Source organism: Bos indicus, chromosome 17 (genome assembly GCF_029378745.1).
Source record: "Bos indicus isolate NIAB-ARS_2022 breed Sahiwal x Tharparkar chromosome 17, NIAB-ARS_B.indTharparkar_mat_pri_1.0, whole genome shotgun sequence".
NCBI classification, from domain to species: domain Eukaryota; kingdom Metazoa; phylum Chordata; class Mammalia; order Artiodactyla; family Bovidae; genus Bos; species Bos indicus.
This window is the reverse complement of record NC_091776.1, coordinates 25,630,036-25,918,393: the sequence shown is the minus strand read 5'-3', so window position 1 is coordinate 25,918,393 and position 288,358 is coordinate 25,630,036.

The window sequence follows — 288,358 nt, the reverse complement described above, 5'->3', positions numbered from 1 at the left end:
TGCAGTATCCTCTGGAAGTTTAGACTCCATATATTAATGCTATTCTTATCAAAAGGATACTTGGCTCCTCTATGATAATTCTTAACATAAAAGCACCAGAACTTCAGTATCTACTCTGGATGAAATATCAAAGGAGCTTTCTCTAACTCTACTGTGAAGACCTTTGTACTAACCAGAGAATGGGAATATCCAAGGAGCCCCGCAAATAGCAGATTAATTTGTTGTTAGAAAAGTGGTATGGAGGATTGGGGTCAGACGTATTCTGATTTTTTCCAGATCAATTAATATGGCTGTGTGTCTCATTTTTTGGAGTAATATTAATTACTGATATATGTATACAGAGCAATTTTAAAATAAGAAAGCTATATTTTATATATTTTATCTTGTTCAATAAAAAATTAATATTTGATAAAGGGAGGATATATCTTCCAATCATCTGTTTACAGTTAAATACACTGATACTTGGTGATGTGAAACAATATCGTTGTCTTCCACCCTTCTCTGATTTTATGGTGTGAAAAAGTGATATAACCTCACTGATCCTTTGTACTGGATGAAAGAATAAGGGAGATTTTTTTCTTTTTTGTGCATATGGTTTAACTATTTTTAGTAATGATATCTGTGTCTTGCATCTCTTATGTACTGTTATATTTCTAAACAAAAAACACTGAACACTTTTATATGATCTAAGCTAAGCTTTATAGGCACAAAGATGCATAATTCATTATCTTATTCTCACTGTATATACTTTCATAATTGAACTTTGTATTCCATTACATTTCAGCTAGATTTGTAATTATAAGTAAGTTTGCTCTCCTCAGAGTAGAAAATACATTTATTAACAAAAACATGTGGTAAGTTCATCACTAATTGATGCAATCATATAAAGGTGGTAATAAGGATTAGAAGAACACTAGTTTCAACTCAAAAGAAGTAATATGAATAAATAAAAAGTATTGCTGCTAGGCAGAAGAACTTAGTACTTAGCATCAAAACTTCATTGTCGTTTAGAAAAAAAAGTTTTTAAAGGAATATAAAGCAAAGGAAGATAATATTGGGAAAGGCGTTTTTAATGAATGAGGGAAGTTTGATCTAAGAGGTTGATAAACCAAAAAATTAAATTAAATAAATAAAAGCTCAGAATATTAAAGGAAAATATTATAGATAAAAGACAAGACATATATTTATATTGCTAACATCATTTTTATTTTATATTTGAGAAGGAAACTGCTATGATAATCTGTTGAAAGTTGAGAGGTGCCACAGTAGCTGTTAAGGGCTTTTAGGAAGAGAACAAGAGCAAATTAAAATAAAAGTAAGACATGTAATCTATATATCAGAAGTGAAAGTGAAGTGAAGTCGCTCAGTTGTGTCTGACTCTTTGCGACCCCATGGACTGCAGCCTACCAGGCTGCTCCCTCCATGGGATTCTCCAGGCAAGAGTACTGGAGTGGGTTGCCATTTCCTTCTCCAGAAACCAGTTTTAATTAATTAGGTATGAGAAGGCATAGCATTTGTGTTAATGCCAGCAAGAAATTAATCTCCTTACATATTTTAAATACTAAAACTAATATTGGAGATTCACTATAATAATGACAATAATAATTATAACAATTTTTAAAGCTTTTATTTACTAAGCTTTTTGTATACTCCAGAGACTTACCTTCCTATTTTTTATTTCAGAAAACAAAAGTTAAACACTGAAGATTGAAAATTGTCGTAATAGTAGTGAAAAGTTGGATATTTCAGGATGTGGCATAGGAAGGTGGGAACTGACTTTTCAATGCAGTGTGTTGTTGAAGATAAGCCTGCCTAAACTAAAAGCAGATTGGGGAATATATATTCTTGTCCTCCATATTTTGGAATCAAGTGTTGATGCCAAAATAGCGTGTATTACACAACAGCCTGTTGAGTTTACACTTCCACACTTTCAAGTCTGACTTGATCAAAGCTGCAGCTGGGTTTCTAATCTCTCTGTATGTGGACAATTTATTATGCAAAATTCTCACTCATTCCTCTTTCTTAAACTGCTTTGAGTTTAACCAGGTTTATTTTGCACACAAGATCCAAATCTTCTAATATTTAATTAATTAAAACTATTTTCTGGTACATAGATTACACATCTTATTTTGCTTTTATTTAATCTGTTACTTCTCTTCATAACAAGAAAACATTTACTAACCATCACCTTTGTCCTAAGATTATTTTTCAGTACATGCTGACCTTCTTAGCTGTTTAAGACATTCATTATCAATTCTGGCTACATTTGAGAGAACAGGGGCAGACAGAACTCAAGATTCTGATCTGCTAGCTCTATGAGGATGCTTGAGAATCTGCATTTCTTTTTTTTAAATCTTTGTTGTGATTCCAGTGAACAGTTAAGTTAAAGAAGCACTGGTGGATAGTTATTAATATTCCACAAGTAGCAACTTGGCAGTTATGTTCATTTGCAATTCAGTGCAATTTAAAGGGTTCATCACTTTGTCACTTTCACAAGAGACAAAGAATGCTATACCAAATTGGAGTTAGCTGGGAGGGATTGGGGGCAGGAGGAGAAGGGGACGACAGAGGATGAGATGGCTGGATGGCATCACCGACTTGATGGACGTGAGTTTGAGTAAACTCCGGGAGTTTGTGATGGACAGGGAGGCCTGGCGTGCTGTGATTCATGGGATCGCAAAGAGTCGGACACGACTGAGTGACTGAACTGAACTGAACTTATAAGAGGTTATAAAATGCTATACTAGGTTTTATCATTGTCAGTCTAGTCCAGGCTTCTGAAAGTTAATGTGCAATACAAATCATCACTAGAGAATTTTTGTTTAATGTAAGCAGTTAATGGTTCTTTCCTTTTCCCTCTCTTGTCCAGTAGTTTGTGTTTTTTCACAAAGACTGGATAAGACGAAGGACCTGCAGAGGTCCATGACTATTCTGGTGCTTTTCTTGGGTAGGGGTGGGGTCTCTTCCTGGGGAAGGCCCCACAAGGTTCTCCTTGGCTTCATTTCTAAATATAGGACTGCTGTTTCGTCGCTAAGTCCTGTCTGACTTTTGCAACCCCATGGACCATAACCTGCAAGACTTCTATGTCCATGGGATTTCTCAGGCAAGAATACTGGAGTGGGTTGCCATTTGCTTCTCCAAGGGATCCTCCCTACCCCGTGTCTCCTGCATTAGCAGGCAGATTCTTTACCACTGAGCCACCAGGGAAGCAAGACATAGGATAAAGGTTACCTAATGTATGTCTTCTCTGAGAAAAATATAGTCAGATCAAAATATACCAAAAAGCAGTTTCAAGGTATGTGTTACAGAGAATTCAGAGCATGGACAAACTATGTGAGCATGTGTACATTTTTAAGTCAAGTTCAAATGTCTAACAAGTATACAAAATTTGCTTCTGTATATAACTTCATTTTTTAATTATATTTTTATTGGCAATTATTTCAGTTCAATTTAAAAAATGACAATGCTATGTTGGTTTCTGCCACATAATAATGCAAATCAGCCATAATTGTACATACATCCCCTCTCCCCCAAGCCTCCTTCCCCCTAATTTTACTCTTTTGAAAATCATATTTAAAACTGTGTTTGTCCTTCTAAGAAAAAAATATGAGTTCAATAAGATTGTTTATATAATAATGTTAGTTTGATTTTTAAAGCATCATCTTTTGTCTCTGTTCAATATGTTGATTGTAAAGAGAGTCTTGTTTTAGTCTAATGGAATGTGGGTCAACATCATCTTCCTATAGCACTCATTTTTCTGATGAATGATAAATCTTTATTTTTTCTTATTACCCAAATAAGACTTTCTTTTCTCTTTCTCCTTTCCTTTCTGTAACTAAATGCTGAGCCAAAAGACAAATTCATTTCACTGCTGAGTTTTCCTGCATCCTTATAAAGTATATAGTATGGATGAGACACCCTCTCCACCAGCAAGCTCACCCATCTGTAAACACACATTAAATTCTTACTGTTATTTTCAGTAAGTTAAATTCACAGTTTGGGGAACCATACAAATAAAATTTATGCAAGCTAAATCAACCTCACTGAAAATTATGTCTCATAATGTTTGGTCTTTTTAATTTTGGAAGAATATTCTTTGAAAAATCAGGGTAGCTTTCCACAAGCTGTGTATGTTTTCTCTCTGGAGTGAGGAACCATAGAATTCTGGTCAGCTAATCTGAAAGTTCTTACTGTGAGTATGTTTTTGTTATAATCAAATTTGAAATGTTGAAACATTTTATGATTTAATTAAACTAACCTGCTTGAGATCATGTTGAAAACTACAACATAGTAGTGTAGCTTTTAGACACCTTACTACACTAAGAAACAATTTAGAGCAGTGTTTTAAAGCTTTTTAATAGATCTAGTCTCCATGAAATGCTTAATTCAATTAGATTATGTTTTCCTTTGGAGCAATGATCTTCTCTATAGAGCTCCTTGATCAGTAGAGCTACTTTATTCTTTAACATCAAGAATAATTCATTTATTCATTGATTTATCCAGTGGATACTTATTGAGTCCTTACAGAAATTCTTATCCAATTCTTGTCTTGGGGACTCAAGTGAGATGTTGTCTTTACCCTGAAAGCCACACTGAGATTAAAAAAAAAGAAAGAAAAATTCATTGGAATCAGGATGGTAGATCTAATAAAAGAACTATGAACAAGTCATAGAAGGGCTGCTGCTGGGATTGCCTCCTCTGCATCACTATATTACAACTCTGCTGGGAAGAACAAATCTCCAAATCAACCTTGAGAGGTACAGGAAAATTGGAAAATTGATGCAAAGAAAATATGGGTCTGTTTACCAACGTAGGGATACCATGTGTATGCAAGAGGGGAGCCCCTTTTTGCCTCCTTTTTCCCCTTTGTCTCTTGGGTCAAGTCTCCAAATTTCCAGTGTCCCTGAAAAGTATCAAAAAACTAGTAAGAGGAAGGTGAACCATCTACATCTTCACTGTTTATATTGCAGCTTTAGGAGACCAAGTAATGGTTTAGTATATTAGAGAATAGAAATTCTGTGTCTTTTCAGTGCAATCCCTGACCCCTAACTCCATCTTTAAACCTTTCAACCATGACAGGAAGAAGAGGAAGGTACAGACAACTTCCTGTTAATGGGTAAAATCCAACCAAGGAGCATCCTGGCTGTAGTCTTGTTCACTCTACTGATAACTATACTCAACCCCTCATAGGTAGGGACTGGATGAGAGATCTTTACAGAAATTGTATTTAAAATATTATAAGCAAAATTATTTTAATATAGGGCCTTTACATGATGGTAATTAAGAGTAAATAAGAATTGATACAAAAATGATTGGCTAATGCACACAAAATATTTAAACTATAATATTCACTTGTCTTTATATTTTTAAATCTTCATGTGATGTTAATCATTTTAGTAATATTCATTTTTATCAAGTGCTTTGAAAATATAGCATTATTTTGCTAAGGTTGAAAGCAAGTTTAGAATGAAAGAGTTTAAATAATTAAATAGTAGTTACTAATTATAATCTTAAAGGAATTAGTAGGTTATTTTGTCACTGTTGATTGATCTCACAAAGGAGAAATATATTTTCTGTCCATTCATAATTTTTATTTAAATAAAAAATTTTGTTTTCTATTCTGCCACTTTCTTTTCTTCTCCTTATATCCATGGTATTTAGTGGTTTCCCAAAGTAGTATATATTTTACAGTCACTTAATAAAATAACAGTTCATCCTCCTAATACCCTTTTCAATAAGGTTAATTGTTAACCTGCTGCTCCTGCTGCTGCTGCTAAGTCTCGTCAGTGGTATCCGACTCTGTGCAACCCTATAGACAGCAGCCCACCAGGCTCCTCTGTCTCTGGGATTCTCCAGGCAAGAACACTGGAGTGGGTTTCCATTTCCTTCTTTAATGCATGAAAGTGAAAAGTGAAAGTGAAGTTGCTCAGTCGTGTCCTACTCTTAGCGACCCCATGGACTATAGCCTACCAGACTCCTCTGTCTGTGGGATTTTCCAGGCAAGAGTACTGGAGTGGGGTGCCATTGCCTTCTTCGTGTTAACCTGCTACCTCTTAACAACTTCCTTCTTCAGAAAATATGATCAGTTCAATTCATGTGAACATGTGATGAAAACTCATCAAGTTAGACTGATGAAAATAGACTGACGAAATGGTAGAGACTGGCTAATTCTTAATTTGAAAATAATATTAAGGAATATATTTTTCAAAAAATTACCTGTGAAATGTATTCAAAGTTTCAACTTGTTTGTATAGTCTTCCTTTCCATGGTCAATGTGAATTCATGTACTAATGTAAGATTGGTGAAAAAGATTAAGGATGAGTTTACCACTTAAAGTATGAACCAGACATTAAATGTCTAATTTTTTTGTTTGTTTTTATGATTTTATATAAAATCTTTTACTTGAATTTCTTCTGATGTAATTGTAGAATTACATACAGTTGAAAGAAATAATATAGAGAGAACCTATTGAAACCCTTACTCAGTTTCTCCCAGTGACAAACTATTGCAAAATGTGGTACATCACAACCAGGATGTTCACATGTCTAATATATTGACTACATTAGACATGTATTAAATACACAGAATATTTTCATCACTAAAATGACCTCATATTATCCTTTGAGTGATGTGTAAATTGCATCATCAATTTTCTTTTTGGCACCCTTCAGTGAATTCTTTTACTCCTCATTATCACCTCTGGAAACCACCAATCTGTTCTCTGTAGCTATGAATTTCTGGTTCTTGTTTTTTGTTTGTTTTGATTTTTTTTTTAGATTACACTTATAAGAAAGATTCTCTGTCTGATGTATTTATCTTAGCATAATGCCCTTGAGGTCCATTGTCACAAATATCAAGATTTTATTTTTTATGTCTAGTAATATTTCATTTTGTGTGTGTGTGTGTGTATATATATATATATATATATATATATATAGGTTTTTCCATATCTTGACTATAGTAAATAATGCTGAAATTAATATAGGGATGCATGTATCTTTTCCAGTTAGAGTCTTTGTTTTCTTTGGATAAATACCAAGGAGTAAACCTGTTGGATCATATGATAGTTCTATTTTTATTTTTTTGTGTGGAAATTCTATACTGTTTTTCATAGTTACTTCACTAAATTGCATTCCCAGCAACAGTAAACAAGTATTCCCTTTTCTCCAAACCCTCACTAGCACTTGTTATTTCTTGTCTACTTTTAAATAGCCATTTTCACAGGCTATTTGTCAATTTGCTATCAATCAGCATTTCCCTGATTATTAAAGCTGGTGGATTCCTTTTGGCCATATGCATGACTTCTTTCAAAACATATTTATTCATATTTTTGATCCATCTCCAAGAATAATAGAAATAAAAGCAAAAATAAATGAAAGGGACCTACTTAAAAGCTTTTGTACAACAAAGGAAATTATAAACAAAATGAGGAGACAACACACAGATTGGGAGAAAATATTTGCAAATGATATGGCCAACAAGGAATTAGTCTCTAAAATTTTACAAACAGTTCATGATGCTTACCAGCATAAAAACAAACAACTCAATCCACAAATGGGCAGAAGACCTAAATAGATATTCCTCCAAAGAAAACATACAGATGGAAAAGAGGTGTATCAAAAGATGTGCCACATTGCTAATTGTTAGAGAAATGCAAATTAAAACAATGAGATACCACCTCACACAAGGCAGAACGCCTATTACCAACAAACCCACAAACAATAAATGCTGGAAAGGGAGTGGAGAGAAGGCAACTCTCCTATCCTATTGATGGAAATGTCAACTGATGCAACCACTTGGGAGAACAGTATGGCAGTTCCTAAAAAAACTAAAAACAGAGCTACCAAGTTGTTGTTCAGTTGCTAATCATATCCAACTCTTTTCATCCCCATGGACTGCAGCATGACACACTTCCCTATCCTACACTATCTCCCAGAGTTTGGTCAAATTCATGTCCATTGAGTTGGTGATGCTATCTAACCATCTCATCCTCTGCCACAATTTTCTCCTTTGGCCTTCAATCTTTTCCAGCATCAGAGTATTTTCTAATGAGTCAGCTCTTTGCATTAGGTGGCCAAAGGATTGGAACTTCAGCTTCAGTATCAGTCCTTCCAATGAGTATTCAGGGTTGATTTCCTTTAGGATTGACTAGTTTGATTTTCTTGCAGTCCAAGGAACTTAAGAGTCTTCTCCAGCACCATAATTCAAAAGCATCAGTTCTTCAAGTCTCAACCTCTTTATTGTCCAACTCTCACATCCTTGCATGACTCCTGGAAAAGCCATAGCTTTGACTAGATGGATATTTGTCAGCAAAGTGATGTGTCTGCTTTCCAATACACTGTCTAGGTTTGTCACAGATTTCCTTCCAAGCAGCAAGTGTCATTCCATTTTGTGGCAGCAGTCACAGTCCACATTGATGGTGGAGCCCAGGAAAATGAAATTTGACACTTTTTCCCTTTCTGTTTGCCATGAAGTGATAGAACTGGATGTCATGATCTTAGTTTTTTGAATGTTGATTTTTAAGCCAGGTTTTTCACTCTTCTCTTTCACCCTCACCAAGAGGTTCTTTAGTTACTCTTCACTCTCACCATTTGAGTGGTATCATCTGCATACTGAGCTTGTTGATCTTGGTTCCAGATTGTGATTCATCCAGCCCAACATTTCATGTGATGTATTCAACATATAAATTAAATAAACAGGCTGACAATAAACAGCCTTGTCACACTGCTTTCCCAATTTTGAACCAGTCCATTGTTCTATGGCTGGTTCTAACTGTGCTTCTTGACCTTCATACAGGTTTCTCAAGAGACAAGTTATGTAGTCTGGTATTCCCAGCTCTTTAAAATTTTTCTACAGTTTCTTGTGAGCCACAATAAATCAAAGGTTTTAGCATAGGCAATGAAGCAGAAGTAGATGTTTTTCTGGAACTCCCTTGCTTTTTTAATGATCCAACCAATGTTGGCAATTTGAACTCTGGTTCCTCTGCCTTTTCTAAACCCAGCTTGCACATCTGGAAGTTCTTGGTTCATGTACTGCTGAAGCCTAGCTTGAAAGATATTGAGTATAACCTTACTAGTATGTGAAATGAGCACATTTGTATGCTAGCTTGAGCATTCTTTTGGCATTGCCTTTCTTTGGAATTGAAATGAAAACTGACCTTTTCCAGTCCTGTGACCACTGCTGACTCTTCCAATTTTGCTGGCATATTGAGTGTAGCACTTTCACAACATCATCTTTTAGGATTTGAAATAGCTCTGCTGGAATTCCATCACCTTTACTAGCTTTGTTTGTAGCAGTGCTTCCTGAGGCCCACTTGACTTCCCACTCCAGGATGTGTGGGTCTAGGTTAATGGCAACATTTTTGTATAGTTCTGTGTATCTCTTCTTAATCTCTTCTGCTTCTGTTAGGTTCTTCCTATTTTTGTCCTTTATGATGCCCATACTTGCATGCAATTCTCCCTCGGTATCTCCAATTTTATTGAAGAGATTTCTAGTCTTTCTCTTTCTATAGTTTTCCTTTATTTTTTTCCCACTGTTTATTTAAGAAGGCCTTCTTATCTCTCCTTACTACTCTCTGAAACTCTTCAGTTTCAGTTAGGTATATCTTTCTCCTTTTCCCTTGCCTTTCACTTGTCTTCTTTCCTCAGATATTTGTAAAGCCTCCTCAGACAACTGCTTTGCCTTCTTGTATTTCTTTTTCTTTGGAATGATTTTGGTCACTGCCTCCTATATAATGTTATGAATCTCCATCCATAGTTCTTTAGGCACTCTCTCTACCAGATCTCATCCTTTGAATCTATTTGTCACCTCCACTGTATAATCATAAGGGATTTGATTTAGGTCATACTTGAAGTGGTTTTCCCTACTTTCTGCAATTTAAGTCTGAATTTGGCAATAAGGAGTTCATGATCTGAGCCACAGTCAGCTCCCGGTCTTGTTTTTGCTGACTTTATAGAGCTTCTCAATCTTTGACTGCAAAGAATGTAATCAGGCTGATTTTGGTATTGACCAACTGGTGGTGTCCATGTGTAGAGTCTTCTCTTGTGTTGTTGGATGAGGGTGTTTGCTATGACCAGTGTGTTCTCTTGGCAAAACTGTTAACCTTTGCCCTGCTTCATTTTGTACTCCAAGGCCAAACTTGCCTTTTACTCCAGGTATCTCTGAACTCCCTACTTTGCATTCCATCCCCCTATGATGAAAAGGACATCTGTTTTTGGTCTTCATTCTAGGTGGTCTTGTATATCTTCATAGAACCATTCAGCTTCAGCTTCTTCAGTGGTTGGGGCATAGACTTGGATTACTCTGATGTTGAATGGTTTGCCTTGGAAGTGAACCTATATCATTTTGTCAATTTTGAGACCTCAGCCAAGTACTGCATTTTGGACTTTTGTTGATTATGAGGGCTACTCTATTTCTTCCAAGGGATTGTTGCCCACAGTAGAAGATATAATGGTCATCCGAATTAAATTAAATGGAATATAATCTATGAAAATATTGAATTACTGTGTTCTTCTCCTGAAACTAATCTAATAATGTAAATCAACTGTATGTGAATACAAATAAATAAACAAAATCATAATTACCTTGTTGGAAAGTCTTTGTTAAATAATGTCGTTTAATCATTAATACTCATAAACTAAAATATTTTTCTTTATTCACTTAAGATTTATATAATGTATTTTAAATGGTAGTCTATACATATATGATATTGTATTTTTGGAAATGTGATTCATGTATAAATTAAATAATATTTAAAGTATGTCAAAATTAGTGGCATTTGATCTTCCTTATTGGTAACATCATATATTAATTCTAATTATACTAGGGTCCTGTCAAACTTTCCTATATGTGCATATACTACTTAGGGTTTATGATATATACACTGTATATGAGATACTTGGGGTTTATTTTTATTTGAATCAAAAGGGAACTTTTGGAGAGGAATTATTAAGTGTAAGAATTAACTATATTAGAATGAGATTAAATGATACATGGATGTAAACACTAAAGAGGGTAAAAAATGCAGATTTAACTCCTGTTTTCTGTGGATTGTACAAAATAACTTGAGTACTGTTTGAAATTATTCTAAATCCATACACTACACTTAGTCTGTTTTGAGCACATTGCTGTCATTTTTCATTGTGTACAATTTGCAAATATACTTCAATAAAAATGATTTAATACTTGTTAAATGCACATTATACAATGTTCATTTAAAGACTTAAGCTTTTATTGTACTTGTCTCGATTTTCAAACAAAAATTTACTTCACAGTACATTAATTTCTATTATGTATTTTTTACTTTGTCATTAACATACTTTCATTATTTTAATAAACAAAACTAAATACAGTATTAGCTGTTTGGCTCTATGCTTCAGTAATTTCACCAAATAGCTGGGAGACAAATGAATGCAGATGACTATTGTTTTAATTATATTTATTGATTCTAGTGTGTTTAAATTCTTATTTATTTTTGAAAAGTAGTGTATTTTTATCTATAAATGGATTATATAAATGAAATGTATAATAGATTGTAATCTTAACCATGAGATAATAGAATCTATAGCTATCTAAGTAATGTGTTCTTTACAAATTACTTAAAGATATCAGGCACAGTACATTCTCCATTTAACAGGACAACTGTTTTGCCAAGGAGTCCTTTTATCAATAGCTGTTCCCAATACTGGTATAGATGTTGGAAATGTAACTATTTCAAATTAGCTGCATCACAAAATATGATTTCCAAATACACAGAACATCTACAAAACAATTCCAAGCTTGAAGTAATACATATGCTCTGATATTGTTTCAGTAACAATAGTTGAAAAACTTACATTGATATTTAACTGTTTGCATAATGTTCACTTATTTTGGAAAGATAGAAATATCTTGCACTGAATAGAAATTTAAAATATTATGTAACTCTCAGATTTTAATGTATGAAGTTTGCAAGTTATAAAATCATTTGATAATGGATATTAAAATCATTATAGCAGTAAAACTGATCTGTTCTTTTTTACTGTCATTTCATGCTACATAAAATTTAAGTATTACTTCAGAAGTTATCTTTTATCTTTATTATCTCATTTTTGTTAAAAATGTAAACAGATATATTTAAGTGCTAATTTGTTTTGTTTTCATAATCCAGCAACTTATTTCTCTCTCAGTAATTTTGGGAATGGTTGGAAAGATAGATAGCTTTCATGAATATATACATGACTATATATATAGTCTATATGTATATATAGTCATTTTCTTGTGGTGGGAGAAAGTAATGCAGCCATTAATTGATTTATTAGGATGAAAAATCTATAATTTTATCGTAATTTGTGACTGCTTTATCATAGATAGTATAATGTATTATTGACATGTGAACTTTCTCATGTAGGAATTGATGTTAGTTGACTGTATATGCTGATATAAAGTGAGTCAGTTTTTTACCCTGAAAAATAAATTTTGAAAAGAAAAAGAGTCTGATGCTACTCAAAATGTTGAAAGCTGTTATTCAAAAGGCAGTAAATAAGTCATCAATAAGTAGTAATTATCAGTAAAGAAAAAAAAAACCTATAAAAGTTACATTTTACTATTATTTTCATTTCAGAGACAATACTTGTTTTGATCACATTAGAATTAAGTGTTACATGATTAGAAGGGAATCTTTTAGAAGTATATATTACTTAAGTAATCTTGATATCAGCCATGTTAGATAGACTCAATACATGATTCTAAGAATAAACTTTAAATGATAATTTTACTCAGAAAAAAGCACACATCATGTCACTTATTTATTCACGCATTTTTATTGTGACATAATGGATGTATGGCATTGTATTAGTTTAAGGTGTGTAACATAATGATTTGATATATGTATATATTATAAAATGTTTACCACAATAAGTTTAAACATCTATCACCTCACATAGTTACAATTTTTTTTCTTGTGATGAGAACTTTCTAGATCTACTATCTTAACAGCTTTCAAACATAAGTATAGTATAGTTAGTTAGGACTTCCCTGGTGGCTCAGAGGTTAAAGCGTCTGCCTGCAATGCGGGAGAACTGGGTTCAATCCCTGGGTTGGGAAGATTCCCGGGAGGAGGAAATGGCAACCCACTCCAGTACTCTTGCCTAGAAAATCCAATGGATGGAGGAGACTGGTGTCCATGGGGTCACTAAGAGTCGGACACAACTGAGCAACTTCACTTTCTTTCTTTCACTTTCTATAGTTAGTTATAGTAACCATGCTGTCTATACCTCATATTCCCAGCACTTATTTATCTTATAACTGAAATTTTTTACTTTTTGATCAGCTTCACTCATTTTGCTCAGTCCTGATCCCTTGCCTCTGACAATCACCAATCTGTTCTCTATATTTACGATTTTTTAGATTATATATGTGAGATCATACAAAATGTGATTTTTATCCTTTTGTACTGATTTCTCTTAGCATATTGCTCTCAAAGGATTCTCCTTGTGGCTCAACTGGTAAAGAATCTGCCTGCAATGTGGGAGACCTGGGTTAGATCTCTGAGTTGGGATGATTCCCCTGGAAAAGGGAATGGCTACCCATTCCAGTATTCAGGCCTGGAGAATTCCATGGACTGTATAGTCCATGGTTTCTCAAAGAGATGGACATGACTGAGTGACTTTCACTTCACTTCACTTCATTGCCCTCAAAATCCATCTCTGTTATAATGAACTATCATCATTTATACATGTTGATATTTGAAAAAGCTAAATTACAGCTAATTTTTGTTTCATTTGTTAGAAATATAGCCAAGTAACCATACATTCAGAGAAGGCAATGGCACCCCACTCCAGTACTCTTGCCTGGAAAATCCCATGGATGGAGGAGCCTGGTAGGCTGAAGTCCATGGGGTCGTGAAGAGTCCGACACAACTGGGCAACTTCACTTTCACTTTTCACTTTCATGCATTGGAGAAGGCAATGGCAACCCACTCCAGTGTTCTTGCCTGGAGAATCCCAGGGATGGGGGAGCCTGGTGGGCTGCCGTCTATGGGGTCGCACAGAGTCGGACACGACTGAAGTGACTTAGCAGCAGCAGCAACTATACATTGATACATAAATAATATTTGATACCATGATTTATATATAGATACCTTTAAAGATTTTTCTGTTATCTGAAAGTTTTAGAAATACTCTGTGCTCTTCTAGTATTATCAGACTCTTCATCAATGGGTTTCTTTTTTCCCCAGCTTTATTGAGATATACCTGACACAAAATCTGTGTAAGTGTACTGTGTACAAAGTGTTTGACTTGATATATTTGCATTTTGTACAATAGTTATTACCATGGTGTTAGCTAAACCTACATTCTGTCACATAATTCTTTTGTGGCGTGTGTACATTTAAGATTTAATCTCCTAGCAGCTTTTAACTATATAATGCTGTATTATTAGTTATAATCCCCATGCTGTACTTTAGTTTCCCATAACTTATCCATATTATGACTGGCAGTTTGTACCCTTTGACTAAATCTTCCGTTTCCCTTGCCCTCAAGCTCTTGGAATTCACCATTCTAGTCTCAGTTTCTATGAATTTGGATTCCACATATTCCTGATATCATACAGCATTGGTCTTTGTCAGGTCTATTTCACTGAGCATAATGCCTTCAGGGTCCATATATGTTGTCAAAAATGGCAGAATGTCCTTCTTTTCATGGTCAATGGTACTTAGTTGTTTGTGTGTGTTTTATCCGTATATGGCACCTGTGTACCACTTATTTATCCATTCATCCTTTAAAGGACAGAACCTAGGTGTTTCATAGAGTTACAGGGAACGTGGGAAGGCAAATATCTCTTCAAGATCCTGTTTCCATTTCCTTTGAATTCATATCCAGAACTAGGATTGCTAGACCATCAGTTCAGTTCAGTCACTCAGTGGTGTCTGACTCTTTGTGACCCCATGAACCGCAGCACGCAAGGCCTCCCAGTCCATCACCAACTCCCAGAGTCCACCCAAACCCATGCCCATTGAGTCGGTGATGCCATCCAACTATCTCATCCTCTGTTGTCCCCTTCTCCTCCTGCCCTCAATCTTTCCCAGCATCAGAGTCTTTTCAAATGAGTCAGCTCTTTGCATCAGGTGGCCAAAGTATTGGAGTTTAAGCTTTAGCATCAGTCCTTCCAATGAACACCTAGGACTTATCTCCTTTAGGATGGACTGGTTGTATCTCCTGGCAGGTCAAGGGATTCTCAAGAGTCTTCTCCAACACCACAGTTCAAAAGCATCAATTCTTTGGTGCTCAGCTTTCTTTATAGTCCAACTCTCACATCCATACATGACCACTGGAAAAACCATAGCCTTGACTAGATGGACCTTTGTTGGCAAAGTAATGTCTCTGCTTTTTAATATGCTGTCTAGGTTGGTGATAACTTTCCTTCCAAGGAGTAAGTGTCTTTTATTTTCATGGCTGCAGTCACCATCTGCAGTGATTTTGGAGCCCAAAAGTCAGCCAGTGTTTCCAGTGTTTCCCCATCTATTTCCCATGAAGTGATGGGACCAGATGCCATGATCTTAGTTTTCTGAATGTTGAGCTTTAAGCCAACTTTTTCACTCTCCTCTTTCACTTTCATCAAGAGGCTCTTTAGTTCTTCACTTTCTGCCATAAGGGTGTGTCATCTGCATATCTGAGGTTACTGATATTTCTCCTGGCAATCTTGATTCCAGCTTGTGCTTCATTCAGCCCAGTGTTTCTCATGATGCACTCTGCATATAAGTTAAATAAGCAGGGTGACAATATATAGCCTTGATGTATGCCTTTTCATATTTGGAACTAGTCTGTTGTTCCATGTCCAATTCTAAGTGTTGCTTCCTGACCTGCATACAGGTTTTCAAAAGGCAGTCTGGTGTTCCTATCTCTTTCAGAATTGTCCACAGTTTATTGTGATCCACACAGTCAAAGGCTTTGGCATAGCCAATAAAGCAGAAATAGATGTTTTTCTGGAACTCTCTTGCTTTTTCGATGATCCAGCAGATATTAGCAATTTGATCTCTGGTTCCTCTGCCTTTTCTAAATCAGCTTGAACATCTGGAAGTTCATGGTTCATGTATTGCTGAAGCCTGGCTTGGAGAATTTTGAGCATATGGCAGTTCTATTTGTATTTTTTTGAGGTACTTGCATACTGTTTTCCGTAATATATTGCACCAATTTACATTCCCACTAACAGCACTCATTCTTACTAACCCTTGTTCTTTCTTATCATTTTGATTGTACAAATTCTAAATGTTGTGAAGTGACATCTCATTTTGGGTTTTGACTTACATTTCCCTGATGATTAGTGCTATTGTGCATCTTTTCACATACTTGTTGATCATCTGTGTATCTTCACTGAAAGAATGTCAATTCTGTCTCTCTACCCAATTTTAATCATATTGTTTGTTTTTGTTTTTGAAATGTATGATTTGGGTATCATACCATCTTTGGATATTAAGCTGTTATTAGATAAATGACTTGCATATATTTTCTACCATGTTTCAGGTTGCCTTATCATTCTCTTAATGGTTTCATTTGTTTTACAGCCTCCATGAGTTTTTGATTCTAATTCTTACCTTTGTTCTATTCTCACACCAGTTTGTACTTTTTTTTTTCTTTGAATAGAATGCTATACGACTTTATTCTGAGTAATTTCTTCAATGTTTTTAATATTCCTCCAGTTTCAAACAACAAATTCACTACAATAATTGAATACTCACCAAGAAAAAGTTGGATCAGAGGGAGAAAAAAAGATTTAATTTAGATTTTAATTTAGATAAGATATTGATAATTTTCCCAGACTCTGGGTTACATGACTATCATTTTGAGAGGAAAGAAATCCTTCATTAATTTCCAATGTGATAAACAAACATCACAGTTATTCAAACTGCTTAAAAAAAAAAAAAAAAAAAACACTTGTATGCTCTTCTTTTCTAAAAGTACCCAAGTTGAAGAATGCATTGATTTTATGAGTAGAGAAATACAAGAAGACCAGAACAAATGAAAAGTTTTGCAAATTTGCACATACCAGATTAAGTAATATAGAATACAATAAAGATCAAATATTAGATAATTTAATTGAATGGAAGATAGTTGTAAATAGCAATGAATAGAAAAAGAAGGCGATTGAATTTAATTTAAAATCTTCAGTCAGGAAATCAAATAGAGTATACTTCCTCCTTTGCTTCCTTTCTTTCTTTTCTTTCTCTTTTTTCTCTCCATATCTCTCCCTCTTTTTCCACAGCTTGATAAAGTTTTGACCTTTTTGTCCCACCCAAATTTAGGTTCCGGATGCAAAGTTGTTTAGAAAAAAATCTGTAGACCGTTAAAAAGTTTAGCATCCACTGAATTTCCAATCTTTCCAGAGCCCTCCCTTCCTTAAAATTATTTAAGGTACCCTGTATATTTTTCTTTCATTTTACTTCCTCTTTGAATCTCCCAAATTATAAATAACCAAAATATAAGTTGATAAATATCTTATAAAAATATATTAAATGGAGGAAGCCTGACAATATATTACACAATTTGATGACTGTCTTGAGGAAAAATATTTTATATGAAAAAGTAATCCCTATATATTAGTATTTCATAGACTAATATTTAAATATGTATTTGTGTATAATTGTATTTTAATGCCATTACATACAGATGTTAGATTTAAGAATGGTAAAATAACAAGATGTCCTAGATTTAATTGATTTAATACATTAAATACACTTGCAGTTCTAGGGAAGATATAAAAGTTGTTTTCCAGTGTTGAGTTAGAGGACAACTAGAAAACTGTGTCAACTGTTATAAATATCTATGGCTATTAAAATTTCCACATTAGTAAAACTTAGCATGGAGTTTAGGGATACCACAAAATAGTAATTAATTTTTTCTTGTCAAGAAATATTTCTAAATGAGCATTAAGTCTGTGGGACACAGGAGATATACTGGAAATCTATGACAATAGACCTATAACAAAAATAGATATAACAATGGATATACAGCTGCATAAACTAACACTATTGTACTTACTAAAAATAGAAATTTGCGAGAATAATATGCTTATATAAAAAACACAAATGTTCACAACACAATATTTTAAATATTTGATTGGAGCCATTGTAACGTGTCTCATTAAGATTAACTGATGTCTCTAATTTGGCCATTATTTTAGTTTCCCTTGTATAGTATCCACGAATATTTTTTCTCTAAAAAACTAAAGAGCCCTCAATGAAGGTGAAAGAGGAGAGTGAAAAAGCTGACTTAAAATTCAACATTCAAAAGCCTAAGATGATGGCATCTGGTAGCATCACTTCATGGGAAATGGGGAAATGTGGTAACAGTGACAGATTTTATCTTCTTGGGCTCCAACATCACTTCAGATGGTGACTGGAGCCACAGTATGGAAAGACATTTGCTCCTTGGAAGAAAACAACATGACAAACCTTAACAGTGTATTAAAAAGCAGAAACATTACTTTGCCAACAAAGGTCCATATAGTCAAAGCTATGGTTTTTCCAGTAGTCATGTACGGATGTGAGGGTTAGACCATAAAGAACACTGAGCACCAAAGAATGATGCTTTTGAGTTGTGGTGCTGGAGAAGACTCTTGAGAGCCCCTTGGACTGCAAGAAGATCAAACCAGTCAATCCTAAAGGACATCAGTCCTGAATATTCATTGGAAGGACTGATGCTGAAGGGGAAGCTCCAATACTTCAGTCACCTGATGTGAAGAACTGACTCATTGGAAAAGTTCTGATGCTCAGAGGATTGAGAGCAAAAGGAAAAGGGGACAGCAGAGGAGGAGATGGTTAGATAACATCACTGATTCAAAGAAGGCAAGTTTGAGCAAACTCTGGCAGATAGTGAAGGACAGGGAAGCCTGGCATGCTGCCGTCCACAGATTCAAAAAGAGTCAAAAATGACTTAACAACTGAGCAACAACAAAGATACCTAAAGCTGGAAAACAGAAGCCTAACGAAAAGGGATTTAAATTATGAAAAAGAGCATGAACTCATATAAGAAGACGTTCAAATGTATAAGGAGCATCAAATGAGGTTGTTCCTCCTGCCCCTTTTGCTTTCAGTCTAGAAAACAAAGACTTTTCTCCTGAAGAGCAACAGATGAGCATGGAGGGTCTGAGGCATTGAGAGGATACAGTTTGATTGATAAGTGGCATGACCCAGATCCTACTGACAAATTCGGGACAAGGGGCCTCTGGCAGTCAGTGCACCCAGGCCATTCTCATCACAGACTCCCCTGCCCTGAGTAGAATTCCCAAGATCCAGAGAGTCTGTATCACTAATTACATCTGTAATCTTTTTTAGCCATTTAAAATAACATTTTCATAGGCTCTGAGGTTTTTGTGGACATGGACATGTTTGTGGAGAGGCTTTAGTCTGACTACTATGCATGGCATTAAGAATGTGCCACAATAGCTTTTAGTCTAATTTCTGGACTTTTTTTTCCTCCTTTGTACAATGTACTTCACTGTCTAAAGTTCTCAACAGTCTGGGAATTCTTTCACCACTTCTAATCTCCCCTAGTCTCTGAACTGACTAAAAAGTTCTGATAAAGTGTGTCCCGTTTAAATCAAGGCCAAGTAGGTATCAGCTCTAAAACAATGTTAAATTATTTGTATGCTCTACTTTAACTTATGGCTTTTGTTCTAACCATCTACAAATTCCTGAAATTCTAGACAAGATAATTTAGAAAACAAACAGTAATGATATGCAAAGTTTAAAAGTGTAAAAAGATTTCAGTATGAACTTTCAATACAATATCAGGAGGATAAAAGAAGTAAAACATGCCTTTGACTTCAAATAAAAGTAAGAAAAGTAATCAGAATACTGGCAGAATTCTGTTTATATTTTTTAGTTTTTTTTAGTTTAATCTGAAAAAGTAATCTAGGGTTCTTTCTATTTCACTTGCTTTTTAAAATCAGATTCTTAGTATTATGAACAGGTATATTATCAAAGATATCTCTTACCCAAAAAATGAAACAAAATTTTAAATGCAGAGATGCTTCTACATTTGAAATTAAAATTCAGAGAAGTATTGCCTCCTCATTTTTCTTTCTACATACACAACAAAAGGAAGAAAAAGAGTTAATGATATTCAAAGAAAAGTAAAACTAAATTCAATTGAATATAAGTAATAATAGTAAATTTCTCTTATATTTACAATCCCTTGAGTTCTGCCCAAAGTTTCAGACTGTTTATTCATAGATGAAAATGTTTTATAACATGTTTAAAGATTGCTCTGATTTGACTAAAAACAAGAGTTGTAAACCTATCTCTTTCTTCTATGAATTGATTTATCTCTAGAAAGTAATGTGATGCTCTTATTAGCTACTTTTTTAAACTTTTTGTCACTTCTCTAGTTTGAAAGTAGGATTAATCTTGTCTTGCTTTTGTATAATAGACTTTGACATCTGCTTTTCCATTACATAAAATATAGATTTCTGAGTACCAAGATACATTCTTACTTATACTCTTCCTATGGTATGTTAAAGACTATGTTCCCACAATTGGGTTTAGGCTTAAAAATTCTGATATTAAAATACCAACAGGAGAGATTCATTAAATCTAATCCCTTTACTCCATCACAAGCTCCAAAACATATCTCCAGATTCATCTCCCTTTCACATTTCTAAACTCAAACCAGCAAAAGAGACACTGATGTATAGAACAGTCTTATGGACTCTGTTGGAGAGGGAGAGGGTGGGAAGATTTGGGAGAATGGCATTGAAACATGTATAATATCATGTATGAAACGAGTTGCCAGTCCAGGTTCCATGCACAATACTGGATGCTTGGGGCTGGTGCACTGGGACAACCCAGAGGGAGGGTATGGGGAGGGAGGAGGGAGGAGGGTTCAGGATGGGGAACACATGTATACCTGTGGCAGATTCATTTCGATATTTGGCAAAACTAATACAATATTGTAAAGTTTAAAAATAAAATAAAATTTTAAAAAAATAAAAAAACATAAACTCAAACCATGAATAACTTTTCACCTCTCTCTGATCATGTGGAAAATTTCAAAATTGTATACCTTTCTCCATAATATTTATTTACCCTAAGTAACTTTTCTTCTAGTTTCCACATAAAAAAAAGTTTTTAAATAATAATATTCTCCTAACATCCTTCTTGACTCTGATTTCACATCATTCAAGGAAGCATGGAATAGTAAAAAATAATGGGTTGGCTTTGAATTCAACAGAATTGTTTGAAGAACAAATCTTGCCACACTGTAGGCAAAGGCAATGGGAAAGTTATGTAACAGATCCTAGGAATCATATCATTTCATTATTATTATTATTATAAACATCAATAATAGTTTATAAATAAAGTTCCTTTAAGTTTTTTTTTTTCAAGTAAGATACACCACACTTGCCTCAGTGTTTGACTTGATAACAAAAAATATCTTCGTTTTGTACTTTGTAGGAGTGGTTTTGGGGAATAAAAAGAAATAATACTTTGGACATCCTAGCTTAGATGATACTCATAAATGTTAGCTTTTCTGCCTTAACATTACAGAAATAGAAATCAGAGTTGTTTTTTTCACAGTTCACTACAAATTTGTTTAGAGCACTATATTCAACAACCAACATTCTCATTCTTATTCTTGTTTTTGTTTGTTTGTTTTGTTTTTATTTATTTATTTTTTAATGTTATTTGATTTTTAAACTTTACAATATTGTATTGGTTTTGCCAAATATCGAAATGAATCCGCCCCAGGTATACATGTGTTCCCCATCCTGAACAACAAGAGCAACATTTACCCTGGTAAACATACTAGAGCATTTGCTAGTAGAAAGATAAGCAGGAGTCCTTGTCTACTAGATGTATTTGGCGGAATGTGCCTAATCTGCCTAGGAAGTTTGTAAATAAACCTGAAATTTATGGACGTGGACAATATACTGGCTGGAGAATATCAGATAGTTTTCTACATTATGGGATTTAATTGAAATTGTGCCACAACAGAAATTTTCTTTATCTTTAAACTATATCCCACACACATTTCTTTAATATTATATGTAAATCCAATCTAAAATTTATGTCCCAAGCAAAAGAGAAGACACATGTAACTGAATTGATGTTTTTGGACCTCTCTAAAAGACGACTGTTTGTGGTTTACTCTTGCCTATGTTCTTTGAGTTATTAAATACTTCTTTGAATTATTATTAAGAAATAATAAATATTATTAAATTATTATTTATGAGCCTGGCAGGGTGCAATACAGTAGGTTGTAAACAGTTGGATACAACTGAAGCAACTTAGCATGCACACATATTTATATATATATATATATATATATATATATATATATATAATTTGATGAACTATGAACTGAGGTACATTACATTTTACAGGACACAGGGATCAAGACCATCCCCATGGAAAAGAAATGTACAATTGCACTCATCTCACACACTAGTAAAGTAATGCTCAAAATTCTCCAAGCCAGGCTTCAGCAATATGTGAACTGTGAACTTCCAGATGTTCAAGCTGGTTTTAGAAAAGGCAGAGGAACCAGAGATCAAATTGCCAACATCCGCTGGATCATGGAAAAAGCAAGAGAGTTCCAGAAAAACATCTATTTCTGCTTTATTGACTATGCCAAAGCCTTTGACTGTGTGGATCATAATAAACTGTGGAAAATTCTGAAAGAGATGGGAATAACAGACCACCTGATCTGCCTCTTGAGAAACCTCTATGCAGGTCAGGAAGCAACAGTTCGAACTGGACATAGAACAACAGACTGGTTCCAAATAGGAAAAGGAGTACATCAAGGCTGTATATTGTCACCTTGCTTATTTAACTTCTATGCAGAGTACATCATGAGAAACACTGGGCTGGAAGAAACACAAGCTGGAATCAAGATTGCTGGGAGAAATATCAATAACCTCAGATATGCAGATGACACCACCTTTATGGCAGAAAGTGAAGAGGAGCTAAAGAGCCTCTTGATGAAAGTGAAAGAGGAGAGTGAAAAAGTTGGCTTAGAGCTCAACATTCAGAAAATGAAGATCATGGCATCCGGTCCCATTACTTCATGGGAAATAGATGCGGAAACAGTGTCAGACTTTATTTTTGGGGGCTCCAAAATCACTGCAGATGGTGACTGCAGCCATGAAATTAAAAGACGCTTACTCCTTGGAAGGAAAGTTATGACCAACCTAGACAGCATATGCAAAAGCAGAAACATTACTTTGCTAACAAAGGTCCGTCTGGTCAAGGCTATTGCTTTTCCAGTGGTCATGTATGGATGTGAGAATTGGACTGTGAAGAAAGATGAGCGCCAAAGAATTGATTGATGCTTTTGAACTGTAAGAAGACTCTTGAGAGTCAATTGGACTGCAAGGAGATCCAACCAGTCCATCCTAAAGGAGATCAGTCATGGGTGTTCATTGGAAGGACAGATTCTGAAGCTGAAACTCCAATATTTTGGCCACCTCATGTGAAAGGTTGACTCATTGGAAAAGACCCTGATGCTGGGAGGGATTGGGGGCAGGAGGAGAAGGGGAAGACAGAGGATGAGATGGCTGGATGGCATCACTGACTTGATGGACATGAGTCTGAGTGAACTCCGGGAGTTGGTGATGGACAGTTAGGCCTGGCGTGCTGTGGTTCATGGGGTCGCAAAGAGTCGGACACGACTGAGTGACTGAACTGAACTGAACTGATATAAAATTGAAAAAAAAAATACGTCCAGTTCTTTCCCTCTCTAGAATCATGAAAGTATGAAGAATTATCTTTATATAAACCAGAGTTCTAACAAGTAGTGGACTTGTTAGTGGACTACTGATCCAGAGATTTCAGTGTTAAGTACTTTAAGAGTCGAGTTAGGGCCATGTAATGCTTTAAAATGTCTATGTGTGAGTGTATCTGGGAGTGTAATGAAATCAGTGGTGAAGATTTTTAACATGTCCTAGATACAAAAATAAGGGAAAATGTGTATTTAATAGATACCAATAGCTAGAGTATCTGAGTTATGATCTAGTTCCAATTTGCTCTTTTTAGAGATGATAAAACATAGTCTCAAAAACTGATCTTGCCTCAGGTCACACTCCTAGTTAGTTGTTGATGTTAGGCCAATATACTGCTATGTCAACTCTCATGCCAGTGCTCATCTTCTTGTATGGATTTTTTTAATGTAATTTTTTTTTTTTTTATGAGAGAAGTCATAATAAGTAGACATCAAATGGAATGACAGCTAGAAAGTGAAACAATCAGTATAGCTTGAAATTCAGATGTACTTTAGATAACAAAGCAAATAAAGGTTTGTGGCTCCAGTGTATATGTTGCCTTGCTTACTGTGTTGTCATATCCTGGAATTAAGCTATCTTATATTTTGTAATTTTTTTTCATGCATAAAAAATATTATCAGAAAAAATATGTGGAAAAGATGATCCAGTGAGAACAGAATGACCCTTCTTGCTTTTCCTCAAAATAGACCAAAATCCCCTGAATGTAATTAAATATTTAAATATAATAACTGATGTAATGGAGACAAAATTACATATTTGTAGACAACATAAAGTACACATATTTTTTGACTGACACCTCAAGAGTTTCTATGGGAGATTAAAATGGCATTGGAATCTCTATAAATATGCAGTCCTTAAATGTGTGGAATTTATTGTTGTTTCATACAGTTTAAAAATAGTTTATCAAAATGTATAATGCATGAATATATTTCCCCCCTTAGTACCATGTAAAAAATTTCGGAGTTATCTGGTTCAGTTTAACTTTTACACACTTTTTTCCAAGATTAATTTCACATCATTTAACGTCCTAATTTATTTATTTTTCAATCTGCATCTGCATCTCAGTGGCATTTCTTAAACATGGTATGGAATGACTGTGTTACTGAATCCACTGTGGTATGGAGATTGGGGGTTCAATTTTCAATAATGTAAAAATGCATTTCACACATACACCCTTACTAATTTAATTAGAACAATTTATGTCAGTGTTCATTTTCCCCATTCATGACAAGTAATTAATAGTTGCCTCGATTTATTATTACAATTCAAAATTACACTTTCAAAATCCACATGGAAAGACTAATGCATGCTTCAGCACAGCTACAGCTGAGAGTAGATATTAAACTAAAATCCACTTCAGGTATATTTGCACCATAAACATTTCATGAAAGCACTTGAAGGAAGATAGGAATGATTCTTCTGTGTCCTGGGCAAGATTGCTCTTCTCAGATAACACCACTATATACAGTATTTATTGGCTTTTATACAGATCAGGAGGGTTGCCAACAAGATGTTGTTATTCTGACTGAATAACTCCAGCCGCAATTGACTATATAATGACTGCTTGAGCAAATGTGACAACGTTTTTTGGAGAACACAATGTTGAAAGCATTTGAGAGATTTAATTTTTAAGGGAAAAATGTGTACCTCATTTTGCTTGGGTTTTCAGGCAGTATACAAAAATTGAAAGTTAATATATGGCTTACATGGAAAAGTGAACCTACCAGAATCTAAAGGAGTCTATTTATATAGATTTATATTGAGGTATTATATTTTTATGTAGAACTTTAATTATTTTCATGATTAATTTTATTTCATATTTATACTATATTAAACTATATTTACACTAGATGCCATAATAGAATTTATATTTTTAGAGCAGTTTTAAGTTCAGAGCAAAACTTAGTGAAAACAGAGACTTCTCCACATAGCCCCTGCCATCATACATGTACTCTCTCCCACAATTAACTCGCCCACCAGGTACATTTGTGACAATTAATAACTCTACATTGATAAATCAAAGTACGAAGTTTAAGGTTACAGTTCACCCTTAGTGTTATATACTCCATGGGTTTGGGCAAATATTTACACAGTCTTAATCATAAGAATTGGAGGCTTCCCTGGTGGCTCAGAGGTTAAAGCGTCTGCCTGCAATGCGGGAGACCCAGGTTTGATCCCTGGATCGGGAAGATCACCTGGAGAAGGAAATGGCAACCCACTCCAGCACTCTTGTATGGAGAATCCCATGGAGGGAGGAGCCTACCAGGCTACAGTCCACGGGGTCGCAAAGAGTCGGACACGACTGAGCGACTTCACTTTCACTTCAATCATAAGAGTCAACACTGTGACTACATACATACGTCTAAGTGAATGCCCTACACATAGCAGCAATGCATGATGATTACAATCTGGAATTTTACACAGATAAACTTCACAGTATTTTATACTGGCAAAGATTTCCTCATATCTGCAAAGAGGAATATTTTAATTCTGTATTTTTATTAAACAATGTGGAAATAGAGATAAATCCAATAACCATATAAAATTTCCTATATTTCTGATATAAAGAGTAACTTTCCAATAATTGAGTTTATCAAACCATCTCCTTTTGTCATAATTAACTGATTTTATTCATTAACATACTTTTCAAAGCCTTTTCTTGTTTTGTTCAAGAAAATAGACTACATTCTGGAAAAAGCACATTAAGTCTTAAACATGAAGAAAAGTTTAATGAAGATTTTGAAGGCAAAATAATCATATCATTTTAGAGTATATTGAAAGTATGAATTGTAAAATGTTTTTTATTATCTCAATGATGATATTTTCCCCAGTCTTTCGTATGTATTCAAGATATCTCAAATTGAAGATAATATCCCTATATTTATATTGTTGTAATATAAAAGGCATAAATTTTAAAATTATAGGTTAAATAACACACTTTGAAAGGTTGTGATAGAAATACTCATGAAATGTACAATAATAAAATTGTTTGGGCTTAATATATTATTCAAAGAAAATTTTTTATAAAAACTTCATTGTAGTTTGAGCTATCATGATGAAATTTAGAAAAGAACTTTGGAAAGCAAAATAACCTAGAAAGAATTAGAAATCCCCAATGCATAAAAAAAGAAAACATATTTTAGTGCTTTTTAAATTAAGAAACCAAAGAGATTTACATTAAGCATAATATTAGCAAAAAAAAAATATTCAGCTTGATGAAGGAAAATGTAAAGAAAATGGCAGTCAAAAGGACATTGCCCTGCTAGATTAAAGTTAGTGAGAATAAAAGTTTAAATAAAGTCTTTAGCAATTAAATAACTTTTCACAAATTATTGAATGTCAAATGTCTCTAGGGTCTCAAATTGGTTAGTTCATACCAGGCTGAGTCAAATACACAATCATATGTATGCTTCCTTGATTGATTAGTTATTAGAATTTATTCTTATAAGTAGAACCAAAGTGCTGGTTTAGTTAAATACATGAGGCAAACAACTATGTTCTATCATGTATCTGTGGCTATGACTGAGTAGTGAACACAAAATGTGGGAGGATAAGAAGAAATATGAGTACATTTTTGGTAGGAATCTTATGTTTCTAAACTACCCTTTATTAGAATGAGGCTATAAAATTCTCACACGAGTTAATTTTCAGATGTGTTTTAGCTTTCCATTTTAAACTCAGAAAATTTTTGAAAATATGGAACTATATTAGTGAATAGTCCGCATTGTCCTGTGGTGTGTTTTCCTTTTCCATTTTTGATATCATGTAAAAATTAAGATGTATTTTTATTTTTTATCTTTGATTTGTTTCTTTTTAATTTTTATTATTTTTTAATTGGGAGGATAATTACTTTACAATGTTGTGATCTCTGCCATACATTGTGAATCAGTCATAAATATAGATATATATATATGTATATATATACCACACACACCCCCTCGCTCTAAGAGGTATTCAAATACCTCACAGCTGCATTTCCCCAGTTCTCCATCTGGCCCCTTCCCCTTTTCTATAGCACCTGGCCTCTTTCAGTCTTCCCTCTCAGTCCTTTACCCTCCAGCTAAAGTCTTGGGTGACATGTCTAAGGCAGGTCCTTAGTCAATAAAGCAAAAGTAGATGTTTTTCTAGAACTCTGTAGCTTTTTCAATGATCCAGCAAATGTTGGCAATTTTCTGGAAAAGCTGATTGTTAAAAGGCCTGTAGAAACAATTCTAATTAACAAATGTATGTATTTATTTTGAGAAAGTAAGTGCCAAATATTAGCCATTTTAAAGGGAGTTATGTAAGCCAATAATTTTTATACTTGTATAATTTTTGATGAATTACCAGAAAGTGGCATTGTGGTAACACTATTGTAAACATGTCTTTTAAAGTAATGATTTGTGAGAACTGTGCTCAAAAGTATTGTATATATAAATTTCTTTTATTATTTTTAAGGTTGCTCAAATTTAAAGACTAAAAATAGTTCTGTAATTTCACTCATTCTTTAAAATTTAAAACATTAAAATTTAGAGAACAAAATATTTGGGCAATCATTGTAGAAAGTGTGAATCTGATAGTTTATTAGAACCTCAAGTAATTTAGAGAAGTAAATAATTTATATAAGCTATGTTAAATTTTATTTCATATACTGTCACATATTTAACAAAGATAATTATATACATGCACAATTACTTAAATGTGTGTATATAGAAATATATTCACATTTTATGATTGCTAAATCCTTATTAATAACCAAAGAAAAATGGATATTTCTTTAAATATTTCATGAGTTAATGAAATAACGGATTTTCCTGGTGGTTCATATGGTAAACAATCTGTCTGCAATGCAGCAGACCCAGATTCAGTCCCTGGGTTGGGAAGATCCCCTGAAGAATGGAATGGCTACCCATCCAGTATTCTTGCCTAGAGAATTCCATGGACAGAGGAGCCTAGTGGGCTATGGTATATGGAATTGTAAAGAGTAGGACACAACTGATTGACTAACACTCAATGAAATGATAAATACCAAATCTAATCAAAGTTTTTTATTCAACTCACAATCTGCTGCATTCTACAATCCTTTGTGAAGAAAGATAAAGATAATGAGTTTCAGAGTGAAATGGGTTTTAAATAGGGAGATTAGTCTGGCACTATTAGAAAAAGGGATTTATATTTTGCAAATACGTTGATTTTTACAACTGGTATCTCATGATAGGCATGTTCAGTTGACTGAGTCACTAAAATGTAAATTAAACAAGCATTTAAACTTTTGAGTTTAAAATAACTGGTAAATACATTAAAAAACATATTTTCTTTAGTAATAAAATTAGACAACAAACTAGTTTGGGTAAAAAAACAAACAAAGTTAATGAGTAATATAGCATAAGCAATGATTTTATTGAAGACATTCTATGCAAAGATAAGTGTCATGTTATAGTTATCTAGTTGATTAAAAGCAGGCTTAACATTTAATATTGAATATTGATATGTCTCAAAATTAAGGTTGGTAACATTTCCTGAAAATCTAATTATTGTTGTAGCAGTTCTTAAAATTATATAAAACTCCTGTCACATAAAGTTTAGTATTGCGGTTGATGCTATTTTCCAATGAATTTTATTCAACCACTGTTTACACAGTGACACTCTTTTTCAATTCATGTTTGAGTTTTCTAAGTTTTGGTCATTTGTCCCTCAGTTGACAGTGTTACTTCAGTGGGTTTAGAGGTTTCTCTTCATTGTACTCTTTCTCTGAAATGTTTTGGCTCTCAAAAGGTTTTCCCAGTGGTGTTTGTTGAATCAGACGTCATTTTAAAGTTCACAAATAGTCCTTAAGGTGTACTGTGATTAAACAGTGCATAATTGACAGCATAGTTAAAGTAACAAATCTCATATATCTATTTATTGATCTCTTTTTCATACTTCATTTTTAAATTTCTTAACCCTAACATGTATATTCCAAATTTTTCTATCCTCAAAGTGTTTTATGTCCTCAAAGTGTTTTCTTCATCAGGATATATGAATCAGATTTTTTTTTTCCTAATAGGTTCTGATAAACATATTTAGAACAAAACTGAACATTTGCTAACTTCTGGTGATTTCTTTGATCCAGATGATGTACCAATTATGCCTTTACCTTTAGGCACAAAATCTTAAGAGTTAGTTCATAATAAAAAGTTAAGCCAGTGTGCCAGGTGGCACCAATGGTAACGAATCCACCTGTTGATGTAGGAGATGCAAGAGATTTGGGTTCAACCCCTGGTACAGGCTAGATCCTCTGGAGTAGGAAACGGCAACCCACTCCACTGTTTTTGCTGGGAAATTCCATAATAAAAGTTAATTCATAAATTTTATTTGCCAAAGATTTAAATAGCAACTGTCTATATACCAAACTTAGGCTAAGTATTGTATTGGGTTGGCCAAAAAGTTTGTTTGGGCCAATGAACTTTTTGGTCAAACCAATATATATAAATATACACAGCCTAAATATTGACTCTCTTCAAAAAGCAGTCTATTGAGAGAAATAAGTGTAAAGAGATGAGTAGAAAATATTAAACTTTCAGAACACTTATAAATAGTATATTATGTGAGTACCTAAAACCCAAACTTTTGGAATATGTAAAGGAGAATAGTTTTAAAGAGATCAGGATAATAGCTTTAGGAATCACATCTTCACAATTGTTAGGTAGAAACTTGAAGATGATTGAAATTACCATTCACAGAGATAAAGCGTAGCAAATATTAAAAAGCCTGGACTCTGGTAGGAAGCAACATTGATTTAAATCTTATTGTAAGTCCATTCTGTGAGTAGTAAGTCCATTCTGAAATTTTTCTCAACCTTATGGCCCTTTCATGTACTCACAATAGATTATCAGAAGTGACCTACCAGGCAATCCATAGGGTAGCAAATGACTTATCTGTGCTGTATTGAAAAATCCTTGCCAAACAAAGATAAGGAAAAACTTTAATGAGCAGAAAGACCTCTGTTTCTTCCCAACTGTCAACATGAAATTCAAAAGAAAGTGAGTTGCTCTTAATGTTTTAGTTGCTGTTATGTTTTGATAAGGTGTGGGACTTGGAAAGGACTTCCCAGGTGGCACAGTTGTAAAGAATCGGCCTGCCAGTGCAGGAAATGCAAGAGAAATGGGTTTGATCCCTAGTTCGGGAAGATGCCTTGGCATAGGAAAGGGCACCCGCTTCAGTATTCTTGCCTGGAAAATTCCATGGACAAAGGAGCCTGACAGGCTATATGGGGTCGCAAAGAGTCGGACATGGACTGAGCATGCACACACAGGGCATGGAAATGCAGACAGAAAGTTTCATATAGATGAGGTCTCTAGTAGAAATCCAAGAATTATCTGTTGTGATTGTTATAATTTATTATGTTTATTATTCTTAATACTATTATATTTAATAGGGAAATGGGCTTCCCTGGTGGCTCACAGCTAAAGAATCTGCCTGCCAATGCAGGAGACACAGATTCGATCCCTGTGTCAGGAAGATCCCCTGGAAGGAAACCGCAATCCACACCACTATTCTTGCCTGAGAGGAATCTGGTGGGCTATAGTCCATGGGATCACAAAACAGTTGGACATTACTTAGCAACTAAACAAGAACAAATGCAGTTAAAATAATAATCGATTCTACAGAGCTGTTTTGAATCATGAATAAATTTCCAGTTCCAATCTCCATATGACCCAGTATTTACTATATTAGTGTCTCCTCTCAGACATGATGGTGCACACAGGCCACTTCCCAGTAGGTGTGATTTCCGGCTACTTTTAATAGTTGGCAAAGTTTCGTCTTGTCAAAGAACTTCTTGTTTTCCATTTTAAAAATGTGTATCAGTAAAATAAGCATCCCTTCATCCTTTATTAGCTGAGCAACCAGAAATGCCTAGTGAACACAGGAAAGGGCTTGGTGAAAAGAATGAGGGTTCAAAATGATTATTGAGAGAATATTGAAGACATACACAAATTGAGAAGATATAAATAAATTATTAGATAATGCTATTTTAGTCTATGAATTTCTAGTTCTAGAAAATGTGTTCTTAATTATTGAATGAAATTATGATTTTACTTATTTAATAGTAATTTATATATATTTTCAATATGTAGCAAAACTAATTTCAAGAGAAGTGAATCATGGCTTGACCACCTTCCTGTGTGATAGTCAACATGAGATTTTTACAGTGTTTCAGTAATTTATTGCTGTTCCTGTTTACATCTCTGGAAAATTATTTTATATGTAAACTGATATAGTCACTGCTTGTTTACAGAATACAGAACCAAACTGAAAAGTGATTCTCACTGTGGATATTAACAAAGCAAATTTTCTCTGGATTTTTAAAAGTTAATGGGTAGGAACAAGAAAGTTTTTATTAAGCGTACATCATACATGTACTATCAAAGTGAGGCTATGTAATACTGATTTAACAAATATTTATGAAAATGTATAATACTTCAGAAACTATTGTTGGCTATTGGAATTGTAGTAATACTATTGTATTATCCACTGGTTTGCCAATCTTAAAATAACAAAAAATAATATGTAGGCAATAAGTGGAGGTTCTCCAACTGCAGATACTGATATGCCGATGCTCTGATATCAATCAGAATATTTATACAGTCTAGATTCATAACTTTAACATGTTTCATGTTTAAACACTACCCTTAAATAATGGTTTTACTTTTTTTTTTCCTTTGTTATGTTTTTTCTCCTTAAAAAAAAAAAGAAAAGAAATTTGATTCTCTAAGCTTGTTCATTGATTAGCTTTAGGAAAAATGAGTTTTCTGGTTTTAGGGCAGAGCAGAAGACTCATTTGTTAAATTAGGCATTTACCTAATGGATATAGGAGGATCAGCAAGATTAAGGTCATGGATCTTTTCTTGTTGTCAGATAATGTGTTAAATAAAATCAAAGGGATGATAAACAAGGGTAATTGCAGAGAAAAGCATTCCCTTAGGGTTCAATCAAGAAAACTTCTAAAATGTAAATTTTCAGAGTAAACACAAAATATTCTCTAAGGTAGACAATAAGGGCAAAGGAGAATTATTTTCAAGGAATTAAAATATCTTCAGTATTTTTAAGAAAATGGTAAATGTTATTTATGATAGAATTTTGATCTATGAATACATTTACAGATGATTAGTAAAGCTATTTTGGAAAAAACCAAGCTACTTTTATGACAAACAAAGTAATATCTGTTTTATTAAGACAAATCAAAATGGCATATTAGTATAGAGATATAGAAAAAGTGCAAATTAACAGAACTTAATAAATTTAGAAAGGTGGAAGAAGAAGAAACATAATTCAATCAGATGAAAAACAGATTTGAATTATTTTGTCTTTAAAAACACATAGGTAAGCATACAAAAGAATCCTTAAAATTCTTGCCTAAGTGAAAAACAGAAAGGGTGATGAAGTGTAAGAACTAGAAAATACAAAAAAAAATGTTGCTTTATAGATAATTAGATCAGTATAACAACACTAAGTCAGAACATACAATGTTTTCTGGAGAAAAATTATTTTACTAAGAAATTATAGGTTCAAAATCTAAAATTAAAATCACAAGCAATAAACAAAGATAGACTAAGATTAAAAAGACAAATAAATATTGGCATTTTCATGCAGTGAATTAGTATAATTTGATGTAACAAAAATTGGGGGGTGAGGTTTTAGACCAGAAACTTATTATTATAGTTAAATAAATCCTATTGTAAAAACAGTAAATAAGCTTGTTAATTGTGCTACTTTATTTCTAGATTATAAAGTTGAAATCAAAGGAGGGCAGATAAAAATATTTTTAGAGTAGTTTATAGAATTGAAAAACTAATCATTAAGTTTAAATTTAAGGCTGGGTATGTTATTTTTACTTGCCTTTTATTTTTTGCTCCATTACTCTACAGTTACTTTTTATATATACTGTAGTTTTTTCTTTCCCAAACTGACATTAAAAACTAAGATGTAGTCCCTTATGTCAACAAGGCACAAAAATTTACATTGATTAATATATACTTGATAAACTGGTATTATTTTAATGAGGTTTAATATTATTATTGATCTCTGGTTCCCTGATTCCAATTAAAACCATTAACATAATCAGGAATGAGAGATCAAATTGCCAACATCTATTGGATCATCAAAAAAGCAAGAGACTTCCAGTAAAACATCTAATTCTGATTTATTGACTACACCAAAGCCTTTAATTGTGTGGATCACAACAAACTGTGGAAAACTCTTAAAGAGATGGGGATACCGGACCACCTGACCTGCCTCCTGAGAAATATTCATGCAAGTCAAGAAGTAACAATTAGAACTGAACATGGAACGACAGACTGGTTCCAAATGAGGAAAGGAGTACATCAAGGCTGTATATTGTCACCCTGCATATTTAACTTATATGCAGAATATATCATGTGAAATGCCAGGATTGAAGAAAGACAGGCTGGAATCAAGATAGCCAGGAAAATATCAATAACCTCAGATATGCAGATGACATCACCCTTATGGCAGAAAGCGAAGAGAAACTAAAGAGCTTCTTGATGAAAGTGAAAGAGAGTGAAAAAGTTGGCTTAAAGCTCAACATTCAGAAAATCAAGATCATGGCATCTAGTCCCATCACTTCATGGCAAATAGATGGGGAAACAGTGGAAACAGTGCGAGATTTTATTTTTCTGGGCTCTAAAATCACTGCAGATGGTGATTGCAGCCATGAAATTAACAGATGCTTACTCTTTGGAAGGAAAGTTATGACCAACCTAGACAGCATATTAAAAAGCAGAGACACTACTTTGCCAACAAAGGTCTGTCTAGTCAAGGCTATGGTTTTTCCAGTGGTCATGAATAGATGTGAGAGTTGGACTCAAGAAAGCTGAGCGCCAAAGAATTGATGCTTTAAACTGTGGTATTGGAGAAGACTCTTGAGAGTCCCTTGGACTGCAGGGACATCCAACCAGTCTATTCTAAAGGAGATCAGTCTTGGGTGTTCATTGGAAGGACTGATGTTGAAGCTGAAACTCCAATACTTTGGCCACCTGATGTGAAGAGCTGATTCATTTGAAAAGACCCTGATGCTGGGAAAGATTAAAGAAAGGAGGAGAAGGGGATGACAGAGGATGACATGGTTGGATGGCATCACAGACTCAATGGACATGGGTTTGGGTGGACTCCCAGAGTTTATGATGGACAGGGAGGCCTGGCGTGCTGCGGATCAAGGGGTCACAAAGAGTCAGACATGACTGAGCGACTGAACTGAACTGAAAGATATTAAATGTCTGGGCATACTTGAATATGATTTTCATCATAATACTTTGTAGTAAGATATTTTGTAAATACTTCTATAGTATATCAGTTCAGTTCAGTTCAGTCGCTGAGTCATGTCTGACTCTTTGTGACTGCATGACCGCAGCACACCAGGCTTCCCTGTCCATCATCAACTCCCGGAGTCCACCCAAACCCATGTCCATCGACTCAGAGATGCCATCCAACCATCTCATCTTCCATCATCCCCTTCTCCTCCTGCCCTCAATCTTTCCCAGCATCAGGGTCTTTTCAAATGAGTCAGCTCTTCACATCAGGTGGCCAAAGTATTGGCGTTTCAGCTTCAACATCAGTCCTTCCAATGAACACCCAGGATTGATCACCATTAGGATGGACTGGCTGGATGTCCTTGCAGTCCAAGGGACTCTCAAGAGTCTTCTCCAACACCACAGTTTAAAGCATCAATTCTTTGCTGCTCAGCTTTCTTTATAGTCCAACTCTCACATACATACATGACCACTGGAAAAACCATAGCCTTGACAGGATGGACCTTTGTTGGCAAAGTAATGTCTCTGCTTTTTAATATGCTATATAGGTTGGTCATAACTTTCCTTCAAGGAGCAAGCGTCTTTTAGTTTCATGGCTGCAATCACATCTGCAGTGTTTTTGGAGCCCAGATAAATAAAGTCAGCCACTGTTTCCACTGTTTTCTCATCTATTTGCCATGAAATGATGGGACCGGATGCCATGATCTTAGTTTTCTGAATGTTGAGCTTTAAGCCAACTTTTTCACTCTCCTCTTTCACTTTCATCAAGAGGCTCTTTAGTTCTTCTTCACTTTCTGCCATAAGGGTGGTGTCATCTGCATATATGAGGTTATTGAGATTTCTCCCGGCAATCTTGATTCCAGCTTGTGCTTCCTCCAGCCCAGCTTTTCTCATGATGTACTCTGTATATAACTTAAATAAGCAGGGTGACAATATACAGCCTTGACGTACTCCTTTTCCTATTTGGAACCAGTCTGTTCTATGTCCAGTTCTAACTGTTGCTTCCTGACCTGCATACAGGTTTCTCAAGAGGCAAGTCAGGTGGCCTGGTATGCCCATGTCTTTCAGAATTTTCCAATTTATTGTGATCCACACAGTCAAAGGCTTTGACATAGTCAATAAAACAGAAATAGGGTTTTTTTCTGGAGCTCTCTTGCTTTTTTGATGATCCATTGGATGTTGGCAATTTGATCTCTGGTTCCTCTGCCTATTCTAAAACCAGCTTGAACATCTGGTTCTCGGTTCACAGTTCACGTATTGCTGAAGCCTGGCTTGGAGAATTTTGAGCATTACTTTACTAGCATGTGAGATGGGTGCAATTGTGTGGTAGCTTGAGCATTCTTTGGCATTGCCTTTCTTTGGGATTGGAATGAAAACTGACCTTTTCCAGTCCTGTGGCCACTGCTGAGTTTTCCAAATTTGCTGGTATATTGAGTGCAGCACTTTCACAGCATCATCTTTTAGGATTTGAATTAGATCAACTGGAATTCCATCACCTCCACTGGCTTTGTTTGTAGTGATGCTTTCTAAGGCCCACTTGACTTCACATTCCAGGATGTCTGGCTCTAGGTCAGTGATCACACCTTAGTGATTATCTGGGTCATGAAGATCTTTTTTGTACAGTTCTTCTGTGTATTCTTGCCACCTCTTCTTAATATCGTCTGCTTCTGTTATTCCCTCCCGTTTCTGTCCTTTATTGAGCCCATCTTTGCATGAAACATTCCCTTGGTATCTCTAGTATTCTTGAAGAGATCTCTAGTCTTTCCCATTCTATTGTTTTCCTCTATTTCTTTGCATTGGATGCTGAGGAAGGCTTTCTTATATCTCATTTCTATTCTTTGGAACTCTGCATTCAAATGGGTATATCTTTCCTTTTCTCCTTTGCTTTTTGCTTCCCTTCTTTTCGCAGCTATTTGTAAGGCCTCTTCAGACAGCTATTTTGCTTTTTTCCATTTCTTTTTTTTGTATATCCTCCACCCTATATTTGTTGTGACTTTTATTTTTTTTTTCAAGATGGTTTTCCTATTTATTTTTTTTTAAAAGTCCAGAATGGATCAAAAAGAACACTCATCAAGGACACAGGTGCCAGACATAAGGCCAAAGGGTAGCTAGGAAAGTTTGCCTTCAGAAAATTTGGGCGACTTGTGTTTTAAAAGCTGGATCTAACAAATAGTTAGCTCAGTTTTCTTTTGATCTAGCTTTCCCTGCTCCTCCTCCCAACATGGCACAGCTGGCTTGCTTTGCAAGGCCTCAGTCGAGGAATTCCACATACACACAGGCTGGTACAGCAGTACTCAGGTCACTAGAAGGATCTCATCACCTTGTGGTTTCATTCCAGACCCAACTGTCTTCACTGTGTGAGATTTCACCCCTTGAAAATACGGCTGCTGCTGCTGCTAAGTCGCTTCAGTCATGTCTGACTCTGTGCGACCCCATAGACTACTTCAACACAAAACAATGTTACCTCTTTAGAATGATCAATAAATCATCTTTCCAACTTTACATGCAGCTGAAATGAAAAAGAATGACAGGCTAGGGACAGAATACTGTGAATTTTGTACTGCTGGACTTGTTACTCATGAAATGATCATTAGCTAATGGTCACTAAACTTACATATTCAGGAAATTATATATAGAATACTGCAAAAACACAGTAGAAGACTGAAGTTTGCCCGTTTCAGCTCAGGAAATCCCTTCACTCCCAAGCACGTTGTCCTTTCAACTCCAAAGTTTTCTGCTGTTACTGTTTCTCCTCCTTTTGATTGTCCTTTTGCTCCCCAGTGCCAGAGCTTCCAGAGCCTTCTCGCTCTGATGCCATCTTTTTGTATGCCATTTCGAAAAGCTTCAATGATGCTTGCTGAAGGGAAGATGCCGCCTGCCTTATGTTTTAACCTGTTTCACTGTCTTTCTGAACAAGGAGCTCCCTCATTTTGGAGATCTCTTCTTTTAGCTTGTTGCATTCATCAGCAGGCAGTTGGTCCTTGAATTCTTCCATCTTGGTCTCTGTATCATGGATGATTCCTTCAGCCATATTAACTGCTTCAACTCGTTCCTTCTTTTGCCGGTCTTCCTCAGCATACTTCTCTGCATTTTAAACCATATTTTCAATATCATCTTTGCTTAATCCACCAGAAGACTGAATCACAATCTGCTGCTCACGTCCTGTACCTTTATCTTTAGCAGAAACATGTACAATCCCATTGGCATCAATGTCAAATGTAACTTCAATCTGAGGGACTCCACGAGGGGTTGGGACTTTTAAAATGCTTATTTTTAAGGTAAAATTTTGTTTAACATGAAGGTTATTTATTGTGTAGCATATTATTTTTTCTTAATGCTTATACATCATAAAATGAATTAGGGAAAAGTATAAGGAAGAAAATACTTCTGCAGGTTTTTTCCAAATTACCATTATAGTGTGGTTCTTTTCCTAATCTATTTCTTTAATTACATCTGAGTGCCCTCGGGTTCCTGAAGATCTTTAGCAATCACAGTTCATTATGGTGACAGTTTTTATCTTGTGTTGATTATCAGATAATTTTGGCTGTGATGGTATAGTGCCCTTCAGTAATGTTTGCACAACATTTTTATAAATATTAAAAAAACAGAAAATTCTTATATTTTGTACTTGGTTGGAGAGGTTGAAAATATTTCTTCATATTCTTGTTCTCTTCAAAATCTAGGACTATTACATTGAATTTGTTCATATCCAAATTTCACAAATGCTAAACTAATCATCGGTTTCAGACCTCTGTTTAGTAATATAGTGATCAGAAATCCCGTTCATTTGTCAATTTTATTTATGACTACAATAAGAATCTCCAAAATTGCATTTATCTACCCTTTCAGTCTCCAAGTTAGAGGAGTTCCTCTACCAACTAATTTTTTATTCATTTGCTTACTCTGGGAGCTAAAGTGGTCTTATATTTGAAAAGGTGTGCATTATAGGAAAAGAAGCTAAATATTAATAATTTTCTAGCATATTAAAAGAACAATGTCAAAAATCTATGTAGATCCAATTTCTAAATAATAAGTAAGTGAAATGAATGCTTACAGAATTTTTGGTTTCTGTTATCACTTAATTTCCATCAATTAAAAAAATGGTTTCTGTTGACTTTTATTTATCATGAAGTGATAAGTAATAAGTAAAATAAATAAAAGTCTGTCTTTCTGTAGCTATAAGAGACCATGGGGAGTTAATTTTTTAATGTAAATTTTAAAAATGAGAGGGTCTTAAAAGTTATTTATTACTGGATGTAGGTGTTGGTCAACAACAAAGAATAGGTAGTGGTGTTTTAGTGGCTAAATCATGTCTAACTCTTTTGTGACCCCATGGACTGTAGCCTGCCAGGCTCTTTTGTCCAAGAAATTTCCCAGGCAAGAGTATTGGAGTGGTTTGCTATTTCCTTCTCCAGAAGATCTTCCTGAACCAAGGATCTAACCCAAGTCTCCTGCATTGGCAGGAGATCTCCTGCATCTCAAGTGGATTCTTTACTGCTAAGCCACCAGGGAAGCCTATCTTCTATTGGATATAGACTTTCTATGTATGTTATTTAGTAAATTGGTTGAGTGGTACATAAATTAGTACAGAATTAGTATAATCATTGAACTAATATGTACATTTTTAGTTAATGTACCCAATAACAGTAATGGTCTCTATTATAAATTCAGCTTTAAAAACTCCTTTTTATTAAAAGAGTTTAAAGAACACAACTCATGAAGGGCACATCTGAGATTCCAACAAATGTTTACCTGATTTTAAAAATCATAAAATCACAATGTTATCCCACTATATCATACTGCCTTTTGGCAATGAATTTTCCACTTGAATACTGATAGGCAACAAATTTGGACAGTCTCATTGGTTCATTTTCTTTCTCTGACAGCTGAACAGAGAATTGATTCAGAAGGTCCTCGTTAGCTAAACAGGGTGACACCAGCCACCAGGCTTCAGAGGCTCCCCTTCTCTAACAAAGCACTCCATAGCCAGGAGTTTTCATCATTACATGATCACAGAGCTCTTTGTTCCCTTTCTTGCAGATAGATGTATAAAGCCTTACTGGGGATGGGAATGAGGATTAGCCAAAAATAATAAGCCTGGCTCCTTTTATGAGCCAGATCAAGTTATGCCTAGCTGGAAATAATGGGACAATGACTTGTCTCTACTACTTCTCTGCTTGTATATTTTTCCCCAGTTGGACACTTTGTCATGTGGCATTAGAAATGTATGTTTTGGACTCATTTGACTATCAAAAATTTAGGCACATGTCTCAAATGCAGTGCATGATAACTTTCTCAAGTGTATTCCAGATACAATGTATGGTAATGTTCAATAAGAATGATAAAATCTATGAGAATAGATATGCTTACATAGATATCATATTTGTAATTTATTATTTCATTTATTTCCCACATTTTTATCACTGAATTCCCTTGGCCATATAAAGGTAAAATGCATCATTTCTATCTTCACAAGGTTTGCAATCTAGTAAATACACAATATGTACAAACAAAGTAATTTAGTCACAATAATGGAGATAGAAGACGATGGAAATTGGTAGCATCATTGAACATTCATCTTAAGCAGACTATTTTCCTCCTAGATTTCTGGTTTTCAATTGTCTGAATAATAGAGTCCCTGAGACTATGGATCATGAGAGAGAGGGAGTGTGACTGGAATAGAGTAGAGGTGGGAGGGGGTGACCAGTTAACCTTTTATATAACTTTAAGTGACTCTGGACCACTTGAAAATGACTGGCATGACTGAATTGTACGGTTGTACAGGTTATGCAGTTGTTTGGAGATATTAGGGTATAAGTAGTCTAGTTGAAGCTATGTGTATATAGGAAATTGTCCTGGTAGAGAAAAAGCACATGAATATTTCAGAGATAAACTAAGGAAAGTCGTAAAAAAACTAACACGTACAGCCTGACTGTCAAAGATATCAAAAGAGGAAAGTTTCAGTAAAGCAAGAATGGTTAGATATGTTAAGTTCCCCAGGGAGGTCCGTCAAAAAACAAACTGAAATATGTGCATAGTTTTAATAATGTGCATCATGTATTTCACTTTTTTTTTTTCATGGTTTTCTGGGGGTTTTTGCTTGTTTTTGTTTTCCACTAGGATTTATAGGAATATCAGGCCAGTCTGGTGGTATTCTATAGACTGAGGAAGAGTGGAATATCTGTTGTCTCTTTTCATAGTTCATGGAGAGAATGAGCATATGTCAGAAACCATGAGCTGAAAGTAAACCAATATTAAGTGCAGAGGGAACAGTCAAATATGAGGTTGCCATGACAAGACTCTGATCTCTGTAAATATAGGATTCAGTGATACTTATGGAACCCTAGTAAGATTCTTTTTAAAAAAATCTCATAAATCAGCAAATAATAAGCATAAAAAGAAGCAAAGCCTCTTTCAAAATTCATGGGATGACAGATAGGAATCATAGCAGTTTTTAATGAAATATTGACATCAGTTTGTGTCTATATCTTGGGTAAATGGCTAAGAAGTATGATTCACTGAGAAAGAAAGAGAGAGAAAGAGGGAGGGAAGAAGGGTTGGACAGAGAGAAAGAGCTGGATTAACCATTTGGCTCATGAAGTATGGGGGGCTGCTAAGTTTATAGGGCAGGCCAGCAGGCAAGATACTCAGGCAAGATTTCTGTTAACAGTTTTGAGGCAGAATTTCTTCTTCTTTGTGAAAACTCAATTTTTGTCTTTAAGGCCTTCAACTGACTGAATTAAATCCACTGACTTTATTGAAGGTAACTTCCTTTTAATTAAGTCAGCTGATTCCAAATAATCACATCTGTGAAATACCTTCAGAGCAACATCTAGTGTTTAATTAGTGACCACAGTCCAGCCAAGTTGACATGTGAGACTGTCATACTGAGATTTGGTTTTGCTGTTTCATAAATGAAGATCTTGAGCAAGATATCAGCAAGTCTAGGTGTTAATTATATCATCAGTAAAGTAAATATGGAGTAGAACTTTCCTCATGGGGCTACCTTAATTGTGTATATACATAAGGACTTAAATGCTTAGATCAGAATAAGTAATCAATGTTGTCTATCATTCACCTTTACAACTGAAACCATGTTTCCTAAACTAGAACACTGCCCCAAGTAGAGTCGTTGTACATGTCTCTTTGAAACTGGCTATGACTGGACGTGAGTCTGAGTGAACTTCGGGAGTTGGTGATGGACAGGGAGGCCTGGCGTGCTGTGATTCATGGGGTCGCAAAGAGTCGGACACGACTGAGTGACTGATCTGATCTGATGACCAAAGGGATAATTAGACACACGACAGTGTTTAAATATTTTCAACATTAACCCCCAAAAATGAGAATAACCATTTAGTACATGAAATGCCAAAAATTATAGCAATGCAAAAGAAATCAGAAAAACAAATAAATAAGAACAAAAGCAGAAATAAATGAATTTGAAAAGAATAAATAAGAACTGATAAATATAGTAGCTGCCTTTCCAAAAAAAAAGAATAAAATTGTAATGTGTTCATTGTTATTAATTATAGGAAATAGGAATACACAGAAACAAAAATGATGAAAAAGCTGAATACACAGAAGAGAGTGATAAACATTAAAGCGATACATAACTCTATGGTGATAAAATATTCAAATATAATGAAATGGATATTTTTCAAACAGTGCCTAATTTATCAAAATTGTCAAAAAAAAGAGGAGAAAAACTGGAGCTGTCCAATAACCATAAGAGAAACTAAAGCACATTCAACATAAAATAAATTAGTATCAAAAATATGCTGAACTTATAGTGCTATCTCTTTAAAAGACTATTTATAACTCCATTAAAATGTGATTCTCTATTTCCTTAATGATGAAGGAGAGATGTGCCTCACATGTAATCAATAAATTAGCTGGCTCTGAGAACCAATGTGATTATGAATTTGTCAACAGAGAAAGGTTAAAGGTCTTGATGAGCAGAAAGGTTGTTTGATTTGCTTCCTTTACTTTCTATAGATTTGTGTCCCTTAGATGCCATGTAGTTGAAAGGCATACTCATTTTTTAAATGTTTACTAATATTGCTCCATTTTGGTAATTGACAAATGCTTTCAATAATTTTGTGGTTCATTCAGTCATGAACTCCAGTACAATGCTTTTTAGACCAAATTGCTCTAACAGAGATTTTAATAGCTCAACCATTACTTTTAATGGCCATTAAGGTTTGGAATTTTGTCAACAAACTTATCAAGTATACTCAACAATAATATATAATCAATAAGTTCAAGTAGATATTTAGTAAGCCTTTTCTTTACTAAAGTATAATTTTTTAAATTTTCATATGAAGTGTCTCTAAATTTATCTAGTTAAAAGATATTTAAATGTTTGAATTTTGATTATTTAAAATATAATAAAATAAATTAAAAGATTTCTGTAAAATGTGGTCTTTAAAACTTTTACAAAAAGACTTATAAGGCAGTTAAAAGCTACTTCCTGTAAGAGATGGTATTTATCCACATATAGGAAATTATAGAAATAAATCTTTATGAAATAAATCTTCTTGAATTTCCTAAAACAAAGATACTCAATGTCAAACTCAGTCCACATTATTATAATAAAAATATGTTTTATTAAGTGGGTTTTAAATCAACAACTCTGATAAAAATCAACAAAAATGTTAGTGTTATATCCTGGTAATTTATTTAATGATATGTTAACAATCTTCATTCTAATCAACACATATGTAAATAGCATGTATTTTTACACGATAGGCTTTTGTTATACAGTGCCCAAATTGAAATCACTTTTGTAATTTAAATTGCCTTATTCATTGTGTGCAGTTAAATAGAACATTCTCTTTGATCACTCAGAGCCCTTAGAAGGAAGCAGCCAAGCTGATACTGATTTTAGATGTCTAGTATCCAAAACAGCACAATAATAAATTTATCTTGTTTTTTTAAGCCACCAGTTAGTAATACATTGATATGACAATCCTAAGAAACTAAAAACAGTTACTATCATTCAGCTATATATATTATGGAAACATGTGATATGCACCATCTTCTAGGAATATCTCCTTTATGAACTCTAGTTAACTTATTTTTTTAAGGAAAAATTTCCCTCTGTACTTTTGGTCTCATAGCCTTGAAAACTCAAGAGCTGCCCTGAACTATGTTTTAGTTGCTCAAATTATTTGTGTTAGATAAATCATTGTTTATGAGTATATCTAAACATATAATGTATATAAAAGTTAAAAGTTACCTGAGATATATCTTGGTTTCCTAAGAACTTCTGGGAACCCTGATTAAATATAAATATATGATGAACAGCTATGTATTTACACACATAATTAGTTTAAATCTTCTAAATTATTAAGAAATCATGTCAATCTAATTACAAAATTATTGGAGAATTCTAGAATTTAACCATCCTAAATTCTCTAGTTAAACTGAGATAATGTGATTATGTTATTTGGACCTATGTAACACAGTCAAGCTTCAAAATAGAGTCGATTTAATCTGTTTATTTCATATTTTTCTATTTTATCTTTTATTGCATATTTTATATTTCCTTATATTTATCAATGAATGGAGAAGTTTCTCTTCATCAGATATTTATGCATAAATTATTCATGATTTTATTACTTCTTTTCATTATTAATTTGTGCTGAACAAATAAATACTCATATTTTTAGCTGAAACACTATATTATGCAAATATTACCATTCCTGTGATTCAGCATATCAATTGATATGAGAAATGATTCACTGGAACTTTCTGCTTCACTGCTCTTCTATGTTTGTTGAATTTACTATTCTAAGGACAGTATTTGTAATTCAGTTTTTTGTTTGAGTAGATACAAGATATGATTATGTCTAGTCTCAATACTGGGATGTTTCTCTCTGTGACTTTGTAGAGATGTGTAACAGCATGTCATGATCCTGCCATTTCATGTAATACTACTACCACATCAGCCAACTGCTCTGGTAGTTCAAGATAAGTCCAGAGTATAAGGAGCAATTAAGATCAAGGTGCCTTTCTGGTATCAACAGGTGTTTTCTGTCCAATGTGTCTATATGTGGGCATATCCCTTTTGAAATCTATGGCTCTATCACATTAGCAGCACTTCCAAATGAGGTAGTCCTGCCCAGTGTTCTAGCTTCTTCTATAACCCTTGACCCTCCAAATTAGAGAATTGCAGTTTTTATTGCATTTCCATATTAGTTCTTAATATATTACAGCTTCCTTGTTAATGAGTATATTTTTAGTATGTCTAACAGGAATTTATGTTGTATGGTACCATATTCAGGCTTCTTCTGATTGATATCTTCAATATTGTTTTATATATCCCTTTGATCATTTTTATTTGTGTGTGTGTGGAGGAGGGGTACACTTGTGTTTTCCAGGTGAGTGGTGTCAAACACCTGTAAACAGATCACTCTCTTTTCAAATTATAGAAGTGGAATTTTCATCTTCACGCCTGAAAAAATTCTATGAAACTATGAAAAATATGCCCATGTCTAAGCATAGAGAAATGTCCCTGATATAAATTAAAATGTAAAAGTCTATAAATTGTATTATACCATATTTACAATTAAGCACAATATACATAGGGAAAAATAGAAGCATATGTTAACAGTGCTGTTCGAATGACAAAAATATTTTTCCTTTCTTTCCACACTTTCTATATATTATTTACTGATTTTTCAACAAAACTGGAGTGTGAACAAGTAAAATATATTATCACTGTGCCTAGTAATATTGAGTACTTATTATTTACTAAGTGATATATCAGGCATTTTATCTAAATTTTGAAAGGTAAGCATACTAAAAATTCATCAAAGTAGATATGACCTGCTTTTCTTCAGTGAGGTCACTGAGACTTCAAGCTGTTATGTGATACCTGAAATTTATGTAGCTGTTAATTGACAAAACTTGTATTCAAATTCAGAATTTTAGGGTTTTGTGGTTCTTTATCATTCTGTAAAGCAATAGTGTCACTCAAAAGTTCAGGTTTCTACTTTTCATCAAGATACATGTACAGACATAAGTGAAAAGAACTGGTTTTAAAGCTGAAATATATTACTGGTTTTACAATAAAGTAATGTGTTTTAACTTGGTTTCTTAATGATATTGCTTCTTGGTGACATGTGAAATTAGAAATACTTGTTTTTTTTTTTTTTTTTTTCAGTGACAGAGTGCACAGGAGCCAAAATACAAAGAGAAAGTGGTTTTAACATTGATATTTATTTAATAATATTGTTTTATTCTTGTTCTTTTATCAAGTTGATATTACTGAACTTGATATAATGAAAGTACATAGCTGCTAATAGTTACTAGCATTTCAAGCACTTCAATAACAAAATATTCTTTACTAGAAATATTTAGGATATTTAGAATAGATTAGATATTTAGAATAGAGAAGAGAAACCAGAGCATACTTCCAAATTAAGTGAAAGTTACTAAAAATATGCCAAATACATTTATTAAATGTAAGAATAATTAAAAGAACTATATAATTTGAAACAGAGTTAAGAAAGCCAATCTGAACACATACTTGGGGAACATGTTTTTCATCTACTGAGCATTAAAGTAAAATCTAGTTACCTCTATAACAAGACCATGTGTATTTGCTTTTGAATTACTATCTGATCAACTTGGTATTTTTTGATGCTAATTAGATGCACCAACATTTACCCTATTCGGCCTTAAACAAAACAGAAGACTCATGAGGATGAAATACAAATTTTGCAAATGTTAAAGGAATAAAGCATCTGCAAGATATTTTACATAAGCATCATAGACTATATCCCAAAAGGCATTGCTTGAAACTACGAAAAGGTTTGTTATTCATATCAAAATGAATAGCATACAGTACATTTGGGAGATCAAAACATATTACCTTCTAATTCTTCTTATATGTCCTAGATTTTCATATGAAATGGAAATACAGTTTTCATAGGTCAGCTCCTATTTTGGATCAAGCATAATATTTCTATTTATAACATGATATATTTACTTCACAGATCAAAGAGGTTAATTATCTTATGAAAGTTAGCATAAGATTGTAAATGAGATGGAAGTTCAGGTCTTACAAATATCAGAACAAAGTCCCTTTTATTAAATTATACCTTCTCCTATCTAAATAGAGGCTTTTTCAGGTATGCTGCTGCTAAGTCGCTTCAGTCGTGTCTGACTCTGTGCGACCCCATAGACAGCAGCCCACCAGGCTCCCCCATCCCTGGGATTCTCCAGACAAGAGCACTGGAGTGGGTTGCCATTTCCTTCTTCAATGCATGAAAGTGAAAAGTGAAAGTGAAGTCACTCAGTCATGCCCGACTGTGTGCAACCCCATGGACTTCAGCCTACCAGGCTCCTTCATCCATGAGATTTTCCAGGCAAGAGTACTAGAGTGGGGTGCCATTGCCTTCTCCGTTTCAGGTATAAAGGTAATTTTATAGGTACCTATAGGTACAAAGGTAACTATCCAAAACTGTTGTGAACTCGTGTAACTATAAACACACCATTTCCACAAAGGATGTATAAATTCCAAGTAAAAATTATTTTATTTTATTTCACTTTATTATTTTATTAAAATGTAGCTCAGAGTCTATTAATTTCTAACTAAAAGCAGTCATTTTTTTATTAGTCAGAAAAAAAAAGCATTTTACACAAAAATCACTTCATTTTAGAGGAATGGTATGGGGAGGGAGGAGGGAGGAGGGTTCAGGTTGGGGAACACATGTATACCTGTGGAGGATTCATTTTGATATATGGCAAAACCAATACAATATTGTAAAGTTAAAAAATAAAATAAAATAAAATTTTAAAAAAAGATAGGATTATTTCCATTACTTACATTTTTAGTATTTTAACATAATGGTACAATATTAACATGGAATTTTAACATTTATTTCTAGTTAGAAAATACAGCTCATAAGAGCTGTCATTTAATGGATACAGTCTACAAACCTAGACAGCATGTTAAAAAGCAGAGACATGACTTTGCTGACAAAGGTCTGTCTAGTCAAAGCTATGGATTTTCTAGTAGTGATGTATGAATGTGAGAGTTGGACCATAAAGAAAACTGAGCACCGAAGAATTGATGCTTTTGAATTGTGGGTTTGGAGAAGACTCTTGAGAGTCCCTTGGACTGCAAGGAGATCCACCCAGTCCATCCTCAAGGAAATCAATCTTGAATATTCATTGGAAGGACTGATGTTAAAGCTGAAGCGCCAATACTTTGGCTACCTGATGGGAAGAGCAGTTGTTGTTCACTCAGTCGTGACCAACTCTTTGTGACCCAATGGACTGCAGCATGCCAGGCCTCCCTGTCCTTTGCCATCTTCCAGAGCTTGCTCAAACTCATGTCCATTGAGTCAGTAATGCCATCCAATGATTTCATCCTCTTTCATCCCCTTCTCCTGCCTTCACTCTTTCCCAGCATCAGAGTCTATTCCAGTGAGTCAAAAGATTGAGGGCAGGAAGAGAAGGGGACGACAAAGGATTAAATGGTTGGAAGGCATCATCGATTCAATGAACATGAGTTTGAGCAAATTACAGGAGATAGTGAAGGACAGGAAGCATGGCATGCTGCAGTCCATGGGGTCACAAAGAGTCTGATGTAACTTAACAACTGAACAACAATAATCATTTTAATAGCTATTATTAACTATTTTAATCAAAATGCAGCTTAGGATATTTGTAAACAAAAGAAATCTAAATGAGTTGAGATTCAACTTAATGTGTTTTATTCTAATACCTTCAGTCATTATTGTCTGATTCCCAGGAACCTAGTTGGGAACTATCAGTCAAATACAACACTGGAGTCCTCCCCCATACAACTGATCCATACTCTCTTTGAAGTTGAGTGTTACTCCAGGGAGCTCAACCTCATGCTCTATGACAACCTAGAGAGATGGGATGGGGTGGGAGGTGGGAGGAGGCTTAAGAAGGAGGGGACATTGTGTGTAACTGATTCATGTTGATATATGGCAGAAACCATACAACATTGTAAAGTAATTATCCTCCATTTAAAAATAACTTTTAAAAGATCACTGTTATTTTTCAAGGGGTTCTGCTGCCACCCGCTCAAAACTGAACCTTGAAAATAGCTTTGGTTTTCAAACTTCTTAATTTGCTTTGATTTTACAGGTCATTATAACAAGCCAGTCCTCAGATCATTGACTCATTCACTCAGGGACCCAATTATGAATCCAGAAAGGGAATTCTATTTTTATTTCTGTTCCTGACCCTATGCAGAGAAAGAAACAAATGAGGTCATCTTTAATGAGCATACCTGCTTAGGTTCTTCTTGAGACCTCTAGAACTCTGAATGTACCAGGGTATCTTAGAAGGTTCAGAGGTGGGACAAATTCACTCAGAAGGGAGAAAATTCTCACATCAGAACTATATTTATGTACTCTGAAGTTTCACTAATTTTTTTTAACAGACAAAACATTGTACTAAAGAAGATATTTCAAGGCATGAAAAATACGGAGTGGGTAAAAGAGCGGGAGCCATATTTGTTCAAATTTATTAATCATCAAGTAATGTCTGAGGATTTCAGTGACCATTATATAGGCTAGTTAGGTAGAAACTGCACTTCACTGGTATGATTTCAAATAGCAAATTGTATCTGAGCTAAACATTAGACATCTCAAAGGCAATGAAAGAAAATGGGGATAAGAAAAATAACAGAACTATAATAGTAAAAAATATCCCAAAGCTGAATGGCATAGGAATTAAAATAGGATTACAGTGTCTAAACAGAATCAATGAAAGAAATGTACACCTTTAAAGAAATATTTAAAATATGTTGAAATATATATTGGTATACAGTTCATATTTATTAGTACACCATTGCAGCAGGTACAGTGAGAATTTCATGGGAAGGAGACGGCCCATCCCCTCCCGGACCTGCTGGGCCCATCCCCACGCATCCCTTAATGTCTCTGCTCCACTTTACTTTGTTAAGAAGGCCTGTTCTGACTGCCCTGTATAAGGAACTGTTCCCACATAGCTCAGATGGTAAAGAATCCACCACAATGCCAGAAACCCCAGTTCAATTCCTGGGTTGGGTAGATCCCCTGGAGAAGGGCTAGGCTACCCACTCCAGTATTCTTGGGCTTCACTTGTGGCTCAGCTGGTAAAGAATCTGCTGACAATGCGGGAGACCTGGGTTCCATCCCTGGGTTTTGGAAGATCCTCTAGAGAAGGGAAAGGCTACCAACTCCAGTATTCTGGCCTGGAGAATTCCATAAATTGGATAGTCCATGGGGTCGCAAAGAGTTGGACACGACTGAGTGACTTACACTACACACAGACACCATTTTATATATATATACATTTTTTATATATTGGTATACCATTTGGAGAAGGGCATGGCAGCTCACTTGAGAATTCCATGGACAGAGGAGCCTGGCAGACTACAATCCATGGGTCGCATAGAGTCAGACATGACTGAGTGACTAACACACATGTACCATTTTAAAGATGCAAATAAAAGTTAAAAGTAAAGCAAATAAAAATACATAATAAATCTAATAGAACAAGAATCAAACTGTAGAAAACTTTCTACAGCTTTTGAAAGACAATGGGGAAATTGCTTCAAAATTTAAGGGAAAATTATTTTGAACTGATAATTCTATTTCCATGTATCTCCTTTTGATTTTAACTTTTGGTTCTATAACCCATCCACCTCTCATTGCCACCAGTGGGGCTAAGGAATAAAACAAGAACAAAGACCGAAGCAAAAAGTGAGTCCAACCCAGGACAATAGTAAATACAAGTCCTTTCAAATTATATATGCTGCAAATCTACGGAAGTATGCATTATAATGAAGTAAATGGATGGAATTCACTAGTAAGGCTATCTCTAAGGAAGAAAATGTCCCTATTTCTAAGAATGTTCCTCAAGTGATGCCTGAGCACAAGAGAAATCCTATGCTAACAGTGCTTTCCTCAAAGAATGTACTTTATTAATACATAACCATAGGATTCTTAAATTTAATATTTACTTTCAAAAAGTATAAAAACATAATTGGTAAGTTTGGGAGCTGCAATTTGAGAGGAAAGATAAATGAAAAGTACGGAAGACTAATAACTTTAATATGTAAAATAGGAGTAGAAATACAGTTGTGGGTGATGGAATATGAAATAGAAATACAAATGAACATTTTGAAATGTATAGTTAAACCTTGGAGTGGTGGGAAAGTGTAAAAATTATGTCAAATATGTGCTTATCTATCAAAGGAGGAAGTAAAGAAAATATATATTTAGTTGATTTTTTTAAAAATCTCTTTAAGCCTAATATTTACAGAAGCATTTGTGTATTAGTAAAAACACATGCCAAAATACTATAAAACTTTATAGTGGTTCAGATAAAATAAAGATTTTTTTTCCCTCACTTATCAGTCAAAAGGTAAAAAGGTGTTCCAACCTAGATAAGATGGTTTACTCTAACAACTCTTCCAAAGACCTAGGTTCCTGATATTTTTTCCTCAGTCTTCATGGGACGATATCCAGTCTATTTGATTCAAGCTGACTGGACAGTACCATCCTTCCACATACATGTGGAGAGAGAGAATGAAGAAGCCAAGCAAAATGTTCCTTTTTAAATAGCATGACCTGAGAATTTAACTCACACTCATGTGACAAAATTAATCTCATGGTCATATCTGGGTATCTGAGAATCTGGACAATGTTTTTTCTACCCAGGTGGTTATGTATCTGCTAAAACATGAGTGTTTTTATTAATTTAACAGCGAAGGAAAATGGATATTGAGAACTGTTAGCATCGTCCACAATCCACCCTCCTGCTACTATGTGTCTAAATGTTCTCTCTTTTTTCCTTCAGATCTAACTGGGGAATTATTAAAAATTTATTTATTCTTAACTGGAGAATAATTGCTTTATAATATTGTGCTGGTTTCTGCTATACATCAACATGAATCAGCCACAGGTATATATATCCCCTCCTTCCCTTCTCCCACTCCATCTCAACCCTCTAAGTTGTCACAGAGAACTGGGTTTGAGCTCCCTGAGTCATACAGAAAATTCCCACTGGCTATCTGTTTTACATATTTGTTGTTCAGTGGCTATAATCATCAATCACTGGTTGTCAGAGTAAAACAATGTTGAGTTAGTTTTGTTTTATTATGTATTAGTCTTTTAATGATCCTACATCTCTACCTAGATAAAATACCTTAAAAGTTAAAAAAAAAGAAAAAGAAAAGAAAAAAAGGAAAGGCCAATTTCTGCCCTAAAAAGGACATAGGTTAATTCAGACTCATTCATGTCCTTGAGAAGTATAGTCCTCTCTCCCAGAGCAGCCTATTGTAATTGGGCAGTCAGGTAACATAACTGGCTATACTCTATGATGGTACCCTTTATTCTTATTGCTCTATTTTCCTGCCTGATAGAAGCTGGTTCACTAACACCACATTTGTTTTTTTTCCTGGGAATGAAGAAAGAAAGCCAATAGAAGACTATTATTTTAATTTTTTAAAATTTGTAGCCAGAAGTTACTCTTACACCATTGGCTTTAATTCAGTCACAGGCCACATCTAGCAGTAAAACAGGCTGGGGAGGAAGGTTTCTAGCTTTGTATAGGGTCCTATCGCTAATGGAATAAGGGAAGAATAAGTAATGAGGGAAAATTAGAAGTCTGTCATAGGGGGAAAAAACAGTAAAGACATAGAAATAATTAAAGTTGTCTCTGGATATGGATGCAGAGAGAGGATGATTATGGTAGGAAGTCTTCATTTTCATAATTAAACTGAGCTGTAATTATTTTATATTTTTAAAAATCATGTTGCATGTAGTTCTTTGATTATATTTTAAAAATTAAACTACAAAAAATATATAATGTTGTGAAATCATGAGGGAAAAATCAACGGAGAGTGCAAAGACATAGCATGAAGACAAAAATAGGTATACCTGGAAACAGTGCTGTAAGAGTTTCTGAAACAAAAGTTAACATTGAGAGCTTTGGATAGTGTTTGTAGGAAGAAATATAGAGATTCCTAAGTTTCCTGAGGTTAGTAAAACAAAAGTTCTCCTCTCTTTTTTTCTAACACCTACAGCATGGCCCCTTAACATTTTTATACCTTGAAGAACTATGAGAGAGAGAACAAGAAAAATGGAAGCAAAATAGATCAAAGGAAAATATATTTTAGCTTTTACTTCAGAATTCTTGCCTTAATCACAAAGCAAAACTGATAGTGAAAGATAGGCTTAGAAGTATGTATTATTCAAAGGCACATGTTTATATTCATGTGGGGTATATGTGTGTGATGTGTGTGTGTGTCTATGAGGTTGGAGAAAGAGGGGACATGGGAGCTTTTTCAAATAATATAATTTCATGTTTTATTTGTGTGAAATGTTACTATTATTAACTAATTTCCTCTTATTTGTGTTAGACACATTGTCTATTTCTAGTCTTTAAATAGTAAAATGAAATTTCAAAATAGAATGACAAAGTAGAAATATATATATATATATATATATATGATTTTAGTCTCTTATTTCTCAATTCTAATACAATATGACATTCATTGACATAAATTATTACAGAAGGACAGACTTAAGAATATAAAAGACTATATATTTCATATATTCCTACACCATTGATCTAAGGCTGAGAAAACTGAAACTCAAATTACATGTCTCATTCAAGATCATTGACTAATTTTTCATTGGATCTGTAAGTAATAGAAGTCTAACTGCTAATGAGAATTATGAGAAGGTGATAGGATTTTGATCATATATGGATAAACCATCAGTCACACATATGCAGACACTATGAAAAGATCTTAAAAAACTTATAAGTGAAAAAAGGTTAGTTTAAAAACGATGACTATATAGTTCAAAATAGAAAGGCATTAAAGGAATATCATATCCTTACTGAAACACACATGTTTAGATTACATAATTACTTTAAATGTAGAATCCAAATTTATTACCTATTTTTATTGCTGAAATAAATCTTTTCAAAAATATATTTTCATGGCATTTACATTGAAATAAAGAAGTTTCTTGAAGCCATGATTTTAATAATTATCAATATTTTAATAGGTAATGTGAGAATGTTATTGCATTTAAATTACTTTTTTAAAGTTAAGACAATATTAGCAGGTAAGAACTATTTTTAACCACAAAAGTACATTAGGTACAGTGAAAATAAATTCACAAAAACATTTAAAATAATATATACATTTGATTAGATTCTATTCCTACTATTAATATGATTTATTGTTTATCTTCTGTACAACACTCTCCATTTTGAAGACATTTCTAAAAAAGTATTTCTCATTTATCTTCTGTAATACCAAAATATTGCTTAATTTGCTCATTAGGAAGACTTGAATTTCAAATATATTTCTAGAAATATTCATGATCATTTCGGTTTCATCATTAACCATGAAGATAGTAACCATTAGTTCTTCAATCTCCTAAAATCATCATGAAAGTCATCATTATGCAGCTTCTCTGTTGTCTCCTGATTATAAAACTGGCCACGCACCAAAGACAACCGTGCCCTGGAATTAGTGATAAAGACCAAGTGCACCCAGCAATGCTTCTACTTATGCAGCTGTTGCTGCTCTGCCACCCAGCAGAAACCTTATGAAATTCTATGTTAGCTGCTTCACCGCTTTTGATATCTGAGAAACCATTCTTCCTTTAAAGCTATTATAAATAAGTGGGTGAAAGAAAAAAATATATATACAAAATACCAGTGGAGTGAAAGAAAAAGTTTATTCCCCACTATGGGTGTATAATCACTGCATATGGCCTTCTGAATATGAAGGGAGTTATTGTTAAATGTAAGGTAATTGTTGCAAATTATAATGACTTCTCGTTAGCAAAGCTTAATATTTTGACTAACTTTTATTTTACTTTTTAGGAATGAGAAGTGTGTTAGATAAATTTTTATTAATACAAAAGATGCATATAACATAGAAGAAAATGTGAAATGAAACTTGATTCCATGGATTTTGAAATATTAATTTAAAAATATCAGTTTATTTTTATTATCTGCTTCAAAAAATAAATCTAATTCTTCACCCCTGGCAGCATGATAAATCATAGTTTTTGAAAACACTAAGCTAAAGTATTTTGACATTTTAGGACATGGTAAATATTTTATGAACCAAGAGGAACCAGTTCAGTTTATTGCATTGGCTAATGCTAAGCACATCATTCCCCCCGCCCCACCCCTGTGGAAATAAGCTAGTCTGAAAAGAAAACTGAGAAAATATTTTAAAACATGATTAAAGTATGTATACAGTGACCATGACATTTAGAACATTGACTTGACCTTACCAGATGTATTATTTGTTAAAGTAGATGTGAAATTCTTACTATTGACTCAACTAAATGTAATTGATGGAAAAGGAGGAGTTTTAATGTTCCCTGGTGAGGAAATTACTTGATAGTAATAGTAAGTCACTTATGAACTGCATCATGCTTTTTAAACTCAATGAATATCAGACTTCATGCTAACAGAATCTACAAAAGACATGCCTGCATTCCATGAAAAAGTTACATTATAAAAACATCAGTTTAAAGGTATAACTTCCTATTCCTCTCAAAGACTGCTTCTCAGAGAATCACTGACAATAGCCTGACCCTGTATCATACGTTCATTATAGAAATTACATATGATTTATTGTAATGTCACCTCCATACCCATGAGATCAAATTATAAGTACTTCATGTTCATGTTAATGAGAAACCAGTTTTAAAAAATTGATTATATTTTGAACTATTGCAATAATTTTATCAACTGTGTTATTATGAAGTATTTATTATAGAAATTGATGAAATGATTGGAAAGTGAATTCAATTACAAGCTGACGCATTTGAAGAAAAAGAAACCATTTGATTTTGATTCAGGAAAATCAACCCTGAATATCCATTGGAAGGACTGGTGCTGAAGCTGCAGCTCCAATACTTTGGCCACCTGATGGGAAGAGCCAACTCATTGGAAAAGACCCTGATGCTGGGAAAGATTGAGAGCAAGAGGAGAAAGCGGAGACAGAGAATGAGATGGTTGGATGGCATCACTGACTCAAGGGACCTGAGTTTGAATAAACTCAGGGAGATAGTGAAGGACAGGGAAGCCTGGCATGCTACAGTTCATGAAGTAAAAATAAAAATCATATGTGACTTAGCAACTGAACAACAACAGCAACAACAAACCATTTGATGAGTACTCCCATCATGGACTGAACTTTGTTCAGTCAAAGAATTGAACTATGACAATTCTCCTCTCATATTAGATTTTAGGCCACACAAGTTAGAAAATAAAATGAACCCCTCCATATTAACTTATTTACATAAACTGTCTTTCCTAAAGCCATGACTTGGACAATCAATCACCTACACAGGTGTTTACTAGGAAGTGAGGCATGCAAATCTGGGGTTGCCCATACTGATATCTCTGTAGAGTTCATGGGGAAAATGTGGGAACTTGTGCTGTTTTCTCACCTTTGTCTATTTTCTACATAAAGGTGCATACATGTTCAGCCCTTCATTAAATTTATCTGAACATGTTTTTATTCCTTCAATACTATTATGTGTTCAATTGCTTCAATCAAGTCCTATTCAAGGACACCTAATTAACAAATATTAGGGTCATGATTAGATTCTAGTCCAGTATATCTCCACTGACTACATCATTAATGACAAAACTATAAGGTTTTTATGCTTTTTGTAAAAAAGAAAGAACTAGAAAAAAGAAAGAATAGAAAAAAATCAGAATAATGCATATTAATATGTGTAGAATTTATACACAGAGCAGTTCACAAAGAAGAGTCATACTAAAAATCAATTGTTAGGGTATTAATCAATGCAATGCATCTTTATCACACACCAAAGTGAAAGTGAAAGTCACTCAGTCGTGTCCAACTTTTTGAGATCCCATGGACTATATAGTCCATGGCATTCTCCAGGCCAGAGTGGGTAGCCTTTCTCTTCTCCGGGGGATTTTCCCAACCCAGGGATCAAACCCAGATCTCCTGCATTGCAGGTGGATTCTTTACCAACTGAGCCAGCAGGGAAGCCCAAAAATACTGGAGTGGGTAGCTTATCCCTTCTCCAGCAGATGTTCCCGGTCCAGGAAGAAAACCGGGGTCTCCTGTATTGCAGGCAAATTCTTTACCAACTGAGCCACCCGGGAGGCCCTATCACACCCGGCCACTGATTTAAATAAGGTAAGTTGAGAATGTATGTGGTAAGTGAAGACTTCAGAGGGGATATTGTTAAGAACATTTATATAAAAAAGAAGGTGCAATTTCTCCTTCTATCTGTGGCCTGTAAGAGCTTCATGCTCTTTTGCCAGGCTGTTCTTGGTCATCGCCAATTCATTGAGTATTCTAGCTGAATTCTTACCTGGCATCTTGTATCCTTTGCCCTTCTAATACAGAGTTTGCTTCCTATACCTCCCCACAGGAGTCTATGTCTCTTGAGAGTTTGGATTATTTGGTTACTCTGAAATGTCAGACCTCTGATGGGTTCAAGTGAAGTCATGGACCTGACTGGAATTTTGTCTGAATATTTTTCTTTTTCTAAGTGTAGAGTGATGCCCTTTCCAACTTTATATATTCCTGAGATGAAGCCAAAGTAAATGAAAGCCATTTAAGGTCAAGGATTCTTCACTTTAAATCAGAATTTAAAACTTCAACAATCATTCCATTTTCAGTATAGCATTCTCTGGATGCATATTTACATACTAAAAATAAGTACAAGCACTAAATAAAAAAAAATTTCAAAACTGAGACATTAGGAGTCATAATATTGCACCAGGTTCTTTAATCCCTTGGTCAGATATGAAATAATTATATTCTATCATACTTACAGAAAGTAAAAACTTTCCAACTTTAAGAAGTTGCCTTATTTGGCATAGTGCCAAGACCCCAAACTGCATAGTACACAGGCCTAAGAAACAGACCTGATAATGTAAGTTTACATACTAATATAGCCAAGAGATGATTGATGTTAATACTCTACATAAATCTCTGAAAGCCCCTTAAAATAGTGTAGATTATCCTACAAAATTTTAATAATGGAGTATATAGAAAAATTTAGGTAATGGGATTAAAAGAAATAGAAAAATCATAAATAGTGCATCCTATATTCAGAGAGCGATCTAAATATCTAAATAGTATTTTATCTACAGAATATTGGTTTCTCTTTCCACTCACCCATTTTGGGGGCAGGGAATTGTCTTGTGCATAGAAGCAATTATCATTTAGATAGTTTTTAGTCTTTTGAGACCAAGGAGAAATATCTTAATGCAGAAATGGACACTTTATTTGCTCATAAATTGGTTTGCTTTACAGCTTCGTCTTTCACTGACTCACTATATAGAAAAGTTTAAGTATAGGCTTCAATATTTTCCCTAGATCCTTTAACTCAAATTCCTAGAGGTAGTATATATTTCAGACTGTTGTATTCTCAAGAAAACTAATTTTCTTTTAGAAAAGTTTGCTAATTTGTTGATTAGAGTGCCATGTTTTCTTTAAATATTATATCTTTAGGTTTTAGCACAGCCAATCACATCTATGTATTTTGACTTGATAAGCCTGTTAGTTTTTAATGTATAATTTAAATGTATAATAACAAATGGAGAAATATGAGTTTAACTAACCTCCTAAATAAATTTCAGTGGATACTAAGCAAATTTAAAATTAGATATGATATGAAAACCCAGTGCTTATATACAGATTTTAAGGTCTTAGTTAACATATTATGTATTTATATGCATACTAAATTATTTAATTTTTAAATAATCCAATAAGATTAATCAATTAATATCCCCATTTTATAGAAAATGAAATTAGAGTCATGATTTGATTCCATCCATTTATGTCCATTGTCTATATTGTTAACGACAAAACTGTAAGATTTTAATGCTTTTTGTAAAAAATAAAAAAGAAAAAAATATATCTCCTTTTGCATGTAGAATTTTCACACACACAGATAAGTTAACAAATAAGTTATACTAAAAATAAATTCTTAGTAAAGTTAGGGGAAACTTCAAGTTTAATATCTTTTTTATTTAAATGTTCTTAACAATATCTCTTTTGAAATCTCCACTTACCACATACAATTTCAGCTTACTTTACTATTAAGTAAGTGTTGGTATGTGATAAAGATGTATTGATTAGCATCTTTTAAAGCTTAGTCTTCTCTAAAGATCATTTATCTTCAAGGATTATTGAGTCTTGGAGAGATCCAGATATAATACTTAGCCACTGACTCCTCATTTAGGATATAATATTTAGCCACTGACTCCTAATTTAAGTTGCCTTTAGATAAATACATGGACAATACATTCCTACACAGTAGCATTCAATTTCTACTTAACTAAATTTTATTTTAGAAGTAAAAATTCAAATTTCTTATCACTTGAAACATGTCATTCAAAATAATAATTAACCATCATCTAACTGAAGATTTCTAGGCTCAGTGAAGAACCTCAATAATAAGCCACTGATAGTGTCCACCTTCAAAATATTCAGTATAAAGGGAATGGATAATTTCATGAGCAAATAAAATAGAGTATGAAACAATGGTTGAAGATATACAATAGGAGCATATATCTGACATATCTAATATGTTTTGAAAGGAAAGAATGTCCATCATTCTAGAAGAAACACTTGATACAGCACCAAACTGTGAAAAACGCAGTAGTAAACAAATTTTAAAAATTATGAAAATGACAATTATATATACATATGTTAAAATGTAAATTAGGAAGTGATTAAAAATATAAAGATTCTCTGGTGATGTAGATCAACTGAACACATTAATCATCTCAAACTGTTTCCTTTACCCCTTTCTTACCATTCCGCCTTTCACTCTAGATCTTGGAACTTACAGCATGATATTTGTCCTTGTAGTCTGAAAAATTATAGCTCCTTTCGGCTGCTCCTGTTCTGTCGCAACCTGGCACTCTCAGCCGCCACCCCTGACCTCAGACATGGGGTAGCTCCTCTCAGCCGTTTCTGCGCTGTCGGAGCCTGGCACTCTCGGCCACTGCACCTTCAGGGCAGACACACTGAAACCATAATCACAGAAAACTAGTCAATCTAATAACACTAGGACCACAGCCTTGTCTAACTCAATGAAACTCAATGAGAAGCCATGCCGTGTGGGGCCACCCAAGACAGGTGGGTCAAGATGGAGAGGTCTGACAGAATGTGGTCCACTGGAGAAGGAAATGGCAAACCACTTCAGTATTCTTGCCTTGAGAACTCCATGAACAGTATGAAAAGGCAAAATGATAGGATACTGAAAGAGGAACTCCCCAAGTCAGTAGGTGCCCAATATGCTACTGGAGGTGAGTGCAGAAATAACTTCAGAAAGAATGAAGAGATGGAGCCAAAGCAAAAACAATACCCAGTTGTGGATGTGACTGGTGATAGAAGCAAGTAAAGATCCTGTAAAGAGCAATATTGCACAGGAACCTGAAATGTCAGGTCCATGAATCAAGGCAAATTGGAAGTGGTCAAACAGGAGATGGCAAGAGTGAATGTCGACATTCTAGGAATCAGCGAACTAAAATGGACTGGAATGGGTGAATTTAACTCAGATGACCATTATATCTACTACTGTGGGCAGGAATCCCTTAGAAGAAATGGAGTAGCCATCATGGTCAACAAAAAGAGTCCAAAATGCAGTACTTGGATGCAATCTCAAAAACGACAGAATGATCTCTGTTTGTTTCCAAGGCAAACCATTCAATATCACAGTAATCCAAGTCTATGCCTCAACCAGTAACACTGAAGAAGCTGAAGTTGAACAGTTCTATGAAGACCTACAAGACCTATTAGAACTAACACCCAAAAAAGATGTCCTTTTCATTATAGGGGACTGGAATGCAAAAGTAGGAAGTCAAGAAACACCTGGAGTAACAGGCAAATTTGGCCTTGGAAAAAGGAATGAAGCAGGGAAAAGGCTAACAGAATTTTGCCAAGAGAACGCACTGGTCATAGCAAACACGCTCTTCCAACAACAAAAGAGAAAACTCTACACATGGACATCACCAGATGATCAACACTGAAATCAGATTGATTATATTCTTTGCAGCCAAAGATGGAGAAGCTCTATACAGTCAGCAAGACCGGGAGCTGACTGTGGCTCAGATCATGAGCTCCTTATGGCCAAATTCAGACTTAAAGTGAAGAAAGTAGGGAAAACCACTAGACGATTCAGGTATGACCTAAATCAAATCCCATATGATTATACAGTGAAAGTGAGAAGTAGATTTAAGGGACTAGATCTGATAGAGTGCCTGATGAACTATGGACGGAGGTTCATGACATTGTACAGGAGACAGGGATCAAGACCATCCCCATGGAAAAGAATGCAAAAAAGCAAAATAGCTGTCTGAAGAGGCCTTACAAATAGCTGTGAAAAGAAGGGAAGAGAAAAGCAAAGGAGAAAAGGAAAGATATAAGCATCTGAATGCAGAGTTCCAAAGAATAGCAAGAAGAGATAAGAAAGCCTTCCTCAGCAATCAATGCAAAGAAAGGAAAACAACAGAATGGGAAAGACTAGAGATCCTTCAAGAAAATTAGAGATACAAAGGGAATATTTCATGCAAAGATGGGCTCGATAAAGGACAGAAATGGTATGGACCTAACAGAAGCAGAAAATATTAAGAAGAGGTGGCAAGAATACACAGAAAAACTGTACAAAATGGATCTTCACGACCAAGATAATCACAATAATCACTCACCTAGAGCAAGACATCCTGGAGTGTGAAGTCAAGTGGGCCTTAGAAAGCATCACTACAAACAAAGCTAGTGGAGGTGATGGAATTCCAGTGGAGCTATTTCAAATCCTGAAAGATGATGCTGTGAAAGTGTTGCACTCAATATGCCAGCAAATTTGGAAAACTCAGCAGTGGTCAGAGGACTGGAAAAGGTCAGTTTTCTTTCCAATCCCAGAGAAATGCAATGCCAAAGAATGTTCAAGCTACCGCACAATTGCACTCATCTCACACACTAGTAAAGTAATGCTCAAAATTCTCCAAGCCAGGCTTCAGCAATATGTGAACCGTGAACTTCCTGATGTTCAAGCTGGTTTTAGAAAAGGCAGAGGAACCAGAGATCAAATTGCCAACATCCGCTGGATCATGGAAAAAGCAAGAGACTTCCAGAAAAACATCTGCTTTATTGACTATGCCAAGGCCTTTGACTGTGTGGATCACAATAAACTGTGGAAAATTCTTCAAGAGATGGGAATACCAGACCACCTGACCTGCCTCTTGAGAAAGCTATATGCAGGTCAGCAAGCAACAGTTAGAACTGGACATGGAACAACAGACTGGTTCCAAATAGGAAAAGGAGTATGTCTAGGTCATATGTTGTCACCCTGCTTATTTAACTTCTATGCAGAGTACATCATGAGAAATGCTGGCCTGGAAGAAGCACAAGCTGGAATCAAGATTGCCGGGAGAAATATCAATAACCTCAGATATGCAGATGACACCACCCTTATGGCAGAAAGTGAAGAGGAACTAAAAAGCCTCTTGATGAAAGTGAAAGAGGAGAGTGAAAAATTGGCTTAATGCTCAACATTCAGGAAATGAAGATCATGGCATCTGGTCCCATCACTACATGGGAAATAGATGGGGAAACAGTGTCACACTTTATGTTTTTGGGCTCCAAAATCACTGCAGACGGTGATTGCAGCCATGAAATTATAACATGCTTACTCCTTGGAAGGAAAGTTATGACCAACCTAGATAGCATATTGAAAAGCAGAGACATTACTTTGCCAACAAAGGTCCATCTAGTCAAGTCTATGGTTTTTCCAGTGGTCATGTATGGATGTGAGAGTTGGACTATAAAGAAAGCTGAGCGCCAAAGAATTGATGCTTTTCAACTGTGTTGTTGGAGAAGACTCTTGAGAGTCCCTTGGACTGCATGGAGACCCAACCAGTCCATTCTAACGGAGATCAGTCTTGGGTGTTCATTGGAGGTCCTGATGTCGAAGCTAAAAGTCCAGTACTTTGGCCACCTGATGTGAGGTACTGACTCATTTGAAAAGACCCTGATGCTGGGAAAGATTGAGGGTGGGAGGAGAAGGGGACGACAGAGGATGAGATGGTTGGATGGCATCACCGACCACATGGACATGAGTTTGTGTGGACTCGGAGTTGGTGATGGACAGGGAGGCCTGGCGTGCTGTGGTTCATGGGGTTGCAAAGAGTTGGACACGACTGAGTGACTTAACTGAACTGAACTGAACTCTCTGTATAAGTTAAATAAGCAGGGTGACAACATGCAGCCTTGACATACTCCTTTCCCATTTTGGTGCCAGTCCGTTAGTTCCATGTCTGGTTTTAACTGTTTTTTCTTGACCTGCATACAAATTTCTCACGAGGCAGGTAAGGATATTGCTTTATATATGGATATCCAATTCTTCCAGCACACTATTTATTGCAAAGAATATCCTTTTAACATTGAATGGCCTTGGACTTAAATGTAAAAAAAAAAAAAAATTATTATGTGTGCAAGTGTGTTTGAACCCTCTATTCTATTTCATGGGTCTATATGTCTGTCTTTATGCCAGCACCACACTGTTGTGTTTATTGCAGCTTTTAGATGGCATGTGGCTTTGTTTGGCAATCCTACACCAGGTGGTGCAAGCCTTCCAAATCTGTTCTTTGTTCAGAAATGTTTGGCTACCCAGTGTCCTTTGCCCTTATTCAAATTTAAAACTACCTTGTTAATTTCTATGACCACAAACAGCAAAAAAGAGAATATTCTGATTTTATCTGTATCATGCTATATGTCTAGCTATATAGAACGTATGCTATATGATATATTATATCATGCTATGAATTTGGGAACAGCTACACCCTACAAATTGCTTCTTTGAGTCAGCAAACATCAGATATGACTCAAAGTTAACATTTATGTGGGCTAGCATTCTCTGGGCTAATCTATTGTTTGATTTTTTTTGAAAATTCATTTTGGAATGTTTCAGTCTTCAAGTATTTCCTTAGTATTGTTCTTTCTTCTTTTGGATTGGAAATATGTGGGTGTTACCACAGCTCTTGGATTCTGTGTTCTATTTTGGGTCCTTGGTTTGTTTTTTTTTTTTTTTTCCCCCTCTATCTTCTCTTTAAAAATGATTACTTTGTCTAAGGATAGGCGTTAGACAAAGATTGGCCTATTTTCAAATTCTTTCTTCAGCTGCACCACTGATCTTTTATTATATTTTTCATCTCTCTGCAAAATTATGTACCTCTTTATGTATGCCAAGGGCTTCCCTGGTGGCTAGGATGGTAAAGAATTAGCCTGCAATGTGGGAGACCGGGTTCAATCCCTGGGTCAGAAAGATCCCCTGAACAAGGGAATAGCAACCCACTCCAGTATTCTTGCCTGAGGAATTACACGAATAGAGGAGCCTGGCCCACTGTAGTCCATAGGGTCACATAGAGTCAGACATGACTGAAGGACTAACACTTAATTGTTGTATGCCACATTCTGCATTCGCTATGTCCTTTAACATGTTAATTATTTTATATATTCTTTCTGATATTTCCAACATCTATATCATCCCCAACTCTTGTTTCCATAGTTGCTTTATCCTTCAGTTCAGTCAGTTCAGTGGCTCAGTCCTCTTCTACTCTGTGTGACCCCATGAACTGCAGCACGCCAGGCCTCCCTGTCCATCACCAACTCCCAAAGTTTACCCAAACTCATGTCCATTGAGTCGGTGTTGCCATCCATCCATCTCATCCTCTGTCATCCCCTCCTCCTCCTGCCTTCAATCTTTCCCAGAATCAGAGTCTTTTCAAATGAGTCAGCTCTTCACATCAGGTGGCCAAAGTATTGGAGTTTCAGCTTCAACATCAGTCCTTCCAATGAACATTCAGGACTGATTTCCTTCAGGAAGCACTGGTTGGATCTCCTCACAGTCCAGGGGACTCTCAAGAGTTTTCTCCAACATCACAGTTGAAAAGCATCAATTCTTTGGTGCTCAGCTTTCTTTATGGTCCAACTCTCACATCCATACATGACTACTGGAAAAACCATAGCCTTGACTAGATGGACCTTTGTCGAAAAAGTAATGGCTCTGCTTTTGAATATGCTGTCTAGGTCAGTCCTAACTTTCCTTCCAAGGAGTAAGTGTCTTTTAATCTCATGGCTGTAATCATCATCTGCAGTGATTTTGGAGTCCCAGAAAATAAATCAGCCACTGTTTCCACTGTTTACCCATCTATTTGCCATGAAGTGATGGGATGGGTTGCCATAATCTTAGTTTTCTGAATGTTGAGCTTTAAGCCAACTTTTTCATTCTCCTCTTTCACTTTCATCAAGAGGCTCTTTAATACTTCTTAATTTTCTGCTATAAGGGTGTAGCCATCTGCATATCTGTGGTTACTGCTATTTTTCCCGGCAATCTTAAATCCAGCTTGTGCTTCTTCCAGCCCAGCGTTTCTCGTGATGTACTCTGCATATAATTTAAATAAGCAGGGGGGCAATATACAGATTGACGTACTCCTTTTCCTATTTGGAACCAGTCTGTTGTTCCATGTCCAGTTCTAACTGTTGCTTCCTGACCTGCATACAGGTTTCATTTTCTTGATTTCTTGGTGCGTTTAACATTTTTTTTAGTTAAATGATTAACGTCATGTGTGGGATAGTAGTAACTGAAACACACTTCTATTTAATCCTAGAAGTGCTTCCTCTATTTGGACATCATTGTGGGCAAATTAGCCAATTTATTCAGGAGTTCATCTGGATTTGGGCTTTGGCGCTGCTATTGTTCATCAAAGCACAGACCTCAGATTTCTACACTGGTGAGCAAAACTGGCTGTGTATTGAGGGTTTGGGATAAGGTCCCAAGAGGTGTTTTCCTCAGTGACTACTCCACAGTCTCAGTTTTCAACAACCTCATATAGCTACACTCCAGATGGGACATTTACCTTGCTCTTCATCCTTCCTCCCCAGGGCCAACTTCTCTCTATTGCATTCCCTTCTAGGCTTGGCATCAAGCTTGTGTGGTGTGGACTCGGTTGGACAGTTTCTGCCTAAATGTCAGGCATACCTCTGCTTTGGGGCCTTGGGAGGGTGAAATTTCTCGGTGCTCTAAACACTGCCTTATGTCTGAGATTGCACCGGAGGGGTGTTTCCTGCCTTCTGGCATCTGATCTCAGGTTGGTGTTAATACAGGAATCAATGCCCGTGACGTTTCCCGGTTGTCTCCCAGCGATAGTTTCTTCTACCCTTCCTCAACGATAAGTTTCTGCCTGTTGTTTAGAATATTTTCTATCTTCTCTCAGAATCTTAAGGATTTTATTTGAAGGAGAGGGGAAGAGCTGGCAATGTTTATCTTCTGTTCATCCCCAGACACTAATAATCGTTCCTTCATTTCTGTTGCACTGAGCAAGACTTCCTCTGGCTTCTTCCTTCCCTGCCCCTGATTTTACTTGTGAGCAAATGATGGGGACCAATGAAAAAAGCCTTGGGTCCAAGGTCACTAGAATTACAGAGTGATATGGTACCCACCCTGGAGGAGGAAATGGCAACCCACTCCAGTATTCTTCCCAGGAAAACTCCACGGATAGAGGAGCCTGGTGGGCCACAGTCCATGGGGTTACAAAGAGTTGAACACAACTGAGAGACTACACATGTGATACCCACACTTTGTCTTTAGTTTTGGATAAGTTTGCCTGGTGAATGGTGCCTCTTTCTTCTGTTCTTTTTTAACATGGGAGACAGTTTGTATCTTCTGTTTCTTCTTCGTGGGACTTTTCTTTCTTTGGAATTCAAGTTGCTTGGTTTTCTTATCCTCTTCTGGTTTCAGAAATTCCTTGCTTGTTCTCTGGTCTCTGATGGACACATGTGAAGTTATAATTTTGTGATTTATTTGGTTTTTTTTTTTTTAAATTGGAGTGATCTTTCCGGTTTGCTGCATCCATAGTAAAAGCAGGAAACTTGTTTTGATTCCTTTGACAAGTCCTTTGAATGGATAATGCCATTGGGAAAGCTGTAGGTCTCAAAATCCCAGGACCAGTTTAAGATACAATCTTTCAGAATCTTCTAGACAATTATTCTTTCTCCTGGTGCTGTAAGCAATGTTCTATAATGATTTTATATTAACACTTGATTGTAGTCTATTAGCATGCCCTCCTTTTTCAGTGGATTCTTTTTCTTGAAAAAGATCAACTGGGGACCATCTCTAATAAAAGCACATACAACAAGAAGTTTTAATCTTGGAAACATGAGTTTAGCTGTTAATAAATTTAATTTTAATTTAGTAATTTTAAATTTGTTTTATTAATATAAACAAGCTTCACTTATGAAGGTAATCTCATAAAAAGCAGCATAAACACAAAACTGTTTCTTGAAAAGGAAAATAGAAATACTTTAAACACAGTTTCACTCTTGAATTCTTCTAAATCTTTAAAGCATGTTCAGAATTATTTTGTGTACATTAATTTAAAGGTATGGAGTATTTCCTTAAATGATTAAAATAAAATAGACTAAATTTCTATAGAATAGCATATTCTCCCAAGCATTTTGTGTTTAACGTATGCATTAAAACTGCCAGCTTTATGATAAATGAGTGTTGTTGTTGTTTAGTTGCTAAGTCATTTCTGACTCTATGACCCCATGGACTGTAGCCCACCAGGCTCCTCTGTCCATGAGATTTCCCTGGCAAGAATCCTGGAGTGGGTTGCCATTTCCTTCTCCAGGGGATCTTCCAGACCCAGGGATTAAACCCACATCAAGTGCATTGGCAAGCAGATTCTTTACTGCTAAGGAACCAGGGAAGCCCATAATAAACGATTACTTCATTTTAATTTATCCTAAACTACATTTTTTTATTATCTGTAAATATCCCCCCAAAGAAAATACATCCCAATTTTCTAATAGTAATTTTGGCCTCACTGTCCACTTAGAGCATTGCTGGAAAATAGCCTGATAGCTCAGGACCTACAATTCCTATGCTGCTGCTGTTGCTGCTGCTAAGTCGCTTCAGTCGTGTCCCACTCTGTGCGACCCCATAGACAGCAGCCCACCAGGCTCCCCTGTCCCTGGGATTCTCCAGGCAAGAACACTGGAGTGAGTTGCCATTTCCTTCTCCAATGCATGAAAGTGAAAAGTTAAAGTGAAGTCGCTCAGTCGTGTCCGACCTTCAGCAACCCCATGGACTGCAGCTCACCAGGCTCCTCCATCCATGGGATTTTCCAGGCAAGAGTACTGGAGTGGGTGCCAATTCCTATAAACCTTACTAAATGGATTTGGGAGCACTTGCTGGCTTTGACATGAAAATTTAGCAACTATCTTAACTTTGGGACATCTTGAGGTGATTAAGATGCAGAAGAAAAAGAAACACTAGAATATTTGTCTTTTTTAAAGAAGTGTAACTTCTTTGCCTCTTTGAGACAATGCTCAATTCAATTAAAATTACTTTATTTCGAATTAAATAGTTTTAATCATAAAGGTTAGTGATGTTGGTTTAATCATTTATATATTCTGAATAGAAGATCTGCCAACTTATGTTATACACTACTTAATAAAGTATAACTGTAATTTGTTTGCCACATCGCTTGCTTGCTGTGCTAAGTCACTTCAGTTGTGTCTGGCTGTTTGCGACCCTATGAATTGTAGGCCACCAGGCTCTTCTGTCCATGGGATTCTCCAGGCAAGAATACTGGAGTGGGTCACCACACCTTCCTCCAGGGGATCTTCCTGACCCAGGGATCAAACCGCCATCTCTTTTATCTCCTGCATTGACAGACAGCTTCTTTACCACTAGCACCACATGGGAAGCCCCATTACAAAGGTAGAAAAAAAATCTGCATTTTGTGTAATTTGGTTAGAACTAGGACTTTGATATTAAAATTACTTTGTGCTCCGTTTATGAAATCTGAAGAAATTTATTCATAGAAAGTTAAAATATGAATCAAAATTTACCATGGTTGAAGAACACATTCATTACAGCTATTTACTTTCTTTCTATTGTTCCTCTTTTACATCATTTTTACATACTTATGAATCAAACATATTTCTCCCTTTTTCATACTGAATCAAAATCTCAAGAAAGGCTGTTTTTGTGTTCATGGGGCCGTATTATGAAATAATTTTTAAACTTCAAACTTGTTAAATATGAAGCAGAGATACCAGCCAGGCCCACCAAACCTCTGACCCACTGAACTCTATTATAACAAATTTGTGTTGTATTAAGCTTCTGTATTTGTGGCAAATTGTTATGGTTGCAGTAAACAACTATAAATGTGTGAAAATCCTTATCATTATCTTGTGTTTGGCTATTGTTGTCACTTTAAAACTGCTACTGTCCATCTTATTTCTATTTAATACTTTTAAGTACATGTTAAGGCAGAAAATTTCTGATACTCTTACATTTTATTCATTAACATTTTCAACCAAACTTTCAACACAGGTGTAACACTTTTCCTATCTGTTGTAAAATTTGTCTATCTTTGGTAAATTTAATATATTAACAGTAATCATTTGCTAAGGATTTTATCATTTTGATCTACCTTCCTAAATAGCATAAAAACATATTTTGAAAGTGATCAGGATGAATATTAAATGAATGAAGGGGTGGAAGATTGACAGTTGGTAAGTGGGAGATAAGAGTATATTCCATTTTGAATATAGATGGATAGGAGGAATACATAATAGGTGATAAAACAGGAAGCCTACACTAAACTTTTATTGGCTTCAGTAACAGAAACCATGGAAAAGAAGATATTTATTAAAAGGTATATCAAATTAAATCCTTTTTTCAAATTTGCTCTTTTAGTAGCAGAGAGAGTTTTGGAATGAGAGTTAGGAACTTAGATTTCAATGCCACCTGATTCAGGTGTAAGTCTTAGGTCATTTTCTTTCGTAGGGAAAAGATAGGCTAGTCATAGTTTACTCTAACAAATCTATTGTTACTTTTTGCCTGAGGGTCTTCACACCTTAAAGCATGTTGTGTGTCAAATTAACATTTACTCTTGGCAAGGAAATTTTTATGTAGTAACTGAAAATAAGAAAATATAAGTGTTGCTCTATTCCTGAATATATCTCATTGGGAAAGCAATGGTGATCAAGGAAGAGTTTTTGTTCTTGTTTTGTTTGCTGGGTTTTTGCTTTTATGTGAGAGGACTGTTATGTCTAAAACTTATTCCAACTAGGATAATTACTTTTGTTTCATTATATAATGGTATTTTGTCACTACTTTTATATTGTGGGATTATGAATATACTAAACAATTATCATTCTTTCTCCATAGGAATATTCTGGGTTATTGAGTATTCTTTCAAATACCAACATTGAATAATATCAACTATAATAATTTAAGAAGGATAATGGTTTTTAAAAGATAAACTTCATATGCCACACATTATTCTAAATATTGTAAAATGCCTCCAACTGATAAATATCGTTAAAATCAGGAAATGAGATTTAGTGAGGTTTGGTAGCTTATTTAAACTCAGAGTTAACCAGGAGTAAGTCTGAATTGAAAACCAGGCACCCTAATTATTAGATAAGTTATTACCCAGCATCTAAACTAGTCCTAAGTACTACACAGAAAACCCTTTTATGACACTTTCTTTCAGTTCCAGCTATCTGGCTATTTATCCACTTCAGTGGGCTAGAATAAAGGAGATTACCCAGAGGAAAAAATCTGAAATTCTGAACAAACACTAGGGGATTTCTTTTATTATTTCAAACAGTAGTTCTACAACTTAATTGATCATCAGATTTAGCAAGGATCAAAGTACTTGCTAAAATTAAGAGGCTAAATTAATTAATTTTAAAATAAGAACTTCTGGCCCTACTCTGAAGCTCCAGAAGCAAATTTCATCCTTATAAAAACAAGCTATCCATATTTTTAACAAATATTTTAGGAGTCAATAGCAAGGATAAAAATCTGCTAGTAGATGTCTTTATAATTCCCATTAAGACTCTCTCCTAAATGAACATCTGTTGTGCAATCTCATGAAATTAGCATAGAAATTGAATTTTTCTCAATGAAATTATATCATTTCCATACTGATTTAAATGTTACACCACTGGATGCTTTATCAATATTTCTTGGAATGAGTATATTGGGAATTATCTTGTAGAGCTAAGTATATGTTCCATTATTCTAACAAATAAAATTACAGTATTTGGCCTTGAAACTGAAGCCCACTAAATGCTAGGGGAAGATATATCATCAATATAAGAAAGGACTATATCTGTATTTCTTGCATCTACAGAAAAAACACAATTGTAGATACAGTTCTACGTAATTTAAGCATCCTTGCAAATGCAAATTCTAATACAGTTTGTAGGATACAGGACTTTGAATACCATAAAATGGTATTTAGTTTCTAAGATCTCTGATTTCTTTTAAATGGTTTATCTAAAAGACATATGGCCTATAAGAATATGTAAACTAATAGCTCTGTTTTCTCAGTATGTGTATATTTTAATGTTTTCACATTGAATCATAAGAATATTTTGTCATTCTCTCTTTTGTGATATGTAAGAAGATAGCAAATCTAGGCTAGATTTCTTATTTAAACAAAATTTTGAAGGTATTAGCTCTTATCAATAGACATCCTCAGTGACTTTATATTAGGGATCCCAGTTTTGAAACATCCATTGATGTAATAGAAGAATTTCTTATGTAACTTATTATAGTAAACTAAGAAATTATCCTGGCAACATTTTTAAAACCTGATGATTATCTATATTTCAGGACCTACTCTTGAAAAAATAGAACAAAACACAGAGAGCAAAAAGGAGGGGACTTACTTGTGTGTCCGTAGTAGTTTTATTAAACATTTCATGTCTGTGCAATTTTTGACATAAAAAAGGCAAGAATATCTGGGGTTTGCACCTTTGTAAATGTGAGACCCATGAAATGATTATTTCTGACAGGAGCTCCAGTGAGGGAAAGACAGCTTGACAGATAAATAGAAATTTAACTATAGCACTGAGCAAGTTCCAGCGAATAACTGATACCATTTTTGGTTCTGTGTTAAAAAGGAGTACTACGGAAACCTATAATGAGCTAAATTCTTTTAGGCAAAACATTAAACAAACTTTTAAAATTAGTGTGTCTTTTCAACGTGTTTTTCATATGGATTTTACTGTATTACGAAATCACCATTTTTAATCATATGTTTTAAAGTTAATGAAAATATAGGATATCTACCAGTCTTAACCTTTATCTAATTTATATTTCTAGTAATAATGTTAGATGAAACAGCCCAACTCACCCCAGGATAAAGAAATTAGAATTTAACATAGGATAGTTTAATATAAAACTGTGAATACATGTTATAATTTCTGATAATGTGCCTTTCATTTTGTATTGAATTTCAAAGCACACAGCTTCAAAAACGACAAGTGACACAGAAAAAATATTTCTCATAGTACATGTTTTATTGAAAAATGTATTTTAAAAGAAATATGATATCATTACTGATTTTCCACAAGTTACCAACTACTGGATTCTGTGTGTGTGTGTATAACAATAATTCTTGAATTTATTCTTCAGTAAGTAGGTCTTAGCTAAACAAGGTGAGAGAATTCTCCAAACCACATTACATTTCTTAGCAAACACACACATCTCCACAAATGTGAATCCAGAAGAAACTCAAACTGGAGAATCCAAATATTTTGCAGAGAAAGGAAAAGTGAATGTCTTGTCAGTTTATTAGTTTTGACATTGGAAAGTTTAAGATAGCTAACAAGCAGTTAGCCTTCAAAGGCAGTATTAATGAGAAAATGCTCTCTTAATCACTACCAATAGCTCACCAGCCAAAAACTTCAGCAAAAATAGTTGATTTCTTTTATCTCTCCAATGCTGCCAATAAATCAAGAAACTCTATCAACTTAGTGCATTAAACCCTATGAAGTCATTGATATTCAACTCTACTTTACCTAACACACAGCAACTTCAAAGATTCAAATCTCTCCAATCTTCATTCCGTTACAGCTATATTAGTGATTTGTATCAAAATCCATTCTTCCCTGTATTATTGAGATAGCACCCATCCGAATGGTCTCAACACAACTTCTCTGGCATTATCAATACAATAAATACTGGTATAATACAGCCTCTCTCGATTATGATCTGTTTTGCACTCAGATAGTCCCTTTAAAGGTAAAGTTCAACTCACTGTCATGACCTATAAGATAATTAAAACAACCTAGTCCCTGATTGTTTCAGCCTCATGTTCCCTACTCTTTCCCTCCACATTAATTTCAGTGACCAGAACATTTCCTTTAGCTAATTGCTATTTATATTTCAAGTCTTAGTTTATAAGTGATTTCCTCTAGGAAATCCCTTAATACAGGCTCATGAACACTATCCACCATGTGATATCCAGTTCTTATTGCAACAGGGATCACATTGGGCTTATAACTGTTAGATTCATTAGTATCCCCTCAATGATGACCATTTTATGGGCGTGATGGCTTGAAAAATTCACCATTACAATCCAGCACACATTGTTGACACTTAATAGGCAGTTGTATGTGTTAGTAGCTCAGTCTGACTCTTTGTGACCCCGTGGACTGAAGCCCACCAGGCTCCTCTGTCCATGGGAATTCTCCAGGCAAGAATACTGGAGTGGGTAGTCATTCCATTCTCCGGACAACAGGCAGTTAGTAAACAGTAATTTTGTAATTCATTCTTTCACTTCCATATACAAGCTTTTAAGAAAACTCTAAAAATATGTACACAAAAGTAAATCCAGATATTTTGAAAAATCCTAAAGAATCCAAAATTGATTGCTGTGTGTTGTGTTTGTGTGTTTAGTTACTAAGTTGTATCCAACTGCTGTGCATCCCCATGGACTGTAGCCTGTCAGGCTCCACTGTTCATGGAGTTAGAGAGGCAAGAATACTAGATGGGTAACCATTTCCTTCTCCAGGGTATCTTCCAATTCAGGGGTCCAAATCAGATCTCCTGCATTGCAAGCAGATTCTTTACCACTGAGCCTCCTGGGAAGCCCTATTTATTGCTATATGTACTGTAATTTCATCTTTAAACAAATATTTATGTATTATCTGCTATGATACAAGCTCTTTTCTCTGCAGAGAAAGAATCTGACTATTTTCTTCCCTCATGGAATTTATATTTCAGTGGGATTGAGTGGGAATTGGGAGTTGAAGAAACAATTGGGTCTGGGCTCTGCAGCATCTTTACGTTCCTTTGCTTCTAAGTCTGCTGCTAAGTTGCTTTAGTCGCATCTGACTCTGTGCGACCCCATAGACGGCCGCCCACCAGGCTTCCCCATCCCTGGGTTTCTCCAGGCAAGAACACTGGAGTGGGTTGCCATTTCCTTCTCCAATGCATGAAAGTAAAAATTGAAAGTGAAGTCGCTCAGTAGTGTCCAACTCTTAGCGACCCCACGGACTGCAGCCTACTAGACTCCTCCATCCATGGATTTTCCAGGCCAGAGTACTGGAGTGGGGTGCCATTGCCTTCTCTGTATGTTCCTTTATATGATATTAAATTTTACAGTACTGAGTCTATATTCACACTCCTGCCTAGTTATAGAGACTTTCCACTGAGAGGCTGGAGGCAGCATGGAGAAAGAGATGAGGAAGGTCAGAAAAGAGACAGTGAGAAGGTGCAGTGAGAGAAGAGATAGGTAAAACTATCATATTCCCCAGCTTATGTTTCTAGGACATTAATGTAGTGAAATTCTAGTACTTTGAATCCCTAATCTTATTTTTTCCTAATCTGATATTACCTATCAACAAAGAGTATGGTCCTTCATTTATGTAAATCACACACCTAAGAGTTTTATGATGCCAAGTTAGTCTTACTGTTCATTACACAATCACTCAGAAGATCAGAAATTCCTTTATTAGAATGTCAGTTTTCTCTTCAGATTACAAAAGTGCCTTCTAAAAATGATAGAGGAGTAAAAAATATGGGGACACATTCACTAAAATGTTACTTCTCAAAGGGAAAGTAGACTTGGTTTGTTATTTTTTTTAATCTAATCTACAAAGTTTGGAAATTAAACTAAATAAATTTCAGTATACAATTAGCATCTTATCCATCACATGGAAATAGCAAGATGTAAAGTGTCACAAATTGTCAGCCTGCTATATATAGGGAGCTCACAAATTGGTGTGTTTGGTGGTCATGTTGATACCCATCAGTGTGTAAAAAAAAGTGATTGCCTAGATTTAAAAGGCAAGAGACTCTAAATGTAGAAGTGTCTATTTTCATCATCCTTTGAAAAATAGGATCTGGCAACACTAAGATCAACTTCTCATTGGCAACCATCAGCTGGCAACACATTATTCTTTTTTGACAGGGCATTTTCTCTTACCAGTTTTCCCAATCTCCACGAAATCCCAATTGTGCTATATTCAGTCTATTTAACTTATTTATATAATCATGGAATGTTTAATAAGCAGTTATAATTGGCCCCATGTTCTACAGTCTGGTGGCATTTTATACAATTACTCTTTTTTGAAGAATAAACTTATATATAGAAAATCATGCTAATAATCATTTCTTAAAGGAATTAACCTGAAATTTATGTGTGACTCAAAATCCCCGGGGTACTTAATGTGCAGATTTTCTGGTATATTCTCAGAAGGAGAGATTAATTGCATGTGATTACATCCCAGGAAATTGGTAATTTTTCAGCCTCCCTCATATAAGTCCCCTTAAGCTAAAATATTTGGTCAGATTTCTTGACTTTGTGAAATAATGATAATAGCCAGGAGGTTTTCAAAATCACCCAAATGTTGAAATATAGATAATACTAAAAAAGGGACTTAATTACTTCTTTCATATGTTTAAAATTACTATATGGAAGTAAATTTAACTTATGACAAATTACTGCTGAAGCATTCATCATTTATTAATATTGTGAGGAATTGTTGCAGGGTAATATCCTTTGTATAAAGTTCATATATTCATGGGCTGAGATTTATTTGTAACTAAAACAAGGGAACCTAACCAAGATTTAAATGCAAATGATTTTTAGTCATTTGAGAAAGGTATCAATTTCATTAATTAAATACTATGGGGAGCCAGTTTTTACAATAAAATATGTAATTTCTTTCCTTAGTAAATATGATTTTTCTTAAGTCATGTTTAAATTAGCGGGAAACTAGAGAAGATGCATAAACGAAGAGAATCATTAACATGGCTATCTTCAAAGTTCCATTATTTTAACCAGTGAATATTGTCCTATCTATGTGAATAGCTGAGATCTCAGTTCATCATATTTGTTCATCTTTATTTTTCCAGGATCTCCTGTTTTCTGGTTTTCACTTATTTTTTTGTTGTTCCTCTTTCCTTTTAGTGGCTACATACCCTATTAGGTTATTTTAAAATTTCATTAAGATAATTTTTTTCATTGTGAAACATTTTTATAATGCTAAATTGCTTCAATCTTGTCTGACTCTTTGTGACTCTGTGCACTGTAGTCCGCCAGTTTCCTCTAAGGATGGTATTCTCAAGGCAACAATACTGAACTGAGTTGCCACGCCCCCCTCCAGAGAATTTTCATTCCCCAGGGATTGAACCCACGTCTCTCAAATCTCCTGCATTGGCAGGTAGGGTCTTTACCACTAGCTGCACCTGGGAAGCCCAACCGTTTTATAACTTATATTCAAATTCTGTCCCACATTTGGTTGATATGATAGGTACAGAAGTCTAGTTTAGAAGCAAATTCTCTTCAGAACTGTGAAGCTATGTGTTGAGTTTCTGATATTTCTTTTGTGAAGTTCAATGCTGATGTCGTTAATTCTCTGTGTGCCACTTTCATTTTCTGTGAAATCTTGTACTGGCTTTGTTTCCATAGTTACAACATTTCACAACAGTGAAACTCAGGCATATATTTTTGGAGGTTTTGTCAGGGATCAGGTGACCTCTTTCAGTTTGTAAAGTCAATATCCTTCAGTTTTTAAAAGTTTTCTTGAATTATTTCAATGTTTCTATCATTTAAACAGTTCTCTCTCTCTCTCTCTTTTTTTTTTTTTTTCCCTTAGAACTCATAGATATGTGTCTGTTGTATTGTATAGAAAATATTGGGTTGGCCAGAAAGTTCATTTTGGTTTTTTCATATGAACTTACAGAAAAACTTGAAAGAACTCTTTTGGCCAACTCATTATGTCTGACTACTGTTTTTTAATACCGTTTTCTGATTACTATCTTTTAATTGAGTGTTTGATTAGATATTTATTGTTATGTTTCACTCCGTGCTTTTTTTAAATTTCTGTTACATATTTTTGTTTTCTAAGAAAACTAATTTGTTAATTTGATCCTCCTTTTTTTTAGCGTACTGCTATTTATTCATGGGTACATTGCCTTCTCTCTGGAAATATTATCCCTCAGAAAATATCATCATCATTTTCTACATGATTCCAACAGACATTTTTAATGCTTTATGTGTTTAAAATTATTAATTTCAAGTATAAGAGAAAAGAAATAGTAAATAGTAAGTTTTTTAAAAAGGGTAAAGCAAAAGGATAGTTAGAAAAGGAGAGTACATTTTTGAAGTAATTTTAATAATAGATTAAACATGTAAATCTTTTAATGTTAATACATTTTGGTATGCAGACATTTTAAAAGATAAAAAAATACTCTTAACACTCTTTCGGGAAAACTGGCTTAGATTAGGTTTTTATCCCAAAACATTATATCAGGAAGTTCTTCCTTTCAAGTTACTAACTGCATAAGAATACATTTTTCTTTTTTGTCTTTAGAAATATTCTCTTTTGTCTTTTATTCATTTGTGAAGTTGGGAAAAATCAAGTAAGATATCATCATCTAGTGACTAACAGTCTAAGGTTTCATTTTTATGATAAACTTTATCATCATAATCAGTCTAGAGTATAATTAGTCTCTCTGAAGTTAACTTCTGATTTATCTAATAATTGTGAAATATAATCCTCTGTCAATTTTCTTCTTTTCACTATCAAAGACCAAACATGAAAAATCTTACTTCTCACTTTTGTTTAAAGAAATCAAAAAGCACACTGCAGAGATGGATTCCTTACTTTTCTCTTTTATTTTCCAAGAGATGATAAAAAATCCTTTACAGTGTCAAAACAAAACAGAATAATTTATTTCACTACTGCATAATCATTCTATATGATTCCAAATTTCTTTTCTTTTTTAAAAATTATTTGAATCTTCAGTTGGGGAAAATTGATAAGAAATGAATAATTCATAGATTAATGAAATAGTGAAATACTTTGTTATAAGAAAATGACTACTAAGATTCTGTACTATATGGTAGAAAAGTTTCAAATGGAACTATGTGGTAACTGAAAGAATCAGTTTTTAAAAATAACATAATGTCTCTCTTTCTTGATACACTTCTAAGAGAGACAAAGTTCTGATATATATTAATGGTGCCATATAATAAGAAATACTCAAATTTTTTTCATTTTTCCAAATAGAATTCCTCAAACATATAATTAGATTTAATTGATCTAAATTGTATGCAAAGGGTATTTGATATTTATTTGGTACAAGTAGTCACTGTATAAGTAAAATTTTTTATTATTTTTTATCTCTTTCAGATTAGATGATTTTCACAGATAATCTTTGGTTAGTTCAGTTCAGTCACTTAGACATGTCTGATCTTTGTAACTGCATAGACTGCAGCACACAGGCCTCCCTGTCCATCACCAACTCCCACAGTTTACTCAAAGTCATGTCCATTGAGTTGGTGATTCCATCCAATCATCTCATCCTTTGTCATCCCCTTCTTCTCTTGCCTTCAATCTTTCCCAGCATAAGGGTCTTTTCAAATGAGTCAGTTCTTCACATCAGGTGACCAAAGTACTGGAGTTTCAGCTTTAGCATCAGTCTTTCCAATTAATATTCAGGACTGATTTCCTTTAGGTTGGACTGGTTGGATTTCCTTGCAGTCCAAGGGACTCTCAAGAGTCTTCTCCAACACCACAGTTCAAAAGCATCAATTCTTCGGTGTTCAGCTTTCTTTATAGTCCAACTCTCATATCCATACATGACTGCTGGAAAAACTATAGCTTTGACTAGATGGACCTTTGTTGTCAAAGTAATATCTTTGCTTTTTGATATGCTCTTTAATATGTGGTCTAGGTTGGTTTCTTTCAAGGAGCAAGCGTCTTTTAATTTCATGTCTGCAGTCACCATCTGCCGTGATTTTGGAGCCCCAAAAAAATAAACTCTGTCATTATTTCACCATCTGTTTGCCACACAGTGATGGGACCAGATGCTATGATCTTAGTTCTCTGAATGTTGAGTTTTAAGCCAACTTTTTCAGTCTCCTCTTTCACTTTCATCAAGAGGCTTTTTAGTTCTTCTTCACTTTCTGCCACAAGGGTGGTGTCATCTACATATCTGAGGTTATTGATATTTCTCCGGGCAATCTTGATTTCAGCTTGTGCTTCATCCAGCCCAGCGTTTCTCATGATGTTCTCTGCATATAAGTTAAATAAGCAGGGTGACAATATACAGCCTTGACATTCTCCTTTTCCTATTTGGAACCAGTCTGTTGTTCCTTGTCCAATTCTAACTGTTGCTTCCTGACCTGCATACAGATATCTCAGGAGGCAGGTCAGGTGGCCTGGTTTTCCCATCTCTTTAAGAATTTTCTACAGATTGTGATCCACACAGTCAAAGGCTTTGGCATAGTCAGTAAAGCAGAAATAGATGTTTTTTCTGGAGCTCTCTTGCTTTTTCAATGATCCAACAGATGTTGACATTTTGATCTCTGGTTCCTCTGCCTTTTCTAAATCCTGCTTGAACATTTGTGGTTCATTGTTCACATACTGTTGAAGCCTGGCTTGGAGAATTTTGAGCATTATGTTGCTAGCATGAGATGAGTGCAGCTGTGCAGTAGTTTGAGCCTTCTTTGGCATTGCCTTTCTTTGGGATTGGAAATGAAAACTGACCTTTTCCAGTCCTGTGGCCACTGTTGAGTTTTCCAAATTTGCTGGCATATTGAGTGCAACACTTTCACAGCATCATTTTTAAGGATCTGAAATAGCTCAACTGGAATTCCATCACCTCCACTAGCTTTGTTCATAGTGATGCTTCCTAAGGCCCGCTTAACTTCTCATTCCAGAATGTCTGCCTCTAGGTGAGTGACCACACCATTGTGATTATCTGGGTTGTGAAGATCTCTTTCGTATAATTCTTCTGTGTATTCTTGCCACCTCTTCTTAATATCATCTGCTTCTGTTGGAAGCATTTCTCTCCTTTATTGTGCCCATCTTTGCATGAAATGTTCGCTTGGTATCTCGAATTTTCTTGAAGAGATCTCTAGTCTTTCCCATTCTATTTTTTTCCTCTATTTGTTTGCATTGATCACTGAAGAAGGCTTTTTTATCTCTTCTTGCTATTCTTTGGAACTCTGCATTCAAATGGGTATACCTGTCCTTTTCTCTTTTGCCTTTCACTTCACTTCTTTTCATAGCTATTTGTAAGGCCTCCTCATACAACCATTTTGCCTTTTTGCATTTCTTTTCCTTGAGGGTGGTCTTGATCAATACCTCCTGTACAATGTCACGAACCTCCGTCCATAGTTCTTCAGGTGCTCTTTCAGATCTAATTCCTTGAATCTGTTTGTCACTTCCACTGTATAATTATAAAGGATTTGATTTTGGTCATACCTGAATGGTCTATTGGTTTTCCTTACTTTCTTCAATTTAAGTCTGAATTAGGCAATTAGGAGTTCATGATCTGAGCCACAGTCAGCTCCTGGTCTTATTTTTGCTGACTGTATAGAGCTACTCCATCTTTGGCTGCAAATAATATAATCACTCTGATTTTGGTATTGACCATCTGGTGATGTCCATGTGTAGAGTAATCTTTGGTTACCTGTTCATAATTAAGAATTCCTGAATAAAAAGATGCATGGAAGCTCCATTAGAAGGTAATGCTTAATAAATGTGGGCTATCTTCTGGATTTTCTAGATGGCTGGTTTCTTTGAGAATATGTGTTGATAGCATCTCTTTTCCAATCCTATGGGAATGGTTGGATTAAAAAAAATAAAATTACCCACACACCACCACATCATACCTGGATGTCAGTGTTCTATGATTCAGCATGCTAGGATCAGAATAGTAGAAGAGGGCTGCTGTGCTCAAATGTAAGTTGTTATCTCTATGTTTTAAGCTCTGAAAAATAAGCTTTATCTTTGCAGTTTTGTTCTGCAATTAGAGACAGATGATGATTTTTTTTTAACCCCAAAACGTGAGAAATCACACCTAGATAATCTGTTTGCATTAAAAAATGTATCTTAAAAAAAAAAAAATGTATCTTATTTTAGTGACATTTATAAAATATATCTTTATTTAGTCCATTGTGCCTTTGCTTTCAGATGGAATTCAACTCAAAATAATAATTGAGGGGTTCTACGTGAGTCTGAGTGAACTCCGGGAGTTGGTCATGGACAGGGAGGCCTGGTGTGCTGCGATTCATGGGGTCGTAAAGAGTCAGACATGACTGAGCGACTGAACTGAACTGAACTGAAGTTTAAGTCACATGAGTCTCTTTATTGTCTGCTTAGAATTTATCATTCTTTGGTCTGCTGCTCAGTTACCATTTACCAATTTACTCTAAACACTCCAATACTTAGTTGGCTATTTTCTCCTCTTTTGTTTGCTTCATCTTTATGGGCTTGTGATCTAAAAATCTAATCAATTCTTTTTATTAAGTATTTTGGAAGGAAGCAAAAATATATGTTTACTATGTCATTTTTACCCAGATTTTCCCATTTTATTTTTGATATTTTCTAAGCCAAAAATTTTAAAATATATACATTTGGGGATGCATGTATTATAGGGCTTATAAACTATCATTAAAAAAAAAAGAATGTGAATCTTTCCAGTTCTTCTCTAATTTTTGTGAACTTACAATTATAATAGGAATATACCACAAACACATTCAAATTCATTACAGCTATACTGAAGTGACACTAAATGGGAATTTAGATTCATTTTCACTGCATTTATATTCCTCAGGGCCTAGAGGATGTCATCAATAATTTTAAAATATAGATTATGAGAATTGACATGATTTTATACATTTTGATTTTAAATTTGTTGCCATTGTTTTACATAAAACCAATGCAAAAAATCACATTTCAAGACAATATAAAACCGTAGAATTGGAAAATTCTTTATAGCTCCAAAAGTCACACTTCTCTGAATTTTACATTGATTTGCTTTTATTTAAATACAAAGTTATTTTACTGCCTAATTCAAGATTTTCTGGAAAGGTAGGTAAAAATAGGAGTGTCCCAACCCAATCAACATACTATTCCTCTAGAAAGTAATGCCTCCTTTCCTTTGCATAAGTGCTCTACTTCAATTGCTGTTCAAATACTAGAAAGGTTGAATTTAAGTTTTAAGACAAGGGGATTAATCATCAAGTATTTAAAGTTTGAGGGTTTTTTTTTTTTTTCTTAAGCTTAGTAGGTTTTAGTATCTTAAGGGAATTAATTGGTTTTTGAGAGTGATTTTTATATCAACATGCTTCAGAGCTTTTGTAGGTTTTAGGCAACCATTTTAAAGATATTTTGTTCAAATAATGGACTTGTTTTATTCTCAGATAAGTCACCAATAATCCCTTGCTTAGAAGCTTATAGCTGCTGTAGCCAAGGTTAATTAATTAGAAGTATTAAAGCTTGGATTAACACTTGGACCTGATTCACAAATCATTTGCTTGAAAGTATTTAAGTTGGCCAGTAAAATTATTTTTATAAACTTAATGCCATACCAGAGAAGAGTAAAAATTTTAAAGACTTCATAGAGTATCAGGTAAACTATACAAAACTAAAATGGAAAAAAAAAAAAAAACAGTTTTCTATCTGGTTTCCCACCAGCCAAACTGCCTTAAGCTATACTTACTTGCAACTATTTCTGTAAATTATTATCAAGCCATTTTTCTGTATATGGCTTATTTTTTTTAGAAAATAGAAAAATAATTATCTAAATAACTGAAGAGCAAATGTACATGATCAAATAGATGTGGCATTTTATATTGAAAAGTAACCTATGTAATTTCTAAGGTACTTTAAAGGAGCTGTTATATAACCATGGAGGATGGGATAAATACATGCTAGGAGTCTAAAATAATCCATGAGCTGAGGTTGTCATTTTGACATAATTTTTGAGGATAGGTTTTCCAACAAATGGCTCAGCTGGTAAAGAATCCACCCACAATATGGGAGACTAGGTTCAATCCCTGGGTTGGGAAGATCCCCTGGAGAAGGAAAAGGCTACCCACTCCAGTATTCTGGTCTGAAGAATTCCATGGACTGTATAGTCCATGGAGTCACAAAGAGTTGGACACCACTGAGTGACTTTCACCTTCCTACAAATTAGAAATTCTGGATTTTTAAAAGGTAAGCCTTAAGGGATGCTATTTATAGAGAGGGACTATCTGAAGTCTAATTGCCAATGTATAGCCAAAGAAAATAGAAATGCAGATATACCTTTTGAGCTTTTGCTGGTAGGAAAAAAAATCAAGTTCAAGTATAGAATGCTTCTTCAGAGAATTTTTTAAAATGTTTTTGTAAATTAATTTATTTATTTTAATTGGAAGCTAATTAGTTTACAATACTGTGGTGGTTTTTGCCATACATTCACATGAATCAGCCATGGGTGTACATGTGTCCTCCATCCTGAACCCCCTTCCCACCTCCCCCCATCCCATTCCTCAGGGTTATCCCAGTGCACCAGCCCTGGGTGCCCTGTCTCATGCATCAAACCTGGACTAGTGATCTGTTTCATATATGGTAATGTACATGTTTCAATGCTATTCTCTCAGATCATCCCACCCTCGCATTCTCCCACAGAGTCCAAAACTCTGTTCTTTACATCTGTGTCTCTTTTGCTGTCTCACATATAGGGTCATTGTTACCATCTTTCTAAATTCCATATATATGCATTAATATACTGTATTGGTGTTTTTCTTTCTGACTTACTTCACTCTGTATAATAGATTCCAGTTTCATCCACCTCATTGGAACTAATTCAAATGCATTCTTTTTTAATAGCTGAGTAATATTCCATTGTGTATATGTACCACAGCTTTCTTATCCATTCATCTGCTGATGGACATTTTGTAAAGTAAAAGTTTTATTTTTGAAAAAGTTTCAGAATATAATCCATGTTGTTTTGAGTCAAAAAACAAAGTCAATAATCCAATAACTCATTTGTCAACATTTTATGTATGACCAGACAGTAAATCTGTTAGACTTTCAGGGTCATATAATATCTGTTACTCAATTCCAACACTGTAGTGTAAAATAAGTCACAGAAAAGTATGTGACAATTGAGTGTGGCTACATTTAAGTAAGACTTTTTTCTGATCACAGAAATTTGAATTTTGTGCAATATTCACATGTCATGATTCTCTTTTTCTTGATGTTTTTGAACATTCAGAAATGTTGAAAGCATGCTTAGCTCATATCCAACAGTGAAACAGCTGGCAGACTAAATGTGGTTCAAAGGATGTGATCCGTCCACATCTCCTTTAGTATCATGACATCATCTGCTTAATTCTGAATTAAAGAAGATCAGGGCTAATGAACATGGCACAAAGGTTAGCTCATTGCATTTGCCCAGTAAATATATTCTGAAAGAATTCCTGATTTAAATAATTAACTTCTCAAGGTCTGTTTCTCCAATGGGTATTATTTACAGAGGAAAGAATGATATTAAAAGATATAGTTGTCTAACATCTACTCTGCATTGATCAGTGAGGAAGGGTTTCTTATCTCTTCTTGCTATTCTTTGGAACTCTGCATTCAGATGCCCCTTGAGAAACCTATATGCAGTTCAGGAAACAACAGTTAGAACTGGACATGGAACAACAGACTGGTTCCAAATAGGAAAAGTAGTATGTCAAGGCTGTATATTATCACCCTGCTTATGTAACTTATACGCAGAGTACATCATGAGAAATGCTGGGCTAGAAGAAGCACAAGTTGGAATCAAGGTTGCCGGGAGAAATATCAATAACCTCAGATATGCAGATGACACCACCCTTATGGCAGAAAGTGAAGAGGAACTAAAAAGCCTCTTGATGAAAGTGAAAGTGGAGTGTGAAAAAAGTTGGCTTAAAGCTCAACATTCAGAAAACGAAGATCATGGCATCTGGTCCCATCACTTCATGGGAAATAGATGAGGAAACAGTGGAAACAGTGTTAGACTTTATTTTTGGGGCTCCAAAATCACTGCAGATGGTGACTGCAGCCATGAAATTAAAAGACGCTTGCTCCTTGGAAGAAAAGTTATGAGCAACATAGATAGCATATTGAAATGCAGAGACATTACTTTGCCAAATAAAGGTCCGTCTAGTCAAGGCTATGGTTTTTCCTGTGGTCATGTATGGATGTGAGAGTTGGACTGTGAAAAAAGCTGACCACCGAAGAATTGATGTTTTTGAACTGTGGTTTTGGAGAAGACTCTTGAGAGTCCCTTGGACTGCAAGGAGATCCAACCAGTCCATTCTGAAGGAGATCAGCCCTGGGATTTCTTTGGAAGGAATGATGCTAAAGCTGAAACTCCAGTACTTTAGCCACCTCATACGAAGTGTTGACTCATTGGAAAAGACTCTGATGCTGGAAAGGATTGGGGGCAGGAGGAGAAGGGGACGACAGAGGATAAGATGGATGGATGGTGTCACTGACTTGATGGACATGAGTCTGAGTGAACTCCGAGAGTTGGTGATGGACAGGGAGGCTTGATGTGCTGTGATTCATGGGGTCACAAAGAGTTGGACACGACTGAGCGACTGGATTGAACTGAACATCTCCTCTGTTTTATTACAATTATACTGGAAAGGATAAATTTTAATATTTTACAGTTTAAGAATTGAAGACTTTATATTTAGAAGAATACATCTGCATTCCTTTTTCCAGGGATGGAAAACTACTTTAACTAATTAACCTTCAAAAAAGAACATAAAAGTCTAATCTTTCTTTCTCTCCTTCTCTAATAATAGATGTCTAGAAATTTTTTAAATGAAATTGAAAAGCTACCAAGGTATCAGTATCTTGAGAAAACAAAATCCTAAAAAGAAAAGGCAGGAAAGAGTGTGTGACATTCAGTACTACTTTCTCTTTAAGTCATGTACTCATTCAAAATTAAAATAAAAAAAAAAGAAATCAAGGAAGCAAGCAAACTAACCCTGCATGGAAACTGCTTCTGAGAGGTTGAGAATTAAATAAAATTTATGTCAGTATTTTAGGGTTCGGTGTGTAAATATTTGAGTTCAGAACTCACCAAGGAGTGGAGACATTGATACACACTAGTTTTCTACTTGAGATACCATAGAAGTTGCTAGTATGGAAATGAGGGTGAATCAGAGAAATATAGCAGTCATTAAACTTGAAGCCTGGTTTTGAATATGTTAACAATCTAATGTGATCTCATCTCCCTCTAGCTCCCTTCCCAGAATCAAATCCAAATCCTATCTGAAGAAAGAATAACATTATTCATAACCTCAAATTCTATTTTTCTGTAGCTTGTATTGTATTGTAAAATCAAATTAAATAATCAGACATACTGACTGATATGTTGACATGACTGAAAAACAAGAAAGAAGAAAAAGTAATAAAAATAGATGAAGACAGAATATACTGGAACCACATAGTAGAGTTTTCAGAGTAAAGATTTTAAAATAATTGTCATCAGTAATATATTAAAATGACATGATGAGGGACTTTCCTGGGGGTCCAGTGGCTGACTCTGCATTCCCAATGCAGGGGGCCCAGGTTCGATGCCTGGCCAGGGAACTAGATCTCACATGCCACAGTGAAGATCAAAGATCCTACAAGCTACAAGTAAGACCCAGCATAACTGAATAAATAAATAATTTTTTAAATGAGATGATGAGAGAAATTTTCAGGAGATAACTGAAGAATTTTAAAAAATCAAGTAAAATTTTCTTATGTGATAAATGCAATTGAAATTATGAAAAATTATGAAAAACAAAATATTTGTTTAATAATGGGCTTCCCAGGTGGCTCAGATGGTAAAGAAGCCGTCTGCAATGCAGGAGACCCAGGTTCCATCGTTAGATCAGACAGATTCCCTGGAGGAGGGAATGACAACCCACTCCAGTATTCTTGAGGGGTAAAAATAGTTTACAAATAAGTATAGAGATTTGAATAGAAACTATGTAGAAGAGCATTATATACCTTTGACCAATGACATAGAACTTAAAAAGTTCTAACATAAGAGGTAAGTGAAATCCTATAAGAAAATCTTAGAGTATAAAGTAAAATATGATGGGTAAAAGTTAAATACATAATACATAGTTAAATACATAATGACTGAAAATTTAAAAAATTAGAAAATGATATCAGTACACATTATTAAGAAGCACTATGAATGTGTCATTGCAATAAAATACATCTGTACAATAGAACCTGTGATTTCATGCCACAGAACAACCAAGAAAAGAAGATCTTTAGTTAGAGGAAGAATGCTCTATCTTCATGAATAGGAAAAAAAGGATTTACAGATGAATTCTTAACAGAAGTGCTGGAGACTAGAAGACAAACGGAATAATTTTGCAAAATACAAAAAGATAGTAACTGGCAAATCAGGTTTTGATACCCAATGATAATATTCCTCAAGAATGAAGAAGAAATTAAGGTATTTTCTGACAAACAGTAATTGAAAGAATGATTTCACAAAAGTCCTGTGCCAAAGTAAAATTCATAACAAAGTAAAACTGCACACATGAAATTATGGCATTGCAGGAAGTGAAGAAAAACAAAGGGAATGTGAGTCTATAAATATAGAAATGTGAGTATAAATATAGTTATATTCTATATCTATAGAAATATAGTCTAAATATAGGGTGTGCAATATAAATATATGCAAATAATTAACATGTACAACAGCAATATCACAAAATATTTCATCTTCTAAAGTGGATAACATTTACTGATGCAATAAATTGAGATGTATTTGTGTAATCTTTGGGACAAGGCATATAGTTAAAATAAATGAAAGGGTGTATTAATTTCCTATGACTGTTGTAACAAATTACCACAAACATAGTGGTGAAATCTACAGCTCACAATTATGAAGACAGACACCCTAAATCAGAATCACTGGCAGATAATCTGTGTCTTGCTTTCTCCAGCTTCAGGTGACTGCCAACATTTCTTGATTTGCGGTCAAATCACTTTGCCTCTGTGGTCACATCAAAAGTGAATGCGCAGTCTTATTTCAATATATGTTAAAATAGGACATGCCTAATGAATTAACCATACTTAGGATATTTATTGACAAATTATGAAACATTCTATTATCAAGCGATCTCAGCCAAGTCAACAAGTCAGATTGAATTTATGTGAATAATATAGGAAGCTAGGTGCTACCCAGGTGATGCCTGGCAAGGCAAGAGACATATGTTCCATCCTTGGTTGGGAAGATCCTCTGGAGTAGAAAATGACAACATGCTCCAGTATTCTTACTTGTAGAATTCAATGGCAGAGAAGCTTGGCAGGCTACAGTGCATGGGACCGCAAAGAGTCGCACATGACTGAGAAACTGAGCACACAGAGTATAGGAAGGGATAAAGTATGAAGTGACGTGCATAAAACCTATGCATTCAAAATTTCATCAGGTCAACCTCAGGACATTTCTTTTGACTTAAAGTTTCACTTGAAATTTAGATAATATATGGAAACATAGGTAGCGAATAAGGAACAATATAGCTTCAATAATTGAAAGTATTTAAGTATTTAAAAAATACTTAATACTTTTAAAGTGTTTAAGTATTTAAACATTGATAGCTGGCAGCTGGCGTTATCAATCATTAACAGATAGATAGCTGGATGACACTAAAGAAGTGGGAGAAAAATTCCGAAAGTGAAGTCTGTTTATGTATACATGGTAGAGGAGAGGAATCCCACATAGTTTAACAGGTTCTGATATTATCATAAAATTTCAATTGTGAGTTATCACTTGATAGAGTATGGTTTTGATGAGACAAACTCAAATTTGCTTCTAAAACACATTTTCTTTTTACCTCCAAAAAAGATTACTGCCTCTCTTTCCATACCTGTAAAATGAGGATGGTATTGATACCTACCTCAAAGGGTTGTCAAAATTGTATAAACCACTACATGTGAGCACTCTTAAAGTGATCTCCATGGGGATGACAAATGCTACAATTTACATTACTGTTATAATATCTCAGAATAATGCTGTGTATCACATAAGAATCAGCATAATATATGTCCATTACAATAAAGAGAATAATATAGTAGAAAATATAAGTACATGGTATAGAAATTTTGAAAATTTTATCTTTTAAGAAATAAATTTCAAGTATTTGGAGATAGGGAGACACAGAAGACATAGGTTCAGTACTTGGTTTGGGAAGATCCCTGGAGGAGGAAATGGTAACCCTCTCCAGTTGCCTGGAAAATCCCATGGACAGAGTAGCATGGTGGGCTCCATAGGGCCACAAGCATCGGACCCGGACAGGACTGAGTGAGCGAGCATGCACACTCAGAGGCACAATCACACATCCAGAAAGCTTCTTGCTTCAATAAGCTTCAATGAAATATGTTTGCTTAAATATATTTTTTCCACCACAATAACCAAAAAACTTTGATTCAAGAGCCACCTTCCTTTCCTTAAATAGAAGAAAAAGTATCATTCAGTAATGTAAAACCAGTTATATGAAGAATATGTAAAATGAACATGGATTTTAAATTTGGAAGACTACAGTATACCTTGATCCTCAACAAGAAAATTTAAATTGTCAAAAATAAATAGGTATTTCCATCTTATTTAGGTACAGTTTAGATTTGAACACAACCAATTTGAAACTCATGTGCTGTCATCTTAATCTTTAAATAACAATAGTATGATTCAGCTGACTACTGAACTACAAATATTTAGCAGAGTAAAAAATTTCAACATATAAAGCATTTGAAAAAATAATAAAATGTAAAAGCACATAAGAAGAGCTTCCTACTTTTCTATTTTTATGATAAAAAGTATAAATAGTATCTTCAAAATATAAATGTTATCAATCCAATAAATCTAATCTAACATTTAATCTAGTCACATAGTATATCACTCTAATATTTAAATGTACATATATTAAACCATATGTACATATATCACTGGTGGCTCAGATGGTAAAGAATCTGCCTGTAATGCAATTCGCTCAGTCGTGTCCGACTTTTGCAGCCCCATGGACTGTAGCCCACCAGGCTCCTCCGTCCATGGGATTCTCCAGGCAAGAATACTGGAGTGGGTTGCTATTTCCTTCTCCAGGGGATCTTCCTGGCCCAGGGATTGAACCCAGGTCTCCTGCATTGCAGGCAGACGCTTTAACCGCTGAGCCACCAAGGAAGCCCCATGTACATATATCACTCGTGGCTCAGATGGTAAAGAATCTGCCTGTAATGCAGAAGACCCAGGATGGATACCTGGGTTGGGAAGATCCCCTGTAGGAGGAAATGGCAACTCACTCCAGTATTCTTGCCTGGAGAATTCCATGGAAAAGGAGCTTGGCAGGCTACAGTCCATGGGGTCACAAAGAGTTGGACATGACAGAGCAACTAACACTTTCACTTTATTTAATTTTTAGGCCATGAGATAGAATACATGAATTAATATAAGAAAATGACTTAGTTTGGGACTATAGCATTTGGCGTGCATGCTAAGTTGCTGCAGTCTTGTCAGACTCTTTGTGACTGTATGGACTGTAACCTGCCAGGCTCCTCTGTCCATGACATTCTCCAGGCAAGAACAATGGAGTGGGTTCTCATGCCTTTCTTCAGGGGATCATTCTGACCCAGGAATTGAAACTGTGTCTCCTGCAGCTCCTGCATTGAAGGCAGATTCTTTACTGCTGAGCCACCAGGGAAGCCCACTTTGGGACTATACTCTAGACAAACAGTAAAAAAGAAAAAGTGTTCATTGCTTGGTATTACAGTAACCATGAAATTATAAATTTTGCCTCGTGTGTTAGGTTTATGTCTCCTGGTAGCATGAATTACTTTTTCATATTAATGAAAGGAAGATAATTTGGAGGTTTTTATCTCCCTCAAGCTTTCATTCACTTTATATGTAATACCAGCCAATACACTGCTGTCATCTCTTTTGTACTGAAGATCAGATTAAATGAATCAAAACTTAGAAGAAATAAGAGGGACTCATTGTTTCGGAATAAATGCCAATTCAAAATAGGAAGGATGGAAAAGAGTAAGAGTTTCTTTAGAGTTTCTGTGGTGTTGGAGCTCATCAAGAATGGTAAAGAGACAAACTAATTTGTCATGATCTGTTCTGAGAGACAGCAGTACCCTGTAGTGAACTTGACAAACACATTATTAATTGAAGAGGTCCCAGAACTACAGTGCTTCCAAATATAACAAAAGAATTCAGCATTGTTTTGAATCACAGACTGTGCAAATAAAAACAAAAATATTGAATCTTCTTTGATCAATGCAAGAATGTTCTCTCAATAAGTATGTTTAGACAGTGACTCATTGCAAATTTAATTATCAACTAATTTTTAAGCTATGAATAGAAAAATATAAATCAAATTGCCAACAGCCATTGAATCATAGAAAAAGCAAAGGAATTCCAGAAAAACATCTACTTCTGCTTCATTGACTACACTAAAGTCTTTGACTGTGTGGATCACAACAAACTGTGGAAAATTCTGAAAGAGATGGGAATACTGGGCCATCTTACCTGCCTCCTGAGAAATCTGTATGCAGAAGTCAAGAAGCAACAGTTTGAAATGGACAAGGAACAAAGGACTGGTTCTAAACTGGGAAAGGAGTACATCAAGCCTGTATATTTTCACCCTGCTTATTTATCTCATATGCAGAGTACCTCATGTAAAATGCCAGGCTGGATGAAGCACAAGCTGAAGTCAAGTTTACAGGGAGAAATATCAATAACCTCAGATATGGAGATGACACCACCCTAATGGCAGAAAGTGAAGAGGAACTAGAGAGCCTCTTGAGAAGGGTGAAAGAGGAGGGGGGAAAAGCTGGCTTAAAACTCAACATTCAAAAAATGAAGATCATGGCATCCAGTTCCATCATGTCATGGCAAACAGGAAAAAAATGGAAACAGTGGGAGACTTTATTTCCTTGGGCTCCAAAATCACTGCAGACAGTGATTGCAGCAATGAAATTAAAAGATACTTGCTCCTTGGAAGACAAAGTATGATGAACCTAGATAGCATATTAAAAAGCAGAGACATCACACTGAAAACAAAGGTCTATATAGTCAAAGCTATGGTTTTTCTAGTAATCATTTACAGATATGAGAGTTGGACCATGAAGGCTGAGTGCAGAAGAATTAATGCTTCTCAACTGTGGTGTTGGAGAAGACTCTTGAGAGACTCTTGGGCTGCAAGGAGATCAAACCAGTCAATCCTAAAGGAAATCAGTCCTGAATATTCATTGGAAGGACTGATGCTGAACTTCTTTGGCCACCTGATTCAAAGAGCCAACTCACTGGAAAAGACCTTGATTCTTGGAAAGATTGAGAGCAAGAGGAGAAGAGGATGATAGAGGGCGAGATGGTTGGATGGCATCATTGACTCAATGGACAAGAGTATAAGAAAATTCTGCAAAATAGTGAAGGACAGGCAACCCTGGCATTCTGTAGTCTATGGGGTCACAAAGAGTCAGACATAACTGAGCCACTGAGCAACAACATATATTTATGCATGTATGTGTGTGTAGATAGATACTTACTCCCTATAGTTAAAACCAGAAAACCAGGCTATGTGGGTTCCTTTTTTTGTATGGGGATAGAAACAATTTCCTCTTCTCCTCAAAAATAGGTATTAAAAGATTTTAGGAAAAGTAAATGGAGAAGGAAATGGCAATCCACTCCAGTGTTCTTGCCTGGAGAATCCCAGGGACGGCGGAGCCTGATGGGCTGCCATCTATGGGGTCGCACAGAGTTGGACACGACTGAAGCGACTTAGCAGCAGCAGGAAAAGTAAAAGATGTAGAAAAATGACGTGGTGATTTAGTCAATCCTTTCTGTAACTTTCTATAACTTGAAGTGATATTTTTATGATTAGGGCCTCTATTGAGCCTCTTGATTAGGCCCTAACAGAAATGCCCACCTACTTAGAAAGATAGGAAAAAGGGAAAAATTATCAAACCTAAAATTGTGAAATAAGTTTCTTCCTAGTAAGAAGTATAATCTTTACCCAGCAGATATAATTTTTTACCATTAACATCCAACAGGTATTTTGAGTATCCTATAGTCTTCAACAATTTCCATAAATTTCTCTGTGAAGAGTGTGTAACTCACTGTGCATGCATGCTAAGTCACTTCACTCATGTCCGACTCTTTGCAACCCGAGAGACTGTAGCCCACCAGGCTCCTCTTTACATGGGACTTTGCAGGCATGAATACTGGAGTGGGTCACCATTTCTTCCTGCAGGGACGAATTCCCAACCCAGGGATTGAACCCACATCTCCTGCACTGACAGGTGGATTCTTTACCACAGAGCCACTGAGGGAACCTGTACCTCACTGTATTTCATTATTATACAACTGGGCATTACAGGTTCAGATTTGCCTGTCGTAAATAATGTATTTTCTCTTTTGCATGCCATGGTAGAAAAACACAATTTTAATTAAAATACTTTGCTGTGTGATAAAATCCATATTCCCTTTTCCTGTCATTGATAATTCTTAATTTAATAGATTAATATTTATAATTTTTTCATCTTTCCATGAAAAATAATTTTTCCGGTTTTAAATTGTCTAGAACAAAGAATAAGATTACTCTTGTACAACCCTTATTCAGCACCAGTTGAGAGTCAAGGGTGGACATGGAAAGAATAAAATTCATAAGCATCCCTTGTGAGCCATTCACTCTTGAGACTCTTCAGGGATGGAATCATTAATTCAGGTTTGCCTCTTTCAACTTCTGTTTCTATCAGGAGTACATAAGGTTATATTCTTTCATAAAGCAATTTACATAATGATTCAAACTAAAGTTTCCAGGCTAAATTTTGTGGCACCCAGATAATCAGAAAAAAAGTTCTAAAGGGATTAAGTAGATGTCTGAATAGCTAAGTTGCTGATGACATCAGGAAATTAAAAATTATAATAAGGAACCAACTTCTTACACTGTCCAGCCTCCCACTTTCATTCAAGTTTTAAAATCCAACTTACCCCAAGAAGAAAATTGACTTTTTAGTGCTATATCACGTTAAAAGTGACGTGAAGTTTCAAAAGTAATTTAGTAAGTATAAGAATGAACTGTTCATTTAGAACTTAATTAAATTCTAAAAACACAGTAGGTTCCCAATAAATGTGTTCACTATTTCACATAGGATATCAGACAATATCCTACTTTGACTACCTGATGTGAAGAGCTGACTAATTGGAAAAGACCCTTATTCTGGGAAAGATTGAAGGAGGGAGAAGAAGGGGAGAACAGAGGATGAGATGGTTGGATGGCATCACCGACTCAATGGACATGAGTTTGGGTAAACTCCAGGAGTTGGTGATGCACAGAGAGGCCTGTCTTGCTGCAGTCCATGGGATCACAAAGAGTCGGACATGACTGAGTGACTGAACTGAACTGAACTGATCACTATAAACCAAAAATTGTTCTGAATATAGTATTAGAAGTATCATGTCAAACACTTCAAAATATTAAGTGCATTCACTAATGTCAAGTTTGAGTGTATTCAACATTTATTTTAAGTAACAGAATGTTTCACATGATTGTTAATATTATGGTTGTAAACTTTTGGTAACTACCAAGTGTTCAGAGCTTAAGTATATACCCTATGGTTTTCAGTTCTTGGCCATATTTTCTTATTCTCTGCTTATATATCTCTAACCCTGTTCAAGCTGCTACTGCTGCTACTAAGTCACTTCAGTTGTGTCCGACTCTGTGCGACCCCATAGATGGCAGCCCACCAGGCTCCCCCATCCCTAGGATTCTCCAGGCAAGAACACTGGAGTGGGGTGCCATTTCCTTCTCCAATGCATGAAAATGAAAAGTGAAAGTGAAATCGTTCAGTCGTTTCCGACTCTTCGCGACCCCATGGACTGCAGCCCACCAGGCTCCTCCATCCATGGGATTTTCCAGGCAAGAGTACTGGGGTGGGGTGCCATTGCCTTCTTTGAACCCTGTTCAAGACATTGTTTTAAATTCCATGTCTGAAAACTCCATCAACTGGATCACTTTGGGGTCTCTTTCTGTTGTCCAATGAGCATATTAAGTTCTCAGATTTTGTTTTCTAATACTATTCCCCAATAAAAATAATGAAGATCTCTTGGAGAAATGATTGCTTCTAGAGCTGGAGCAAGAAATATGGAAGATGAGGCTGGATTATCTTGTCATGCCAGAATGCAAAGATTTACTTCAAACCAATCAACCTATGGACAAACTTACATGAGAGTACATGACAGTTGCAGAGGAGCCAAATAAATTCCCAAAGGCCAAAGGTAAAACAGTTTAAGTAGAAAATAAAGAGCTACTTGATTATAACCCAAAGTATAAAATATTCTTTAGTACATGCTGACATAAATAAATGATTGAATGAATCAATAAATAAGAAACAGAAGACCAATATAGGGAAGAATTCTGCTGTATGTAGACTCCACCCTAAATGCAGAAGAGAGTAACATCACACTTCTTTAGTGTGTCCTGAGCACAGTGACTCAACTTTCAAAACATACAATCCAGAAGAAAAGAAAAATTAAAGATACTAACCAAGGAAGGGCAGCCAATATTATTTCTTCTGGACATATCATTTTATGAGTTAATTTCAAAGTAAAAAATGCACTATTTTACTGAAGATATAGTGTAGGATGTGCAATCATGAATCTGAAAATCTCAGTGGCAAAATGTCTGTTTTGGGGACAGGTTTTGCTCTATACAGAGTGACTGGCATAGTATTTATTAATGGACTTAAGTTCATTTGTATTAAAAATCAAATGATAATTATTTGAGGTAAGTCATAAAAATGGATGTCTTGTTTCAGAACATGTAAGAAGCTAAAATAATTCAAAATTCACAAAGCTTTTCCAAAATATCACAAAAGGGAACTAATGACTTGAAAGAATTGAGAAATATGAAAAGAACCTGCAAGAATTAGATTTTTTGCATCTTAAGTAACATTTGAAAGTCTTGACGATTAAAATTCTGATTGGGAGCCATGTGTCACCGACAGGATGCCTTCCTCAAGCAAACTTTAATCATGTTCCCCTGAATGGAATTCTCAACTAGTTCTCTACCTTTGAATGTCTGGGTTCATCTTTGCATCACCCAGTTTTGATAAAAATCCTGCCAAGTTAGTTTAGCAAGACTCCCCACCCTCCATATCTGATCACATTTCTCACTCTCTAATTTTGATGTCAGTTCACCTTCTTCTGCCCTCAGCATAAATCCTGTTCCAGTCAGTGTAACCTGAGTCCCTTTTCACCTCTGATGCTTTCTCTCAGTAATTGTCCATCCACTGATGCCCACCCTGCTCCTTGGTTATAAATCACCTTTGGCCTTGCTATATTTGAAAATGGCTGCAGTTCTAGGCAGATGTCTCTTTTCCCCATAATAATACCATTTTTACTATTTCTATTACCATCTGGATATATTTTTTCTTTGATAGTACTACCAACAAAGATAAAATTGATATGTTTGTAAATAAAATAATAACAATAATACAAATTCTCTAATTACACCTGGAATAGACAACCAAAAACTACAATCTGAGAAAGCAAAGAAGCATCATACAGTTTGTCTTTTTTGTTGTTATATTTTATGTCCAGATAGAGAAACCAGCTTCACTGAAGCAAAATATGAGTTTTGAAAATGAAATCTCAGTTCAGTTCAGTTCAGTTACTCAGTCATGTCCAACTCTTTGCGACCCCATGAACCGCAGCACGCTAGGCCTCCCTGTCCATCACCAACTCCCAGAGTCCACCCAAACCCATGTCCATAGAGTCAGTGATGCCATCCAACCATCTCATCCTCTGTCGTCCCCTTCTCCTTCTGCCCTCAATCTTTTCAAGCATCAGGGTCTTTTCAAATGAGTCAGCTCTTCAGATGAGGTGGCCAAAGTATTGGAGTTTCAGCTTCAACATCAGTCCGTCCAGTGAACACCCAGGACTGATCTCCTTTAGAATGGACTGGTTGGATCTCCTTGCAGTCCAAGGGACTCTCAAGAGTCTTCTCCAACACCACAGTTCAAAAGCATCAATTCTTCAGCACTCAGCTTTCTTTCTATTCCAACTCTCACATCCATACATGACTACTGGAAAAACCATAGCCTTGACTAGATGGACCTTTGTTGACAAAGTAATGTCTCTGCTTTTTAATATGCTGTCTAGGTTGGTCATAACTTTCCTTCCAAGGAGTAAGTGTCGAAAATGAAATCTAGGTATAAGCAATTTTATACCAACTTGAAGACGTGTCTTGCCAGAAGTTATTGAAGCCAAAAAAAAAAAAAAAAAAAAGCATTATTCTTGTAAAATAGTTTCTCAGTAAATATACATGGACATCTGAACTTGAGTCACCTGGAATAGTAACTTAAAAGAAGCATTTCTAGGACTCCCCAGTGTGGTCCAGTGGTTAGGACTCCACTTCCCAATTCAGGGAATGTGGGTCCAATCCCTGGTCAGGGAACTATAATCCCATATGCCACAGCATAATCAGAAAAATAAATAAATAAATAAACATTTCTGAACTCCATAGTAGTCAATTGATCAAGACTAGCTGAGGTCATTTCTTTTGTACTTGAGTTAGGAACTACTTTTCAAGGGCCACCAAATTGCTAACCTTAAAAAAAAAAATATTCCACTTTGATAGTTACTATTATAACAAAGAGGTGACCTTGAAATAGGGATTTTTGTAAAGAATAATAGCATGTTTGACTGACTATTCTGATTAAATTCAGAGACCAATTATTCACCTTTTTATTTAGAATTTTCTGTACACAATTTAAGTGCAAATTTTCTGTCTGATAGAATGACCTATCCTTTATTTTAATACTTTGTTGCTCTCTTTGTATCCTTTTCTCCCCTATATTAATTATCTAGTCATACCTCCATGAACTAATAATAGCAATTGAAGGCATTTAGGTTTTGAAGCAGTAGCTGTAATTATATTACTTTTCCTATAAATAACATAAGGATTGACGCCTTTATGATGAAAATGAACCCAAGTGATTGAATATTTATGAATTGGAATCTTTTTGGAAGAGACTATGACAGCATTGAAAACATGCAATTACCAGAAATATGTACAGTGATTAAAATGTTAATTAATGACAGTTTCTTTTATTAGCATAAACAGAATCATATCACATATAGAAAAAATGAAATTCTCTTATAATTTCTAAAACTTAGATTTATTCAATAATTGAATAAAATTTATTTTCAAATCAAATATGCCAAGGAAGTGAAATTATGTTTTTAATTAACTTCCAGACATCAAGTATATAAAACTCATCATCGAATACTCATATATCAGATCTACCTAAATACACACAAATTAATATAAAACATTTTAAAGTTCCTGAAAAGTTGATTCTTGTTTCCTCATTATTAAAGCCAAAATACTTTGGAATAATTCAACAGCAACATTCAACACCAATACTAAATTTATTCTAAAATTTTGCATGAGAATCAGTCTTCTAGACTAGAAAATATCTTTGTTCCAATTAATTCAATATACTAACTCAATACAATTTTCTATTTATTTTTATTGTTCCTTCTGTTATGTTTTTGTTTCTTGTTTTGTTTATTCAATCACAGTTGAAGGCTTTAATCTGACTAGCGAGTGTTTTTTTAAATGTATGTCAAAAATTAGAGGTTTTTATAGTTGAGAGAATAGGTTCAATTATTCTCGTATTTTACTACATGGTTTTTTCTCTTTAGGTTAAAATAATTCTGATATAGTGAGATATTATTTTAACATTATAAACTCAAACTGCTATGGGCACATATGATATAAACCTTACTTGTTTGTACTCCAATGTTCATAGCAACACTGTATAGAATTGTCAAGATATGGAAGCAACTTAAGTATCCACCAACAGATGAAAATACAAAGAAGATGTGGTGTGTGCATATATATATATGTTATATATATATCCCAGTAGAATACTTCTTAGTCATACAAAATAATAAAATTTTGCCATTTGCAGCAACGTAAATGGATTTAGAGGGTATTATGCTAATTGAAATGTGTCAGAAAGACAAATACTCTATGATATCACTTATACATGGAATATAAAAAATGGAACAAACTAGTGAATATAACAAAAAAGAAGCAGACTCCAAGATATAGAGAACAAATCAGTGATTACTAGTGGGGTTGGGGGGGGCACAATATAGGGTTTGGGAAGTGAGAGGTACAAGCTATTGGGTGAAGACAGATTCAAGGATGTACAATACAGGGAATATATTTTGTAATAACTATAATTTGGAAACAACCTTTCAAATTTGTATAAAATATTTTTAAAAATTCATGGCTCAATAATGACTAGATATTTAATGCAATGCTTATTTATTTAGTAAAAGAGTTTTTTTATCTTTTTATTTTATTTTTTTAAATTTTATTCTATTTTTAAACTTTACAATATTGTATTAGTTTTGCCAAATATCGAAATGGAATCTTCTTATTATGGTATAGTCAATTCATGATTTGAGAATCATTATATATGTATGTCTATATATCACTATAGTTCATATTGGAAGTGTCATATTCTGATTTATATTTAGTCTATCTCAAAATCTAGCATGTCCTTAACTTTTCTTTTTCTCCAGTTTATATTCCAGAGTCTATCAGGTATATTAATTCCTGACACACATCTTCAAACTCTTCACTTTTACCTAAAGCCTTACCAGAATTTTTACTTGTAGTTCTTATCCTCTCTTTCCTTGTTTCACTTCACTGCAGATATTAATAACTATTATTATGAGACTGTTACCTTATTGCTGACCTAGTGGCTCAGATGGTATAGAATCTGCCTGCAATGTGGGAGACATTGGTTCAATCCTTCGTTCAGGAAGATGCCCTGGAGAAGTAAATGGCAATCCAATCCAGTATTCCATGGACAGAGGAACCTGACGGGCTACAGTCCACGGGGTCTTAAAGAGTCAGACACAACTGAGCGACTAACACACACACACACATAAGCAAAGACCTTTACATACAGTGTACTTCTCCTTGATCTTCCTACTGTCTGGAAACCTGTTTCCTGGTTTGTTCACCCATCTCCTTCAGATCTCTGATCATGTGTCATCTTTAAAAGTAAGGTCTTCTGTGAAAATATTTAAAAAGCAATAATAGCCTTATTCAGGCATTCTCTGTCTCCCCTTATTTTTCTCCAAGGCCCTTATTACCTGGCTTACTATCTATTCTTAACATTATGTGTTTATTATTAGTCCCCTTCTATGTGAATTCAAGCAGTTAGAAACAAAGAAGATTGTAGATTTATTTATGTTTGATACTTGAGCTATAACATTCTGTTTGCATTCTAAAAAAAATTGTCAAATGGATTAATCAAGATTTCATTCATTAGCAGTTTCCCCTCTCAAGAAACCAGGGATACAAGATTACTAACAAATTGTTTTAAGCCAAAAGATATTTTATTCAGTTCCTCTGGTTTTCAATGGTTGAACTACACTTGTATTTCAAAAATAAACTTGTCAATAATAACTACTGAAATGTTATGTGAAACCACAGATACATTATTTAGCCTCTGAGTCTTCTTATGCATACAGTAAAAGATAGAACTAGATGTTCTTTCAATTTGCATTCATTTTAAATATTGCTGAACAATATTTTAAAATCTGGTACATTCCTTTGTAGGGCATATTTTATGAGTGACATGGATGGAAATCTTAATATTCACTAATGTTAGCTTACATACCCCTTCTTCCAGGAACTCTACCTTAATCTTCAAAGCTTTGTCTTCTTTAATATTATATATCCTCTAAACCATTTTCTGTTTACTTCTTCTTATTACATTCTAGGATATCAGTACTTTTTAGGAGCAGTTGCCATTAATTGTGTTAGTTGTTTTATCAATAGTACCTTTCATAGAACACCAAACATAATATAAAATTGATAAGTATGTATTAGTAACAGCTAACATTTATTAAGCCTTTCCTGTAAGTCAAGTACTGTTCTGTTTCACATACATGAATTCATTTAACACTCATAAAACCCTGCAGGTTTATTGCTGAATTAATAAAAAGAAGATTTGACACAGGGTTTGATAAACTTTCAACTTATGAAATAGGTTGAGAACAAAATTATTGTACAAGAAATAATGTAATCTTGGAAGCTGAAGGAGATGAACAGAGTAGACCAGAAAGCAAGAAAGGCCTTGAAATTCACTGCTAAAACAAGGAATCTAACCTTAAAGAGAAAACTAGGATGATAGGCTAAGAAGATTTCTGTCTGTTTTAGTTTGTATGAGGACATAGAATTGGCTGAAGGAAAAAGTTTCCTTGTGGAGAACTAAGAGAAGTTTAGGACAGTTATAATATTTCCAGAGGGGCTTCCCTGGTGGCTCAGTACTAAAGCATCTGCCTACCAAGTGGGAGATGCAGGTTCCATCCCTGGGTCAGGAAGATCCCTGGGAGAAGGGAATAGTGACCCACTCCAGTATTCTTGACGAAGAATCCCATGGAAGAGGGCCCTGGTGGGCTACTGTCCATGGGGTCACAAAGAGACAGACACGACTTAGGGACTAAACAACAGCAGCAATGTTTTCAGACAAATAAATATACACATGCTGTGCTGTGTTTAGTCATTCAGTCATGTCCAGTCTTTGTAACCCCATGGACCGTAGCCCACCAGTCTCCTCGGTCCACGGAATTCTCCAGGCAAGAATACTGGAGTGGGTTGCCATTCCCTTCTCCAGGGAATCTTCCTGACCCAGGGACTGAACCCATGTCTTCTGCATTGGTAGGTGGATTCTGCACCACTGAGCTATCAGGGAAGGCCAATTATTCATATATAGTTAAACAAATCAAATTAGAGCTATTTATCAATTACACATTATCACAACAGTAAAACTGATAGTTTAGCAATCATTTGGAAGTCATCATGAGCAGTAACAATTTGTAACTAAGATTTGTTGGAAAAGTGGTGGATATCTTGCTAACAATTTGTATAATCTTCACACTTGCTGTGCAGAGAGGTCACATTTAGTTACTGAGGTCACATCACTTCAGTAATGACTTCAGTAATGAGGTCACATGACACACATGACTTCAGTAATGAGTGTGTGTGTGTGCTTAGTTGCTTAGTTGTCTGACTCTTGTGACACCATAGACTTTATGTAACCTGCCGGGCTCCTCTGTCCATGGGATTCTCCAGGAATCACTGTATTAAATGTGCCTTGAGCTGGCTCCTGTCCACTGCTTGCAAGAGATATGTGCGTATTTCTTCTTAGCTCTTCATTCAGTGGCTGTGTTGGTAGAAAGAAATCAGTTGCTGTGGGTGAAAATATATCATGAAAATGGCAAACCCTACAAACCAGTGCTGTTTTCCAAGAGAGCCAATTAACATTTTCCAGCACACCCATGCACTCTGGTGTGTTCTAAAAAAGAAAAAAAGAAACGCTGCATTATGTTTCTTTATCTTGCTTTAGAATATCTCGCTTTAGGAACACCTTCTCTTTGACATGTGAAAGAAACCCTGATGTTAGAAATTGCCATTGCATAGATTTCTGACAATGGACTACACTGGATTGGGTTTTTTATACAAATCCAAAAGTTTTGGGTTGCAAGATAATACGGTATTCTATAAACTGATGTGAAATCAGTATTATATTTCATTTTCACTAACTTTTCAACATGATTGATGTAGACTCTTAATGTTGTTAATTTTACAGAACAAATTCATATTTAAATAGATACGCTTGTTAAGAAAGTGAAATGGCATCAAGGCAACTTAAATGAATGCCTGAAATAGCACTAGACAACCTGAGTTATTGGTCTGCATAATGTTTGATTCTTTTATAGATTTGCTTAGAAGCTCAAATATTCAAGAGCAAAAATAACCAGTTACAACTTAAGGAGCAATTGATAAAAATATGTGTATGTTTTTATGAGTCACAGAATATGAACCTGTATATTTAACCTTCACTTTGGTTTATTTCAGTAAGCACCATTCAAATCTGAAGCTATTAACTTTCAGCAATACAATAAACTAATACCTTATATTTAAATCTTGAATTCAGTCAATCTTGTAGATATGTCAGCCTTCTATTCATACTTTTAGGCCAAAATTTAGGTGGCAGGTTTAGAATCTAATGTAATTCTTATTTCATTGTCTTCATTCAACATAGTAAATTGTCAATAAATTTCTACTGTCAATAAAAGCTAAAAAACAGTGCATTTTTAGTGTATACCAAGTAGTCTTTTAAGTGTTTTGCATATATCATGTAGTTCAATATGAAAACCAAATAAGGCAGAATAGTTTCTCAATTTTAGTGGTGAAAGATTGTGACAGAGAGGTAACATAATGTGCCTGTTTACATTTCTAGTAGCCAAGAGGATTAAGGTTTGAATTAAATAATAGGTTTATAATTCACTTTGTTTTAACACTACACTATACTACTGTTAACAGAAATAATCAATAAACAGTCTATAATTGGAATAGAAAAGAGTTTTATTTGAGCCAAACTGAGGACTATAGCTGGGGAGAGATTCAGGAAATACTTGAATTGTGTTCAACCAAACTACATAATGGAGGAGGTTTATACAATGAAAAACTGCAAGGTTAAGAGTTGGTTATATGAGTTGTTTTCCAAGAATTATAATTGGAGCTGGCAACAAGTAACTGTGCTTGTTAAGGAAGGATTGGTTGAGGTCCAAAATGATTGCATAGTTATACAGGGAGATTTTGAGACTGTTAGGTTGCAGCTGGCAGCTGCTAGCCGAGATTGTTTTGAGAAAAGCTGATGGTGTCCTTGAGTTTAACATACAGTTCAGAAAATTCAGGTTCTTGGTGATGCAGGAATTTAATCTGAAACTGCATCTACATTGGTCACCCAGTTCAGTTTTGGGTGCCTGAACCACAGTTACTCCATTTTTATTTTTAAATGCATTTTTTTTTCATAAGTGGTTAAAGCCAATGTAAGCATTTGTTTTGTTGTTGTTGTTGTTTAGTCGCTAAGTCATGTCCGATCTTTTTGTGACCCCATGAACTGTAGGCTGCCAGGCTCCTCTGTCCATGGAATTTCCCAGCAAGACTACTGGAGCAGGTTGCCATTTCCTTCTCAAGGGTATGTTCATGACCCAGGGTGCAAAGCCGGGTCTCCTGCATTGGCAGATGGATTCTTTACCACTGAGCCACCCCGGAAGCTCATGATGCATGTTTAGCAGGCTGTAGGAAAGGCTGTTCTAGTTAGCATACTCTTAAAGCTGAGTCATGTATAAGCCAGAAGGACTCCCCCATAACCCAAGATGTGAAAATTTCTTCCATAAGTTCTTATGAAACCATGTGGTGATTCTCATATTTAAAAGAGTGCATGATAGTTTAATAGATGGGGAGATAAAGTAAAGCTATTAATTTACTATTAAATTAGTTAAGAATAAATAAATAAACGGAGTTGTGGCCAACTCTTTGTGACCCCATGGACTACACAGTCCATGGAAATCTCCAGGCCAGAATACTGGAGTGGGTAGCCTTTCCCTTCTTCAGGGGAATCTTCCTAACCCAGGAATCGAACCCAGGTCTTCCACATTGCAGGTGCATTCTTTACCAGCCGAGCCACAAGGGAAGCCCAGGAATACTGGAGTGGATAGCCTATCTCAATCTTCCCAACCCAGGAATCCAGCCAGGGTCTCACACATTGCAGGCAGATTCTTTACCAATTGAATTATCAGGGAAGTCCATAAATAAAGTCTGCCAATCGACACAATAATTTACTGCTGCTGCTGCTAAGTCGCTTCAGTCGTGTCAGATTCTGTGCAACCCAATGGATGGCAGCCCACCAGGCTCCCCCGTCCCTCAGATTCTCCAGACAAGAACACATTTAAAGTTTAGTAATTAACATTGAATACTTTGTTTTATTTATTTGATTTTGAATTTTCTTTCTTACTTGAAATTTTTCAAAATTTGGCTTTTTGTAATAGAGCATATACATTGAGATTCCTGAATGTATGGGGAATTTCTTACTTTGAAGAACCTGAGACTTGGTAAAGAGAATGGCATGTTACTGAGAGGTGTTATTCCTAGAACTGCTTATACTACCACCTGGATGAGATTTTAGATTTTTCACTTGTTGTGAAGCACGTAAGTGAGCCTTGTATAGATGTAGTTATGTTAAATTGTTTTATTTGAAAGGGAGAATGTAAATCATTGGCTTATTGGCCAAAGGGTCTAAGGTCAAAGGTAGAATCATTGCTGCAACCATTGTATCCCTTCTTCTTTGGATATATGTGTGTGACTGGTAGGTTGTTATCACAATTCAGAATGTTTCTGTTTTTTTGCCCACATTCAGCCAGGTCTTGTAGCTTGGATTTTCCCTCTCTGAATGATCCTGAGGGAATACGCCCTTGGCCATGCATAGTCTTCAGGACACCCAGGGATGCATGTAATTTTACTTTTAAACCTAGTTTCTTTGAAGTTGCCTCTGAATCAGTATAGCTTATTGTTCAACAAGTGTTTGGTCAGATGTTTTGCTTAACACCCTGGTACCAGTAAGTTTTCTGCTGTTTTTTGCTAGATTTGTGTGCAGCTTGGGGAATGCTTTCAGTTGGCCCCTGTCTTTCTCTGCCTGTTCTTGAGCAGGTTCAGTCTAGTAGGTACAAGTGTTCCCCAACTTGAGGTTGAACATAATCTCAGGAGGGTGCTCCATGCTGAGTCTTGCTGGTTGTCTGTTAAAAATCTGGATGTTCTGCTATCCTGCTTGTTGCTCTCACTTTCCTGGAGCCTCTAGTACCCTCTTAATTGCTCTCCATCAACATGGAGAATGCTCTCCATTCTTTCAACACTCCTCACAGGTATGACATTGTTCAAGCTGTGTTCCACAGGTCAATCTCGTCAAGTAGATCCGGGGAGCTCCTTGCCCTTAGGGCCTGTCTTCCCCATCAGGTAGAATCTGTGCACTAGGAACAGCCCAGGGCTTCTCCCAGATTAACACCCATGGGTGACCAGCTAGTGCTGGGCCAGGAGGTAGCTCCTGGTATTCTCAGCCTGCCCCTCATGGAATGGACACTCTGCTCTGTGAATGGGTGGGGGCTGGGACAGGGGCAGGAGCAGTTGCTGCCTAGTACTTCAGTTTGCTGCTCCTGAGACAGAGTTGCTTCTCTGGGTGTGCAGTTCTGAGTAGGGGGAGGGAGATGGGTTCTTTCAGCTGTACCTGCATAGAATACAGCTTCTCCAACAGGGCCTTGTTTGTGATGAGAAAACGTCTACCTGGTCTTACTGAAGTGAAACTGTAGCCTCAGACTGGGGTTCAGGGTGGAGGGAAAGGAAATCCTTGTCTTCTTGATCACAGCCACCTAGAATAGAACACAGGAGTGATTTCTGAAACACGGAACAAGCTGTGTGGAGGAACACAGCATTTAATCTTTCCCTCATGGCTCAGATGGTAAAGAATCTGTCTGCAATGCAGGAGCCCCAGGTTTGAACCATGGGTATGGAAGACTCCTCTGAAGAAGGGAATAGCAACCCACTCCAGTATTCTTGCCTGGAGAATTCCATGGACAGAGGAGCCTGGTGGGCTACAATCCATGGGGTTGCAAAGAGTCTGACACAACTGAGCAATTCTCACTTTCACTTTTTGCACTTACACAGAGATTGAGAAACACTAAATTTAAATTTTGATGACCTGAAACTCTGATCTCACTGTAATCAAGACACCTCATTTAATCTCCCTAGGCTTCAATTTTTGATTGAGAAAAAGAAAATTAGATATGATTAATTTTTAATATCACAGATATAACTGCAACTTCTATTATTTTTAGTTACTAATTAAATATCATTCATAATGTTAAAAAATAGCTCTGTTCTATTTCAGATTTATCCATTAATTTATTCATTCACTTAGAAACAGATTTTGATTGAGTATCTGCTCTGGTCATAGTACAGGCTACAAACACATCTCAAAAACCATTATAGGAAATTACCTTTGGTTTCTGGATAATAATTTTAGATGTGTACACTTAAGCCATAATTATATTACTTAATTTGGTCAAATATTTCTTTGAAATGAAGAACAACAACAGGATCATTTGAAATTGTGGGGGAGGAAGAATCAGGCAGTTTGAATACTAGGAGTTACGGACATTTCACTCTAACCCTGAAAACTAAACGTGTTATTTTATCAATTATTTATTCATTTCATTGAACTGTTGAATTATATTAGACTGTACTTTACATAGTTAAAGTTTTTTCACAGTAAGGAATATTTGGGGATTAAGAATCCTTTATTATTCATAAATGCACATTGAGAAGATTTCAATCACACTGAAACTGTTTGACCCCAAATTCAAAGTGTTCTAATGATTTACAAATTGAATACTAAAATCACTTTAAAAGTTGTGTCTGACTCTTTGTGACCCCATGGACTGTAGTCTGCCAGGCTCCTCGGTCTATGGGATTCTCTAGGCAAGAATACTAGAGCGGATTGCAATTTCCTTCTCCAGGGGATCTTTCCAATCCAGGGATCAAACCCATGTCTCTTATGTCTCCTGCATTGGTAGGTGGGTTCCTTACCACGGGCGCCACCTGGGAAATGGATCCCCATTTAAACTTAATAGTTTTTGTTATCTGAGTTTGAATATACAGCCTCAGACACTTTGTATGTTTATTCTACTTCCCGTTGTATTTTGTTGCTGAATACTAAAGGTACTGCAGTAAATACTAAAGCCCTTTTAGTTATGGGCAGACCTTAAATATCTGTTGTTATTTTGACAGGATCAAAAGAATATCTTTTAAGGTTAATTCATATTTAGCATTTTATTTTCATAAAACATTTCATACTTTAAATATCTTATTTGCCTATGGTTATATGAGGAAATTGTCCATGATTAAAAGATAAATAAACTGAAAAATTATACATTTCTACAATAGATTTAATTAAAATGTATGCTAGACACTGTAGACATTAAATTAAGATACTGTCTGCTTCCACAGATGCTTTAAATATACAAGACTGCAATATAAACAAAAACACATAAGTGCCCAGTTGGAAATTTAGATTTTAAAATGTTTGAAAAAAAAATAATTCTGGCTGGTCATTAGTTATTTATTCATTTGATTCAATAGATAGATATTGAGACCCCAGATATTCGTGTCAGTCACTTGAACCAGGAGTTGAAGATGGTCTTAAAATCGCCATTTTTTTGTGTGAAAAAGAAAGACATATTAAACTATATTAAGGAGGAATGGTTGATGGTGTGGTGGTATAGAATGTGCTCATGCAACTTAGAAGATATAACATGTGAACTCTATTTTAAAGGCTGACTTGGAAGAGTCATCAACATTAGACAACTGAAATGTGTATTCAAAGCAAAAGGAACAGTGCTAACATTGGCAAAGGGTTGTATAAGCTATCTGGATGCTATTAAAAGAAAATTTGGCTTTATTCTGTAAAAATTATGGATCATTGTCAGTAATTAACAGATGAATTATTTAAATTGGATAATGAAAAGTTCAGACAAGTTGTTTTCTTTTTCTTTAAATAGCAGCAAAAAGGGGCTTTAAATTTATTTTAATCATAAACATAGCAATCAGTTGTATGCAATTTGCTTTGCTTTACTTGGCAAAATCAACATTCAATGTCACTTTAATAGCTCTTTAGAATAATGAGAATGATGTTTTATTACCAACTTATTAATAGAATAAAAAAAAGTTCTAATCTCAAGCAATGTGCAAAAAATGACAAAATTCAACTCCCTTTCATGATAAAAATATACTCAATAAACTAGAAATAGAAGGAAATAACTTCAATATAATAAAGACCATATATTTAAAAACCACACTTATTCAGTGGTAGAAGACTAAATGTTTTTCTCTAAGATCAGCAATAAGACAAGTATTTTTACTTTCACCACTTCTCTTTAACATAGTACTGGAAGTCCTGACTAGAGCAATTAGGTAAACAAAGAAACAAACAAACAAACAAACAAAAACCCACCAAAATTGGAAACAAGGCTGTCTCTCTTCACAGGATAACCCAGTCTTATATGTAGAAAGCCTAAAAGAATCCACACAAATGCATGTGTGCACACACACACACCTGTTAGAACTAATAAAGAAATAAAAAGCTAATAAAGAACTAGTAAAGAAATTTCAATTCAGTTCAGTTCAGTCACTCAGTTGTGTCTGACTCTTTGCGACCCCATGAACCGCAGCTCACCAGGCCTCCCTGTTCATCACCAGCTCCCAGAGTTCACCCAAACTGATGTCCATTGAGTTGGTTATGCCATCCCACCATCTCATCCTCTGTCATCCCCTTCTCATCCTGCCTCAATCTTTCCCAGCATCACGGTCTTTTCAAGTGAGTCAGCTTTTCGCATCAGGTGGTCAAAGTATTAGAGTCTCAGCTTCAACATCAGTCCTTCCAATGAATACCCAGGACTGATCTCCTTTAGGATGGACTGGTTGGATCTCCTTGCAGTCCAAGGGACTCGCAAGGGTCTTCTCCAACACTACAGTTCAAAAGCATCAATACTTTGGCATTCAGCTTTCTTCAGAGTCCAACTCTCACATCCATACATGACTACTGGAAAAACCATAGCCTTGACTAGATGGACCTTTGTTGGCAAAGTAATGTCTCTGCTCTTCAATATGCTATCTAGGTTGGTCATAACTTTCCTTCCAAGGAGTAAGCGTCTTTTAATTTCATGGCTGCAATCATAATCTGCAATGATTTTGGAGCCAAAAAAGATAAAGTCTGCCACTGTTTCCACTGTTTCCCCATCTGTTTCCCATGAAGTGGTGGGAGCAAATGCCATGATCTTCATTTTCTGAATGTTGAGCTTTAAGCCAATTTTTTCACTCTCCTCTTTCACTTTCACCAAGAGGCTTTTTAGTTCCTCTTCACTTTCTGCCATAAGGGTGGTGTCATCTGCATATCTGAGGTTATTGATATTTCTCCCAGCAGTCTTGATTCCAGCTTGTGCTTCTTCCAGCCCAGCGTTTCTCATGATGTACTCTGCATAGAAGTTAAATAAGCAGGGTGACAATATACAGACTTGACGTACTCCTTTTTCTATTTGAAACCAGTCTGTTGTTCCATGTCCAGTTCTAACTGTTGCTTCCTGACCTGCATATAGGTTTCTCAAGAGGCAGGTCAGGTGATCTGGTATCCCCATCTCTTTCAGAATTTTCCACAGTTTACTGTGATCCACACAGTCAAAGGCTTTGACATAGTCAATAAAGCAGAAATAGATGTTTTTCTGGAACTCTCTTGCTTTTTTGATGATCCAGTGCATGTTGGCAATTTGATCTTTGGTTCCTCTGCTTTTTCTAAGACAAGCTTGAACATGTGGAATTTCGGAATGAAAATTGACCTTTTCCTTTTCACTGCAGAGTTTTCCAAATTTGCTGATATTTCAGGGTACAAAATTAACATTCAAAAATAATTTATATTCCCATATACTAACATGGAATGATACAAAAAAAATTTAACAATCTCACTTACAATAACATGAAGTAGAAGATATAATACTTAAGAATGCATATATAATATATATATACACACACAAGTATAATATAAAATACTTATTGTATTGTATACATTATTATATTATATATTATTATATATAATATTTTAATATAAAATATAATTAATACTGTAATCATAATATATTATATTCTATAAATATAATTAATATTGTAATTGTAATATCATATTATGTTATATTATATAAATATAATTATATCTAATATATTATAATATATATTCAGAGAAGGCAATGGCACCCCACTCCAGTACTCTTGCCTGGAAAATCCCATGGACGGAGGAGCCTGGTAGGCTGCAGTCCATGGGGTCGCTAAGTTGAACACGACTAAGTGACTTCACTTTCACTTTTCGCTTTCATGCATTGGAGAAGGAAATGGCAACCCACTCCAGTGTTCTTGCCTGGAGGATCCCAGGGACAGGGAAGTCTGGTGGGCTGCCGTCTGTGGGGTCACACAGAGTCAGACACGACTGAAGTGACTTAGCAATAGCAATAATATATATTATAAAATTATATATAATATAATATATTATATTATAGTAATATATATAGAAATAGTATAAAAATATATAATTATATATAATAATATATAATATGAAAATATAAATGTATAATAATATATTATTAAATATTTACATATAAACATATAGTAATATAATATATAAATATATATTATAAAAGATATAATTGTATATTGCAATTTGAATATATAATATATTGTAATTAATATTATAAAATTAAATAATAGAAAATATAATATATGTTTTATCAATAGTGTATATTTTATTTACATATATAAATACTTATATAATATATACTTATGTGTATATATATATATAATATATATATACACACACACACAAGTATAAGATAAAATAATTAAGAATACATACATATATATATATATATATATATATACACACACACACACACACACACACACATATGCATGGGCTTCCCTGGTGGCTCAGTGGTAAAGAGCCACATCTCCTTTTAATACAGGAGATGGCGGTTTGACCTTTGGGTCAAGAAGATCCTTTGGAGAAGGAAATGGCAACCCACTCCAGTAAATTTCATGGACAGAGGAACTGGTGGGCTATAGTCCATGGAGTGGCAAAACAGAAACAACTGTGCAACTAAACAACAACAAGTATATATATGTGTGTGTGTGTGTGTGTGTATATATATATATATATATATAGAGAGAGAGAGAGAGAGAGAGAGAGAGAATGTAGAGCCAAGGAATAAACTTTCTCATATGTTGTCAAATGATTTTTGACATGGGTGCCAATAGGAAAAGAATGATAATTTCAATAAATTATGTTGTTAAACTGGACATCCAGATGAAAAGCAATGAAGTAGGGTTTTACAGTATAACACACAAAAAAATAACTCAAGATGGATCAAAGACCAAAGCCTAAGAACTAAATCTATAAAACTTTAGAAAAAATATTAGGGGGAGACTTTATTACATTGTATCTGGCAATGGTTTCTTGAGTATGATACCAAAAACACAGGCAACAGAAGAAAAAAATAGTAGTTAGACTATGTAAAAAATTTTAAACTTTTATGCATCAAAGGACACTATGAATAGAGTTAAAAGGCAATGCTTGGAGTATGAGAAAATACTTCTAAATCATATAGCTGCTAAGAGATTAATATCCAGAATATATAAAGAGCTTATACAATTTAACAGCAAGAACAATACAATCTGATTTTTAAATGGATAAGGAACTTGAATAAGCATTTTTTTTAAGTGATATACAGATGGCCAATAACTGCATGAATGATGTTCAACATTAGTAATCACTAAAGATGAGAATCTAAACTATAGTGACAAACCATTTAACACCCATTAGGATTACTCTTGTAAGACAAAAGAAACAAAACAAAGCAAACAAAGAAAAGGTAACTTTTGGTAAAAATATAAAGCAAGCAAAAACAAACAAAGCAAAATGAAAAAACCCAGAAAATAATCGTTGCTGAGAATGTAAAGAAATTGGAACCCTTGTGCATTGCTAAGAATGTAAAATGATGCAACTGCTATGGAAAACATAATGGCATTTCCTCAAAAATTAGCTATAAAATTGCCATATGACTGAGCATTTCCACTTCTGGGAATATAGCCAAAAGAATTAAAAGCAGAGACTCAACCAGATATTTGTGCATTCATGTTCACAGCAACGTTATTCATAATAGCCCTAAGAAGGAAAGAGCCTGAGTGTCAATAGATGGAGAGCTGAATAAGCAAAATGTGTCAAGTACATACAATGGAATATTATTCAGTCTTACAAAAGACAGAAATTCTAACACATACTATAACTGGGATGAAACTTGAAGACATTATGCTAAGTGAACTAAGCCAGTCATAAAAGGACAAATCCTATACAATTCCACTTATATGAGGAATCTAGAAAAGTCAAGCTGTTAGGGTTAAATGCTAGAATGGTGATTGTCACCATTCTAATATTCATATGGAAGGTATGGGGAATTAAGTATTTAATGTGAACAATTTCAATTTGGGAAGAAGAAAAAGTTCTGGAGATGGATGGTGGTGATGTTTGCCAGATGATGTGAGTATAATGAATGCCACAGTCCGTGTGTGTGTATGCTAATTTGCTTCAGTCATGTCTGACTCTTCGCAACCCTATGGACCATAACTATCCTCCAGGCCCATCTGTCCATGAAGAATCTCCAGGCAAGAATACTGGAGCAGGTTGCCAGGCCCTCATCCAGGGGATCTTCCCAGCCGAGGGATTGAACTGGTGTCTCCAATGTCTCCTGCATTAGCTGGCGGGTTCTTTACCACTAGCGACACCTGGGAATAAAAAAAGTATCAATATGGCAACTTTTGCATAATCTTTCATGTAGATTATTACTACATATTAAAAAATTAACCATTAATCTGTATACTTCTCTATGTGTTCCAACAGATATATACCTCTAGTTTACCATCCAATCTTCATGGACTATATTAAATTCTAAAAGGTCATACTTTATGGTACTCATTCTCCAAGTAATAAGGAGCTCTTGTTTAATTGAATTTGTAGCAAACTGACAAAAATAAAACATCTTTTGTTCAAGATTCTAACATCCATTAGAGGTGGTATAATATCACCTCTCAGTTGGAATTTGACTAATTATGATATTCATCTTTATGCAAATATTACTTGGGAGCAAATCATATAGGCCAGAAAATTAACTGTATTTATATTTAGTCCCTCTTTCCCAATACAAAAACAGCATGTAGTGAAACTTAAAGGCTCCTAAATATTTGGAGGTTATATAAAAATCCCCAATGCCTGTGTTCTAAATGGTCCTAAATATTTGGGGGTTATATAAAGATTCCCATTACCTGTATTCTAAGTGGAAATACATTATCCTATGCTTTGAAGTAAGGAGTTCAGTTCAGTTCACTTTAGTCTCCCAGTCATGTTCAACTCTTTGCAAACCCATGGACTGCAGCACGCCAGGCTTCTCTGTCCATAACCAACTCCGGGAGTTTACTCAAAGTCATGTCCATTGAGTCGGTGATGCCATCCAGCCATCTCATCTTCTGTCATCCCCTTCTCCTCCTGCCCCTAATTCCTCCCAGCATCAGAGTCTTTTCCAATGAGTCAGCTCTTCACATCAGGTGGCCAAAGAATTGGAGTTTCAGCTTCATCAGTCCTTCCAATGAACACCCAGGACTGATCTCCTTTAGGATGGACTGGTTGGATCTCCTTGCAGTCCAAGGGACTCTCAAGAGTCTTCTCCAACACCACAGTTCAAAAGCATCAATTCTTCTGTGCTCAGCTTTCCATATAGTCCAACTCTCACATCCATACATGATCACTGGAAAAACCATAGCTTTAACTACATGGACCTTTGTTGCCACAGAGGCAGAGGATCTGGGTGCAGCAGACCTGGGTATGGCATAAGCCCTCTTGAAAGAGCTTGACATTAACCCCACCATAAAGCCATCAGAGCTTACACAGGACTGGGGAAATAGACTCTTGGAGGGCACAAACAAAACCTTGTGTGCACCAGGACCCAGGAGAAAGGAGCAATGACCCCACAAGAGACTGACCCAGACATGCCCATGAGTGGCCAAAAGTCTCCAGCAGAGGCATGGGTCAGTGGTGGCCTGCTCCAGGGTTCAGGGGCACGGAGTGCAGCAGTGTGTGCATGGGACCTTTTGAAGGAGGTCACCATTATCTTTATTACCTCCACCTCAGGAAAAGCAACAAGGAGTTCATTTAGGTACAATTGAATAAAACTAATAAAAGTGTAGCTGTTCTTTTACCACTCAAATATGGAACACATCGTGTTGAAAAATATCCCAAAGGAATAATTATCATATGATAACCATATCCTCTCTTCTTACTGTTAATTAAATTAATTAATTAATGGTCTTTCCCCATGTGGACTTGACTTAATGTGCCAAATATAATTACCAGTTCAAGAAGTAGAGATGAGGTGATTTTATTCATGGTTACACAAAGCCATGATCCAATGAACTTTGTAATAATGCAACTGGCGAGAAAGAGATTTTGATTTTTTTAGAGAAATGTTATTTGTTGAAGAGAAAGATAACACAGGAAGAGAATATTATTGGTTGAAGTCTATTAAACATATATAATTAATATTAAAGCTGTTTGAAACAATAGAAGCTGTTTGGGAAATAAAGTGGAATCCATATATTAATATTCATGGAATGCATTTTACCCATTGATGGGTAACATATCTTTACGGTTGAGTGCACCAACTCTGGGACCACAACATACCTCCTCAATTTCAGCTTTGCCACATAATGGTTGGATGATCTTTGGAAATATACATTGCTTACATAAGAGTAAGTTTCTGCAAATATGGATAATAGTAATGCCTACATAATGGGGCTAATGTGAAAGGTTCAAAGAGTAAAGTGTGTAAAACAGTAAAACCATGTACCTGGAACATTATAACAATTAATGGTTTTCATTATAAATAATTATATCATTATATCATCCTATTTTTACCACTCAAATATTTACAGAATCGTATATATACATGTAGAAAATGAGTCATGGGCACATACATCAAACTCTTGACCAATAACTAGATAGGTACATATCAGGGAAAACAGCAGGAAAAAAAAGTCACCAGAAGATATCTCTTATTTTCTAGAGAAAAATAAACAGTATTTATCTAGTTTCTATTAGATATCTTAAAATTGTTTCTCTTTTTAAATGGTCAGCATATGCATAAAAGAAAATGTGATTTTTCTCCTTATACCTGGTAAGTAAATTTGAACATATGTATACAAAACAAGAACAAATCAATATGGTAAATAAAGTAAAACTAATATTGGTGTTGCTCTTTAATAAACTCATTTAACATTATAGCATAACCACTAGTTTTAGAAGACACTTAAAGATAATTTGGATTAAATGTTTCAATTTATATTCCTCTCTTTGCTAGAGCAGGCGTGAAGAGATACCCCACATCCAAGGTAAGAGAAACCCAAGTAAGATGCTAGGTGTTGCGAGAGGCATCAGAGGGCAGACACACAAACCATAATCACAGAAATCTAGTCAATCTAATCACACAGACCACAGCCTTGTTTAACTCAATGAAACTAAGCCATGCCATGTGGGGCCACCCAAGACGGGTGGGTCATGGTGGAGAAGTCTGACAGAATGTGGTCCACTGGAGAAGGGAATGGCAAACCACTTCAGTATTCTTGCCTTGAGAACCCCATGAACAGTATGAAAAGGCAAAATGATAGGATACTGAAAGAGGAACTCCCCAGGTCAGTAGGTGCCCAAATTGCTACTGGAGATCAGTGGAGAAATAACTCCAGAAAGAATGAAGAGATGGAGCTAAAGCAAAAACAATACCCAGTTGTGGATGTGACTGGTGATAGAAGCAAGGTCCGATGCTGTTAAGAGCAATATTGCATAGGAACCTGGAATGTCAGGTCCATGAATCAAGGCAAATTGGAAGTGGTCAAACAGGAGATGGCAAGAGTGAACGTCGACATTCTAGGAATCAGCTAACTAAAATGGACTGGAATGGGGGAATTTAACTCAGATGACCATTATATCTACTACTGCAGGCAGGAATCCCTTAGAAGAAATGGAGTAGCCATTATGGTCAACAAAAGAGTCTGAAATGCAGTACTTGGATGCAATCTCAAAAACGACAGAATGATCTCTGTTCGTTTCCAAGGCAAACCATTCATTATTACAGTAATCCAAGTCTATGCCCCAACCAGTAACTCTGAAGAAGCTGAAGTTGAACAGTTCTATGAAGACCTCCAAGACCTTTTAGAACTAACACCCCAAAAAGATATCCTTTTCATTATAGGGGAGGAATGCAAAAGTAGGAAGTCAAGAAACACCTAGGGTAACAGGCAAATTTGGCCTTGGAATATGGAATAAAGCAGGGTAAGGCTAATAGAGTTTTGCCAAGAGAACACACTGGTCATAGCAAACACCCTCTTCCAACAACACAAGAGAAGACTCTACACATGGACATCACCAGATGGTCAACACCGAATGCAGATGGATTATATTATTTGCAGCCAAAGATGGAGAAGCTCTATACAGTCAACAAAAACAAGACCGGGAGCTGACTGTGGCTCAGATCATGAACTTCTTATTGCCAAATTCAGACTTAAATTGAAGAAAGTAGGGAAAACCACTAGACCATTCATGTATGACCTAATCAAATCCCTTATGATTATACAGTGGAAGTGAGAAATAGATTTAAGGGACTATATCTGATAGATAGAGTGCCTGATGAACTATGGACGGAGGTTCGTTACACTGTACAGGAGACGGGGATCAAGACCATCCCCATGGAAAAGAAATGCAAAAAAGCAAAATGGCTGTCTGGGGAGGCCTTACAAATAGCTGTGAAAAGAAGAGAAGCGAAAAGCAAAGGAGAAAAGGAAAGATATAAGCATCTGAATGCAGAGTTCCAAAGAATAGCAAGAAGAGATAAGAAAGCCTTCCTCAGCGATCAATGCAAAGAAATAGAGGAAAACAACAGAATGGGAAAGACTAGAGATCTCTTCAAGAAAATTAGAGATACCAAGGGAACATTTCATGCAAAGATGGGCTCGATAAAGGACAGAAATGGTATGGACCTAACAGAAGCAGAAGATATTAAGAAGAGGTGGCAAGAATACACAGAAGAACTGTACAAAAAAGATGTTCACGACACAGAAAATCACGATGGTGTGATCACTGACCTAGACCAAGACATCCTGGAATGTGAAGTCAAGTGGGCCTTAGAAAGCATCACTACGAACAAAGCTAGTGGAGGTGATGGAATTCCAGTTGAGCTATTTCAAATCCTGAAAGATGATGCTGTGAAAGTGCTACACTCAATATGCCAGCAAATTTGGAAAACTCAGCAGTGGCCACAGGACTGGAAAAGGTCAATTTTCATTCCAATCCCAAAGAAAGGCAATGCCAAAGAAGGCTCAAACTATCACACAATTGCACTCATCTCACACGCTAGTAAAATAATGCTCAAAGTTCTCCTAGCCAGGCTTAAGCAATATGTGAACCGTGAACTTCCAGATGTTCAAGCTGGTTTTGGAAAAGGCAGAGGGACCAGAGATCAAATTGCCAACATCCATTAGTGTTGGGGGCCAGAGTGAGGTACTCCGCCTGTGACAAAGGTCATGAGGAAGGAGGCTCAACATACGCAAAGGCGAGATCGAGCCTCAGGAGTTCCCCTGGAAATCCTCGAGCATCTACCCCCATAACCAGACCCTGCCTACTTTACTACTTTGTGCTCATCTACACCTCTGACTTTACGGGGGGCTGTCCCCCACCACCTCTTTTGGAGAAGGAATTAATTTAGAGCTCCAGTTAATAAAAACTCCTGGGCGTGACAAGAGTGTTTTAACCTGCAAACTCCTCTGAGGGTTCTCTGGCCTGCCTGACAGGCTTGTCCAGCCACATGTGATCACTCACAGCCTCCCAACCGTGAGAGGCACGAGATGCTTTAAACCTTCTAAAAACAGGTTCCTTAGAAAAGTTAGAAAACTATTAGTATAAGTATAATGGGCTGATTAGAAATTGAAACATGTAGAATATCATGTAAGAAACGAGTTGCCAGTCCAGGTTCGATGCGCGATACTGGATGCTTGGGGCTGGTGCACTGGGACGACCCAGAGGGATGGTGTGGGGAGGGAGGAGGGAGGAGGGTTCAGGATGGGGAACACATGTATACCTGTGGCGGATTCATTTCGATATTTGGCAAAACTAATACAATAATGTAAAGTTTAAAAATAAAATAAAATAAAAAAAAAATTGTATTGGTGAAGGGTTTTTCATCTGTTGAGCCAATGTTTGTTGCTAAGTCTCCACATCCCCTGCCCTTACACACATTAATGAATATATAGAAGAAATAAGTATTAACCTTTGATATTAATCATGTTTATATAGAAGAAATAAGTGTTAACCTTTGATATTAATCACGTTAGACCTTAGGCTAAGTAAATTCTTTCCTTAACTAAAACCAGCTACACCCTCACCCTATAGGAATGTAACTTTATTTGGGTGGCGTCTGTTTTAAGAATAATCACCCCTGGAGAAATAAGTGTTGACTGACCGCTGTCACAAGGAGAGGGTCGTAAATTGTCAGCAGGCCCCCCTGGCCAGAAGATGATGTAACACCCCTAAGACCTCTGTATACATTTGTGTGAAGTACCTGACTTTAATAAAAGTCAGGACTGCTGTCCCCACATGACTTTTGTATAACATCTCTGTGTATAAAAACAGACTCTGGAAAATGAAGAATTGGGATCAGTTCCTCGAAATACTGGTCTCCCCATATTTTTCTCCCTCTCAAACTCTGGTTGAGTCTCCATCTGGAGCTCGGAACCCACCATGCTTACTAATTATGCCTGGGCTTTTAAGATCCGACCCGGGAGGCCTCAGTGTCTCCTCTCCTTCAGGAGAACGGAAGGACGCCTGTGGCCTACGTAAGTGGTGCAAACTTCTTGTCTTGAAGTTTTATTGGTCTCCCGCGTAAACCAAGCTACTCAGCCTCTTTTCTCCACTGAATTTTCCTACTGAGCTATCCTTATTCTATTACTCTTTATATCTTTAATTAATATCTAATTGAAGCTATTGTATCCTGACCCTCGCCGACGCCATCCCCGCTTCGAACTCCCTGGATCAGCTGGGGCTGGACCCAGGCACATTAGATCATGGAAAAAGCAAGAGAGTTCCAGAAAAACATATATTTCTGCTTTATTGACTACGTCAAAGCCTTTGACTGTGTGGATCACAAAAAGCTGTGGAAAATTCTGAAAGAGATGGGAATACCAGACCACCTGACCTGCCTCTTGAGAAATCTGTATGCAGGTCAGGAAGCAAGAGTTAGAACTGGATGTGGGACAACAGACTGGTTCCAAATAGCAAAAGGAGTATGTCAAGGCTGTATATTGTCACTTAACTTATTTAACGTATATGCAGAGTACATCATGAGAAACGCTGGGGTGGAAGAAGCACAAGCTGGAATCAAGATTGCCAGGAGAAATATCAATAACCTCAGATATGCAGATGACACCACCCTTATGGCAGAAAGTGAAGAGGAACTAAAAAGCCTCTTGATGAAACTGAAAGAGGAGAGTGAAAAGTTGGCTTAAAGCTCAACATTCAGAAAATGATGATCATGGCATCCAGTCCCATCACTTCATGGGAAATAGATGGGGAAACAGTGGAAACAGTGTCAGACTTTACTTTTTTTGGCTCCAAAATCACTGCAGATGGTGACTGCAGCCATGAAATTAAAAGACACTTACTCCTTGGAAGAAAAGTTATGACCAACCTAGATAGCATATTGAAAAGCAGAGACATTACTTTGCCAACAAAGGTCCATCTAGTCAAGGCTATGGTTTTTCCAGTGGTCATATATGGATGTGAGAGTTGGACTAAAAAGAAAGCTGAGTGCCAAAGAATTGATGCTTTTGAACTATGGTGTTGGAGAAGACTCTTGAGAGTCCCTTGGACTGCAAGGAGATCCAACCAGTCCATTCTAAAGGAGATCAGTCCTGGGATTTCTTTGGAAGGAATGATGCTAAAGCTGAAACTCCAGTATTTAGGCCACCTCATGCGAAGAGTTGACTCAGTGGAAAAGACTCTGATGCTGGGAGGGATTGGGGACAGGAGGAGAAGGGGACAGCAGAGGATGAGATGGCTGAATGGCATCACTGGTTTGATGACATGTATTTGGGTGATCTCCAGGAGAATGTGATGATCATGGAGGCCTGGGGTGCTGCAGTTCATGGGGTCGCAAAGAGTCGGATATGACTGAGTGACTGAACTGAACTGAACTTTGCACATAGATGAGTATGTGTGCATGCTAAGTCACTTCAGTCATGTCTGACTCTTAGCAACCCTATGAACTGTAGCCCTCCAGGCTTCTCTGTCCATGGGATTCTTCAGGCAAGAATACTGGAGTGGATTGCCATAACCTCTTCCAAGGGATCATCCTCCTTCAAGGGATTGAACCCTCATCTCTTAAAGTCTCTTGCATTGGCAGATGGATTATTATTTTCCATGGATGGGTAAACTTAACACGGATATATATAATAATGTCAACATATTTCAAATGCAACTCTATTTCTGCCTTTTGCAACTTTGGACTTTCCTCTTAGTATTTTAAGTGAAGTTGTTCACTTAAAATACAGATTTCATTTTACCTGTACTTTCCCTCTGGATTCCTAACATCAGTACACTCCACCAGCTCCATTTTTTATCTGATCACTTTCATGTATGTTGCTTTGTCATTCTCATTTCTTCACTTATTCTGACTCTACTTCTAGGTTGCAGAAATTCTGTCTGCTAGTCATCCTATTATCACATCTTTATCCATTGTCATCTATTTGAATATTATCCTTGCTTCACATTTCTAGAAATTTTGTTTATTACCACATTGCCTATTGCATTATATTTTGTATTTATGAATTTTTATCTTTTCCCTGTAGTTTATTTTTTTTCTTCAATGGCCCGAATTTACTTTATGTCTTTTTTTAATCTCCCAAATGTTTAAATGTGTTACTTCCCTAAATGATACTATCACTTAATGCGTAAACAGGTGGAAAGTTTGGTAAGGTGTAAAAAGATGAGGCTAACATCTATTTCCAGCATCTAATCCAAAGACAATTCTTGTTCATACTGGTGTAAGTAAATACATGCATGTACATATTATATACCAATGTTATAAATATATAAAACACACAGTAACATTATATATATATATATATATATATATAGTTAGTTAGTTAGTTAGTTAGTTAGTTAGTTAGTTAGTGTTAGTTGCTCAGTCATGCCTGACTCTTTGGGACCCCATGGACTGCAGCCCACCAGGCTCCTTTTTCCATGAGATTTTCCAGGCAAGGATACTGGAATGACTTGCCATTTCCTTCTCCAGGGGATCTTCCCAACCCAGGGATTGAATCTGGTTCTCCTGCACTGCAGGCAGATTCTTTACCGACTGAGCTACAAGGGATGTCAGGGTTTCTCTGTGTTTTATTCATATACAATATTTCTATTCAAATTACTCTGCTCTCAAATATTCATAATGGTAAAATCTTCTTAAAATTTTGCTTGACTTTCTTCCTTTCAGTCATTACCTGGGCTAAAAGATTTTGGTACTAGTAGATGTTATGATCAAGGAAGAGAGGCTGGGAATTTAAAAAGGTGTGAAGGCGTGTATGGTCTCAACCCCAAGCACCTTCTATTTCTCTTTGCACTGAGTGACCAAATTTTGTGTTTATATTTTTTGTGTGAACAAGCAAGACTGTTTGGCCTGCAGTTTTATATTTTACTAAGCCAAAACCTATTTAATGCAAAATTATTTCATTTTCCTGAGTCTGCTTCTACATTATTTTTACTCTCTTCAGCCAGTAAAGCATGTCCACTTACAATGTATATGTAAAAAGATATGATATTGTTGATGTAGTCTTAAAACTACTTTTTAATCTATAATTAAGATTATGTGTGTCATTATTTAACAATACATGTTCACACAGTATACAGATATACAGTAATGATATATCATTTACGTTACTATTCAACCCTCTTCCAGGACAAGTGCACTGTGGAAATTGGTCTGAAGGTCTTTCTGAGCCCACTCAACTCCTCACACCATCCCAAAATAGAGTATATGTTATCTTCACATATCCCCAAAATCACTTTGTCAAGAAGTGGTTCTGAGTCATTATTGTATCCCTTATCTGCTACCCTGCACTATATCTGACAAAGTTTATTATAACAAAGGACAGTGTTCTCTAATCCTCCACAGCTAATGCCACATTCACATACTTTATATATCTTCCTGATGTGGAGAACTGGTTAAATCATGTCTTCAAAGCAAAATTCTGAGAAGTTCTGGTTCCCTCAAGTGTCATTCATGTCCAGCTCTTTGAGAACCCATGGGCTCTAGCCTACCAGGCTCTTCTGTCCATGGAATTCTCCAGGCAAGAATACTGGAATGTGTAGCCATTCCCTTCTCCAGGGGGATCTTCCCAACCCAGAGATCGAATTCGGGTCTCCTGCATTGCAGGCAGATTCTTTAAAATTTGAGCCATAAAAATTTGCAAATTTATGGAACAATTGACATGAAGCAGCATTATTGATGATTTTCCTGTGAGAGTTTTAAGTCTTATTTTGTACCATTTGACATAACATTTAGGATTATTAATTTTACTTTTGAAGTATTTTTTTCTGTTTAAAGACCAGAATTACATCAATGGGCAGATGACATATTTTCTGTACTCATGTTACTGATGGGAAACTTCTTTCCTGGAGCATTTTAAATAAATCTGTTTTTAATTCATGTCTGTGCTGTTTGTGTTACATGGCTGGACTGCTCACCCAGATTTATTTCTGGTATTATACTATTTTATCTAAATGATCATCAGTGCCTTTTGCAATTCTGATTACCCAGGGGATTACTTGTCTGACAACCAAACCACCTGCCCAGAAGTAAATTATGCTGCAGCTGTACCAATTGTCAGGATTTATTTTCTTAGAATCTTACCATGGTAATATGTGTCCTTTATAATCTCAGCCATTATATTAGTAAGATGTATGTGGAAGGATTAGAATATACATTTATATAAGATCTTAATTTGTGCAACACATCCTTATGTCAGCTCTATATTAAATCCTATAAGCAGATACTCAATCTAGGCATACATTTCTACCAGAATCTAAATCTGTGCATATCTTAAGTAGTGAAACAAAAATAGTATAGTTAAAATCCTTAATAAAATGAAGAATATTAACAAAATTATGGCCAATATACCATGTCAACTGCGTAATAGTTATCTTCAGGAAATTGCAACAAATATGTTCTTTCTGATTGTCAAAAAGGCAAGTGTCGGTAGAGACTTTTTTTTCTACTTAACAACATAAAAACACTAACAAAATCTTTGAGACTACTAATATCAAATTTCATAGTTTATAGGAATTTTCCAGGCCAGAGTACTGGAGTGGGTAGCCTTTCATTTCTCCAGGACGTCTTACCAACCCAGGGATTGAACCTAGGTCTCCTGCCTTGTGGGTCGATTCTTTACTGGCTGAGCCACAAGAGAGGCCCAGTAATACTGGAGTGGGTAGCTTACCCATTCGCCAGCGGATCCTTCCTCCAGGAATCCAACTGGGGTCTCCTGCATTGCAGGCGGATTCTTTACCAACTGAGCTATCAGGGAAGCCAGGTAAAACATTATATTAATAGAATTTAAAATGTTTTATGACATTTCATAGAAATGCTTTCCTCTTTTTCCCTAATATTCATTTATTTGGTTGATTTTAAGGAATATCAATCTATCTATCTATGGGCTTCTGAGGTGGAGCAGTGGTAAAGAAACCACCTGTCAATTCAAGAGACACTGGTTCCATCCCTGGGTCCAGAAGATCCCCTGGAGTAAGAAATGGCAACCCACTCCAGGATTCTTGCCTGGAAAATTCCACCAATAGAGGAGCCTGGTGGGCTAGAGTCCATGGGGTCTCAAAGAGTTGAACATGACTGAGCACCAGCATGCACACACACACACTCATTTTTTCTTAGTGAATTTAATGAAATATATGTATATATTAATTATTGATATTATATATAACAAATATATTAAGTATATTTATATTGGTATATTCCTTAAGGAAATATAAATATATTCATTATTATTATTCCTACAATACTGTGTGTGTGTGTGTGTGTGCTGTGCTCAGTCATGTCCAATTATTTGCGACCATACAAACTGCAGCCCACCAGATATTCATGGGATTCTCCAGGCAAGAATACTGGAGGAGGTTGTCATTTCCTGCTCCAGGGGATCTTCCAAACCCAGGGATCAAAACCACATCTCTTGTGTCTCCCAGATTGGCAGGTGGATTCTTTACCTCTGAGCCATCTAAAAGGGAAGATAATAAAACACTAACTCTCTATATTACTTTACACCTTTTAAGGAGATTAACGTGTATCAACTGGCTAATACTAATAGAAAACTATGATAAATATATGCAGAAGCTGGAAGTGAAAAGAAAAGAGACCTAATTATTAGAACTATAAATACAAATAAAATTATATCTCCCACACCATGCGAACTTTGAAATAAGTACAGAGGTTTAATGATGTCACCAGGAAGCCAGGCTCTTTTGATCTGTTTGCCTTGCTTTCTTTGGGATATGCCTATTACCCTCACTGTCCTGGTCAAGCGAAAGAATCTAGAAATGGGAGCTAAGCTCTGAAACATACAGCGTGTGTGCATCTTCACTGGCAGCTTGCCTTTCTTCATTGAACTATATAGCTTAAAATTTCCAGTAAGTACTCAGACCAGTCTGAGTCTTCAAATGGCTGCAAAAGCCTATTCTGATGTGAAAGGACATTATTTAACATTTTTCTATTATTCATTATTCATAGTTTCTCATCCTTAGCTACTACAAATGATTAATGATTCAGTTCAGTCAGTTCAGTTCAGTCACTCAGTCGTGTCCGACTCTTTGTGACCCCATGAATCACAGCACACCAGACCTCTCTGTCTATCACCAACTCCCAGAGTTCACTCAGACTCACGTCCATCGAGTAGTGATGCCATCCAGCCATCTCATCCTCTGTCGACCCCTTCTCCTCCTGCCCCCAATCCCTCCCAGCATGAGTCTTTTCCAATGAGTCAACTCTTCGCATGAGGTGGCCAAAGTATTGGAGTTTCAGCTTTAGCATCATTCCTTCCAAAGAAATCTCAGGGCTGATCTCCTTCAGAATGGACTGGTTGGATCTCCTTGAAGTCCAAGGGACTCTCAAAAGTCTTCTCCAACACCACAGTTCAAAAGCATCAATTCTTCGGTGCTCAGCTTTCTTCACAGTCCAACTCTCACATCCATACATGACCACTGGAAAAACCATAGCCTTGACTAGACAGACCTTTGTTGGCAAAGTAATGTCTCTGCTTTTGAATATGCTATCTAGGTTGGTCATAACTTTCCTTCCAAGGAGTAAGCGTCTTTTAATTTCATGGCTGCAGTCACCATTTGCAGTGATTTTGGAGCCCAAAAAAATAAAGTCTGACACTGTTTCCACTGTTTCCCCATCTATTTCCCATGATTAATGATTACACCCGAACTTCTGTTTTTCTGCATATATATAAAGATATCTGTGGGGATTTTTCTTGGAATCTATGTTGTTTTGAAAACTAATGTGCACATTTGAAAGTGTTGATAAACATTTAAATTGTCACACATGGTCTTTAAAAGTTGACATTTCTACCAATGCTAAAGGGCCAAATTACCAACACGAGTATGTTCTACTTATAACACATTTTTTATTTTTACCAATCTGATAAATGACAGTGTATGTGTATGGCTTTGTTATTTGCGCCAGAAATAGATTCCTGTCTTTTGCTGAAAAAATCCTGAGTACCTGGATCTAGGGTTCCTTATGATTTCTCATTAACTACTGAAGCTTCCCCTTAACCATTCAGTTTTATCTCTGCGTGGGTTCTGTTGCCAGATGCTCAGCCTCTACAACCTAGGGTCTTGATGACTTGACGACTTTGCCTTGATGACTCATCTCACTGCTGTGGGTCATTCTGAATCTTTACAGCAGGTCACTGCTAACTTTATGTCAGCATTGCTTCTTCTTATTTTTTTTCATTGAAACTGTTTTTTCTTTTTTTTTCAATTCTTAAAACTCTGTATATCATTTAGCAATTAAAAAAAATCTCTAAAATTGTGGGCTGGATGTAAATGAAGTGTCAAATCAGACAAAATAATCTTATAAACTCCAGCTGTAAGTGCATATGGTGCTGCCCTCATATTCTGCTGTGTAATGTTCATCACTGAGAGTCCTTTCTCCCCACCATTACTTTCATAACAAACTCATCCACTATGAAACAGACATGCCCTCAAATATGAGGGCAATTTGATACTGTTTGTGAACTACTTTTTAGAATTTGGGCAACTGATATTTCCCCTCTTTCAGACATGCCAATTTTTAAGAATCTATTTCTTGACAGTCTGGTGCAAAACTTTCAACATTCAGTCAAATTATCATACATAATTCATACAAATAATCATTTTATGGAAGTATCCATAAAGTGGATTTTTGTCTTTTATCTGTTTATTAAGTGTGCTTGCTTAAATTTTTATTTCACCCTTGGTCAAATAATCAGCTAATGTCACCTTCTCTGGCTCCTTAATTTCACATTTAATACAACATCTATTTTCTATTATTTTTTAGATGCTGTCATTTGAATGAGGAAAGAAGCTAAGAAGTATCAGGGAGTAGTACCAAGTGTAAGGATGTGACCATAACTGCTTTACACTAAACCAAGCATTGCTCTGAAACCACTTGCCCAAGTTGATTTCTCACAGTATAACAAGAGCACAACTCTATGGCAACAGGCAAAATAGTTAATTGATTCAAAATAAGCCTCACGTTGCTACTTGCTCTGAAATAGAAACCTGAATCACAACAGAAAACCAGCCTAGTGGCACCTTTCTTTGATCCAAATGATTTCTGGAAGCAAATAGATATAAGAAGACATCTTTTACAGCATCATGCCAGGAAGGTTAACTACTTTTTATGCTTCAAAGTCACTCTCACTGTCTAGAGAACATCATGCCTAAATTGGAAAGGGCACATCTTTTTTGCTTTAGCTGTTGTTGTCTGATTAATACAGGAAGTCAAACTTGTTGTTTTTACTTTTAACCATTGATGGTTTATCATCATATATTGTATATCTTCAGAGGAGCAACTGCATCCACGTGGTTCATATACTTTTCATATAAATGAAAGTCAGGATATAAGCTACTAGACTTTATAACACAGTAGACATTCATTTGAAGTATTACATGTAAAAAGAATCTACATGCTTTATTATTCCACCTTTATGGGAAGAGGGGAGAGATAGATTGACAGCCTTTTAATTTGCATTATGTTACATTCAAGGAAAAAAATGAGATACTTGTTGGTATTAAGAGGTAGGGTTCCTTATGTGGGTGGTTGGAAGATGAGGTCCTTTTGTTCCTTTTGCATTCAAACCTTTCCCACCTTCCACCCCAGTATATCCAACCCACTTCTTTGGACTGAATGGAACTGGGAGCTAGTAGGTAGGTCTATTGAAGGTACTGCTGGTAGCCTCTTCAGTGAGGCTGCTGCTGGCATTATCAGATGAGCTTTAAAAAGGAGATGTTCTGCTTCATTCAAGGCATAGCCCTCAAATCCTGGACATTTGTACTTATTCTGTATTAATTTTCCTAGTGCCAGTATTCAGCCAAGATCCTGATGGCTTTGTAACATAGTCATTTTTTGTTACAATCACAGAAAGAAACAAATGTTTCTGATGGCTACCTCACATTAGAAATTATCCAGTTCTTAGATGTCCATGGAGAAATATTCCATGATCTTCAATAGGTCCTGGATGCATTTATGCTGCTGCTGCTGCTACGTCGCTTCAGTCGTGTCCGACTCTGTGTGACCCCATAGACGGCAGCCCACCAGGCTCCCATCCCTGGGATTCTCCAGGCAAGAACACTGGAGTGGGTTGCCATTTCCTTCTCCAATGCAGGAAAGTGAAAAGTGAAAGTGAAGTCGCTCCGTCGTGTCCAACTCCAGCGACCCCATGGCCTGCAACCCACCAGGCTCCTCTGTCCATGGGATTTTCCAGGCAAAAGGACTGGAGTGGGGTGCCATTGCCTTCTCCGGGATGCATTTATAGAAGTGTATTAATTTGCTATTGCAGCATAAAATTGACTGCACATTGCATCTTAAAACACTATCCATTTATTAGCTTACAGTTCTGTAAGTCTGAAGTCTGAGTGAGTTTAACTGGGATCTCCTCCTATGATCACACATGACCCAAGTCAAACCATCAACCAGTATGGGCTGTTACCTAGAAGCTCTGAGAAAGAAGCTTTCTCCAAGCTCATTCAGGCTGTCGGTCAAATTCAGTCCCTTAAGGTTGTGCAAGTCTCTGATAGTTGTCAGCCCACAGTTCACTTTAGCTTCTAAAGACTGCCCGCCCACATTTTTTGACACATGGCTTGCTCTAACTGCAGAACCAGCGATGGCATCTCAAATATTTCCAAACTTGTGCTTTGAATCTGACCTCTTCTTAACCTCTCTAATACCAGAATATGTTATAATCACCTCAATTCTTTCTTTTATGTCAAGAATTTCTAGAAATGGAGTATGTTTTATACTAAACTGAAGAGCAAATGCACCTCAATTAATCTCCCCTTGACATTTAAAACATGACAACTTTCACTGCCCACTTGTTATACGGAAAGTATCATAACAATGGTCTTCATAAATGCATCTTCCAGAACCTAATGAGCCTCAGAAGATTCTGAGAGACCCTTGAGGTTCTAAGTGTTCTGCAATATTCTGGGTGTATCTTGTCTCTGACTTCCACAGAGGATATCTTCCTGGGCTGTTACAACTTTACAGTAATTAAAGACCTAGAGGTTAAAAAACAAGGTAAGTGGATTTTTCATGTACCCTCTTAGGAACAAATACCTCTGGGATAGGAGTGCAGATATTTGTGCTTTTCCCAAATATTCAGTAGTAATGACATTTTGAGGGCCTTTGTCCCAAATACTATAAATCTATACTATGACAGTTGTTAAGGAGAAAGTCTCTATGATTCTAATCTAAAGATAATTATTGGGATTGTTACTTCATAATCACAGGTTTGGCTAAAACATATATTACCCTTTTGTACTGAAAAAATGTGTCATATTTATAAAATGATGCTGTTAAAAACTTATAGAGGAAAAGGACAAAACACACATTTTGACAAATTGTTTATCATAGCAAATCATCTTATGATTTTAGCATTAATTTTTAATGCACATACATTATATACATACATTCTTTAAAATTCTAGTTTACCTTTGGCTGTTTATATTAACATGTGTTTTCTTTCTATGATGAAGTATTTGATCTCACTTATCCTTCTATTTTTGATAATAAAAATACAAAAGCGCAATAAGTCAAGGTGACTTTTTTTCAACTATTCACAAAATTATTTGAAACCCACATGTATTAGTTTCACTTTCGTTTCTCATCCAGTTTTAGTCAATGTAAAACTGTTAATTTAATATTGTGTGGGTCAACATTTCCCTCAGTAATATTGGAGAAATGGATGTCTGACTCACCACATCCTAACGGGAGGATAGACAACTTCATTTCAGGAGCTTCATGCGTATCATAACTCTCTTGGTGAGCTATTTATTACCCTGTAGAATCATAAGTTATTTTTATATTATGTAAAATGCAGCATGCATCAAAGGTGACAGATGCCATTTGCAGGCTTTATTATAGTTCACCTAACAAATTGTAAGGACAGTCAAGTCAAAGTGAGATTTCAGAATGCAAAATAGCATTCATACTAGTGGCTGCTTTCCTGTTATATTCTTATCCCGTCCTGTTGTGGGAATGCCTCTTTTAAGAAATGTATGAAATGTATCACTCAGTTTTTCTCTTTAAGTACCACCTGTACATTTGTGATTCTGTAATCTCATTTTAAGTATCTCTTACAAATTGAATCAGGTTCTATGAGGACAGATACTGTCATCAGCAAAAAAAATACATGGTTAACCACAAGCTATATTCCTCACATAAGAGTAAGTATATTTTCTAATACATTCAGGTGAAAATAGATGTTTCTTCTCTATAAGACTTCATTTTTTATGTATTTTACACATATAGTCAAGAGTAAAACTACTTCTTTCTTACCTTAGCAAGGGGACAGATTAAATTTAAAATGGTGGTTTCATGCACACACTGAACTATGCCCATATATTTAAAATGACAGCCTTAAAGAAAAATTTTCTTGTTATTTGAAAACAAATGTGTGGTTACCAAAGGGGAAACATGTGGGAGAGAGATAAATTAGGAGCTCAGGATTAACATACACACACTACTATATATAAAATACATATTCAACAAGGAACAGCTGTATATCATAGGAAACTCTACTCAATATTCTGTAAAACCTTATATGGGTAAAGAATCTGAAAAAGAATGAATATATGTATATGTATAACTGAATCATGTTGCTGTACATCTGAAACTAACATGACATTGTAAATGAACTACCATGCCGTGCTTAGTTGCTCAGTCATGTCCAACTCTTTGTGACTCCATGGACTGTAGCCCAGCAGGCTCCTCTGTCCATGTGAATTCTCCAGGCAAGAATAGTGGAATGGGCTGCCATGTCCTCCTCCAGGGTATCTTCCCAACCTAGGGATCAAACCAAGGTCTCCCACATTGCAGGTGGATTGTTTACTATCTGAGCCACCAGGAAAGCCTTCCAATAATTTTTTTTAAACATGCTATTATGCACGTTTGAACAATTCATTGTGTTTAATTAAAATAACATATATCATATTATTCATATATAACATTTAAGTTATATATGGACATGAATATAATGGACATGAATCTGAGCAAATCTGGGGAGATAGTGGATGATAGAGGACTCTGGCATGCTGCAGTCCGTGGGGTTGCAAAGGGTTGGACACAATTTAGTAACTGAACAATAACAAAGTTATGTATATTATATATTATTTATGTCTATAGTATATGTATATAATCATCAAGTAACAGGATGAAAACCTATACTAGTGAAATTACAAAGTAAATAAAGAGTGAGAGAAAATAGTTCTCATTCTTATGAAACTCATATCTGAAGGACAAAAGCAAACACATATTGCATTTAAATCAAGAAAACTGAAATGACTGCACCACCCCAAAAATGAAAATTTTTATCAGCTATTTACTTAGGAGTAATTTCAGGAGGTGAAGAATGTAAACATAAGTATAGAAGGATTTTATCCAGAGAATTCTGAACTGCTTAGAACTGAAATGTATTCAATCAGTTAATGTCAAAAAACAAAGAGAAAAATTAGATTTTCCAAGAACTGGAATACAATCATATATAACCACTGTCTGAGTTACCATTTTCCTCAGGATCAATGTGATTCATTCCACAATATCCCAGCTTCATCTATTGAAGTGTGCAGTTTGTGATTGTACATTAACCAATAAGAACCCGTACTCACTAGGTTCTCTAATATCAAGGCATTAAGTCCCCAGTGCATTTTACTGGATTCAATGTTTTCCATATTCATAACAAAACTTACAAGAGAAATGATGTCTTTGGTACCTGGCTCATTTTTTTTGGTGTCATGACTCACTTCTGAAGCAATGATTTATGGTTAGAAAGAATGTGATAACCTACAGGAATCATATTCTACTTTGTTAACTCCTTCAACAGTTAGTGTAGGTAATTGCTCATAAAAGTGGCTATGAATAAGAAAGCAATGTGTGAATGTGCTACTACAGATAGTTGGAAGGAAAATTGGAACGAGCTTATTTTTGTGAGTTTTGGGGTGAACGTAGTGGGGAGATTACTTTCTTGGTTGGGAAAATGTCCATTGTTTGATGATTTGTAAGTTGATAGACTTTAAAATGGTCTAATGGTTTTCCCTACTTTCTTCAGTTTAAGTGGTCACTCACCTCAACAACAACTCATGATGTTGTTACAGACATCATGGAGTGTGAAGTCAACTAAGCCTTAGGAAGCATCACTATGAAAAAAGCTAGTGAAGGTGATGGAATTTCATCTGAGCTATTTCAAATCCTAAAAGATGCTTCTGCTAAAGTGCTGCACTCAATATGCCAGCAAATTTGGAAAACTCGGCAGTGGCCAAAGGAATGGAAAAGGTCAGTTTTCATTTCAATCCCAAAGAAAGGCAATGCCAAAGAATGTTCAAACTACCACACAATTGCACTCATCTCACACGCTAGTAAAGTAATGCTCAAAATTCTCAAAGCTAGGCTTCAGCAATACGTGAACCGAGAACTTCCACATGTTCAAGTTGGATTTAGAAGAGGCAGATGAGCCAGAGAACAAATTGCCAACACCTGTAGGATCATAGAAAAAGCAAGAGAATTTTAAAAAGTCTACTTCTTCTTTGATGTGTTAAAGGCTTTGATTGTGTAGACCACAACAAACTGTGGAAATTCTTGTAGAGATGGGAATACCAGAGACCTCCTTACCTGCCTCCTGAGATATCTGTATGCAGGTCAAGAAGCAACAGTTAGAACAGGACATGGACTAATGGACTGGTTCCAAATTGAGAAAGGAGTACATCAAGTCTGCATATTGTCACCCTGCTTATTTAATTTCTATACAGAGTACATCACAAGAAATGGTGGGCTGAATGAAGAACAAGCTGGAATCAATATCAATTCAACTCAATTCAAATCAATATTGCTGGGAGAAATATCAATAACTGCAGATATGCAGATGACACCACCTTCATGGCAGAAAGAAAAGAGGAACTAAACATCCTCTTTATGAAGGTGAAAGAGGAAACTGAAAAAGCTGGCTTAAAAATTCAACATTCAAAAAACGAAGATCATGGCATCTGTTCCCATCACTTAATGGTAAATAGATGGGGAAACAATGGAAACAGTGACAGACTTTGTTTCCCTGGGCTCCCAAATCACTACAGATAGTGACTGCAGCCATGAAATAAAAAGATGCTTGCTCCTTGAAAGTAAAGCTATGACCAACCTAGACAGCATATTAAAAAGCAGACATGTTACTTTGCCAACAAAGGTCCCTCTAGTGAAAGCTATGGTTTTTCCAGTAGTCATGTATGAACGTGAGAGTTGGACTGTGAAGAAAGCTGAGCACTGAAGAATTGATGCTTTTGAACTGTCGTACTGGAGAAGACTTGAGAGTCCCTTGGAGTGCAAGGAGATCCAATTAGTCAATCCTAAAGGATATCAGTACTGAATATTCATTGGAAGAACTGAAGCTAAAGCTTCAATACTTTGGCCACCTGATATGAAGAACTGACTCATTGGAAAAGACCCTGATACTAGGAAAGACTGAAGGCAGGAGGAGAAGGGGATGACAGAGGATAAGATGGTTGGATGGCATCACTGACTCAAAGGACATGAGTTTGAGCAAGCTCTGGGAGTTGGTAATGGACAGGGAAGACTGGCGTGCTGCAGTCCACGGGGTCACAAAGAGTTAGACATGATGAGAGACTGAACTGAACTGAGCTGATACTTTAAAATAGGCTTCCCAGGTTACTTAGCGGCTAAAGAATCTACCTCCAATGCAGGAGACACAGAAGATGCAGGTTTGACCCCTTAGTAGGGAAGATCCTCTGGAGGAGGAGATGGCAACCCTCTCCAGTATTCTTGCCTGCAGAATCCCATGGACAGAGGAGCTTTATGGGCTACAGTCCATAGAGTCCAAAGAATCGGATACCACTGAGCACTCTTGAACACATTCTTTAAAATGCATGTGTGTGATACTGAATTGGTTAAACAAACTGAATTCATAAGAAGAAAATATGGGACTTCCCAGGTGGCCCAGTGGTTAAGAACTGGCCTGCCAGGTCTTCCCTGGTGGCTCAGTGGTAAAGAATCCACCTCACAATGCAGGAGACATGGATTCGATCCCTGATCTGGGAAGATCCCACAGTTCACAGAGCAGCTGAGCCTGTGTGCCATCCTTGTTAAGCTTGTGCTGTAGAGTCCAGGAACCGCAACTACTGAAGCCTACATGCCCCATAGCCTGTGCTCCACAATAAGAGAAGCCACGGCAATGAGAAGTCTGTGCACTGCACCTAGAGAGTAGCCCCTGCTCACCGCAACTAGAGAAAAGTCGGCACAGCAATGGATTCAGAACACCCAGAAAAAAAGAAAATAAATGTATAAATTTTAAAAAAAAGGAATCTGCCTGCCGGTGCAGCAGACACAGGTTCAATCCCTCATCTGGGAGGATTCCATATGCCACGGTGCACCTGGGCCTCTGCTGCACAACCACTGAAGCCTGCGTTCTATTGCCTGTGCTCTGCCACGAGAGAAGCTCCCACTCGCCACAGCTAGAGAAAGCCCACAGAGCAACAAAGACCCTGTGCACCCAAAAATGAATAAATATATAAAATTATTTTTTTTTAAAAAGGAATTAAATATGGTGCTGTGAAAAGAAAAGAAAAAAAAGAAAGTGTCTTGTGAGTAAAATTTCTGTATCTCAGGAGCCAGAGTTAAATTGGGGCTTGGAAGCCAATTATTTTATTAAAAAAAAGAACATATAAATAATGCATTGTAAGTTTTGATTTTTGTTTAATTTTCCTAGCAAGAATATTAGAGTTAGGTGCCATTTCCTACTCCAGGGGATCTTCCTGACCCAGTGACTGAACCCTAGTCTCTTGTGTCTCCTTCACTGGCAGGCAGATTCTTTACCACTAGTGCCACCTGGGAAGCCCTAGATAATGCACTGCTGCAGAGTGGTTTTTGATTTTTGTTTTGTTTTAGATTTTTTTTGGTGGGGGTGATTTCAGAAGAAGATAAAAGAGAAGGGAGAAAAAATAAAAGATAATTTCCAAAAAGTAATTTGGGGCAAGGTAAATATATCTTATGACATTTTTCATTTATAGCACAATTTCACATTTTAGTACCTGGATCATCTAATTATTTTAGAAGAATTTCAGTTGCACAGATAAAATAAAACCAAGCATGCTTTTATATTTCATTATAAAGCTTAAGTAACATGGTTGGACCACTCCAAGCATCAGCTCTAAAATATCATAGTTACTTCTAAGAAGACTATGTCACAGAATAACTATCCTCACCTGTCAACAACCTCCTGCCCTCATCCATCAGTTTATTTCTGTAATAGACATTTGTCACAACCTGAAGTGCTCTGCATTCATAGACGGCGAACAGAGCAGAATCTCAAAGAATTTCATGTCAATTGGTTGTAATCACCAAAATGAACCCTTGACAGCTACATGTCTGTTCAAATGCACTCTTACCCTTATACCTTTGCTAATATCTTGCAGATCAAAAGGAGCTTTGATTTATCAGAGGTCTGTGACTAATTCACTGTGTATGGAAGGGCAGGAGAACATCCAACTTTGCTTTAATACAACACTTCTTCGGATAAGTGTGTCCAGAGTTCATTCTCATCCCTCATCCTTGAAAAGATCCATGTAATAAAATGTGACAATTTTGATAATATATTTTTAAATTTCATACTTCCAAAGCTTCACATACTATGAACGATAGGTGTTTTGATATCTAGGGAGGAAAAAATGAAAGTGAAAACTTGAGGACTAGGCAGGACAGTGGAAAGAAAATTAAAAACAAAACTAGAAATATTTCCGAGCTGTTTCCTGGGCTCTTTTTAAAGATTTGTTTTGATAACGTCATTTTGAAGAAAGACGCAAGTAAAGGGGTGATAATTTTGCCTGCTCTTGAAATATGTAATTGTAACCTCTAAAAGAATTTAGCAACATACGCATGATTCAGACTGTTAAACCTTACAACTCAAGTTCCAATGGCAAATATATAAATGGGAAAACTTTTTTCAATACAAAAATCTGATAATACCAGCCCATCTGTAGTCATAACCATGGAGTCAATTTTCAAATTATAAACAACACCAGAGTACTCTGCCACCTCAAATTAAACACAACTTGAGCTAAGTGTTCAATATGGTATTCCATTTGAACTAGAGTACCATCAGCTGCCTCTTCATCCACAGAGGACAGAAAGCCAGATTGTATAACTTTCCATTGATACATAGATGCATTTATTTGTAATAAATAAATGAAACTCGTAAAAGTCCTCTATATCCTATGCATTTATTTGTAATAAATAAATGAAACTCGTAAAAGTCCTCTATATCCTATACCCATCTAGGGAAAATGTGTTAATGCATATTAGAGTGAGTTTAACTTTTGAGTTTATCTTAAATTTAGAATAAGAAACAAGTAGATAAAGTAGGAAAATATCTAAATTCCTAAACTCAACAGATTATAGTTGAATGCTTGCTAGAACTTGAGAATTTGACTACTGGCTTAAATTAAGAATAGAAAAATCACACTTTTTACCTCAGCCTTTTGACCATAATGGAACATAAATCTAGTTCTGGGTCTAAAAGCATAGACAGTGGTGGGGGTCAGTCCTGAAGAGCATCAGCAGTGCCTTGGAAGGCAACTATTCCAGGAGAGTCCTTTACAAGTTTCTCAGGCAAAAGAAGACTAAACTCTTCAGGCATGGATGACAGAGCAAAGAATAGTTGTCAGAATTTAGGGGATTGATGCCTCCAGCTTCATCAGGATCACCCCATATATTATTAGTCCAATCATCAGGATCCTATTTCTTCCCAATCATGCCCTCAGAAATTTCTGTTGTCTTTCAGCCACTCAAAGAATGAATTTCTGTGTTTGGTTTTCAGAAATATTGGACTGAAGCTACAGGACATTAAGGCTGTCAGGGTGAATAAAGAAAGCTTCAGGTAGTATATGTGGAGTTTGAGATTAAAATTTGGATCCCTGAGGTCATCCTTTTCTTTCCCCACTTTGTTATTGTAGCAAGAAGCAGCCAAATTAATATTCTTTTTGACTAAAACATTCTGCGAAAATATATGGTGACTCAAAATCTTTCTGTCTATAGGTATTCGATTAGGATTATCCAATGGCAATATTTTGAGCTTTTCAACTACCATAACACACCATGAATTCTATGTTTCCTTTTTACTACTAGAAATAGACTGTGTTATGGAAATGCATGTCCAAATTAACTAAAATAAGTTTCCTTACTTCAAGTTGACTTTCTTAAAATCAGTTGATTATGGACTTTAATCACATGTAGAAAATACCTTCACAGCAACACCTAGGTTTGAAATTTCAACCAAGTAGCAAAATAGAAAATAATGCCAAGTTTTATTTTTATTGTATTTTACTCTGATAAAAATGTAAGTAAAATATAGTGAGGTTTTGGGGGGTAAGCATCTTAACTTCAATATGATTTGGGTTAAAAAGCTTTACCTCTTTGACTCCTGGTTTGTATTTACCTTCATTATCTAGATCCATGAACTAAACTGTCTCACTGCTTTGTTGCCTTTGTTTAACAACCAATAGGCCCATGGTTACTTGTCCTTATCATATTCATTCTTGGGTTTGCACTTTTCTGCATTGTTGCTCTTTTTTTTTTTTTTTTTGTATAACTTTATTTCTCTTACCCATCCTTTACCCATATCAGTTTCAGAGTGTTCTGTGTTTTCTGCTGCTGCTGCTGCTAAGTCATTTCAGTCGTGTCCGACTCTGTGCGACCCCATAGACGGCAGCCCACCAGGCTCCCCCGTCCCTGGGATTCTCCAGGCAAGAACACTGCAGTGGGTTGCCATTTCCTTCTCCAGTGCATGAAAGTGAAAAGTGAAAGTGAAGTCGCTCAGTCATGTCCGACTCTTTGCGATCCCATGGACTGCCGCCTACCAGGCTCCTCCGTCCATGGATTTTCCAGGCAAGAATACTGGAGTGGGTTGCCATCGCCTTCTCCTCTGCGTTCTCTAATGCCTCTGAAATGTATTAATTTCTCTCATTGGAGTATATCTTGATTTACAAGTTAATACTTTCTTACATTCTAAATATCAATACTTCCTATAAATAATTCTCATTCATTGAAAAATTTTGTTTTCCTTTTCCAGATCTAATAAGAGTACTTCAAAATATTATTCAATCTTGTGCTAGACACAGCACAATGCCTAAGACTAAAGCAATATCAGGTTCTAGTGAAGGCAAATTAAACAAAACCATATTACTTTCATAAGACTAGTGCATCTACCTTCTAACTTCTGAAAATTGCTAACTGAAATTTTTCTCCCCCAGAGGTTTTGCCCACTTATGTTAGACTATACTTACCACTTCCATAAGGCTGAAAATTCATCTATATGCTAAATTTGTCTTTTAAAGTAATTTTCAAAAAGACTGGTTTATCTATTGACAGAGCTGAGGAATTATAAATGATTAACACTGTGTGATCTTAAAATGTGTTAATTTAAAATAAAATTTCTTTTCTACTATTACATTTGCTTAATATTTTTGTCATTCAATTTTTCTTTTATGAATAGGAGTAATAGAAGTTTTATATTAGGAATTATCCTCAAATAAGCCAATGATTTAAAAATTTTGGAATAATCATTCCTATTGTATATTCCAGTGTTTCTTTTATGAAAATATTGTATAGATGAGAATGAATATTCCAACAGAATTTTAGTTATATTTTATCAATAATGAGTGTACATTCTCCTCTTTTATTTCTCCACAAATCAATCTATTTTACAATAAAGATTTAAGGAAATTATTTAAAATACAGAAATTAATTCTAATTATCATGATCTAGCTGATATTTTTATGCCAACATTTTTTACCCTTCCCTGCTTTAATAAAACTATTTGGGTAATAAGAAAAATTAATTTGCAAATATTAAATAGATGTTTTTAATATTTTCAAGCTTTTTCAGCCTTTGAAAGTGAAAGTTTTAGTTGCTCAAACACATGTCCAACACTTTGTGACTCCATGAACTGTAGCCCACCAGGTTCCTCTGTCCATGGAATTATTCAGTCAAGAATACTGGAATGTGTTGCCATTCCTTTCTCCAGGGGATCTTCCCAACTGGGTCTTCCCGCATTGCAAGCAGCTTCTTTACTGGCTGAACCACCAGGGAAGCCCTTTTCAGGGCTTCCTTTAATGTGCTTTTTAATTATATTGTTTTGTTCTTATATATGTAATGCACGTCTGTATTAAGGATAAGTACTAAGTACTAGTTGCTCAGTCGTGTCCGACTCTTTGCGACCCCATGGACTGTAGCCTATCAGGCTCCTGTGTCCATGGGATTTTCCAGGCAAGAGTGCTGGAGTGGATTGCCATTTCCTTCTCCAGGGGATCTTCCCGACCCAGGAATCGAACCTGGGTCTCCTGCATTGCAGGCAGACACTTTACCCTCTGAGCCACCAGGGAAGCCTGTTATGTATTAAGGATACTTGCCCAAATTTAGTATCAATAGTATTACTATCAAGTTACATAAAGACAAATGCTAGATAAGCTTACAATATTTTTTTATTCTTCTGAGAATTTGGCACAAATCCAGAGAGTGCTAAGGCTCTTAATACGAATGATTTTAAGTTTAATATATCAGTTTTGTCAAAGTTCTTATATTTTCATCTGTAGTTATTGAAGAGAAATATACAGAATTAAACAAGCATTTGATCTAGCTTTCACTGATGTTACAAATTTAATAAAAAGAAAAGAAAACAGAATGTAACCCTCTGAAACAAATATCTGAATTCCAATGAGTAATGAATAAAAAGCTATTTAACAAGTCCCTAAATCTTTTTAAGTTAAGTGTCTAATTGAATACCAACTCATCAGCATTTACTATGACAGAAAATTAAAGTAAGATAAATCTCTTTTTTATAGTATTCTGTAATTTTTATTAACCTTTTTAGATTCCCAAGTAATCATTTTTTAATTAATTTATTTTTTTAATTGAAGGATAATTGCTTTACAGAATTTTGTTGTTTTCTGTCAAACCTCAATATGAATCAAGCACAGGTATACATATATCTCCTTCCTTTTGAACCTCCTTCCCATCTCCCTCCCCATCCCACCCCTCTAGGTTGATACAGAGCCCCTGTTTAAGTTTCCTGAGCCATACAGCAAATTCCCATTGGCTTTCTATTTTACATACTATAATTTAAGTTTCCATGTCACTCTTTGCATACATCTCACCCTCTCCTCCCCTCTCCCCATGTCCATAAGTCTATTCTCTTTGTCTGTTTCACCATTGCTGCCCTGTAAATAAATTCTTCAGTACCATTTTTCTAGATTCTGTATATATGTGTTAGAATGCAATATTTCTCTTTCCCTTTCTGACATACTTCACTCTGTATAATAGGTTCTAGGCTCATCCACCTCCTTAGAACTAACTCAAATGCATTCCTTTTTATGGCTGAGTAATATTCCATCGTGTATATGTAGCACAATTTCTTTATCCATTCATCTGTCAATGGACATCTAGGTTGCTTCCATGTTATAGCTATTATAAATATTGCTGCAGTGAACAATGGGATATATATGTCTTTTTCAGTTTTGGTCTCCTCAGGGTATATGCCTAGGAGTGGATTGCTGGGTCATATGGTGCTTTTATGCCTAGTTTTTTAAGGAAACTCCATACTGTCTTCCATAGTGACTGTATCAATTTACATTCCCACTGACAGTGCAAGAGCATTCCCTTTTTTCCACAGCCTCTCCAGCATCTACTATTTGTAGACTTTTTGATGAGGCCCATTCTGACCAGTGGGAGGTGATATCTCATTGTAGTTTTGATATGCATTTCTCTAATAATGAACAATGTTGAGCATCTTTTCATGTGTTTATTAGCCATTTGTATGTCTTCTTTGGAGAAATGTCTGTTTAGGTCTTTTTCCCACCTTTTGATTGGGTTGTTTGTCTTTTTGATATTGAGTTGTATGAGCTGCTTGTATATTTTGGAAATTAATCCTTTGACAGTTGTTTCACTTGCTGTTCGGAGCAGGTGATAGCACCCTACTCCAGTACTCTTGCCTGGAAAATCCCATTATTTTCTCCCATTCTGAGGGTGATCTTTTCACCTTGCTTATAGTTTCCTTTGCTGTGCAAAAGCTTTTAAGTTTAATCAGGTCCCACTTGTTTACTTTTGTTTTTATTTCTGTTTCCATAGGAGGTGGATCACAGAGGACCTTGATTTGATTTATATCATTGAGTGTTCTGCCTGTTTTCCTCTAACAGTTTTATAGTTTCTGGTCTTACATTTAGATCTTTAATCCATTTTGATTTTATCTTTGTGTATGGTGTTAGGAAGTGTTTTATAGGTTTAACATTATCAACTACATTTGCAAATAATATCTTGCTGCATTCTCTCTCTTTAAATATATATGTGTATATATATGTATATAGTATATAAGCACATACATATATGTATATATTTATAATATAAATATACATGTGTATATATACACACATATTTTCTATAGAACCTTTCCCCACAGGTATTAGCAAACCCCAATCTACTGTATTGATAAGGATATGAGAAGATGCCTAATTTAATAATTATTATTAAGACTTCCAATATAGCTCATTTAATTAGTTTGATGATGATGATAAGAGGCATAAGGGAGGTTGTGATGTGTTTGGTACTGTTTATTTTCTTAAAGTGAGTAATGGTTACAGGAGTAACCATAAATGCACACTAAAGAATTGAGCTGCAATTTGATCTTTGGCTATGATTGATAAGTTCCAGTTTAGTAAATGAATGCATTATCATATGTAAATTGTATAATTTAACGTATTATTTAGTAACTACCCCTTACATGCTTCCTGACTAAGGGAAAAAAAAAAAAAAGAGTGTTTTCTTTTACAAAGCCACAGCTAGCTCCTTCTAGATTCCCAGTCATTACCCTCTTCCAGAAGGTAGTTAATTCTCTTCCATCTTATAGCCATTGTCATATTTGAAAATAACTTATATATACCTCTGAGTCTCTTCTTAAAATGAAAATTTGTGGTGTCTCTCATTAATTGCTGCATATAAAATACTTAATTTTCTTGCAGTCTGGTCACTCTGTTCTGAGCATATTTTTGTCCTTTTCCCATGCATTTATGTTAAATTATGTTGTCAAATTTTGAAGCCAAATTTGAAGCCAACTTCCAAGTTTTGAAACCTATGCACTTAAGCGTATGTTTAAGATGACTAGAAAAAAAAAATGACTAATCAGTTCTATATTACAGGCTATCAACACTACGATGTATTAGAACTTTTTGTTCATATTTTTAAGTACTCTATTTATTTACTTAGTAACAGTGAAAACAGTTTGTGTTTTGTGTGTATGGAATATTCTCTTCCTAACTGGCATCTACCAAATATGTAAAGTTTGTTCTTTAAATCATGATAAATGACATTGTTTTGCATGTTAAAATTAGGAATTGTGCCCAGCTATTGGACAAATACATGGGATGAACTTCCTTAAATAAATTAGGAGCATATTTTCTCTTTCAGATAGGTAAATTCTGAGTTTGGATGGAGATCTGGTGGCAACAGATTCACAGTGGTATCCAGGTTTGGGGTTGCATTTTGCTGCTGCAGCTTCTTTAACATGTTTCAGAGGCTCCATTCTCAAGTCTGCCTCTTGGTAAAAAGATAACTGCCCTGTAAGTGCCTGGTAAAGGACAGGGACGCCTGATGTGCTGCAGTTCAGGCGGTTGCAAAGATTAGGACACGACTTAGCAACTGAACAACAGCAACAACAATAAAAAATGGTAACTGCAGAAGCTACTGTGAAAATGTGCATGCGTGTGTGCTAAGTCGCTTCAGTCATGTCTGATTCTGTGTGACCCTATGAACTATAGCCCGCCAGGGTCCTCTATTCATGGGATTCTCTAGGCAAGAACACTGGAGTTGGTTGCCATGCCCTCCTCCAGGGGATCTTCCTGACTCAGGACAGAGCCCATGTCTTCTACGTGTCCTGCATTGGCAGGCAGTTTCTTTACCACTGGTGCCACCTGGGAAGCACCCCTGTCCTAAATGGCATTAAGAAATAAGCAAATATTTAAGGGCTGAATTCAGCTGAGTCAACACCCCCTTTTAATGCATTTTCTTTGAAGTATCCCCCAAATCTAATAGCCCGGATGTTCACATCATTGCTGGCCTTCTCTTCAAGATTAAATAGAAAATATTCTCATTCTTCCTCCAACAACATTTTTTTTATAAACAAGAAAGGGAAAGTAGATATTGGTTAGACAGTTAGTAACCTCTTGTGCTAGATTAGGAATTTAGCATCCAGAATCTTTGCTATTCCTCCCACTCACAAGTTTGGAAGCTCATTTTCTGTTTTCAGTGTCAGTCATTTGTAAAAATGTTTAATGAGAGTAGTCTAAAAATAAAACTCCTTATTACATAACACTACAAGCAAATATTCTTCCTTGCTCCAATTCACTAATCAACTACTTTTTATGTAGCCTTCAATCAATTAATATTTACACAATTTACACAGCACCCAACTAATATTTGTTTTTTTCCCCAAGGACAAGGTCTGGGGTGGGTATAGTATATGTTTTTGTGATTCCAGAAAGCTGTAAACACCAGATAAAATACTGGGTGTGACATTGGAAAAGGATACTTTGCATTGGAATTGCCAGGGAAATAGACACACTGAGAGAAACATATACAGAAAATAATGACCCTGTGATAAGAATGCATTTTAAAATGTCTCTTTTTGTATGATACTAAATATATTTTCTGTTAAGTGATTCTGTATTGAACACCTGCTCTTCTCCAAGCAGCATTTTCAAACTAAGTGCTTTGCTAGGTGAGTGTAAATGAGGGATGTACCATCATACAACACATAAAAGACATCATTGATTCATTAGTTGTTTTAAAAGACTGTCCTAATTTGACTTGATTTTACATAACATTATTTCCTTAAAATCATCTTAATGTGAAATTAGTTCCCCAAACTTTCTTTAGCTAACTCTGCTTAACTGTTTCACATATGTGTTCCCTTACAAGTAAGGACACTTCTGATTAGAGTAGCTTGTAGTCTCTGACTCTGCAGACTTTGATAAATGAGTGCATTCGATATTCTCCACAGCTGATGAAATTCCTTAACTCTGTTCAGATTATATCAAAGGTGCCCCACATAAGAAAAAAAAAGGATCCTCATTTATGATTACAGTGCTCAATAATACACATCTTCACTGATATTTAATAGATAACTTACTTAACACCGTGGGAGCCTATCTCTTTAATGCAACAGATGTTGAGTTTACACAAAACAGAAATAAAGCCAGGACTCTATACTTAGAATGCCCATCTAATTTTAAAGATTTCCAGTGGCAGATGGCACTCCACACAGTCCTGTGAGATAGAAAAAAAATGATTGCCTTAATACTGTAAATTAACAGATTGAACACATGGATTAATACATTTGAATCTGTTTTTATAAAGTTAGAAAATTCCCACACATGGCTATATGATAATTATTAAGCATATCATTCTAATCCTTAAATTGAAACACCAATACAAATTCACATATGTCACTAAATATGGATTTATGTCCTTGGATTTAGTTGAAATTAATTAACAATAAATCTGACCTTTCTGGGGAGATGTTTATCCTTTTTAAGTATGCCAATTTTGCAGCTGATCCTGATACAAACATGTGTGGTGTCACACTGTAAATTTCTTTTATCACAATACAGAAGAAATCTAGAAAAAAGTATTTTGGTCACAGAATTATACTCAATTTATAAAAACCGGTTACTCAAACAGTTTTGTAGTAGTTTAGAGTAAGAGATATGCAGAACTCTGAAGTCAATGTTCTTTCTGTTATATTACACAGCTTATTTTCCCATTAGAAAATGATTTGCTTTAAGTATGAGAAAATATAGAACTTTATTTCCATTCATTTTCACCATCAAAGGGGTTCAGTCTGTTATTTTTCAACAGTTTAATGTATATCCTTAAGTATTTCCTTAAGTTATCAAGACCATATTGTAAAAGCGTACCTTTAAATAGGAAAATTAGGCAATTAGATTAAAAAAAAAATTATACTCTTCAAAATAAAATCTTCTTCCCCTAATTTGCAATAGCAAGGATATTATCATTGCTAAAATTTGTTTCATGTAAACTTATATATTATTTAACCAAGCCTCAACACATCAGGGCTGAGTTTATCTAACAGGTACTATTAAGCAATGGCTTTTTTTATACTCACTTGCAATAACTTTAACACAAAGCATTTAACACCTCCTTATCATTCTTAATTTCATTAATGAAGACTTACAGTCGTTTCAGTATATTACTGTGTTATCTTCCCAATAATTTCAGATTATCTCACAAAGTGATTGTACTATAAATAATATCACTTTATGTAATATAAATTATTTTTAGAATTGATTGTTATATTAAATTCGTTTTGCATTATGAATATCCATACTGCTTTCACAAAGAATAATGGTATTTACTTTGATCCAAAATGACAAGACAAATGTTAGGTGGATTTAAAAGTAGAGGAAGGAGCTAACAAAGCCACAGAGTTGACATATAGCTGAGAAATCTGACTGAAATGGGTGTAATTGATCTGGACTTGATTCCCTTTTTGGGTTCAACTGATATCTTGAAAAAGCATTATCAAAGAGCATAATCAAAGCACAGCTTAAGTTTGTCTCTTCTCTTCTCTTTATGCTTAATCAGTGGAATGCTTTCCTCTAGCCAAGATGAAGAATGGAACAATTTTAGGACTTTTTAGATTACATTCATTTAATAAACTACCATAGTTTCTTCAAGTCTCAAACATAGACTTAATAAACTGACAGATTTTAACAGGAGAAAGTTTCATGCTAATTCTCACTTGCTTATAACATTTGCAAATATACTTTCTAAACCATCTCTATAAGAATACAGAGACTGGAAAAAAAAAAGGAAAGGAAATAAAGTAAGTCTAATTCTAACTACTAATCAAAGCAGATAATAAGCCCACTTTTCCTGGCCTCTCAACTTGGGGGTTTGGTTTTACTAACAAATCCACTCACTTCCCAGTGCAGACAGACTTAATGTATACAGACAAAAATATCATGGACACCTTCACCCCTAGACTTAGGGTCAAGTCATGGGTCTTTACAATAGGCCAAGAGCTCTCACCCGAGTATTATCTTTATTGGCTGTCTTTCCATTTCCTTTCTCAACTTTTCATAATTTTAATTCTCATCAAGTTAGGTTTGAGCCCCAAACATTGTGAAATCAATTATAGCACCTATTCAGAAATTTATATTTTGTTTTGCCATCTCTCTTTATCCTATCTTAATGCATTGGACATTACTCAAATAGGTATTTATACAGTTTCCATTATCTATTTTTTTTCTTTTCATTAATTACTAACCATTGATTTCAGAATCTTAGATTCATGTTTAGGTCCTGAATACATATTCCTCATCTTTATCCATTCATCTGTTGATAGGCATCTAGGTTGTTTCTATATATTGGTTATTGTAAATATCATTCTGTGACCACTGGGGTGCATATGTCATTTTAAATCAGTGTTTTTTATTTTCTTCAGATATATACCCAACAGTGGGATTTCTGGATGATATTGTAGTTCTATTTTCATTTTGAAGAACCCCCACAGTGTTTTCCATCTAGGGTTTCCTTTTCTTCAAATCACCAGCATTTATTATAGTGGTCTTTTGATGATAGTCTGAAAGGTGTGAGGTGATATTGTTGTATTGATGTGCATTTCCCTGATTATTAGCAATATTTAGGATATTTTCATGTACCTGTTGACCTCTGTATGTCTTCTTTGCAAAAAGATCTATTCAGGTCTTCTGCCCATTTTTTAATTGAGTTCTTTAGCTTTTTGTTATTGAATGATATGAACTGTTTATACATTTTGGATATTAACCCCTTATCAGTCATATCATTTGTAAATATTTTCTCCCATTTAGTAGATTGTGTTTCCTTTTTTTCAGTGGTTTCTTTTGCTTTGCAAAAAGCTTTTAAGTTTAATTGTCACATTTGTTTATTTTCTGATTTTATTTCTTTTGTCTTAGGAGACAAATCCAAAAAGTATTGCTACAATTTATGTCAAAGAGTGTTCTGCTTACTTAGAAGACAGTTTGCTGGTTTCTTGCAAAAGTAAACAAAATCTTACCATATGATTCTGCAGTTGTCTTTCTTGGTATTTACCCAAAGGAGCTGAAACTTTTGTCTACTTGAAACTTGCACATGGATGTTTATAGCAGCATTGTACATAATTGCCAAAACTCGAGAGCAACCAAGATATCCTTCATTAGGTGAATGAGTAATTAAGCTGTGGTATATTCAGACAATGTACTTCAAAAATAAATTGGCTATCAAGCCATGAAAAACATGGAAGGAAACTTTAAATGCATATTATTAAGCAAAAGAAGCTAATATGAAAAGGCTGCCTATGGTATAATTCCAACTATATAACATACTTAAAAAGGCAAAACTGTGGAGACAGGAAGAAAATCAGTGGTTTCTGCCAGACAGTGGGCACCAGGAGGAGAAATAAATAGGAGGAGCAAAGAGAACTTTTCATGAAATGAGAGTTCAGTTCATTTCAGTTCAGTTGCTCAGTCGTGGCCAACTCTTTGCGACCCCATGAATCGCAGCATGCCAGGCCTCCCTGTCCATCACCAACTCCCCGAGTTCACTCAGACTCACGTCCATCAAGTAGTGATGCCATCCAGCCATCTCATCCTCTGTCATCCCCTTCTCCTCCTGCCCCCAATCCCTCCCAGCATCAGGGTCTTTTCCAATGAGTCAACTCTTCACATGAGGTGGCCAAAGTACTGGAGTTTCAGCTTTAGCATCAGTCCTTCCAAAGAACACCCAGGACTGATCTCCTTTAGAATGGACTGGTTGGATCTCCTTGCAGTCCAAGGGACTCTCAAGAGTCTTCTCCAACACCACAGTTTAAAAGCATCGATTCTTCGGCACTCAGCTTTCTTCACAGTCCAACTCTCACATCCATACATGACCACTGGAAAAACCATAGCCTTGACTAGACAAACCTTTGTTGGCAAAGTAATGTCTCTGCTTTTGAATACGCTATCTAGGTTGGTCACTACTTTCCTTTTAAGAAGTGAGAGTACTGTATATGATATCATAATGTTGAAGGTATTGCATACATATTTGTCTAAATCCATAGAGTGTACATTAGGAATTACTCATAATGTGAACTATGAACTTTGGATATAATTATTATGTGTTAATGTAGGTTCATCAATTATCAAAAATTTACCTCTGATAAGGGATTTAATAACGAAGGAATTTCTGTGCTTGTGGAGACATGGTGTTATGGGTTATATCCCTACCTTCCACTTGTTTTTGTTCTGAACCCAAAACTTTGCCAGAAGATGTATATAAAAGTTTTTTAAAAGGTATAAAAGCTTTTTTTTGACAGTTATTATCTGTAAACTGTACCTAAATCACTACCAAAGAAAAGGGACATCTGTAATTGAGATGCTTTGGAGTGAAAAATATCAATAATTAAGCAACAGAAAGTTTAATCACTTCTGTTCTTATATGAAAAGCCATTTCTCTCACTTTCTTAGTTCAACCCAACAAAAGATTGTATTTGAAAAACAAATGATACAAACATCTATTTTTCTTTTGTCATGTGTTTCCTTGAATGGGTAAATAACGCAAAATAAAACCCATTCCTCGGTGGCTTAACTGGTAAAGAATCGGCCTGTGATGCAGGAGATGCAAGAGACATGGGTTCAATCCCAGAGTCAGGAAAATCACCTGGAGAGGGGAATGGTGACCCACTTCTGTATTCTTGCCTTGGATATCTCATGAACAGAGAAGCCAGGCAGGCTACAGTCCATAGGTCATAAAGAGTCAGATACGACTGAATGACGTTCACTTACAGTAGAGTATAAGTATTTTCCAATGATGCCTATACTTATTATATGTTATAGAAAATTAACAAAGTGTCCTTGCTCTTTTAGATGACTTTAAAGGCTGAACAACCATCTGATGCTTTATATCGGCCTAGGTAATATGAGATGCCCACATGGCATGAAGAATTTGTCAGAGAAAATTAGATTATGTGAAAATTCAAAGGGCACACACAGTAGTTCCATCTTTCTCCTCCAAATAATATGTTTTTTGAGACCTGTAACTAGAAACAGGCATTTGTCTCAACTTCTAGTTCACCCTTATGTAATATCAATCCAAGTTAACTTCATTTATTTTATTTGCCTAGAGCTATACCCGAAGACATTCCTGTAAATGATGTGGAATCAGGTAAATGATTAAATGGCTTCAATCCATTTAATGTGGAGTCGTTCAGACCCCAGGATACAAATTTACCAAAAGAGAAGGTGCTTATGCAGTCTTTCTAAGGTATTTGAATAAATTTTGCCTTAATAAATTAGAAAACAATAAGGCAGGCTCAATATATATCAAATGGAAAAATAAATTGCCAGTAATTGGGTTTTTTTTATCATATTTATTTTTCTGGCAATAAACTTTAACTCAGCCTATTCAGATTGATTTTGAGAAGTGGGAAAACAGAAATGGAAAACTGAAGCTTGGTGAGCAGAGCAGTCACATGGCACACATTCTGAAGCAGCCTCGCTGAAAAGAGCTTCAGTGAAGGGTATTCACACAGGCATTGACAATGAAGTAAAGAGTATCTTAGGAAAATGTGGTTTGACAACAACAGAAATATTAAGTTGAGTAGCTTACTAATTGTCTTGGTTCGTTTCAATCACATAGCTTTAATATCCTCCCTTTCCACCATGTCTATGTATTTACCACCAACTCAAGTGAAATGTGACAAATAGAAAAACTTAAAAATTTTCTGAATATTTCACATGCCAAATTCTAATGTAAAATATCATTTTCATCTATGATGAAACAAATTGTCCACCCACTGCCTTTTTAATTTTTTTCAGGACATGGCAAGGTTTCTAATGGAAAATCAACCTATTAGCATCTTTTACAGCTTAGATTAAAATAAAGTAGGAAAGTACAGCCCTATTTGCATGTTTTTCTAATTTAGAAGGAAAAAATATTTTTAAAAAAATTGAAGTCTATACTGCTACAACTAGGTAAATTATCAAGGATTAGGGATAACAGTTCTCCAGCTTGATACTGCTGGTGTCAGGAGAAACCCCCTGGAGAGGGCTTTCCTAGCCACTCTCTATCAAAGATAGATGGCATGCTGACATTAAAAACTGAGTTGGTCATATGAAACGATGTAGCTGTTGGGACCTGACACATACTCTTTTCCATGCAGACATTGAAAGTATTATTCCAGAACACTCCACCAGTTGTGAGTTGTCTGGACAATTTATTCAAATTTGGAAAAAATAATATTTTGTAGTTAAAATGAAAAAATTAATATTTACCTCCTTAGTAAGTTCTCAATAATGAGCACCACTATTATTTTAACTTACTACCAATAATAACATTAAATAATAAATATTTCAAAATAAAATCTGCTATTATTATTTAATTTTAAGAGTAAATAATTTGAGCAGCATACTTATATTTTTCAATGCATAGAATTCTGAGCATAGTTGTTATGCCATGAGACCCTTGATTTAATAAATATATTAGTTGAATCCAGGTTTTCAAATAAAAAGAAAGCTAGCCTGCATTTTCTAACCTTGTAAAGACACAAAACAGAAAGAACAGCAATGTCAGAAGATCTTACAAACACCTTTAGGTGAATAACTGTTCATTTCTTTAGAATTTGGAGCAAACCTCTTCTGTCTTCTGTAGGTAAGTGATTCCTTTTGAGTAAAAGCTTATGGATTGTTCTAGGTTCCTAGTAGAGGCTGAATTATTTTCCACAAACACAAAGTGTTATTAGTGCCTAACCTTGTCTCTCAGTATTTCATTTAAGAGGTTCGAAGCAAAGAGTGACTCAGCTGGAAAAGACATGAACAAGACCCAAAGATGGATAAAGTGACAAACCTTTTGGGAGGGAATGTTAGCGTGTGTTTGGATGCATGAGCGATAGTTATATTAGGGAAAAGCATTATATTAATAATTTCTCATATCAAAGTTATACATTTAAAAGAAATGTCTAGAATGGGCTTCCCTTGTAGCTAAGCTGGTAAAGAATCTGCCTGCAATGCAGGAGACTGGGCTTGATCCCTGGGTTGGGAAGATCTCCTAGAGAAGGGTCAGGCTACCCACTCTAATATTTTGACCTGGAGAGTTGCGTGGACTATATAGTCCATGGAGCCAGAAAAAGTTGGACATGACTGAGCCACTTTCAGAATGCCACTTACTTTCAGAAATATAGTTAAAATATTGTGAGTGAAGAATAAGATTTATAAAGATGTAGGAAAATGTAAAGTTGACTAAGAATATACTGTGCTCTGCCTCTTTGGTTAAGCTGGCAACTACACTTCATAGATCACCTTGCCCTGTCTTTTCTTAAGCAGTGTTGGGAAAAATAGAAATGTAGGCAAAATTTGGAGGTCATTAATCAGACAAGTGGGTTTCCCAGGTGGCCCACTGAGCCTGAACCTGCCTGCCAATGCAGGAAAGGTGGTTAGATCCCTGGGTTGGGAAGATCCCTTGGAGGAGGATATAGCAACCCACTCCAGTATTCTTGCCTGGGAACTCCCATGGACAGAGGAGCCTGGTGGGCTACGATCCATGGAAACCCAAAGAGTCAGACATGATAGTGACTAAACAACAACAGCAGACTAATGTGGTGACAGAAAGAACAGTGCCTAGTTAGTTCAGGCTTCTACTTTTATACTTGTCCAAATCTACCAGGAAGCTGAAACTGCAGCAACCAGAAGGGGTCTGAGGCTCACCAACATGGAACCAGAATGGCAGGAGTAAAACCATTCCCCATCGGCCCCTCCACAGTTGAGTTCAGTTCAGTCACTCAGTCGTGTCCGACTCTTTGTGACCCCATGAATCGCAGGACGCCAGGCCTCCCTGTCCATCACCAACTCCCAGAGTTCACTCAGACTCATGTCCATCGAGTCGGCGATGCCATCCAGCCATCTCATCCTCTGTCGTCCCCTTCTCCTCTTGCCCCCAATCCCTCCCAGCATCAGAGTCTTTTCCAATGAGTCAACTCTTCGCATGAGGTGGCCAAAGTACTGGAGTTTCAGCTTTAGCATCATTCCTTCCAAAGAAATCCCAGGGCTGATCTCCTTCAGAATGGACTGGTTGAATCTCCTTGCAGTCCAAGGGACTCTCAAGAGTCTTCTCCAACACCCCAGTTCAAAAGCATCAATTCTTCAGCCTCAGCTTTCTTCACAGTCCAACTCTCACATCCATACATGACCACAGGAAAAACCATAGCCTTGACTGGATGGACCTTTGTTGGCAAAGTGATGTCTCTGCTTTTCAATATGCTATCCAGGTTGGTCATAACTTTCCTTCCAAGGAGTAAGCGTCTTTTAATTTCATGGCTGCAATCACCATCTGCAGTGATTTTGGAGCCCCCCAAAATAAAGTCTGACACTATTTCCACTGTTTCCCCATCTATTTCCCATGAAGTGATGGGACCAGATGCCATGATCTTCATTTTCTGAATGTTGAGTTTTAAGCCAACTTTTTCACTCTCCTCTTTCACTTTCATCAAGAGGCTTTTTAGTTCCTCTTCACTTTCTGCCATAAGGGTGGTGTCATCTGCATATCTGAGGTTATTGATATTTCTCCCAGCAATCTTGATTCCAGCTTGTGCTTCTTCCAGCCCCTCCACAAGCTTCACACAAATAATCTTACCTCCTCCTCCTCATTCTCTTTCTTCTCCTTCTAACTTTTTCTTTCTGCGTTTAAAAGGGATTGTGATATTTAATTAAGATGGAGAGCTCCCTAGCATTATTCAGTTGAGTGCTACTGCTCTCAAGGGTGAATCTTAGGCTCTAGAAAGAGACAGCACTAAACAATGCAGAAAGAACTTTTCAAGACTGTGATATCAAGGGAGGTTTGAGTCTGAAACCTGTCCAAAGGTCCTGGCACCACTACATGTTGTAGATTTAAAGTGACAAGGTTTAGCTTCTCTCTATGTTCAAATAATTCTGGAGAACCATTTAAGGGGGCAAGAGGAAGATTTTATAAATTAAAGGAAAAAAAAGAGAGAGAGAGAAATTCCTGGGGATGTAAAGTCTCTCCAGAACTACTGAATATATATAGTGACTTAAACTTGGAGTGCAGAATCAAGGCTTGAGGAATGATAACCCTAGATTAGAGGGTAGATTTTAATTCCTTATTTCCTCACTTCAGTACTTTTCACCTATCACAGTGTGCTACGATAACCTCAGGCTGTCATTTTGGATGTGATGCTACCTGTCAGCAAGGTCTCAGAGTGTGCTGATGTGATGCAAACAGATGAAGGATGATCTGCCATTCTCTGGCATTCACATCTCCAAGTGTTCTCTCTCCAAAACCAGAGGGATTTGCAAGTAAAATGACTGCCTCCTCCCAGTTCGTTGCTTCTTAGGAATTTAAAGGAAAAACCCAAATCAGAGTTGATTTTTGGTTCAGGGACAGCAAAATGGAGAAGATGGGACTGTCTAACTTCAACATTTTCTGTTGCTTTTGAAACCCTGTACAAGCCCTTGTGTTCATTGTCTTTCGAAGTAGAATGCTGACTCAGGAGTTAATGATCGGAAAATGTGAAAGGGCAGGAACAAAGAATAACTGTTGGCCTGGGGAACTGGTAACAATTGAGACTGTAATTCTGCCACATAGCAGAATCACCAAACTCCCAGTTGTCTGAAAGATTTGAATAAAGGCCTACCACACATTCCTCAGTTGTTTTTATAGAAAGCAGACACCTCCAGATAAAAACCACTGACCACAAGAGCATGATCCTAGGCTGGTTGAAACCAGAAGGCTGACAATGTTTGAAACTTCACCTGGAGGCCAGCCAATCCAAGGACTGTCCACACGTGGGTCATACCCTGCTCCTTGAACACTATAGAACTCCTCACTACCCCCTCTAGGGTGGGTCACACAGTCTCGAGGGCGTTGGCCCCCTTCGTCTGGCAAAGCAATAACAGCTACTCTTTTCTATTTCACCCAAAACTCTGTCTCCACGTCTCTATTTGGAATAGAGGCCAAATTTTATCAACACTTTCTCAAAATGTATCTGGATATATAAAACTAAGGAAAGGTTCATATTAATCAGGCTCCATGGAATATCTCAAGCCATCTGAATGAAGCAAACCTTTCCAGAAAACGGAACAACACATAATAACTAAAATGAATGAGATAGTTGTATAGTTAAAAATAAGCATGATACATATGAGGGGTCCAGCTGCTTAAAATAAAAACAAACAAAAAACCTAGATGTGATTTTTTGTGCCGAGTCACAGAAATTACATTGACTTTAAATAACTGGCGGGCCTCATTAGGGCAAATCTGTCCCCTCCCCATACCAGGCTTGGGGTGCAATCAGTGCTTTGCAGGCTCAGAAGGGAGCTGCAGTCAAGGACTCAGGCCCATCTGTGTAGTCCTGCTGTTACACACCTTTGCATTCCCAGGCAGTCTTCAGCCATGGCCTTCTTCTGTGCCTCTGTGAGACCCTCTTTTGTATATATGTTTGAGAAGGCAGGGACAAAAGGGAAACTTGAGGATACTTTCTCTGGACTTTGGCAGCCTATCCCTCTCCTTCACCACAGCCTGAATATCTATGTGGAATGTAACTACAAAACACACAATGAAAATACAAAAACAAACAAACAAACAAAAAACATTTTGTCAAGATATCAAGTATTAACAGAACAAGAAGCACAAAATAGCAAGATGTTGAGTCTATCAGACAGGGATGTCAATGTAGCTACCGTTAATATGATACAATGTCTAGCAGCAAGGGTGAACATATATGGTGGGCATTTCCAGTAGAGATGTGGAAGATATATAGAAAGGCAAGCAAAATGTTTAAAATCTATAAATACATGATACCAGAGAGGAAGAATTTTCTCAAACTACTCAGCAGATAGAACCACAGAAAATGAATCAGTGATCTTGAATATAATTCAGTACAAATGTTCTATGTTGAAATAAGGAATTAAAAAAAAGGAAATGTAAAAGATAATAGTATTGAAGAGCTATTTAAAAAATCAAATAGCCTAATGTATGTATTTGAAGTCACAGAAAAAGAAGAGAATAAGTCTAAACTTATATTTGAATATATAGGATGAAATTTTCAAAAAATAATGAGAAACAACAAACAATTGATCCCAAAAGGCATAAAACTCTAAACACCCTCAATAGATGCAAAAAAAAAAAAAAAATGGATAAACTTTATTTACTCATGATAAACAAAATATAAAACTTTCAGCAAACTCGGAATAGATGGAATCTCCTTAAAATGAGAAAAAGCATCTATAAAAACCTATATCCAATATTATACTTAACAGTAGTCTGCTCTTGTCAGTTCTATTCAATATGAAATGGATATCCTAGTCATTGCAACAAGATGAAAATAAGAAATAAGGGATATACAGTTTTGAAAGGGAGAATTAAATGCCTTTCTGTGATGTGATTGTGTATCCTAGAGAATCTACCAAAAAAATAAACTTAGAAAATCTGCAAAATAAGCTACTAAAACTAAGGAATGCCTTAGGTAAGTCTGCAACATACAAATTAAAATACTAAAATTAAATTTATTTCTTACTTGTTAATTTTATTAATGAATTATGTGGTATGTTATGACCACATAATTAGAAATTGAAAGTGAATGAAAAATAGCACTTACAATGTCATTTGTTTGTGGAATACTATAAAACATTGCTGAAATAAATCAAAGAAACATATACAAATGGAGAGACACATTGTGTGTGTGGATCAGAAGGTGATACCTTTAAGATGTCAACTCTGTCTGAATTAATTTATTGCAGTTTTTATCAAAAGCATATCAGCTTCACTTTTGTCAGTGAAGTTTACAGTTACCTCTTTTTTCCTCATCTTCTTTGACCTAATTCCATTCATTCTCTAAACTTCACCTTAAGCAATATCTTTTGTAAGCATCAAATCCATTAGAGCAACTCCATATAAAACACTTCAGCAGTTTCTCGTTGTCCTTATGTTGGAGACAAAATTTCAAAGATGTATTGGACATGTGCCCAAATCATGCAATATTACTGCAGTCACTTCCTTGGCTTCTTAATTGCATAATTTTCTCTTATGCCACAGAGGTATCTGTCTATTTAGTCCTTACAATACATTTACTTTTCCAATTAATATAAATGAACAATTTTTTAAAATGCATTTACTTTATAATGGCTCACATAAATAACAAATGTTGAAATTATATAAAATATATGTATAGTTTACATGTGTAATTTATATACATACAAATATATTAACATTTAAAGTGCTATTTGCCAAATAAAAGTTTCTTTATATTTGAGGACTTAATAGGGTGCTTTATATGACTATAATGGCAGAACATAAAGAAAGAGAGAGGTAAATCTTGTGTATATACTGCCTACCATGTGCTTTTATAGACAGAATATGTGTGTCCCTGGAAAATTCACATGTTGAAACCCTAATCCCAATGTGATGGTACATGGAAGTGGAGCCATTGGAAGAGAATTAGGTCATGAGGGTGGAGTTCTCCTGAATAGTAACGGTGACCTTCAGAGAGTTCAGAGTTAGCTAGTTCTTTTTCTCCACACAGTAAGAATATGGTCATCTGTAAACTGAGAAAAGCGCTCTCACCAAGAGCTGAACCATATAATCATCCCCATCTAGACTTCCAGCCTCTAGAACTGTAAGAAATAAGTATTTATATTTAAGCTATGCACCCTACAATAATTTGTTACAGAAGGCTGATCTGAGACATGTGCAAGTAGCTTGATTTTCAGTTCAGTTCAATTGCTCAGTCAAGTCCGACTGTTTGCCACCCTATGGACTGCAGCACGCCAGGCCACCCTGTCCATCACCAACTCCCAGAGCTTACACAAACTCATGTCTATCGATTCAGTGATGCCACCCAACCATTTCATACTCTGCCGCCCCTTTATCCTCCTACCTTCAATCTTTTGATCATACACATAAAAGTATTGAACTTTAATTTGAATATAAGTAGGAAATTTGGAAAACTCAGCAGTGGTCACAGGACTGGAAAAGGTCAGTTTTCATTCCAATCCCAAAGAAAGGCAATGCCAAAGAAGGCTCAAACTACGAATAATTGCACTCATTTCACATGCTAGTAAAGTAGTGCTCACAATTCTCCAAGCCAGGCTTCAGCAATTCGTGAACCGTGAACTTCCTGATGTTCAAGCTGGTTTTAGAAAAGGCAGAGGAACCAGAGATCAAATTGCCAACATCTGCTGGATCATGGAAAAAGCAAGAGAGTTCCAGAAAGACATCTATTTCTGCTTTATTGACTATGCCAAAGCCTTTGACTGTGTGGATCATAATAAACTGTGGAAAATTCTGAAAGAGATGCAAATACCAGACCACCTGACCTGCCTCTTGAGAAATCTGTATGCAGGTCAGGAAGCAACAGTTAGAACTGGACATGGAACAACAGACTGGTTCCAAATAGGAAAAGGAGTACGTCAAGGCTGTATATTGTCACCCTGCTTATTTAACTTCTATGCATACATCATGAGAAACACTGGACTGGAAGAAACCCAAGCTAGAATCAAGATTGCCGGGAGAAATATCAATAACCTCAGATATGCAGATGACACCACCCTTATGGCAGAAAATGAAGAGGAACTAAAAAGCCTCTTGATGAAAGTGAAAGAGGAGAGTGAAAAAGTTGGCTTAAAGCTCAACATTCAGAAAATGAAGATCATGGCATCCGGTCCCATCACTTCATGGGAAATAGATGGGGAAACAGTGGAAACAGTGTCAGACTTTATTTTGGGGGGCTCCAAAATCACTGCAGATGGTGACTGCAGCCATGAAATTAAAAGATGCTTACTCCTTGGAAGGAAAGTTATTGACCAACCTAGATAGCATATTCAAAAGCAGAGACATTACTTTGCCAACAAAGGTTCGTCTAGTCAAGGCTATGGTTTTTCCTGTGGTCATGTATGAATATGAGAGTTGGACTGTGAAGAAGGCTGAGCACCAAAGAATTGATGCTTTCGAACTGTGGTGTGGGTGAAAACTCTTGAGAATCCCTTGGATGGCGAGGACATCCAACTAGTCCATTCTGAAGGAGATCAGCCCTGGGATTTCTTTGGAAGGAATGATGCTAAAGCTGAAACTCCAGTACTTTGGCCACCTCATGTGAAGAGTTGACTCATTGGAAAAGACCCTGATACTGGGAGGGCTTGGGGGCAGGAGGAGAAGGGGATGACAGGATGAGATGGCTGGATGGCATCACTACTTGATGGACGTGAGTCTGAGTGAACTCTGGGAGTTGGTGATGGACAGGGAGGCCTGGCATGCTGCGATTCATGGGTCACAAAGAGTCGGATAGGACTGAGTGACTGAACTGAACTGAGGATCATAAATGGTCTTCATTATATAGAGAGTGGGTTTATATATATGTATGTGAGCCTGTGTGTGTGTATATATATATATATATATATATATATATATATATATGGTGTTTATTCATTAATTTATAGTAACTCTTCCTTTCTGAGATCAAATCTTACCAACTTCTTCATCATGCGACTTTTTTCTATAGCACTTAATTACTAATTATTGAGTTGTAATTTTACATTGATAATATGATCATTTGAAATTTGTTTCACTACACTGTAAATTCCATAATGTCAATCAATATTTGTACTTGCCAATGCAACCTCAGTGCTGGACAAGTTACAAGTAGTCAGTATTTGGATGGGTAAATGATTGAATACTGAATAAATGATGTAGCTTTCAGTAAATTAAAGAATATACATTTGTTAATTGACAGGCAACAATTGATTTCTGCAGTTGGAGTATAGAGAAAAATTATCATCAGAGATTTATTTTCAATGTACTCTAATCAATGAAGCTTTAATACACCATTTTTTCTACTATTAAATGTGTAATATTATATTAAATATATCTCCTAATTAATTGCACAATAGACAGTTTTTGCTTTAGTGCTTATTTTATATTCATGTTTCTTTTTAGATACTTCCTATATATTGTTACTATAGAAAGGGTATATTATGTTAGCAATACAAACACCACCACACAAATGGAATATTGTCAAGACTATTTATGTTAAATTTATTTCAAAATCTCATACTTACATTTGAATGCAAAGAACTGCATACAAATCTGATCAAATTAACTTTATTTCATATTTGAAATGTTATTTGCAGCTCCTTTTACTAAACAGAAAAGTTATTTGTATAATTAATCATTAGAATGTTCCCCAAAGATTTATTTTTTAGAAAGAAAACTTTTGTGGTTTGCAAGTAATGAAATCGTTTCATCAAGGCTCTGTAGTGATTGATTATCTCAGTTGAGGAGATTTTCTTTATTCCTTGTCTAAACAATTCATTGATTTCTTTCACTTACTTTTGTAATATCTCAAGAATAGCTTTTCGTTATTTATTGGTGACATGTTTCCTCTACAGCATACTATTGTTTTCATATTATTAAAATATATATTTATCCACACAAATATCAGCCTTTAACATTTTACTTTCAGACTTTAAAGAGTAAGCATATAAGGCAATTTACATCCTAAAAAAAAAAGTTTGCTAAGTAGTTCTTTCACAGTGATTTCAGAATGTTGAAAGTTACCCTTTATGTTTGTAAGGGCAGAACATACAGAGAGGTATATATTTAATATGTTTAATAAATATTTTGCATTGTGCCCAGATTATATTGCTTTCAGCATTTCCTAACATGATATTCAGCAGTCAATATGAAGGAAAATGAATATTCTTTAATATCAAGAAAATCCAGCTGCTATACCTATCTAGCTTTTTCCAAGAAATAAGTAAACTTAAAAATTATAATCTAAGAAAGTATTACTGGGAAGAAATTTGTAGTTCTTACCTGACACATACATATATACATGCTACTGCTGCTGCTGCTAAGTCGCTTCAGTTGTGTCTGACTCTGTGCGACCTCATAGACCGCAGCCCACCAGGCTCTCCCGTCCCTGGGATTCTCCAGGCAAGAACACTGGAGTGGGTTGCCATTTCCTTTTCCAATGCATGAAAGTGAAAAGTGAAAGTGAAGTTGCTCAGTCATGTCTGACTCTTAGCAACCCCATGGCCTGCAGCCTACCAGGCTCCTCCGTCCATGGGATTTTCCAGGCAAGAGTACTGGAGTGGGGTGCCATTGCCTTCTCCAACATATACACATAAGCATTGCAATAATTAGTATATATAATAATAGGTAGACAAGTACATCATAAACTCTAAAAAAATATTCCTGATAACAAAATTAAGAAAAATATTTATATCATTCTAATAATATTACAATTTAGGAAACTTTCATAATACTACAGAAGGAAAGAAAACAATCCTATCCTCTACCTAAGTTATCTAAAATTTCAAATTAGTTAAAAATTAGGAAAATACTGATCAGGTAACTATTTTTTCATAGATCATTTATGTGGCAACATTAGTCATATGCAGAGAAGGCAATGGCACCCCACTCCAGTACTCTTGCCTGATAGGCTGCAGTCCGTGGGGTCACGAAGAGTCGGACACAACTGAGTGACTTCACTTTCGCTTTTCACTTTCATGCCTTGGAGAAGGAAATGGCAACCCACTCCAGTGTTCTTGCCTGGAGAATCCCAGGGACAGTGGAGCCTGGTGGGCTGCCATCTATGGGGTTGCACAGAGTCGGACACGACTGAAGTGACTTAGCAGCAGCAGCAGCATTAGTCATATGACATGTGCCACTAAAAGTGAATGGAACGATACTGTTTGCTGTCTTGTTTACTGCTGCATCAGGGTAAAACTGTACCATGACTCATAGATACTCAGTAAGTATTCCTTAAATGGAAAATTAATTGAGGCATAAACACGTGATGGTCATTCTCTACTCTGATGGTCAACAACGCAAGTGGGAAATTGCATAGATGTTAGTTATCATGGTGAGAGTCCCTGTGAATCTAGCAACACAAAATAATCCCTAGACTCTGTGATTTTTAGGTCCTAGATTTGATGATAAGTGGTTCCTACCATGGGCTTTTCTAATGGCTCAGCTGTAAAGAATCTGTCTGCAATGCAAGAGACATGGGTTCGATCCCTGGGTTGGGCAACCCACACTAGTATTCTTGCCTGAAACATCCCATGGACAGAGTAGCCTGCCAGGCTACAGTCCATGGGGTTGCAAAGAGTTCGACATGACTAAGTGACTAAATATTTATTGCTTATTTAATATCCATCTTAAATTAAAGCTCAGAGAGATTTAAAGATATTTTTATGCCTAAGACAATGACAACATTTCACTTAGATTTACTAAAAATAGTAACCCGGTGTCCAAAATATAATACTAGCCATGAGTTTACTGCTAGTTTAAAGTCCTATCTAACTTGTTCCATCCCACTTTAGTTAGAACTGGGTATTTCTTTTCATACTTCTTAAAGCCTGAAACTCAACCAGGCTCCCTGCTCCTAGTAGGAATGGTGTTAACATATTTCAAGAGAGCAGCTGAATGGCAGCTTTTCCATAGGTGATCATTTAGAAGGAAGTGAGGGTGTTCATACATTCAAAGGTATTTCATCCCTGGAAGCTCTTCCATTCTGCTATCTGGCCCTTATCACTTTGAGGACTCCATTAGTGCCCTTCTCCATTCAAGTCCCTATCCCCAGTCCTCTCTTCCTTTTCCTTTACTTTTCTTCCTTCTCCCAGCACAATCCTTATCTAATTAAAAATATGATGTTTTCTTTCTAAAAGTTTAAGAATTTCTGTTCCATAGCAGCTTATTTTCTTCTATATATGTATATATATATATATATATATATATATATATATATATATATATGTCATGGATTCAAAATTAATATACTGAGGTAGAGAGAGTATTCAAATAAAAATGAGTCTTTGATGACATCATTAAGCCACTGAACCAACACTGAGGTCACTAACTCCAGGCTTCTATTAAGTAATTATTCAAAGTTCTTTTTATGTGTAACAGAAAATGAAATTAACTGAACTATGTACTAAATGTCTCTTTTTCTGACTTGCAAGATAGAAAGCTGATTGCTAATGATACCTTTTGATACCACCCAGAAAAAACATCTCTACCTGAAATTTTTCTGTCATTTTTGCAGGAACTGAAACTTTAGTAATTGCAACTTTAGTCTATGGATGATATAAGAAAGAATATTAAAAATACCTATTTCAGGCCTTATTTTGAGGTTTTGTATTTGTGTTGCAATTCAGGGAGACATAGCGTTAAATAATTCCTAGTCCTTGACAGAATGGATGAATAACGGTGGGTGGACCCTAGAAGTGAGAAATGTTTCCTTTTGGAAAAAGCAATGATTAGAAAATAACTGACCACTCAACAGCTGACATGCCTTGAAAGAGAAATGCAGTGCATTTTTATGCAAGGTGAGGAATTAGAGGTTGCAATGGCTTCAACTCTTAGTTTGTAGAAAATCTAGGGCAGTCATTCATGTAGCATAAATGTCACCATAAGCTACAGAAGCGGATAGTACCAAAATGAATGCTAGAGTTTCAGTGACAAATCCAGATATGCTCTCTGTTGGTGATGAACTACCACTGGAATGAAGGAGATTCATGGATGTTTGAGAGGAAAAGTCTAGTACAAATAAGGCGATTAGAACAAGGAGGAACAGGGTGAGATCAAGGTTTCTGTGCCGGCCATACGGGAACAGATGAGAAAGGCAGTGCATGCCATCGTGACTAATGGATTGCAGCAGTGTTGAGACCCATTCTTGGAATTTTTTTTTTCTTTCATTACAGGTGGAAATGACTTCATAAACCATAGACCCAGCAAGAATGTCTGAACCAGTGCCTTCTGATAGAGACTTACCTACAAACCAGAGTGGATAGAAAACAGTGGTGAGCAGTCTCTTTCTGAGTTGGCTTAGCAACCTTCTGTGTATAACTGTGTATTGTCTATAACTGGATATTTCTATACACAACTGGCAAGATAGATGCAGAATATATCAACCACTTTCCTAACTCAAATTCACAAGTACTCTTATATTGTTTTTTTCTCAAAGAAGTCCTTCCTAAGAAAATACATTCTTTTATAACATGATCACTATTGCTGTTAGGTGATTTGGTGTTCTGTATTAAAGTATGCATTTAAAACAGTCCAAAATAAACAATTAAATATTTCAATCACAGACCACTAGAACTAGTTAGAAAAACTGGACATAAAAGGAAAAGATGTAAATTATAATCTAAGTGAATCCCAAAATAGAAGACCAGAGTGTATTTATACTGTATACCTATTGTTGAGAAAAAAATATACTTGTGTGATTTTTCTTCCAGTTCAATTTGACTTCCATTTGAAATTTCAAAATTCTTTTGTATTCCTGTATTGAATGGTAAATGCTTTGTATAAGAGAGTTCTTTTATTCAGAAAGTATGGTATTATTTGATATTTTTGAGATTTCCCTCATGCTTTTAGGCAGATACCAGACATACTAAAACATTTGAGTTTTAAAATAACTGGTATTACAAGGCATAGGCACAAATAGTATCTAAAATGTTTCATCATTATTTTTGCTGTGAATAGAATCAGCTTTATAAACTCAGAACCAGTTTCTTTTGGGCAATTATCATGAATACACATGAATTGTATTCATTTTCCATTTATGCTGCAAATGGTCGATACTAGAACTGCAGCATAACAACTTAATCAACACACCTTAATGCTCTTCATTCTCCCTGTCTAGATTTTCCAAGGCCAAAAGGATTTACATGCTTTATATCAAAATTAAATGTGCAATAATGTGAAACTCTTTCTGATGTTTTCTTTTATTGTAAGTACAAAACTAAATATTGGAATCCTCTAACTTACAAACAGGTCATGTTCCACACAGTCATTCTGAAGTCAGGTGGGAGGGAATAAGAATGCATTTTCTTACAAAAATAGCAGTTAAGCATCATAGTTGATTTGAGGAGATTAAAGAAAGTGCAATTTCTAGCACACCAGGATTTATGATCAAAAATGTATACTGTCTCAGTAAAAAAAGGTTTCCTCTGTCCACCGTTCTCATATTTTCTACTATTCAGCAATGTACTTCTGCCTCTTCCAATCATCAAGATGGTTGAACACAGTTGGGAGGTGGGGTGATATGTAGGCTCTCTCCTTCAAGTAGATTCAGGACATAGATTCTTTCAGCTAATTAGGTTGAATTGGACAATGGGTCCAGTCGTTAATAGGTACAATTAGTTCTCATAGAGATCAAATTCTACTTAACTGAGATAGACAATAAATAAAAATATAATAAATTAGCAGATCATGATAGAAATATAGCAGAGTGTTAGGGCATAGAGCTCTTAGGCGAGTTCTTCAAATTGTGTAGTGAGGAAAGACCTTCCCAGGGAATGACATTTCACCTTGATCCAGGAGGACATGGATTTGACTGAGTAGAGATGAAATATGTGTATCTTAAAGACTGGTGGCTTAAACCTAGTGACATGTGGTGAAGTGGTGATATCAGGAAGAAGCACATTCTGAATAAATTTGCAAGCCAGGCTGTAGGGTTTGGATTTTATCTTAAGTGCCCTAGGAAGCAAGTGAAGATTTTAAGGTAAATAATGTTACATTAACATTTGAAAAGTTGACTGGCTTTAGCCCAGTAAAATAAGCCTATTCCCTTTCTATTTTTTCCTTTGTGATTTCTTTCATTTATCCTTCTTTTCTGTGTTTCTCTTTTCTTTATATTTCTAAACACAGCAGATTTTAGAATTAAATTTGTTAATGTGACATATGAACAAGCTGTAATTGCATTTCTCAAGCTTAAAATATTCCCAAACACATGTAACCATTCATTTATTTAACAATATATATTGTATGTGTTCTTTATGTGAAGACTAACCTTTATGTGAAGATACCAGGTATAGAGCAGCTCTCAGAAGGAAATAGATGATAAATATATATGAAAAACCTAATTAACTAAAATACATAGTGAATAAAGGAGCTATAAATATGAGGAAGGAAAATAAAGCACAGAAGAGAGATTTGAAATGTTGGGAGTGGAAGGAAGTTTTCAATTTTTTACAACATTCTCAAAAGTGCTTTACTGAGAAGATGATGTTTAAGTAAGAACTAAACGATGAGCAAGTGTACCTTGTTTAATCTTGGGATAAGAAACGTTCAGGTAAGCAAAAGTACACATGCTCTGAGCTATAAACATGATTTCTGGGTTTAAGAATACCAAGAAGGCAACACATATATAAGATACAAGATCTCATGAAGTCTTGAAAAGCCTTGCAAGAATTTTGCTTTCACATTGAGAAAATGAAAAACTTCAACAGTTCACTCAGTCATTTGGATCTGTCTTAAATACAACAGGATCACCCTAACTGCTTTGTGAAAATAAATTTAAAAGAAGGGCAAAACTTACATCAAAGAGATCAGCTTCACCAAAATATAAAATAAAAAAAAATTATAATAAACATTGGTTAAGAGATATTAAACAATAAAAGCGAGAGATAAAGGTTGGTTAGAAACAGCAATAGCTCAAAACAGAGAAGTAGCAGATCCTAGGTGTATTTTGGAGGAAAAGAATTTGCACAGGAACTGGATGTGAGAAAAAGAAAACAATCAATAATTCCAATTTTCAGTCTAAGCAATAGAGGGAAAGAGTTGGCTTTGATGAAGCAAAGGAACCTGACAGAGGCAGCTTTATTTATTCAGAGTAAGGTTTGGAGGTAGACTAGAAACTGATTTGAAACATGTTAAGTTTGAATATTAGATATCTAAGTAGAGATGAAATTCGGGCAGTTAGATGAGTGAGCAAAAGAGAAGTAGCTACGTAGATGGTATTTGGAGTCATGATAGAAGTTGAAGTCAGTAAGAAAGTAAAGAGATTTCTCTACAGTGAAAAAGATTCAGGAATAGATCCTTCAGACACTACAATTTTAAGATCTAGAGATGAGCAGTAAGCTTTGCAATTGAAACAGAAAATGATCCAAAGAAAACAGCAAGAATATTGTGTTTAAGAACAAAAGCCAGGAGAACATAATTAACTGTGTCATTTACTACAATAGGTCAGGACTAATTTAAACTAATAATTGAAAGTTGGAGTTTGAGACACAGAAAAGGACATATTAAAGGAATATGAGAATTAAAAGAATGCTTGCAGATGATTCAACAGCAAATCAGAAGATAACTGATTATATATACTATATATAACATTGACTGATTATATATACCAACTGTATACATGTTATTACTATTATTCAACCGTCGAATATATATATATATATATATATATATATATATATAATAGACTGATTATATATAACATCGACTATATACCTCTCTTGAGGTATCTTTGCTCTCCCTAAAAGAAAGGAAAATAATCTGTGAAGGATGAATGAACTGTAAGAGACAGCCTTTTTGATTTTAGTCTTTAGTGAAAAATAGAAATATTTTTGTAATCATGGGAACAATCTGTGAGGTAAAGAACGGAGTAACAGAGGAGATAAGCTAAAATAATGTCCATAATCTCATAAGGAAGGATGAAAACTCTCAGAAAACGCACAGAAAACTCCCCCAGAGTAACAGGAGGGAATCCAGAATCAGGTAAGTAGGGAAGCTGCGATGGTGAGAAGTTGTGGGAATTCTCTTCATTGATTGAATTTTTTTTTTCTCAGTTAAATATGAAACAAGGCCATTCACCGGAGACTGAGGAGGGTGAGGAGAATTGCAGAAAGAATAGAGGTATAGAATTATTATCTAGGAGAGTGGGGAGGGGTAACTAGAATAGGAAAATACACAATGAGCGCTGAGAGCTACTTTAAGTCAGTGATCATTAATTTTAAAGTGTGCTCTTCTCAGTCATTTTCACCTTATAAATGAAGCTTTGATAGTTTTGTATTGAACGTTTTCTATTCTTCCACTAACCAAGAAGATGTATTTTCTTTGCTGTATCTGGACTTTCTCTTATACAACGTGTATTTAGTATTTTGTTCAACACTTGTTTCCTAACCTTTAAACATGAAATTAAAAGACGCATACTCCTTGGAAGGAAAGTTATGACCAACCTAGATAGCATATTCAAAACCAGAGACATTACTTTGCCACCAAAGTCCGTCTAGTCAAGGCTATGGTTTTTCCTGTGGTCATGTATGGATGTGAGAGTTGGACTGTGAAGAAGGCTGAGCGCCGAAGAATTGATGCTTTTAAACTGTGGTGTTGGAGAAGACTCTTGAGAGTCCCGTGGACTGAAAGGAGATCCAACCAGTCCATTCTGAAGGAGATCAGCCCTGGGATTTCTTTGGAGGGAATGATGCTGAAGCTGAAACTGCAATACTTTGGCCACCTCATGCAAAGAGTTGACTCATTGGAAAAGACTCTGATGCTGGGAGGGATTGGGGGAAGGAGGAGAAAGGGTCAACAGAGGATGAGATGGCTGGATGGCATCACTGACTCGATGGATGTGAGTCTGAGTGAACTCCAGGAGTTGGTGATAGACAGGGAGGCCTGGTGTGCTGCAGTTCATGGGGTCACAAAGAGTCGGACATGACTGAGTGACTGAACTGAACTGACACCTCATCAGTTGCTCACTGAAAAAAACACTGTTACACCATGTTTTTCGTCACAGTGACTATAATTTGGCTTATTATATTTAAGTAAAAATAAAGCCCACCTGAAAAAAGCCCTCATAAACTCAACTTAAAGATCAATAAACAATATTTTAAGATTAATGACTTTTTTGGGCTTCCCTAGTGGTTCAGATGGTAAAGAATCTGCCTGCAGTGCAGGAGACCTGGGTTTGATCCCCGGGTTGGGAGGATCCCCTGGAGAAGGAAGTGGCTACCCACTCCAATATTCTTGCCTAGAGGATCCCATGGACAGAGGGGCCTGGCAGGCTACAATGGGGCTGCAAAGAGTCAGACATGGCTAAGTGACTAACACTTTAAATTTCAATGACTTTTTATTGCAAAATAATTGCTAAATGAACATATATTTAAAATTTGTAGAGTTATGATGAGTATGTATTTAGTGAATTTTAATATTTTCAAAATATTGTACAATGGTTATTACCTTGTCTAGCATATAATCACAAAGCAGTGCTAGCTTATATTATTAGCAGTACTGATGTTATTACTATTATTATTAATAACATATTTATCCTGAAATCTATTTATTTACATATGATTTCAAGTATACCAACTTGGTCGGGTATTATCTTTGTCAACTCCTCCGTTTCCTCACTAAAATGTCATTACATTAATTACCTCCTTTTTACTCTATTTTCAGAATGTTGATTTTTGGACCTGCAACTACAATATAGTCCTTTCATTACTATGACCATCTGAGTTTCAACTTCTTCAGTTATGCTAGCACTGACTGATCAGAGTTATATTAATAAACCAGGAATATATATGATATTTACTTATTGAATGTTTTGGGGTGGCTGCCTATAAACTCCAGAATGTCCTATAGTGTCCTGTGTGTCTATTTGCTATCAACTCTCAAAATGATCTCGTTTGTATCCCACAGTTAGCAATAACAAATGATCCAAAGATGCTGTAATTTGTTTCTGGGGCTTCCCTGGTGGGGTCTCAGCAGTTATGAATCTGCCTGCAATGCAGAAGACTTGCAGGAGAGTCAGATTTCATCCCTGGGTCAGTAAGCTGTCCTGGAGTATGAAATGGCAATCTACCCAGTATTCTTGCCCGGGAAATCCCATGGACAGAGGAGCTTGGCAGTCTACACTCCAGGGCGTCACAGAAACTTGGACAAAACAGAGCAACTAAACAACATCACAATAACTCTAAATTAAGATCAAGAGTTACCTCTTTAAGGCAATCTTCCTTAATCACAGGCAGTTAATGCTCCTTTACAATCAAAACATAACTCATGTTTACCTTTATTTAATAATTAGCTGATTCTGAGCTCTTTGAGAGAAGAAATCATATGGTGTTTATTTCTGATTCTCTGTACTAAAATCAACACTGGCAATATTGAAGAGGTACAATAAACAACTGTGAAATGAGTAAATTAATTAATGAACTTGTTAATCGGCAATGGAATCTTCCTCTAAATAGTAAAATAAACAAATACAGAAGCAATGAAAAGAAAGACTGCTCTCAAAAAATAATCCAAAAAGTTATTTTTTAAAAAGGGTAAAGAAGATTTAAAATCAAATCTGTAAATAGCTTAATTTTATTCAATTTTGGATAACACTTTAATTTTATTAATGGGGAAACTTTCTGTTAAAGAAGTAGAAACAATAGAGCAGCACATTTTAATAGACATGTTAATTAGGATACTGCACACAATTAGCAAGTTGAAAAACTAGCTGACTTAGCTAATGACTTTAGTAGCATTTAATTCAACATGTGAATAAGGTAAATAGTCCCCGAAGTATAAATATGATGGATTATAAAATGGCCTGATTAGGCTTAGCAAATACTCTAATCTTGACCTACCACTGAACTTCCAGAGCTAGTCAACAGATCCTTAATTATCAGTTTAAATACTTCTAAATTTATGCAGAGTTAATTGCTATTTTAATAAGTATTTTCAGACTAACAGGTCATTTTACCCATTTGGATTGATTCGTTTAGGAAATAACACCTTTGAGAATAACAACATAGTGATTTTGGAAATGAATAAATGCAAAAGTTACTTAGAATCATGAGGAGAAATAGATTCTTATAATATTTTATTTTTCTTAGATTAATTTTAAAGAGAAGATAGATGAGAAGACTCTACTGCCCTTTAACGGAAAAATAAAATATTATAAGAATCTATTTCTCCTCATGATTCTAAGTAACTTTTGCATTTATTCATTTCCAAAATCACCAACCTAGATAGCATATTCAAAAGCAGAGACATTACTTTGCCAACAACGGTTCGTCTAGTCAAGGCTATGGTTTTTCCTGTGGTCATGTATGGATGTGAGGGTTGGACTGTGAAGAAGGCTGAGCACCAAAGAATTGATGCTTTTGAACTGTGGTGTTGGAGAAGACTCTTGAGAGTCCCTTGGACTGCAAGGAGATCCAACCAGCCCATTCTGAAGGAGATCAGCCCTGGGATTTCTTTGGAAGGAATGATGCTAAAGCTGAAACTCCAGTACTTTGGCCACCTCATGCAAAGAGTTGACTCATTGGAAAAGACTCTGATGCTGGTAGGGATTGGGGGCAAGAGGAGAAGGGGACGACAGAGGATGAGATGGCTGGATGGCATCACCGACTCGATGGATGTGAGTCTCAGTGAACTCCGTGAGTTGGTGATGGACAGGGAGGCCTGGTGTGCTGCTATTCATGGGGTCGAAAAGAGTCGGACACGACTGAGCGACTGATCTGATATATATATATATATATATATATATATATATATATATTATCACAATTGAGTGCAGCGTGGTTTCTTGCTTCTTTGCCCAGGGCACCATTTTTAGAAAGTCCTCCAAACAGTTTTTCAAGAAGAAAATATCTTTTTTTTTCCTCCTCTTCGATGTTGTCTCTTTTCATTTCTTATCTCTTCATTTCTATGAGTAACTTTCACTCAACTCCTTGAGAAGAAATAGACTTCACTAAGTATGATGGATTTTTTTTTCTCCTCCCCACTCATTCTCTCCAAAAGGGAAAATACAATTTACTTGGTTTTAAATACTTTTACATTTCTATTATTTTGTAGTTTATTCAAATTCATGGAAGTATCTCTTGTACGTGCATTTATTTGAGAAAGTAAAGGTGTATAATTAATTTTAATTAGATGTTAATAATTTTTTTATTTTCTATGTGTTCTCATTTTACAAAAATTGTATGTGTATGTCCTGTATTAGCTTCCTAGTACTGCTCTAACAAAGTACCACACACCCAGGTGGCTAAGAAAACAACAAACATTTATTTTCTCACGGTTCTGGAGGTTAGAAGTGCCAAAGGCTATCCATGGAACTACGTCTCATCTGGAACTGTAGGGAGAGGTTTCCTTTATTCCACCTAACTGCTGGTGCCTACGTGTGTGCTTAGTCGCTCAGTCATGTCCGACTCTTTGTGACCCCATAGACTGTAGCCCACCAGGCTCCTCTCCATGGAATTTTCCAAGCAACGATACTGGAGTGGGTTGCCATTTCCTACTCCAGGGGATCTTCCTGACCCAGAGATCAAGCCCACATCTCCTGCACTGACAAGCGGAATCTTTTCCACTGCGCCACCTGGTGGTAATCGTCAATCCTTGACATTTCTTGGTTTGCAGTTCAGCACTTCAATCTCGGTATCCCTGGTAGCTCAGCTGGCAAAGAATCCACCTGCAATGCAGCAAACTCCGGTTGGATCCCTAGGTCGGAAAGAACAGCTGGAAAAGGTATAGGTTACCCACTCAGTATTCATGGGCTTTCCTGGTAAAGAATCTGCCTGCAATGTGGGAGACCTGGTTCGATCCCTGGGTTGGGAAGATACCCTGGAGAAAGAAAGTTACCCACTCCAGTATTCTGGCTTGGAGAATAGTCCATGGGATCACAAAGAGTCAGACACGACTGAGCAACTTTCACTTTCACTTCAGTCTCTGCCCTTGTCATCACATGGTGGAACCTCTGGTGTTTCTGGGTTTTCAGGTCACTTTACTCCGGTGTGACAGTGCTGCACTCAATATGCCAGCAAATTTGGAAAACTCAGCAGTGGCCACAGGACTGGAAAAGGTCAGTTTTCATTCCAATCCCAAAGAAAGGCAATGCCAAAGAAGGCTCAAACTACCGCACAATTGCACTCATCTCACATGCTAGTAAAGTAATGCTCAAAATTCTCCAAGCCAGGCTTCAGCAATATGTGAACCGTGAACTTCCAGATGTTCAAGCTGGTTTTATAAAAGGCAGAGGAACCAGAGACCAAATTGCCAACATCTGCTGGATCATGGAAAAAGCAAGAGAGTTCCAGAAAAACATCTATTTCTGCTTTATTGACTATGCCAAAGCCTTTGACTGTGTGGATCCCAATAAACTGTGGAAAATTCTGAAAGAGATGGGAATACCAGACCACCTGACCTACCTTTTGAGAACTTGACATGGAACAACAGGCTGGTTCCAAATAGGAAAAGGAGTACGTCAAGGCTGTATATTGTCACCCTGCTTATTTAACTTCTATGCAGAGTACATCATAAGAAACGCTGGGCTGGAAGAAGCACAAGCTGGAATCAGGATTGCTGGGAGAAATATCAATAACCTCACATATGTAGATGACACCACCCTTATGGCAGAAAGTGAAGAGAAACTAAAAAGCCTCTTGATGAAGGTGAAAGAGGAGAGTGAAAAAGTTGGCTTAAAACTCAACATTCAGAAAACAAAGATCATGGCATCTTGTCCCATCACTTCATAGGAAATAGATGGGGAAACAGTAGAAACAGTGTCAGACTTTATTTTTGGGGGCTCCAAAATCACTGCAGATGGTGACTGCAGCCATGAAATTAAAAGACGCTTACTCCTTGGAAGGAAAGTTATGACCAACCTAGATAGCATATTCAAAAGCAGAGACATGACTTTGCCAACAAAGGTCTGTCCTGTCAAGGCTATGGTTTTTCCAGTGGTCATGTATGGATGTGAGAGTTGGACTATGAAGAAAGCTGAGTGCCGAAGAATCAATGCCTTTGAACTGTGGTTTTGGAGAAGACTCTTGAAAGTCCCTTGGACTTCAAGGAGATCCAATCAGTCCATTCCAGCCCTGGGATTTCTTGGAAGGAATGATGCTAAAGCTGAAAGTCCAGTACTTTGGCCACCTCAAGTGAAGAGTTGACTCATAGGAAAAGACTCTGATGCTGGGAGGGATTGGGGGCAGGAGGAGCAGGGGACGACAGAGGATGAGATGGCTGGATGGCATCACTGACTCAATGGACATGAGTCTGAGTGAACTCTGGGAGTTGGTGATGGACAGGGAGGCCTGGTGTGCTGCGATTCATGGGGTTGCAAAGAGTCGGACACGACTGAGCGACTGATCTGAACTGAACTTACTCCTAAGGACACCAGACATATTGGGTTAAGGGCCATGTTATCTCAGTATGACCTCCTCATAACTAATTATATTTTAATGATCCTATTTCCAAATAAGGTCACATTTCAGAGATTAGGGGGCTTCCCTGGTGGCTTAGATGGTAAAGAATCAGCTGCAGTGCGGGAGAAGTGGGTTCAGTCCCTTGGTTGGGAAGACACCCTGCAGGAGGCCATGACAACCCACTTCAGTATTCTTGCCTGGAGAATCCCCATGGACAGAGGAGTCTGGTACATCTATTCAGGGAACACAACTGAACCCGTAATAAGCACCATGAGCTTCCTTTGTGGTTATTGCACTTTTTGCATTGTGCAATTGCATTTATAAAGAACTCCTTGTTTTGGATGGGCTCCCCAGGTGATGCAGTGATAAAGAATCCATCTGTCAATGCAGGAGAGGCAAGAGACCGTGGGTTTGATCAGTGGGTTGGGAAGATACCCTGAAGTAGGAAATGGCTGCCCACTCCAGTATTCTTGCCTGGAAAATCCCATGGACAGAGGAGCCTGGATGACTTCAGTCCATGGGGTCACAAAGACTTGGACATGACTGAGCATGCACACATTTCCTTGTTTTAGGGATAAACAGGATTTATAAACTTTGAGCTTTTTTATTTGTGTTTTAGTTTTAGCTTTCAACTTCAATCTTAAGCACACTTTAGACAAAACTACAAGTTTTGTGTGGCTTGGAAGGATTTGTTCTCCCTTTATTTTCAACAACATTCAAAATGATGTGGTGGCTGAAAGCAAGCCCATTCAAAGTCAGTGCTTTACGATTACACTGCTTCCTGCCTCTCCCCGCTTCTCATCAAATAGTTTGCCTTTGCTAAGAGCTTGGGTGAGTGATAATAAAACAGCAACTAAACCCCATGCCTCTTCAGCCTGTTGAATATGATCTCTACAATAAATTCTTAGTTTATTCCTTCTGGATATCATCACTCTAATCAAAAGATCATTTGGAATGGCTTATCAGTATTATAAAAATCTGTGTTTAGAAAAATCTCTGCTCTCAGATTTTGAAGAACCAGATGCCAATTTTTATCAACTACTTTTACTTCCTCCTACATTTCACAGTATCTGACAATCATGCCTCAGAGTTTGCCAGGATTGGTGATGTCACTGAGGATTTTCTCTGTTTTTTTTTTTTTTTGGAGATTGACTTTTGAGTAAGTGGATTAAATATGTTCTTTACTTGCGTGTTTGTATCGAGTTCTTTATAGATTTTATTAATTAAAGATGTTTTATCTGAAATGGATCTGCTTTGAAAATAATACTGAAAAACAACACCATTCATGATTTATGTAGCCACTGTAAAATAGAACAGTTAGTGATATATTTTTGGGTGTTGTTAGTGACAAGTAGACATTACTTAGAAGTCACATTTGATTAATGAAAATGCTATTAATGGTAATATGGAATTAATAGTAAAAAATGTGAGACATATGATATTTCTCAAAAAATAAAAATAGACCAGTTGCATATTATTGATGCATGACTGTATTATAATTAATCAGGAAAACAACCTACATAATGAGCATATTTGCCTAAGAGAACAGTGTAGTTAAGTATTTAAACTGCTTCTTAAATTTTATAATAATCACTCTTACTATAAATATAATGACATGTATTCACAGGATATACACTACTTAATTTTGGCATTTTGTAAACAGCAAGAAATTTTAATAAAGTTAAATATCCATCAGGAAATTTTAATACATCAATATAATTTTTAAAACTATGTAAGGGTAAATTTTGTATTTTATTAGAATATTTAATAACAGAAATTTTAAAATGACTTAGTAAGTATAAAAATCAATTGAAATCAAAATGCCAATAGTGATTCTTTTCTGGGGATTGGGGACTATGGGGAACTTTTATTTTTTACTTTATGCTTTTATGTATTTCTAGTTGTTAGCAATAAACATGTATAGCTTGTAAAATTAGGAATAAATCAATAATTATCATTAACAATTAAAAAGCAATTAAAAATATTATAAATGATATTCCCTAAATTTAAAATTTATGAACCTTAATAAATATTTTCTATAAGTTTTATTTGTAAAGATTATTAAATTTTTTAATTTAAATTTTTATTTAAAGATTATTTGAATAAATTAAAAATTTTAATTTAAAGGTTATTAAAATAGTCTTTCTACTGCTTTATTTTTTAGATAAGCTGTAGGTTCAGAGAAGAATTGAATGGAAGACAGAGATTTCCCATTTACTAATGTCTCCAATATTGAATTATCTTTTCCATTATCAACATCTCCCACCAGAGTGACATATTTGTTACAATTGAGGAACTGACATTAACACACTCAGATTTGGTGATTTTTTTCTATTTTACAGTATAACAGAAAGGCTATTAGTTGGCTTTTTAACTTAATTTGAGGAATATGTTTGGGCTACATGCTGTATAAGTTAGATAGCCTAGTTTGTGCTCTGATGACCAATTAAATCTTAAAGCTCATTGACCCAATGCAGGAAAAATGTATTTATCACTCATTCCATATATTCCATTCTGCTGGATGGGTGGATGCAGGAGGTGCCATTCTACTTCACGGGATTCTCTCAGAGATTCAGGGCACTGTATAAATCCTCTGACAATTTAAAAGATGATCTGTGTTCACTGGTGCAGAGATAAGAGATCTGTAGGAAGCACATCTGTTGTTCAAGTGTGATTTTATTCCATTTGCTATATTAGTCACATGGAATGCTAGAGAATGTCACCCTGCTCTATACCCAAGAAGAGGAAAACATGGTGAATACACAGTATTATCTCTGTGACACATAGACTATTTGAAATTTACATCAGTGATGGATTCAGAGAGACAGAAGATATGTTTAATGAAGTAACAATCCAAAGCATGATATTCTTTTGTGATTGCTGACCTCATGAGGCAGGTTATATATTTTAAGATGACATTAAAAGAACCAAATAAGTTAATTATATGATCACTATATTTCAAAGTATATTAACCATTGCTTTTAATTGTAGCCCTTTATTTTTTTATCTATTTGCTTCTTACATGAACATTATTTAGTCATTAGTTACTAAACTAACAGTTCAGTAGTGATAGAAATTCATTTAACATTTGTTAGATGGATTTTTTCATTTCTCATGTGTGTTTTTTCTTCCTTTCTGTCCCTATTTCTCTAATGTTGCCATGTATCTATAGATTTAAGACTAAAAATGGAGACACCAAAGTAGTCAAAAAAGAATCTTGATGCTTTTCTGTAACTTTACAAATAAAATACAAATTCATTGTATTAATTGTAATTCAGAGAAAAATCACTAAAAGTAAATTTTAGACGTGACTATTTTATATCATATCAGTTATAATTATACATATATCCCTTCCCTCTTTGACCACCCCCTCTCCCAATCCTACCCATCTAGGTTATCACAGACACCAGGCTGAGCTCCCCATGCTATACAGCAGGTTCCCACTAGCTATCTGTTTTACACATGGTAATGTATATGTCAATCCCAATCTCTCAGTTCATTTTAACACCTGTCTCTTTGAGTACATCATCAATGTGAATTTCATATATACTAAGTGTGGCAGAGACAAAAATGATACCCTCAGACATTTCCTCTTCCTTCCCCTGCCTTCCATGTGACTGATCTGGCAAATGGGAAAATTTGTAAAGTGAAGTGTGTTGTTTTTAACCTGAAGAAATGTTGGAGTATTTTAGGAATCAAGACAATATCCTCAAAACTTGGTTTTAAGACTTGGATAAAAACATAAATGAATTGCATTATATAAGTCTCTAGCCTACAAATATGAATATATTTGGCCTCATAAAAGAGGCATAACAAAGTAAACCAAATATCTTTCTTAAAACAGGCATTACATGGAAGTAAATTGGATGTTAATGTGACAGAATTGTCAATGATATGAGTTCTTTTTACTTAAATTGTTATGAATATTATCTGATTCTATTTTGTTTAACTTATATGCAGAGTACATCATGAGAAACGCTGGACTGGAAGAAACACAAGCTGAAATCAAGATTGCTGGGAGAAATATCAATAAGCTCAGATATGCAGATGACACCACCCTTATGGCAGAAAATGAAGAGGAACTAAAAAGCCTCTTGGTGAACGTGAAAGAGGAGAGTGAAAAAGTTGGCTTAAAACTCAACATTCAGAAAATGAAGATCATGGCATCTGGTCCCATCACTTCATGGGAAATAGATGGGGAAACAGTGGAAACACTGTCAGACTTTATTTTGGGGGGCTCCAAAATCACTGCAGATGGTGACTGCAGCCATGAAATTAAAAGACACTTACTCCTTGGAAGGAAAGTTATGACCAACCTAGATAGCATATTCAAAAGCAGAGACATTATTTTGCCCACAAGGTCCGTTTAGTCAAAGCTATGGTTTATCCTGTGGTCATGTATGGATGTGAGAGTTGGACTGTGAAGAAAGCTGAGCGCCGAAGAACTGATGCTTTTAAACTGTGGTGTTGAAGAAGACTCTTGAGAGTCCCTTGGACTGCAAGGAGATCCAACCAGTCCACCCTAAAGAAGATCAGTCCTGGGTGTTCATTGGAAGGACTGATGCTGAAACTGAAACTCCAATACTTTGACCACCTCATGCAAAGAGCTGACTCATTTGAAAAGACCCTGATGCTGGGAGGGATTAGGGACAGGAGGAGAAAGGGACGATAGAGGATGAGATGGTTGGATGGCATCACCAACTCGATGGATATGAGTTTGGGTAAACTCTGAGAGTTGGTAATGGACAGGGAGGCCTGGCGTGCTGCATTTCATGGGATCGCAAAGAGTTGGACATGACTGAGTGACTGAACTGAACTGAACTGATTTTGTTTTTATTAATTGAATTTAATCCACTTGTGATATATTGATTATTAAGCAGAGCTATGAATGATTCTTTTGACCTTTATTTGAGAAGCACAGAAGCAAGGGAAAAAATATAAAGACATTTAAAGTATAAAAATTAATAAGAAGAGCAAAACTCACCTTCTATTAATTTATTTTGTTTCCAAAGAAGTAAAAAAAAACGCCTTTACACATAAGTATAGTGCATTTTATTCTCATATATTCTTTTAAGATAGCTAGAGAGTATTAGAATACCTTTGAGCCCATTAAAGCTAGTTATTTTCTAGCAAAATATTTCTGGCTTGCTTTATGAAGAAAACTAAGTTTACATTTAAAATACAAGTAGGAAAATAATTTTTTATTTGATCAAAAATTTTAAATCCTGACAAACTTTAGCCATCATTTGAAGTAATTCACACACACTCACAGTTTTGATTTTTTTTATGTAAATCAGTAAGACCTACTCTTATTTGTGGCATATACAATGATTGTGCTAAAGTTCTTGTAAGAAAAATGACATTAATACATTGAGAAATTCATTCTATCTTTGCCTAGTATTCTTTTCAAATTTAGCATCTAATACCTGGGAAATTTTAGCCTTCTAATAAATGAAGTATAAAATATATCAATCACATAGTACAAAATAATTAACCTTTCAGATTCTAGGACCAAAAGTTTTATAAGTGACTCTTCTCCTCAAAAGAAAGATTGAATCAAGAGTGGTGAGTTTTTCATAGACCAGGGAGTGGAGCAGAAAAGGGCTATCAGGTAACCAAGAGAAAAATAGAATACTTAATGCCCTAGAATCTACACAGACTGGAATTTTGACACCTGAGGGGAAAAATCGTCTAATTTTATGACCTATCAGTCTTTTGCTATTTTGCCTTTTAACTTTAAAGTATCTGCTAAATATTCTCAAAAAATAAAATAAATCAATCTTAGCTATACTCTGGCTGTTTAACTCTCAGCCACAATATTTGCATAGCTTTATACATTTTTTAAGGAGAAGGCAATGGCACCCCACTCCAGTACTCTTGCCTGGAAAATCCCATGGACGGAGAAGCCTGGTAGGCTGCAGTCCATGGGGTCGCTAAGAGTCGGGCACGACTGAGCGACTTCCCTTTCACTTTTCACTTTCATTCATTGGAGAAGGAAATGGCAACCCGCTCCAGTGTTCTTGCCTGGAGAATCCCAGGGACAGAGGAGCCTAGTGGGCTGCCGTCTATGGGGTCGCACAGAGTCGGACACGACTGAAGGGACTTAGCAGCAGCAGCATACATTTTTTAAGTCATGATCTTTCAAAAGTGACTATTTTTATCCATGGCAGAAATTTAGAAACCTGAGTTTTTTATAAATTTAGAAGTTATCTAAGAAATCTACTGAGAAATGTATAGAAGAGTTGCCTTCCCCGACATTAGAAATAGCGATCATTAAAGAAAAAAACTAATCAAAAATTACTCATCACTTTATTATTTTACAGCTACTTTAGAAAATACCTGAATCCCCTGTATAAACAATATGTGCCATTTAGTAAAAGACTAAAAACTTTTTAAAGAATATAATCTTAAAGCCAAACAGCATTTTACAGACTCTAGAATTATTCTATATGTGAACATTTAAATCTTCTTGCTGTGACAAAAATAACCAAAACGTTTCAACACACACACAGACTTCTCTCATCAAAAGTGTATGAAAACTAAGTCCAACGAAAAACTCTTATCCTAGAAAAGAGAATGGCAATAATCTTCTAGAAGATAATACCCCTCCCTTCTCCACTTTTGTTCTAATACCTTTTTGAGGGCAGACTCAGTTATATCTTACTGTGCTAAGCCACTCACCCTAATGGAAAAGAAATGCAAGTCTCCTAAAGCACAACTGAAAAATTCAGTAAATCTGTAATGTGTCATGCTCTCTTCTAATGTCATTTTAAAGAAGTATTAAAGTCAAAGTGGAAAGCACCTGATTTCTCCTACAGTGTCATTTCCCGCCCCCACCCCCACCCTCAGTGAAATCCCTAACCACCAAGTGACAATTTTGATCTTATACCTAGAAAAACACTCCAAACCTAGTTTCATATCTCTTTGAAAAATCATTTTCCCATTGTAAATTAATCTCATTTGGAAATGATTTTTTAAATTTGATTTATGCAAAACAAATCCCAGTGCCCAGAAGAACCTGCATTTGTGGTCGTTATGCCGCAGCTAGAAGTGAAATTACTGATCAGTGAGCTGTTTCAGAATGGCGACGTGAACTGCCGCCTGGATTAAGCAATCTGATGAAGCATAACCTACCATGAAAGAAATAAAAACATTTTATAGGACTCATGGGCATTACTGACAGGTTTCTACTGCTTTTTCAATAGGATTCTGTTTAGCAGGAGATCTCATTTATTCAGAACCCTTTTGTTTAAACATAATAAAATGCCCCATTACATTATGGGAAACATGAAATGTTTTCTCCTTAATATAGTTTTGTGTAGGGAATCGTCATTATAAAAATCTTTTGAAATACTTTTTGAAACACTTTTTGGCTTGTTACATTAAATGTTAAATAAAGAAACAAGATAGATATGTTTTAGATTAAGTAGAGTTTATTTAAATTTGTACGTCAATTAAGCATTTGCACCAACCTAGTTTTAGGATGACACATTTCTTCAATTAAGAAAAAAGTAATACTTCTTTTGTTAAATCAATATCACTGTAGCAAAGCTGCTATTTCAATAAATAAATACTGTCTTAAGAATCCAGTTCTTAAATTCTCCATTTATTTAAAATAAAGGTTTACTATATGATCTTGTAATGGCAACATGGCCCAGCCATACCTGTTTTCCAAAATGATTTATGTCTCCTTGTAAATGAGGAAAGTTACATAAGGAAAATTCACTTGATTTCAAGTGAATTTGAAAGAAAATACTTTCTTTTAAGAATTAATGCATGTCACTTTTCTTTGTCTCTGGTTTTCTATCTCCCCCACACATCAAAATCATCCAAAGAGATAGTAGACACCATTAGATTCCATATGCACAGATTCTGTTTCTGGTTATTAGGGGTGGAGCTCGGGTATTGGTTTATTTAAAGAGCATCCCAAGGGATTCCAATGCAACTGAGTGTTGATGCAACTGCTCTAAACAAAGAGGAAAAAAAAAAAAACGAATGTGAACAGGGCTCCTGTGTATGATTATAATTCCATAATTATACTCTTTAAAACCAGAATTTTTTTTCAGATGAAGTTAAAATTTTGCTAAGGGTCTAGGGATAAACTGTCTTGATATTAGTAATTTTCTTTTAATTTAACAATCACAACTGATATTGAAGCTGAAACTCCAATACTTCGGCCACCTGATGCAAAGAGCTGACTCATTGGGAAAGACCCTGATGCTGGGAAAGATTGAGGGCAGGAGGAGAAGGGGACAACAGAGGATGAGATAGCTGGATGGCATCACTGACTCAATGGACATGGGTTTGGGTGGACTCTGGGAGTTGGTGATGGACAGGGAGGCCTGGCGTGCTGTAGTTCATGGGGTCGCAAAGAGTCAGACATGACTGAGCCACTGAACTGAACTGAATGCAAAAATTGTCAGATGAAATCATAATTTTAATATCAATGATAAGTTTGGGAGATATTTTTAACTCTTTACATGAGTTAAAATATGTAAAATTTTTACATACATGAAGTAAAATACATACATGAAGGTCAACTTTTAAAAGGCATTTTCAATTAACACAAGAGATGATATTTCTAATACAAAGCAACAAAAGAATCACTTGTGCAAGCTGACTTGATAATTACCTTAGTTGCTCTCTTACGAAAATGTTCTAAACACCTATATCTTTCAGTCACCGTTCTGATACATTTCACAGCTGCTATATGAAGAAGCAGTTCATAAGACCCAAAGTGTAGAGTAGCAAATGAATACGTGAGAGTTTGCATCCAGTATACCTTATACAAAATGTTGCTATAAAATTCTAAATATAACAAATTTCTTTCTAAAATGCAATATCCAACTTTAAAAACTAGTAAGTTAAACAATGCAAGATGGTAAGTAGTTGAGGTTTATGTCTAGGCCTTTGCACTGCATACTCTTGTTTTACACTATATACAGCCAGAGGCACTGCAGCTTATATTCAGCCAAATATTGACATTGAAAATAATGCTCTTCTGCTATGTCATCATCCTCTTCCACACCTGTTTCCTCCAGTTTGTCATCATTGTCATCTTATGCCATGCCTTTTTTTTCATGAGGTAGAATATGACTCATGAAACTAGATTTTCATTTAAAAAGTACTCCAATAGCTAATTAACAACTATTTGAACCCTTGAAAGAAATACATATTAGCCTTTTATCCTCAGGAGTTAACTGGAACACAAAAGCAGTTTGCAAGAGCATTCTACTTGCTCTTTTTATAGCTTAATGATTTTCATAGTGCCACTCTTTCTTTGCTATCAATATACCTGCCTCCCCACCATGACATCTATTATTTCTAGCCTTTGGGAAAAGTAGGTATTTGATCTGACTTGGCCTCATTTTCAATGTTTTTATTAACATCTCATTTGGGAAATAACAACAAATTAAAAAAGAAATTATAGTGTAAAACACATAAGCTTGACAACATTTAAGAAGTTGGACATCTTTCAAGAGTTTGGGAATAGGCATTCACATTTGAATAGGAATATTCAAATATTCCAAGTCACATATTTGAGCATATTAACATTCTTAAAATAGTCAATAAACAATAAGGAACACATTCTGGGTAGCTTTTTATTTCATGTTTTATTTTCCTCAACCTTGCATTTCCTCAGAAATTACCCTCCAACCATTTTTTTTTTTACATTCATATTTTCTAGACTCATAAATTGAATTGATAACATAATATCTCTTTCCAAAAAGAGCTGGACAGAACCCAGTGTTCCCTATTAAGATTAACTTTTTTAGAGTGTTTGACTTTTACCTGTACAATTTCTTCTTGAAGGTTATTAGGGCAATAATTTATCACTTATCAACTTCCAGTAAGTGCCCAATGTAGCTTAAAGATGCTCCAGTATATTGGCACATCTTTGTAAAGGAGTTTCAAAAAACTGAAGAATTGTCTCTCTTTTAACAGTTGCTTCTTTCTCAACTTCCCCCAGAACAAATCAGCCTCCTCATTTCCTGCAGCATTTTCCATCCTTGTTGCTGGCATAGTCCACATGCTTCTTGGTCTAGAGGTTTGTTTGTATTTGTAGCACCATGATTATCTTCCTCATTCTCTTTGAAGCCAAACTAAAATGGCATCCTGTAATTATGGGTCTGTAAGTACTTTGGGAACAAGATGTATCTGTCTGTCTGCATTGTTTTGTAATTGTTTTGTAAGTGGATTTATGTTTGTACCAGGATTTGGATGTGCCCGGGGGTTGGGCAGGGAATTTTAAGATTAAATCTGCCTGTGTAGCTAAAATGCACCTATGCACAGCCCATTGTGAGCACTCTATCTCCTGCTGACTCTGAGTTTCCTCATGGTGAGGTGCTTTGTCCTAATGCTGGTGGTGTCTAAAGACTTAGAGACAAAGGCAGCGTGGTAACAAAAAGATCATTCCTGAACTCTCAGGTTCCCTTGTAATGTATATCCTTACTCCATTGTCGAAATCTATGCTTTGATTGTAATAACTCTATTCCAGGTGTATAATCTGGTGAAGTTCTGGAGTCTATCATTTGATTACTTAATTTGATCCAAGTTTAATTAACAATGAATGCACTTCTCATAGAAGACTATCTGTACACTAACCCCGATAATTTTCCTCTGAAACTGTAACTGTAACACCATAATTTCTCTTTATGAGGACTTTGTACAGATAAAATTTGCAAATTTTAATTTTTACTGTTGATTTTTCCTACTGCATAGATTCCATGAAGATAAAAGCCATCTCTTGGAAACATGACAGAGAGCTCAAAAGCTATGTGTTGACTGGCTCAAGAATCATGGGTTGAAACAGAATCTTAAAGATGTAAGGAAAACTGAATATATTTAGGTCATTGTGAAGCAACCAATAAAGAAGAGTAAGTGAAAGTCATTCAGTGGTGTCGGACTCTTTGCAACCCCATGGACTGTGTCCATGGAATTCTCCAGGCCAGAATACTGGAGTGGATAGCCTTTCCCTTCTTCAGGGGATCTTCCCAACCCAGGGATTGATCCCAGGTCTCCTGCATTGCAGGCAGATTCTTTACCAGCTGAGTCACAATGGAAGCCCAAAGAAGAGTAAAGTTATGACTGCATATAGTTAAACTACAGAGTATAGTTGTATATTCTGGAATACATGGAAGAAATGTTATAATATTGGGATAATGGATGAAATGTTTTCAAAAGTACAAAAAAAGCAAAATTTTACTCATTGAAGACAACTCTAATAAGACAAAAGGAAAGGAAAATAGTTTAGAAGATATATCAGGACTCATATATAACAAATTTATTTTCTTTCTGAAGTCAGAAGTGAGATTTTCTTACTGAGTGAGGAAAGAGGTATTAAAGTTTGAAGCTGGACATCGCTGGAGAAAATCTGAAGCAAAAGCCATAAAGAATAGGAACTGAGCCAAATAAATGGCACCATTTACTAATGTTGCCTAGGCCTTTGCAGGAGGAATTGTTATAGGAAGTGTGGTACTTATGACACAGAACAGAACTCTGTGGGGCTTCTGGGCAGAAAAGCCTTTCTGTGCCCCCCATTTCTTGATTAGAGGAAATAGCCTTCATTAAGCTCCATAACCTTCCCAGAACTCCAAGGGGCAGGTTCAAATAGATGTTAATTAAGGAAGGGAGGGGATATTGAGATAATGGAGGAATAGTCAAGAAACCAGAGAAGGAAATGGCAACCCATTCCAGTATTCTTGCCTAGAGAATCCTGTGGACAGAGGATCCTGGTGGGCTGCTGTCCATGGGGTCACACAGAGTCAGACACAACTGAAGCAACTTAGCAGCAGCAGCAGCAGTCAAGAAACAATAGAGCAGCCTTGGGGTGGAGTCATAATTTCCCTTCAAGGGATATACATAGCAATATCTTTGAGCTGTTTTGCATTTAATGAAACTCCCACGTGGTGAAAAAAATTAATGGTATGCTGTTCATAAGCATGGAGACCCCAAACAGAACCGGAAATGATATCATAAACTGATGCTACTGACTCCAACTTACCTCGTGACCAACCAATCAGAGGAATATCCATGAGCTGATCACGCCCTCTTTGAACCAAGACTTTGCTTTACTCTACTTTACTCCTCACAACCCCCTCCAGGTCAGAACACATAGCATTGAGGACATTAGTCTGCCGTGACCCCCTTTGCTTGGTGTGTGTGCTAAGTCGCTTCAGTCACGTCCAACTCTTCGCTACCCTGTGGACTGTAGTCCACCAAGCTCCTCCGTCCATGGGATTCTCCAGGCAAGAATACTGAAGTGGGTTGTCATTTCCTTTTCTAGGTGACCTTCCCGATCCAAGGATCGAACGTGCACATCTTATGTCTCCTGAATTGGCAGGTGTGTACTTTACCACTAACATCACCTGGGAAGCCCTTGGCAAGGCAATAAAGTTATTTTCTACTTCATCCAAAACTGTCTCCAAAATTTGATTCGGTATTGGGGTACAGAGGCCAAATTCAACTTCACGTAGAGTAATAAGGTTGTTGCATTGTGTTTAACAAAATCAGAAAGGACTTGTTGCAAACTGCAGTTTTCATCATATTAATACAAAGAAGTACATAGTGAATTTCCAATAGAAAAATGTTACATCCAGTATTTGCTATGTTTACTTAAGACCATATTTACTAAAATTTATGTGCATGTAAACATTTTTAGTTAAAATTGTTAGGTAGAATAAGAAAGTGAAAGTGAAGTCGCTCAGTCGTGTCTGACTCTTTGCGACTCCATAGACTGTAGTCTAGCAGGCTCCTCTGTCCATGGGATTTTCCAGGCAATAGTACTGGAGTGGGTTGTCATTTCCTTCTCCAGGGGATCTTCCCAACCAGGGCTTGAACCCGGGTCTCCCGCATTGTAGACAGACGCTTTACCGTCTGAGCCACCAGGGAAGTCCTAGAATAGGAAAAGGGAGTCCAAAATGGCGGTGGCTGAAAGATAAAGAAGGGGAAAGCCCATGAATAAAACAAAGAAAGATCTGAGGACTGGAGTAAGAACCTCAGGTAAAACAAACAGCCCTCCTGGCTAGCACAATTTACATAAGACAGACTCAGGGGGAGAAAAAAAAAAACATAAAAAGAGGAGCCAAAATTGAGCCAGAGGCTTCTCTTCAGACTTTTGGGTGGTCAGCCTGCCCTCACGCCTTGAGGATGTATGTTCCTTTGCTTCCGAAATAAAACTGAGCTGTAACACGGAGCTGTAACATTGGTACATCTGTTCTCCAAGTTTTTGCTGCAGCGAGCCAGAGCCAAGGAAATTACACACTCCCTCAACGAAATGAAAAGAAAACAGAGAAACCCATTAAAACAATAAAGTTCTATTTTAAAAAGTAGAAAGAAGATAATCGAATGATGAATACTGCATTCAGAAAAATGTTAACTTCATTGAGAGGAAGCCAGGTGGATGGAATAAGAGCAGCGATATATTTACATAAGTTATTATCAAGGTCTCACATTGATTTGTGTGGTAGGTTTGTGGGTGCTTTTTGCATTTAGATAAATGAGTTAAAAAAAAACTGACTAAAAAAACTAATACATTAAAAAAAAAACAGGCATGGATCAATGAATACACTGTGTCATGAAAGAAAGATTAAGAATTACTCAAATATATGTACATAAAGTAAAATTAATAAAGTAAGAAAAAATTTTGTTTCCAGAATTATGTGCATGTGCACTATGATCAAATCATCTTAAGTGAAAGTGTTAGTCATTCAGTCATGTCTGACTCTTTGTGGCTATAGCCCACCAGTCTCCTCTGTCCATGGAATTCTCTAGGCAAGAATACTGGAATGGGTAGCCATTTCCTTCACAAGGGGATCTTCCTGACACAGAAATCGAACCCAGGTCTCCTGCACTGCAGGCAGATTCTTTACCATCTGAGCCACCAGGGAAGCCCTTAAAGATTTTGTCAAATGTGCCATTTATTTCTTCCAGCAATTCTAAATTCTAGCTTACTCATTGATGTATTTGCCATATGTCTTCTGCCTATGGAGGAGCCTCTTTATATGTGTCCTCATTATTATTTTTTATATTTCATTGACGGTTAGTATTGGCAGTTGGTCTACATTATGTGCTACATGCCTGGTAATTAACAGAGGGCAAAATTTTGACTATGGTTGATCCTTGATAAAGCAGCACTGAAGCTAAATGCTACCTTGCTAATGGACCACAATGAAAGCTTCCTGTTTCCTGGTTATTACACCCTCCTTTCTTCAGGCTTTTGTCAACTTGTATCAATCCTTTAGCTCTGTCTCAACATTAGAAGCAAAGAAAAGCAAGAACTCTCCCAGAGGTCTCATATCAATTTTACAAATGGAAGTTTTTAGATTTTTGTTTCTCAAACTCTTCCTGGAATCAGCATTCCAAGACTCTGATGCTTTCTGGTGCTGGTCTCCCAGCTCTTGCATATCGCTCAGGGAAGAAAAGCTCCAATGGCTCTCCCCACTAAAGCTCATCAAGAGTTTTATTTCAACCCAACTGCTCTCTAAGCCCAGAGCCACAAAGGTAGACGATTTGCTGGATGATGAGTGTATCACTCATGAAATACTCTGCTTATATGTCCTGCCTCAGAGAACATAGGAGACTGACAGCTCCAGATATGGCCCTTCTGAATCTACTACTACTTTACTACAGGCCACAGTTCCCTTTTCAACCCCAATCTCCAGTCTGCTCCTACCAAATGAATTGGCATAGCTGAGGGTACTAGCCTGGGCTCACTGCTTCAGTAACAGGTCTTCTCTAATCAGCCAATTATATATACACAGAGGTTCTTCCTATGTGTTCTCAAGTATCAGACCTTCCTTGTGGTGTGAAGGTTTCTCATGCCTACTCTTGCACCTACCATCTTTATTCTTCATAAAGCATTTCATTCAATAAATCTTGTGCAAATTTAAGCCTGTCTTGGCAACCAGTTCTCAAATGTCTCAAACTAAGACAATGCAGATGCAAGATGTACATGCAATACCATTTTCTCAGAATCTTTGCCACTGCTATAATATTACAATGTATCAAAATATATGATAACAAATTAGGGTTTATTCCAAGAATGCAAGAAAGTAAATGAGCTATGATATGCTCACATGAATAGATACTGAAATGCATTTGATAAAATTTCTAAACCATTTCTAATAAAAGCACAGAATGGAAAGAGATTACATAAATATATAATCTATTTCCTGAAAGACAAGAGCAGATATTATTCTAAATAGCAAAGCATGGAAAAGAATCCAATTAAAAATATAAATTTGCATTGAATGCCTATTATGACTATTAACATTTATGGGTGACTCAGAAGTGACTGACAGAAATGTTTACAGGAATAGTTGAATGCATAATGCATACTAGGGACTTCAGGTATGACATGGCAGTTCTGTAGATTATTATCTTTCTCCTCTTCTTCTAGAAATTATGTAAATCTTTCTAATTAAAAAATTACATTCTCCATGTTTTACAGAAACTTGGAGTCAGATGTGATTTACAGATTCAAGCGTGCAAAGTTTGAGTCCGTGCAGATGTCATGCAAAAATAAGTGTAAAGTTTATTTTATTGGCCCAGAGGTGGCAGATTCCAGTATGCACCACAAAAATATACTTCCCACAGATAAAGGAATTATCCTGAGGGGCAAACAGTGTATCTTTTTCTAATAAGCAGGTAAGTAACTTTAATACATTATACCAGGTTTAACATGTTCCCAGAAAGACAGAAAGCAAGAGAGTGGAAAATATCAAAGGACCTCAGCAGGAAATGATTTTTAGCGTCAGAAAAGTGCATGTCCTAAATTTAATGTGTTTACCAGGAGTTAAAGTTATTTTATTTTGTAGTTGCTTTTGATAAAGCCAAGAAGTTTAGGGTTGGCAGCAAAAGTCCTCTAGATTCAACTTTGTACAAAGAAACACTGGAGATGGATTTACAAAGAAGGCATAAACAAGGTTTATTTGTAAGAAGCTATCTGTCTCTAGGTGAGAAGAATAAGTAAAAGCTTTGACCTTTTCACCCAAAACAAGAAATTTCTGGAAACAAATAGTCTAATAAAAATGATTATGTTCAGTAATGAATAATAACATAAGAAATGTTAGTACATTGTTATACTATTTTTATTAGAATACTCTGGAGATGAGAAGCAAAATTTTCATAATGTTAAATAATTATATAGATAGAAAAGACTTTTCAGAGCTACGGCTACTGCTAAGCCACTTCAGTCATGTCCGACTCTGTGTGACCCCATAGACAGCAGCCCACCAGGCTCCACCGTCCCTGGGATTCTCCAGGCAAGAATAGTGGAGTGGGTTGCTATTTCCTTCTCCAATGCAGGAAAGTGAAGTGAAACTGAAGTCGCTCTGTCATGTCCGACTCCTAGCGACCCCATGGACTGCAGCCCACCAGGCTCCTCCATCCATGGAATTTTCCAGGCCAAAGTACTGGAGTGAGAGCTAGTGGTAAGTAAATATTCTGTCACAAATTAATGAACAGACACACACACATACACTAAAGTTTGCAACCAGTCTTATGAAGGGCAATCACAGAGTTGAAGTATAAAAAGTTAGAGAAGATATAAGAGAACATATGATACATGAGTTTGTAGGATCTACATAACAGTTGAAGGAAAATACAAAATTATAAGATAAAGGAAGATGAAATTCAAAGTGATACCAGGGAGAATCCATCAAAGAAAATACAGAAGTGACTTGGAGAATAGAAATGAGAAAACTGACACAAACATAGTCAAAATCAACTTGCAAAAAATTTGTTGATGGAGATCCATTTTTAAGAGATTTGGGGGAAGGCACATTCTGTATTGTGCTTGATAGGAATACAGATTACTACACCACCTATGGAGAGCAATATCATATACAGTCAACCTTTGAATAATTTGGATTTGAACCATACGATCTACTTATATGTGGATTTTTTTTTTTTTTTTTTAAGTAGAAATGCTGCAGTACCACTCAGTCCATGGTTGGTTGAATCCACGGATTGGAACTCCAGAGACACAGGAACCCATGATGTACTCTGGATGGTTGACTCTAAGTTGTATAAAGATTTTCAATTGCTTGGAAGGTGGGTGCCTCTAATCCCACCTGAGTTCAAGGGCCACCATATATGTAATCTCTAAGTTGCAAAAGAATATAACCTTAGAGTTTTCTTCAAAGAATTTTTCATACAGATATACTTGTATGAATGCTATTCATTACCTCCTTGTTTGTACTACCAGTTTTAAACAATTAAATGAATGAATTAATTAAATTTTAATTTAATTAATTAAATTTTTATACATCCAAACAATAGAAAATGTTATAGAAAAGGGTGGATTAATGTCTCTAGGTCCTGAAGTAGAAATGCTTTTGACATATTTTGGAAGGGAAAGGAAAAGTAAGGCAGTGAACTACATATAAACTTATTTGTCAGAAAATAGGGAAGGAATCTGGAGAAGGGCATGGCAACCCACTCCAGTACACTTGCCTGGAGAATCTCATAGACAGAGGAGCCTGTCATGCTACAGTCTGCTGCTGCTGCTAAGTCGCTTCAGTTGTGTCCGATTCTGTGCAACCCCATAGGCAGCAGCCCACCAGGCTCCACCGTCCCTGGGATTCTCCAGGCAAGAACACTGGAGTGGGTTGCCATTTCCTTCTCCAATGCATAAAAGTGAAAAGTGAAAGTGAAGTCGCTCAGTCATGTCCAACCCTCAGCAACCCCATGGACTGCAGCCTACCACGCTCCTCCGTCCATGGGATTTTCCAGGCAAGAGTACTGGAGTGGGGTGCCATTGCCTTCTCCATGCTACAGTCTATAGGGTGGCAAAGAGTTGAATACAACTGAGCTACTGAGCAGAGCACAGCACAGGGAAAGTATCAGAATCTCTACTGTTGTTTATTTGAAAATACATAAAGCAAATTTGGACAGATTGACAATCCAGGAGGGCATGCGGACAGACAACTGGGGAGAAATGTGGTAAGACTCAATATTGATTATTTAGCATTTTTAACATTTAATTTTGACTTATATGATTGCAGTATGTATATTAAAAGAAGCTAACAAAATACAAGGGTTTCCCATGGCACAGTAGTAAAAAAATTCATCTGCCAAAGCAGGAGATGCAAGAGATGTGGATTTGATCCCTGGGTCAGGAAGATCCCCTGGAGAAGGAAATGGCAACCCTTACTCTAGTATTCTAACCTGGAAAATCCCATGGACAGAGGAGCTTGGCGGACTACAGTCCACAGGATCGCAAAGAGTCAGACACAACTGAGTACACACTCACATACACACACCCAGATAAAACAAAATATAAAGCTAATAAAATACAATATATTATGGTTGTGGTTTAAGCAGTTCTGTGACATAATCTGTACTTTGAATACAAACTGACTTTAGAGAGACAATAAATCTAAAAGAAAGAGGATGAATTTAGGATAAATCTTGAGGGACAAGCTATAGGAATTCTGGATTTATTCCTTTAACAAATATTTATTGAGTACTTGGTATATGTCAAGCCTGTTTAAAGGCACTGGTCATTAGATGTTAGCAGTGTTGTGAAAAGGGAAAAATCAAGGGTGACATAAAGGGCATTAGAGTAAACTCCTAAAAACAATGGAAGTGCCATATACTGATGAGAAGTGTTGGTACAGGAAGAAACTTGAGGACAGTGTTTCTCCTCAATCAAATCCAATTTGAAGATTTACATTAGAGATGTCTTTTTGACATTTAGGTGGGGATGTTAAAGAAGGTATATTAGTACGTGATTTTTTTCATATTTTGAAAATCTGATTTCTCAGATACTTGTTTTCAAAAATATGGTGAGGCATACTATGTTTCTGTATAGGAAAACTCAATGTTTTTAAAATGATAGCTCTACCCCCAATTGAACTATATATAATGCTGCCCCAATTAAAATTCTAGAGAGTTTTTTTTAAAGGAACTTTAAATGTTTATTCTAAGCTGAATCTGGGCTTCCCTGGTGTCTCAGCAGTAAAGAATCTGCCTGCCAAGCAGGAGACATGGCTTTCATCCCTGGGTCAGGAATATTCCATGGAGAAGGAAAAAGGCAACCCACTTCAGTATTCTTGCCTGAAAAATCCCACGGACAGAGGAGCCTGGTGGGCTACAGTATGTAGTGTAGCAAAGAGTCAGACATGGCTGAAGTGACTGAGCACTCACACACAAGCTTAATCTAGAAAGAAAAATGTGTAAAATGGTTCATTCTTTTTAAAAAATGGAATTTTTATCACAACAGATATCAAATGTTACAAAATTGCATTTTTTGCAGCACCTTGCGTTTGGTACAGAAATGATCAAAAAATGATTTTATTGGTAATGTTATTTCACAGTCTTTAGTCAAACAGTGTGAATTTTGAGGAAATTGGGTAGGCGGTGAGTAGTATAAGCAATTAATCTTTTCTCTGAAACAGTCTTTTTTTTTTCTCTCTCTCTTTGTTAAAACTGCCTTTGCTGGGAAAATCCTCAAAATATCCCTCTTTCTGGCAGTGTACAATCTCATTTTGGCTGATGCTACTTGCCGCATTAAGGGTATAACTCTAGCATCATGTCAGGTTTCTCTTGCTGTAGCTCCTGGCATTGGACATGAATGGTGTAATTCCCTGGTGCTGCTCCTTCCAAATTCCCCAGGACCCACACAGACAAAATTGATTCCAAATGACATGTGACTATCTGCTTCATGGTTCACCTTTTGCCTCCAGATTCTATCTTCTAGCTTGGAGGATATCTATAATCTTGCCAACTTGTCTTGTTCATCCTGTCTGCTACTTTCAGCAGTTCATTTTTTCACAAATTCCTGAAGAGGTTTGTGGTATGTATATGAAATTCTTAAGCAAACTAAACAGATTGAAGCAGTACACTATTTTTAGTAGTAATAGCTGGTTTTAAAATTTTTTGAGAAGGCAGTGACATCTCTTTTAAAGCTACCATGTCAGTGACATTTTCCCCTTACATCTTTTTCAGTAAAAAAACTAAAATAAAAAAAATAAAAATAAAATAAAAAGCCCCCACACACAAATATTATTTTCCTGACTTTTATTATGCTACTTCAATTTCTTTGAAATAAGATATATTATCTAAATAGATAAATTGATAAATTATCATTGATACAGTGTTTTTATAAATAATGGGCCTTTATGGCACTTAAATAATAAAATGTTTATTTTATTATGAATTATAATATGTAAACTAGTGAAGGTTTTCTCTCCAGATGTACTCAGCTTTCAGGGCCTAGGGATGTTTCTGATCACTATGTTTCAATTGCTCAGGCTTGGTTAAGGAGCTATGTACACTCAGTGAAGACTGTATTTGCCTCCATAGTAAAGAAATATACAGAAATATAAGGCCCATATTAATAATTATTATAAACTAGACATACATTTCACAACTTGCAGTCTAGAAATGGTGTTGACAGAACTCCAGGATCCCAGGTTCCTTTCCATGTCATAATTCCCTCACATTTTTCTGGTTTTTATTATAATCATTTTCTGCACATATTATAGTTATACCATTCCCCTTGTAACTTTAATTATAACTTTTTTTACCAATATATAAATTTTATATTAATTGGAGTGCACAATGCCTTTCTTGAATGTGGATCTGCTAAAGATAAATCCTCTCAATTCTTGCTTACATGAATAGTATATTTAATTCATCTTTATTTTTGAGGGATATTCTCCCATGTTACACAAGTCTACATTTGTTAATCCTTTATCCTTTTGAAAGTGTGATTCCACTGACACTAGCTTCTACTGTTTCAGATCAGATATCATTAATTATTTTTTTTTATTGTTGTTCTCTGAATTTGATATGCCCTCCTCACATCTGTTTTCAAGATTCTCCTTTTGTCTTTGATTTTCAAAGGTTTTCTTTGATATGCCTAAGTCTGATTTTCTTTGTTTTTATCTTACTTAAGGTGTGTTGAACTCCTTGGAACTGAGAATAGACATCCATCAGTTTAGAACAGTCTCTGTCATTATTTCCTCAAGTATTTCTTCTGCCCCATTTTACTGTCCTTGAAATAGAGTAGTATGCTAAGATATTTGATATTATCTCACAGATCTTGGTCAATTTTAATTTAATTTTTTTTTCTCATTGTGTTTTTGGATGATACCTATTATTCTGTTTTCATGATCACTTATTCTTTCTCCAGGTATAGCCAGATCATCAAATGACCTCTTCATTTCCAACAACATACCTTATAATTTATATTTGATTTCTATGTGACTCTTGCTTGGAGTTTCTAGATTTCTGCTAAAATTCCCTATCTATTGATAAATCAGTTTTCTTTGTTCCACTAAATTATCTTGTTAGCTTAAATTTGCTAGCTTATTTATTAGCTTATATAAGTTAGCTTATTTGTTCATTTCAACATATCATCAATATATATTCCTCTACTAGCTGCTTTTATCTTAATTATGGTTCATAGATTTCTACTTCTTTCAAATTATATTTTTATTATATGGCAGATCATTTGTACAAAAGAACATATAATAGAAATTGAAATTAACAATATTTAACCCAAACACGTGTATGGACCTATATTTGTTATGCCATTAGGATGAAAGTGTACTGAGTCAGTCTAGTCTTGAGTTGAGCTGGTTTTGATCTCTGTTTCAGTTTTAGTTAGATTCAGCTTACTACTGATTTCAAATGTTTTAAAGTCAAGATAACACAGCCTCTTCATCAGACTAAGCATAGCACTGCCCAGTAATGAGATGCTACTGAGTTATTTCTCTCAGGGCTTACCCTCAGTTTTCTTTTCCTAGTGATGTCTCTTACCATCAGGGATATTTCTTTCTTTCACCACTGATTCATCAGCCTTGGTGGGAGAGCTTTTGCACATTCACTGAATGCATTTGCCTCCATGATATCTCTCTCCCCTTAGTCCTCCATACCTGTCCCGAACTTTCAGCACACTGATATATTCTTAGACAAAGACATATAGGAAAGAAATAGCAGATGGGTACAGACTTACTCTATAACTAAGGACCCTGGGTTATCAAATGCATCATATCACCCACATGTAGCCATCAAAATCTGTTTTACGTTTGGGTGCTTTCTCCCTAACCTCAGCTAGGGATAGTTCTTTTGCTTTTATGCCAGATATGAAACCTCTGAAGTCTCTCTTTGTGAAAACAGTTGATTTGCCTGCATCCCTCTCCACCAAAAAAGAGTTGGCTCTATGGAATTGTGTGAATGGAGTCCCTTTGAGTCACTCAGATCTCACAGAATTCTTTCATGACAACCTACCTAAAGTGGACTCTTCTCTCATCTTCCTCCCTATCACATTGATGCCAAAATCTCAGCTTCTGTGCACTGGTGCCAAGTAGAATCTGTGTATAAGGCTTCCCTGGTGGCTGAGATGATAAAGAATTCATCTGCAATGCAGGAGACCCAGGCTCAAGCCCTGGGTCAGGAAGATCCCTGGAGGAAATGACAAAGCACTCAAGGATTCTTGCCTGAAGAATTCCATGGACAGAGGAGCCTGGGGTAGCCCGCCAGTGGTCATGAGTTAGCAAAGAGTCTGACAGGACTGAGCGACTAACACTTTTTTCAGAAAAGAATAGGATGCTTATTGCTTTGCTAGGCAAAATGGAACACAGTGAGCTCCTTCCCTGGAAAACTTTGTGTCCCAATCTGGGAGGATTTGATGAGGAATTTGACTTCCCTGGTGGCTCAGACAGTAAAGCGTCTGTCTACAATGCAGGGGACCCAGGTTCGATCCCTGGGTCGAAAAGATCCCCTGGTAAAGGAAATGGGTATCTGCTCCAGTACTATTGCCTGGAAAATCCCATGGATGGAGGCGCCTGGTAAACTACAGTCTGTGGGATCACAAAGAGTCAGACACGACTGAGCGACTCCACTTTCTTTTCTTTTATAGCAATAGTTCAAGGATGAGCTTGCTGACAAGATTAGGGTGTATGCAGCATTCTTAGTGGTCTAATCTTGATGAGTTTCTCTGAGTCCTTTAATACAGCCTCAGGTGATTTCTTGCCTGCTCCTTTCTTGATTAGCAATTGTTCACATCTGCCCATTGGAATTCAGGGAAGGTCATCAAAGCTAGAGTCTTGCCTAGCAGAAATTGAGGACAAAAAGACCTCTGTGTCTGGGAGCCTTATAGAGCCCTGTCAGTTTCAACATGAACTTATAACAGACTTTCCTGGTGGCTCAGACGGTAAAGCGTCTGCCTGCAATGCAGGAGACCCGGGTTCGATTTCTGGGTCGGGAAGATCCCCTGGAGAAGGAAATGGCAATCCACTCCAGCACTCTTGCCTGGAAAATCCCATGGACACAGGAGCCTGATAGGCTATAGTCCATGGGGTCGCAGAGTCGGACACGACTGAGCAACTAGTATTTACTTATCACCACTTTCCAAGTTTCTTTTGAGTTATGAAAACTCCAGCTCCAGGAGAGTATAAAATCTTTTTTCAAAAGAAATAGTCTCATTATCAAGAATGTTATCTGCATGTATATATGTATACACTCTATATGTAATACAAATATATAAAATATATGCAATGAAGAGTTTAGAATAAATGCATAAGAAAATAGTATATAGAAGAGAACTGGTTAACTTAAGAATGAGAAATGATAGAAATTTAGAATCAAATTTTGCAAAAAATAAAATTGAAGAAACTTTCAGTTTTAAATTAAACATTGGTTCAAAAGGCAAGATAAGAAGAATTAAGATTCAATCAAAGAAATACAGGATTTTTTAGAAAGGAGATTTACATATTATGGTATGCAAAATAATGGCTTTACAGACAAGTCCACATTCCTATACCCAGAATTTGTGAATAGATTACCTTATATGGCAAAAGAGAGGGCTTCCCTGGTGGCTCAGATGGTAAAGAATCTGCCTGAAATGCAGGAAGGAGACCTGAGTTCGATCCCTGGGTTGGGTTGGGAAATCTTCTGGAGGAGGAAATGGCAACCCATCCAAGGTTCTTGCCTGGAGAATCCCATGGACAGAGGACCCTGGTGGGATACAGGCTCTATGGGGTCGCAATGAGTCAGACAAGACTTAGGGACTAATACACACACACACACACACACATGCGTGGCAAAAGAGACTTCATAAAAATGACTAAATTAAGAATTTTAAAATACAGCGATTATGCTTGTTTTCTCTGCATCCCCAATGTAATCATGAGGATCATAAGAGGGAAAAGAGACAGAAAGGGAACACAACCATTGTTTCAACACAACGATTGAAACAACCATCAAAGTGATGTGATAACTGATGAAAGGTGTTGTGCAGTAAAGGATTAACTCAGCAGACCTGAGTAGAACAACCTGTCTTCAGGACTGCCTGTTGGATGACTTCTGGGAAATGAGGTCTAAGCCCTTGAATATTGTGCTTAATGTGATTGGACTCAGATGCCTGAAGCTTTAGTCCAAGAGATAGCAATTTGATCTGAGAGTTAATGTGATTTAGAGTGCACACCTATTTTACTCTGGACTGTTGGAGTATGAGAAGCCAATGTCAGTCACATTGTGCTGTGCTGCATGCCTGCATGATTGATCCCAATAAATACCCTTGAGCTTAGGTGAGCTTTTCTGGTTGACAGTACTCCACACTTGTCATACATATTGTTAGCAGAAGTAAATTCCTCCATGTGACTCTACTGAGATTAGACACTTATCTCTACTGAGATAAGATACATGTTCCTTGTTTTTCTTGGATTTACATCATTCACCTTTCACTTTGGAGACTTAAGTCTGTATCTTCTCATTGTAATTAACTATAACCATTAATGTAAGTTGTAAAGAAACTTCTTGCAAATCATAGCAACTATGAATGGTCATGAGATCTTTCAACCCAATGTAAATTTTGTTCCTGTGTTATTTACTAAACAAAATAATTCTAATGTATATAAGACTACCAAGGCTGTTTTCAAAATCAGTTATTACTAAAAAGGTAATTTCCATAAATTAAAAATATAACAAAAAGTAGCTAGCATCTGAGGGAATTATGTTTTCTAAGCACCATGACAAGAGCTTTACATGATAAAGGGCTCTTTATTCTATGAGGTTAAAATCCATAATGTGATGGTTCGATTTTATAAATTGAGAAAATTTAATCAATCCCTGAAAAAAAAAGTATTATTTGGCAAAACCGACTCCCCATTCTTTACTTTCAGTAATTATTCTACACTGTATTTAGTATAATGTACCTCAGAATATTGATTATAATGAGGTCAATGAATTTAAATTGTGAAATATACTTTTCAATGATAGCTAGTGTTTACTTCTGTCCTATGAATACCTAGTTATCAAATTTTAATTTTGTTCATGCACTTTATAACTACTATGTATGTATTATAGATCATTTGGTGGCCATGCCTTCAGCCATGATTTGGAAAGAGTAATGTAGCAGTAATAGCTAGGATATTATGAGTGAACAGAAAATAACAAGTAGTGGCCTATTTTTGAAGTAAATTTATTAATGGAATTCATATTTTATTATAAACTGGCATAGGTATACTTTCAAACAATTAAATGACTACAATCTGGTTTATGTACATTTTAAATGAAATCTTGTATTTATTTATGCAATACTAAACATGAAGTCAAGAAACACCTGGAGTAACAGGCAAATTTGGCCTTGGAATACGGAATAAAGCAGGGCAAAGACTAATAGAGTTTTACCAAGAAAATGCACTGATCATAACAAACACCCTCTTCCAACAACACAAGAGAAGACTCTATACATGGACATCAACAGATGGTCAACACTGAAATCAGATTGATTATATTCTTTGCAGCCAAAGATGGAGAAGCTCAATACAGTCAGCAAAAACAAGACTGGGAGCTGACTGTGGCTCAGATCATGAACTCCTTATTGCCAAATTCAGACTTAAATTGAAGAAAGTAGGGAAAACCACTAGGCCATTCAGGTATGACCTAAATCAAATCCCTTAAGATTATACAGTGGAAGGGAGAAATACTCTTGCCTGGAAAATCCCATGGACACAGGAGCCTGATAGGCTACAGTCCAAGGGGTTGCAAAGAGTCTGACATGTCTGAGCAACTAGTACTTAGATCTGATAGATAGGGTTCCTGATGAACTATGGAATGAGGTTCATGACATTGTACAGGAGACAAGGATCAAGACCATCCCCATGGGAAAGAAATGAAAAAAAGCAAAATGGCTGTCTGGGGAGGCCTTACAAATAGCTGTGAAAAGAAGAGAAGAGAAAAGCAAAGGAAAAAAGGAAAGATATAAGCATCTGAATGCAGAGTTCCAAAGAATAGCAAGAAGAGATAAGAAAGCCTTCCTCAGCGATCAGTGCAAAGAAATAGAGGAAAACAACAGAATGGGAAAGACTAGAGATCTCTTCAAGAAAATTAGAGATACCAAGGGAACATTTCATGCAAAGATGGGCTCGGTAAAGGACAGAAATGGTATGGGCCTAACAGAAGCAAAAGATATTGAGAAGAGGTGGCAAGAATATACAGAAGAACTGTATAAAAAAGATCTTAATGACCCAGATAATCACGATGGTGTGATCACTGACCTAGAGCCAGACATCCTGGAATGTGAAGTCAAGTGGGCCTTAGAAAGCATCACTATGAACAAAGCTAGTGGAGGTGATGGAATTCCAGTTGAGCTATTTCAAATCCTGAAAGATGATGCTGTGAAAGTGTTGCACTCAATATGCCAGCAAATTGGGAAAACTCAGCAGTGGCCACAGGACTGGAAAAGGTCAGTTTTCATTCCAATCCCAAAGAAAGGCAATGCCAAAGAATGCTCAAACTACCGCACAATTGCACTCATCTCACACGCTAGGAAAGTAATGCTCAAAATTCTCCAAACCAGGCTTCAGCAATATGTGAACTGTGAACTTCCAGATGTTCAAGCTCGTTTTAGAAAAGGCAGAGGAACCAGAGATCAAATTGCCAACATCCGCTGGATCAAGGAAAAAGCAAGAGAGTTCCAGAAAAACATCTATTTCTGCTTTATTGATGATGCCAAAGCCTTTGACTGTGTGGATCACATAAACTGTGGAAAATTCTGAAAGAGATGCAAATACCAGACCACCTGACCTGCCTTTGGAGAAATTTATATGCAGGTCACGAAGCAACAGTTAGAACTGGACATGGAACAACAGACTGGTTCCAAATAGGAAAAGGAGTTCGTCAAGGCTGTATATTGTCACCCTGTTTATTTAACTTATATGCAGAGTACATCATGAAAACGCTGGACTGGAAGAAACACAAGCTGGAATCAAGATTGCTGGGAGAAATATCAATAACCTCAGATAAGCAGATGACACCACCCTTATGGCAGAAAGTGAAGAGGAACTAAAAAGCCTCTTGATGAAAGTGAAAGAGGAGAGTAAAAAAGTTGGCGTAAAGCTCAACATTCAGAAAACGAAGATCATGGCATCTGGGCCCATCACTTCATGGGAAATAGATGGGGAAACAGTGAAAACAGTGTCAGACTTTATTTTTTTGGGCTCCAAAATCACTGCAGATGGTGACTGCAGCCATGAAATTAAAAGACACTTACTCCTTGGAAGGAAAGTTATGACCAACCTAGATAGCATATTCAAAAGCAAAGACATTACTTTGTCAAAAAGTTTCGTCTAGTCAAGGCTATGGTTTTTCCTGTGGTCATGTATGGATGTGAGATTTGGACTGTGAAGAAGGCTGAGCGCCAAAGAATTGATGCTTTTGAACTGTGGTGTTGGAGAAGACTCTTGAGAGTCCCTTGGGCTGCAAGGAGATCCAACCAGTCCATTCTAAAGATTAGCCCTGGGATTTCTTTGGAAGGACTGATGCTAAAGCTGAAACTCCAGTACTTTGGCCACCTCATGCGAAGAGTTGATTCATTGGAAAAGACTCTGATGCTGGGAGGGATTGGGGGAAGGAGGAGAAGGGGACGACAGAGGATGAGATGGCTGGATGGCATCACTGATTCGATGGATCTGAGTCTGGGTAAACTCCGTGAGTTGGTGATGAACAGGGAGGCCTGGCGTGCTGGGATTCATGGGGTCGCAAAGAGTCGGACACGACTGAGCGACTGAACTGAACTGAAACACTTGTTTGGAGAAGGCAATGGCACCCCACTCCAGTACTCTTGCCTGGAAAATCCCATGGACGCAAGAGCCTGGTAGTCTGCAGTCCATGGGGTCACTAAGAGTCCGACACGATGGAGCGGCTTCACTTTCACTTTTCACTTTCATGCATTGGAGAAGGAAATGGCAACCCACTCCAGTGTTCTTGCCTGGAGAATCCCAGGGACGGGGGAGCCTGGTGGCCTGCTCTCTATGGGGTCGCACAGAGTCGGACACGACTGAAGCGACTTAGCAGCAGCAGCAGCAGCAAACACTTGTTTGGAGAAGTCAGTGGCACCCCACTCCAGTACTCTTACCTGGAAATTCCCATGGACGGAGGAGCCTGGTACGCTGCAGTCCATGGGGTCGCTAGTAGTCGGACACAACTGAGTGACTTCACTTTGACTTTTCACTTTCATGCATTGGAGAAGGAAATGGCAACCCACTCCAGTGTTCTTGCCTGGAGAAATCAGGGACTGGGGAGCCTGGTGGGCTGCTGTCTATGGGGTCTCACAGAGCCGGACATGACTGAAGCAACTTAGCAGCAGCAGCAAATACTTGTTTTATATTTATTCATTAGAATAACCAATTTTTTATAACCTCATAGCAGAAAGTTAGAGACTTTTAAGCCTCAAACAATTACTTCCTTGCCCCCGAAATACTATGACTCAGATAAGCTTTACAAAAAATATAAGTGCTAGTCCAGGTTTTCTTTGGTAACTCTTGCCTTGTTTTTGTTTCAAAAGGTGATTCAGACCATTTCTAGAAGGAATTCTGGAAGAGAGTTTTCTGAGGCATTAGAATGCTTAGAAAATCATGCTTCAAATAAGAGGAGTGGTTTTTTGTTTGTTTGTTTTGTGTTTGTATATTTGCATGCTGGAAAGCACACTCTCAAAATCTCTAAAGCCAAAATAACTTTAAAAAATAATGATTTTGATTTCATTATGTTATTATACATTGATCTCCTCCTGTGTTACGTAAAACTGATAGTTGAATTTTCATGATATCTTTAACAAGCTAAAGTGAAACTGGTGGCAGTTCAGCTTCTCTTGATACTAAATAGAATTATTTTTAAAAAGTAGAGATGAGACTAAGGTTATTTTCTTTCCCTGTGCTTGACGCTCTACTGCCACTACTTAATTTTCAATTTCCTACTCCCAGTAAGTTGCCAAAAAACAAAATTACCCTGCACGAAAAGCTGTCACCATGTTAATTAAAAATTATTACCAAAAAATTACCTTTTCAGTTGCCTATGTTCAAGCTATTGCAAATCTGTTAGTGACTATTTTAAGTTATCATTATATTATACAATACTAAACATAAAAAAACATGTCTCATCATTCTTTTTTTTTTAATGTAAAAAAAAGTTCTCAAAGATATATAGCCCATCTAATGGTATTATTTAAAATCCTCACCAGTAAAATTTAATGTTTTCTATAATGTATTAGTATAAGCAATTAGATATTAAAAAAGTTTAAATCTAGATAATGTTTCCTGCATAAATATAAGAAGTAATTAGAATTTACTAAAAATTATTTATTCTAATTAATTTAATAAAAATTCAAATAGTGCACTAAAATGACACTGAACCAGTATGTATTAAAATTTGGGGAAGGAAAATCTAATACTGTGATTATCTAATTGTTACTACAGCATAAATTTAAATAAGCAAATTAGATATAAATTTAAAAATATAAAGAAAGAATATAGCCAATTTTAAAGCATTTTCCACAACTGAAAAAGGTTAGTGATATTGATAACTTTTATAATCGCCTATCAGGTCAGTTTTTTTCCCCCTCTGTTCTTGTCATAGCAAAAAGTTGAAATGATAGGTGAGGACAGTTCAAGCAGGCAGGATTATTAAGCAAGCAGCATATAGCATACAGTACACAGAGATGTGACAGCGAACCAACCCCCATGGAAGTGGTCCCTCCGCGTTTTAGGTTTCCCTTTTTATGTCCTTTGTTCCCATCCTTAAGTGGTCCCTGGAGCCTAGTTGGCTATTCCCTATGCAAAATAGGGCTTGTATGGAGAGCAGTCAGGAGAGGGGGCATGTTGGGCACGTTTTCCTGCCAGAGATTCTCACTCCAGCTTTCCCTTTCCTTGTTTGTCCTGCCCATGGTCCTTTCAGTCACCACATCCTCTGATTGCTATCTTGGACCCATTTTTCCTATTCTAACTGCATAATATATCTTTCCATTTAATAACTGTATATTAAAGCCTATGTAAAAGATACTGGTGGTCCCAAAGATGTCCATGAATTCTCTATGGACAAAAGGTCTTTACCTGCAAATTGATTAAAATAGACTAGAATACTTCTTCTCAAATGTTAATGTGAAAACATTTAACCCATGCAGCATCCTGGGTGGGAAGAGATTTGGGGGGAGAATGGATACATATATATGTATGGCTGAGTCCTTTTGTTGTTCACCTGAAACTATCAGAACATTGCTAATTGGCTATACCTTAAAACAAAATCGAGTTTTTTATAAAAGAAAACATGTAACTCAATTGTCTTGTTAAAATACATTTTCTGATTTAGTGGGTCTGGGATGGAGTTTGAGAAACTGTATTTCCAGCAGAACTCCAGGTAATATCAATGGTCTCAGTGTGAAGCCCGCAGTTTGAATAGCAAGAGTTAGATGACCCTGCTGTTTATTTACTTTTTGACTCTTCAGATCTAGTTACAGATTGGCAGGAAAGAATGAAATAATAAAGCTATTATATGACAGAATACTATTTTAATAGCAGATGTAAAAATAACTTGGTTTCTTGTCTAAGAAGAGATTTGAGTTGATTTTGAATGTGGGTATGGGAAAGTTCTGCATAGAAAAAATTAATTTTGTTTTTAGTATTGAAAGATGGGCAAGATTTAAGGATGCAGAGAATGGAAAGAAAAGATTTGTTTGAAGAGGAAACAAGAATCAGAGTGAGCAAGGAACTATGAAAAATTTGGGGGACTGTCATATGGTCAAGTGGCTTAGAATGGCTGGTAGAGTACAAGAAAAATAAAGATATAAAGTTCTTCGTGCCATGTTTTGTCAGTCTTGTAGGTCAATCTAAGAAATTAAAAATAGTGATCTGGTGCATTTTGTGTAGTAACTGTTTATATGCTTATTTATGTATTTTTAAAATCAAAGGACAGAAAGTTCAATGTAGTAGCATTTATTTGCTCTTTATAATATTTCCTAGAGCTTGTGCTAGTTCCATATTGCATGAAAACAACTTCTGGATCATTTCTCAATACTTTCAGACCCCCTGTTTCCTCTTTACAATAAATACATTTAGAATTCCATTTACTACACTGAAATGAGACGCATAGATCACCTAAGAACATTCAAGCATTTTAAATCAGAAGGATGCACTAATTTTGATGTAAAAGAAAAATAAATAAGAGATGAGTTATATTTCAATGTATGAATGCCTGCACTAAACTACATAAATAATATAATAAAGTAGTCAGGTGCTTGTACCTATATGTGGATTAACTCTAAACATAAAAGCTACAAATGCAGCCAAATAAAGGCATCTTTGGGCTTCTCAGGTAGCACTAGTGGTGAAGAAACCACCAGCCAATGCAGGAGACATAAGAGACATGAGATCAGTCCCTGGGTTGGGAAGATCCCCTGGAGGAGGGCATGGAAATCCATTTCAGTATTCTTGCTTAGAGAATTCCATGGACAGAGGAGCTTGGCAGGCTATAGTCCATAGGATCACAAACAGTAGGACACGACTGAAGCAACTTAGCATGCACACACGCAAAGACATTTTCCTGGTAATTCAAACACCACAAACAGTATGATCTGGGATCATATGTTAAATAATGAATAATCTTGGTAACACTGCCAACAAAGTTAAGAATAGTCTTCCTTAAATTTATATAGGACTTAATTCCTGGATAATTTTATTTACATGAAAAGCATGCACAAAATACTTTATGTGTTATTTTGTATTTATATATGAATCAGAATGATGTCCCAGGTGAAGATAATTAATAGCTAATTTTCATACACATGAATGACTTAAAGGTTATAGAAACCATATGCAGGATGGGAAGCAAATCTTCATGGGTGACTCACTACACGAGAGGATATCAGGTATCTCTGATATCAGTGGTACAAACTTGGTGACTGTGAATGTCAAAAAGACCCTATGAATTTCAACCTGCCTGAATGGTTTCTCAAATGATGAAGTCACAAATGATATTTTCAAGCTTGTTATCTGCCATATTGTTCAAATACATTGTGAATTAGTTTGTTAATACAAGTTCACAATTGAGGAACATTTATTGTATCAGAAATGCAAATCTGAGAATAAAGAGCTTTTAATTTCATTTAAAAGTGACTTTAAATGTTTTATCAAATTTTTCTTTCCTGATAAGAGTTTTTAGCTAAGATGGCGGAGGAATAGGATGGAGAGACCACTTTGTCCCCCACAAATTCATTGAAAGAACATTTGAGCACCAAGCAAATTCCACAGAACAACTTCTGAATGCTGGCAGAGGACATCAGGCACCCAGAAAAGCAGCCCATTGTCTTCGAAAGGAAGTAGGACAAAATATAAAAGATAAAAAGAGAGACAAAAGAGGTAGGGTCCATCCCGGGAAGGGAGTCTTAAAAAAGAAAGAAGTTTCCAAACACCAGGAAACAGTCTCTCCAGCGGGTCTGTGGCGAGCCTTGGAATCTCAGAGGGCAAAATAACCAGGAGGAAAAATAAATAAATAATTAAACCCCACAGATTATGTGCTCAACACCAACCCCCAGCGGTGCAACAGCCCAGACGATCGCATCCCCCACTAGCAAGCAGGGGAGGGACAGGGAGGAGCGGGCAGTATTGCTTAGGATAAGGACCAGACCTGAATGCCCTGAGGGCAATCTGAGGGAACTAGCTTGAGACAGCAACTCAGACTGTGGGATAGCTATCCTGCGATCCCCGAAAAGCCCTAACCACCACCAGGCACGCTCAAAGGACAAAAGACTGAGCAGAGCTAGCCAGCTGTGGATGGCCCATCCCCTGCCAGAGATAGGCAGCCAAGGGCAGCCAGAGTGGGAAGGGGGCAATTGCAGCCCCAGAGAGGCATCCTATACCAAACTGCAAGCAGACTTCGTTGCTAACCAAGATTTCTTGGGATTCTGGACTGTCGACATCCACCTGGAGGGTTGCAGCCAGAGATCAGCTTCCCAGAAGAGAGAAGGCGCTCCCGTTGTACAGCCAGAAAACCGAGCGGCTGGACGGGGGAAGGGATAAGTCACAGCCTTCAACAGGGGACAACTATGCATGCCAATGACCTGGTCACCTGAGCTGCTCGGACCTGGTATGGGTGCAAAACGCAGGCCCAACCAAGTCTGCACCTTTGTGGAATACCCGAGAACATGAACCTGAGCGGCTTACCTGGGAAGTGCATGCAAACCAGGGCCCGCATCAGACAGTTCCCGGTAGAGCAACCTAGAGTCTGAGCAGTGTAGACTGGAAAGCATACACGCCTTGAGTGGGGGCAAACCCAGTGTGGCTGAATCACTGTGAACACACAACAGTGACATTTGTTTGCAGTGTTCCTCCCTCCCCAAAGCACGACTAAACAAGCAAGCCTAAAAAAAAGTGACTACCACCATGCCCCTTGTGTCAGGGTGCAAATTAGACACCAAAGAGACCAGCAAACAGAAGAAGCTAACATCAACAGAGGAAACTGCTTTCGAAGTGACAGGTGCTGTAGATTAAAACCCTGTAGTTAGCACCAACTGCATAGGAAGGGGCCTATAGTCTGTGAGAAGTACAAGCCGGATCAAGGAACTATCTGAAAATGAATTGACCCCACCCTGCCCACGACAGCTCCAGAGAAAGTCTTAGATATATTTTTACTATTATCATTTTTTAATTTAAAAAATTGTATTATATTTTTTTATTTTTAAGTCCTCGTTACTCCTTTAATTTTCATTTTTATAACCTACTATTATCTTGCAAAAAAAAAAAAAAGAAAGACTCTATTTTTAAAGCAAATTTCATATATATATGTTTTATAATTTCTGTAACTTTGTGGGGTTTTTTTGTTTGTTTGTTTGCTTGTTTGTTTCTTAATATTATATTTTTGAGACTCTAACCTCTACTCACGATTGTGTGATCACTGACCTAGAGCCAGACATCCTGGAATGTGAAGTCAAGTGGGCCTTAGAAAGCATCACTATGAACAAAGCTAGTGGAGGTGATGGAATTCCAGTTGAGTTATTCCAAATCCTGAAAGATGATGCCATGAAAGTGCTGCACACAATATGCCAGCAAATTTGGAAAACTCAGTGGTGGCCACAGGACTGGAAAAGGTCAGTTTTCATTCCAATCCCAAAGAAAGGCAATGCCAAAGAATGCTCAGACTACCACACAATTGCACTCATCTCACATGCTAGTAAAGTAATGCTCAAAATTCTCCAAGCCAGGCTTCAGCAATATGTGAACTGTGAAATTCCAGATGTTCAAGCTGGTTTTAGAAAAGGCAGAGGAACCAGAGATCAAATTGCCAACATCCGCTGGATCAAGGAAAAAGCAAGAGAGTTCCAGAAGAACATCTATATCTGCTTTATTGACTATGCCAAAGCCTTTGACTGTGTGGATCCCAATAAACTGTGGAAAATTCTGAAAGAGATGGGAATACCAGACCACCTGACCTGCCTTTTGAGAAATTTGTATGCAGGTCAGGAAGCAACAGTTAAAACCGGACATGGAACAACAGACTGGTTCTAAATAGGAAAAGGAGTACGTCAAGGCTGTATATTGTCACCCTGTTTATTTACCTTATATGCAGAGTACATCATGAGAAACGCTGGACTGGAAGAAACACAAGCTGGAATCAAGATTGCTGGGAGAAATATCAATAACCTCAGATATGCAGATGACACCACCCTTATGGCAGAAAGTGAAGAGGAACTAACAAGCCTGATGAAAGTCAAAGTGGAGAGTGAAAAAGTTGGCTTAAAGCTCAACATTCAGAAAACGAAGATCATGGCATCCGGTCCCATCACTTCATGGGAAATAGATGGGGAAACAGTGGAAACAGTGTCAGACTTTATTTTGGGGGGCTCCAAAATCACTGCAGATGGTGACTGCAGCCATGAAATTAAAAGACACTTACTCCTTGGAAGGAAAGTTATGACCAACCTAGATAGCATATTCAAAAGCAAAGACATTACTTTGCCAACAAAGGTTCGTCTAGTCAAGGCTATGGTTTTTCCAGTGGTCATGTATGGATGTAAGAGTTGGACTGTGAAGAAGGCTGAGTGCCGAAGAATTGATGCTTTTGAACTGTGGTGTTGGAGAAGACTCTTGAAAGTCCCTTGGACTGCAAGGAGATCCAACCAGTCCATTCTGAAGGAGATCAGCCCTGGGATTTCTTTGGAAGGAGTGATGCTAAAGCTGCAAGTCCAGGACTTTGGCCACGTCATGCGAAGAGTTGACTCATAGGAAAAGACTCTGATGCTGGGAGGGATTGGGGGCAGGAGGAGAAGGGGTAGACAGAGATGAGATGGCTGGATGGCATCACTGACTCAATGGACGTGAGTCTGAGTGAACTCTGGGAGTTGGTGATGGACAGGGAGGCCTGGAGTGCTGCGATTCATGGGGTTGCAAAGAGTCGGACGGGACTGAGCGACTGATCTGATCTGATCTGAACCTCTACTCAAGATTTTTAGTCTTTGCTTTTTGGTATTTGTTATCACCTTTGTCCCTTTAAGAACCCAATCTTCAGTACCCATTTTGACTTGGGAGAGAGATCACTGGCCTGATTGCTCTCTCCCTCTTTTGACTCTCCTTTTTCTCCACGAGGTCGCCTCTATCGCCTCTCTCCCCCTTTTCTTCTCTACCCAACTAGGTGAATCTGTTTGTGTGTTCTGGGCTGTGGAGAACACTTAGGGAACTGATAACAGGTTGGATCTGTCTCTCTCCTTTTGATTCCCCCTTTTATCCTCCTGGCCACCTGTCTCCTCTTCCCTCTTCTCTTCTCTGTGTAACTCCGTGAACATCTCTGAGGGATCCAGTCTGTGGAGAGCACATAGGGAAGAGATTACTGGCTAGCCTGATCTCTCCATTTTGCTTCCTCCTCTTCTCCTCCTGGTCACGTCTATCTCCCTTCTCCTTCTTCTCTTCTCCATGTACCTCTGTGTACCTCTCTGGGAGTCCCTCAATGGGGAGAAACTTTTCCTCATTAACCTAGATGTTTTACCATCAGTGCTGTATAGATGGAGAAGACTTGAGGCTACTGTTAAGAATAAGACTGAAAACCAGAGGCAGGAGGCTTAAGTCAAAATCCTGAGAACACCAGAGGACTGCTGAATCCAGGGAACATTAATTGATAGGAGCTCATCAAATGCCTGCATACCTACACTGAAACCAAGCACCATTCAAGGGCCAACAAGCTCCAGAACAAGACATACCACACAAATTCTCCAGCAACAGAGGAACATTACCCTGAGCCTCAATATACAGGCTGACCAAAGTCACACCAAACCCACTGACATCTCAAAACTTATTACTGGACACTTCATTGCACTCCAGAAAGAAGAAATCAAGCCCCACCAACCAGAACACTGACACAAGCTTCCCTAACCAGAAAACCTTGACAAGCCACCTGTTCAGCCCCACCCACAGTGAGGAACCTCCACAATAAAGAGAAACCACCAACGGCCAGAATACAGAAAGCCACCCCAAACACAGCAGTATAAACACGATGAAACGACAAAGAAATACCAAGCAGGTAAAGGAACAGGATAGTTCAGTTCAGTGCAGTTCAGTTGCTCAGTTGTGTCTGACTCTTTGTGACCCCATGAAACGCAGCACGCCAGGCCTCCCTGTCCATCACCAACTCCCGGAGTTCACACAAACTCATGTCCTTCGAGTCGGTGATGCCATCGAGCCATCTCATCCTCTGTCGTCCCCTTCTCCTTCTGCCCCCAATCCCTCCCAGCATCAGAGTCTTTTCCAATGAGACAACTCTTCACATGAGGTGGCCAAAGTACTGGAGTTTCAGCTTTAGCATCATTCTTTCCAAAGAACACCCAGGGCTGATCTCCTTTAGAATAGACTGGTTGGATCTCCTTGCAGTCCAAGGGACTCTCAAGAGTCTTCTCAAACACCACAGTTCAAAAGAATTAATTCTTCGGCGCTTAGCCTTCTTCACAGTCCAACTCTCACATCCATACATGACCACTGGAAAAACCATAGCCTTGACTAGACGAACCTTTGTTGGCAAAGTAATGTCTCTGCTTTTCAATATGCTATCTAGGTTGGTCATAACTTTCCTTCCAAGGAGTAAGCATCTTTTAAATTCATGCTGCGATCACCATCTGCAGTGATTTTGAAGCCCCCAAAACTGAAGTCTGACACTGTTTCCACTGTTTCCCCATCTATTTCTCATGAAGTGATGGCACCAGATGCCATGATCTTCGTTTTCTGAATGTTGAGCTTTAAGCCAACTTTTCCACTCTCCTCTTTCACTTTCATCAAGAGGCTTTTTAGTTCCTCTTCACTTTCTGCCATAAGGGTGGTGTCATCTGCATATCTGAGGTTATTGATATTTCTCCCAGCAATCTTGATTCCAGTTTGTGCTTCTTCCAGCCTAGCATTTCTCATGATGTGCTCTGCATATAAGTTAAATAAGCAGGGTGACAATATACAGCCTTGACGTACTCCTTTTCCTATTTGGAACCAGTCTGTTTTTCCCTGTCCAGTTCTAACTGTTGCTTCCTGACCTGCATATAGGTTTCTCAAGAGGCAGGTAAGGTGGTCCGGTATTCCCATCTCTTTCAGAATTTTCCACAGTTTCTTGTGATCCACACAGTCAAAGGCTTTGGCATAGTCAATAAAGCAGAAATAGATGTTTTTCTGAAACTCTCAGAACAGGATAAATGCCCACCAAACCATACAAAAGAGGCAGAGATAGGGAATCTACCTGATAAAGAATTCCAAATAATGATAGTGAAAATGATCCAAAATCTTGAAAACAAATTGGAGTTACAGATAAATAGCCTGGAGACAAGGATTGAGAAAATGCAAGAAAGGTTTAACAAGGACCTAGAAAAATAAAAAAGTCAATATATAATGAATAATGCAATACATGAGATCAAAAATATTCTGGAGGGAACCAACAGTACATTCAATGCAATCCCTATCAAGCTACCAACAGTATTCTTCACAGAGCTAGAACAAATAATTTCACAATTTGTATGGAAATACAAAAAACCTCGAATAGCCAAAGCGATCTTGAGAAAGAAAAATGGAACTGGAGGAATCAACCTACCTGACTTCAGGCTCTACTACAAAGCCACAGTTATCAAGACAGTATGGTACTGGCACAAAGCCAGAAATATAGATCAATGGAACAAAATAGAAAGCCCAGAGATAAATCCACGCACATATGGACACCTTATCTTTGACAAAGGAGGCAAGAATATACAATGGATAAAGACAATCTCTTTAACAAGTGGTGCTGGGAAATCTGGTCAACCACTTGTAAAAGAATGAAACTAGAACACTTTCTAACACCATATACAAAAATAAACTCAAAATGGATTAAAGATCTAAATGCAAGACCAGAAACTATAAAACTCCTAGAGGAGAACATAGGCAAAACACTCTCTGACATATATCACAGCAGTATCCTCTATGACCCACCTCCAAGAATATTGGAAATAAAAGCAAAAATAAACAAATGGGACCTAATTAAACTTAAAAGCTTCTGCACATCAAAGGAAACTATTAGCAAGGTGAAAAGACAGCCTTCAGAATGGGAGAAAATAATAGCAAATGAAGCAACCGACAAACAACTAATCTCAAAAATATACAAGCAACTCCTACAGCTCAACTCCAGAAAAATAAACGACCCAATCAAAAAATGGGCCAAAGATCTAAATAGACATTTCTCCAAAGAAGACATACAGATGGCTAACAAACACATGAAAAGATGCTCAACATCACTCATTATCAGAGAAATGCAAATCAAAACCACTATGAGGTACCATTTCACACCAGTCAGAATGGCTGCGATCCAAAAGTCTACAAATAATAAATGCTGGAGAGGGTGTGGAGAAAAGGGAACCCTCTTACACTGTTGGTGGGAATGCAAACTAGTACAGCCACTATGGAGAACAGTGTGGAGATTCCTTAAAAAACTGGAAATAAAACTGCCTTATGATCCAGCAATCCCACTGCTGGGCATACACACTGAAGAAACCAGAAGGGAAAGAGACACGTGTACCCCAATGTTCATCGCAGCACTGTTTATAATAGCCAGGACATGGAAGCAACCTAGATGTCCATCAGCAGATGAATGGATAAGAAAGCAGTGGTACATATACACAATGGAGTATTAAGCAGCCATTAAAAAGAAAACATTTGAATCAGTTCTAATGAGGTGGATGAAACTGGAGCCTATTATACAGAGTGAAGTAAGCCAGAAGGAAAAACACCAATACAGTATACTAACGCATATATATGGAATTTAGAAAGATGGTAACGATAACCCTGTATACAAGACAGCAAAAGAGACACTGATGTATAGAACAGGCTTATGGACTCTGTGGGAGAGGGAGAGGGTGGGAAGATTTGGGAGAATGGCATTGAAACATGTGAAATGTCATGTATGAAAAAAAAAAAAAAAGAAAAAAAAAAAAAAAGAATACATTTGAATCAGTTCTAATGAGGTGGATGAAACTGAAGCCTATTATAAAGAGTGAAGTAAGCCAGAAAGAAAAACACCAATATAGTATGCTGCTGCTGCTGCTAAATCGCTTCAGTCATGTCCAACTCTGTGTGACCCCATGGACTGCAGCCTACCAGGCTTCTCCATCCATGGGATTCTCCAGGCAAGAACACTAGAGTGGGTTGTCATTTCCTTCTCCAGGAGATCTTCCAGACCCAGGGATTGAACCTGGTATACTAACGCATATATATGGATTTAGAAAGAAGGTAACAATAACCCTGTATGTGAGACAATAAAAGAGACACACATGTATTGAACAGTCTTTTGGACTCTGTGGGAGAGGGAGAGGGTGGGATGATATGAGAGAATGGCATTGAAACATGTGAAATATCATATATGAAATGAATAGTCAGTCCAGATTTGATGCACGATACAGGGTGCTCGGGGCTGGTGCACTGGGATGACCCAGAGGGTTGGAATGGGGAGGGAGGTGGGAGGGGGGTTCAGGATGGGAAACACATGTACACTCATAGCGGATTCAAGTCAACGTATGGCAAAACCAATACAATATTGTAAAGTAAAATAAACTAATTAATTAATCTTTTTAAAAAGTTTTAAAAATGTAATTATCCTCTTAGATATCTATTTTGGAGATTTCTAATAGTATATATGCAATCCATATTATCTGTTACAAAACATCACTTATAAAAGGACAATTTAATATATCTTAACTATAAATGTTTTTTACTGTCTTTTAGATCCTTTTGTCAAGTTATATATTTAAGTCAAAAATTTCAGTATAAACTTAATGACATTAATATTCATTAATGGTGCTTATTAGTAAAATTGTGCATCATTAATGGATTAGCATAGTAGAATAATACTGTGCTAGCTCATTTTGAACCGAAAATTCAGTTTCTCCTGTAAGTATAAAAAGAAAGCATTTAAATAATTTCATAAGGTATTTCAATGTATTAGTAAGTATTTCTGCTTTATTGACTATGCCAAAGTCTTTGACTGTGTGTATCACAATAAACTGTGGAAAATTCTGAAAGAGATGGGAATACCAGACCACCTGACCTGCCTCTTGAGAAAATATATGCAGGTCAGGAAGCAACAGTTAGAATCGGACATGGGACAACAGACTGGTTCCAAATAGGAAAAGGAGTACGTCAAGGCTGTATATTGTCACCCTGCTTATTTAACTTATATGCAGAGTACATAATGAGAAACGCTGGGCTGGAAGAGGCACAAGCTGGAATCAAGATTGCTGGGAGAAATATCAATAACCTCAGATATGCAGATGACACCACCCTTATGGCAGAAAGTGAAAAGGAACTAAAAAACCTCTTGATAAAAGTGAAAGAGGAGAGTGAAAAAGTTTTCTTAAAGCTCAACATTCAGAAAATGAAGATCATGGCATCCGGGCCCATCATTTCATGGGAAATAGATGGGGAAACAGTGGAAACAATGTCAGACTTTATTTTGGGGGGCTCCAAAATCACTGCAGATGGTGATTGCAGCCATGAAATTAAAAGACGCTTACTCCTTGGAAGGAAAGTTATGACCAACCTAGATAGCATATTCAAAAGCAGAGATATTACTTTGCCAACAAAGGTCCATGTAGTCAAGGTTATGGTTTTTCCTGTGGTCATGTATGGATGTGAGAGTTGGACTGTGAAGAAAGCTGAGCGCCGAAGAATTGAGTTTTGAACTGTGTTGTTGGAGAAGACTCTTGAGAGTCCCTTGGACTGCAAGGAGATCCAACCAGTTCATCCTAAAGGAGATCAGCCCTGAGTGTTCTTTGGAAGCACTGATGCTAAAGCTGAAACTCCAGTACTTTGGCCACCTCATGCGAAGAGCTGACTTATTGGAAAAGACTCTGATGCTGGGAGGGATTGGAGGCAGGAGGAGAAGGGGTCAACAGAGGATGAGATGGCTGGATGGAATCACCAGCTTGATGGACATGAGTTTGGGTGAACTCTGGGGGTTGGTGATGGACAGGGAGGCCTGGCGTGCTGCGATTCATGGGGTCACAAAGAGTCGAAAATGACTGAGCAACTGAACTGAACTGAACTGAGTAAGTATCTGCAATTTATTCTAAATATAGAAAATATTAGATAAAAAATCTTTTACAACACCAGAGGCTTCATCAACAGCTTTTTATGAGAATGTGCTATCAAGGCAATATATTGTCACTTTTTAAGGAAGAAAATAAAAATTTAAAGACAGCTGTGAGGTTTTATATTATTATACAACATAAAAAAATAAAGTGCAGTAATTCTTCAAGTTGACTCACCTTCAAAACATGTCAGCTAAAAATATCTATCTCCATTAATTATCCAACTCCATTAATTAAAAATATCTAACTCCATGGGGTTACAAAGAGTCAGACATGACTGAGCGACTGAACTGAACTGAACTCCATTAATCCCTCAGCACTCACTTGGTTCATTTCCATGTCTTGGCTATTGTAAATAATGCTGTTATTACATGGTGGTGGGGAGGGGGAGGGGAGGGCGGGGTTTGCTGACATCTCTTTATAACATAATGTTTTTGATTCCTTCAGATACAGTCCCTGAAGTGGAATTGCTCTATTATAAGGTAGTTCTATTTTTATAATTTTAAAATAAACCTCCATATTGTTTTCCATAGTGAGATTTTCTCCACATCCTTTCCAGTACTTGTTCTCTTGACTTTTTCATGATAGCCATCTTAACAGGCATGAGGCAAAGTCTCATTGTTGAATATGAGTGTGTTAGTTGTTCAGTCATGTCTGACTCTTTGTGACCCTACGTACTGTTGCCTGTCAGTCTTCTCTGTCCATGAGATTCTCTGGCAAGACACTGGAGTGAGTTGCTGCTTCATCTTCCAGGAGATCTTCCCAACCCAGGGATCAAACCTGGGCCTCATTTACTGCAGGCAGATTATTTACCATCTGAGCCACCAAAGAAGCCCACTGTGGAATATATATATATATATATATATATATATATATATATTCATGAATTTTAGTCATAATAAAGAAGGAAATTTGCAACAACATGGGCAGACCTTGAAGGCATTATCTATCAATATATAGCATCTAATTAACTCTGGATATCTGTTCTAGTTTATTAGAAATTTCTGCTCAAAAAATCTTAATATTCTCTTTCTCTAGAGTCCTGAAGTAACCATAATTTTCTGACTTCTTTATTGTCTTTCACCTCAGTAATCCATCTACCACAGACTGATTTTCCTTACTGGTTTTGTCACTGGAGTCCAAATATGTCTTTTGAAAACCTTTCACATAAGCTGAATGGTGTTATGAGGTTGAGGACAGAAGAAGACTAATGCTTAAGACTTAAGAAGGACAATGATAGAATACAGACATGAGTTTCATGCCAATGGGGATTTTATAGTAGAAATTTGAGGATATTTTATATGATAACTTGAACTTTCTTCATGATAATGGTTTACTTGGTTGCCTTATGACCAGCTCTCTGGTGGATTCAAGAAAATACATACTTATATATTTTATCTTATTTCTTTCATTGTTAGATTGAGAGCAGAAATCTTTGTAGATCACTATATCGTAAGTAGAAAGAGATCCTCTCTATTACTCTGGATAATTTAATGGTTAAATTAGAACTTTCATTTCACTAGGCTAGAGAACTGAGTGCTGAGGGGTTTTGACATCCCTATTTAAATTTAGCCAAACCTGCAGTGTGCAACCAGTAGGTGATTTCTCTGTATTTTTTAGAAAACTTGCTAGAGCTTGGGTCACTGGGGTAGGTTCTGCTATCTAGTGCCTCCACCTATTCACTATCTTTTTCAGCCTTCAAAGTCCTTTGGACTTCAGAGGACAGGAATCTGTGAACTTCTAGAATGCCTTCTCTTGGCACTTCTGCTTCAATCTCCAATTTCTTTTCTTTTTTCCAAGTGAAAGCCTGGAATTTCTCTCATCTACTTTTCTCAGCTCTCTTGCTTTTCCTGGTTGCATTCTGAGAATAGTTACCTTGCTTGTGATGGATAGATTATCTATAACACATGGAGACACTCAACTCCCATTCTATGCTGCAGCTTTTGGCATATTCCACTGAACAGTTAGCAAACACCTGCATAAGAGGTAGCTGGTGGGTGTAGATTCACTTGGTGTCTGGACTCTGGGATTATAATTTTTCTGGCCTGCCCCAGAGCAAATACCTGGTCTCTTGAGTTCTGTTGCTTTCACAGAATTTTATCATAGTGGCCTTGGGTTATCTACTCACTGTTCTGCAATTACAAACAAAGCTCTCATATGACAAGTTTTTCTCTTTCTGGAATTTATTTTAGTTAGGTTTCTTTGAGTCTTCAACTTTTTCTCATTTTAAGAAAAGCTATAATTTTATATATTACTTAGATTGTCATGTTTTTGTAAGTGTGAACACTTAGTCTTGCAGATTTTCATATTTAAACTGGAAGCAGAATATGTTTTCAATTATTTTAAATTTAATTTTTTGATGGTATGTTTGGATCTGTAATTTTTTTTTTTTTTAATTCACTAGACAAAGTTAACTGTAAGTGAACTACACATACTCATAGTATTTTTCAATGAGAGTGTCTAAGTGAAGTGAAGTTCTCAGTCATGTCTGGCTCTTTGTGACCCCATGGACTGTAGCCTACCAGGCTCCTCTGTGCATGGGATTTTCCAGGCAAGAATACGGTAGTGGGCTACCATTTCCTTCTCCAGGAGATCTTCCCAACCCAGAGATTGAACCTGGGTCTCTCACATTGTAGGCAGACACTTTACCTCTGAGCCACCAAGGAACTGAAATGCTATTTCAAACACTGACTTAGGGGATTTGCTTTTGCAAACATATTAGCAAAGAAATAAGTGGGGGAAATGATGCTCCTATCAAAATAGCAGTGAGTTGTCTTCACTATCAAACAGTTTCATCATGTTAGTCTTTTCAATCATACACATCAATTCAGTTCAGTTGCTGAGTCATGTCCGACTCTTTGCGATCCCATGGACTGCAGCACGCCAGCCTTCCCTGTCCATCACCAACTCCCAGAGCTTGATCAAACTCATGTCCATCAAATCAATGATGCCATCCAACCATCTCATTGTCTGTCATTCCCTTTTCCTTCTGCTTTCAATCTTTCTCAGCATCAGGGTCTTTTACAGTAAGTCAGTTCTTCACATCAGGTGGCCAAAGTTTTGGAGTTTCAGCTTCAGCATCAGTCCTTTCAATGAATATTCAGGACTGATTTCCTTTAGGATTGACTGGTTGGATCTCCTTGCAGTCCAAGGGACTCTCAAGAGTCTTCTCCAACACCACTGTTCAAAAGCATCAATTCTTTGGCAGTCAGATTTTTTTATGGTCCAACTCTCACATCCATACATGACTACTGGAAAAACCATGGCTTTGACTAGACAGATCTTTGTTGGTAAAGTAATGTCTTTGCTTTTTAATATGCTGTCTACGTTGGTCATACTTTTTCTTCCAAGGAGCCAGCATCTTTTTATTTCAAATTTGCATTCAGCATCTGCAGTGATTTTGGAGCCCAAGAAAATAAAGTCTCTCACTGTTTCCTTTGTTTCCCCATCTATTTCCCATGAAGTGATGGGACCAGATGCCATGATCTTAGTTTTTTTTGAAAGATATTTAGGAAGAGAAATTCTCTCTCCAGATTGAGTCCTAAGGAAACATTCACTTCTTATTTGGAGATCAATCAAAAGAAGCAGTAGTTACATTCTAAAACTTTGCCTCTGCAGGCTATTTTTAGGTCACTTAAACTTTTATTATTTCACCTTAATCTCTTATTCTCCACACCTGCACTATGTTATTAACCCCTAAGCTGGCCTCTCTTGTTCTAGTGTGTGTTCAATCAGATATGCTTCAACAAACATAGTGAACAACCAAAAATACAATGCTCATCATATTAATTCTCTTTTAAAAAAATCAATGTCCACTTTACATGGTATAAGGATGTTAAAACAAGAGTGGAAATATGGAGGCATTTTAAATAATTAAATGTACATTTTATATTAGAAAATATTGCAATACTAAGACTATATTAGCTTATAATCAATAATATTATTGATTGCTCATTTCATGCTAGGTACAATTCTAAGTTCATTATGATAGATTGGCTCAATTAATTCCTACAAAAACTGTATGATATGAGTAATATTATTACCATATCCTCTGTTTTACAGATAAAGAAAGAGCACAGACAGATTGAAGAAGTTGCCCAAGGTACCAAGTTAGTTATTTTCCTTCCCTAGAACCTAAAGTGTAACCAATATATTATTACCTCAGTTGATAAAATCATTTAGAAATATTAATAGAATGTAAACTATATGTCTTATATAATAATTTATTTTTTTTATTAAGTTAAAATTTTTTACTGTTTCACTTATGACTTTTCTTACATTAATACTTTCTTTTTTTTTTTTTTTTACTTAATTTTATTTTATTTTTTAACTTTACAATATTGTATTGGTTTTGCCATATATCAAAATGAATCTGCCACAGGTATACATATGTTTCCCATCCTGAACCCTCCTCCCTCCTCCCTCCTCCCTCCTCCCTCCTCATACCATCCCTCTGGGTCGTTCCAGTGCATCAGCCCTAAGCACCCAGTATCGTGCATCAAACCTGGACTGGCACTCATTTCATATATGATATTATACATGCTTAAATGCTATTCTCCCAAATCATCCCACCCTCTCCCTCTCCCACAGAGTCCAATAGACTGTTCTATACATCAGTGTCTCTTTTGCTGTCTCGTACACAGGGTTATTGTTACCATCTTTCTAAATTCCATATATATGTGTTAGTATACTGTATTGGTGTCTTTCTTTCTGGCTTACTTCACTCTGTATAATAGGCTCCAGTTTCATCCACCTCATTAGAACTGATTCAAATGTTTTCTTTTTAATGGCTGCTTAATACTCCATTGTGTATATGTACCATTGCTTTCTTATCCATTCCTCTGCTGATGGACATCTAGGTTGTTTCCATGTCCTGACTATTATAAACAGTGCTGCGATGAACATTGGGGTACACGTGTCTCTTTCCCTTCTGGCTTCCTCAGCGTGTATGCCCAGCAGTGGGATTGCTGGATCATAAGGCAGTTTTATTTCCAGTTTTTTAAGGAATCTCCACACTGTTCTCCATAGTGGCTGTACTAGTTTGCATTCCCACCAACAGGGTAAGAGGGTTCCCTTTTCTCCACACCCTCTCCAGCATTTATTGCTTGTAGACTTTTGGATCACAGCCATTCTGACTGGTGTGAAATGGTACCTCATAGTGGTTTTGATTTGTATTTCTCTGATAGAGTGATGTTGAGCATCTTTTCATGTGTTTGCTAGCCATCTGTATGTCTTCTTTGGAGAAATGTCTATTTAGTTCTTTGGCCCATTTTTTGATTGAGTCATTTATTTTTCTGGAATTGAGCTGTAGGAGTTGCTTGTATGTTTTTGAGATTAGTTGTTTGTCAGTTGCTTCATTTGCTATTATTTTCTCCCATTCTGAAGGCTGTCTTTTCACCTTGCTAATAGTTTCCTTTGTTGTGCAGAAGCTTTTAAATTTAATTAGGTCCCATTTGTTTATTTTTGCTTTTATTTCCAATATTCTGGCAGGTGGGTCATAGAGGATCCTGCTGTGATGTATGTCAGAGAGTGTTTTGCCTATGTTCTCCTCTAGGAGTTTTATAGTTTCTGGTCTTACGTTGAGATCTTTAATCCATTTTGAGTTTATTTTTGTATATGGTGTTAGAAAGTGTTCTAGTTTCATTCTTTTACAAGTGGTTGACCAGATTTCCCAGCACCACTTGTTAAAGAGATTGTCTTTATCCATTGTATATTCTTGCCTCCTTTGTCAAAGATAAGGTGTCCATATGTGCGTGGATTTATCTCTGGGCTTTCTATTTTGTTCCATTGATCTATATTTCTGTCTTTGTGCCAGTACCATACTGTCTTGATGACTGTGGCTTTGTAGTAGAGCCTGAAGTCAGGCAGGTTGATTCCTCCAGTTCCATTTTTATTTCTCAAGATTGCTTTGGCTATTCGAGGTATTTTGTATTTCCATACAAATTGTGAAATTATTTGTTCTAGCTCTGTGAAGAATACTGTTGGTAGCTTGATAGGGATTGCATTGAATCTATAAATTGCTTTGGGTAGTATACTCATTTTCACTATATTGATTCTTCCAATCCATGAACATGGTATATTTCTCCATCTATTAGTGTCCTCTTTGATTTCTTTCACCAGTGTTTTATAGTTTTCTATATATAGGTCTTTAGTTTCTTTAGGTAGATATATTCCTAAGTATTTTATTCTTTCCATTGCAATGGTGAATGGAATTGTTTCCTTAATTTCTCTTTCTGTTTTCTCATTATTAGTGTATAGGAATGCAAGGGATTTCTGTGTGTTGATTTTATATCCTGCAACTTTACTATATTCAAACCTAACTCTACACCTAAAACAACTAGAAAAGGAAGAAATGAAGAACCCCAGGGTTAGTAGAAGGAAAGAAATCTTAAAAATTAGGGCAGAAATAAATGCAAAAGAAACAAAAGAGACCATAGTAAAAATCAACAAAACCAAAAGCTGCTTCTTTGAAAGGGTAAATAAAATTGACAAACCATTAGCCAGACTTATCAAGAAACAAAGGGAGAAAAATCAAATCAATAAAACTAGAAATGAAAATGGAGAGATCATAACAGACAACAAAGAAATACAAAGGATCATAAGAGACTACTATCAACAATTATATGCCAATAAAATGGGCAACGTGGAAGAAATGGACAAATTCTTAGAAAAGTACAACTTTCCAAAAATGGACCAAGAAGAAATAGAAAATCTTAACAGACCCATCACAAGCACGGAAATGGAAACTGTAATCAGAAATCTTCCAGCAAACAAAAGCCCAGGTCCAGATGACTTCACAGCTGAATTCTACCAAAAATTTAGAGAAGAGCTAACACCATCCTACTCAAACTCTTCCAGAAAATTGCAGAGGAAGGTAAACTTCCAAACTCATTCTATGAGGCCACCATCACCCTAATACCAAAACCTGACAAAGATGCCACAAAAAAAGAAAACTACAGGCCAATATCACTGATGAACATAGATGCAAAAATCCTAAACAAAATTCTAGCAATCAGAATCCAACAACACATTAAAAAGATCATACACCATGACCAAGTGGGCTTTATCCCAGGGATGCAAGGATTCTTCAATATCCGCAAATCAATCAATGTAATACACCACCTTAACAAATTTAAAAATAAAAACCGTATGATTATCTCAATAGATGCAGAGAAAGCCTTTGACAAAATTCAACATCCATTTATGATAAAAACTCTCCAGAAATCAGGAATAGAAGGAACATACCTCAACATAATAAAAGCTATATATGACAAACCCACAGCAAACATTATCCTCAATGGTGAAAAATTGAAAGCATTTCCTCTAAAGTCAGGAACAAGACAAGGGTGCCCACTTTCACCATTAGTATTCAGCATAGTTTTGGAAGTTTTGGCCACAGCAATCAGAGCAGAAAAAGAAATAAAAGGAATCCAAATTGGAAAAGAAGAAGTAAAACTCTCACTGTTTGCAGATGACATGATCCTCTACATAGAAAACCCTAAACACTCCACCAGAAAATTACTAGAACTAATATAATAATTTAAAGGAGGTGGCAAAATATCATTTGCTTCATTATAAAATCATATTTTTTAAAAAAAAATTTAGGTTAATTTTGGTTTGTTAGTTTAATTAAGGACTTGAATTGTACTTGCTGGGAACACTTATCTTTAGAAGATCAAAGAGCAAGATCAATTCAATATTATGATCTATATGCTGATGGAAACCTGATCCATTATTAAAAGCAACTGGAACAGATATATCATTATTCTACCTGGAAAGTGGTTTGGGAGTGGAGGGGTAGGGGTAACTTTAGTAGCCAAAGTTACTCAGTAAGTCAAAGCAGTGAGGGGGGACAAATGGTGTTCCTAACAAAATTTAGCTCAATAAACATTCATTCAATTCCTGGCCTAGAAAGTTTTGATAACAACAATAATAATTAACAAGTAAGCTATACTTCTTAAGTGTTAGTTGTTACCCTAATAGGACATAATTATTGAAAGATATTTTTCTATCCAAACTTCTTTTCTATCCAAACTTAGAAAGGATGAAATCTATAAATAATAAGTATTCTGAAAATCACTACCAGCTAGTAAATACATAGGCTTATGCTATAATAGAAAAGCAAATACATGATTTGACATTTCCAAATATCTGGATCTGTGGAGACAACATGCAAGGGTAACTTACTGAATACAAGGACTCTTCCTCTGAGGAGGACAAGACAGATTTGGAAAACTGGGCTTTTTCCATCTTGAACTGGGCATCCCAGGTGGGGTAGTGGTAAAAAAAAAAAAAAAAAAAAAATCCTCCTGCCAATGCAGGAGAAGCAGGGGTTGTGGGTTCAATCCCCGGGTTGGAAATATTCCCTGGAGGAGGGCATGGCAACCCACTCCAGTATTCTTGCCTGGAGAATCCCATGGATGGAGGAGCCTGGATGACTACAGTCCATGAGGCCACAAAGAGCTGGACACCACTTAGTGACTGAGCATGCATGCACACCCATCTGGAACTGTAAGACCCTTCCTCCAATCACTACTGATAGATTCTCATAATAAGCACAATACCCTATATCTAATAGTCATTCAATCTAAATATATTGAATTGTTAAATAAAATTAGTTCTAGGACACATGGTAAAAATTGCTAATACCATAATGAAAATTATGGTATTTTAACTATACCTTTCTAAAATAAAAGGGATAGTTTTATAGTTTGAAGTTATAAATTTTGTATATTAGCCCCAGTCCTGTAACCAACTCTCAAATAGAACTTGTGTAAGTAATTAACCTTTGTGTGACCAGGTTCTCTCATCTATAAAGCAAATACAATAATTATTATCGCCTACCCTGTGCACATAGTGTGAGGATTAATGAAGTACTTTCTAAAAGCTAGTTGCTTGAACAGAACTTTATATTTACAACATCTTACATCTGGGGAGGCCTTACAAATAGCTGTGAAAAGAAGAGAAGCGAAAAGCAAAGGAGAAAAGGAAAGATATAAGCATCTGAATGCACAGTTCCAAAGAATAGCAAGAAGAGATAAGAAAGCCTTTCTCAGTGATCAATGCAAAGAAATAGAGGAAAACAACAGAATGGGAAAGACTAGAGATCTCTTCAAGAAAATTAGAGATACCAAGGGAACATTTCATGAAAAGATGGTCTCGATAAAGGACAGAAATGTTATGGACCTAACAGAAGCAGAAGATATTAAGAAGAGGTGGCAAGAATACACAGAAGAACTGTACAAAAAAGATCTTCACGATCCAGATAATCACGATGGTATGATTACTGACCTAGAGCCAGACATCCTGGAATGTGAAGTCAAGTGGACCTTAGAAAGCATCACTACAAACAAAGCTAGTGGAGGTGATGGAATTCCAATTGAGCTATTTCAAATCCTGAAAGATGATGCTGTGAAAGTGTTGCACTCAATATGCCAGCAAATTTGGAAAACTCAGCAGTGGCCACAGGACTGGAAAAGGTCAGTGTTCATTCCAATCCCAAAGAAAGGCAATGCCAAAGAATGCTTAAACTACTGCACAATTGCACTCATCTATATATAGGTCTTTAGTTTCTTAAAGTAATGCTCAAAATTCTCCAATCCAGGCTTCAGCAATATGTGAACTGTGAAATTCCAGATGTTCAAGCTGATTTTAGAAAAGGCAAAGGAACCAGAGACCAAATTGCCAACATCTATTGGATCATTGAAAAAGCCAGAGAGTTCCAGAAAAACATCTATTTCTGCTTTATTGAGTATGCCAAAGCCTTTGACCGTGGATCACAATAAACTGTGGAAAATTCTGAAAGAGATGGCAATACCAGACCACCTGACCTGCCTCTTGAGAAACATATATGCAGGTCAGGAAGCAACAGTTAGAACTGGACAGGGAAAAGCAGACTGGTTCCAAATAGGAAAAGGAGTATGTCAAGGCTGTATATTGTCACCCTGCTTATTTAACTTCTATGCAGAGTACATCATGAGAAACGCTGGGCTGGAAGAAGCACAAGCTGGAATCAAGATTGCCGGGAGAAATATAAATAACCTCAGATATGCAGATGACACCACCCTTATGGCAGAACGTGAAGAGGAACTAAAAAGCCTCTTGATGAAAGTGAAAGAGGAGAGTGAAAAAGTTTTCTTAAAGCTCCACATTCAGAAAACGAAGATCATGGCATCTGGTCCCATCACTTCATGGGAAATAGATGGGGAAACAGTGGAAACAGTGTCAGACTTTATTTTCTGGGGCTCCAAAATCACTGCAGATGGTGACTGCAGCCATGAAATTAAAAGACGCTTACTCATAGGAAGGAAAGTTATGACCAACCTAGATAGCATATTCAAAAGCAGAGATATTACTTTGCCAACAAAGGTCCGTCTTGTCAAGGCTATGGTTTTTCCTGTGGTCATGTATGGATGTGAGAGTTAGACTGTGAAGAAAGCTGAGTGCCAAAGAATTGATGCTTTTGAACTGTGGTATTGGAGAAGACTCTTGAGAGTCACTTGGACTGCACGAAATCCAACCAGTCCATCCTAAAGGAGATCAGTCCTGGGTGTTCATTGGAAGGACTGATGCTAAAGCTGAAACTCCAATACTTTGGCCACCTCATGCAAAGATTTGACTCATTTGAAAAGACCCTGATGCTGGGAGGGATTGGGGGCAGGAGGAGAAGTAGATGACAGAGGATGAGATGGCATCACTGACTCAATGGACGTGAGTTTGAATGAACTCTGGGAGTTGGTGATGGACAGGGAGACCTGGTGAGCTGCGATTCATGGGGTCGCAAAGAGTGGGACACAACTGAGAGACTGAACTGAACTAAAATGCCCCAGGCTATTTGTTTTATTTTCATCATGTACATCCAAAGTCTAAATGTTTCACAAAGTAATATTTTTTCTTTTAAATTTAAGTTGATCAATTATGACTAACAGAGACCTGATAGTTCAATGAGAGTTGAAATGTGGTAATAATGAAATTTTGATATTTCTATAGTTTTTCTTTAATTGGCTATAATTTTGTGTTGAATAATATATTCTTGTAGTTTTTTGTTTTTTTTTTTTGCTCACCACACTGCACAGTATGCAGGATATTAATTCTCCTACCAGGGATTAAACCTGAGCCTCCTGTAGTGGAAGTGCAGAGCAGTAACCACTGGACCTTCAGGGAATTCCCTTTGTAGTGTTTCATGTGTGTATTTTATTTTATTTATTTATTTTTAGAATTTTTCACCACACCCCATGGGATGTGGGATCTTAGTTCCTCAACTAGGGATCAAACCTGCACCCCCCTGCATTGGTAGGCAGAGTGATAACCACTGTACCAACAGGGAACCCCTGTATGTCTATTTTAAATTGAACATTCTTTTGGATGAGTGATCTTGTTTTCTAAAAGTTCAAAATTTTCTTGCTACTTTTTTAAATCCAATAGTTAAATACGAAAAGTTGCTATGATCTATCTAGAAGGTAGATTGAGAAGGGTTCCCCCACCTCAGCACTCCTGGAATAGTTTATCTAGACTCATTTGTTTTGGGGGGACTGTCTTGTGCGCTGTATGCTTGGACTTCACTCACTAGATGTCATCATAAACCCCCACTGCTGACATTCAGAAATGTCTAGTTTTGACATTACCAGTTGTCCCCTGCAGGGAAAAATTACATTCACTTGATAACTACTGCCCTAAGGGCATTAAATAGGGTCATGGCTTGTCCAGACTGTGGTACAATCAATTTAAACAATGTTAACACTGGGGGAATGCACACACAGAGATACACACACACACACACACACACACACACACACACACTTCTAAGAGGACCAAACAGCTTAGTTTGCTTGGTATAGTTTTGATTTACCCTTGATACCTTAGCATCCCATAATGATTTGTACTGGGTTTTCTATTTTGTAATGGAGTTTTATTATTAATCCATGTAACAAAATAAACACATGAGGATCTCACTGACCTACCATCTGTACTTCTAGTTTCTTCCTTTTTATTTATTTTATTTATTTATTTTGTCTTACTGAGTATAGGATCGGAGTGCAGTGAAGATAATTTTCACTTTAAGACCTCACTAATATGAAAAATGCACTCATATTTATTCTGCCCATTCCTGAGACAATGAAACTAAAGCTTCCTTCTAGAGCCAGTACATGGAGCAGTGTGGAGAGAAGGAGCTTCAACTGCTAGCTAGCCTTCCCTTCAGAAAGGACACAGAAGCGGGATCATTCTCTCTGCCCCTGCCAATAGCTGGATGTCTCAGTTACTCTTGTCTTGGCTGGTGCATGGGGCCTCAAGGTGGTGAGTCAGTGGTGATCAGTGGGAAAGGCAGGAACTTATAGACTGACTATTCACAAAATCTATACAGAAAGTAGAAACTAAGAAAGCCCACTTCAGAATATACATCCTTGCTGTGGTTGTTTTTAAATGTATTATGTGGTGGAAATTTATAAATAATGTATGTCAAGGGAGTTTGTAATTTCCTCAGTTCTGTCTTGCCGCAGCAAGAATTTGAAGTGATGGACAGATCAAGTGTTACAGCTCAGTGTTACAGCTCAGTTTTACTTAGCAAGCAAAGGAAAATACATCCTGGAGGCGTGAGGGTGGGCCTACCCAAAAGACTGAAGAGAAGAGAAGCCCCTGGCTCAATTTTGACTCTTCTTTTTATGTTTTTTCTCCTCCCCCTGAGCCTGCCCTATGTAAACTGGGTTAGCTAGGAGGGCTTTTTGTTTTACCCGAGGTCCTCCCTCCAGTCCTTGGACCTTCCTTTGTTCTGTTTTTGTGGGCTTTTCCCTTCTTTGTCTTTCAGCCACCGCCATTTTGGACTCCTTTTTCTTATTCTAATTACCTAACACTCATACCTGAATATGCCTACTTAAAATATAACTGTTACTCTTAAAATATTATAAATCATTTCCAAAGTACACATGTGTTCTAAAGAATATACTACTGTGCCCAGAGACATTGTTTTGTATAGGTCTCAGACTAGATAGTGGTGCTACCAGGTAGAGATGCAGGGGAGAGGGAATTCCTCAGGACTCATACTACTTGTGGTAAATTCCCAAAGGACCTCCACCCCACCCCACACAGCCATCCACAAGAGCCCATTTTGCTGCTGAACTGGTTCTTATTGTGACTATAATACATGCCTTATCAACCACTATTGGGGAACTTTGAAAAAGAAGCTTTATTGCTCACAGGTCATGAACTTGCAGGCCCCAAGGGAGGTTTTGGGTAGAGTGAGAGAGAAAGCCTGGACCTGAGTTCTGCCTTTCTTAGGGTCAAGGTTGGGGTGCCTGAGATTTCCGGGGTTCACTGTTTACTGGTAAATTTAAAACATAAGAGAAGAAATTAACATGCAGAAAGGAAATACCAAGACAAGTTATCTAGGTCAACCATGGGCTTCTACAAGGGGAACTTCACGATTCGGGCAGCCTGGCTCTTTATCTAGTTGAACTGGCAATGTGTTTATTCAGGGTGGTGTCTCTGAAGCCTGTGCCTAGGCAAACAAAAGCCTAAGGTTGGACACTTGCATTACAATAAAACTGCTAATTGCCAGGCACTTTACACTAAAGATATTTTCAAAAAAAAATATTTAATCTAGATTACAAATGCTTTAAAGCAATTGAAATTATTACTGAAAACCTTCCCATTTTTGTATGGTATTTTATTCCTTCCATCAAAGTGACATATGTTTCATTTTCACATTTCTAACGACCAATAAACAAATGAATCAGTTTTACTTGTAGGTTTTCTCATTGTCTTTGTTCAGGCTGCTATAACAAAGTACCATAGACCAGAGAACTTAAAGCAACAGAAATTTCTTTCTCACACTTCTGGAGACTGTAAGGCCAAGATCAGGATGCTGGCATTGTCTGGCTCTGCTGAGAGCCTTTTTCTGGGTAGCAGACTGCATTCTTTTTAGTGTCTCTTCCTGTGGCAGAAAGACAGTGAGAGATCTCTCGGAAGTCCCTTTTATCAGGGAACTAATCCTTTTCATGAGGATTCCACCATGTCACAACCTGGGTTAGAATTTCAACATATTATATTCTTTACCATCTGCGCTAACATGGAAGCCATTAGTCGCTCAGTCATGTCCAATTCTTGCAACCCCAAGGACTGAAACCCACCAGGCTCCTCTCTCCATGGAATTTTCCAGGCCAGAACACTGAAGTGGGGTGCCATTCCCTTCTTCAGGGGATCTTCCCAACCCAGGGGTCAAACCTGCATTTCAAGCCAATTCCTTACTGTCTGAGCCACCGGGGAAGCCCAATAAATTGGAAAGGGACATATAAACATTTTGTCCATATCCCTTATGTTCTGCTATATTTTCAAATTGAACACATTTGGCCTTTAAAAATTTTTCACTTTTAATTATTTGAGAGAAAAATTCATGAACAAAAATTGTAGGCTATGCAATCATTTTCATGTTTAAATAGCTTGCTCTGTAGATGTGGTATGCAAAGCTGACCTTTTAGGTAGTATATTTTTCAAAGTGGTTGTGTGTTACTATAATAGCCATTTACATGTAACAACTGCTGTGAAGTAATCCTTTTCTGCATTTTAATTTGGAAATTTTAATCTGTAGTATTATATATTCATTTTCCTCCAAAGTTGAGATAATGCAAAGGTACTCTGATATAAAAGTTGGCAATACTAAGATTATACTTTAGTTGGATATTATAAAACTGAGAAAAGTGGTAGAGAATAATCATTGATTTACCAGGCAAAAATCTTCTTAATTTGTATACCAGCTAAGGATAAGTGTAAAGAAAATTCCAGTGCGAGGCTAAGGATGTATAAATACCTCTTGCTGAGTGATGCATGTCAGGTAAAAGAAATTGGAGCAATTAGAGCAAAGAGGAAAATTAATGTGACATGATGTTAGAGAGGAAAGAAAGGAAGCAGTGTTATGGAATTTTGTCTTTTTTTTCTTAAGGCCATTGTGTAGCAGTTGCAGAATTTTAAACCTGGAGATTGGTGTATTTATGTAATATGAACATTCAAGTGTGACATAAACAGATTTCAGCCTTATAAACAGCATGCTGATTTCAGTGTGGAGAATGAATTTGAGTGAGAGAAGAATGAATCTCTGTGTATCAATTAGGCTTTTATGGGTCACAGCTATGAATTGTGGCAAGATGGTAATTTGGTTTAGGATTGTGATAACTGAAATGGAGAAAAGAGGAACTTAAAAAACATTTAGAAGATTAGGATGGCAGAATGTCATGATGAAGAATTGAATATGTGGAGGAAGAGAGGTAATGGAGCAGAGAACCTCTGCTAGAATTCTGATTTAAATGACTCAATTGGAATGGAATAGAAGAAGACCAAATTTGGAGACATCTATGACATTTTTTAGGTCCAAAATACTTAGGAAGATTTTTCATATAAGAAGTTGGATATAGGGATGTAGAGCTTGGAGGAGACATCTATAATGAGGATAACTGACCCATGATTCATGTATATAGATGGTCGTAAGAGTCATGGACACAAATAACACCACCTACAAGGGGAAGACAGAATGATAAGGGGACTGCTATTAAACCTTTAGGGATATAAACATTTATCTGATACACGAAATAAGGCTACAAAGGAACTGAGAAGGACGATGAATCAGCAAAAAGGTAGGGGGAAAAACCAGGCGAGTGCAAAGTCATAGAAAACACAGAAGGAAAATAGTTCACTAAATAAAAGAGTGGCTACAAGTGTCAATATTGAGAGGTATAACAGGAATCAATCAAACAGAGTCTCATAGGATTTTTCAATTTGAACACAATTGCAAACTTTAGAGAGCTGTTTTGTGAGCAATATTGAGGTTAAATTCAGATTGCCATGGGCATAATCACAAGGAAGCACTTAAATATGAAGAGGAAGAGACTGGAGAGGATGGAGAGTAATAGCATCATTAAGAAAATATTTTTTTCATGAACCACCCAAAGCATTAGTCTATTAAAATTATCTTATAAAGTTCAGTTTCATCCTTATCCTATTAGGAAATATTGCTGTGGTCTCAGGTCAGTGAAACTATTTTCATTTGATGTCATTATAACTTGATATTAAAATGTGCTATATTTGAAACCAGATATACCACTGCATACTTATTAGAAAATTTACAGAGTTCTATGAACTTTCTCCAGAATAATGTATAATTTTATTATGATACTATATATAACATTCTCTTTCACCCTCATCAATTTGGACATGAGCTTGAGCAAACTCTGGGAGATAGTGAAGGACAGAGAAGCCTGGCATGCTGCAATTCATGGGGTTGCAAAGAGTTAGAGACCAGTGAGCGACTGAACAACAATAGAACATCAATAACTCAGTCCTAGACTATATATGAGATATTTATCTTATATACAGTATATGTTAAATGTTGGGTGAGATCATACATGTGTACATGTAATAAAATATTGATTAAATATGACATAAACACTTTTCATTTCAAGTTTAAAAAGTATACTTTTATTTAGTTCTAGAAGAATAAATATATTTATTATGCACTTAAGCTCTTTAAAATAAATTCACCAATGATTTTAATGTTTATTAGTTTATGATACATTGTAAACTGAAATGAAAGCTGATTATTATTTAGCTTCATTTTGATACTTGCAAATACCCCAAGAATACTAACTGTAGTAAGCCAGTAACCAGCATAACATTGTGGCCTAGGTATTTAGTTGCTTTATGTTTCCCTTACCCAAATGCATAGAGCTTTTATTACCAGAGTTGTCCTTAGAAAAAAATTACATAGGTTTATATTTTTAGAAGGCCAAAAAGATAGAATGAGAATAGGACTTCCACAGAAAGAGAGGAAAATTTAGGACATTTATTAAAAAATTAAATTATCGAAGGGAAATACATTTCTTCTGATAAAATTAGTTGGAATATCTATTAATATTTTCACACTTATAGGGAAAAAAATGTTTCTTAGAGAAAAAGCAAAGAACAATTAAGAAAATAATGCTTTATTCAATTGTCAGCCAAACCTTAGGGCTGAGTGGCCTTGTTGGAAAGGACAATGGTATGGTGTATCTCTGGATGGGAATGCAAGGAGCCAGTTTAGTCCCTAAATTCAACAGACGCCCAATAAATATCAGTGCCTCAGGTGTGCAGATCTTTAGATTCTGGCAGAATAAAAAATCTGGATTAGGACAATGGATAACTGCTTATTGTTATTGGCAATAGACTTGCTTCAATACCTCAGTTTCCTGCGTCTATTTGAATCAGTAAAATGGATGCTTAAATATGATATTTTGTAAAGTAAACAAATAAAAATCCTGACTATTAGATGATTGTAGTCAGGTGGCCTCAATTCCTTATTCACCATTCTCGGTGTTTTCTTTTTTCCCTGAGCAGTATAGCCTGCCTTTTGATCATTTGATTTGTCAGAAGCTTATATCACTTTATTCACTGTAATGACTGATGTTTGATTATGGATAGTAGGAGTAGCAATGCCATAACAGTGTCAATTTTCCAAAGTCAAAACTGGTAACTTCTGAGTCATTAAGCCCTTCATAGTAAAAAACAGAATTGAAACAAACACAAAACACAAAACAAAATATAAAAGAACTCTCTCCTTCCCTTTATGTTCCAGTTCTGGCTAGAAACACTATGCTGTGAAAATGTCTACTATATCAGGTACTACTTTAAGTCACTGTGAAATCTCCAAAAGTAGTTAGTTGTATTTGGATAATAATTTGTCACACTTTCATTCATATCCAGAGCACTTTAAAACAGAAAGCTGAATATAAAAACTTCCCAAGAAAGTGGATGAAACATATCAGCCTCCTCAGATACCTATAGTTGCAGACACAAATTTTTACATAACTTCAAGATGATATAGTTAAGTTCTTTTTAGTTTAGAGATGTAGATTACTTAGAGCAAGAATGAAGAGAAAATCTTTCGTAGACTTCCGTAGCTGTGAAATCCTTGAGGGACTTTCAGTATCTGTAACCCTGAGAATTGGGTATAGGAAATTACAGAAAACAGAAATGTATGTGTGCATGGAAGTTGTGGCAGTGGCTACTAGTTGCCTAAGAAATATCCACTCTCTCCTTCTTTAAAAATGGAGCTCTAGGCTTCCCATGTGGCTCAACTGGTAAAGAATCCACCTGCAATGCAGGAGACCTGGGTTCAATTCCAGGGTTTGGAAGATCCCCTGGAAAAGGGAAAGGCTACCCACTCCAGTATTCTGGCCTGTAGAGTTCCAAGGACTGTATAGTCCATGGGGTCGCAAAGAGTTGGACACAACTGAGTGACTTTGGGCTTCCCTGTAACTCAGTTGGTAAAGAATCCACCTGCAATGCAGAAGACCCCAGTTCAATTCCTGGGTTGGGAAGACCCACTGGAGAAGGGATAGGCTACCACTCCAGTATTCTTGGGCTTTCCTTGTGGCTCAGCTGATAAATAATCTTCCCATGATGAGGGAGACCTGGGTTTGATCCCTGGGTTGGGAAGATCCCCTGGAGAAGGGAAAGGCTACCCGCTCCAGTATTCTGGCCTGGAGAATTCCATGGACTGTATGGTCCATGGGACTGCAAAGAGTCAAACACAACTGAGCGACTTTCACTTTCCAACTTTATACCAGGAAGCCAAGTGGCAAAATTAAGGGTTTTACCTTGCAGCCTCCATTGCAACCAGGATGAGTCTTATTGTAACATCATTTACATGTGATCTGACTCAGCTGAAAGGACATTATTTTCATGACCTCTCTTTATTTTTCTGCCAAGTCTGTGGACAAGTCTGAGGCAATCTTGATTTGAGTCTCATGCCCTTCAAGGTAGTGTATAATTAAAAGACATGATTTCTCCTGTGCATAGAGCTACCACACTGACCTTGTGTTTCTCTCTCTGATTTGTGTGTGAGAAAAAAAGCAAACTTGGTTTAAATATTCTTTTTATTATTTCTCACTTGTACACAGCCAAGTCAAGCCTAATTGATTCAATTTTTGTTTGGAGGTGTGCAGATGGAAGTAAAGTCATTCCAACAAGAAAAAATGCACAGTCCAGCAATAGCACACAGAGTGCAAAAAGCAGGAAAAAGGATGGATTGGTGTTTCTCATTGGCAGCTACTGACCTGTGTTATTAAAACCAGTGTATCAACTTAAAAAAAAAGACATTTTGTGCATTCAGGTGGAACATATACTCTCTAGTCACCTTTGCAACCTCTAACATTTATTTTGCTCACCTAAGCTCTGAAGGCATTTTAGTACCACATTTAAGAGCATAATAAGTACTCAATTAAATCTGAATAAAGTGCATAAGGGAAAAATATCAAAATACTTTCAACAGAATAACAGTGGAATATAGACTCTTTAATGGTAGATCCTCTCCATCCCACCATATGAAGACATACAGACCAAATTGTGACAGACAAAACTAAACAGGTTCTCTTGTGAGATGAGGAGTGGGTGTTTCTCATGTTTGGAGTGAAGATGGGACTGTATTTAATAGCTCTCAGTAAGAAATAAAATGAAAAATTGTAGGCTGTGGTCAGAGACTGAAATTCTCAAGTTTAAGCTTTTAGAAGTGATAAGAATGAGTAATGCACAGTCACATGAAGGTTTGAGAAACAGCTATTTACAGAATGAGTATAGCAAGCTCTGGTGTGGCTGGTTTCTAACAGTAAATGACTCCTGAGAGCCATGGCCACTCTTGCCAAAGTGATTTCTAAATAGATGGTTACAGATTTACTGGGTAGACTGCCATTGGAAAAAAAGAAATCATGTGTTAAAGGTATTAAAGTGTGATATGTCTATTAATGTTTCTATTAAAGTGTGATATGTCTATTAACGATGATGGTAAAGAACAAGATGTTCTCAATGAAAAGTCTATTTCAGGTTCTACAGGAAATTGGAAAAATACAATTCCAATTGTCTGTGGATAAATTTAAATCTTTAATTCTAAATATCAAAATATATTTTTTGTGGTTAACATTATTATTACAGATAAAATGAAAATTCATGTTAAGACATTCACCAAAGACATTTTTCAAATTGATTGTCCAAAGTAACTAAAAAATACAAAACTTGTCAAGGATTCTATTTCATTCTTAACATCAAAACCTGTATCTCACTCAAATGTAATTTACTGAATCGTCTTTCTATTGGATTCAGAGAATTCATTCCTGCATTCTCCCATTAGGTTAAGTTTATCATATTAAATGAATTTCAAATGAAATCAAAGCATATTCTAAGTGTATTGAAACTAAGACATGATTTTCTAATTTTCAAGGATAGCTAGTGTATTTTATTTATGAGGATTTAAAGATGCATCTATCAATTAAAATACTTAATTCATAAAATACAGAATGTATTTTACAATTTTAGTTATATTACATTGAAAACAAAAATTTACCCTCATTTTCCATTAAGTATTCAATCTCTGTTTTTCTACAAATATAGGCTGTTACTTTCTAACACTATTTGTTTCCTTGTTAATTCTATAAATTATTTCAGGTACATTTTAATGCTTGAAATTACACTTGAATGAAAATTTTCCATTTCAGTTACTTGTAGTGCAGGAAACTTAAAATTACTTAACAATGTCTGTGGAGATAATAGAATGTTAGGGAAATGAAAGATGTGCATTAATGTGAAGCATATTATTTTATTAAGTTAGTAAAATGATGTTTTACAAAATATAGTTTATAAAATATTTACATATGATTTTTCCTTAAATAAACTAATGCTGAAATACACTTACAACCATGACTAGGTCTAATAGTAATAGGTTAGGTGATAATTACTTCTAAGTGCAATAAATAATGGTAGGTTGTAATAAATATTGATGATAAAAATTACTTTAAATACGATCAAGATTTTGGAGAGTTACATAAAGAGAAATGAGCTATTTTTCTTGGATACACATTGCAATTTTTTCAGATACAACCTATGCATTTTCTGAATGTTGCTTCTATACTTTTAAAGTGACAAAAATGGAAAAGCTGTAAAGAGACTTCTTTAAATGTAGATTAGATAAATTGTGTGGCCTCATAAGAATTGTTATAGGTCTGCTATACTCTAACTATTAGAGTCCAATCATTTGTGATATGCTACGGTGCAAGGGAACAATTTTTCAGCAGTTATCAGCACTTTTTTCCCCCAGGAAGCGAAGTCTCTAACTTACATTTTCTGCACGCTGGCTGTTTAGGCCTCCTTCTCAGGAATGTGTCTGTAATAGGCTCTTCTTACTTGGGAAGAGATCCAAGTTCATAGGTTCTCTACAACCACCATTGATTCATATTAAAATTGTCAACCCCTGTTATCTGTGTACTCTCACTAAAACCAACAAAACTGAAGAAGAGCAATTTACCTACGAGGGAGAGAGAGCAAAATAAAAAGTAAACATATGAAACAGGAAGAAAAATTGTTTGTCATATATCACATATGAAATTACATATAACTCTACGATTGAAAACACTATATAGTATTTATGCCAAGTAAGCAAATTGCAACAGAAGAGGAGGAAAAAGAAAGAAAGAGGCTAAAATAGACTGACAAATAGATGAAAATCCCATTTATAAGAGAGGAGAGAGTGATCAACTTTGGGCAGACAGTGAATACTTCTGGGGGAAAGGATGTGTATACATGTAATAAATATTACTGATGTTCTCTATAGATTTCCAGACGTCTCCACATTGGGCATAGACAGGATATTGAGTGTGACTGAATGGAGCTGGAAGCACTTAGCTGTAGTAGAAAACCCCCACTAACTTCTCCCCATAAGCTTCAAACCAAAAGCTTTTTCTTTCTACTGGTAACTGAGAATGACACAGTATCAAACAGACTGCTTGAATGTTAGGCAATCTGAGTTTTGTGATCCCATTCTACCAATAGCTAGCTGATCTCAATTTAAGTCTGAATTTTGCAATAAAGAGTTCATGATCTGAGCCATGTTAGCTCTTGTTTTTCATGATTGTGTAGCACTTCTCCATCTTTAATTGCAAAGAATATAATCAATCTGATTTCAGTATTGACCATATGGTGATGTCCATGTGTAGAGTGCTCTCTTCCGTTGCTGGAAGAGGGTGTTTGCTATGATAAGTGCATTCTCTTGCCAATACTCTGTTAGGCTTTGCACTGCTTCATTCTGTACTCCAAGGCCAAATTTGCCTGTTACTCCAGGTATCTCTTGACTTCCTACTTTTGCATTCCAGTCCCCTATAATGAAAAGGACATTTTTTTGGTGTTAGTTCTAGAAGGTCTTGTAGGTCTTCATAGAACCGTCCAACTTCAACTTCTTCAGCATTACTGGTTGGGGCATAGACTTGGATTACTATAATATTGAATGGTTTGCCTTGGAAATGAACAGAGATCATTTTGTCGTTTTTGAGATTGTATCCAAGTGAGAAAACTATATGCAGATCAAGAAGCAACAGTTAGAACTGGACAGGGAACGACAGACTGGTTCCAAATAGGAAAAGGAGTACGTCAAGGCTGTATATTGTCACCCTGCTTATTTAACTTCTATGCAGAGTACATCATGAGAAACGCTGGGCTGGAAGAAGCACAAGCTGGAATCAAGATTGCCGGGAGAAATATAAATAACCTCAGATATGCAGATGACACCACCCTTATGGCAGAAAGTGAAGAGGAACTAAAAAGCCTCTTGATGAAAGTGAAAGAGGAGAGTGAAAAAGTTGCTTAAAGCTCAACATTCAGAAAAATAAGATGACGGCATCTGGTCTCATCACTGCATGGGGAAAAGGGGAAAAGGACCTTTTGGGGGTGAAAATGACCTAGAAGGTCCTGTAGATCTTCACAGAACCATTCAACGTGAGCTTCTTCAGCATTACTGATTGGGGCATAGACTTGGGTTACTGTGATATTGAATGATTTGCCTTGGAAATGAACAGAGATCATTCTGTCATTTTTGAGACTGCATCCAAGTACTGCATTTCGGACTCTTTTTTGACTATGATGGCTACTCCATTTCTTCTAAGGGATTCTTGCCCACAGTAGTAGATATAATGGTCATCTGAGTTAAATTCACCCATTCCAGTCCATTTCAGTTCACTGATACCTAAAATGTCAATGTTCACTCTTGCCATCTTCTGTTTGACCACTTCCAATTTGCCTTGATTCATGGACATAACATTCCAGGTTCCTATGCAATATTGCTCTTACATATCAGACCTTGCTTCCATCAACAGTCACATCCACAACTGGGTGCTGTTTTTGCTTTGGCTCTGTCTCTTCATTCTTTCTAGAGTTATTTCTCCACACTTCTCCAGTAGCATATTGGGCATCTACCAAACTGGGGAGTTCATTTTTCACTGTCATATCTTGAAGAAAGTCAGGAAAACCACTAGACGATTCAGGTATGATCTAAATCAAATCCCTTATGATTATACAGTGGAAGAGACAAATAGATTCAAAGGACTAGATCTGATAGACAGAGTGCCTGAAGAACTATGGATGGAGGTTCGTGACATTGTACAGGAGGCAGTGATCAAGACCATCCCCAAGTAAAAGAAATGCTAAATGGCAAAATGGTTGTCTGAGGAGGACATACAAATAGTTATGAAAAGAAGAGAAGCTAAACACAAAGGAGAGAAGGAAAGATACACCCATTTGAGTGAAGAGTTCCAAAGAATAGTAAGAAGAGATAAGAAAGCCTTCCTCAGCGATCAATGCAAAGAAATAGAGGGAAACATTGGAATGGGAAAAACTAGAGACCTCTTCAAGAAAATTAGAGATACCAAGGGAACATTTCATGAAAAGATGGACACAATAAAGGATAGAAATGGTATGGACCTAACAGAAGCAGAAGATATTAAGAAGAGGTAGCAAGAATGCACAAGAGAACTACACAAAAAAGATCTTCAGGATCCACATAACCACAATGGTGTGGTCACTCACCTAGAGCCAGACATCTTGGAATGTGAAGTCAAGTGGGCCTTAGGAAGCATCACTATGAACAAAGCTAGTAGAGGCGATAGAATTCCAGCTGAGCAATTTCAAATCCTAAAAGATGATGCTGTGAAAGTGCTATACTCAATATGCCAAAAAATTTGGAAAATAGCCGTGGCCACAGGACTGGAAAAGGTCAGTTTTCATTCCAATCCCAAAGAAAGGCAATGCCAAAGAATGCTCAAACTACCACACAATTGCAGTGATCTCACACGCTAGTAAAATAATGCTCAAAATTCTCCAAGCCAGGCTTCAACAGTACATGACCCATGAACTTCCAGATGTTCAAGCTGAATTTAGAAAAGGCAGAGAAACCAGAGATAAAATTGCTGAAATCCATTGGATCATCAAAAAGCAAGAGAGTTCCAGAAAAACATCTATTTCTGCTTTATTGACTATGCCAAAGCCTTTGATTGTGTGGATCACAAGAGCCTGTGGAAAATTCTGAAATAGATGGGAATACCAAACCACCTTATCTTCCTCCAGAGAAACCTGTATGCAGGTCAAGTAGAAACAGTTAGAACTGGACATGGAAGAGCAGACTTGTTCCAAATTGGGAAAGGAGCACCTCAAGGCTGTATCGCGTCACTCTGCTTATTTAACTTATATGCAGAGTACATCATGCGAAATGCTGGGTTGGATGAAGCACAAGCTGGAATCAAGTTTGCTGGGAGAAATATCCATAACCTTGGATGTACAGATGACAGCACCCTTATGGCAGAAAATGAAGAAGAACTAAAGAGCCTCTTGATGAAAGTGGAAGAGAAGAGTGAAAAAGTTGGCTTAAAACTCAACATTCAGAAAACTAAGATCATGGCATCCAGTCCCATCACTTCATGGCAAATAGATGGGGAAGCAATGGAGACAGTGGCAGACTTATTTAGGGTGGCTCCAAAATCACTGCAGATAGTGACTGCAGCCATAAAATTAAAAGACGATTGCTCCTTGGGAAAAAAGATATGACCAATCTATTTTGCATATTAAAAAGCAGAGACATTATTTGTCGACAAAATTCCATCTAGTCAAAGTTATGGTTTTTCTAGTAGTCGTGTATAGATGTGAAACTTGGATTATAAAGAAAGCTGAGCACCAAAGATTTGATGCTTTTGAACTGTTGGAGAAGACTTTTGAGAGTCCCTTGGCCTGCAAGGAGATCCAACCAGCCAATCCTAAAGGAAATCAGTCCTGAATATTCATTGGAAGGACTGATGCTGTAGCTGAAACTTCAATACTTTGGCTACCTGATGCGAAGAACTGACTCATTGGAAAAAAGACCCTGCCACTGGGAAAGATTGAAGGTATGAGAAGGGGATGACAGAGGATGAGATGGTTGGATGACATCACCATCTTGTGACATGAGTTTGTCCATCCGGACAATTCCAGCAGTCGGTGCCGGACAGAGAAACCTGATTTGCTGCAGTCTGTGAGGTCGCAAAGAGTGAGAGTCGACTGAGTGATTGAACTGAACTTTACTGCTGCTGCTAAGTCGTTTCAGTCCTGTCCTTAATTGCTGAAAATGTATCTGTGGAGAGTCCCAGCGCCCTCTGCAGGTGGAGGAGCCTTTAGACAGGTTCTAAATTGAGTTCTGATTCTGCAGCTGGCCTGAAGGAGCTGAAGGTAGCCTCTCCCATTTCCAACCAGCTCTTTACTAGGTAATTTGAGATATGCTGCCCTCGTGTTGTTTTCTGGAGCTAATGCTTATGGTCATAATCAGAAAGAAAGAGGGGCAAAAGGCAGAAATTGGAAGAAGAAATTGAAAATGCATGTAATAAATGTCAGTATTAATATGTGAAGAAACAATAGATCAAGAAAATAGAGTAGAAATGATTAAAAATATTTGGAAATGATGAACCTATATTAGCAATCTTGGTGCAAAAATTGAAACTATTAGGTCAACACTAATTAAAAGCCTTATAACATGTACTAGACAGGGAACAAACTGATAAATTGCTAACAATTACATAAATCGTAACTACCTTCAGAAGAGATTACTGTTATCCCATAAAACAGAAGATATACATATCTTCTAACTTAAAAATTTGTACATATGCACGAAGGGACATATATGAGAATGTTCATAGAAGCTTTGATTGTATTAACCAAGAAACTAGAAATAATTAAAATGTATATCAAAAAGTAAAATGGAGAAATATTTAGTTTCTACATTAACATAAAGGAATGAACTATGGCAAGATATACCAGAACCTTAGGAACTCGATATTGAGGATAAAGGAAGGCATAGAATGTTATTTACATAAAAATAAATGAATAATATAAAAAACTAAGCAGTGTATTGTTAGGGATAGAAGTTTGTGAACAAACATAAGGAAGTTCATTGAAATAGTAACCATAAAATCACAAAAATGGTTGTATCTTCAGTACAGAAGGATAGTGTAATTTGGTCAGACACCTCCATTTTTAAAAGACTGTAATACATTAAAACACAACTAATTTGTATTTTGTTCATGAATAATAAAATATATTGATGTTTTCAATAGAATTTTGTTTCCTTCATTATGATTTAAACACTTTCAGAAATATTCATGCCTGCCTTGTGGATATATAAGAAAATAAATTACACTGTATTATTAAACTAAAATATTATATATTTTAGATGTGATACAAAAAATGTAACAACATTCTACTGCATCAGAATTTGGAAAAAATGTAGCTAAATGATGTTTCCTTTTTTATTTTTAATAATTGACCATTTAGTAATTCTGCCTACACTATAAGAACTGTCAAAATAAATTATTTATAAGCCTTTTTTATATATACTTCCTGGTTATTTTAGACAGACTAGAAATGAACAAGTATTATGAAGATGACTGTGAAAATCTGACATCTGGTGGAAGTAACCTGAACTACAATTTAAAAATTATATATATATATATACACATATACATATATATATATATATATATATACATATATATATTTCTTTTCCCTTCTGGATATTTCCATATCACTCCCAAAAGAAGTGGGAAATGGAAAAAGAGGGTGTTTGCTTGTTCGTTTATGTCACAAACACTTAAAAATTATTTTGAACAAGTTATAAAATCTGGTGATTGCAGCCATGAAATTAAAAGACGCTTACTCCTTGGAAGGAAAGTTATGACCAACCTAGATAGCATATTCAAAAGCAGAGACATTACTTTGCCAACAAAGGTCTAGTCAAGGCTATGGTTTTTCCTGTGGTCATGTATGGATGTGAGAGTTGGACTGTGAAGAAAGCTGAGTGCCAAAGAATTGATACTTTTGAACTGTGGTGTTGGAGAAGACTCTTGAGAGTCCCTTGAACTGCAAGGAGATCCAACCAGTCCATTCTAAAGGAGATCAGCCCTGGGATTTCTTTGGATGGAATGATGCTAAAGCTGAAACTTTGGCCACCTCATGCGAAGCGTTGACTCAATGGAAAATACTCTGATGCTGGGAGGGTTTGGAGGCAGTAGGAGAAGGGGACGACAGAGGATGAGATGGCTGGATGGCATCACTGACTCGATGGACGTGAGTCTGGGTGAACTCCAGGAGTTGGTAATGGACAGGGAGGCCTGGCGTGCTGCGATTCATGGGGTCCCAAAGAGTCGGACACGACTGAGTGACTGAACTGAACTGAACTGTGCGTTTTATGAGAAAAATACGATAACAGAGAAAAATAAATGTTCTGTTTATATTATTATTATTTTCACTAAAAATAGACTCTAATAGTCTTTAGTTCAGTTCAGTCGCTCAGTCGTGTCCAACTCTTTGCGACCCCACGGACACCAAGCTCCTCTGTCCATGGGATTTTCTAGGCAAGAGTACTGGAGTGGGTTGCCATTTCCTTTTCCACGGAACTTCCTGACCCAGGAATCGAACCCACGTCTCCCGCATTGTAGACAGACGCTTTACCGTCTGAGCCAAAAAGCACCACTACTTACTGTCAACATTCTTACCTATATTGAGGAAACAGCTGAAATAACAGTGGTTTAGTGACTACCACAATAATTCAATTAACTATATAAACTCATATGTAAAATAAAGAGTAATGCTGAGAAAATCCCCTAGAGAAGGAAATGGCAACCCACTCCAGTGTTCTTGCCTGGAAAATTCCATGGAGAGAGGAGACTAGTGGGCTATGGTCCATAGGGTAGCAAAGACTGAAGCTACTTAGCATGCATGTGAGTGTCTTGTATCTAGAAAAATTTACTAATCTGAAGTAATGCTATATTTACTTAAAGATCCATAGTATTCCTAAATCAAGAGAACTGAGATATATAACTTGAGATCGGAGAAGGCAATGGCACCCCACTCCAGTATTCCTGCCTGGAAAATCCCATGGACGGAGGAGCCTGGTAGGCTGTAGTCCATGAGGGTCGCTGAGGGTCAGACACGACTGGGCGACTTCACTTTCACTTTTCACTTTCATGTATTGGAGAAGGAAATGGCAACCCACTCCAGTGTTCTTGCCTGGAGAATCCCAGTGATGGGGGAGCCTGGTGGGCTGCCGTCTATGGGGTCACACAGAGTTGGACACGACTGAAGTGACTTAGCAGCAGCAGCAGCAGAGAAAAAACAGGAGATAACATTTTATAGCAAAAGCATATATGAAAAGGAGGTATGGATCTGTATTCAAGTATACCTGGGAAGTCTAATCTCTGTTTCAACTATATCTTTGATTTGAATTGTGGAGCACTTGGCTGAAGAGAGTTCTAAGAACGTGGACTAATCTATAAGGGAGAAAGGGTTTAAAGACATTAACAACCAACTTCTGGGCAGAATAAAAATAATACATGATAATGAATAATGAAAATAACAGATTAAGATAAAAAAATAAGATAAATGACAGATATGTTGTCCCATTAATAAATTTGGTTAGGAGAGATTGGGATTTATTAATGTAACAGTCAAAATAAGAGATAAGGGATTTAGGCTTTGAATCATCCGTTGATGGACTTATCAAACAGAAATGTTAAGATAGCTGCAACAACAATAACAAAAACTTATAAATAGACAAGAAATCAGAAATAAGACTGGAACGTTTTCTTTGGATGTGAGTAGATATCTCTATGTCTTGCAACTTCAGAGAAAAAGTCAACTGCAGTTTTTTGGTTTGTTTGTTTTTTAAAGACAGCTAGAAAAGTTAGAGCACTTGCTATTAGAAGTAATATCAGTAATATCTTTAAGTAGAAAACGAATCTTTGAACAAAAACCTCAGTATAAAACACTAGAAGATGTTACTTTAAGTTTACCAACCAGTATTTATATCATGGTGATGCCATTAACCTATTTAAAGTTGTATAGAAAAAGAGAAAAATTACAGGCTATTCAAGTCTAGACAATCAGAATTGTATGCTGCTGCAGCTGTGTGCAATATTCCTTCTGGTTGTCCACCAACACACGCTCACAAAACCCGTTCATGATGACATATTAATTTGTTGCTACAGATGTAGAAATTTCTCACTGATGCACACTTATTGAGCTTACTACCTGCATTAAGTTTATTGGGTTAAATTAATCTCTCTTTATGAATTTCTGATTTGAACAAAACCTAATATTTTCTACTCTTTATGATGTCACGCTTGCTATAGTTCTTTTTATATTTTAATAATTAAACTGAATACAAACTTGTACTAACTTCTAAGTTCGATTTTCTTCAAAATTCAAATGAGCTTTAAGTCTTTGAGATAGATTTGTGTGTATTTATATGTGCAAACGTGTTTGCTTTTGGAAAGTAGAAAGAGGAAAGTACTTTTCCATGTTAAAATTACATCACCTAACATGGAAATTGATGAGCCTCCTGATTCATTGATCTCAAAGTTCTATGGTTTCCTAAATACAGGAGAACTTCATTCAAATCATATTTTTTCATCTTTCTTGATAGCTATGTCACAGATACCATCATCTCCTAAAACTGCTCCAATAAGGAAGATTTTAATATTAGAGCGTGTGATCTTTCCAACTTTCCCACATCTTTATACTCAGTGATTTCTCTCTACCAGCTTATTGTAAAATTCAGATCCTCACCAATGTATCATTTTCAAAGACTACTAACATTACATCAGAAGTTCTTGACATGTCAAAAGTGGATTCCTATTAATTCATTTGAAAAATGCCCATGAAAATACAGTAAGTCCCCTACATACAAACCTTCAAGTTGCAAACTTTCAAAGATTCAAATGAGTGCCTGTAAATGAGCTGTTATATTGTATTACTGTACTTTTCAAGGTATTGTACTGTAAGATTAAAAATGTTTTCTGTGCTTTTTGGGTTTGTTTTTTATGTATTACTTGTGTGCAAAGTGTTATAAACCTATTATTGGACTGTACTATTATATATAGCCAACTGTGTTAGTTGGGTACCTAGGCTAACATTGTTGGACTTACAAACAAATTGGATTTATGAACCTGCCTTCAGAGTGGAACTTGTTTGTATATAGGGGACTTACTGTAATACAAGATTTTCATGTCTTTTATTTACCTCTGTATCTATTAAGTCAATCTTCAGAGTGGCCCATGAAGACAGTTGTTTAAATTGTCACAACTTTTCATGTTTCAGACATGAACTGTGAGTTGGCAACTACCTAGTAAGGCATTTAACTCTACAATGTTCGTTTCTCAGAAGTCTCACAAATGAAATTAATGTGCAGAAAAAGTTATTTTCATCAAGCTTACATTCTTCCTAAGTGAACAAACATATTAACTCTGCTCCATCACTATTTGTTTTATATTCCCTTTTCCCCAGACCCACCAATCCTGCTCCATGTATTTCAGCTAACCATTAGTCAGCAGTTTCTTTATCCTATGCCCCATAATTTGCAGGATTACTTTATTATTATTTTAAAATCAATGTTAATTATACTATGAACAATAATCATAGCAGAGTATATTTGTATAATGTTTCTACTGAAGGAACTCTTCAATGTAGATCAAGTTAGGCCTGGGGTCTTTGGAACTTTTCTCTCTAATTTGGCGAAGAAATAAACCATTCTGGCTCTCTTAGCTCAGTAAATTTATTTGAAACCTCTATCCCCTGAAAGTATCATCACATCAATGCTGTGCTTAATTATAAACATGAATCAAACTCTGGAATCTTTTGTACCATCTACACTTTCTTAATCTATGTAATACATTAAAATTTTAAAGCGTATATTGTAAATTATACCTTTGCTTATTATGTGTCATTCAGCTTGGCTTTTTTATATAATTCTGATTTCCCTATTCATTTTTATTCTAGTTTTATTGAGATATAATTGGCATACAGAACTATATAAATTTAAGGTGTATGGCATAACGATTTGACTTACATACATCATGAAATGATTATCACAGAAGTTTAGTGGACATTCATCATCTAATATAGATACAGAAAAAAACAGATGAAAAATAATCTTTCCTTGTGCTGAGAATTCTTAAGATTTACTCTCTTAAGAATTTTCATATATAATATATAGCAGTATTAATCAATATTTATCATGTTGTGCACTATATCCCTAGTAGTTATGTATCTTATAACTGGAAGCTTCTATCTTTTGACTACCTTCATCAAATGCCCCCTCACCTCACTCCCTGGCTGAGGTAACCACACATCTGATTTTTTTCCCCTATGATTTTATTTTTGAAGTATAAGTGACCTACAACACTGTTAGTTCCTGTTACATAACATAATGATTCTATATTTCTATACATTTCAAAATGATCACCAGAATAAGTTCAACTACAAGATGTCACCATGCAAATATTGACTCCATTCCCAAAATGGTACATTTCATACCTATGACTCATTTATTTGGCAGCTGCAAATCTGTGCCTCTTATTCTCCCTAGCCTACTTCTCTACTCCTCACTCTTTTTCCCCTATGGAAACCACCTATTTGTCCTGGGTTGTTTTTGTTTGTTTTATCTTGGTTCTTAGGGGTCACAGTGGTAAAGAATCCGCCTGCCAATGCAGGAGACACAGGAGATGAGTGTTCCATCCCTGAGTCAGGAAGATCCCTGGAGTAGGAACTAGAAACCCACTCCAGTATTCTTGCTTGAAAAATTCCATGGACAGAGGAGCCTGGTGGGCTACAGTCCATGGGGTTGCAAAGAGTCTGACATGACTGAGCATGCATACACACAACAATGTGGATAATTATGAGCTATTTATTGATTAAGGGATGTATTTAAATTTTCTTAACCAGTTAGATCTTTCCCCCTCACCACTGGATATGTACATGGCTTGGAGGTTACTATTAAAGTTCCATAAGCTGTGATTTTTTTTTTTTTCAGACAAGAACTAGCAGTTTATACTTCTCCTCTCTAATCACTATTGAGACAACATGTCCTTAGACATTCCTTAAGTCTTCTAGATGGCCAAGGATGAGTATGATTTTATTTATAAGGCTTTATAGGAATTGACTTTATAGGAATTGCTGCTGGGTTAGAGTGGCTTATTACTTAATCAGTAGTTGCTCTGAGATTGTGTTTAAGCCCCCATATAGGTGATACTTTGGCCTTGTATCGATGTGTCTGTGTACAACTTGTTGAAAGGTTTATTTTCAAATTGATGAGAACTATAACAATCACATTAATCATTCTCTCCTGCTTTAGACTTTTCAAAACAAATTAAAAAAAAAGAACATCAGAATATCATTCACTTAAATTGAGCAACTACAGCTAATGGTATATGGAAGAAGTCTTTACTGGAAAGACATGGATTGAAACTTACTTCTCTTTTGTATGGTTTCTTGAATCTTTAATCAAACCGTGTTATTTACTGTTTTCCTAAGTATCTTCCCTTTGCATAAATACATTAATATTATAATTTTTCACAAATAATATTGTCTTTGCCTGTTTTCAGTTCCTAGGGCTGTTCTTACAAAGTACAGCTTAAAGCAATAGAATTGTATTATTTCACAGCCCTGGAAGCTTTAAATCCAAAATTAAGGTATCAACAGGGCCATTCTTCCTCTGAGGTTCCTTCATCTTCCTAATTTCCAACTAGCACCTTGTTATTCCTTGGGTCATATCTTCATGGCTCTAATCTCTGCCTCTGTGGTCACAGGGTTTTTCCCATGTGTCTCTGTATTCACATGCAATTTCCCTCTTCTTATAAGGACATCAGTCATATTGGACTAGATCCCACCGTAATCCAGTGTAATTTTATCCTAACTAATTACATTTGCAATGATTCCATTCCCAAATAAAATTATGTTCAGAGGTACTGGGAGTTAGGAACTCAGAGTATTTTCTTAGGTACATGATTGGTCCTATAATATTGTTTTTCATAAAATTCCAGAAGTATTACTAATGAACCCTTTCTTTCCCTTGGTGAGACTTGTCCAAACCCTTCTTTAATAGGACAGAAAAAAAGGAAAACTTAAAAATAACTTGTACCCAAGCATAGCCCTCATTTGAGTCTTTCTTACCAAAGCTGAAAAATTAGAATTCTTGATTTACTCTATATATTCAATTAAAGATATTGAAATGTTGGGGGAGAGGAGGCCATGTGGCTTCTCTAGAGTCAGAATATTCATAAACAGAGTTGGGACTCTGATTTAGGAATTTTCAAGTTTAAATCATTATTCTTAATGAACTGATGAACTCGAGCTTTCATCTGTATTTGCTTTGGCATCCAAGAATCAGGGACATGGATGAGAGATGTCAGGAATAATTTTAGCTATGGACCTCCATTAAAAGTATCACTTCTGACTTGAAAGGAGCCAGCATCATAAATCTGCATCATAAATTCATGCATGGACTTCGTCATGTGCTGAATGTAATTGCAGTAAAGTTAAATTGCATTTTGAAGCTTACATCAGAATTATAGAAATAAAGAAACCTAGAATAAAAACAAGATTAAGGCAGAATGACCTCCATTTAAATTAGGAAGCACAAGCAAGGTTATTGGCAAAATCCATACTCAAGACTTCTATAGACCCATTTCTTTGCAGCTGTTAGTGTGTCTACAGGAGACACTGGGCTCCATTTATTCCATGTGAGAACAACTAGCAGAGATAAGCACTGTTAGGTAAAACTGTCCATCTTTTCAGATTTCTAAAACTTCATCACTGGTTTCTGATGGCTAAGATCCTCTCTCTAGGCAGAAGTTCCTGAATCCATAATCAAGGGGTGCTCCTTAACTCCTGTTTCCATCAATATTTAACATCTTAAAAAGTTCAAACTATATACCCTATGTTAGATAGGCATCCCTAGGAACAGATCTGGAGCCATTTAACTTTAAGAAGCAGAGATTTTAGTCCCAAGCCCAGACCAAGAGGTTTAGAGACCCACAAAGCAACACAGGAACTGTCAGAAGAGATTTTCCACCTGACTACATTTCTGAAGCCTTGTTATTTCTTGTTTTATAGTCTGATGCATGGCTTTTTCCTAGTGTGTCATATTTTAACCTTCTTTTTCCAGTTTAACATAGTGCCCTTTGGTATTGACAAATGGCATGACTTGGCTTTGGGGAGTAACTTTCCTCTTGACCCTCACATAGTCCCGCTCACATAAACCACTCTTCTAATTGTTGACTACAACCTGCCACTGCAGTAATTCCTTTTGTGCAGACTTTCTGAGGGGTACCAGCTGCTCTGTTACTCTCTGCTTCCCTCCTCCGGCAATAACTAGTCATTGCAGCTAACCTCTCTAATTCTGTTTGAGTGTTTATGTATCAGTCCTAGTTCGTGATTCAGTTTATTAATTTATCTATTCATTCATTTATTCAAGATAAGAAATTTATAGATTAACAATCTAAAAATTTGTAGATTAATAATCAATTGCCAAATATAGACAGGTTGTGAGGATGAAAATTAGTATAAAGTCATATTTTTTCTTAACCTTTGTTGATTTTACAGTATGGTGGGAAAGATAATCATTAATCAAATAATAACCTGCTTATCACTGATATTGTCTTTCTTGATCCCAGTTATTTATGTTTCCTCAATTTCTAGGATTGCTTCTTTTGGATCTCATAATATTAGAATGATTACTTTTTAGTATATTATCTTATTCACTTATTTATCCTTTTACTTGCTCATTCAGCATGAACCTATTAAACTGCTATGCATCAGACTCAAAACACCGGTGATGCAACATGAACATGAAACTTAATCCAGCTTGCCGGAAATACCACCATTTGAGCATGTACTCAGTACAAAGTGTGGATGAATCTAGCATGGAATCTAGCATAAAGATAGCTACTAAGATAAATAATTAAAACAAACTTATCTAGAAGAAATGCAGAGTACAGGAGAAGGAACACTGGAAGTATGTAAGAAGTATTTATTTTCAAATACATATTTGCCACATAATGAGAAAATTATGCCAAATTTTCCTCTAGTGTTTACACAAGATCATATTATCATCTTTGTGTGTTTGTGTGTGTATGCTTTTTGGGGGGAGATGAGGGAGTGCTGTATACTGCATAGTTTGTATAATCTTAGTAAATGTACATATTTTTACAGAAAAGGAAAATGATAAACAAATTTACTGGATTTTCTTAAGACTAAATTGCAAAGGTAACCTTTCAATTCAGAGTTTTTCTGCTGTTATAGCTCTCTCTTCCCAGTATACCAGAAAAATGCTGATAATGGTCATATTCACTTAAAGTACCATCAGGCTTATGCCTACAAATAATTCTTTAACTCATGTTTAAAATTATGCAAACTTTTAATAATATAATATCTGCCTTCTTTCTCATTATTACTTTCATTTTATAGAAACTAAACATTTAGCCCATTGTTGATTTGTTTTGGATTCTATGATATGCCAATGAGCTCTGCCTTCCATGAAAGGTTTGCTCATCTTGCTACCTGGAGTTTTGGTGGTAAAAGTGAATGTGTTAATTGCTCAGTTGTGCCCAACTCTTTGCAACCCCATGGGCTGTAGTCTGCCAGGCTCCTCTGTCCATGGAATTCACCAGGCAAAAATACTGGAGAGGGTTGCCATTCCCTTCTCCAGGGGATCTTCCCAACCCAGAGATCAAACACAGGTCTCCTGCATTGCAGGCAGATTCCTTACTGTATGAGTCACCAGGGAAGTGAACTCCCACTGGTGGCAAAAAGTCTTTAGCTTCTTTGCAGAGATTGTCTCAGCTGAAAAGAGTAATTTCTTTTAGGATCATGCTCTTTCCTGGGGCACCCTACACTCAAACATTGATCGTTTCCAGACAATTTCAATTCAAATGAACAATTTGAAGGACCATTGTAATTCCATAACTTTTGTGGATTTGATGATGGCTATTGGCCCTGCACAGCAGTGTGACATCTCCCTTTGATCAACCTATTTATTTTCTCTCTGTCCCATGAGTATTGATTCCAAGAAAGGGAAATATCTAGTACCCCAAATTTCATCTCAATTTAATAAACATATAGTACATACTAGATATTTACTTCCCTGGTGGCTCAGACGGTAAAGCGTCTGTCTACAATGCGGGAGACCTGGGTTCAATCCCTGAGTCGGGAAGACTCTCTGGAGAAGGAAATGGCAACCCACTCCAGTACTCTTGCCTAGAAAATCCCGTGGACAGAGAAGCCTGTTGTCCATGTGGTCGCAAAGAGTCGGACACGACTGAGTGACTGCACTTTCACTTTCACACTTAGTGAATATCTAGTACACTAACCTTCATCTTCATTTAGTCTTTTCTGTAGGGAATAACCCAAGTGATATTTGCATCGCATGTTGGTTAAGAAAGTAGACCCAGTATATTTCAACTTATTGTTCTGAGAAAATATATGAGGTGACATGAAATGCTGCCAACTTTGAGTGCAACCCAGAACAGAAAAGGACATGAAGCACATCGACTGTGGTCATAGATAATTCTGTCTCATAGACCTTATGAATTAGCAGACTCTTTAGTATTAGAGGAATCAGTGATTAAAAGACATACCTTATAGAAATTGTGGCAACATGTAATGGTAGAATCACAACATAAACCCTTAGCATTCTGAGTATGGTCATGGCATCTGATCAGCAGAAAATCATATCTCTAAATATAGTTCCTGGAGTTCTACTGGGACATCATACTGGGTGGATAAAAAGAATCTAACCATAGGCACCAAATAACCATGTGGCCACAGTTGCCTGTCATAAACTGACTTATATCCATCAAGTTATAAGTACACATGACCCAAACAATAATGCATGATTATTGGGAAGTGATTCATCCTGGATCAAGTACACACAGGGTCAGCAAAAACACTGTGAAAGCTGGCTCCCTGTGATCCATCATTATCGTACCAGCTCCCCTCCCTCAACTCACACTTGTGGAAGAATGCAGGGACTTTTATGACTATGTGGTAGAGGAAGGATAAAAGCAAACTGTGTGTGTGGTTATAAGCCAACAATAAATGGAATTCTCTACAGGATCGCCCAGTGGCAACCTTTAAATATAGCAGCAAGGGAAATTTCTCTTAACAAGCAGAGTTCCTGATTGTCCATTTTGTGTGGAGAGACATATGACCCAAGGTTAGATTTTAGACTTACTCATGAACACTAGAAAAATGGTAGGGGAAAAAAAAAAGAAGATAATGGACAAGAAGGTGTGGATTAGAGTAAAAAGTATATATGATAGTGGGCATAAAGTCTGAAGATTTTCACATCACACGTTAATGTCAATCAGAGCCCTTCTACCATGAAACAGGCAATAAACAAGTAGACAAAGAGACTCAATCAATTAACACCAGCCAACTTCTCTTCCTGGCCAACACAGTGCTGGCATAAATGGAAGCCATGTATGAACCCAGAAGAATGGGCTTCTACTCACCAAGGCTCACATAGCTCCTGCTGCTGTCAAAAATGCCCAACCTGGCAGCAAGAAAAACCAACAGTCAGTCCCCATTGTGGCACCATCCCTTGATCATACTAATTGGTTACTTAGGGAAAGCTTTACTTCATGGATCTTCTACCATGGGTCTGGAAACCAAAGAGTTGAAGCAAGAGTGGCCCCACTCACCTTCACTCCTGTAACTCACTCAGGACAGTTTTGCTTCCTATGTCTTGAAATTTAAGTTCTGTAGGTTAGAGGTCTTGGTTCTCAAAAGAGGAAAACTTACATCAGACCCAGGAAACCCATGAAAAATCCCACCTAATATGAGGGAAAGGCCATCACTTTTCATTACAGGATGCTTGTGCCAATGACCATCAGCAAGAAGAGATAGGACAAGTGAAGAGATAATTGGCCTTGATCGTCAAGAGGAGTTAGGATTACTGTGTTATCTGGGCTCAAGGAGGAATCAATTATTTCTAATAAGTTTTTGTAATGATAATTATACTTTCTCTGATATCTATGTAACTTGTTAATCCTCCCCTGAGAGAGAACCTACTACAGAGACAATTTTTTCATGTTTTATCTGAATGTAGATAAATGAAGGAAATTAATTTTTATATTTAATTTGAATTTTTTATAAATACAAGAAAATAAATAATACATATCAATAATACATATCAATAATACGTATTGATATATGCATCAAGTAGACTATGCTGTGCTTAGTTGCTCAGTTGTGTCTGACTCTTTGAGACCCCATGGACTTCAGCCCACCAGGCTCCTCTGTCCATGGGGATTCTTCAAGCAAGATTACCTGAGTGGGTTACCATCCCTCCTCCAGAGGATCTTCCCAACCCAGGAATTGAATCCAGGTCTTCCACATTGCACGTGGATTCTGTATGAGCTGAGCTGCCAGGGAAGCCCACCAAGTAGACTAATCTATTATTAATATTTTACTAATGTCAGATGGAAGCAGAAATTTCATCTCAATTACCACGAAAACTTTGAAATCATGGACTCCATTATGAGCTCCATGTCTCAATTAATGTGGTACTGTGCAAAACAAAGATTGCCTCTGTGTGCATATATGTATGTACTTGTGTGTGTGTGTGTGTGTGTGTGTGTGTGTGTGTTTATATGTACTAATGGAAAGCAAATTGTGAACATCATGACTCTTCACTCTTAGGTTCATCAGTTCACATCTTATAAGAAATACAACAACCACATAACTACAATACAATCATAACCCTTAAAATCTAACACAAAATATGAATTATAATTTATATTTTTTATAAATAGTCTCATGGAATAATGAGTCTGTATTTTAATTTCCCCACTAATTTCTCTTCTCTCAGTCAAGATCCAATCCAACTTTATACACTGTATTTGGTAATAATTTAACTTTTGTCTTTTTAAGTATACATGGTAGATATAAATATAGTTATATAGATATAGATTGAGAGGCAGAGAGAGAGAAATTAAAGTCTTTCATGACCTTTTCCTTTAAGCATCCAGGCCAGTAATCTTTGATGATCTGACATCTGAATTTTGCCTTTCAAATGATTTTTGCCCTTTAAAACAATTTTAGTGTTAGATGCACACAATTATTTCCACTTCTATTGTCATTAATAAAAGATGCCATGCATTCAAGTCAGTTTTTTCATTGGAGCCATTCAGAGTTCTCCCTCCCACTTGCTTTGACATACATGGCACTTTTTCTGACAGCAATCTATTTCTGTGTACTACATATAAAGCCCTTTTATTGAGTAGGAACTGAAATTAATTTTTCTGCTGTTCCCCTAGCAAATGGGAACCGAGGTATTATTAAGATTTTTTGTTCCAAAGGGTAGAGATCAGCATAGGTATTTTTTCTCTCATTTAAACACTGCTCTCTTTCCTATCATTATATTATCTCAAAGAAGAAAGAAAAAATATAGGGCAGTATTAGCAATTCAGTCAGGCCCCAGAATATTATTTTGGGGCATACTATGTCCGAAGAATTTTTTCTTCTTTTGAATGTCTCTAATGTGCTCTCATATTTCCTGGTATTTCTGATGTAACATCACACACATGCAGTCAGCACCTGGATATGTAGGACAGTTTGAGGGGATGGTTATAACCACTCTCATCTGCCTGCACTACAGGGCACGTGTCCTTGGTCATGTGCATCATCTCAGTGACTTTTCTAGCATACATGTAGGGTCAGTATATGCCATATGAATGTACAGAGTATAGATAGGTAGAGGTTTTCCCACATTGGTAAATGTACAATATACAGAGATACACACATAATATGTAGATAAGTTTCATAGAGTGGTTCAGTGGTAAAGAATCCTCCTGCCAATGCAGGAGCTGTAGGCTCAGTCCTTGGGTGGAGAAGATCCCCTAGAGGAGGAAATGGCAACCTACTCCAGTATTCTTGCCTGGTAAATCCCATGAACCTGGCAGGCTACAGGCCATGGGGTTGCATAAGAGTCTGACACAACTTAGTGACTGAACAACAACAACTTCATACACTCTTGACAGAACTTTGTGTCTTTTAATATGCAACTGTTGACATTTTTCCCTATGCTAAGTTTCTGTTAGGTAAATTTCATAGATCTGGATTCAACATTTCATGATTCGTAGCATCCAACTTGCAAACTTTTTAGGGCACAAACCAAAGCACAGGGGAACACCCTGCGGGTTTGGAGCACTTATCCATGGTAGTTTCTATAAATTAATTGATATCCAATAAACCTTTGTAGTTTCTGTATTTTGTGATAATCGTATAAGCACATCTATGCCTGGTTCCAGCTATTTTTATCTTCTGCATGTGGAATATTTAAAGTCTAAATTTGGAGTAAATGTATCTTCTATGGTTATATGACAAGATTTTATTTTTCTATTTGCTTTTCTGTTCAATTCTCCTGTCTAACCATGTAGAAACTGCTGTTTACATGAATTGTGTCACAAGGCAAGTTTAATAAAATTATAAATACAAAAGGAACATAACTATGACTAAATAAATCAGACATGACTGAGCAACTGAACTGAAATAAATCTAGACCTCATTGCTTTTCCAGGAGTACATATTTATTTACCTCTTCATTGCATCATCTAACTGAAAAGAAAATTATAACATATAAGTCATATTTTTGCCTTTGTCTTGATATAACTGAATGAGACATTTTAAACCATCATGAGAGTCTGTCCTTCTAAATTTGATAGGAAAGGGATCCACTTAATAGAGATGTTTTCCTTCATGTAGGAATGTGAGCAGAACTTAGAAAGTTGCTATAACTTTCAATTCTCATACTCTCTACAGTGCACACAGTGTTACTAAAATCTGGCTTAAATATAAGCAAAGAAAGTGGAAAGTGCTGTGTATTTTTATAGTGACAACAGTGTTTTGGGGTTGGGAGTAATTAATTGTTTGTCTTTACAAAACAGCAGGAGTTCACTTAGACAAATAACCAGCATTTACAAGTACTTGTTCAAAAAAAAAAAAAGTAAGATAAACTTACCAGCAACTACTCATCTGAGAACAAAGACCACAATAGTAGCTGTAAACAGTCTTTATCTTCAGACATGCTATCACTAAAATGTTTATTTCTCTACAAACAAGTAAAGCAGCTTTTGGTTAAAAGTTAACTTCTGTGAAAACTGTCACAAAAAGTACTCTACGATAGCAAAGGCGCTTTACTCTATTTCTCAATATGCAATATTAAAAGTTAAAAAATACTGTTTCTCTCACAAATATATTACTACAATATGGATATAATATACTATAAATATCTACATTTGAGTAAATCTTTCTGCACACAGAAGCATTTCTATGTTTCTGTATTAAATTGGCAAATAGATCACTAATATGTTAGGATTTGGTTTTACAACCTCTCAACCAATACATTTCAGTATAATTTAAATATATTTAGATAATATGCCAGGACTTAAATAGAACATCAGTTGAGAAGTAATTTAGAAAACTTATTCATATTCTGGCCTGTTCCAATTAGAAATGTATATATACTTTCAGGAGCCACTCAAATCAGCTCACATTTATCCACTGGCAGTGCCATCAAAAGAAAATATTTGGATTTAACTTAGTTTCCATTTTTTCAAGGTAATGTTCATTTACAATTTCATATTCTTGATAATAACCCAAATATATGTCGTTCTTCAGTGATGTCTTAAGCAATTAGGGATGTACTTTAACATTTTGATCTAACAATGCAAAATGATATTTCTCTTGTATTTCAGTTCCTAAGAAGAATTTTCTGTGCCTGAAAATTTGTACCTAAAAGTTTTATTCTAAGGCGTACATAAAGTCTCATGTGGACTAAATACTAGAAACTACCATGGATAAGTGCTCCAAGTATCAGTTATATGATAAAAAATTTTCACTGTAGATTGTTGGTAGAAAAGATTCTGGGAATCTTATCCATGCTTAGTTGATGAAAAATATTTTATCCAGGCAAATGGAGAATGGCTCTTATAAATTTTACAAAATGTGGGAAGGTTGGCTCCTGTCATTGGAAGAATCTAGAAACAGGACAGGTCCTGGTGAAGGGGGTTACTGTGATATCTTCCCTTCTGGAAGCCTGAAGGAACCACAGGAATTCACAGTTAGTCCTCCACAGTGCCCTCCTTGGCCCTGATTATGTAATGGGATTTTAAACTACTGCAATAATAGCTTAAGGAACTTGTGACCCAGTCTTGGCAGTAACAACTTAAAACTAGATCCCATGTTCTGTAGTACACAAGGAGTCAGCTGCTTTGTAGTTAAACTGCAAGCATATTACTATGTTCCCAGGATCTAAAAGCTCCTACATATAGAAAGTTTATATTTCCTATAATCAAAATATTTCTTAGCTATACATGCTGGGAAAACGTGAGGACCTCACTGTCCAAATATGTATATCAGTTCACGAGTTCAGTCACTCAGTCGTGTCCAACTCATTGTGACTCCATGGACTGCTGCTCATCAGGCTTCCCTGTCCATCACCACCTCCCAGAGCCTACTCAAACTCATGTTCATCAAGTCGGTGATGCCATCCCCCATCTCATTCTCTGTCGTCCCCTCTCCTCCCACCTTCAACCTTTCCCAGCATCAGGATCTTTTCCAATGAATCAGTTCTTCGCATCAGGTGGTCAAAGTATTGGAGCTTCACCTTGAGCAAAAGTCCTTCCAATGAATATTAAATATAGTTAAACTCATGATTCAGCAACCAGAACACCCTGATTCATCTGTTTCTGTTAAACTCTAATGCTTTTGCTGAGGGACAGGTAACTGAAAACTGTAGACAGTGTCTGGCAAAATCACCCTGATAGGAAATTTTCAAAGATCCAATCTCTCATGAGCTTCAAGATGTTACTAAGCTTGACAATCTTTCTTGAGCACTAAAACTGCTACTTAAATTGAAGAAAGTATGGAAAACCAATAGACCATTCAAGTATGACCTAAATAAAATCCCTTATGAGTATACAGTGGAAGTGACAAATAGATTCAAGGGATTAGATCTGATAGACAGAGGGCCTGAACAACTATGGATGGAGGTTCATGACATTGTACATGAGGTAGGGATCAAGACCATCCCCAGAAAAGGAAATGCAAAAAAGCAAAATGGCTGTCTGGGGAGGCCTTACAAATAGCTATGAAAAGAAGAGAAGTGAAAGGTAAAAGAGAAAAGGAAAGATATACCCATTTGAATGCAGAGTTCCAAAGAATAACAAGGGGAGATAAGAAAGCCTTCCTCAATGATCAATGCAAAGAAATAGAGGAAAACAACAGAATGGGAGACTAGAGATCTCTTCAAGAAAATTAGAGATACCAAGGGAACATTTCATGCAAAGATGGGCTCGATAAAGGACAGAAATTGTATGGACCTAACAGAAGCAGAAGATATTAAGAAGATGTGACAAGAATACACAGAAGAACTATACAAAAAAGATCTTCATGACCCAGATAATCATGATGGTATGATCACTGACCTAGAGCCAGACATCCTGGAATGTAAAGTCAACTGGACCTTATGAAGCATCACTATGAACAAAGCTAGTGGAGGTGATGGAATTCCAGTTGAGCTATTTCAAATGTTAAAAGATGATGCTGTGAAAGTGCTGCACTCAATATGCCAGCAAATTTGGAAAACTCAGCAGTGGCCACAGGACTGGAAAAGATTAGTTTTCATTCCAATCCCAAAGAAAGGCAATGCCAAAGAATGCTCAAACTACTGCACAATTAAATTCATCTCACACGCGAGTAAAATAATGCTCAAAATTCTCCAAGCCAGGCTTCAACAGTACATGAACTGTGAACTTCCAGATGTTCAAGCTAGATTTAGAAAAGGCAGAGAACCAGAGATCAAAGTGCCAACATCCACTGGATCATCAAAAAAACAAGAGAGTTCCAGAAAAGCATTTACTTTTGCTTTATTGACTATGCCAAAGCCTTTGACTGTGGATCACAACAAACTGTGGAAAATTCTTCAAGAGATAGGATTACCAGACCACCTGATCTGCCTCTTCAGAAATCTGTATGCAGGTCAGGAAGCACTCATTAGAACTGGACATGGAACAACAGATTGCTTCCAAATAGGGAAAGGAGTATGTCAAGGCTGTATATTGTCATTCTGCTTATTTACCTTATATGCAGAGTACATCATGTGAAACACTGGGCTGGATGAAGCACAAGCTGGGATCAAGATTTCCAGGACAAATATCAATAACCTCAGATATGCAGATGACACCACCCTTATGGCAGAAAGTGAAGATGAACTTAAGAGCCTCTTGATGAAAGTGAAAGAGGAGAGTGAAAAAGTTGGCTTAAAACTGAACAGTCAGAAAACTAAGATTATGGCATCTGGTCCCATCGCTTCATGGCAAACAGATGGGGAAACAGTAGAAACAGCGACAGATTTTATTTTGGGGGGCTCCAAAATCACTGCAGATAGTGGTCACAGCCATGAAATTAAAAGACGCTTGTTCTTTGGAAGAAAAGTTATGACCAACGTAGATAGCATACTAAAAAGCAGAGACATTACTTTGCCGACAAAGGCCCATCTAGTCAAGGCTATGGTTTTTCCAGTAGTCATGTACGGATGTGAGATTTGGACTATAAAGACAGCTGAGCACCAAAGAATTGATGCTTTTGAACTGTGATGTTGGAGAAGACTCTTGAGAGTCCCTTGGACAGCAAGGAGATCCAACCAGTCCATCCTAAAGAAAATCAGCCCTGAATATTCATTGGAAGGACTGAAGCTGAAGTTCCAATACTTTGGCCACCTGATGCGAAGAACTGACTCATTTGAAAAGACCCTGATGCTGGGAAAGATTGAAGGCAGGAGAAGAAGTGGATTGATAGAGGATGAGATTGTTGGATAGCATCACCAACTCAATGGACATGAGTCTGAGTATACTCCAGGAGTTGGTGATGGACAGTGAGTCCTGGCGTGCTATAGTCCATGGGGTTGCAAAGAGTCAGACACAACTAAGCAACTGAACTGAACTGAACACTGCTACATCCTATCCACCCTTGTTTTGGCTCTTGACAGCTCCTGGATCATTTACCTGTAGGCACTGTAGTCTTCCCTCCCTAGCAGAAGCTTTCAAATGAGAGCAAGGCCACAAGGGATGTAATCACCCTCTCGACTGTGCTGATTCCACAGCCACTGGCAATGTACTGCACATCTGTAGAATTACAGTTCTTTAAACATTAGAAAAACTGTACCCAACTACCCTGGCAAAAACATCTTGCCACACATAGAATTCCAGACCTAAAAGCCACATGGTCGAGATTCACTCAAAGCTTCTCCATATACCTAATGTGCTTTCTTAAAATCCACTCTTATATCTAAATATGTTGTTTTTTGTTGTCTAGTAGCTCATATTTGACTCTTTTGTGACCCCATGAATTGTAACCAGCTGGACTCCTCTGTCCATGGGATTTCTCAGTCAAGAATACTGGAGTGAGTTGTCATTTCCTTCTCCAAGGGATCTTCCCAACCCAGGGAGGACCAGCATCTCCTGCATCTCGTGCATTTCAGGCAGATTCTTTACCACTGAACTACCTGGGAAGTCCAAATATGTCAAGAAAATGTATTAAATATTGGGGTCTCTGAGGACTCTCAAAGCTAGCATACCTCTTTTCTGCCTCCGATTAGATCAGATCAGTCGCTCAGTCCTGTCCGACTCTTTGCGACCCCATGAATCGCAGCACACCAGGCCTCCCTATCCATTACCAACTCCCGGAGTTCACTGAGACTCACGTCCATCGAGTCAGTGATGCCATCCAGCCATCTCATCCTCTGTCGTCCCCTTCTCCTCCTGCCCCCAATCCCTCCCAGCATCAGAGTCTTTTCCAATGAGTCAACTCTTCACATGAGGTGGCCAAAGTACTGGAGTTTCAGCTTTAGCATCATTCCATCCAAAGAAATCCCAGGGCTGATCTCCTTCAGAATGGACTGGTCTGCCTAAATTCTACTAAAAAAAAAAAAAAATTAGGAATTAAAACTGACATATGGAAACCAAACTGTCATCTTAATACTAATACAGGCTAAACCAAATAGATAATAGTTTCTTGGCAAGACAGATTTATCCATCTAGAGATGACATTAAACTTGGGTAGACCTCCACTTGGTAGGACTTGTCCACAGGAGACCAGTGACATGGATTTGGCAAGAACTTCTTTTCTATGTACACATACTGGGTTCTAGGAAAGGAAAAAAAAGGCTGTGGCTAAATAAGCCCAGTGTGTTTTTCCAAATTCATCATTTAAAAGGGTTGCCTCACTTCCCCAGGTAGCTGTCATTATTTTTATTATCATCATTATTATTATCTTTCTCATGACCATATTTAACACTTGTGCAAAAAGGAAAAGTGATAAAAAAAAATAGCTTCCCATGTAATTTCTAATATAGTAAAAATGTGTGAGTTTCTTATGAGAACTCCTATATCTTTTAGCCAACAATGATAAATTGTTTCATGAATGTGTAGCCACATAAGAGGTTTTGGAATTAACTCAAATTCCACATGGTACTGGCCTTTAGCAATCCGGTGATCACACACAGGAGCAGAGGTCACTTATAGCAGAGTCCTAGGAATGCACTGACTGTGTGACATTCACCAAGTGGAGGAGTCAAGCAACATCCTAATTTGAGCCAGACTCAGTTAACATTTCTTTGACTTTAAGGATCTCAACTGTATTGTAAAAACTCTTCCCAGTTCCACCTTCCTCCTAATACTATGACAGCACGTGGCGCTGGAGGTTTCCAGGGGTTATTTTTCCTGGTGCTTCATCTCTTTGATATCCCTTGCTATCTCATTCACACATTGTCAAAATTTATTACCAGGTAGTGGAAAAACACACACAAGTATTTCTACCTTTCTCATTCTCTACTCTTGACTCCAAATATTCCTCCAGATTGCACCTGAAAAATTCCAAAATCATTAACTGTGGATAAAAGGACTAACAAGAGAACCTTTACTCAAATATATTGACTATATTGCATATATCATGTATCATTCAAATATATTCTGTTTTGAAGAGTAAATATCAGAGTTTTCAAGAAATGTGAGATGAGTTAAACTAAATATTTTTGTTCTGTTTTCTTTGAAAATAGATCACAATACTATAAATAATAGGTTTCCATTGTGTTAGGCATTTTCAGTCTTAATTTGTGCTAATACCCCTTAGAATATGTTAGCGTTTTTTAGCTCATATTTAATGAAAATTGTGATAAAATGAACAACATATTTCTACTAAACAAATCTGTGTGGTCTATTAATCATACCAATTACTAATAAAAACATCAACTCAAGCTCATAATTCTGAGTAAATTATATCCAAGTTAAAATCAAGCTAAGGATGAATTAGAACCCTCATTTTCCAAGGTGTGTTTTGAATAACAGGTGATTACATCTAGCTGTCTGCTTCCTGGCTGGAAGTTTTCAGAGCTGTCTAGATTTACATAACAGTTCCCCTTGCTCATTATTCCCTCCTGGCTAATTGCTTCCTTTCCTTCATTTGTACTAATTAGGCTACATTTTGTTTGACACATTAGCTTGAATTGTGTCACCAAGGTAAAGCAGCTTTAATAAAGCCTTACCATGCAACATTGCTACTAAAATTGCTATTGATTACAAATATATCCTCAAAAATGAAATTAAATGAAAAATAATTAAATTATGTAGAAAGACTTATATTTCAATTTTTTATAAATAAATTCTATTTTGATATCTTTCTTTTACCTCTTTAAAACATTTTCTATGAACTTTGTGATGAAATAGGCAATCTATATTTCTCAGATGTATAAAACTTCTTGTGCTTTTAAAAACAATCAAATTGATTTGTTCACTCTTCCTTATATTTATTAGGTACTGTTGGTTCCAAGGTCATCAAAAAATATAATAGAATTGGATAAGATTGCTGCCATGTTGGCTGCCAGATTGCTTCAAAAATTATAAAAAACTACTGTCCCAATAAGTTCACCTATTGCACAATTTTGCAAGCTGATCTCATGCTGAAGGATTTGTGCCCATATGTGGAGGCTCTACTGGATAAGCAAAGAGGAAGTTTTGCCTCTAGCAAAGAAGTTGAAACTTAGTAACTGTGCTACATCTGCCTGAAAGTCATTTTAGTAATTCTAGAGGGTAAGGGGAGATTCCAATTCCATTATCTGTTGCTATCAAGATGCCAACTGTGTCCTGAGAGACTGCTATCAAACTATTCTCTGGAAGTGGCCATTCAGTAAGAACAGATAATAACAACTGAACCAAGAGTGTATGGGCAACTTCCAGGTTTCAGATAAAAAGAATCATGAGTTTAGCGTTAAAAAGAACTTAAAGAAACACTCTACAAGGGAGGTAAAGTGTACTCAGTAGACCCATGAACAAAGAAAAGACCATAAAACATGGCCCAGTTATGGGTTTATTGTTATTTCCTAACAGGTAAGCTTTCAGGGTTAAGGAGCTTCAATGAGAAAAACTCAATGACAAGTTTTAAAATTGGAAGCATGCAAAGTGACTTTGTGGATTTAAAAAAAAAAAGTAGTAAATTAAGAAAATCACAGCAGCACTACTACAGTGGAATAATTATTTTAAAAATGAATAGTTTAATAACATTGAAGACTAGTGCTTTATTAAATGAAAATATGTTAATCCATAACTCATATTTTTAAATGAAAAACAAGTAAGCACATTGTAAAGAAGTTACAAAAAGGAAGAAATCCAAGAAAATGTACTTGAAAATAGCAAGATATACAGAATTTAGATATCTAAGAATCTGATTTCTACCAATTTATAAAGTCATTTCAGGTTATAGGATAAAATTGAAGATTTCACACTCTAAATGTCACCAATCTGAAAAGAAGTGGGTGATTCTTTTATGTTTGTTTAAAATCATTAACTAATATAGAAAGTTAACATGTATCAGTGATTGAAATAAATCACAAATGTAGGATTTTTACACACTATCATGACAATTTAATAGAAAGATGTCTTGACAGCCTCAGTCTCATAAGCAGATACATCAGATAACTCAAGAAACTTGAAAGCTAACAGGTCATGCCTCACTGTTGCTCTCTGGATACCATGTCAAATGGCATGGATTCTGTAATTTTATGTTCTTTCTCTCAAAATATATGCAGGTATTTAACAAATCTTGACTCTTAGACTCTCTTATAACACCATTTGTGCAGCCTGCAATAAAGTCAATTATATTATTTCCACTTTCCTTTCTTTGTCTTTGTCATTTCCTGTTGCGGCACAGTCATAGAAAAGTCTTGTGGTTAAACTCATCCTTCCGTGGATTGTTGGGATTACCTGATAACTCAGTTGGTTAAAAATCTGCCTGCAATGCAGGAGACCCTGGTTCAATTCCTGGGTTGAGAAGATCTGCTGGAGAAGGGAAAGGCTACCCAGTCCAGTATTCTGGCCTGGAGAATTCCATGGACTATATAGTCCGTGGAGTCACTAAGAGTTGGACACGACTGAACCACTTTCACTTTCAGTGGATTGCTGGTCATGACTTCTCAGCTCTTTTTCATTTAGCTCTTTCCTCCAGCACTCACATACAGACCTCAGAAATTCTTGTCATTTCTGTTTCCACAATATATCCCAATATATCATCATTCATTTTTCTGCATCTTCACTGCTGTCACCCTTACCTCAATCACTTTCTTCTCCCAGTCTAGCAACTTGTTATTTGACGTTTTTGGCTCTCTATGATCCATTCTGTACAAAGCAATGTACTCTAACTTATAATTCATGGTAAGCCCCAGGTTGAACTTCTTTAACTTTCTAATTCACTTGAAAAAAACTTAAATGCCAAAATTATTTACAAGGGGCTGTATAGTGCATTCTTCTGACCCCGTCTCATGACAGACTCATTAAGTTCCATTTACAAAGGTTCTGATTTTTCATAAGTATACTATGCTAATTTTAATTTCAGGTCTTGGTATCATTAGTAACTCTGCTAGTAATTGTACTTGGCTGGCATCCTTCAAGCCCTCAAATTTCATCCCTTCGAGACATCTTCACTGAAAATGTGATTTAAATTAGTTACATTCTCCAAAATAAAGACAGATCCCTGCTGTTTTATGCACATCTTTCCTTTCATGCAACTAAATAACTATTTGAAATTATTTTATTTATATAAATATTTCCCTTTTATTTCTTCCCCAACTATAACATTACCTCAATAAGAAAAGACTCTTTGACTTTTTTACTTATTCATGTCTCCACTGGGATTGGAACAGCACATACTGAGTAAGTTCCTAATAAATAACTGTCGAATGAATGAAAAGAACTATATTTTCACAAAACATCTGTATACTGAGTTATGTAATGAATGAATCATAATTTCACTATCAGAATTATAATCTATTCCAAAGTTCATTTAGTCAACAAATAAAGCATAATATGATTTTTTTTAAATATCCTGGCCAGTGGACTTGTAACCAATTTTAAATTGAATGATAGGAAATTCTTAGCATCTCAATAACACTTTTTTTACAAAGACAATTTTTGAGAGAAGTGTTAAGTATGTTTGTTATGCTAGTTCCTTCCCTCAGAATTCAATAACTGTAGCTAACAACTGTGGCCCAGTAATATGATGGCAATACTGCTATAACTTTGAAAATTGTACCCATCACAGTTCTAAGTTTTTTTTTTTTTAATTCTAGAACCCGTCTTTATTAATACTATATTAATTACTTAATATCTAATATCTAATCTTCCTTCATTCCTTCTTTCTTCTTTCCTTCTTTTTCTTCTTCATTTTTTTTTTTTTTGATTGTGAACTAGCATGTAGATCGAAGTTTCTAAATGACTTCTCTGTCTAGTTAAATTTCATCTCATATGGCCCATTATGTCACCCCAGTATACCAAAATCATTTGGGGATTCTAATTCACTCATCTCTAATCTCTATTATTCCATGTCTCTTTCTCTATCCCCCAAATTGGAGCCAGTATTATCCAAGATACTGACTGCATTTGTAAGTAGAATTATAGAGGTGAAAGAGCTAAATATTATGATAAATTTCCCTCTAGTTTGAAATCAATACATAATTTCATACATATTTTCAGGAACACATTATGTATGACATGAGAATTATGCAAATAGATATAACACATTAGGTTCCAATTGCATAAAATAAAATATAGCAAACATTTACTGAACTCATTCAGACTCAGTTCACTCTGTTAGTGATGAAAACCTTTACCCTTGCATCTAATAGCTTTTGATAAAAGCCAACAATCAGCAGCTCCTACAGCCATCCAACTGTTACTCTGGCATCACAGAATGTACATCTATGTAACTGAGCTTCTCTTGGGCTCAAAGCCTCTTTTCTGCTACACAGAAAATCCAAGGCACATGTTCAGGCAGTTCCCAACTCTAAGCTCTGCTTTGAGGGGCTAAGTGCCTAAGATGAAGCTATAAAGCATAACTTTCTCCTCCACAATGCCATCTTGGGTTCAGCCAAAATGGTCCTTGACCAACGGTCCCAAACCTGTAATTGATGTTTGTGAGGTGCTAATCCTCTTCACAGCCTGCTACCTTGATTCACCCTATGACAGTCCACTCCTCTGCTTCATGCAGGAATGAACAAGAAGAAAACTGATAGCAAGGAGAAAGAAGAGGAGCAGAGGATTTTCTTATAAAATAGAAATTGCATGTGACAGAAATAAAATTGTAAGCCTGGCTGGCAAGAAGATACCAAAAGATATTTAGAGGGCTATGTCACACACATACTTAATATTAAATCTGTGATCATATTTTATCTCCTCTAATAGTCTTCAGTTTCTAAAATGGTGAAGAATAACTAAACTTTATGGCAGGAGTTGGACATGGCTGTAATTGATATATGTCTTTTCTTGGGCACCATTTTTATCATAGTCTCATGCTAACAGATTTTGATGTCAAAGGTCTATAAGAACATCAATTTAAACCCCCAGATTTCATACAGTTTCATCCAACTCTTTGCATTCACCATTACACATAAAGACTATTTATTTATTATGTTCTTAGGAAATTAAGGCAATTGAACAAAAGCAGAGATCCAGATTTTTCTGTCTCTTACCATTCAAATCCTCTGCAGTACCCGATGCACTTATTTTAACAATAAGTAAGACATAAAGATATGGTCTCAAGTATGTAATGCACAAATAACAGCTTGAAAAGCACTCTATATCGAGAATGGTATGTATAAGGAACTACAGAAGTAGGTTGATGAGGTAGTTTATGAAATCTAGTACATGGGGCGGAGAAGGAGATGGCACCCCACTCCAGTACTCTTGCCTGGAAAATTCCAAGTGCGGAGGAGCCTCGTGGGCTGCAGTCCATGGGGTTGCGAAGAGTCGGACAGGACTGAGTGACTTCACTTTCACTTTTCACTTTCATGCACTGGAGAAGGAAATGGCAACCCACTCCAGTGTTCTTGCCTGGAGAATCCCAGGGACGGGGCAGCCTGGTGGGCAGCCGTCTATGGGGTCACACAGAGTTGGACACGACTGAAGCAACTTAGCAGCAGCAGCAGCAGTACATGGGGAGGAAACTGCACATCTCTTTCAGCTGTTAGCTAGAATATAGCTTAAACGTTGATTAGGACAAGGATAGCTTTTGGAGGCCTAGGCAATTCTTATATAATTCACATCCTTCTTTAATATGCTATCCTTACACGGTCCAACCAGCTCTTTACTATAGCTGTTTTCTATAAATAAATGATCTGTAAGGATTTTGAAAGCATTTTTTAAAGTTTTAAGGATCATTTGTTATGCAAACTGAATATTTTCATTGGAAAATAAATTGAGGCAAATTAAATTTGTACTCTGGAAACATGAATCCATAAAAGAATGAGGTGAGTGAAACTCCCTCCTTCTACTTCTGCTGTTAGAAGAGAGGAATTTGGCTGGATATGGCAAGCAGAATTCTAATCATATCTCCTCAAATTTTTATCTCTTGATCTAGGTACTACTAAAAAGGAACTTGGATGTAATTGGTGTTACTCAGTGGACTTAAAAATTGAGAAATTTGTTTGGGTTATCTGTGTAAGTACAATACAGTTACATAAGCCCATAAAAACAGAAGAAGAAAGCAGGAGAAATGATTCAGAAAAGCAAAAGTATTTTAAAAAGACAAGTATTTTATTTTTATTATATATTAAACAATTATGCAAAAGTCAATGCTTTCATGAATTTGTGTCCCTCATATATTACTAATTATATTCATATTATAATTAAAATACATGTTCCATATCTTCTTTAATATTCCTTATTTCCTAAACAATAGTATCTCCTATTTAACAGCATGTTTTAAGTTTGAATGAATAACTTCAGTCCAGTCTAGTAAAGATTGTGAACTACTAGATTTCCCTTATTTTAGAGCACTTATCAATTTATTTTCATAGAGTTTTCTAGATCTTAATCTTGACAAAAATCTTTAAAAGTCTAGATTCATTTTACCTCAGGAGCAAAATTTTTTTTTCTTGCCAATGATAGTAAAATGGGATTCAATTTTAAAGCCATTAGTTGCTAGCACCTTAGTTAAGTGCCTTCCACATTTAATCTTGATATGTTGAAATATTACAACTTTAGGAAAGTAGTAATAAGGATTGTGGATGGAGACAAAATTATGCATTTCAGATACAGACAGAAGCTGAGATCCAGGTAGGAAAAATACATAAGGGCCCTCAGTTTCACTAAGGATGTATTTGTATAGTTTTTGGCAGAGTCAGCTTTGGGGACCAGGTAGACAAAGCTCAGGCCACAAAAACAAATATGGGCATTCTTACGTTTTAAATTTGTAAACACAAAACCATCTTGAAGGCTCTTTTTTTCCGCCAAACAAAACCGATCTTAAAAATGGCTTTAAACTAAAAATGTATTCAGGATTTTTTTCAAAAACGATCATTGTCTGAAAAAAAATCACTGCTTATTAAATTCATCTTAAAGCATTATTATAAGATTTTTACCGTGCTGTTTTAAAGGAAGCTTTAGAAATTTAATAAACGGAATGTGAAACAACGAAAACAAATGATCATTTATTGACGGTACTATATTTCTAAGCTGGACAACAAACTGCAGCCTTACTGATAGTTTTGAAATTTAATAATTGCTGTAAGAAACAACATAAAAGAAATTCATCATTCATCATTGTCCATCCTTGGAGTTTACAAGAAAATAAAATCACTAGCAACTATTGCTGTCTTGATAGAGTGTAGAAAAAAATGCTTATGAATAATTTTTGGTAAGGTCAATTTTCAAAGGTCAGAATAATCAATCATTTCAAGTTATTAAATTTAAATTATAACTCTTTTAAAATTGTCTGTAGGTTTAAAAATTGTAGTGCAATACCGATAATTCACACTAAAGCAGATTACTAAAAATTAAACATTTTGAATGGGAGAACATAGACTGCATGAATTAAAGGATATAAACCCAATAGCACAACCTTCAAAAGCATCCAGAAATACTGGAAAAACTGGCACCTATTAAAAACAATACAGCTACAGAGTATTGGAATACATTTTTGTAATATCAAAACACTTAAAAGGGTTAAAAGCAAGTTTAACTATTCTCAAGATAACTCATAGTTATGTTAGGGAATTCAAAGAAATACTTTACTATCTCAAACAGAAGAGGTATCACTTGCTGTCACTAAATCATGTCTGACTCTTTGTGGCCCTGTAGACTGTAACCCACTAGGCTCCTCTGTCCATGGGATTTCCCAGGCAAACATACTGCAGTGGGTTGCCCCTTCCCTCTCCCAGGGGATATTTCGGACCCAGGTCTCCTGCATTGGCAGGCAGAGTTTTTACCACTGTGCCACTTGGGAATCCCATTATAGAAAGTTACTATTTGCTATTATGGCCAAAAAAATCAGAGCTTATTAATCGAGGCATTTACTTTTTGCATCACCTTGTTTGCATCACCTTTATAGAAAGCTAGTAACAGATTTCTATCTATAGACATAAGTAGAGGAAATCAATATATATAAAAAAAAGTAAATTGTCTACATCCTTCTGTATCATCACATTTTTGTTGTCTCAATGAGTCAAAAATAGTAAAATTTTATCAATTATTATAGTAACAACTAACTTTCACTCAATAGTTAGATGCATATAATGCAATGTTCCTTCCAGTTCATTAAAATAATCATGTCAAATTTGTATATAAATGTGTTCTCTTCAAATCTTACCCAAGGCCACCATATTTAATTGTGTAAATGATGCAAAAGCTAAACTAAACCATTTGAAGTACATTAACTCACTATTAGGTCACTAGATAATTTAGAATAAATTTCTTTATAGTAAAGCTCATCATATGCATTTTCCCATCTAAAACTACACTACTTTATTTAAACTGTATACATGTAGTAATGTAGTATTACTACATGTAGTTTTTGGTTAATTTAGTATAGATAATGTCATTTTTGGAGAAGGCAATGGCAACCCACTCCAGTACTCTTGCCTGGAGAATCCCGTGGATGGAGAAGCCTGGTAGGCTACAGTCCATGGGGTCACTAAGAGTCAGACATGACTGAGAGACTTCACTTTCACTTTTCACTTTCATGCATTGGAGAAGGAAATGGCAACCCATTCCAGTATTCTTACCTGGAGAATCCCAGGGACAGAAGAGCCTGTTCGGCTGCCGTCTATGGGGTCGCACGGAGTTGGACACGACTGACGTGACTTAGCAGCAGAAGCAGCAGCAATGTCATTTTAATGGCTTTTAATGGCAGTCATCCACCTCCAACAACAACATATTTGTGTATGTATGAATGTGTATATGTGTGTGTATATACATACACTGTAGTTTAGAAAGCACAACTCAAATGAGAAATAGAGTTATAGTAAAAATTCTTATTAAAATTCAAATAACATGAACACAGATGTGGCATATGAATATCTATTGAGGAGAAGAGGAAATTTTTTGTCTTAAGTTTTTAAATATTTTTGGAGTACTCATATGAAATATAAAATTAAATAATTCACAAAGGTGCCTGAAAACTGAAATACTCTTTTTTCTTTGATTAATTGAAATTATAAACTAAAAATATGAGTGTGTAATTTATTCCTGTGTTTTTATTTTATAAGCTGTTTGAGGAAATAAAAGAAACAGTACTTTTACAAAACTGATAATATTCTGTCTTAGTTTAAAAAAAAAAAATGAGTGCCCAATGAGTTGAGTTACTTTATCCCAAGCCTGTTTCCCAGTTTCCCCACTGCTGATCCACCTTATTTTGCACCAGTTATTGTATTTCTATATTTTTATGATTTGTTTTCCTTTGTGCAGAAGCTGTTTGGTCAGCACTGTTGTCAACAGCATTCTCTGAGATACACAAAGAATCGAACTGTGTAATGAAAAAAAAAATGGTTAGAAAAGAGAAAAAGGAAGAAAAATGTATCTACTTACTTTCTCCAAAACCTCTCTCATAAATTCCTATTCTATACTGTCTCATTACACCTGGAAATGCCAGGGCCACAGTTTTGTTGTTTAGTTGCTCAGTTCCAACTCTTAAAAACTCCTGGACTGTAGCCCACCAGGTTCCTTTGTCCATGGGATTTCCCAGGCAAGAACTGGAGTGGGTTGCCATTTTTATCTCCAGGGAATTCTCCTGACCCAGGGATTAAACCAGTGTCTCCTGCATTGCAGGTGGATTCTTTACCTCTGAGCCACCCGAGAAGCTCAGGGCCACAGTTTAACTTCTTTCCATAAAGATATATATATATATATATATATATATATATATATATATATATAATGTTTGTAAAAATTCCAATAGTCACAGAAAAACTACCTAGGAACAAAAGTTGATTATGTTTTTTAATTAAATATGTATTAATTGCAAATATAGTACATTATTGCTTCCAATTACTGTTAATTAAAAATGAAAATGTGAGCACAAACAAATCACTTATATGTACAAATCTATTGTATTAGTTAACAAAAATTACTAAAGAGCAAAATAAATAATTACAGCTGCAGTACTTCTTAAAATATTTAATTTCTAACATACTCAGTTTTTTGAGCTATAATTCAAGAAGCTCTAAGCAGGTGTGCTGGATAGGGAAAAGTGTGATAAAGAATGAAGTGAATAAAGAAGAATTTATAAATAGAAAAATACATTCTTCTGATCAACACAGAAATGCAAACTGAACAAATTAATCATACTTTTTGTTGTTCTTGTTGTGCAAAAGTGGTAATAGGTTTGGACCATGAATTTTAAATCATTATAACTAGGTTCAAACACATCTTTATTAATCAAAATAGGAATCTTTATAATCAACACTTTTTAAATTTTTTTTTTTTGCCAATGAGAAATAAGTTTGTTTATTCCTGTAGCATAAAAACTCATGCTCCAGGATTTGACGAACTTTTGGAAAGCATTTTTTCTGTTTCCTGCTTGGAAGCATTTTCCTTGCAAATAGTAGAAGTGGTAATCAGTTGGCTAAAGAAAATGAAAGTGAAGTCGTTCAGTCGTGTCTGACTCTTTGCGACCCCATGGACTGTAGCCTGCCAGGCTCCTCTGTCCATGGGGATTCTCCAGTCAAGAATACTGGAGTGGGTTGCCATTTCCTTCTCCATGGGATTTTCCCAACTCAGGGATCGAATCTGGGTGTCCTGCACTGCAAGCAGACTCTGAACTGTCAGAGCCACCATGGAAGCCCCCATTAATAGTGAAAGTCATGTCCCACTCTTTGTGACTGTGTAGTCCATGGCATTCTCCAGGCCATAATTCTGGAGTGGGTAGCTGTTCCCTTCTCCAGGGGATATTCCCAATCCAGCGATCAAATACAGGTTTTCTGCATTGCTGGCAGATTCTTTACCAGCTGACCCACCAGGGAAGCCCAAGTTGGCTAAAGGTCAGATCAATATTTCAGGTGAGGCAAAACTTAGTAGCCCAATTCATTCAACTTTTGAAGGGTTAGTTGTGCAATGTGCAGTCAGGAATTGTCGCAGAGAATTGTATCCTTTCTGTTGACCAATACTGGCTGCGGGCATTGGGATTTTCAGTACACATAGCCACAAAAGTACCAATGTAAATTTAAAATCACCAACAATTTTAGTGTAATGACATTAACAATCTATTCAATAAGAACTATGTAAAATCAAGATGTGTAGGTTGTACCCTTTTTTAAGAAAATAATACATTTTCTATAAAGTAAAAATTCAATAAATTAAAACCAGAAAAACCCTGTAAGGTGGAATAAAACTTATAATATGTCTGAAGTTGGATTGTTTTGCAATTAAAGTTATATACTAACATATAGGATAGCAATGAATTTAAAAGCATAGACTCTAGGATTGACTGCATAAATTTATATGATGATTTAATTTGTTTTGTTATATATACAAGTTAACTAGCCTGTCAGGTTTCTCACTTGAGGATAAGGATAATAATTCATATATACATAACATATAGCTTTGTTTGAAATTGCATATCATCATTATGCATGGCAGATGGTAAATGTTTAATAGTTGTTAATTTTATTACTTATGTGCCAACTTTTGGAGTCCTTACAAATATCATTAAGAAAGAAATTTTAGAAAAGTGAGTAGAGAGCAGATAAGAAAGCAAGTAAGAGATAAGGAAACATAGAAACAAGAAATTCTCTTTGATTAGATTGACAACATTAAAGACTGTAACGTCTATAAGCTTTTTGTAATTTGAACGTTTTCTACTCAATTTCAGGCTTTGACCAGGTAATCATGCTTTTGAGAATCTATTTAGAATTAAATAGATTCTTTCATGGAGAAGGAAATGGCAAGCCACTCCAGTATTCTTGCCTGGAGAATCCCATGGACAGAGGAGCTAGGCGGGCTACAGTCCACAGGCTTGCAAAGAGTTGGACACGACTGAGCGAGTTCACTTTATAGGCTTTGACCAGGTAATCATGCTTTTAAAAATCTACTTAAAATTAAATATGTCTCCATAAGACATATATTGAAGGATTTTTACTGCAGTCTCTACTGGTGAAAAGAAAAAAAAAGACAAAATAAACTAGAGAGAGAGGGTGGGGGAACAAAATTCAAAAATAACTTGAATGCATGATAATAGAGTAATGATTAGAATAATTATGCATTATTCATGTGTGTCCCATGGTTGGGCTTGACCACGTGCGACTTGGCTGAGTGTCTTTTGTTTGCCCTTTGCTCACATATGAGGACGGTGTAGCTCAGGGACTCAATCTTCAGACTGGGTCACAGAATAAGAACACGCATTGAGCACTAAATGCCAACTGACCTACAGCCTGGAGCAAAACTTCAGTTCTGCTTTTATAGAGGGTGAGTCAGAAATAAGATTTTGTTGTTGTAAGACACAGAGATTCGGTGGTTATTTGCTTTTGTCCTGAAGACTAACAATCCTAAAAGGGCATTTTACAAGCCTATTGAAATAATGAGATATATAGTAACATTTGACAGATGTATGTGTTCACATGTGGGTGTATTTATCATGTGCAATTTATAGAGTACTCTCTAAATTTCCACTTTGCTTTTAAAAATATTTGTATGTATATGTTTTGAATGTGCGTGCTAAGTTGCTTCAGTCATATCTGACTCTCTATATCCCTGTGGACTGTAGCCTACCAAGCTTCTCTGTTCAGGGGGATTCTCCAGGCGAGATACTGGAGTGGGCTGTCATGTCCTCCTCCAGGGGCTCTTCCCGACCCAGGGATTGAACCCATGTTTCTTATGTCTCCTACATTGGCAGGCAGGGTTCTTTACCACTAGTAGCACCTGGGAGTATGAATAATAAGAATTATAGGTTTAGAGAAGAACCAAACTCAAATTTTGGTTGATATGAAAAAGGAAATAGTGGTTAAGGTTGGTCAGAAGAACTGTATTGAAGATAAGATTATTGATTTTTACATAACTTTTATTTATCTGGATAAAACTAACCTTCATTGCTTGTATAATTGTGAACAATAATAAAAATAATAATAACATAGAAAGTGCAATTAAAGTTTGGTATATTTTATACCATTTTATTTCTTTAAAATCATTGCAAATATTCTTACAAGAAATTTTTAAAAGTTTAGAAATACTAACTTCAATTAAAAAGTAAAATGGCCCACACTAACAAATTATTTTTCTAAAACTTAGAAAATTTGGACCAAATCTTAGGTGACAACTGAGATATGATGCAAACTTTCTCAAAATTTGATTTTCAGGTGAATGATCTAGGGAACAGAAATAAAAAAAAGAAACTGTTCTTATAGAGATGCAAAATTGTGCACAGCAAAACTGCAAGAGTGAACTGAAAGACCAAACAATTTTATTGTCTAAGAAGAATACACTCTGAGTATACTGACATTTCTCTATCTGAAGGAAATACAAAAGGAAGAGGAAGCGCTGACCACAACACAATATTGAGGATTCAGATCGAAGGTTTTCTTCTGTGAACTATAATGGTCTACTGAAAAAGGAGAAAATGAGGGAAGTTGGTCCATCTGGATGGGCTTCCCAGGTGGCTCAGTAGTAAAGAATCTGACTGCCAATGCAGAAACAGCAAGAGAAACGGGTTCAATCCTTGGGTCAGGAAGATCCCCTGGAGTAGGAAATGGCAATTCACTCCATTATCCTTGCTTGGAAAATTCCATGAACAGATCAGTCTGGTGGGCTGCAGTCAATAGGGTCACAAATCGTTGGATATGACTGTGCAACTGAGCAATCATGCATGGTCTGTCTGGAATGGAGGATGTAATGGTGGGGTCCCTAGTTGGTGAGGCAAAAAATTAAAACTGGTGAAGTTTACTTTCCGGTCTCTTCCATCCACTACACATTAATTACTTTCTTTGATGGACGCTTTAGTACTTAATTTATAAACAACAAAGAAACACCTACTGTATTTCCTGAATTCTGATGTAAAAGGAAGAATCCCACAGATATTTGTTATTAAATAGATATAAAACATATTCACAGCATATTCAAGTTCATAAAGTGTTGCACAAATTCTACAAAAGAGAATATGACACATGACTTTGGTGTCTAGTCAAACTGTCATCCAGATAAAAGCTCATGAAAGCAACTGATTGAAATGTTAAATCATGTAAGATTTTAGGAAATATGTCAGCCTTGAGTCAATCTTAATTTTAATTAAAAAAAGATGTTGACAAAATCCAGCAAAAAAAGAGGGGGATTGTAACAAAAAATATGGAAATGGGGGACCTTATAAAGTTGATTGGTATTGGCACTTAAGACATTTAAATAAACACTAAATATAGAAGACAACTGGGTATACAATATAATTGTTCTGATACTATAAATAACAAAATTATGAGCTAAGAGATGTAAAATAGATACAAGCATTCTTTCTGTACTTATTAAGCAGCAAATTCATTATAATAAAGACAGTCACATATGACAACCAAACTCCCCAAAACCTAACCTTCTGAAAGCTTTCATAATCTATTTTTTATATTTGGTACACACTAATACTATCAAAATATTACTGGTCATTGCTCACTGGTACTTAAAATTTAAGTAAGCATCCTAACTGTACTTGGCAATCATTTAGGGGAGGTGTATTTGCTGGAGTTCTAAACATAACAATATAAAATATGATATTGAGTTGCATCCAATTTGGGACAAAAATAGCTGTTAAGAATATTTTTAGAACAATGGGGAAATATGAATATGGATTAGGTTTTGGAAAATGACAATGTGTTGGTGTGAAAAAAAGTGATTGTTAACTAAAAAATGCCAGGTCATAATATGTAAAGTATGATATCAGTTTTGTAAAATATATATCTGTTTTTATATAAATACAGAAAAAGATCTTAAAGAATGAAGTTTTAACAGTAGTTTTCTTTGAGTGTTAGAGAAATGTGGTTAATCAATTTATTTTTGTGCTTTCCTATACTTTGTTTCTATTATAAATAAATACTTTTGTTACTTTATTTTTTGTTCTTTATTTAAAATATTACATCATAAAATAATATGGAGATATATGCCTAGTCTGCTTTTTCTACTAAATTTTTGTAGTGAAACTTAAATTGTTTTAAAAAAAAATTAAGTCTATTAAAAAATAACAGGCAAACTACCATAATTCGTGATTTCATATCTTCACCATAACTGATTTTTAAAACATATGAATAAATTTTCTTCAAGTTAGAAATTTTAGATTATTCATTTTTATCCATGAATTCCTAATTACATTCTTCTGACTTGCAGTATTTAATATAGATCATATATTTTTTGCTAGTCATTTTCTGATCACTGTATCGCATTACTTTATTAAAAACTAGGTAAATTGAAATTTAATATACTTAAATTTTTCCTTGGACTATAAATGGTTGGGAAGACCCTCTGGAGAAGAGGAAGGCTACCTACTCTAGTATTCGGGCCTGGAGAATTCCACGGACTGTATAGTCCATGGGATCGCAAAGAGTTGAACACGACTGAGCAACTTTCACACACACATATAAACTTCGAAGTATAAAACATCCTCAGAATTTAATTTTCATGGCACTTACCTGGTGGTCCAATGGTTAAGACTTCACCTTCCAGTGCAGTGGGTTCAAGTTTGATCCCTGGCCAGGGAGTTTAGATCCCACATACTTCAGGGCCAAAAAACCAAAGCATATAACAGAAGCAACACTGTAACAAATTCAATAAAGACTTTAAAAATGATCCACATTAAAAAAAAAAAGAAAAGAAAACTAAAAAAACAATTGAATTATCATTGTGGATATTACTATTAAAACATAATAGAAATGTAACTATATTACAGGCTGATTAAAATAATAAACCACAGATAAAATTATATGAAAAATATATCAGTAAATGGGCTTGATGGGACTGCTTTCTTTCAAGTATTTAATGTATCCATGAAGAAATTTTACTTGTTACAAGGATTACATTGGTTCACAAAAATTCAGTCCCCAGGGAACAAAAAGTATGGAGTTTCTAGTAAATGTAGGTCATATAGAAAGTAAAGGTTCCAATTTGGTGTGTAAGTTAACCACAGAGGAACATACTCTGTTAGGGCTATGCAGTAAATAACAAGTGAAGAGAGACAGTTGGTGAGTGAAAGCCATTATCATATTTCTTACAATCACACACTATTGATACTCGAGGATTCCCTTCAGGAGCCATTGGAATGTTTTGTAATATTGGAGATTGGGAAAGACAAGATCACTACATGAAACTGATCATAAAACAGTTCCTGCCCCCTTACTCCACCATGTGTGTATACTCAAAGTATCCAAAAATGGGTCAAAATATCCCTTCTCTGATTCCATGTTTCTCTTTTAACAGCTCAGTATAGAACACAGGGAATGAACAATACAGGCCTCACAGTAGTTTATGTTAGCTTTCAAGAGTTGGCTTCTTGACGTTGATATTTAAAACTGTCTCTTTGTTTGATGGTTTCAGTATCAGTTCAGTCGCTCAGTCATATATGACTCTATAACACATGGACTTTAGTGCACCAGGCTTCCCTGTTCACCACCAACTCTGGAGCTTACTCAAACTCATGTACATTGAGTTGGTGATGCCATCCAACCATTCCATCCTCTGTCATCCCCTTCTCCTCCTGCCTTCAATCATTCCCAACATCAGGGTCTTTTCAAATTAGTCCGTTATTTGCATCAGGTGGCCAAAGTGCTGGAGTTTCAGCTTTTGCATCAGTCCTTCCAATTTATATTCAGAGCTAATTTCCTTTCAGATGGACTGATTGGATTTCCTTCCTGTCCAAAGGACTTTCAAGAGTCTTCTCCAACACCACAGTTCAAAATCATCAATTCTTCAGTACTCAGCTTTCTTTATACCAACTCTCACATCCATACATGACTACTGGAAAAACCAAAGCTTTGACTAGATGGTTTACCTCTGAAAATCGTTTGCCTCTTGAGAAATGTATCAGATTAAATCTCAGGAAGAGTGAGAGCAAAGATTTGTTTAGTAAGGTGGAGATAGCATTATTCCTGAGGGCTTGAACAAGCAGAGTGATTTTAGGAAAGAGTAAGTTGAAATAGAAGTTGAAGATTTAAAAAATTGATTTCCTAGAAGCTCTTCATGCTGGGATAAACTCCTTGGAAGGTCTTTTGTACCCCAGGGGTTCTCCCTAACTCAGTTTGAAGAACACTTACAAAGAATGAAATAAGTTTAATTGAAAATGTTGTAACTAGAATCAAAATCTAGTACAGGATAGACCACTAGGTGGAAGAGAATGAAGGAACATGAAAGCATCAAGAATGAACTTTTTTCAAGAATATTGGCTATAAATAGAGGATAGAGAGATATTTCGGTAGCAGGAAGAATAGTACCAGAAGATACTGAGACTACCATTCAGTAACTGACATAGAAAATCACAAAGCTAAGTTTATTGTTTTTACAGTAATAAAGAGCTGTGCTCATAAAGCACAGTCTCTGAGCAGCAAAGGTTTCTGAGTCTATTAATTGGTTATTGGTGATCTTGGCGGCTTTTTCTGAAACCACCTAAGTAGGTATCATCTGGATGAATTTCAGGTGAGACTTCTTGACTGGTTGTCACATACAGCCAGGTTTATTGGTGAAATATAGTTTTGATTGGAGGACATTCAAAGGCAATGGGATACCATAGGTTGAATGACTTGCAAGCTACTCTCCACTTAGACAAGGTGTCCTGGTCACTTAAACTGATTTAAAATAAATTCTGGTGGATATTTGCTATCATGGCCATAGAGACAAGTGCCATCCAATTTCTTTGCCTCTTTCCAGCAAAATCTCTCAAAAGGAGTTGCCTATATCTACTGTCTCAAATTCCTCTCTTCCAATTCTGTTTTAAAATTTACTCCATTCATGATTTCCCTATCCCCCAACATAAATGCCTTCATCAAGGTTATGAGACCTCTGTAGTACTTAAATTTAATGATTGTGAGTCCTTATCAGACTAATGAATTAATGGCATTTGCACAGTCACTCTTCCCTTTCTAAATAATTTTATTCACTTTGCTTCCAGATTACCACAGGCTTTAAATTTTCTTCCTAACTTAACATTCCCTACTTCTCAGTCTTCTTTTACACTTTCTCATTTTATTCTTGGAGTTACCTAGTGCTCATTGTTTGAAATATTTTATTAAGGCAACCCACTCCAGTACTCTTGCCTAGACAATCCCATGGACTGAGAAGCCTGGTAGGCTACAGTCCATAGGGTCGCAAAGAGTTGGACACGGCTGAGCAACTTCACTTTCACTTTCTTTTCACTCACTCCTTTAGTAATCTAATTCAATCTAATTACTTTACATTAGATAGAAGAGAATACAATTAAGAATAGTTAACAATTCTCAATTTATATTTCCCCTGAACATGATACATGTATCATATATTCATGTATTCCAATTACTTAATGAAAATTTCTTCTTAGTGACTAATTAATATCTCAAGATATCCAAAAGTGAACTTATTCAGTTTTACTCCTCACATATTTTTCTGTAACCATCTTCTACATTTTACAACTCTGTATTGAAAATGCTTAGACTTTAAATTTTAGAGTTATCTTTTTCTCACAAATTTCATCAGCAGTTACTTTTCATTGGTGATTCATCAATCAATTATTATTATTTTGGCCACACCATGCATTATGTGGAATCTTAGTTCCCTGACCAGGGATTGAAACTGTGTCCCCTGCAGCATTTAGTCTTAACCACTGGACCACCAGGGAAGTAGCATCAGCCAATTATTTTGATACATCTAAATCTAAACTCCAGTTACTTGCCATTCTCTATCTTTGGTCTCTCTTTTTCATCTTTTGATTGTATTATTATTCAACCCTCATAATTGTTTATATGATTTTCAACACTAGAAATTTTGTTCTCTACACAGAAGCCTAAGTGACCTTTTAAAACATATTTAGACTGTTCTATCCCTTTGCTCAAAAAGTCCATTGATTCTCCATTTCACTCATAGGAAATCCTATCCCCCATTGCTTCCCTGACTTCATTTCCTACATCTCTCTCTTGCCCACTCTTCCTTGCTACACTGATCTCTTTATTATTCTTTTCAAAGATGCTGTTTCTCAAGATCTTTGTACTTGCTAATCCATCCTCTTCCCAAGATATCATCTTGTTTCATTCCCTCACCTTTTAAAGTCTTCTCTCATTATTTTCTTAGTGATACATCCTCAATGATCTCATATAAAAATTACAATCTTCTTCCAGCTTTCTCATTCTCTACTATCATTCACAGCCCATTTTTTCACAATATAACTCATTACCTTCTAAACTGTGACCCAATTAATTTCTTTTTTGCTTCTCTTTTCCAGGAAAGAAGAGATTGTTATTTACTGTGCCAACTGCTGTATATCTCTGATGTATATTATTCTTTGGCAAATAATGACTACCAATAGGCATTATTGGGAGTAAATGAGTATGTGGTCAAGATTTTTGTTGATGTTAATAATTACATTCTTAAAATAATAAGCAAAATGTTATTCAAATGATACCACTAGACTGGAAGAGGATGAAAATAAAGGATATGCTAAGATGTCTGGGAATATGAAAAATTATTACTTGCAGAGGACAGATAGAGAGATAACATCAGAAAGAAGTACCACGCTCCCATTTTAATAAGATGATGGAAAAGGGGGTGTTTATGGACAGTGGTGGCTTAGTCCCTAAGTCGTGTCTGACTCTTGATATTCTATGGACTGAAGTTTCCAGGCTCCTCTGTCCATAGGATTTCCCAGGCAAGAATACTAGAGTGGGTTGCTGTTTCCTTCTCCACATTTATGGATATATGTAGTTTATAGTTTTAGGACTTCTCAGGTGGCTCAAAGGTAAAGAATCTACCTTCTAATGCAGGAGATTCAGGTTGGATCCTGGGGTCCAGAAGATCCTCTGGAGGAGGAGATGACATCCCACTCCAGTATTCTTGCCTGGAAAATCACATGGACAGAGGAGCATAGTGTGATACAATACATGGGGTCTAAAAGAGTTTGACACAACTAAGTGACTGAGCACGAGCATAAGTTTATAGATTTAGCAGCTAGACATTGCAGAAATTTATTATTTGAAAGTTTCTTTTGCTTTCTGTTTACAATATAGTGATAACCTTAGAATTAGCTGGGAATTGGAAAATTGAACTTTATTAAGTAAAGGGTAAGATAACTGAAACAGCTCTAGAAAACTGAAAAGAGCTAAATAGGCAAAAGCAGATTTATTGAAAAGTATACAATGATTTACATTATATGTAGTAGACTGGTATGCATTATAATGAACTCAGTTTACTCCTTTGATTGATCCTCTGCAGAAGGGTCAAGTAGTCTGGAATCCTAGCTTATTTATAGTAGGATTTTGTTCAGAATATAAGAATACAATGAGAATCCCAGTGAAATAATAAACATCTTAGTCAAGTGAGAGTTAACAGATTGACCAGGGACTTTGAAATGCAGAGAATGGAACATCAGGCAGAAATGGGGGTGATAGGTGGAAAAAACATAGTATCACTAGAGACTACTGGTCTAGAAATTATTGAAACTTTCTTCTTTAACTTATGTGCAGAGTACATCATGTGAAACGCTGGGCTGGAGAAGCACAAGCTGAAATCAAGATTGCCCAGAGAAATATCAATAACCTCAGAAATGCAGATGACACCACTCTTATGGCAGAAAGTGAAGAGGAACTAAAGAGCCTCTTGATGAAAGTGAAAGACAAGACTGAAAAAGTGGGCTTAAAACTCAACATTCAGAAAACTAAGATCATTGCATCTGGTCCCATCACTTCATGGCAAATAGATGGGGAAACAATGGAAACATTGAGAAACTTTATTTTGGGGCGTTCCAAAATCACTGCGGATGGTGACTGCAGCCAGGAAATTAAAAGATGATTTCTCCTTGGAGGAAAAAGTATGACCAACCTAAATAACATATTAAAAAGCAGAGACATTACTTTGCCAACAAAAGTCCATCTAGTCAAACTGTGGTTTTTCCAGTAGTCATGTATGGATGTGAGAGTTGAACTATAAAGAAAGCTGAGTGCCGAAGAATTGATGCTTTTGAACTGTGGTGTTGAAGAAGACTCTTGAGAAACCCTTGGACTGCAAGATCAAACCAGTCAATCCCAAAGGAAATCAGTCCTGAATATTCACTGGAAGAACTGATGCTGAAGCTGAAGCTTCAATACTTTGGCCACCTGAGGCAAAGAGCTGACTCATATGAAAAGCGCTGATGCTGGGAAAGACTGAAGGCAGGAGGAGAAGTGGATGACAGAAGATGAGATGATGGGATGGCATCACTGACTCAATGGACATGAGTCAGAGCCATCTCTGGGAGTTGGGTGATGGACTGGGATGCCTGGTGTGCTGCAGTCCATGGGATTGCAAAGAATCAGAGATGACTGAGCCTCTGAACTGAATAGAACTTAGAGGTGTAGCAGTTTGAAGTGATGACTGGGAATTGTAGTAGACATAGAGTGAAAGAAATAAGCAGATCTAGGAAATGATAATCCTAATTCAGGGATTGGTACCTTATACAAATCAGGTCTATAGTTCATGGGTGGAGAAACAGACAGACATTGTGATTCAGATATCAAGATCTTTAATTAATGTCATTGGTAAATTTAAAGATTTTGTTATTAGTAGATAACACAATATTTTTTTTTAAGTATAGAATAGTAAACTAAATGCCACAAGCCCAACAAGATAATTTTGCTTGGTTACTATCTTATTTAGTTTTTAAAGAAAATAGTGATTAAATTCCCGGCCCGGGGTCATGGGGCAAGGGGAAATGTCTCTGAATGGCAAAGAACTCATCACCATAACCTGAGATCCATTTGTGTGGTAAACTTGACCAATTGTTGGTGTGGCCAAAGGGCAGCCTTTTTTTGTGGAAACAAAGTCCTTAGTGAAAAGCTAGACTTCGTTTTGAGCAAGGAAAGGTTAGAAAAGTAAGTGAGCTTATGCTTTACTAATAAGAATCTTAAGAAAGCATACTGGAGAGAAAGAGAGACTAAGGATTTTGGTCAGAGAAAAAGGAAAAATAAAGTAATTGGAGATCACAGGGGAGAGGATAAGATGATGAGAGTGGAGAGTGAGAGCTTGAAATTTGTGTTGATTCTAAGGAAGTAAGCAAGAAGAGTCTTGATGTATTTAGCTGTTTGTCAGGCTAACACAAATCAGTGACCTCTAGATGGTATAAACAGGTTACTTTGAATTCAGCTGGAGCTAGGATCTCATTTTCCTTCAATCTTCAGGGATGGAAACCAGTAGGCTGTGAAGAATGACTCCGGTGGCTGTGCAGCCAGTCAGGCCTGACAGGGGCTGGGATTTGGCTCTGTCCTTGCTGTTTTGGTGAAGTGTTTGCAAAACTACATGAAGAGTCTTATTTAAGAGTTTTGGACAAATTAAAATTTATGTCGTTCCCAAAGTGTTGGGTGGGAATAAAGTCCCATTTTCTTTGTGGCTAATAAAATGGATTTAAACTCAGGACTTCCCTGGTAGGCCAGGGGATGCGACTCTGGGTTTCCACCTGGTGGGTCATGGTGTTGGGGGAGTATGTAAGTTCCTCGGTTCTGTCTCGCCACAGCAAAAGTTTGAAGGAAAACGTTTTTCCTACTCTAACTACCTAACATTCCTCCCTCAAGACATGGGAGGCCCAGTTCTTTAGGAACAGGGTTGCTGAGGTCCCTCTGGCTACTTCCTGCTGAGCTGGGATGGCGAGGGGCATTGGGCCTCCCATTCTTACTAGTCTCAAGCCTCAGAGTCCTTATAGCTGTGTCCATCTAAGGGTGAGTGCCATTTCCCATGGTCAGCTATAGTTTCAAATATCCTTGTTGAACTGGCATGTTGTAGCTTGTTGACCTGGGCAGAGACAAAACGGGTTAGACAATCAATAATACATGGAACAGCCATAAGCAGCATCAATGTGGTGATAACAAGGGTTAGTAGGGGCATTAGCCACCTCCAAATTTCCCCTCGCCAGGAGAAGGATCCCCAAAGGGAGATTGTAGCCACCCTGAGAACCCTCCAGCTCATTCTTTGAGATCTAGTAGGATCTGAATGTTTTTAGGCTTTCTTTAACTTAGTTGGAGGTATTTACCAAGAAACAACACATCTCATTCAGGATGGCTCATGTCCCTCCTTGTTCAGGGATCAGAAGATCTATCTCCTGTCTATGGCTCTTCAGAGCTATCCTGAGAAATCTTATCCCCAGAAAATTAATTTTGGGGGTGTTCATTAGAATGGCACTCATTTGCAGTCCTGAATAGGTATCTGAGATCTCCCAGGGGCTCACAGGTGTATTGAGTGTCCTCTTCTGTTTTCTTCCGTGGCTTGACTCATGAGTAGTGAATCTAGGAGTCATGTCCTGGAAACTTGACTACCATGGGGGTAGAAAGTATTACAGGGTAGAGGCCCTTCCATGTGGGCTGGAGTCGAGCTTTTAGGGACCCATCTTTCCAGACTTTAATTAGGATGTGAGTCCCTGGAACATATAATAGTGGCTCTTTAGAGTCTTTTGGTCCTGGCTGATACCTCACAAGCGTATATCCTATTGGAATTGCCCAATAGCCATGGCATAAGACTGGAGGGTCTGAGCCTCTGGATCTAGGAAGAGGTCATTGACATAAACAAAAGGTCTCGCATATAGCATCTCATAAAACTGAGACCAACCTGTTCCTTAGGGGCAATATGGTGTGGAGAGCTATTGGTAAATTTTCCTTCCATCTCAAGGAGGTCTCCTGAGTTATCTTTTTTATCGCTGATTTTAAGAATTGGTTGGCTCTTTCTACTTTTCCTGAAGACTGAGGCCTCCAGGCACAATGGAGGTAATAAGTAATGCCCAATGCTTTAGAGACACCTTAGGTGACCTTAGAAGTAAACGAAGTCCCATTGGCACTTTGTAATGACCTGGGCAGACCAAATCTCTGAATGATTTCATGGAGCAGTTTTTTTTAAACCACCTCCTCAGCTTTCTCAGTCGGGGTGGGAAAGCCTTCAATCCATCCTGTGAATGTATCTGTCATGACTAATAGGTATTTATACCCTTGGGAAACTGGCATCTGGGTGAAGTTCAACTGCCAGCCCTCTCCTGGGTAGGTTCCATGTCATTGGATGGGCTGTGCTAGCTGGGGTCTTCGAGCTCCTTGGTGGTTGTTTTTTATGGCAAGTGGGACAAGAGGAGACTACTTGCCTTATAGTTGTTTGGAGGCTTGTTCCTCTAAAGGACTGAAAGGTAATCTAGTAATCTTTGGAGGGCCTTTTCACCTAAATGAGTGGTGGCATGTAAGGAGTTAACCAACTTCCATTGGAGGTTCCCAACTAGAAAAAGGAGTCCCTCCTTTTAGAACCATGCTATATGATCTTTTTGAAAGCCCCACTCTTAGCTTTAAGAGTCTCACCTTTAGTATATGAAGGAGATTCTGGCAAATTAGTCTGTGGAACTAAGGTGGCAACCCCTATTAGGTCATTGTTTCATAATGCTACAATCTTACCTGCCTGGTCAGGTGATTGGTTCCCTGATGTCACTTCTGTGCTCCTTTTTTGGTGTCCTTTACAGTGGAAGACTGAAACCTCAGTGGGCAGATGGACTGCCCCCAAGAGCCTAAGGATTTGGTCACCATATTTGACTGGGGACCCTTGGGTGGTCAAGTAGCCTCTTTATTTCCAAATAGCACCATATGCACGTAGCACCAGAAAGGCATAGTTGAAGTCAGTATAAATGGCTACTCATTTTTCTTTTCTCAGGTCTAAAGTTCGAGTCAAGGCTATGAGCTCAGCTAATTGGGCTGAAGTACCTGGTGGCAAAAGTTTAGCTTCTATGGTCTCAAAATTGGAGACTACTGCATATCCTTTTACCATTGAAGACAAAGCTACTTCCATCAGTGTACCAGACTTCCTCAGGATTGGTCAGAGGATCTTCTGACAATCCCTCTCAGAGTTTTGTCCAGTGGTCCAAGGTTTCTAGGCAAGAGTGAGAGGGCAGAGAGCCCTCCGGGGTAGGCAGGAGGGTGGGTGGGTTAAGAACCTCACAAGGGGATATAGTCAGTCCTGGATTTTCCTTCAGCACTACTTGATATCTGAGGATCCTCTGATAAGACATCCATAAATGGCTTCTCTCTTTCAGGAGTTGTTTCTCTTGGTGGCTGGTAAAAATAGTTTGCTCCCAAAAGAGAGTTTTAAAGCATCTTCTATCAGGACTTCAATAGCTGCAAGATTTCAAAGGCAAGGAAAGATCTCTTTCCAATAAGGGAGTAGGACACTCAAGGACCACCAGAAACTGGTGGGAAAATATTTGTCCACCCAGCAAAGAAGTGCTTAGGTGAATATTTTTGTAACTGTTTTTCCTGCATAACCCAAAATAGTACAGGTTTGGAAGGAGAAGTCTATGGAGTAGTCTCAGGAGACTTCTTGTGTCAAGCAAGAAATTCTCAGACCTACATGCCACATCCAGTTGCACCCTTGGCTCCAGCCCCGTGATGATTATCTGTGACAGATCGGTTGGCTGGAGTAGGCCACTCCAGTCCTGTTGAACTATTGTGAGGGAAGGCTTGGCACTTGACCTTGAGGTTCTTGTGTTCCCAGGGCAGAGTGCCGCCCAATGTCCCAATTGATCACATTTGTAACAAGCCATTTTAGGAGACTTGTCACAGTTTGGACACTCTTTGGCATAATGTCCCACCTGTCTACAGATTAGGCCTTTGCCTTGTGCCTTGTTCTTCAAGGACTCGGGGTTTGTTGTAGGACTTTTCTGGAGGGCAGCCAGCATCTGGGCATGCTTCTTTCCTTTTCTCCCTCTCCTGGGCCTTGGCCTCCCTCTCCTGTTCTCTGA